General features: G+C 40.6%; 2 protein-coding genes across 2 annotated transcripts; both read left to right on the top strand.

Annotated features, from left to right (window-relative positions):
- Positions 1–103,232: 103,232 nt before the first annotated feature.
- LOC103526303 (band 4.1-like protein 4B) lies at positions 103,233–189,996 on the top strand. The gene is made up of 16 exons (XM_030445863.1): positions 103,233–103,532; positions 155,406–155,510; positions 170,739–170,781; positions 172,986–173,064; positions 176,511–176,555; positions 177,312–177,364; positions 180,639–180,759; positions 181,365–181,452; positions 181,903–181,991; positions 182,302–182,371; positions 182,544–182,713; positions 182,799–182,908; positions 184,918–184,948; positions 185,451–185,484; positions 186,473–186,540; positions 189,297–189,996. Exons 1-16 carry the CDS (start codon positions 103,233–103,235, stop codon positions 189,442–189,444), a joined length of 1,554 nt encoding a protein of 517 aa, XP_030301723.1. The 3' UTR covers positions 189,445–189,996.
- Positions 189,997–207,391: 17,395 nt separating this feature from the next.
- LOC115597917 (band 4.1-like protein 4B) lies at positions 207,392–273,070 on the top strand. Its single transcript, XM_030445864.1, has 8 exons — positions 207,392–207,461; positions 207,681–207,796; positions 218,026–218,151; positions 229,827–229,894; positions 242,381–242,485; positions 246,432–246,570; positions 270,668–270,831; positions 272,644–273,070. Exons 2-8 carry the CDS (start codon positions 207,788–207,790, stop codon positions 272,711–272,713), a joined length of 681 nt encoding a protein of 226 aa, XP_030301724.1. The 5' UTR covers positions 207,392–207,461; positions 207,681–207,787; the 3' UTR covers positions 272,714–273,070.
- Positions 273,071–288,358: the final 15,288 nt, after the last annotated feature.

Below are 288,358 nucleotides of genomic sequence, written 5' to 3'. Positions count from 1 at the left end.
TTTTCTTCTTCTTCTTTTTTCTTTTAATTATAATTTTTCTTTTTTGTCTGTTTATTTAAGTGAAGAGGAAAAAAACAGTTTGAGTCCAAAAAGACCTTTTGTAGGAAACCTGTTCTGTGAAGTTTTAGGGTTATTACACTATTTTGTGGGTCAATTTTCACAGTTTTATGTTGAAAAAATACTATATATAGGTGAAAATATGAAAGGACTAAACCAAAATATTTTTTGAGCCAAAGACAAACTGGCTTAACTCCTTCAAATCTTTCCTCCAACCTCCTTGTTTTTGTCAAGAGGCATTCATTTGATTTGCTTATCAATGCAGGAAGTGTCTACTAGTAAAAAAGATAAAAATAAGGCTCTGTTTTCATTACTCTCAGAAGAATTTTCTAGAAACTTTTCCTTCTGCTTTCTAGCTAATTGGAATTCCCTTGTCTTGACTCATTATTTTCAAGGGCATCTTCTGAGCTTGGTTCACACACAAGAATGGGCATGGTAGTCACCAACTTGGAGTGCCTTTCCTGAAGATCTTCCCTAGCTTCCTTCAAAGCATGGTTGTGATTTTTTTTGCTTCATTTAATCACCTATTTTCTAATTGGTTTGACTCATGTAATTTAACACAGACAGAAATGACTCTGACTCTAACAATGGAATTACCACATAGTTAAATTTTCCCTAGTACCAAAGCACACCTGTTCTATTTGTCCTAGAGTAAAAAAAACCAACAAAAACTCATTAACTTTTAGGAAAAGAAAAAGTCTAGTAATGCACATTAGAAAATTTGAGCTCTTCCTATTCTTTTCCAGTTGAGAGACCACATTTTGTCCTTTCTATGGTGGCATTGTACAGAAAGGAAGGTAATTCCTCAGGCAACCAGGTCAAATAGAGGACTTCAGTTAAAACCTGCTTATCATGATTGCTTGTAAATGTGCTTAAATTGCAGTAACACATCCTGTGATAAATTTTGAAGCAGTTGTGCCGTTGCTTCTCACTGTGTATCTACAAAGACTCCTGACATGCATGGATAAATCATGGGTAAAGAAATTGAAGATTTGCTGTCTGGAAATACATAGCTTAGACAAAGATGAGGCATGCAGTAGTATCTGTGTGCATGAGAAATATTTATCTGCAGTTATATTTTAATTACTAACACACGTGGATTTGTTAGAATAGCTTTTGGGGGTGATCAGCTAGGGATGTGCAGAAGGCCCAAATAGGGAAGTACCTGCATACTTTACCAGCTGAATTTCCACTGGATGGAATGATCATTATGTTCCTTGTCCTTCGTCAAAGTCTAGGAAAATTTACTTTGGACATACATCACAGTAATATGAAGGATCATGGGGACAAGCAAAAGATCAGAACAGGGCAACAGAGCTTAGGGAGTGTTTCACAAAGCCTTGCCTTAGCACTAACCTCTACAAGATACAGCCCCTTGCCCACCACGTTACACCTGCTTTGAAATAAGGATCTCAGTCAAGGACTCTCTTGCACTGTGCCCTTCTTGGTCATTTGCTGATGTAACATCACCCACCATTCCCCTCACCTTTGGAACCAATGCCTCCCAGTTATGAGAATTATACTGTTATGGATGTTGCTTTCTGAGTATTATTTTTCCATTAAGTGCTCTGTTTGTAATCCATGAATAGCTTTATTTTTATAAAGAACCTGATGTCCAGAGGCTGCAAGCCCCCAGCTAATGAAAACCTCCTGCTTTAACCTCTACTTGCTAAAGTAATAATGCACTTTCTTTGCTGTTTAACATAGAAGCTGTGTCATAATCCACGAGGCTTTCCTATGAACCCTGTCCTAAAAATAAAAATGTTTGTAGTCAGCAGATGTTATATTTTTTACTCCTGTGTATAACTCTCTACAGTGCCATGAGATGCTGTCTACTTACATATCAAGGTCATCATCTGATGACCTTACATACCAGGTCATCATCTGGCCCAGGTGGTCGTATTTATTTGACATCAGACATTTTAATGAAAAGATGCACATTGCTTGTACTGCTGCAAAACAACTCCCTTCAGAGAACTGGAAGGAAACTGTAAAGCTGAGCTAATCTAACATGCTCTGCTTAATAAGGGGCTCTGCTGCCTGGGAGTAATGAGCTCTGCGTGCTGCAGGGTCACTTTAATTCCCAGCCAGATCCTCAATAGCCAGAACAACACAGGTGGAAATACTTCTGGATCAGACCTGGTTCTGTCTCCTACCCTGCTAGACACCCAGAGACACGTTCCCACTTTAGGCCAGTTTGAATTAGAAGGCACCAAACTGTGCTGGGGAGGAGGGGGCAGGCAGCCCTGAACTGTGCATCCGATGGGTGAACATCATCCTCTCACCCAGCCATCCCTCAGCAACTCTTGACGAGGTGGAAGCTCTGCAGCCCCCTGGCTCCAAGAGCTCAGACATTCACACCTCTTGGTGCTGGGGGTTTGCTTTTAACATTTTCACTCAAACAGCTGTTTGCAGTTTTGGTGGTTTGGTTTTTCTTTTGTTTGTTTGCTTGCTTGTTTGTTTTTACAATAACAGAGAAGAAAACAGGAAATATTTTCTTGTTATTTCACTTTTATATTTACAACATTTTCTGTTGCAAATTTTTGTTGAAAAGGTTCTGCAAATGAATACTGTCTTAATGTGAACTCCTACATTTTTCCCTGGGGTGAAATAATGTGTTTTTCAAGATATTTTGTAATCCTTTTCTTAATATTTTACTCTAATGAAATCCAATATAATCAGCATTTATTTTCTGGATTGCCACTTCTCCTTTGTTGCTGTCCTCTTTGGAGGAAAAAATGGGACATGGGCTGAGGTAAGGGTGAGGAGGAATAAAAAAGAAAAGTCTCTCTCAGGGATAAGTGGTGCACTTTGAAATTGGTACATTTGGGAACCTTCAAAAAGGAAATATTAAAGTACATGATTTCCCACATCCCTTCTTCTGACAGTCTCTAGTGATGTGTTTTCAATAGCATTTTAAATTCAACCTATAGAGTACCACAAAAAGATAATTATCATTCTGAGGTTTTAAATTGCTTCCCAGAAAGATCCAGGGGGGAATTCCAGGCAGATTGTGCTTGTCTTTTTAGGGGTGAGTAAAGGACAGCAGCTGGAATTTGCAGTAGTTCTTGTCATTTACAGCTCTTTTTGCTTTAAGATATGTTTCTGAAAAACTGAGCTATAGCAGGGAAGGTATAGCAAGGAAGGAAAACCTGAGCCCAGGTGCTTCTTTTGGGCTTTCCCTTCACAATTTGGCATCATCACGGCAGGCTAAAAGTCAGCAGTTTTGGCTAGTGCCTTGTGCTGTAGAGGTAAGTTTTAAAGTTTCACTAACTCCAGTTGGTTTTAGTGCCTTATATTAAATAGCAGCAATAGGTTTCTATTCACAGATATCTTACGTGGACATAGAGAAGGCAAGATGAGCAAGGTTCACTTCTCTGTTATACTGTTGTATGTATAAAACAAAGATAGGGATTCTGGCAGTTCTTTCTATTCACTCATAGATGGCACTAGAAATTCTTGGAATTCCTTTCTTTAGAAAGCAGGTAAGATCTTTTTTACTTTTCTACCAATAGGTGGAACCAGCAATGTTTTCCTTACTTCTGGCCTGGCAAAAAGAGCAGTGCTTTCCTCCTCCTAGGCTCAACTAATAAAAAAGCAAAATGCAAACAAACCAACACCTCTCAAAGATCAGCCCTCTCCCCTAAAATGACAAGCAGCACTGAGTTTATTTAAGCCAGAGCAGGCTGGTCAAGGCAGAAGAAGGGGATGTTTTGGTTTAGAAGATGGGATGCTGATATTCTTCCTTTCCCACCTGAACAAGCTGGAAAGCCAGCTAGCTTATCCTTCTCTCTCATTTTTAGAAATCTAGCTTCCCATTTGAAAGCAAACTTTGTACATGGTGACCATGCTGCCTGCTAACTGCACTCATGTGCTCACTCCATCCTTATCAGTATTCTTGAGATAATGCTAAATGCAGGAAAATTAGGGCAAACGGTCTAATTTCATCATAGTTAAATTAGGTTACACTCACCCCTGCTAGCTAAACTTAGATATTGGCCTTCTTAGTCTTCCAGAATTTTTAGTTCCCATACAATGCAGATGTTGCTGTTTTAAGTGGAAATGATCAACTCTGCAGGACCGATGGCCTCCTGGATTGATATTACTGGAATGATGCACTTCAGGAGCAGGTGAATGATGCACTGTCCAAAATGAAAGGATGTACTGAGAGCCCCTGAAAGGGTGAATACATCTCCTACTAATGTAAAGCAAGGACACCAGAATGAATGGGGCTGTGTGTGTGCATCTCCCCGCCTTTTGATGAGCTGAATGAATTAGTCAGACTCAAAGGTTTATCAGTTCCTTTTCTTGGCTGAGAGACTTTTTCCTTTGACAGAATAAGGGAAGAGACCCAAAAGTCATGAGCTGTGTTTTTCCCACCTCACGTTCCTCAGTTGCCATACTGAGTGCATGTACATCTGTGTGTCCTTGAGGGGAAAAAAAAACAACCTGAAATTTGACCAAGTAAGAAAATAATTTCTATTTTTAAGAACTAGCAGAGCAACTCAACAAGCCAGCACACTCTCAGATACTCTGCAGAGTGGAAAACAAACTCCTATCCAGCTAAGCTCCCACTATGTAGCTTAGCAGTGCTTCAGCACTGAACACAAGAACCTTATACACAGGACACTTTATAGGTTGCCTGCTGCTACATGTCCTTTTCTGTCTTCCAAGGGTCATGGACAAGGGTTTTTTTGCATTTGTCTGCCTCACTGTGCAGTCAGGGCACGTAGGGCTTTCCCAAGTTGCTCTCCAGTTAGGAAAACATTGCAAACCCTGGAACTGCTCACTTGGTCAGCTATACTGTAGGACCATACCTGGGGGAAATGCCTTCTAGCCGTGGGAACATTTCAATCCATGTCAAAACAGATCAGGCAAGTCTTCTCATGACACCAGTATTTTGTTTTCAGCTAGGCCCTCAACGTGTGTATCTGGGGGGAAAAGAATGCAGGGGAAAAAAAGCTTTTTTCAACATAACTTTAGCAGAGCGAAAGGTTTCAGGTTGATTTTTAAATACACCTACTTCCTTCCCTAAGAATGACTTTTCTTGACAGCTTTTTAAAAAAACTTCACTCTCTGTATCTTGACTTTTAGCATTACCCCTATGCCTGTAGCACTCATTTGCCCATTTTAAATGTCTATAGCAAAAAGCTTATAGTATAGTATGCTATAGTGTGTATATATATATGGCTACTCCCATAATATGGGATTTTGCATGTTTCTAAGGACAGTAAAGCTGACAGACCAAAATGCATCAATATATCCAACAAAAAGACCTACTTAGTATATTAAGGGCTAGAATTTGTTAACTTTTTGAAACTCAATAGCCTAATATTATTTTGTTTGTGTAGGGCTCTTTTCTTTGCTTCATTTTCCTTCATTCTGGACTCCTCTGCAGAGCTGCTTCAGAGCTTTGCCTTTTTTGATACTTAGGAACCTTTCAATTCCATCATGCTCATATATGGCTACTTTATTCTATTTTAGCAGAATTTTTTTGCTGGTTCTCTCCTCTTGGAGTCTGTTTGCTTTTCAGTGTGGAGCACTGAGCTGCTGATGTCCTCTTGCACCCTGAAGATGAGTAGGGTCATAAAGTAGTGCCTGCCACATTATATTAAAAGAAGAGCTAATATTTTCACATAGAGGGAAATACGGGGGGAAAAAAGCTTGTTCAGAGAACAGCTATGAGTTACATGGTGAGAAGGCACACCCTCAGGCAGCACTTTGGAGCATCTTAACATGAGTCTGTCTGGTCTGCTGGGCACCATAATGTTTGTGCTCAGAGGACCAGAGCTCCTAAGCCAGTGTACAACTCTTGTACTTGAGGTTGTATTAGCAATGCAATGGGTCTCCTCATGGCAATCACCTGAGAAGCAGTTTTCTGCTGTAGAGGTGACAACAAAAAGCTATTTCATTGCAAGAAGAAATTTATGTTATAATAATTTCCTGTTCTGCCTGTCTAGAAACTTGCAAAGTTAGCTCCAGAAATAGAGAACAGCTCTTAGCCCAGCACAGCCAACTACCTAGTGGTCTGCAAACCCATCTAAAAGTGAAAATTCCAGGTTCAGGTGTCTACTCCACCCTGCTGCAGTGTCAATCTTAAACCCATTTATTGTCATTCAGTGAACAGCTACTCAGTGGCTCAAGTAGCATCCATCAGTCTCATTGGTTGTACTCAGAAATCTCCCCTTGAGCATGAATAACTTTGCTGTAAAATGTTTCCATTTGGAGGAATCATCCTGAATAACTGCTTTGCCTCTTCTGGCATCTGACAGGAGACCAAGGAGCTCTTAGACAGCTGCATGCAGGAACATGTTCTGGGTAGGGACATGAAGTGTCAGGTGTTGAAAAACAGTTTTTCTTTTAAGTCATGAGGAAAGCTGATTAAATGCCTGAACCTACAGCACACAGAGTGCTTCCTCTGAAGTCCAAGATAATGGAAAGCCCCCTTATATTTGCCTGTCCCGGGATGCCAGCCCGTGACAAATTATTTGTGCTCTTTCTCCATGCAAAAAGAGGTGCAGGACAGCAGCTACAGGAAAACTGTCTGAAGGCCAAGAGGGCCTATGGTCACACAGGCTTTGGGCCAGATCCACACTCACTCATTAGCCATGAATCCACCTGAAATAATAAGACCCCTCCTAACCAGCACTCAAGAACAAGATCGTGTCCAAGATACTCAATATTACTGTCTTTTTTTTTTTTTTTTGCCTCATTGAAATACCACAGTAAATACTAATGCCAAGGAAGAAATCAGTTCTGAATAAGGCTAGGGGAGAGTTACTGTTTTTTCAGTTTGGTTTTTTTTTTTTTCTCATTGAACTTGAATTAAAATGCTAAACAATTGTAGGGCAGTGTTTGTATTGGTAGCTGTTGCTGTTCTCACATGGATTCATTAGTACTACTATGAAAGTGTAAGTTTCCACATGCAGGGTTTTAGAGGCACACAGCTTAAAATCCCAGGTCTCCTAGAATTTTTAAAAAGAATTCTTACTGCTAATAAAATTTAACTGAAATACATTAAGGGAACAAAAGCACACATTCAGTTTTTCAGATTAAGTACTTCATCAAATATTGCACAAAATTTCCAATTTCCATCTCCCTGCAATATAGAAGAAAAATGTAGTTTAAAGAATGGCAAAGCCCAGCTGGCACCGCAATGGACAAAGAGAAAAGACAGACAATTCCCAGATTCATTCCTCAGATTTTAATTTTGAGTTAACTGTACCATTGAGAGAAACAAAAGTTCAGTTGTTCCTGTGCTAATGCTGCTCAACAGCTACAATGAAACTAGAACAAATATGTAATTTGACCTCCTATCTCTCTACATAAAAGAAACCCTGAAGTTACATAGTCCAAAGTCAAGCTGAGACATTGTCCTGTGTGGGGGTATTGCTGCCCTGGTAAACAGAAACCAAGGCTTTTGATAAGCAGGAATATTGCTAAAGTAATGAAGGTTCGCAGAAGCTGCAACCAGAGAGAATGAAGGTACAGAATAATTAACCCTGAAATTATTATCTCAGCTGAGAAAGAAGTGCTGAGATTAATTCAACTAATTTCAGAGGCTTTTTAAAATGGTCATTAAAAAGACAAATAGAAAAACTATCTTATCTTTTGTTTCTCCTCCCCCTGGGCAAGAGAGAGATTGCCATTTCTTCCTGTGCCAGTTTGTCTGTAACTTCATTCAGTGGTAAAAAGATAAGACAGTTTAGGGTATAAAAATGAAATAACAAGTCTGATTTGTTGGTGTTGGCTACTTGCAAGGATATTACAGGGAGCTGTGCCCAAAGATCGAAGACTGGAAAGCCCCAGGAGCTGATGCCAGGGAGGTAGGTGCAGCATCACAGCCCTGTGCCACTGCTCATCTCGCAGTCAAGCCTGACTCAACTTCTGCAGAACCACCTGGAAATTTTCAGGGCTTTGAATCGGCTGTGATTTTCCTTTTTCTTTTTTCCATCTAGGTTGATCTGAAAATCACTCTGTGATTAGACCTGTGGAAGTTGAACATGTGTGTGGGTGCTCCAAACTATTCACAGTGGCCGTGGGCTGAAATACAAGAGTGGGTGAAGTTTTTGCAGTAGAGGAAAAAGCAATTTAAAAATGGCAGATAACTTAAATAGAGACCATATCATCTTTGAATACAGAAAATTTTTTTGTTTATTCCCTGAGAAATGTACTTCAGCTTTTTATTTTGTGAAATCTCTGTCTTATAGACCATTCTGTAAAATGATTTTTCACAGCTGAATCACATGAAGTTAATATTGAATATGGAACATGGAAATTAAAAAGGTGGGCCAGATGGGAGAACTGAGGGGACAGGAGTTAACAACCAAAAAGGATTTTTTACACAGAATCTGTAGATGAATGTGCAGGAGCAGAGGCAAGGCCTGGTCTGGAGGGAAAAAATGAGATAAAGTCTGAGGCTGATTTATAGCCACTCCATAAAGACACTGTGGACAGTTTGGAGCTAAATGCTAAAATAAAGATAGAAGTATTTAAGACTGAGAGCAACTTGAAGATCCTTCTTATTGAGGCAAAACATATGTATGGATAGGCTTTAAATTTTTGATGGAACTTGATGATTTACAACTTTTTTTTCTTATAAGATCACGATAAATCATTCTTAGTAAAGACTGTCTCATTCACAGTTAAATTCTTCCTTCAGTTTGAAAGAAAAGGCAGCAAATTGCCAGTTGTTAACTAGTTCCTTAACAGAAGAGGGAGGAGAACTGCTTGCAGCTTCTGGGAGATGTGTGCATTTGTGCAACTCCAAGGCATTTATATTTTAATAAGTGACAAGCGGAACATGAAAAACTAAACATCTGTAAGCACGAATTTACTGTGATCAAAGCGTTTTCAAACTGCTCTTGTAGTTCAGGGGAAAAAAGCAAAATGAAACTGAAAAAAATATACAGAAGTACCATGTGGTGTTAGATACAAGTAGCCTTGGTTCATTTAGCTCACTGGATGGTGCACCTGGCCACCTCTAGAGTGCTCAGAAGAGATCTTCCAACATGCAGTTGATGCTGGAAAAAAATAGAGCTTGGTGCTTCCAATGGGAAGCCCCAAGCTGAGGCCCTCTGGATACCAAACTCCTCCCAGACTTATTTTTGTCACACATTAGGGTGAAAGGGGCTATCCCAAAAGCCTGTAAGATGCCTTGTGGGCTGGGGACTCACCGCCACCAAGTGTTCTTCAGAGTGGAGGGCCCATGACTGACTGTTTCTGGGCAAGATGACATTGGGACAAACTTGTGTGTGTCCTGGATGGACACCTGGATGGAGCCATGGATGTGGGGCCCCTTCCATAGGATATGTGGCAGGCAGGAGCTCTGCCTTCGTGTGGCATGGTGTTTCTGCCAGCCCAGATGAAGTAGTGCCTGCAGGAGACTGCTGTTGCCTGTGATGCTCAAATGCAGCTACCCCCAGAAAGGAAAGGCCAAAGGGAACAAAAGGGAATAAAGTATTAATTTAAATTGTGTTTGATAAATTTTTAATACAGCAAGACCTATGTATTGAAAGCCAAAGCCACTTTCATAAGAGAATGGAATTAATATATTTTGTGAAATGGAACTGAAGCAGGGATTTTGAAGAGCACCGCTCTGTGTTCTACTCCTGAGACAATGCTCTGAGTCACTTCTTTCAGTGCATAATATCCCCGTGTTCCACTCCTGGTGCTTTCATGTAATTTACATTAATTTGTGAACACAGCTCTCTTGTAATGGATAAGCTGCTTATCAAGGTGACATACAGCCATTGTAGCTTAGCACAGAATCTGTGACAATTAGAAGATTTTCTGTTTTACCTATTTTCATTCTGGTAACGCTAAACATGGCAAATCAAGATAAAATATTGACCCATCTATGAAAATAAATGTGATTCAGTTTGAAGAATAGGCTGTTCTTCACACTTGAACATCCTTTTTTTTTTTTCAACTGGAGTCTTGCAGGCCTAAGGTTAATGTGCAGTCTGAATGTGTTCTTGTTGGCAAGGTGTATATCAATGCACAATATTTTTCCTTTAGAGCCGGGAGCAAATCATAGCTTTTACTTCAAACTGCAAGATAGGCATTGAAACAAATAAGTGCCCTCACCTTTCCCACACTGTTTTAGGAAAGAGGAAAGAGTTGGAAGGACTGATGTTACAGTTGCAACTATTTATTATTATTATTTTCTACTTGATTAACTAGAACTATGATGTTGAACAAACATATTAAATCAAACTATAGAATTTCAACTTCATGACCTCTGCAAGAGGGAGATAGTATTTATTCTAGTATTACAGGTAACATTGTTTAAAATACTATGTTAAAATTTTTTTTCAAAAGAACAGAAAACTACCCTGAAGACTTTTTGTTTGGCTGACACATCTGTATTCCAAAATCAAGCAAAAAGCTTCGATTATGCAGCCCTTGTGGAAACCACCAAGGCACATAGACTGCCTTTGATAAACACTTAGACCACAGGTTGACTTTTTCAATATACCATGTGGTTTTATTTTCCAATCCCCAAATGATAGTCTTTGGCCTTTTCTGTGATCAAAAATATCAGTAGGACCTCATTCTCTAAATATGCCTTAGTTTTCTTAGAAACTACAGAGAATAAATGGGGCATGCAGGAATTGTCTCAGCTGGTAGCTGCGTGGTAGTGATGAAGGGATGTGGGTGCAAACTTCTGCAAGTAACTCAGAGCAACGCTTCATGAAGTTTCCACAAACCTGTGGCTGTCAGGCTTGATTGTTCACTCTTTGTCTTATTCTTCACCGAGGAACTTCCTACTTTATTTTTCTAATTTGAACAAGAAATAATCATATGCAGAGTTATTTATGCATGCGCCTGGTGCCTTAGAGTCTGCCAAGCAAGTTGCTGCTGGCACATTCCCTGCTAGCATCTTCCCTCAGCCTGTCCTCCCTTCCCTGCCCACTAAGGTAGTGTAGCTTCATCCAGCAGCTGCTGCTGGGGCTGAGGAATTGTCTGGAAAAGCTGGGCCACAGCTTGGGAGTGTTTTTTTTTACATCTCTAAAATATTCTGTTATCCTTTGATGTCAGCAGGGGTGGACAGAGGGGCATTCAAGGCTAGAATAAAGCACATTCATGCTTGTCCCATAGTTTGCTATTTATGTTGTATGCTTTCTAAAGCTGCTTTCCATCACATGTCCCTTTCTCCCGTATCTCATGATGGGCTTCGCTTAGGGTCTTAGGCTGGCCACCACGTTTCCTCATTTATCACCAACCTGTTTGCTGCAGCAGAGACTTTTGGTTGCTGTGCCTCCACCAAGCCATGGCAGTTCTGAACAGCCCTGACTGTGGCACTTGGCATCCATGACAAATGTGATTTCCCTAAAGGTAATCTTTTGTTCTACAGTTTTTCCGGCTAAGTAACGTACTCGGTAATTAAAATGCATGGCACATCTAAGAGTCATAGAGACCCTTGAAAATGGAAAAAAATAACCAGACTACTGATTTATTCATATTACTCATCAATTATTATTCATCAATGGGATCTTTGGCCCTCAGGTGCTGCTAACATCGATCTGTTTCTTGCTATGTTTTAACTTCCTTTTCCTCTTTCTCTAAAGCTTGGTTGCAACCAGCAGCAGCAGCAGACGACCTGAACTCCTGGGCAGCTGCTGACTACATTTACAGACCTTCAGGGCTACCATCTGCCAAAGCCTCTGGGATACTGATCCCATGCTGAGCACCCTGTCATTTTAAAGCAGGAGCTGAAAGCCTTAAGGATCCATTCTTGTGGACTTCAGCAGACTCAGCAGAGTTTCTTATATATCTTCCATGGCCATAGTCTCTGATGCTTTCCCTGCAGGCTTCCCTCCTCCCAGAGCTGCTTGAGGACAAGGCTTAACCTCTCTATGACATTGGTTACCCACTTAAATTTTTCAGGAATACATAAGTAAATTTTCCATGTTTATTCCCTGCCTTGATTACTTTTCATGTTCAGGCAGTCAGTTTAGCTTTTATATCCCAGCTGGAAGGGGTTCTGTTTGATATTGCTATTAATTCTGCTGGATTGGAAAATGTTTCTGTGAAGGATGCTGTCTGAATGAGTAGTGTTGTTATTTATTAGTGCACACAAATTTTCACATGGATCATGAAGGACGAGATGATTTCTGTTGAAGATGGGAAAAGATAGCACAGGTATCATTTGTTCAGGCAGAGAATAACCTTGAATGTGCCAAGAGAGAATGAAGTTACCTCACTGGAGGGGGGATGGTAGGAAGATTTGCTGTATTGAGCAAGAATGAAAAGTGTTTAGTGAGTATAAATAGAGGGGAGGATAAATCTGTTTTAAGAACATATTCTGGATGTATAATAATTTTGTTTTCAAAGCATCATCCTCTGCTACAAATAGCATATATATACTCCTTTTATATAAGCACACTCAGTAGGATTGTTCTAGAAGTCTTCTATCTAGGCATATATTTGTATGACTGTTAGAAATATATAGGTTCAGTATAGCATTCTACCTGTGTGTATACCTATTAATTTGTCTATGTGTACACTGCATCATTACTAGCTTGCAAATTATTTGTATTGTAAACTCATAGCTGAATAAGGTTGTAGCAGTTTACATAATAATGAGTAAATTCTCACATTATGTGTAGAATGAATCTCCTGTCAGTTTAGCAGTGTAGCAGGAAGGCAGCACAAGGTTTACAGCTGCAGACTCAGGACATTTTATGGTTTTGCATCTCTTTATAGTTTGTCAGGACTTTTCTGAATATGCAATTTTTTTTCTCTCAAATGTGCTGATTCAGCTAAACTGATAACTCCTTGCTGAAGTGAAACAATTAGTTTTCATATAGTTGAAGAGTATTTTTTTTTTACATAGTAAAAATGTAGGGCGTTTACTGATTCTGGAATGGATTATGTCAGCTTTATGTTTCCTATAGAATGACAGAATGATGTAACATTTGAGTTCCATTCCATTTACTTCATCATGATGAAGCATAATTTTCATTTGGTCCCATAAGGAAAGCCAGTTGGTCTATTTTATGTCCTGGTTCTAACCAAGCAAACAGAACCTGGAGAAATCAGAATTTTCTAATGGTGTGAAAAGGGAGTGCCATCGACTCTCACCTCCATTCATTGAGGTTTGATTGGATGAAAACCCAATTAACATTTCTTTTCCTATCTGTGGGGTTTGCATTCAGCATAGTGAGTGCTGCAGCCCAGTCAATGTCCTCTGACACATAATGATTGCAGAGTGAGACTGTATCAGAAGAGGAGGAGATAGGTATGAGAAACTCTTTAGAATAGAGGTCAAACAGGCCTGAAGAGATATTCCCAGAATCACAAATTAAATATTTGTATTGGAACAAAATACCAGAATTCAGGAGTTCCTGCTCCTTCCTCTTTTCTCAGGCCCCAAGTCTTTGAGAGGTGTTTTGGCAGCCATCCATACAGGCAGGGGAGACAGAAGCAATTGCTGGCAGCTAGATAGAGAGGGCCACTTGCAAGAGAGAAATATAAAAGAGCTTGTCTGGATTTTTTCCACTCCTAATTAGATGATTTGTGACTATATTCCTATCAGTGACCTTGTTAATGCATCTGTAACCATTCTCATTAGCTTCTGAGTTATCCTTGGGATTTGTCTAATGAGAGTAAGCACTATCAGTATGTCAGGTGCATTGCACATTAGCCCTCACTGGCAATATTCTTTCCAGAGATAACATAGTCTATGTGGGACTAGATGAGGGAGAAGAAATGGAAGACATGAAATAGAGATGGTGATGGTGACAAGTCAGGGTGTTTTAGTTCCCTCCACACTGAAAAGGTCTTGGCAGTGATCAGAGTAACCATGTAGGCAAGCAGGAGGGATGGGCTATATCTGAGAGGTGTTTGCTGCATGCTGCAAATACTATTATGGCAGTAATTACTTTAAGATTTATGTTTGATCTATCTATTATTTAGAAGAACCAGCTTCCACAATTACAAAAAACCCCCCAGAACTCATTAGAGCAAATAGCTGGATAATGAACCACAGGCTATCATAAGCCATGAAGCATTTATTTTGATTCCTTAAAATGGAATGGAATTTAGAATTCTAAAGACTATCTGATAAGAACAAGAAAGACCTGAGGGAAACTGAATCACATAAGAGAGAGAGGGATTCTTCTTTGACTTGATCTCTGCTGTAATCCTCTGTGCTCATCCAAATGACGGGTAAAATTCTGCCAGATCAGAAAGGATCCATTTTATACAAGTGCAAAAGATGCCACAAGATACAGACTTGTGTAGAATCTCTGCACTACCCACGGACAGCAATTTCCATGCTTGCAGCCCAAGCTGGGATATGCAATGAACTGATCTAGTGTAGGTCTAAATAATATCATGTAGGCATAAGGCTCTCATGACGTGACAAGGATTTTAGCTGGTGTTTGGTGATACTTTAATTTGGTGGCACTGCATCCAGGTGAGCTCTTGCTCATGTGCTTATGAAATACCACAGGAATACCCTCAGCTGTGCAATATGTTGTGTTTGGCTGTGGTGCTCATCTTGGATGTGTCTCACCATCAGTGTGTTACCCTGGTCTTTGACAATCTCCTTCAAGCCTTTCTTGCTGCCTCACCTTGGGAAAGTGGGGAGCAGTGATGCCAGCTTCCCAGTGGGAAGCCCACAGGCAATGACAAGGACACCACTGGATGCCAGACACGTCTTCTCCTGGGTACCATTCTTGAAATGCTAAACTGTTTGATTTGTCACATCACTCACTATGGAGTTAGCGCAATGACCTTTCCATTAATGACAGCTTTTGCTGCTTGCTTCGAAGTTGATAAAAGTGCTGTTTTCTCTGAGTTCTATATTGGCAGTGTTAGTAACATAACCAGGCCACTTCCACTCTATTGTGTTTATGGAACACAGACTCTAATTGTATGAATCCTTGCCAGTGCCAAGCAGCAGCCTGTGTGCCTCTGGGGTACATGGGAATGGGGCAAACTCCTCTGTGTCAGGAGACAAGGTTAAAAGTGATGGCAAGGCAGCTCAGCCCTGACTTAATCAAAGTGTGCTTGATTGCTTGATCTCCTGCCAACTTACTCCCAGCCTGGAGCAAAAGCAAGGCCTGGAATGGACATATGTTGCTGAAAGCAGCTCATTTGCAAGCTGAGGACTATATAAGGGGGAAAAAAACCCACACCAAAACAAAACAATAAAAAACATTACTCTTTTCCTCCCTGGGTATGTATTTTAGCCCTCTTTTTTTCTTTCCTTCCACAAGGAACCTGAAACTGTCAACCACCAGTGGAAACAGCACACAACACTTCACCTGGAGCCCTGAAAGTGGGTGAAACACAATTGTATGCTCAGGTCTTCCTGTTCTTACCATGCAAGTTGTCTTCTTTCTTTTGCATTGGGTACCGTCATGTTCAGTTTGTCCCAGGGGAAAGAGTTAAGGCTGGCGTTATGAACACATTAGCTGTATCCTTCTCCCTCTTTGAATCAGTTTTATCTCTTTTTCATCAGCTTCCCCAACTTTTTCCAGAACTGAACTCTAAATGTATTCTAATTTAGAGGTCAAAAAAAATTGTTCCAGAATGCTGAGGCTATTCTCCCTCCATCTGTTGCTCCTGAGCAGACATGCTCCAAGGGCTGCACTGTTTTTCAAGCAAGACATACCCATTCTGGGACTGAGGGTGGTGAGAAGAAGCATTCTAACCCTATCTTGCAGAAATGGCTTGCCTTTGGACCTTGTATTCATTCCTTGAAGGGCAAGAAGGCAAACTCTATCAGCTGCTTTTCCCCTGAGCTGGAGCATGAGTAGCAGGTAGAAAAGCAGATTATGTTAGGCATGTTCAAAAAAGAAGCAGGACCATCCCATGCATCCGCAAGGTACAGCCATTTCCTTATATACAGTCTGCTCGCTCAGGGGTTGTGGCCAAGCCAGGGTGCTGCCAGGAAGCAGCCTTTAATGGTTTCTCCAGAGGGAAATCACAGGGGCTTTATGTACTGTCAGGATATACTGACTGCTAAGTATCAGTATGTCACCCATGTAACCACAATTCATTAATTTCTCATTTGTCTTAAGTGAGCAGTTCACAAGCTAAGCTCCCCGTGATTCCAGTGGGAACTGGTTGCCTGCTGAGATTTCATATGCAGAAAAGAAAGGAAGCTCCAAAGTGCTCCAGGACCCATATTCTATGTCCCGCTTAAATTGGATTTTGGTTGCTCTGTGACTTTTACAACCTGGATTAGAGGCATTTACACCAGTCTGTCTCCTCTGTTAGAGTCTTTTTTCCTCCTCTCTTCCTGATGCTGTAGGGCAGGGGAGGAGCAGCACAGCAGGGGCAGAGCCAGCAGGCAGAGAGGGGCGGGCATGCAGAGAGAGCAATTGAGCTGCGCTGAGCCAAGGGATTTCTTCAGCTGAACAGCGCCAGGGATAAACTTTGTTTCCCAATAAGTACCTTTATCTTAGGCATTCATAGCAACTAACTAAGGGTACTCTGGCAGAACCATTACAATTAGAAGGGTTTATGACTTCCAGCAGGATCGCACATAGCTTTGACGGAAAATATGTCCTTTGGCTATCTTCAAACTAGTTGATTACATGAAAAGAGATGCTACTTTTTTTTTTTTTTAATTTATGGTGGAATTGGTAAAGAGAGGCACTAAGGCAGCTTTGGAGATAAATCCCGTCATAAGAAGTAAAACATGGTACTCAGATAAACAGCTTAAAGAATTGTGGTTATCTTACCCCTAAGGTGTTAATAAGAACTCTCTACATCCTTTCAGGCTTATGTCAAAACACTGTAATTCTATGGCATCATTACAATACTGGTATAGTCAAAAGAAGACCTGGAAACAAACAGTGATTTAAAGTGAGTAAATACTATAGCTGAAAAGCTTTTTTAAAAATAGGACTGCATTTGCTTTAGCAGGTGCTGCAGTAATGAAACCAGGGGAGTTCTACTTGCTCGATTTGCTCTAAGCTGTTTATCTGCTGAGAAGGAGATTATAAGGGAATTGGGGCCTACAGTATTGTTGTGGTGATTTTTAAACTTACAGCTATTTGATAGATTAGCTCAGATCCAATTCTGCTCACATGTCCACCTCTGTTCTTAGGGTAGAATGTGTGCATGTCTGTTTTCTCCACTGCTCTCTTCAAACCAGTAGTGTTTGACCAATATCTGAGATATTCCTCACATTATGGCAAATCAAAGCTATATCCTAAACAAAACAATATCCTCATGATAGTAAATCTCAGGATCTTTCCACTGAATATGTAAAACTGGCATGCAATTTGCAAAGATTATTGCACCTTTACCAAAAGCACAGCATTCTCAAACTACATGTTCAAGTCCTATCAGGAATTATGAGAGCATAAGATGTATGCAGAATTTTTTTTCTAGTAATTGATGTAATTTTATTTCTCAGAAAAAATTATGCTGCTTCTTCTGGACATGTTATTTTTCTTATTTAAGGGACAAAAGACATATTAGTGGTCCTTCATTTCTTCACCCTTCTATCTTCTAAAAAAAAAATACGTCTCTAATACCCACCTCTCAACATTTCTTCAAAAACAACTGAGTTATGAAGTGTTTATTCACTTTATCCTCTTTAATTATTTCCCTGTGACTTAGACAATTCCCAGACTGATGGTTTGTTGGACTTTTTACAGCGCTCCTCATTAGAGGATCTCAGAGCTCTTTACCAAATCTAAGTACAACTTCAAATTACCTTGAGTAAAGAAAGAGAAAGTAAAAAAACCTGTGCTTGCCCAAGATGAGGATGCCAAAAGGCCCATTCTTTAGCTCTGTGTTGATGACTTCAGCTGTTCTACTCTATACATTCTTTTCTTTTTTTTACATTTATGGTTCCTATTAAATAATGTTTTTTGGATCTGGTCAGTCCAACTTTTGCACATTGAGACACAGCATGTTCTGGAGAGCATGTAACATACACCTGCCCCTGCAGCCTGATGACTTCAGGATTTGGAGTGAGAAGTTATGCAGTCCAAGGTTCCACTGCATGGAGGTGCTCATCAGACTTTCCATCTCCTGAAATACATACTGCAGACAGGAGTCACATCAGTTTGGGTTTTTCTTCACAAAGTTTACTAGTTTGGTAAATTAGCTGGATATAGAGAGTGGCAAACCAGCAAATCTTAAGGAGATGGATTCATAGGAATTAGCCAAATGAGAGAATCAGATCAGAAACAGATGTAAATTCTCTGAACACTGTGGTATATGTGCATCTTGAACCCCATTCTCAGACCTGAGCTTGGACCTCCTGTCTGGTATGATGTCAGCACTGTGACCCAGGCAGACCTGGAAACTAAGGGACAAACAAGTTACAGGCTGGGCAAATTTCTCTCCTCTGAAGTATGCAGTCCTCTAGGCCATCAGCAGTTCTGTCAGGACCATCCTGGCCAAACACTGAGGGACATCCTCAACAGAAAAGTCAGAAGCAGGCTTGGCAATGCCAGTTCACTTCAGCTGGGTTGTGGGAATAGTGTTTATTTTCACAAGCTCGTTGATAAAGCATTTCTAAATCAAATCGTAGTCTGAAGCACTGACCCTAAACCTGAAACTGACTTTTGAGCTAGAGAGCACTGTGCTGGGATGCAGTGTGACACAAAAGTCAAATCCATCAGCAGTCTGTCTGAGATTGTTAATGGCTTAATCCAGGGCCCAAAACAGGTAAGTGGAAGGCTTTCCCTGCCTCCCCAATGCCAGTTCAATCCATTATTGAAGAGAGTGGAAATCATGTATTTAGTGATATCCAGGAGTCCATATTAATTGGGGAAAACAGGAAATTATTCTGAGGATGCCAATCCATGTGTGGCAAGCCACTATGTGCTGGTGAGTCAAGGCAGGCAGTCCTTTCAGCTCAGTATCAAAAAATCATGAAAACTGTTCTATTTATCAGGTAATAGAAAGCTCTGATGGATATGAGACTGTAGTATCTGCCTAGTTTCATAGCTGTGCCCTCTTTAATTAGCAATACGTGGTGGATTAACATTTTAGCAATTCACAGAGGAATAATAAATATGCTAATGCTGTTGGTAATAATCTACATAAAAGCTTTATAAGACGTTTGGTGGTTTAGCCAGGCCAGAATGGTTATAAAAACTCAAATAAGCAGGTCCTTCTCTTAAAGAAAAAATCTCTCTAATATCAGTGCCACAACAAATGGCTTGTTATCAGCACCAGTAGTAAAACAGGGAAGGACATCAGCTTAGTAAAATTTCCATCAAAGAGCAGCTGTGTTGTGTTTTATAGCCATCTTCATTGGAGAGCATGTGCAAAAAGAGGAGAGATAGTACAGCCCAAATCTTGAGTTGTACAAATCCAGCAGACAAGAGACAGTCTTTTACTTCTGCAAAGGCCATTGCTTGAAGGTGAGAAGGTGATTATCTGCCATCAGGCCTGGAGGTGATGCTTTCCTGTTCATTGCCTGCACAGGAGGAATTTAGGAGGAATCAGGAGAAGCTGTTTCTGGAAGCAAGATCCTCTTTCCCATATTGCACCATTTGATTGCAACTCAAAGCTATAGCACCCTGTACTAAACCTCTGGAGCCTCTGTTTGTTCAAAACAATGTTGGATTGCATGTTTCAGCTGGAATGAAGACTTTCTAGAATACTTTTCCAGCTACTGGAAGTTGAGGTAAGGGTGGACAAAACTTACCCTCAAATGATGGAATTTGCAAGTATCCAGAGGAACCAGAGTGCACAGTGATTCCAGAAGGACAGAGAAAACTTAAAGGACATAGAGTTTGACTTCTAAAGTCTACACAAAGGGGAAAATAAGTGCACTTTTGAACATGAGCTGGAGAGAAGGATGTAGCTGAACAAGAAAAAAAAATCCAACATATCTTACCAGGATTAAGTACAGTTGTCCCAAGAGCTCGCCTAAGAGTAGAGAGAAATATATGTTATAAAGAAACGAGATGCATTTCCCACTGTCAGCACTCACCTTGCAACATTCAGTGAAATGTATTTACCCCCTATGCAGAAAGGGGAATGTTAAAAGCTGTGACAAGCTGCTGCCGAGCACTTGCTGTTCACTCCTATGGAGACAGATGAGTTTTCCAAATCAAAATCATTCAGGCATAGTCCTAACTACATTTGCCCGTGGATCTCAATGCTAATCCAGCCAAGACTCTGACCTCCTTCAGGGATATAGAGAGGAGAGGTCCCTAGGGATAAGATGTAGTAACTGGAAATGAAATGTGCTTGAAATCCTTAGCGGGAAAGATTTCCATCCATGCAAAACTCTTTATAATAACAGACATTGGTTTCCTACTTGTTACAGGTTTGTATTAAAAATTTACATAGCCAGATGCTGTAAATATAAATCAGGACATGAGTGCTCTTTAAAGAAAAAATAAACCATAGCAGACATTCCACTGGGAAAGCCAGAGTGTATTTTTCAAGATCCCTAAAGCCAAGAAATTGTCATCTGCTTCATTTAAGAGGTAATAGATATTTGTTTTTGCTCTAGGAGGCAGAGGCACTAAATCAGAGAGGAGTTAGGAGGACTCCATCTTGCAGGACTCAAGGGGATTCTGCATATGTTGCACATAATAAACTCAAATTCAGCACTTTGTAGTGCTGTTCTCTGTTGTTCCCAGGCTGCATCCTGCCTTGATTGAGACATAGCTACCTTTGCAAATGGCACTTTGGGTTTGTGCCAGGGAACAGTAATGGTAATGACAGGTCTCATTGAAAAGACACAGTAAGGTTAATCAAAAAGCAAGTGACAAGATCCTAAACTCTTGTTAAGCTAAGCTGTGTAAATAGTGGCATAAGGCTGCTGAATTACTGTTTTGCATTGTGGCTTTTAATGACAATGAAGGTGAGCAAGGAGAAATAAGCCAATATTCCACATAGAGTGTGTCCTAGAGGTTGCTGCTTTGTTACACCACACAATGTCCTACTTATTTCCCCCTTATTGCTTTATTAAAGTGAGCTTCAGTGGTTGAAAACATTAGGAAAAAACAATTGCAGAGTGCATTGGGTGTAGGTGGCAAGGTGTTGCCAGGAGGGATGGCTATTATCTGATTAAAGTCTTTTTAGAAACACAATAAGAAGAAGCCAGGGGCTGCCCTGCACTGGACACAGTCAGTTCCAGCCACCTCTGCAATGGACCCACCACAGGACACATCCAAGCTCATTAGCCATGGGTGGCCACTTCAGGGATAGCACAGCTCCTGGGAAAAAAATGGGGGTGCGGTAGGGATGGAGTTGGTTTTCTTTCTTCGTTTCTCACTATCTAAACCTAATTTAATTGACAATAAATTAAATGTAATTACAAAAAATTATCTCCAAGTCAAGTCTGCTTTGCCTGTAATGGTGTCAGGAAAGCAACTTCCTAGTCTTTATCTTGACCTATAGGTTTTTCTGTCCTATTTTATCCCCTCATGTCCTGTTAAGGAGAGGAAGTGAGAGAGCAGCTGAGTAGGCAATTGGCTGCTGGTCAAGTTTAACATGAGTGAAAATCTAAGAAGTTCATCTACAGAGCCTTATCTCATTCCAGTCCTACATCTGACACCAGTTGCCTCCCTACACTGTAGTTCATGCTTGACTCTTGTCTTGACTGGTAGTGTAGTGGATGTAAAGTCAAGACTTACTGACAGAGTACCATATTTTTTGTTTAAATACCTATTATATTAGGAAATCCTGTGTGTGTTTAAAGACAATGTATAAGAAGGGGAATAATTTTGATTCAGCTATTTGTCTGCTTGGTATTACTGTAAAAATAATTGGTATCACAAAAAAAAATTTAAAAATCCAACATATTCTTCTCATACAGACATATCCAGCTTTTATGTATGGTATACATGAGTCCATTTATTGTGCAGGACAATAGGTTTGCACATGTTAAAGCAGTTTTATTATTTTGTAGAAGATTTTTATTAGTAGTAATACCTTCCTGTAAGGTACCATGTTTCTGTGTGCTAATATTTCAAGTGCACTTGCCAATACAGCATTTATCAACACAGAAAATCAAACATGCTCTGAGATAATTATATTAAGAATATGACAGACCCATTTTCCTGAAATTACCTTTTTGGAAAGAGTTTACTGCTGAGAATTTGTAAATAGGTTTTAATATACCAGGTCTTAGCTCTTTTGCATCTCCTTCCATTTACTTGCTTTGATTTTGCAAACTTCCTGCTGTAGGGAAAGCTGGGAACCAGTTTCTGTGGCCTGGGAGTTTGCTGTGAAAGTTTATAGTTGAGTGGTTTGTTGTTCTTTGTGTGAAAATTGTTTGCCAGAATCAAATACTGACCATCAGCATTTATTTTTATGGTGTATTTTTAAGAAGACTTTTGTAAGAAATTGATGACTCTATCAGACACATTTTTGACGTGTTGATGGCAACATCAGGATGTACTGATCCAGGAAGCAAAGAGGGAGTAAGACAAAGCTTGGATCAATATTTACCTCAAAGGCTGATTAAGTTTGTTATTAGATAGAGAAGGGAGTTTATTTATTGAGTTTCTGTCTACTAAATCCAGAAAGGGGTGAGGCACATCTGTCAGAGTGTGAGCACCAAGATGATTTCCTTTCTTCCTTTGCTTCCAAGCTTAAACAATATATGATTTAAAATTTGTGACAAATAAATTAAATAGCTGACCAGATAGTTAGGCTGGATGGGTAACTAAGTAAATTGAGCTGCGTTCAGTGTTGTATCCTACCAAATTAACTTGGCAGAAAGTTTAAGTGTACCCTGTTATGAATACTCTGGCACTGTGAAGTGCTCACAGCTCTGACTGAGTTTTAAACATTTTCTTCTCTACCCACTGAATCTTCATGGTGCTGGATGGTGCCCCACATAGCACAGATGACTATTTCCCACTCCTCTTTGAGGATTCTTTGTTTAGCATTAGACCTCTGCCCTGTAGATAAGGATCCCTGCCATGGAGCTGGAGTCTACAGAACTGTAGCATAAGATGTATGTTGTTGTTTTGCACAGGCAAACCCACAGACAGGTGAATGCCTATTACACATGCTGCCTTCCATCCAAACACAAATGCAAGCATCTGGATCACTCAGTAGACTCATTTGAGGAGAAAAAACAAAACAAACCAAACAAACAAAAAACCCACAAAAAAACAACAACAACAACAACAAACACGAGCCAAAAAAGAAGATAGACTGGAGGGTAGAAACAAATATACTTATTGAGGTGACCCAAAGCCTTGATGAAGGTGGAGGGCCAAAGTAACTTGGTGTGGGTCATTCTTATAATATACGGTAGAGGGGTGAACTCTAATCATTGCATGAGCTGGAACATCTTTTGCAAAACATTTTTATTATTTCTTTTCAAAATGTATATATTATTAGTAATCATGACATCTTCATTCCTATTCCCATTTTAGTAATGATTATTTGAAATTATTACCTGTGACATTTTTATTTACTTTCTCTGAGAATCATCTAGCACTCAGCCATCTATCAGCAGTGCTCTCTGATTTTAAGTCAGTATTTAAAGATAGGCTAAAAAAATTTGTGTTCCCTTCATAGCATTGCAGTTCTGTGGCAGGATCGTAATTTTATGACAGAATAATTCCTTATGTGCCAGATCTATTCACAAGTGTATAACACAAGTTCCTTTTCAATTCCCAATTCAGTTTGATATCCCACCACACTGGAATGCCAGGCTCCACTTTTAGAGCTAACAAGGAGCCCAGGAGATTTGCACAGCTTCTCACCATCCAGGGAGGCTGAGACTTCAGGTACCCCTTTAGATGGCACCTGTGTGTCAGCCAAGTTGCCATTCCTGGGTGAACAAGTTGCCTCCCTGGGCTGTGACAAAAAGTAGGAAAACTTATTAACTCCTCTGAACTTCACTGGGGGAATCCAGAGGGACCTTGACAGGCTCAAGAAGTGGGTTCATGCAAACTGCATGAAGTTCAACAAGGCCAAGTGCAAGATTCTGCACCTGGGTAGAGGCAAACCCATACAGAGCTACAGGTTGGAAGGAGAAAGGATTGCAGGAGGAGGATTTGGGGGGTGGTGGTGGACTAGAAGCTTGATATAAGCCATCAGAGTGTGCTTGCAGCCCAGAAAACCAACTGTGTCCTGGGCTGCATCAAAAGCAACACAGACAGCAGGTCAAGAGAAGTGATTCTTTCCCTTTACTTTGCTCTTGTGAGACCCCAGCTGGAGTTCTGTGTCCAGTTCTGGAGTCCCCAACGTAAGAAGGACACAGAGCTTCTGGAACGTGTCCAGAGGAGAACCACTAAAATGGTCTGAGGGCTGGAGCACCTCCCCTAAAAAGACAGGCTGAGGAAGTTGGGGATGTTAAGCCTGGAGAAGAAAAGGTTCTGATGTGAATTTATGGCAGCTTTCCAATACCTGAAAGAGGCCTCCAAGAAAGCAAGGGCTTTTTCATGGGTGTGTAGTGAGAGGACAAGGGTCAATGGTTTAAAACTTGAAGGGGGGAGATTTAGATTAGACATCAGGAGGAAATTATTTACTGTGAGGGTAGTGAGACACTGGCACAGGTTGCCCAGGGATGTTGTGGAAGCCTCCTCCCTGCAAGTGTTTAAGGCCAGGTTGGATGGGCCATGCAAGGAGCATGCCAGACTGATCACTTCATATAAACAGGCATTAATGTTGCTCAGTAGAAGTAATTTCCATGTCAGGAAATAGAAAGTAAGTGTTCGCTTCATAGATGAGTTTTTCAAAAGAAGTTTTTACATCATTCCACTTATCTAAGACCCAATTTTCCTTTCCTCATTCAAGGTCTAATCAACACTTGCAGAGACAGAATTGTGTTATTTGTGTTCATAGAGATGTGAATGCAACTCCCTTAACTAATGGGCTGGAAGGTTTTATATTGATATGTCTTAATTCTCTATTAGTGGTTATAATGAAATTAGCAAGACAAGGGATTAAAGAACTGTGGACTTTCCTGAAGTGCAAGGGGAGGGCTCACATTGTCTTTGAAGAGTGGGACTTCTGCTGCAGCTTATAGAAACACTAAGACTAAAGATAAAAGTGGAGCACAGAAGTTTGCCATCTCTGCCTGACTCAAAGTGGGAGATACTCCAGATTTATTTTTAAACTTTTTGAAATCAGGGTCTGGTTTATGCAAATTCTCCGGGTTTCTCCTGCAGTTAGTGAAGAATGGTGGGTAGTTTCAGATAATGAATCTCCCCTGTCATCTTAGGCAATTGAGAGTTCCTGTCCTTGTTCGAGGAGCACAGATGGGCTATATGGACAGTGGGGATCAAGTTAGACCTAACTCAGAGTTAGGTCCTTATTTTTCAGGCAGTTGTAAATCAAAGTGGGATTAACCCAAAATGAAGGGCTTCTGGTATAATATTAATGGAGACAAACACACTGAGGGGTAGGACAGAAAGCATTGCCTACTGCAGTTGGAAATAAATACTACAAAGAAAGAAAAAATACTCAGAGCAGTTGTGTATAGTGCAGACTGATAGGCTCAGCCCCATTCACCCCACACAGACATCTTGCACCATTTTAGATACTACAGACTGCCTAAAATCAGCTGTTCCCCCCTCCTATGAGTCCTGATTCATGTCCTGATATTCTTGTCACTTCTGGCTGGCTGTATAGTCCCATCCAGGATGCTTTGCAACATCTCAAAAGGTAAGAGAAGCCCATGTTTAAGTAATTGAATCCCCTTAACAGTATAGTTTACCAGCAAACTGCCCCTTCTTCAATAGCCTCAGCTCCGTGAGGCTTTGCAAACATGGAATGGGAGGAGAAATACCAACTCTGTTTGAAACACAGGCCCAGATGAGTATTTTGAAAGTTTCTGCTATTCTAGTTCTTCAAGTAAGCTATAAACCATTTTTTCCCTAGACACAGACTTTCTCTTTAGTTTCTGTGTCAATAGGAGTTTTCTCCACAATAGTGTTTGAAATCCCAGATATAGCTGCAGTTTGTATTCATGTCTAGTAAGGGATTTAGGCTGAAAAATGAGACTGTGTCTAAGAGTGTCTCTCATCCTCTGTTGGAAAAAGCCATGTTTCAGCAGGATGCTAAAAAATGCAATATACTGAATGAAAGGCTATGAGAAACCAAAATACCTCCAGCATCCTCCTTAACAGCCTGTCCTTCTCCTTGATCAGTGATGGGCAATCTTCAGACATTTTTGACACCTACAAAAGCATAAAAGAAGGTGAAAACTGGCTCTATTCTCCTCTCCCACATGTAAGAAAAAAAAGTGATTCTTTTTTTTCCTGGTTATAGCTTTTGTAACTTCTCCTTTCATAGGCCAAACTATCTTCTTTCAAATAACTCCACATTGAGTCACTAAGGGGACTGGCAGAAGGATAAAAGGAAAATAAAATTTTTCAGAGTGCTAAAAAGTGGATAAAGCATCAGCTTTGGCATTTCACTCTGTGCTTGAAGGCACTTTGGGAATATTAGTACACAGACACAGACACACATTCCTGATCTACTGAGATGAGATGTCAGCAGCAGAAGCAAACAAGAAACTTCAGAGAGATTTGCTATCAAAGACACCAGCTTTGTAAGAAATGTCATTAGGACATTCACACACACACACACAAAAATCTAAACAAAATCAGACCCACTGCTTAAAACATTTATCTGAAAAAGCAGCCTCAGACAGACTTGTTATACAAAGGTTGCCCCAAGATAAGAAAAATTCTCTAAATGTGGATGACATACTGGGTGGCATGTACTGGTCCATCTTCTTTGCCAGTAGGAGCTGTGCGGCTTTTCTTGATCCATAGTCTTTGCAAAGGCTCCTTTGCCTTCATCTTGTGTTTTGTGCATGACCACAAGTGACAGAGAGACAGAGGTGACACTTGCAGAGGCATCTGCAGGGCCCCCATGATCATAGAATCATAGAATCATAGAATTGGCTGGGTTGGAAGGGACGTCAGAGATCATCAAGTCCAACCCTTGATCCACTACCACTGCAGTTACCAGACCGTGGCACTGAGTGCCACATCCAGTCTCTTTTTAAATATCTCCAGGGATGGAGAATCCACTACTTCCCGGGGCAGCCCATTCCAATGTCTGATCACCCTCTCCATAAAGAAATTCTTTCTAATATTGAACCTAAACCTCCCCTGGCACAACTTAAGACCATGCCCTCTTGTCTTGCTGAGAGTTGCCTGGGAAAAGAGACCAACTCCCCCCTGGCTACACCCTCCTTTCAGGGAGTTGTAGAGAGTGATGAGGTCTCCTCTGAGCTGCCTCTTCTCCAGGCTGAACAGCCCCAGCTCCCTCAGCCTCTCCTCATAGGATCTGTGCTCGAGTCCCTTCACCAGCCTGGTTGCCCTCCTTTGGACCTGCTCCAGCACCTCAATCTCCTCCCTAAACTGAGGGGCCCAGAACTGGACACAGTACTTAAGGTGTGGCCTCACCAATGCTGAGTACAGGGGCGGAATCACTTCCCTGGACCTGCTGGCCGCGCTGTTCCTGATCCAGGAGAGGATGCCATTGGCCTTCTTGGCTACCTGGGCACACTGCTGGCTCATGTTCAGCTTCCTGCCAATCCAAACTCCAAGGTTCCTTTCTGTCTGGCTGCTCTCCAACCACTCTGTCCCCAGACTGTAGCCCTGCATGAGGTTGTTGTGGCCAAAGTGCAGGACCTGGCTCATTCACAGTAATTAATACCAGCAAAACCAGTGCATGCCACAGTTACCTGTGATGAGCAAACTGCATCATTACCTGCCCTGCAGCTGAGGAGATATCTTCAGGGATAAGCAGCAAATTGTTGCCATGACTGACACCTATTGCTCAGGAGCACCCCCCACACACAGGCCAAGTCACTTGGGTTGCAGGTGACTGCAGTGTCTGTAAGCTGAGTGCCTTCAGCATGAGAAGGAAGCTGAATTTTGCCTTCCTGCAAGGAGCAATCCAACCAGCAGATCTGCTCATCCCAAAGCTCCAGAGGATCTGGCCTAGACCCAGATCAGTGCTCAGTGACTTGCCAGTTTCTAAACACTTGCTAGTTTCTTCTGTCTCTTTTCCATTTGTTTTCCTGTAACCATGTGTCAAAGTACTGAAGCATCTTGTTGCTCTGCTATGATTGCCAGCTGCTCGAGTAGACGTGGTGAAAAGGCAGTTTTGGTGCTTGGATGGGAAATATTGTTGGCTCTTAATGGATACTGGCAGATGGCAATTTCCCTCTTTCTGTCATCACATAATACGTTTTCAGTGGGGTGTTTTAGCCAAAAAATGAAAACAGACCATGTGCTTTAGGTAACCTGAGTTTGTTTTGACCAAACTTGAGTCTCTTTCCCTGTCCTCCTCATCCATTGTAATGTCACTTCACTTCCTCAGGAAATGGACATGGTTCCAGCCCCAGCAAGCACAAGATATTTGAGGATAATATCCACAGCCACCTGGCAAGACCCACATCACATGTAGTTAACAAATATGCACCATTTCTCTGTGGTTTTTTTCACTTTGGTGAAAAATGTCCTCTTTCAGTATTTATTACTTCAGTGGGATGTGTTGTTTGCATGCTCTGTGCTGAGTCAGAAAATGGAAATATATAAGGCAATTGCATGCAGCAGGCAGCACTAAAGGGTCATGATGCTCACCAAGTGAAGAACTACAGTGGTAGAAAGTGGGGGGCTGTCATCCCACTGTGCAGATGATGCAAACCTTCTGTTCCATCACTACTCAGTTTATTCCCACAAAGCCCTGCTGGCACACAGAGCTTATGGTACCCAGTTTATGAGCAGGCAGTCAATTTTTGTTGTTCTTTTATTGTTTAATGGGCTATTGACCAAATACTGTACAGGCTCAGCTCTAAAAAACGAGTTATTCTTTGCTCTCTGGGCCTTTATGTGTCATTCATGGTGCCATTTCTAGGCAATGGACAAACACTTTGTCATGCTCCTCCGTGTCAGAGAGGGACCATCTTCATTCCAGCAGGTTGAGGGAGGTGATTCTCCCCCTCTACTCTGCTCTCATGAGATCCCACCTGGGGTACTTTGTTCACTTCTGAGGCCCTCAGCACAGGAAGGACATGGAGCTCTTGGAGCATACCCAGAGGACAGCAGCAGAGATGATGATCAAGGGGGCTGGAGCTCCTCCCCTATGAATACAGAGTGAGAGAGTTGCTGCTGTCCATGTCTCTAGGGAGGACCTTAGAGTGGCGTTCTAGTAAAACTGAAGGGTCCTAAAAGAAAGATGGGGAAGGACTTTTTATGAGGCCATGTAGCAATAGGACAAAAGGGAATGGTTCTAAGATGGAAATATTATCATATCATGATATATCATATTCTGTAAACTTAAGTTAGCTATTAGGAAGAAATTCTTTAGTGTAAGGGTGGTGAGACACTGAAACAGGTTGTCCAGGTAAGTTGTGGATGTTCTGTCCCTGAAAGTGTTCAAGGCCAGGTTGGATGAGGCTTTGAGCAACCTGGTCTAGTGGAAGGTGGCAGGGGGCTTGGAACTGGATGATCTTTAAGGTCTTTTCCAACCCAAACCATTCTGTGATTCTGTGATTCCCATGCCAGGTGAAGCATGGCAGAGAGGTGGATGCTGAACTCTGCACTGTTGCTTGTGTCTTACATATATGACTCTTTCAAACCCATGTACTACAGGGCTGGGCCTTAAACATAATATCTGCTCTAATTTAGTGCCTGAAGTCCAGGAAATGCCTTTCTAGGAAAGTATAGGGTCATTACAGCTTCCCATGTGACTCATCTTGCACTAGGTCAGCAATAGGGTAGGACACCAGCTGGTGCAGCAACACCATGGTGGCACCTGATCTGCAGCTGGATACCTGTGAAACTTGCCCCACAGGATCTGCTCATGCTGGTTACAGTATAAAGCCCCTGCAAACTAGGAGCTATGAGATCTGCATAGTGTCCCAGCTCACAAATCACTCAAAAATACCATTATCTGTTATTTTCCCCTTTTCCTTCATTCAAGGCACATCCTTTTCTCTCCCACTTAAATCTGGATTAAAGAAAAACATTTTGTAAACATTTTGTCATGTCAGACTTCAGTTTTGCCCAAATTTTTTTATTCTTTCATGGCCAGGTAAAACTTTATTTTATTGGAAATAGTTGCAGTAATTTTTTGGCATGATTGGTATGACTTAGAAACAACATTTTGTTTCTGTAAAATTGATTTTTATTTTTCCATTAGAAAATTTTTATCAATTTTTTTTCTGTTTTATCCCACTCTGTGTGCAGTTCTTTTCCAGTCACCCTGACAACAACAAGGCTAAATACTGAGCATCAAAAGACTGGGGTTTTTTATACCACACTGTGAAAAGTCCCCTCAGCTAGCTGGAGTGATTACTGTCAGGCTGATTATTGCCTGATGACCAGATTGTTCTGCTTCTAAAAAGAGGGTAAAAGTATTCTTCTGTGAGCATTCTCCTTAATTAGTCTACTCGGGATACGGTTGTCATTGATGATGAGTTATCATTGAAGGATTATGACTTGTCAAGTTTCCTATTTTGAAATATTTGGATTTTTCTGAGATTTTAGATAGATTAACATCTTTTTCACCATTTAGTGTTTGCACGTTAACCATTCATTTTTATTTCATATTCTGTGGATACATATGGCAACTTAAGGCAAGAAAAATTTGTTAAGAATCCATGTTATCTTTCCTGTATGTACAAAATGTTAGTCCAGACCTAGGAGAATTGGATCCAGCTGCTTAAGGCATGGACGGGTCAATTTTTAAAATCTGTACCAGAACATCTACTCAAACATGAGTAAAATAGAAAATAAGAAGTTGGAGTATTGTGAATGAAACCAGCTACAGAAAGGGTAAATGTTCATTATCACCTGCTATTTTATGGCTGTATATATTTAAAATGGAACTGGAATGCTTTACCCAGAGAAGTCATTGCTGTCCCCTCCCTGGTATGGGTCAAGGCCAGGCTGGATGGGGCTTTTAGCAACCTGGTCTTGCAGGAGGTGTCCCTTCCCATGGCAGGGAGGTTGGGAGCAGATGATATTTCAGCTGCCTTACAACCCAAATCATTCTATGATTCTGTGAAAATAGCAAAGCACTAAACAAGACTTTCAAAACTGTAACCATAGCACAACATCAGCAACATATATGGGACTTCTGAAAGCCTCCTTGCTTCATGTGACAAATAACAGGAGAAAAGTGAGAAATAATTTCCTATTTTATTTTCTTTATTCATCCAACCCAGCTGTTTATTGTAATGAACAATAGGTGACACCAATGTATAGGAATGCAGCCAATTGCATTTAATTGCCATAGCAGTAAAGCTTGACTATTTCTAACTATTGAACATTACAAACATTTCTATGAGATCAAATCCTGGATTTTGAGCATCAGTTTTACTTTATTATAATATGTGTGCAAACTCTAATGCTCTAATGCATTTCACAGCCTTTCTAAAAGGGAGCTGTATTATACAACACAATAATATAGTTATACCTAGGGAAATGCCATTTCAGTATAAAGCTAAGGCCCACCAGACTTCCAGAGATTTGGGGGTGCAGACCTGTCTCCAAAGCACCTCAGCTGGCACCTCCTTGGTACCCAAGGTTCAAGGCTGTGAGTTGTCAGGGTAGCAGAAAGGATGCTCTGCTCTGCTGGGATGGAGATGTGCTTGGGATGCCAGCCAGCACAACATAAAACTGAGAAGCTCCTAGGACCTTGGTCCATTCCTGAACATGGGATGCCACTTCACAGTTGTGTCTCCTATGGTTGGTATGGGGCCAATTCTGGGGTACCCTGTGATGCAGAAAGAAGAGAGGTGGCAGGTGGGAGGCAATTAGGAGCAAACTGGTTTTGTGAAGCTGTGAACCATCATCTAAGTAGGTCACCCCAGGCTCCTAGAGCCTCCTGAGAGCCTGGCCACACTTCCATTACAGTGCTGCTCTATATTCAGGACAACAGGCCATTTAATGATAGCATCTGGGGAGGGACAGCCATCTCCCTTGGTCACTCTCTGACTAACCTCTGGAGGCTGAAGTAGTTTTGGCAGTCAAGGAGTGGCCGCTGAGTCACTGTGATGTCTGGAGCATTGGGGAAAACATGCCAGGGACACCTCAGGATGATAGATTTTGGTCCCAGAAGCTTCTCCCTGTACCTCTGACAGCTAACTTCAGCATAATATCCCGGACAGCCAGTGTGTTTTTATTACTGACACTTTTATTTTTAGAGCTTGATCTATGAGCAAGCACTAAGCTCTAACCCCCACAAACGATGCATGATTAATGTCTCAAGCAGGGCAGACTGCTATAAAATTATAGATTACATTTTCTGTTTGAAGATCCTCATTTCAAGAGTGAAGTAGCTGCCACTGGCATCACTGGTACTTCCATCTGGACTGAGGAAGTGAAAGTAATTAACTCATGAGGGATAAAATGGCAGATGAGGGACTTTGGGAAGAATTAGGTGACTAAACTGAAAAAAAAAAAAAAAAAAAAAAAAAAAAAAAGATGAAAAGGATTTTTTTATGGTGTAAAACTCTTGCACAATGACTTCTTCCAGAATGTCTTAAGGATAAGCCACTCTCACAGCTATGCACAAAATTGAGCAAGACCAGGCTTTTGTACCTATACTAGAACAGAAGTCTGATAAAGCAGTACGTTGTTCTTCTAATTCAAACACAAACCATCTATTATTTAATACCCTTTCCTCATCATTTCATTCTCTTCAGCAAAAAAAGTTTGCTGTTTTGTTATTTATAAAACCCAAGCAGTTTTTTGTGTTTCTCTCTCGGTGTTGGTAGGAGCTCATGTTTTACAGCACAACCTTGGTACAGGTCTCCCCTGCTGCACTGGGGAGTGGGGTTAGGTGCATTTCCCCCAGGCATCTGAAAGATAAGTGTCTCACAGGGACCAATTTGGATTAATTTTTAATGTTTTTCTACAGCTGAGCAAAAGAACAAGAAGCGTGGCTGCTCACAGATCTAGAACTCTTCATGTCCTCCAAAAAACTTAAGCCCAGGCCTCAGTGGGGAAAATGTGAGTGCAGCTGAGTTGTGTAACTTAGCTTTCTGATTCCACAAAGAAAATGTTACATTTATTATGCATTCCCCAAGAAGCACAGTGTGAGGGTTTTACATCTTTCTGTAGTGATTTTAGCTCTGTTCTGCTACGGGGCCTCATAATGGTGAGGCTATCTTCATTTGCTTATTTAAACATCCACTGAAATGTGTAGCAAGCAGAAGATTCAGTGTATTTGCATTCATGTTCTCTTGTATCAATTCTTTATTTTTTTTTTCTGTGAGAACTGTAAACAAAAGCTGACACAGCATTAATAAGCTACAGTCTGTGTAATTAATATTAAGAAGAGGCACATTCCCCTAAGGAACACCTAATCCTTTTCATTTCTGTTTATCACAGCAGGTTACTAGTAAACAAATCTGTGTTTATTTTGCTCTGTGTAACCTGTGCACTGGTATTTCCAAAGCAGGGCTTGCTCCTGCAAAGGCTTGCTGCCATAGCTACCAGCATACATGTACTTACAGCAAGAACTGTCCTCTTCTCATTTACTTCTGCAGGGAGAAGGTAATTGGCATGGCCATAAAGAAGCAAAGTCTCAATATCTTACATGACTGAAAGAAAAAAACACATTTTTTTTTAACGTGGTAGACCATTTTAAGAAATAAGGATAATATCAAGATACATTATGATATTTAATTATAGCATAGAGGTTTGATGTGCAAGGATGCCTAATATTAGTATTCAATATGACCATACCTGCACTTTGCTGTCCTGGTGTAGGCAATTGCTCTTTGTACAGCCAGAAAACAACTGTGCCACCGGCAAAGGTTTTTTTTACAGCCTTATGGGCACTTGCACACTCATACAAGGATTCTGGAGTGAGCAACACGTGTCGGTCAAACCCAGCTTTTGCCTCAGTGGAGATAACTGAGCTTAAGCAGCAAGTCTGGGAGGAGGCATTCAGGCACCCCCAGGAGTGCAAAGGGTTGGGTAATCAGTGCTCATGCAACTTGGTCCTCTGCCACAGCATCTGCTAGCAGTCCCTGAAGGAGCTGTGCCTGTGTTTTCATGGGGTAAGGATGAAAAAATTTCATGGAAAATGAATGGTGTTTATCTGGACATGGAATACTTACAAATGCTGAAGCAGACACAGAAAGTTTAACCACAATATATTAAAGGAAAATTTAAATGCAGACTACTTAGGCAGATTTATTTTTTTTTAATATTAAAAAGTCATGTCTATAATAAAAATGGATCTGTCTTCCAGTCACTCTAGAGATATTAAAAATGCAGTTGTAAATATATTATATTGAGATAGCATCTGGTATTTCTGAAAAGCAATGCAGGGCACACAGCCAGTGGGATGCAGGGCTTCTCTGAGGATGCAGTGCCTGTAACTAATGGATGCTGATGAAGAGCTATTCTACCCAGAAGAGAATCACTCTCAGCTTGACTGGGCCAGTAACTCTTTCATCACGAGTAATATCACAGAATCATCAAAGTAATCTGCCCGAAAAGGTTATGGTTTCCATTCGGGTGCTTCGTTAAGGCTTTGCCATGCTGACATTACTGATATTGAAATTATACTCATTATTTACTAACGCAACACTACACCCCTTTTCAGAAGCCTGAAAGTGGTGGTTACTCATCAGCTTGATTCTGCATCTGCTAAAACCACCAGTAATCAGGAGGAAACTCCCCTGGCGGTACCAGTACCATACACTGGTTTGTGCCTGTAGCACTGCCCATCTTATTGCTGCTCACCACAATCTTGGCTCCTTCATGGCTATTGGTCTACCAGCAAAACAGTAAAACATTGGAAGACTACAAAATAACTTTGTCAGTGGACTAGATTTTTATCTTACCAGCCTGTCACACACCGTCCAAGAATATTTTTAATATTTATTCCCTCCATTGTCCCAAACATGATTCATTAAGGTTAATGACGCTTCTGTCTGCATGCATCAGTCATCCTAAGTTGCATTAGTCCAACTCCAGTGTATTTAAGGACTTATCTTTAATTAAATGCAGTGCATACTGAAATTTGTAAATGTAAGCTGCAATCTAAAGGCTATCAATAAGTTGTCAGAACCTTGTGAAAATTATAGAAGTACATCCACATCCTACCCCCCATCTGCCATCTTTTGGGGGGAATGAAATTTCTCCATCAAGTTTTATCTAGAGGGAGATGGATGTGAGTTCTCCAGAGCAATTTGTTTCAGACACCTGCATTTGGTGCAATCTGTCTTGAATCACAGGGTCCTGAGTGTCACATAATCCCATAAATCCCCTTCTCTGACACCTCATTTCTGCATATCTATGCAGCAATAGTGTGTGTGATACTGGGAGCCAGGGTTTTCTCAGCTTTCTGGAAATATAAAGTACTTTTCATCATGGGCCTTGTGTTTTCTGTGCTGTCATTGTGGCTTCAGTTGTGATTTTGCCACATCTTGTGCAGGAAGGGGAAGTGTGGGACAATTCTCCTGCTTCTGCTACAGTTCATCTGCATGTAGCCTGTCAGTCCAAGCATCACGTGTGGCTTACACTGGGAACTGCATCCGCTTGCCAGCTAGAGAAACAAAACCAAAGGTAACTGAGAAAGATAACTGTGGAAACCAAGATCTTAGCATTAAACCATTTTCACACTTCAGCCCCAAAGCTTGCTGCTGAGGATTTGCTGAGATGAGATGCACAGACCACTGGCTTTAATGATATCTGTGGAGGAGCATGGGACTGTATTCCAAAACCATTACATTTTCTGTGGAAATTTTTTCTCAGGAGAAATTACTGCAAGGTTGAAACAGTCAGTGTCTGCAGCCAGGGCTGCAGAGCTCCACAAGTGACTGGCTTTGACAGAAGGGAAATAGATTTTGTATTTTGTTTTCAAACAATCCAAAACTTTTAGAAAAAGGAATGATTCTTGGGAGCAGAGTAAGAAGAATACTTCATCTAGGGGAGTCTTAATTATGGACAAGCAGAACACTCCTTTTCCTGGCCAGGTTTTCCACTGGAGTGAGGAACATTTCCATCACATTTATTCCAGTGAAGACCCTTTAACATAGAGGGACCTGACAGGAGATAAACTTGCAAAACAATAACCATCAGCAAAACCTAGGAAAATAAGATTTTTCTCCTCTTTGGTTTGTTTTTCTTCCTTTCCTCTTTTAACCTATCATATATAGATGATTTCTTCTGGCAGTGGATGAGTGGATGAGAGTGTTAAAGTTTGCTGTCTTCTTGAGAAGAGTTTGGTAGAGCTTTGCTTCTACATTCACTGTCAATATCTCTCCTGTCCCCCAATGATCTTGCCTACTGGTCATCAAAGGTTTACCCAAACTATATATAGAGTAAAAAAAAAAAAAAAAAAAAAGCAATTAATTATAATTAATGTAATTTACAGAATATATAAAACATTTTAATAAAAGGATAATTAAATATCAAGCTGTGAAATTTGCCACTGCTTCACATTTTGGATATGTGTGTGTATATTCCAACCAGAACTGAGCAGATTCTGGGTTTAAATAAGGAACGTTTCCTTTAATCTGTATGCCATACAGTGTAAAATATTTTTGCTTAAATTTCCTGCACTGCTTCAGCTTGAGCTAGAACTTTTCATCTAGTTTTTGACTTGAGAATTGATATCTTGTCTTTTTATAAAACTATTGCTCCTTATTTAATTCAATAAAAGACTTAGGTTTTTAAGCTAAGTATCTTAAATATATTAAAAATATAAGTATCTTCACACTATTATAAGGAAGGCAAATAGTTTTTTGAGTAGCCCATTACAAATCCATTCTTAATGATCAAAATACTTTTAATAGACTAATTTTTGCATGTGTGAATTCTATTCTCACACTGTTGAAATAATACATCTATTCAGTAGAATAAATAAACCTTTAATAAAAGTCTACAGCTCCCATAGATCTTTTGAAAAAGATATAACCTGTGCTTGAAAGGGAACAGATGATGAGACAACAGTGAAATACAATTACTGCCACTGAGAAAGTGTTTAAGCTACAAAGACTGTGAGTGAAATAGATTTGACAGAAAGGAAAAATGAAATCTTGATCTAGCATCAGGAAAGAAGAAATATGCAGTAAACAACTTCCTGAGGATACTTAAATGTAGTAAGCGAGTTCTAATAAAGTCTACTTGTGCATTTTTCATCTTTTTTATGACAGTTTTTGGTTATGATTTACCTTCCAAAATCAAACCACTTCATAGACTATTTTATAAATAATGTGATTGGGAAAAGTCTTTGGTGAACAAGTTGGTTTCAAATATTGTTCAGCCAGTGGTATTTGTTTTGGTGGTTGTTACTCACTGCTTCTCAGAGCCCTGAGGAATTCATTAACACTTTTTCAGCTGGTATTTTTATCTCTTATAAGTTCAATTCTTTATGCTGTAGGTACATGCCTGTGTGGGAGTATGCAAGAATAAATACAATGCACCAAAATATATTTTTTTAAAAAAAAGAAAAAAAGAAAAAAGAAATTAATTAATCCAAGTGCTCAATAGAAATGGCAAATTAAACCCACCCTTTCTAAATCTCTTCTGTGATACTTAAACAAATTTGCACTTAAGAGATACAATTTCTCTCTTCCACCACCACCCCCTTATAACACATCTTTTTGTGGGACCTATCTACAGAAATCTTTTCAGGTCTTGCCATTTGCCTTTGATCTATGTTTGCTTGGTGAATCCTGGTCAGTCTTCATCTCCATACTCTGCCCTGCACTTGCCTGCCACCCAGAGCTATTTTTGTCTCTAGCTCCTGCCTTAACTCCTGATGCTCCTGTCCAGTACTATTGGGTCTCTCATTTCCCTGTCATTGTTTCTGTCCTGGGTTTCACCCCTCCAGATCATTTATTCCTTTTTGCTTCTTTCTTGTCAAAATCTTTCCTCTCCCCTTCACCCCAGTGGCTCCAAATTTTACTTTCCTGCCAGCTTTATTTGCTCCCCACACCCTCGTGGTTTAGGCAGTCCAGGCAGACCTGCAGCCACTGTGCCTTGGTTGAGTTCTTCTGCAAGTCCAGACCTTGTCCCATCCTCGCTTAAATCAGAAATTTATTTTGCCAAGGGCATTTCTCTGGCTAGGATGCATGGAGAAGTTGGGACTTGCCTGGAGCAGGCACATGGGAAATAATGGAAAGTAAAATTTTAAAGTGGGGCTTTTGGAACAGTCTTTGTAACAAGATATGGGCCAGCTTTTATATGCTTATGAATTAATTCCTATAAATAATTTACGGTGATTTTTTTTTTTATTACCTGCAATTTTTTTTGTTGCTTGGAATAGCATCACACCACTCTATGTATGCCCACTGGTTCAAACAGAAGGGGATGTTTTTGAAGAGATTAGAAATGTAGTTGAGCACATAGCTATGTACATACAAATATATGCATGTTTAGGTTAATCCTGATTTATTCTTTTGAAGTGGTTGCAATATAAGTTTTTATGATTCATTCACCAGGTCTTTTATTTATTCGTGTAGTTTCACTCTGTACTTAAGCTATCACAGGTATTTTATAGGGTAGTAGTTAATTGTGCTCATCCACCAGAAATGCTGATTGGAAATTAAAATGTTCCTGTTCATTTATTTCTGGAGATATGCACATTGAAGATTAATAGATTCATTTTTATTAAGTACATGAAAAAAATGGACCTTTGTAGCAGACAAAATACTTAAATTAATAGTTGGGCAGCTAAAAACCCTACCAAAAGTGGTTAGTTCAGGTTTTAATGGGTGTTCCACTTCAGCCATGACTTACTCCCTAACAGTCCTGGTATGTGGGCTTTATCTTCATTATCAGTTTAATGAAATGAATAAAAGGAAATCAAGCTAAATGCATGTAAACCTTCTGTGAAGATATGCTGAAGCTCATTAAAGGTGAGGGGTAAATCCATTAAGGAAGGGGTAAACTGGCTTACAAGGCCTTCATGTCGGCGCATCCCATTCCTGCATTTTGTTGGGAAAGGAATAGAAGAGGCAGAATGAGGGATGCCACAACTTGCCTCATTACAAGAGCAGATGAAGGGTATTTGCATTCTAACAGATTCTAACAGATCACACTGCAATATGTTGGTGCCTGGTGAGTGAGTTGAAAAGAGGGCAGGGCTGGTTAAGTTGTCCTGGGTCCTTGGTCCCCTCTTTCCTGTCCCCAGGTCTTGCCTCACGGAGCTGTGAGAAAAGGCTCTTATTGCCTCTCCGCTCTGCCTCTTCTCTAGAGAAGTGATAACCTCCTTCCCTCACAGAAGTGGACCAAGGGTTTTGAGGGGCAGAGTGAGGGCTGAAGCCTCCTGAGAAGAAAAGGCCCTGCAAGGCATGAGCACCCTGCAGTTGCCCTGGGCCCCCTGACAGCAAACGTTTCATTCCTGAGAGTTATCCTCCCTGATATAAAAAAAAAAGGAAGTGTAAATATGAGGCTGAGGTTCACAGACCTCCCTGCTCCTTCACAGCTGAGGGAAGCTGCATCCCAGTTTCATAGCCTCGAAGGGCAGGATTTGTACCCTTTTCCTTCTTTGCTGAGGCTCAAGGGGAGAAGCTGTGATTGGGAGAGAGTACTAGAGAGGCACTGCCCATGAGGCAAGTATATCAGAGAAATATGACCTCCTTTCACAGCCTTCTGGAAACCTGAAGCCCTCCTGAGGACATAGATGTGGCATCGGCACTTTGGGTTTAACCCAAGCTGATCTCCTGGTCTCCATAGTCTTACAAGGTTGGGTTGGGGGAAAGGGGAGGATTATTTGGCATAGCCACTCATTTTACCCCAGGGACAAGATGCCTTTGAGCTTGAACAGTCAGCAGCAGATGGTTTGCTTTCCATTTTAATGGTCCTCTGCTGATTGGGAACAGAACATTGGGTGTCTTCGGCTGCCATTCATTTATGCCTGAATTAAAATGGATTTAATATTGCAGGGTCTCCCAGGCAGATGCTAGTCCAAAGGTTTGGTTCAGTATGTTGGGTATGCAACAATAGATTCTGAAAACATCAACTTGGGAAAAAAAATTAGTCCCAGACTTTGTGTGTTTCCAAGTATTTTGCTGTTTGAGTACCTCACGTCCTGTGACAAAGTCCTGTGCTGTCTTCTTGTGCAAAATCAGAAATACCTGTGGACATACGGAAATTATTTTGTTGTTCTTTGTATTTCTCTAGTTCAGTTGCATAAGTCAGTGCAGTCTTATAGTAATAGAATTTTAACCAGAAATATAATTCTTTTGCTTGAAATTAGGTTTTTTAGGTGTGAAATATCTTCCTTTGCCGCAATAGGTTTCCCTGATGGTCACAGTCAATGAAAATCAGAAAGAGGAAATCCCCTTCAGAATTCCAGAATCAAAACAGAGAGCACAAAAGGAAAAAATTGAATATATTTCCAGATTTATATGGTTTGCCCTCAGCTCTAGCCTTGGGACTGGCAGTAAAGGCAGGTAAAATATCCTGAGTAAAGGTGGGTTTGGTAGCTTCATCTGGAACTACAACAAACAACACAGAAAAAGGCTGATGCATATTTGCAAATGCTAACTATTTTACAGTTCAGCACATCTTTCATCTCTATATATGCATGCACCACAGCTGTGAAAAAGTGATGTTATTCATAAGTTCAAGCCTCGTGTTCAACATTCCCCAACTGGCAGGTTTTTAATCCCATTAACATTCACATTTGCTTGCTTCCATGTTCCTAAATGAAGATTAATTTTCATCATGCCAAAGTTCTGAATGCCACAGGATCTCTGCAGTCATCAGTCACAGTACTTGCCAGGAAGGAATGGTGAAAGCAATTCCAGCTGTTGTTATGGATGTCTGGAGGTTGATGAGGAATGATTGCACCATCTTTTGAGGAGAACTATGTGGTGCTAACCCACTGTCTTGCTATGTGTAACTGATAAACCCTTTGCTTAAAATTTGAAGTAGTAGTATGATTTCCAAAAAAACAGAACACATATTCTGTTTCTAACTAGTGTCTTCCATAAGTAGAATAGCTGTAGGTAGAGAAGGTAAGTTGCTATAAATTGGAAAAAAAATCATTGAAAGTTCTGAGGAAGAATTGTACTCAGTGGTATAATTTGGGCAGAGGGGTTCATGATTTACACTGACAATAAAGAAAAGAACTTAAATACTGCAGCTGCTTTATTAGTGTAGCTAATAATTTATTTTGTAGCTGCTTTATTAGTGTTGTAGCTAATAATTTATTTTTATTATGCACATGAAGAAATATGGATTAGCTATTAAACATTCTTTCCTAAAGACTGTACAGTAGCTGCATGATGAATGAGGCAGTGGTTGCAGGCAGTAGGAACAGGAAAATTGTTGTTGTGCAGAACAAGATAATTAATGCCTTGGATTGTGCAACACCAGAGTCTATGCATTGCTCTTGTGGCTGTCAACTTTGCTGTGCATCTGCTCTTCTGTTTCTCCTTGTTTCTTGTTGAAGATGTATTACGGGCAAGCTTAGAGAGCTCTTGAAGTCCAAGTGACAGGCCAGGTAACAGAAACCTTAACAACTAATACAGCAGCTCCAGGGGTTGATGTAAGATGAGAACCAGAGTTACTTTTTCAGCCTCAAGTGTATCTAGAATGTGGGTATTTGCTGTCAGTTTTTTGGTTTTTTTTTTTGTCAATGAGAAAGTAAAAATGCTTGGTATGGTGTCTTAAATACCCAGTCTTCTAATGGTGAGGAGAGTGCTAAAAAAGTTCTGATCTGCAAAGGCTTCAATGTGCTGCCAGTGAAAAGTTCAAACTTTGTGCCAATGGCACTGAGGCCTTTCAGCTGTTGGTCTGGGACTTACCTGTCCCAAAGCCAGGCTTAGGCAGACACAGGCTGTCTGCCTGGAGGTCTGAAACCCCGCGTAGCCTAGGCAGCCTGTACCCCAACGAGTTTCATCATCCCATGAAACATCCCTGCACCAGCTTTTGTTCTAAGCTGACAGAAAGGTAGTTCAGCTCCTAAATTACCTTGCCTGGAAATGTTCCAGATGAAGAGAACAGTGCTACAGGCAGTTCTCCTGGGGCCACCTGCACGTGTTAACCATGTCCCTTGCAAGGTAGCAGTCTGTGGTTCCCATGCCTGTTCAGCAAGACCCTTTGCCAGGACTAACCTGACACAAGTGCTGCAACCCTAAGGGTATGATTGTAAAGCAGAGACACAGTACAAGGAAGTCAGAAAGCAGAGCACCAAGGAGGTGTAAAGACATGGCTCTAGTCTGAAACTGTGTAGTAGAAGGAACTCAGAAATCGAACGTGTTTCTGGGTCAGCCTTGGAAGAAGATAGCTTTATTTCCTTTTTCCAGATTAATTTAGCATCACTAAGCTTTGCAAGCTTAGATTTTACCCATTTTTTCTCCATGGTGAAACTTTCAGTGGCAAAACCACAAGAACGTCTGAGTTTCAGAAATCAAACTTAACTGGCTCACACTGATTGACAGCAGTCAAGTTCAGTGCCTACCTGATGCTGCTGCAACACTGCCAAGACAACTTCTCCCTATCCATTATCCTCTAGAGATTGCAGGTGTGCTCACTGCTCAGAGGATATTTGTGCTGCTCTGCAATGTGTCCCCCAGTTTGTGATAGTAACAACTTGAAAGCTTGCAGTAAGATTCTTCTGTGTGTATTTGATTCTCTCCAGCCAACAAAGATCAGAAGTCTTCTGCCCTTCCAGGCCAGCCCCTCAGCAAGCAGTCTGATTATTGCTCTGCACCAAGCAAACCCTTGCCAGAAGGGGTGCCCCCCCCCTCCTGTTCCTGCCCTTTTACTTACATTGCTGCAAGGTAGGCACAGAGACCTGAAACCACAAGATGGAAGAGGGAATATAACATCATTTGCTGTAGCAACAGGGACTTGGCTCAGCTAAAAATAACATAGAAATGACACCATATTGATAAAACATTATTGGCAGATAACTACCACAATTGGTTCATTGGAGCTATGACCTTGCTCACAGGTGGAGGTCATATTCTGACAATATGAATTTTTGATAAGTCCATGCTGGTTTATGACTGTTTTACCAATTATTTTCCTCCAAGTATGCTCTTGTTCATGCCTAACCATAGTGCCAACACTTCATTGCTGTCACAGCACTGCAGCCAGGCTGCTTCCAGGGGCTGCTCAGCATGCTGACACTAATGGACTTCATCACAGCCCCATCTGAAATTCAGCAATTCCCATGTGGAGAGGGATTGCTAGGACTCCCTGGATGAGAGCTGACTTTCAAAACCCACTGCTAGATCAAGATTGCTCTGTGCTGGAAGCAATCTCAGCTGCTGGCTGAATATCATTTTTTGCTGCTTACAAGGAAGAGGGGGATTTAAAGTGATGTTGTATATTTTGAGCATTTGGACAGAGCAGAGATGGAGGCTGTAAAAGAGACATCATAAAATCATATATTTATTAAGGAATTTAGGAGTAATTGATTACTTACAAGAAGAGCAATGAAACTTAAGTTTTCAGTTTGCTTGTATCTGGCAATCAAAAGGTATAATAAATCTGCATAGGTGTGTGATTGACAGACTGACTTGCATTTTGGCGTGCTGAAATAGCATTAATGTTTAATCTATGCTACTTTACTCAGGTTAAAAATTGTAAAATATATGCTGACTTTATGGAACCAGTGGCAAGCACTGCATGTGAGTTGAACACAAACTCCCTGTATCTCAGAAGACCCCTTGAGCCTGACACCACAAACTGGTACCATTTGCCCTTGTGAAAAGGCAGACAGCTCAGTCTGTTTGAGACAGATCTGCCCAGAATCTCTTATGGTTTCTCAGAAGTGCACTTATCTCATCCCTGGAGCCTGTTTGGTGAAATAAATTTACTTTAAAAGTATGCTAAGTATTTAAACAATGAAGATAAATTGTAAAATATTAGTGTCACAAACTGGGGTAGATGGTTCCAGTATATTTTCAAAAAGACTGGGGACTGAAATACATACCTTGTGAGGTCTGAAGAGTTACCACAGTGAGTTGAAACACAAAGAAACAGATAACAACCTTATTTAAGTACTTCAGCAAATGCTTGTATATACCTATATACATAGGTATACACCTAATCAGGTTCTTTAGGAACCCAGAGCTTCCAGAAATCTTGCCCACTTCTCATACCTACAAATGCCTATACAATGCAGGGAATAGCTCCAAGGCAAAGGAATTTTCTGTAAACTAATTCCTTCTCAAAAGTGATTTGGTTGAGTAGAGTGACTTTTAGTATTTGGTTTGTTACTGGTAAATAGTTAAGCTCCAGCCCATAGTGAAATGGTTTTGAAATCTCCCAGCCCAACTCTGCTTTCAAGAACATAATTTAATTTTTTTTTTATACTCTTCTGTAAACAAACAAACAAACAGATTTTTTTTGCCTCCAACATCTGGTGAGCCCTGAGCACTGAGCAAGACAACTACAGAAAAGGTCTTTTTCAAAAGCCTTCTTGCTTATTATGTCAGAGCAATATTGGAAAGACCTGCAAAATCAGAATTAGTTTAGTATTTTAACTAATTACAACTAATTGCAAATTCCTGGATTCCTGCTTACTTTGGTCTTCAGAGAGGATTTGTGATCATGGATGGGTGGGCAGTGGATGACAACACAGAGCTGACTCTGTTGGTGTCAGATCTACCAGGATCCTGCCTGGTGCTGCAGACAGAAGCAGAAGTGATGAGTTAATTCAAGTGAGGCCCTTTCCACTCAGCCACCAGCAAAAACCCAGAACCATTAATGGAAAGGAACAGCATGGCCAGATAGTATTGCCTGAGTTATAGGGACAGAATTACCATACCTTGAACACTGGACCTACACTTCTCTCTGCCAAAACCACAAGTTAGACTAAGTCCAGAGGAAACAGAAAAAAAAGGAGTACGAGACATTTCCCTGCTGAATGTTCACCCAAGTTGCAGGGGAGACAAATTAATAAAACATCCTTGCTTGATAGAACTTGTATTAGTATTTTTCATTAAAGGCATATTCTACTGGTTAAGTTCTTGATAGTGTTGATGCAAAAACTTGTTTTAGTTCTGTCAGACAGTAAATACAGGGATGAAATTTTTCCACACTGCAAGGATGCCTCAGACTAACTTGTTTGTATCTACTTGTTTGGATAGTGTTGATGCAAAAACTTGTTTTAGTTCTGTCAGACAGTAAATACAGGGATGAAATTTTTCCACACTGCAAGGATGCCTCAGACTAACTTGTTTGTATCTACTTGTTTGGATAGTGTTGATGCAAAAACTTGTTTTAGTTCTGTCAGACAGTAAATACAGGGATGAAATTTTTCCACACTGCAAGGATGCCTCAGACTAACTTGTTTGTATCTACTTGTTTGGAGGAAGGACACAGCCTTAACTGAAACAGCCTAGCCATTTCCAAAAGGGAGGCAGAAATTCTGGAAACTTTTCTCTGAAGAGCACTGTTGTGTTAGTAATCATGGACAAGCTCAGTCCTGTTTGTTGTGTGCAAAAGGCTTTTTAATGTCCAACCTGCATACAACTTGAGAAAAGCCACCTCTGATGGGATGGTGAAGTGGAAAACCACCTCCGGAATGGACATAGGAGCAATGGTGTCATATGAGGCTTTGGTTCAGAAGGTGACCTTTTGCTGTTGAGCATGACTTCACTTCTTGGCTATCTGTCCAGATTGACTTCACTCTTGGAATAATGCAAAGTTGTAATGACTGGTGCCTGGGTATTTTTACTCTCACAGCATTGCACTTGCTGACTCTAAGTCCAGAAGACCAAGCTTCCTTCCCACCTCACCTTACTGCATGGCACTTAGCAAGGTTATTTTTTAAAGTCCAGGTTGACTCAACAGCTTTTCTAGAAACTACAGGAGAACTACTCAAGAAGGAAGTGGTTGGAAAAGGTCTACTGATGCCCCCCCCCCAAAACTGCTGAAGAGAGAGCATCTCACACTGATTTGTCTTTGTGGTCTTTGTGTAATGAGGGAGAGAAACAGAACCCCTTTTTCTCCCTAGGTGATGACAACTTTCAGGTAATACAGAACTATTCTGGTGGCAGAAGCTTGTTTCTCTTATTTTAGTATGAATTCTGAGCTAAGGATGCTTTCTCTGGTGTAAGATTTAACTTGTTTTATTGTTTTTTTTTGTTTTTAAAGGAAATAACACATCCCCACACCATGAAGATTGTATCTGAATTTTGTGGTGGTGAGGCTTTGTGCCATCAAAGTAAGAGGTAAATGGAGAGCATCTGTCATTCATTTAATTGCCTACTCAGGGTTAAAGCATGACAGAAGTTGCATGATCAGATTGTTGAAAATAGCAACCTGCTGGAAAAGCAAGGAAATGGAAAGTATGGGTTGGAAATGTTTGGAAAGTGAAGGAATTTAACTCCTAAATCTGTTACCTCAGGAAGCAACTCCATACTCCAGTGATTAGAAGCAGAACACAAGGAGCAGGCAACATAGTTTGCTTCAAAATCCATTGTCAGTAAAGAGTTAATCTTAAGGCTGTATTTTTAACTTCATTTCTGAGATAATGGCAAAAACTGAGTGTCTATTTTTAATATATTAGTTCCCACCAAATAAATCCCTCAAGACCAGGAAGGAGCACCTGTTTATAGGTGAAATTAGTGCTGATTGCAGTAATGCTTCATGCCAAAATGCTACATAAAGCTTGCTCAAGTCTCACAAATTGAAATCTATTTGTAACTCAGTGGCTCCTGAAGGTCTCCCAAGTGACACAGAGTGATACAGCAGGAGTACCAAAATATCCTCAAATTTTTTTGCTATAAGAGAAAGAAAAAAACATTAATTATTCTCCACTATCTATGATTTATAACATACCAGACAATACTACAAGATTTTTATTATGAAGATTTGATTGTTGGCCAATCAAACTCTATTATGTTGTACTGGACAACAACATGTATAAGAATCTGGAAAAAGATTATGGATAAAGGAACACAAAAAGCAAAAGACAGGGCACCTAGAAAGAAGAGGAAATGTGCAGCAGTAATTTCTAGGAATCTGCAGGTGTTACAGAATTCAGAAAAGAGAATGTCCTACCACCTGCAAGACCTCAGCCAGTGCACCTTGTGGGTCCCCTGAAAGCTCAAGGTCTAAAATCATGCTCTAGATGCATATGGTTTTTATATTGCACGTGTTACTTTTTGTCAGGTTTCAACAAAACAGCTTCTGTTATTTCACTGTGCATCTGCTGCTATTGCTATCGTGGGACCAAGGATTCAGGCTGGAGGGGATCTTAAAGTGATACGATGCCCAGTCATCTGCCAAAAGTCACTGCACACCAGGTATGGCAGCAGAACAGGCAGTGCCTCTGCTCCTCACCCACTGCAGTTTGTTGCTCAAACTCTGTGAGTGAGCCAAAATCAGCAGTGGTTTATGTCAGTCTGGAGTTTTGAACCACTGGGGCTCTGGGAAACCTCTGGACTCACCGCCTGTTCCACTTGGATGTTAATCCCTGGTAGGGTCATCCACATGGGTGCCAATAACTCCTGAAATCACAGCCACTGCAACCTCCTGAGGCTTCAAGGCAGAGCCCTAATTCTTCTGTGTTGTACAACACAGTTGCTGGTCTGAGACTCACAGATATCAGTTGGAATGATTGTTGCACCACAACGGGGGACAGGGTATGAGAAGAGGTACTGTAAGTAGGTTGGAAACCACAAGCTTCAGGGTGGAGACAGCTGAGAGGACACACACATGTTTCTTGCAGGCTGAGTGGGTGTGCTGATGTTGCTAGTGAAGTCTGGCCAGCAAACCCATGCTTGAGGAAAGCAGGCAGGTATGTCACAGATATGTCATCTGGCCAAGCAAAAAGTATTATGCAGCTCCAGGAAGGACCCTGCAGTTCTCCAGCAATAAATGTTCATCCTCAGTTTATTTAACTCCTTTCTTCTGTGTTATGCTGTAAAAGTAGTACTGCTATCCATAAGTAGCAGTGTATTACCATGCAGATAACCTCTGACTGAAGCTGGCATAGCAACAAAGTGGGAGGCAGGATCCTGCTACAGCTGCAACAGGGAAGCAGAAGAGAGGGGACTGTGCTGTGAAGATGGTTTCTTCTCCATTAGGTGATAGATATCTGCTCTCTAAGAGGGAGAGCAATCTCTTCCAGGGAGCTGTAAGTGTGGACTCCTCTAGGCAGCCACAGCCCTCCTGGAAAATCTGCTTGTGCTGCTTTGCCCTACAATTTTCCACATCCACAAGATGATTTAAGTGCATTATTGGGGGAGTAGCTTCTGGTCATGTGTGATTAAAGAAACAGTGTGTCATGCATGCTGGTGGCGGAGGGTGTCTATATGATCTGAACTGAATGTTTCTATTTCATATACAGCCACAGTAATGTGCTTGAATAATTCCCTACTGAAGAAAATAAAAAGAGGAGGAAGCTCTCCTGGATTGCAAAGCATGTCTGTTCTGTAAGGAAGCAGTCTGCAGAGATGGTTCTTGAACACCTCCTGAGACACATGCTGACAAAGGGAGGGAGTCCTTGCAGCATCTAAGGACAGGGTAGGAAATATTACAAAATATGTACTGTGCCTGCTTTATCTCTGGACATTGCACTTCCCCAAAGCCAGGTTGCTGTGAGGCATTTGGACATCTAGGTCACTCTGGTCACACTCTTGCTGATGAGCAAGGTCTCTCTGGGGTTTCAGTCCAATTTGCCTCAGAGCAGTGGGATGGCCAAAAATGGTTTCAGTGTGAGGCTGCTTATCCATGAGCTGTTCTTTATGTCTTCCAGTCAGCAGCACTGAAATGAAGCTTCGCTGCTCACAAAGGTTTCAAAGTGAGATTGAGAATCTGAGATATACTCTAGCAAGATGCTTTAGCACACATTCTTCTTTGCTGGCTTCTGAAAAGGAGAGTTGATTGGAGTTTATCGTGGATTTTTTTTTTTCTGGACCACAGACTACCTTCAGCTCTGTCATTTTGACATGATGTCTTTCTCTTCTGTGAGATGCTTGACAGCAACAAACAGTGTTCTCCCTGCATGATGCAGGTAGGATCCTTTTCCCCCCAGCTACAAGCACAAATAATGCTCATTTAATGATTTTGGGTAGATCTTAAAACATTGACAGTTTTAGAGGGAAAAATCAGAATGTAGTTGCTGTTATGGACATAGGTCAATCTGTAGCTGGGTTATTTTCTCCTCTAGAGCCATCTCAATTTCTTACAGCATGATACCTCGCATCCAAAACATGGACTGAGGGCTCAGCAGCTCAGGTTATCTGGGCTATCTTTGCCCTGGAAGCAACTAAACAGTGATGGCTGATCTCCTGCTGCTGTGATAGAAACAAAGAATCATTTCATTACATGAAGAGCTTTTCTATAAATGTCCTCTCCTTGTGTCTAGCTCTCATTTAGAGTCAGGCCATGTTGCTGAAGCTACTGACTGGGAACTGAAATTCAACTTGCAACCACTTTTAAGGTAATCTTGTTCTTCAGGCCCCAGAGGTTGGTATCAACAGGACTGAAGGTAAATGTGACCTTCACAGATCCTGATTTACAAGAACCTGTCTGCATGAAGGAGAGACCTGTGTACGTATCCTTGAAGGAGAGATTTATGTACCTGCACCAATAAATTAATAGCATCTATTCTAGACTGGTTGGGGAGCAGCAAGTTGCCTAAAATCAGAAAATTTTGCATCAGTCAAGTCAGCCAATGCCTTAGGCACTGGCCAGAGGCTGCAGGGCAGAAGCTCCATCTGCTCGATCTGCTGTCTAGAACACTGTCATGAGGGAAGGCCCTTTATATCCTTGCCCTATTAAAGAAAGCCCCAGAGCTGAGCAGGAATTACTCACCAGTAGTGTTTAGTTTGGGTTTGTGTATTTGTTTATTTTTGCAGTTATTGCCTAAAATATAGTAGCAGTCCTGAGAGTCCTTATGAATCAAAATGAAACCGTCTCAGCTGAATGACCCCAGTGGCACCACAGACTTTTGCTTTTTTCCTGGTTTGGTTCATCTTTTTTTCCAGCAAGGTGGCAAAGCTTCCACAGGGAGCTGCAGCCTCCTGGTTAAGATGTTGTTGTTGGAAACTGATTCCCCCAGGACAATCGTTTCCTTCCTAAGCAAACCCTACAGCAAGTCAAGGGGCATGGAAAGGGACAGTGCAACTGCTGCCACTGCTTTTCCTAATGGAAGATGCAGGTCTCTGTGTTGTGCCCTGTTCCACCAGATCACATCCAGCAGGCTCAGGCTTTGGCAGCTGGAGGGAGCTCATCCCTTCCCATGGGAAGAAACACCCCCTGATCCCGGGTATCACCAGGTTGCAGCAGAAAAAAATGCATGGTCACTGAGCCTGGCTGAGAGAGGAGCACCTTGTGGCATGGCGCAATGCCTGGTGCATGAGCAACTTTTCATGTTAGACCCAGACATCTTCAAGGCAGTGACAGCCAGGGTGTCAGAGGAACAGTTTTGTCTATAGCTGGAGTTTAAGTGTTGAAGACAATGTCCATTTTCATTTGTTGAATAAAATGCAAACCCAGTCCATGTTCCCATTTGGATAACTGTGCACCACAGAACCAGTTGGTGAGCAGCTGGACTTAAGTGTGAAACTTGTCATATGAGTAAGTGGTAAACTGTGTTCTTGGGAACTAAAAAGGTGCCCTACAAGCACAGCTTAAAATGAGCTATGATCTCTCAGTACTTGCTGTATGTAACTAATCAGGTATTCTTCATTTTCTGCTACAAGATTTCCCTGGTTTAATTTTCTCTTTGCTGTTGAAACCTATTAAAAGAAAATGATGGAGCAAGCTACCAGAACTTAGAGGTATAACGTTCAGTTGTTTCCATAATCACAAGAAAATAAAGTCCGATGGGTCATGTAATAGAAAAACGAAGAAAATCTGAGCACTGTCTCCAAGAGTATTTGCTTAATGAATATATACATTGCTGACAATATTTCTTGTTGCTGGTACTTTATAATGTGATGGGGACTGCATTATGCACAATATAATTCTGGTGTGGGTTTTTTTATAATATGCTCTTAATGAAGAAATCTAGATCTCATGGCTTTAAATGTGTGCACTTTTCACTTGTAGATGGAAAGAAGATGGAGGAAATGGCTTTGAAAAAAAATGGATAGGAGTGTCCTCTATAAAAAAGGGACAAGCATAAAGGGATCTCTTATATAATGGGACATTTGGGGCTTCCATGTTTTTTTTTCCACCAGCCACACAGATCTCTGTGTAACCAACACGGTTTCAAAAGAAAAGAACAGTTTCTAGTTCTGAAATCCAGTTTCAAAATCATCGTAGTGAGAACACATTCAGCCACTGTTGCTTTTCAAAAGGTGCTCTTTCAAATCTTTTTGCAATTGTGTTGTTCATTGGTTCTATTCCTGCAGACACAGGGTTCTCATGAATGCATATACCCAAGGACATTTACATGCATCAAGTATCTGCTTCTGATTTATTCTTTGGGCTAAAATGTAAGTGGGAAACTGAAGCAAAAGTGTTTGCTGAGTTTTTAAATAAAATTCAAAGAGATTGTAGTTGTAAATGATATTTTGAATGTAGAAAAGATCTAGGCCAAAAGTTGCTCCTCTTTAGTAGTTTCTTTGTCATTGCTATGAATTTTACCACAGGGGGTAGATACACAAAAGTGGAAAATTCATACTACATTGCCCTCTCTGTTGGATCTGTTGCCCTTCATTATCTAAATAACTTAAATGAGCTGTTGAAAGACTGGGTGGGTAGAGAAGGCCATCCTTTTCTTTTAATACATTCCATTATCCTTTAGTTCATTATACATTTTTAAAAAGTAGGTTATAATCCTTCCTGAATCGTTTCCTAGAACTATTGATGAGAAGTTGCTTTTTTGTGCCTTGGTCATCTTGGCTGTGAAATAAGCAGAAGTCTGCTTCAATTCATATTCTGTAATATTTATGCTAATTAATTCCAACCCTAAACAAGCTAAGGAGAGAGAAGCAATGAGTTAAGATAATAAAATTGATATTTATGAAAATAGGAAAGAACATTCCAAAGCGGTTGGCAGCATTAGCAAACAATTCATTTTTACTCCTCCCTATGTCCCTTTTTGCTTCTCTGCTTTATTCATATTCTCATTTCTTGCAGAAATTCTGGACTGAAGAGCAAAGCACAAATCCAACTGCTCAAGCACACTGAGTGCAGGCATGAGGTAAACCTCAAGCTCGTATGAAGATGTTTCAGTAGGACATGGTACATGATGGTACATGCCCATCTCCATCAAGAAACTCCTAGCCAGAAGGATGTTTTGATAAATAAATGTGTGTTATGATCAATCCCAAACATATCTGTAAGTCTTCCCTGAAAATTAAAAAAGAAGTGTCTGTATTTACTATGTTTTAGCTCTTTTACAGACCCAAGCAGCTTGGCAGGTGAAATCACAAGGGGACAGAGTTCAGAGGATAGCCCAAGCCTAGGAAAACAAGCTGGTGTTTTCAGACCTCAGGGAGATTCCTCAACACCCTTCCTTCAGGGTAATCTCATGCTGACCTCCTCCTTCCTTCTTCCACCCTTCATGAAGGGGCTAAAGGGTGTTTAGGTAACCAATAAGCACGCAGGCAGTAAAATATAAATAAAAGCTTTCTACAGTGAGATTGCTATGGGTTTGGCCATCATCTTGTTTCTTCTAGCAAACTTTCCAAGGCACTGCATCTGCAGCCTCATGTAATATATCTCTCCTAGACAAAACAAGCAGTGACATCCTGTGTGGATGAAGGGCAGCCTGTTTTAAAGACGGAGGAAACCTGGATGCCAGAGTTTTAAGTAACTCAGTTCATAGCAGAAGTGCCTTATGATTTTAATTCCAAGTACTGCCATTCAAATCAGACAATCCAAGAAAAAAAAATCTAGTGTTTCATGACACTGTGAAGCCAGGACACACCCCAAGAGAAAATCCCTACTCCAAAGGACTGAATGCACAAACAGTGTCCTTCACGTGTGCATGTGATGCATGGGGTCCCAATCACAGTTACTGATGCCACAGTATAGAACTTAAAAAATAATTGAAGTCTCTGTTTCATATATCTGCTCATTCCTGATGTGCTTTAGCCATTATAGGTGATGGAAGTGCAAACTAATGGTGAATATAAGAAACATGGGGGGAGAAGAGATCTTTGCCTTGCGATTTTGGGAACCCAGCACACCCTGGTTCTCCTATCTTGCAAATGACAGACAAGACGTTTTCAAACATAATAGCTTTCAAATGTCAGGTGTAATCAAGGGTGAGTCTGTGAACTGTTTTGATAAGTGCAATCTAAATACCAGAGCCAAATTACAGCTTCTCTGTCACTGCAGTTCTGCAGTGTGTGAGGAGAAAGCAGCACAAAAATCTGGGACATGAGCAGAAGATGTGCATCTTCTCACTGGAGCACAGACATCCCTTGAAACCTTGGAAGGCAAAGGAATGCCAATGGGCATGATTATCCAAGAAAGTAGGGAAAGCTTCTATAAAAGTGCATGGCAGTTGAACTGAAAAGAAAAAAAACAATTTCCTGATGTTTTCTTTAATTAAAAAATATGGTCTATCATGCCTTCACTGCATGGAAGACACCTTGCACCTGAACAACAAATAGGTGGTCTCCGATCCTGCTAGAGGAAGCCTGTCTATTTCTTTTTTTGCATCACTGAATTACTCAAGCTGTGTTCTGGAGACTGTCCTCTCCCCTACTACCACTTTAAAATGACTACTAATACTTTATTTTGCTTTAGAAAGACAGTCTTTCACAAAAGCAGAGATGGAGACTTTTAAATTATTCAGCCACTCCATGCAAATAGTAACTAATCTTTGTGATGCCCAGGTGAGGTAGGTAATTATATGTTATCCTTTCTGACAGACAGAGACATTAAGTTTGAATCACTGACTCCAGACCTGAGGAGAACTTTGAACTAAATTTTCCTGGGCTCAGGTGAAATTTTGGATAAAGCTCTGGTTTGATCAGAATGCAGTTCTTTTCCATTTTTGTCTCATCAAGAAACTAGGCTTGGAAGAATATCCCTCAGCTGAGCTGCTAGAATATGTTCATTAATGATTCACTTGAACCTTTCACAGTCAAAAATGACACTGAGAGTACCATGAAAATAATTTTTTGAGGGTAGATGAGTCACCTGGGTTTCATTGCAAGTAATGACAAAATCTGAGTCTGTTACTCACGCAAATTTTATCCTCTCTTAAAATGCTATGGCTATATACTCTGGGAGTGATATGGCTGGATCAGTTCAGCCCTCCTCCTGTTTTAAGGTCTTGTAGTAGATGAGGCAGTGTGGTTTTGATGTGTTAGAACTGTGTAAACCTGGAGTGATCAGCACCCGTATTAAATGGAGGCCCTCACTAACCCCAAACTGGCTTGTGGTCTGAAACAGGTTTTGTATCTCCTCCAAAATCTGCCACCTACATCAGTTCAATTATCTTGTGAGTGACTCACTGAGTTCTTGTGGCAGTGAGCTCCCATCCTAATTAAGGGAATAACAACCTGAACTCTTTTCTTGCATAGCTTTCCTGTCCTCTTTTTATCTTCTCTCTGCCATTCCTGAACTTATGTCCCTTTGACCCGTCCCCACCTGTTTATGCCCATGCTAACCTTCCCCAAGCATCACATTTGCATCCATGCTCACCATCACTCTGAACCTGCTCTGCAGAATTTAAGGGTGACTAGAAAGCTGCATGGTGCTCCAGGGACAGTAAAACCCTGGTTACAGAGCAATACTATGCTAAAAGCACTGTTTCTTCTTCATCCTGACATCTTGCTAAACTGCTGATTTTTAGACCATAGGTGGGCTCTCACTGGAGAAATCAAAATGTACTCACTGATGCTGCCTGCCAGCCATGCTATTTGACATCAAGTACCCTGGAATAACCACCTTCATCCCTGAGCACATCCTACTCTGACACAAAGTTACCACTGCAGGCATCACCTTTAGCTTCAAAACAAAGCAAGAATCTTAGTCATGAAGAAATCAGGGAACTTGTGCAACTTGTCCTGCACTGCACAAAACCTTGGTCCTGAAAGGTGGTCCCATGTCCATCGCCGTAAGAACTCCTGTGCTATAAAAGTCTTGAGTATTTCTGTACCAACTTTTTATGTTTCTTGACAAAGAAGAGTTTTTACATGGTTTGAATGCTTATTTTGGAGAAAAGTGTTTCCCAGTGAAGTATTGTATAGACTGACTGCAAATCTTTGCCATAAACATTCTATAAAAGATCTCTTTATCCTGATCCTTTAAAGCTGGAGAATGCGAGGCACAAGAGGATGAAGCAATTTGACAAAAGCCACTCAAAGTCTACAAGGACAAGTGAGAATCAGAGAACTGTGGTATCCTACTGCTTTTCTGATATGCTGTTCACTAAGCCACTACCATTCTGCTTGCTAATTTTAAATACAATGTTAGAAAATAGAAATCAATTCTTCTTGTGGTGCACGTGTGTGTGTGCAAGCATTTAGGACATGTATCTCCTTAGGCTTTATTTCTGTGTTAATACACATAGAAAACTGTCATCTGATACTTGGTCATGTGCAGAACTATGGGTTTTGCTACAACATGTGTAGTTTTTCTGTAGAGACAGACATGTTCTTGATTTAGTATCCTTCACCCCCAACCCCTAAAATGGGAGATGGAGACTTCCACTCCAGTATGGCAAAGTTTTTTCCCATGTTCTCAAAATGCAAACACAAGTACCGTTCAAGACAAGTCTTATCAAACAGATCTAAGACATTCTTTTTCTGTTTTAGATTTCCATTGTCAAAATGGGATCAAGGACTTGCCTGCGATGTAACTACCAACAAGTCTACAACTACCTACAGTTAAATATTAATTTTCAAATTCAGGTCATGTGGGTCATTAAAATAATTCAGGGCTTTAGAAACATGGCAAAGAGAGGACCTCAAGCGAGGCCCCACATGGAACAACTGAACTAATTTCTCTTGTTTTGCTGGAACCTCCTCAACACATTTGCTTATTTAGCAGACACTCTCTGCTCCTGCTCAGCACAGGTGCTCTTTACCTCTGAAATGCATGATGAGTACCAATCAGACTTGGGGAGAGGCACATTTTTTGATAATAGATCAGTGTCTAAATGTGCCAGCAACTCATTTTACCTCTGCATACTTAGGTCTTCTAATGCCCAAGCTGAAAGCAAATGTTCAGTTACTAGATCTAGAGAGCTTAGCTAAGACAAAAGACTATAAATCAAACACAACATTTGCCACACCAGCCAAAGACTCATTAGCTCTTGGAAGGTGCTTGTCTCCCAGTGTTGCAGTTTTTTTTCCAGTGACAGGCTTTCCTGTCTGGCTTTCAAATGCAGCTTCTCACATGTGCAGCCTACATCTGAGCATTTCTGTGAGTGTGCACTTGCTATGAAATATCTCTCTGGACATAAGCCCCAGGGCCACATACGGAACTGAGAGCATCAGCTGTGAGCAAGGATCAGAGTTCTCATTTTCTTTATCAGTGACTTTCATCTTGGCCAGAGGATAAATGGAAAGCAGTACATAAAATTGCTGTGAGAAATGAGTAAAATATCTTAAGCATTATGAAAAAGACAGAAATCTAATTTCAAGCACGTTTGTGGAAAAGTTAGCTATGCTATGCAGGTTTGATAGGTGCAAACTTGTCCAGTGGTATACCATCAGCATGTAGTATTCTTGTGGCTTTAGCCATTTACATATGTCCAACTTAGCCTCAGAAAACTGAGGAGTTTTGCTTCATTTAAATATTTGGAAGTTTGAAACTTTCCATTCTGAAGCAGAGGGAAAAGAAAACTGTTTTGCTTATAGAAGAGAGTATAGGTAAGAGAGGACAAGCATCTCCACCTGCATACAAACATTAAGCTGGAAATTACTCTGTGGGCAGAAATCAGCTGAATGTGTTGGTAACTTGAATAAGTCTGACTGTGCTCCCCATGACTCAAACAGCTTCTTGGACAAACAGATTAATGAAGAAATATCTTTATCTCCACAGAGGAACTATCCTATTATATACATTTTACCAGTAAAAACCAGAGGTAAGAACTTCATTTTGGATCTTCAACATCTCAGGGAGAATGCTTTAACCTCTGAGTACTGGCTGGCATGAACCTCAGCCTCTTTCACCCCTTGGAATTTTTTCTGACCGTGGGAAGCCTTCTGCATCAATAGAAGGAGTTAAAGGAAGATTTCTACAAAAAGGTGCTGTTTCACCTAATTGAGAGGTTTTCTTGGGAAAGCTGTGAAAAATAACTCCAGAGCAGTATTACTTCATTTCTGCATTAGAATGCCATCTATTTAGGTGGCCTATATTTATAGATATATCTGGGTAGATCACAAAAGTGGGAACGGTATTTTTTCCAATTTCTTTTTCTGGTTCTGCTTAGATGCTATATACAAGGAGTGGCTGAGAAATTCCTTATGCTATATTTTCCCTTTAGAGAGATTTGGTTTTTCCAACTCTGTTTTGCTCCTAAAAAAAGATGAGCAACCAAACCTGGAAAAAAATTAAATACTGCCCCTACAAAAGATTGTCATAGAACAGTTCTAAATGTCAAAAATCTCTATCTCTCTCTCAAAAAAAAAAACCAACAAAAAAACAAGACAAGAAAGCAGAGTCTCATTCCTCTGTCATGAGTGGCCCTATTGTTTTATGAGCTCAGATTTGCAGTGGTTTTGTGGCATCTTCCAAAAGCTGCATAGGATGCTTTTGAACAAGCAAACAAAAGTGAGACCCACATAAATATGATGGTGATCTTCAGGTGGCCTTTACAAATAACATGCAGGATTTATAAAAACAGATGACTTCCAGATACCATCTGTTCCTACTTGTTGTGCCCAAAATAAGGTGGGTGAGGTTGACAGGGTTAATAATGGTGAACACAGAGAACAAGAGGCCGAAGAAAGGAGGGAGGAAAGAGTGACAAAGAGTAGAATTGTTTGGGAACTTAAAGTGCAATTAGCCTATGAAGAATGATAAAAGTAGTAAAGAACTGCAGAATTACAGAAAGTTGACTTTAGAATAATCTCTAAAATCCTCTTCGTCTAGAGCAGATGCAGCTCTTGAAGAGGGTATTTCTCAGTATCTCTGCAAGTCCTTGGTCTCAGATCTCAGAAGCAGAAGGAAGGAATGTTTCTCTCATATAAAAAGGATGTAGAGAAGTGAATAAGGAATAGCCATTTGGTCATATGGAGAGACTGCTGGTGAGGCATAAAAATAAATGCAAATAGACTGTTAACCACCTATGCAAAAGTAGAAGGTAGGATTGCTTGTCAAGGCTCAGATGGTGCAACTCTACAGCTGTGGCAAATGATGCAGAATTAGAATGTGCTTGTAGAAGAACTATTAACAATTAACAACTGTTTCAAAACCTTCCCTCTCCCCTTCTCTTTCATGAATGTTGCCTAATTAGACCACTTTTCAAATGTGGTTACTAGTTAATGAGAACCTTCAAAAGAAAACAGAGCTAAATCAAAATTGTAAAAAAGGTCTCTTTTTTTTTTTTTTTTTTTTTCCTTTTTAGTCCTTTGTGTCAAACCAGCTTATGTTCTCCCTACTTTCATAACTTATTTTGGAAAACTTAGTTATCTTAGAATGAGTATCTGCAGACAAATAAGAAGACAGTGTCTCATATAAACACACACACATCCAGCCAAGTTTTCATTCTCACCTGCTCAGCATGGGTATATTAGTGCAGCAAAATAAGCAAATTCTACTATATCAAGAGCTCATTACAGAGCTCTAAGTATTAATTGCTTGTCCCTTTAAACATTTTCCTGATATTGAAAATGCAGAGCTACCAACCTTGTATTCCCTGGCACCCATTTTTATGAAAAATTATATTTATGGTGCTCTCACTACCCATATATGAATTAATTAAGCTTCTTTAAGCAGGTGTAGATTGGAGCTTTCTGACTAAAACACACAGATCAGTGAAAAGAAGTTTTTTTCTCTTGAGACACTTCTATTAAAGGAAGCCCAGGAGGGATAATGCTGAGAGGCACAGAAGAGGCGCAGTTTCAGTCACAGGAATACATCCGAAAACAAATGGATTTACAAGAATTAAAGGGGGAGAAGAGTTAAAAAAAAGGTAAAGTACATGGCAGGATTTATTTTCTAGGGAGGTTGCTGTCATTGTAAGGGGTGGCAGGGAAGAGTGGGGCATCAGTGAGAAGTTACAAAAGGCTAGAACAGACATGGTAGAGGACACGATAAGGACAGAAACCTAATAGAATCCTTTGAAGCTACATTGAATGTTAGATAGAAAAAGGGAAATTAGTTTGCAGACCTAAAATGACCTACAAAGTGAAATGGGAAAGTCAGTGATGGAAAAGGAAAGAAATCCTTGATGCAGCTCAGATGTATGAGGGATAAAGAAGGGAAGCCAGCACAGAAAAATACAGATTACAAAAATAGAGGTTCACCCGTGTTTCTCTGGGCATATCCTTTTATTTCTTCTTTCTAGAAAATCTGACTAGGTTTGGAGGGCTCTTATAACTTAACAGTTCAATGTCCCTGGACTCCTCTTGGCTGGGCCATGGGTGCCAGGCTCCCTGATGATCCAGACCCTGCAAAGAGCTCAGGTTAGTGGAACCATGTGGGAAGTTGAATCTGGGCCCCCTGCTACCAAAACCATGCTCTATAATCCTAACAGTGCACCCTGCCTGATGGATGTGACAATTCCAGAAAAACACAGCTGGAGGCAGTGTGGCAGCACACAGCAGCTCCACAGTGCTACTGTGGTGTTAAGTATGTCCTAAGAGTAGTCAAGGTGGCTTGCAGCCCAGTAAACCAAATGTGCCCTGGGCTGCATCAAAAGAAGCAAGACCAGGAGGTCAAGGGAGGTGATTCTCCCCCTCTGCTCTTGTGAAACCCCACCTGGAGTTCTGTGTCCAGCTCTGAGACCCCCAACATAAGAAAGACATGGAGCTGCTGGAGCAAATCCCAAGGAGGAACATGAAGATAATTGGAGGGCATCCTATGAGGACAGGCTGAGAGAGAGATGATGTTGTTCTCAGCCAGAAGTCTCCATGAAAACCTTATAGTGGTTTCCCAATACTTGAAGGTGGCCTACAGAAAAATTGGAGAGAGACTTTTAATAAGGGCTTGTAGTGATAGGGTGAAGGGTAATGATTTTGAACTGGAAGAGGTTAGATGTAGATTACATATTTGGAAGAAAATCTTTAGTATGAGAGTGGTGAGACACTGGCACAGGTTACCCAGGGAAGCTGAGGATGTCCCCTCCCTGGAAGTGTTCATGGCCAGGCTGGATGGGGCTTTGAGCAACCTGGTTTAGTGTGAAGTGTCCCTGTCCATGGCAGGAGGGTTGGAACAAGATGATCTTCAAGGTCCTTTCCAACTCAAACTGTTCTGTGACTCTATAAAACTGGGACTGCTTTGATCACAAGTTAAATAGAAGAAAAGGAGGAGGCAGGTATTACCTCATCCTTATTTGTAGGACTCTGGCATTACTGCAATTATAATAATTGGGATAAAACCCAAAGAACATCACAGGGTCCAAGTGTCTTGCTGTCTGCCTTGACTGGTGGGGCACAATGATTAGGATCCTTTGGGGAATGCCACATTTTGGCTCATTAGCTTGGCTTGCAGGGCAGGCAGTTAAGGTATGAGAAATCATGATGGCAAAATACAAGAAGAAAAAAAGACACAGCATGTCACTTTTCAGGGGGATTGTTAATGGTAAGGTAAGACAAATATCATCTGTCAACTTGACACTTTTCTATGCTTTCCTATGTATATATATATATGTATACATAGATATATAGGTAATCTTTCAAATGGTTGGTTATAATTCAACAATTTATTAGAAAGTTTCTTCCCTGGTACTTTGCATGTTTTATTCCCAAGACAAGAGAAAAGAGGTGGAAACAAAACTGTTCTCAATACAAATCAGATCAGCCCCTTCACTTTCTTTGTTATGATAATTGGTAATTACAGGGGAAAAAAAAAATCTTAAATTAAGATGAAGATTGCTCCAAGTACCTTCCCTACACATGATCTGTCAGCAGCCCACCTTTGGATGACACCTATAATGGAGATTAGAACAGGTCATGCAAACTCTCTGAGCATTTATGAGCCCTGGATCTCCACTCTTTTCCCCAGCACTTGGGGAATAACAGCAGTACTGAGACCCGAGGCAACTGAAATAGGACAAAACAGGAGCCAGCTTGTGGACAAAGCATGTTTTCCCCACTGTTCTTCACCATGGATTTAAAATGTCAATAAAAGTCAATAAAACCATCTATAAAGCTTTTGCCCGAGATCAAAAACTTGAAGTGGGTTAACCCCTCTCAGGGAAGATTTGCTGCCTGGTCCTCCTCTGACAGAGTCAGGCACATCCTTGTAACTCATGAGGATGATGCTGGCTGCATGCTGCTGGTACAGGGTCACTGTGTGCCTGCCATGAATGGGACCTTCAGAGCACTCAAAAAAATCCTTCCCAGCTTTGTGCCCACCCACTGTGCTTCAGCAGGGAGCTCCCTCAGTGATGCCAGCTGATCCTTACCCTCTGGTTGCCAGCTTCTCTAAATATCCCTGAAAAAAACTTAATTTCTAGTGGACACATTTCTGGCCAGCATTAGATTATGGCACTTGCACTAACTACCGAGTTCAAAAATGGATTTTGTACCCAGTTTCTGTTTTCATCCTGCCTTGAACCCTGGGTCAGAGTTTACAAGGTTCACTGCTGGCTTCCCAGAGATGCTCTTGACACTCCTCCAGCCTGCAGGCCAGATTTTCAGGCAGCCTGGGGTAAACTTTGCTCCCAGCAATGTGGGGGAACTGCTCTGACCAGTGCCTGGGGGCTTCAGTGGCAGTGGAGAGGGTGAGGGGAAATGGCTAAGATCTGACTAAGGGCTGGCTGTCAGACCTATTTCCCTGGATGCTTAATTATCTGGTTGCCTTCCTGGCTACGTACCCTTGCCTACATACGTACACAAGTGCATGTCTGCACACAAACACATGTGCAGAGCAGAGTTTTCAGGGTCAGATTAGACAGATGCTATTCAAAATTTGATTATTTTTTTTTCCTGAAGCAAATGTGTAATCCAGAATGGAGATATTAGATCTGAATAAATTAGATGTAAGCCTAATATAAGGCAGGTTTTGGAACAGCACCAAACATTTTAAAAATTATACTGGAAAAGGGGAAAATGTTCCTATTTCAGAAAATTATTTGCTAACACTGTTGAAAGAAGTCATAATCTGATTCAAGGATAGCCTTGCCTCTTTGTTTCCTTCTGAATGCTTTTCGGAGCTTCCTTTCTAATCTTGACAAAATACATGTATATTTTATACTTTTTATACTGTTTACTCTTGGTTTTTTTTCTGAACTATTAGCAAAAACAAGAAACAAAACGAAAATCCACTGATATGAAAGAAATTTCCAGCTGAATCTGAATGCTTGACAGTGTGTATAGGTGTGCTGAAATAAAAATGCAGCCTCTCATAAAATATAAAAGAACCATTCCTGCACATTTCATGATAAAGAGCAAACAAATCTTCCAATAGGTAATAAATTAATAATGTTGGTGACTACTGAGCCTCAAATAAATATATTTCACTGTTAACCAGGGGACATGCAAACTCAAATGCAGTCACAGATTCTACAGTACCATTTCACAGAGAATTGTGTTTGTCCATATGAGCTTTAAGTGTGAGGATATAAGGAACTGACTGTATATTCAGTGAAATCATGCCAAACAACAGCAGATACTACTGTCTGGAACAAAGCACAGTCGGGGTTGAACCTTACTTCCATTAGGAACCTAAGCAGTATTCTATACAGATCACATGAGAAAAGCTAGCAAAATCTCATGTTATCTGGACTTTCTGGTGTGAAGCAAACACTTCATCATTTACTGGTGATTTCTCAGTCCTAATTGAGTTAAAATGCAACTCTATCATTCCTTTCAATCTGGCTTTGCTTTATGAGATTTTAAAAGACTTGTTTTGGTATCTCTATTAATTCTTCCCTTTATTGTAAAGCCAGTTACAGGATTGCACTCTCTCACTACAGATCTCACGTATGCCATGTTTGCATAATACATTGCATCAGAACTAAAGTAACACTTTGTGTAAGTGAACTCGTGGGAACTTCTCAGAATGTGCACTGCCCATGAAAAAATAACCACTACATTAGAATTAACATTTATGCTACAGAACTACAGCATTTCTAAAGTCACATGTTCTCTGTTTTTTGGGGGGGTCTGGGGCATTTAAGCCCCAGGTAAGAGCCACCAGCATCCTGTATCCCCAAGAGCTGACTCCCCTAGCACTGAACTGCTAAGACTTTCACTGGAGCCAAGGCAGCCACTGTGGATGGGGAACACCTGACAAGAATGGCTGTGTTTTCCACAGAAATAAACATCAGGTCTGTCAGCTGCAGTTAGGCAACAAGGAGGGGCCTGTGACAAAGTCTCCAACCAAGAGCTTCCCTTGAGAGCCTGATTTTCACATTCACAGACCCTCCCTCTGTGAGGGGTTGCACCTGACAGCCTCTCCTGTCTGCATTGGCTCAAAATACTGAGAGCTCAGCCTGCTTTCAAGGGGCAAGTACCAGCTTGTCTCTGAGATGACCTGTTGGGAAATGCCAGTGCCTTCTAATAATCACAGGGAAATACCTGCCTCAGTAATGCAGAAGTGCAGGTGCTGCTTTCTTCACCATCCTCTGCCAGCATTTTTTGAGTTCTCTGAATCCTCTGTCCTCCTACTGACCAGGTCAAAGCCACACTGGCCCCATTAGCCCTGTGACTCTGCATTGGTTCTGACCCCAACACAGCAGCACATGAAAACTGGAGCTGTTATTATCTCCCAGCCACCATCCCTGTCTCCTCACTTTTGCAGGCTGGGTTGAAAACCTACAGCCAGCCAAGTCACTTCTTCAGGAGTGACAAGCAGGCTGGCACTGAGGAAGGAGATGAGCAGCCAGCACTGGGGAAACAGTCTCACCCATCCCATTTTATATGCTGCTGAGAGGATTAAAGCTACTTCTCTCTGGCCAGGTGGCTTAAAAATTCACAGCTGCAGGGTGGCAGAATACAGCACCGATTTCTCACACATGTGAAAGGCATCTTGTGGATTCCCACAGAGGTTTATGCCCTTTTCCTTGGTGGGTTTTTGCTCATCCTCCTCAGCATTTGCTGGTGCACAGCTGCTTTCCCATCCCATATGTAGCCAAGTGTAACCCATTTCAGTCAAGTAGCTCTCCCACACCAATAGGGAGTAGACTGGGGCCATCCATCCAGGAACCCGGATGCAACCACAGCTGTTCCCACTTTAACCAGGATGGCATCTAGCAGGAGGTTTCATACATCACAAATTACTTTTCATTTTATTTGCAGCTCTACAATGTTGCCACTTGCCTGAACTGTCCCATGTGTCTTCAGTCACAAGCTCTGAGCAGCACCTGGAGAATCCAAACCCATTGCCCAGTGATACCTGGCAAACTGATGGGAGCATTAGCAGTTGCTGTGACCTGCCTCCAGAGGTCCAGAAAAACTGGGAAGTCACACGATGCCTGCCCTGATCAGATTTCAAGGATACTGGCAGCAGATCTGATGCTGGCAGGCGGATCAGATGTACATACAGCATGTGTCCTGCTTCTGCCTGGATCTACAGCTGAGCTGTGGTACTTGAGATGGATTCAGGCCACAGCTCATGAGCAGCATGTGTGTGCCTCCTGCTTCTTTCCAGGACTTTCTAGAGAGCCTTATGGCAAATCCCATTTCTATACCCTTGCTCTCCAGAGCTGACCTTTGTGCAAGTGTTATCTGTACAAGGGTTTATGATATTGCTAAGGTATAAACAAATACTATGCATTAGTGGACTACTTTTATATACTCAACATTTGGCAGAAAATCACATTCACACTTCATTTACCACATCCACTGGCTCCAGAGAAATCAGGACCATTTGTTCCTAACCACACAAATATTAACTGAGAACAGAAATGGAGAGCAGCTGGGAGGGGTCATCTAGGTGTATTTTAAAGCCAGTTTACAGGTCAATAAATACAGGTATTTCTGCTATGGATGTATATGGAGGATGCACATAGAGAGGTGAGTTTATAGACCATAAAGCTTTCTGACATTCAAGAGGCATAATACTGAAATTACTTCCTCTACTTCTTGAAGATGTGGTGTAATGAATGATAGAGGAAAGCCACTGCCTCTGCTCAAAGGCAACATATACTTTCTATGTGGCTCTTGGTTGAAGTCAATCAGCTCATGTCAATGAGAGCAGAGTTAATAAATATGTTTTTATTTTTTCAGCTGAGGAGACTGGAAGTGTGGCTGAACAATGCAATAGCAGATCTTGCTGGGGACCTGAATGTCTTTTCCAAGGACAAACATTTGAGGCAGGGGGGAAACTCCTCTTAGTTGGAACCAAGAGAAAAAAATTTCACATTTCACAGTACCTAAAATTTCTGGGAAATGTCAACTTGGTACTTAATAATTTACTCACATGTCATGTTTGAGCATTTAATTTCAACAGGATAAAAATCCTTGTCTTTCTTTATCTTTGCGGTTATTTTCATTTACAGTGATGTTATGCAAAAGGTAATGGAAATTCCCATAAAACATTCAGTGGGAATCACTTCTGCCTTTTTGGCCTTTTGCAAACAGTATCTACTTAAGAAATCATCACATTCATGAAGAATTATATCTTTTATGTGTGTAACAGTTACACTTAAAGCTTTCTGGGTAGTTTCTAATCAGATATGAATCCTCCTTATGTTAGATTGAAGTTTAGAGGGTCAGAGCACATCCTGGGAGGGATAGGAAAGACTCATTGCAGTATCCTCTGTTCTCTTAAGTTTTCATCAGTATTAATTTGCAGCTTCCTTAGCCTCTCTTGCTTCCATTTTTTATTTAATGAGCACTGGGAGAACTGATCTGTTCGGAATTATCAGCAAGTACAAAAGGGCAATATATGAGAGCATAGCAATATCTAGATTTTAGCAAGACAGCAAGAAAGGCTCAAGTTTTTAAAATACCTTAAAACCCTAAGAAACTTCACAGTGCTGTCATTGGAACTGAAAAGGAAATGTGTGATGAACAAGGTCAGGCTGTACATGGAGCTTTCATATTGCAATACATAAGAAATGGCCAGACAGACCATCCAGTGCATTCCTGCCACTAAAGTTGCCAAATCTGGGTGTCTCCTGGAAGCTCAGCATTGGTTAAGTGCATCAGAAAATATCTCAGAAAATGTGTTTGCTATACAGAACTTGCTGTATTTCACATTCAATTGATTTAAAGTGCTGATTCTCACAACATGTAGTAAGACAGTATTTTGTTTAGAAAAATACAACTTATTTTTGTTTGTATTTCTGTATACAAATATGCATGTTTATGTTCCTACAAACTAAGAGTAGTTTTGACAAGAATTTATTGGATTTTCCATTTAATTCCTTTAATTCTAGATTCATGCATCTGTTGGGATTTCCTCAAGCTCCCTTTAGTTGCCTAACATGGGAATGTGATGCCATTTGAGATTTTCTCACCTGGTCTCCAGTGGCTAATCCAGAAAAGCAGAGTTCCGAGGGACCTGCCTGTGCTATGCAAACCTCTCCACAACCTGAGGGTGCTCAAAATGGCACTAGACACCTAAACAGCTGAATCCCACTTTGCTGCCTCTTTATTGAGGAAAATAACAGAGAGAGGGAGCAAAGCATGAGATGTTGATATTTCTGTGTTTTCTAGCATTTCAGGTTTCTAGCTGCTGCTGCCCACCTTGCTGCTTTTGCAGCCTTGCAGTTGCTTCCTAAGAGCTGCCACAGGATGGCTTTGCTTTTTTCCTCTGCTCACACTGCTCTTCGAGCTGCCTGTCAGGAGCTGCAGACCTTAAGTTTCCTTACTGAGGGTGCTTGTGTGGGGTGGGATTTAGTGAGGCTCCCCACGGGAATGGCCTCTAGGTGTTCTTCTTTCCCCTTCCCAGCCTGGTTTTAGTCTGTGCTGCAGGCACTGACATCCAGGCACAGAGGGGTGGGTGTGGGGATTATGTGTAGCGCATCCCTGCCATCCACTCAGAGCAGGATTTTTGGTGCTTAAAAGAGGCAAAAAACCTCATCTCTCCAGCGTACAGGCTGCAGTGTGTTACCTAGGCTGGAAAAGCCTAGGTTGCTTAAGGCCTACCTCCCAGGATCACTCCCCAGTCCTAACCTATCTCATTGCTTTTGACATATCCTTCTTCACCCAGTCAGTACTCAGGACAAAGTTGTATTTATTCACTTACTTTGAGAAAGCCTAATGCTTTGGAAATATTTGGATGTCACACGACGTGCCCATTTTGGGTTACTTACAGGGAGTAGTTAACACTGGCTCATGCAGAAGGACCTCCCAGATATTCTGGGGACAGAAATGGAAGTGCATGAATGACAGGACTTGTCAGGCCGGTTATAACCAATGCTCCCTTTTGTCCCACCTCCTATATCCAGTGACAAGGTATCTCAGCTATTCTGGTACTCCTTTCCAAACAGCAAAATGCATCTTAGCCTCCTCAGATTAGGATTGTTCTGTGCCCTAAAATGTCCATGAAATCTTAAATTCCTCCTACAATGACATCTCACTTCTGTGAGGAGTTGATCTCTCTTCCACATTTTTTGAACAAGGAAAAAAAAAAGAGGACAATTATTAGAAGTAAAATATGTTATTAAATGGGAGCTGGCATGTGTCAGGCTTATTGATGGGAACTTGCATAAAATGTGATATTACTTCATTCCTACCTTAATTGAAGATATTTTCAGCCTAAGTGGTGTGTAACTGCTCAGTGATTTAGCTCTCTTTTATGAATAATTATATTGCATGTATTGTCTCTGGATATTTCCATTGATACATAGCATAAGTGTCTCTCAAAATAGCCTGTAAAGGGGTCAGGAAGATCCCTTCATTGAATCCCTCCGAAAACAGCATCTTTTGCCTTGTTTAAAGTCAATGGTTAAATTAATAAACATAATAAGAAACCTTTCAAATGAGATGAACATTCCCTCTACTTATGATCTAATTCCCTGGACACCCACTTACTAAAGATTTGACAGAAGTAACATGAAGCTTCAGCATTCACTATGTGGTTCATTTTTTATCAAACAAGACAGAAAGAATGAAGCCTTGTCTGTGTTTGAAAGCTGCACCATGTTTCTGCCATTTCTTTAGGCATTCCTACAGAATCCTTTCAGTTCTCCCTTTCTCATCTTGTGCAGGCTGATGTATTAGCAATAGCTTTTCTGTGATGAACAAAATGATAGGGATTTTTACATGAAGCATAGGAAGAGCCTCGTTCTTACCTGTGCACTCATCAAATAACCAATTTCAAACGGTGATGAAAACAGAAATAATTATAAACACTTCAGCAAATAAAGAAATCTTCAAGAGATGTATTCAAAATTAAACACCACACAGAAAATTTCCCAGGCAACAGGCCAAGCTGAGATTAACTGAATCTTTTTAAAGAGGCATTTGTAATGTAAATTTAAAACCAAACAGTAAAAAACACTTTGACAAATCTTTACATTATTGCCACAGTCTGCATCTAGAACCAATAAAATAATAGACAGGAAGGCTGCCAGCATCCTAGCCAGGGGTATGCAAATGTTCTATTCTGCAGCTCCCTGATAGCAGCTGGAGAGCTGAATTTAAAAGCACCACTTCAAAGCTTTTCTAGGAAATAATTGAACACTTAATGATTTTAAAGTTGCTTGATAGCTCTAATGCCAATTTGTTGTTAAGATTATTTTATTTAACTAATGATCAAAACATGTGTCTGAAAGATGTTTCTATCCGTGTGTTTGTGGTTCTGTTAGGGTGATCCTGAAACAAGAAACATAGTGGGGAGAAGGGCTTGTCCTGGGGCAATCTGGGTAGGTGCTTGGCTCTGAATGAGGTGAAAAGTTCCCTTTTCAGGATGCAGAGTTACTTTGATATCCTTTATTTTGCGCCAACTACATCTGCTGCCAGAGCAAACTAGGAGGGCATCTTTCTTCAAAAAGCAACAGAAGACCCAGACTTTCTTACAGCAAAGAAGAAACAGCTTCTGCTTAAAGCATTGCTGGGTGACTTTGGTGCTTCAGTGCCAGCTAAGTTGGCTCCTGGCAGTTTCAAGGTGAGAAGATGGGAAGTCAACCAGCAACCCTGAGATGGGACAAGTGCTGGGACTTCCACCCCTGTGCCCAAGGTATAGGGCAGGAGGAGCTCCCTGCAGAGTGGGTGCAGGTGGTGCTTGTGCTGGGGGGAGGCATCACAGCACTGAACCCTGCTTGGGCAAGGGCTGTGAGCGTGCATGTAGGGAGCATTATCCAATAGATAGATGGAGATCCACAGATCTTACACAGCTTGCTCTACCAAAATGGCTCTCACAGGTTTGAGGCCATTTCCCCTCCCAGAGCAGTTACACTGTTGCTTCTCTTTTCCCTTTCTCTGTCTCAGGTTATTTGGATTAAAAAGTCTGCAGCACATGGGCTGTGCTTCTGTAGGTGAACCCAACAGGCTTAACATAGCTTTGCTCTGAGTTCAACTAGCTCCAGTTTGAAGTGAGAAATAGTAATTTGAGGAAGGATATGAACTGGGAAAGAGGAAGCAACCAATCTTAAACTCTAATCCTGAATTGCAGAACTCCCCCATAAAAGCTGCAGCTGTGTTTCCTCAGTGTTCTGATGCCACTGGTGAGCACGTACAAAATTTATGAGGATTCTTGATGGAGAAGTGAGGGACATGTGACAGAAATCTTCAGACTTAGAAAGGGTGGGAGAGAGATGCATAGAAAATGGTAATTCAGAGTTTCTCACTGAGTGCTAAGGGTCACCCATGGAAATTATGAAGCAACCCATTTGAAACAAAAAACAATGCTGTTTCACACCACTTGTAAATGAAGTGTGGCCTTCATTGCCATGGTATGTATACCTCCTCAATGTCATCCTGTGCTCCCCCTGTTTCTATTCACTTCCCACATCTTAAGGGAACTCCATTTGCATCAGCTCTAGGTATCAAGACTGCATTTGGCATGACTTGCCACCTTCACTTGCAATCTCTTTGGGTCCTAAGGCCTGTGACTCTACCTACCCTTCTATAAGTGAAGCTCAAGATATGCTGAAGGGTTACTGCAAAGATGTTCATAATGCCAAAGGCAAAGTAATACTTGTTCTGTGGATAAATAGGAATTAAATCTCTGAATTAAAACATGTGGCCTCAAAAGGTTGTAAGTCGTGTTGGTGAAAAAGCTACACAAAAGCACTATGTGGAAAAAGGTTTGAGATCCTTGCAGCATGAGAGGGGGAAAAAGAAATTTCAACCAGCCTGATCTTGTAGAGGGATTAATCCTTCTTTATAAATTAGCCTCTTTGTACCTATGAAACATGTTTGATCAGATTCCAAATCATGACAGTGGTCTGTGCCAAGTGGGAAGCTGAGGAATGTCTGATATTAAAATGTTTTACCAACTCTTCATCTGGGCTAATGTTTTATCAGCAGCAAATATGCATGTCAGCTAAGGAGTCTAAAACTACTGCCCACCATGGTGAGATATGAATGACACCCCTTTCTTCTGCAGTGGGCTTCTCACCAGAGAGGGTAGTGACAGATAAAGGGGAAATGGTTTTAAACTGAAAGAGGGTAGATTTAGGTTAGATATTAGGAAGAAATTCTTCACTATGAGGGTGGTAAGATACTGGAATAGGTTGTCTAGTGAGGTTGTTGATGGCGCTTCCCTGGAGGTGTTTAAGGCCAGGTTGGATGAGGCTTTGTTCAACCTGGTCTAGTGGGACACGTCACTGCCCATGCAGGGGAGTTGGATTTTGATGATCTTAACCCAAACCATTCTATGATTCTTTCCTAAGGGTGCATTGAATCCATCCACATTGGTGGGTGTTTGCATTCCCCATGCTTTGATTTGCAAGACTGAGCAACACAACTCAGCTTTTTTCCCATTCATACACTTTCTGCAGTACATACCAACCTCTGCATAGCTGCATTCCCCTGACCATGCCAGACCTCTGGGTCTGTGCCAGGTCTGGGTGGTGCTGGCGAGGCAGCTGGTCAGTAGGATGGAGAAGTTTCCAACACTATGTACAAATGTAGTTCAAGCCTAGCTCTGGCGAAGTGGTTTCTGATGGGACAGAAATGTCAGTGATTTGTCCTAGAGTATTCATCAGCAAGTGTTTCCTTTCAAAGGGTTATCAGCCACTCCTTCTATAGGGGTCATAAGCTCTGGCAAGAGGCACACCACCGGGTGTCCAACAAAACTGGGCACAGATGTGGTGGAGCAACCACCTGGTACCTTGACAATGGCATGTATGGGTATGCACCATTGAGGAGATTCCGCTCTTTTTGTGTGGCCTAAGATTGTGCAGCTGGAACCAAACTTTCAGTTAGTTTCTTGGATGGAGTATGCATCCAGAGGGGTGATAACAGGGTGGTAGTGCTGCCTCTGTGGTCACCCATGTATACGTGACAGTGTGCAAGAGTCTGTTCCCTACATAGTCTGGAGTATCTTCACTTCTGGAAAAGCAAGATATTCTTGGTTCAACAGGCACTCTTAAAACAACTTCATCATGGAATGTCTCCTCTTTTCTTTGTTCTTCCTTTTTTCTCCCATATAAAAAAAGAAATTCCGACAGTGAAGAGTAGGACCTTGGACAACGCATAACTCAGTTCTCAGAGTGCAATGGCCAGAACACAATGCAGGAGTAGGCACAGAATGATCCAGCCATGACCAACCAGCTTCAGTACAGAAAACGTAGATAATTATTTAAAAAACCAAACCAAACCAAAACAAAAAAACCATCAAAACAAGATGCTTTCTCTGCTCAGCTGTCTCTGAGGAGCACATCAGTCAAGCAGCAGCACAGGGGTGAATTGGTAGGTAGAGAGTATGGAAAGCTGCAGTAATAATGTAAATTACCCACATGAAAAATTGATACATTAAAGTAAATGACTGATACACTAAAGTAAAACTCGTGGGGACTTGGCATGATTGCATGATGCTAGCAAGTCCTGCAACCTAAATTTTCTTGTATTCTTGAAGCATATCTAGAAGACAGTTACTCCCAGTCATGCTGGTTGGCCAGCTCATGGCAGGCTGTTTATTCTACCAGAAATACTCAAATTGTTTTCTTATACTGTTTTGTTGAGGAATTCACAGCAGAATACCTAGAATTTATGTTTAAAGTAGTATTTGTAGGAACCATTGTAGTGACTGGGGCCAATCTGCTTTAGCTCATTCCTCCATTCTTTTATGCTGTATATTCTACTGAATTAATTAAAAAATTGAGGAGCCCTCCAGTGGCTGAAATTATAGAACCTAAATTACCAGTGTGTTTAGAGATATCCAAACATCTGATGGTGTTTTAAGACTTTGCAAAATTTCATACAAATTTCATACAGAATTTCACAACATTTTACCTTTTTACTGAAGAGGTCATTTTTAAAAGGTCAATCTGCTCAAGTACATGTGGAGGTACTTGGGAGAAAAATTCCCTAAAAGTTCTTTTTAGAATGCATCCCCTGAATGCAACATATAAAAGATCAAGCTCCATTTCCTAGACATCTCCTTTTAAATATAACCTACTGGAACTGGAGATTGTACTGCATTTGGTAATGAAATTGTTCTCCTACCTCTCAGACTGGTAGCTGGTATTGTCTTTCTTATTCCCCCAAGACCCCAACCACTCTGTGTGTGGGAAATCAAACTCCTGACCCTTTGAAAATCTGTATATTGATTTGTAAAAGTCTGTAGATTGCAGAGCTGTCCAGAAATTATTTCACCAAAGGTTTCTATTAAAAGAGGGAGAAAAGTATCCAAACCTAAGCCCAGCTTTACGTACTAAACTACAGCTCAGAGTTGTAGTTTACAGAGGTAAACAAATGCATTGCCGGATTTTGCTCTGGATTTTCCTTGATCTCATTTTTAAAATGCTCACTGATTGCCATGTGAGGTGGTTTGGACTAAAAATCTATGGAGAAGTATTGCAGAGAAAAATACATTTTTTTTTTGTCCTTATGATAGTGACTATATCCTACTACACGCTTCATATTTCTGTTTGGTCATGGAATTAAGTCCAGAAGAAAATCAAGTAATAATTTTATAAGTGAGGACATTTGGGGCCATTTCATTTGTGCCTCAGTACAGTAAACTAGAAACCCAATGCAAAGCCCATTTAAGTCGATAGCTTTTGGCTCAGGCTCCTAGAGAAGGATAAGTGGATCAGACTAATAAAAATGCTAAATCTCCCTTTGAGCTGGGAGCCCATCTTTGCAGTGGGAAGCAATTGTCAGGCTAATGGCAAGCTTTGTCATCATGTGGGGTGGAGATACCCAGCCCAGTGCCTGGGTTCCCTGTCACCTACTGCTTATTGTCAGCTGCAAAGCAGCCACGAAGCAAAGCCAGTCTGGTCACTCACACAGGAAGTGCCTCATGTCCTCTAATTATCTGTGAACCAACACGATGCCTTGAAAGACCTCCCAGTATTTTTTCCCCTCTCCTCTCAAATGTTACAACACAACCTGTTGCCTTGCATACAACCTTGTAGCCCACAAGTGATCATAGCAGTTTGTAGGCAGCTGGAGACAATGTCCCATCTCCCAGAACCCGCACAGTGGGACATGCATCATATTCCTACCGTATAACAGAAGGACAGGCTCATCTCACTGGCTTATCTTGGGGTATCCATCACTATCCCTGGTAGTGCTGAACTCCAGGGAATGACAGCCATTAGAAGAAAGTTGGATCATCACCTTCAACCTGATGGAAACATTCTCATTCCCAAATATGAGGACGCCCAACTCCTGCTACACTGCACCATGGGCCACTGCACTGCCACCACCAGCTGCTGCTGGTGAAGAGCAGTATTGAAGGCTCTCCCCAGACTGCCATCAGAGCACAGATCCAGCCACTCTTCTCCAAGGTGCAGAGTGCAGCCTTCTATCATCTGCAAAAAGCACAAAAATAGCATGGGGTGACTACAAGTTTAAAGCAATTGGTGTCAAGAATTGTCAAAAGCTGTGATTGCCACAGGGATAATTGGTTTGTGCCAGCTGTAGCTGATGGATACCAAGTTGATGAAGGGAGACAGGATAATATGCCTTATGTTGTTTAATTAAGGACTTGCTAAATCTGCATAAACTGAAAGCTCTGGATGCTGCAAACCACCTGAATATATCCCAATATTCATAGCAAGCAGGGAATGTTGGGGAAACAAAGTTCTTTCCAAAATGTGCACACATCTATGTAAAGCATCCCCTGTATAAAGAAGAGGCTGTTTGGCAATGCTCTTGCCCTTCATTTCCCACTGAACTGCTCACTGCAGATTAATGCTTGTCAGAATCTTCCCTGATCACAGAGGCTGCAATCCTTACTTAATACCCTGAGGGAGGGACATCTTGGGTTATTTTCTACAGCACAAGTGATCCCAACAGTACTGGCTCACAGCCCAATATCTCTTCTACATTTGTTTCAAAGAAGGTGATTAATAGCATGTCAGAGAGCTGCTCTGTATACAGAAAACTACTTGAAGGACTGTAAATAGATAAAAAAAACAATCAGCAAACATTTATCAAAACAAGAACAAGTACCTGAAGGGTGTTGGAAATCACAGTTGTTGAATTCTACTTTTATTGTTGCTAGTGGTACGTATTGGGAGGATGAATAGCTCTCAAATTAAATTTGAAGTTAATCTCATAGTAGGAGGCAAAGACTCTGTCATGCAGGCAGTGGCCTTATCTGGAGGCTATAATAATAAAATCCAACCCCGACAACACCTGGAAGAAATTAAGAAACATGTGTAGCTGTTTGATGGGACTGGAAGTGTTTGGAAAGCAGCAATGTTGGGAAAGTACTGGGGGGAATGTTGTTGTACAGAGTTAGAAAACCAGCTCTAAGCTCTTAGTGTGGCACAGCAATAAGGCTGGACAGTTTGCAAGATCAAGTGTTATGGCTGTGAGCCCAGGCAACATAAGAAAGGTGATGTTCATCTCACAGGACTGCCATGCTGGTAAAAGACAGACCACTGCTAAACTTGTGAAAATGGGGCTGGTGATCACAGGGCAAAGATTTACTTTCTCAGACACCTCCATCTCTGGGTCCTCCCCATCCCCAGCTTATCTAATTTTTCAGGGAAGGGACCTGCTCCTGAGGGCAACCCACTCCCAGGAGGAGCTGTTATAGCACAACCTTCCAACCCAGATGGGGTTCCCCAGGACACTGGAGGAGGAGCAGAAGGAAGAGGAGGAAGAGAAGGAGGAGGAAGAAGAGGAGGAGAAAGCGGAGGAGGAGGACAAGATGAGATCAGAGGAAGCGGGGCAGGTCTGCAATGACTGGTGCTGGGTGCAAGGCTGGTCTTGCAGCTACAGACATAGTGCTGGGACCTCATAACTGCAGTATTGCTCAGCAGAAGGCACATCTGTCCACATCACAGATATGAGAAGACTAGAAAAGATGGTTAATGAGGATCTTCAAAGTGTGGAATAGCCTTTACACCAGGAGCAGAGACTGTGTCTCTCCAGCCTAGGAACTGGTATGTCAAAGGATAGAACTTCTAGAGGTCCACCAAGCAGCATGGGAATGTAGGTAGGGAATGACTGTCAGTTTTCTCATGTGACCTTGACATCCCACCAGGAGCCTGTGACATCAGGGTGGACAGATCAGAACTGGCAAAAGGAGGTAGTTCTTCACAGAGACAGAGCAAAACATTCACACTGGATCGAAAACAACTGGGTGGATTCACATTCACTTCAGGCTTTTAAATGCCAGGAGAACCCTTCTGGATCAGGAGCTGTAAATTTTCAAAGGCTGGAAGAATTTGCTGGGAAAACACACCTAACCTGTTCTTGTACTCTTGCTTACATGTCTGCTATGCTCGTGGTCAGATGCTCAATACTGGGCCAAACTACCAAGTAGTCTGACTCAATCCGGTCATTCTTACATCTTTGACGATGTATATGTGACATAGGTTTCCCCGTACCTTTCCTCCTGCATAGTCTCTCTTGCCACAGCACAGGAGCTGCACCAGGTCACCTCTGGTGCCTCACTTCTTTCTGCTTTTATTGAGACCACTGGTCATTCCCAAGCTATGAATTTCTGTGCTTTCAGTGCTGTAGTGAAATGAGGCAACCAGGTGCCACTAATTCCCAGGCAGTGAGCATGAGCTTGTGTTAAGCCCACCTGTGCCTGATTAGGGCGGGCCCCCACTGCACATGAGCAGGATTAGGGGGCCAATAAAAGGTGAGGCCTGAAGCATTCTCAGCTCATTCCTGAGCTAGCCAGCAGAGAGGTTAGCTGATTCTGGAGCAATAGTACTGATCCAGGCTAGTCAACCCTGAGGGCAATAGACTCAGAGTACTATTTGTGAGTCTCTACTGGAACACCTGGTTGGACCTTGGAGCACTGTGCCCTAAGAGAGGTTCGTCTTGCAACATCTGGTGGAGAATGCAGGCATAGGCCTTGATCTAGCCCCTGCTCAGACAAATCAGAAGAAAGGGAGCCAGCTCTGTGGAAACTAACATTAGCAGAAAACCCAAGGAGTCGGGTAAGAAGATCCACTACCTGGTAATTAGTGGCACCTGGTTGTCTCATTTCACTACACAGTGCAGTAGCTGCTACCTTCTCCAAGGCAGGGCAGGCAGAAACTGAAGGGAATCTGAATGTCCAAATTTGAGTTAAAAAGAGAGTTTTTCTAAATGCTTTGTCACTTACACCTTCTTTCTGGTAAGAAGCTTTCCTGAAAAGCAATTTTTATTTTCCTTCAATGAAGTCACTCACTCTGAAAATCACATTCAGGTCTGGTTGGTGGTACCTCTGCCTCTTGTTTCCACAGTCCCAGCTGTGGCCAGGTGCAAAGCAAGCCACATCTGGACTGTTTTTTCAGGCTCTTTCTACAAGTTCCCATTGATGAGTTTCTTCAGGTCCTAGACACTCCTCCAGCTAAAAGTAATGGCTTTTGCAGAAGCCCATCTTTTACCAACACCCAAAAAACCCAACACAACTCAAAACAAACATAAGCTGGCTGCCTGCACAGTGCTACTGAATCAAAGCATCAGTTTATGACCACTCTCCACTCCCAGGTGCACTGGGCTTGGATCATCCCCTTGTTACTTGGCAGGTGGAACTGGCATTGGCAGCTCCCAAGGGTATGCACTGCATGTTCAGCTTCTCCATTTCAACCTCAAGATATATTCCAGCGACTTTTGAAGATTGTAAAAACAATCAATAATAGATTAAACTGCACTTTTCCTTCAGACACTGAGTCTCCTTACATGTAACGAGTGTTTCTGAACCGAGGAAGGCATCCCAATATTTTATAGAAATGCTTTTATAAACCTGAACTTAGATTTATTTTTTTTTGTACCTGCAAGCTCTGTGACACCAAGGGCATAAATTCAAATCACTAGCTCAATTTTTAGATGGGTTTTCTTATATCACATTTGGAAACAGGGCTAGTCCCCCTTTACACTACTATTTCTTGATGATGTGCTTTTGTCAGGGAAGATGAGTTAGTAAAGACATGAGGATTACATCTAAATTCAGCTGTGTTTGTAGCTTAAACATGTGGGAAATGAGGGGAGGAAGAGCTTATGCTAATCCAAACAAATGGAAGAGCTTGTAACATTTTCAGTTGGTTTATCTGAAATCATATTAAATGCTGTTTGCAACCTGATGCATCTGTGAAACTGAGGCTGATTAAATATGTTCACCTGTTGTAATACAACCACTCCTGGGCTTTTACTGAATGTGCCCAGCTACAGAATTGTCTAAATCATGTGCTGCATATGCAAAGCAAAATCGAATTTATTAAATAACTAATCCATAAAGCCCATCTTTTAACTCATTCAAGTGGGCAAATGAAGGCAGAAAGGCAGAAAAACAGAAAGACACCAGCTTGTGGCCCCACAGCAAACCTGACAGAAATGGGACAACAGTGTAGAAATCTGGGATTATACTCCCAAACCCTAGCTGTCATCCAAGGAGTGCCCTGAGCCTGTACCCTGGCATTCTGACAGAGTGATTAAACACCATGGAGAGACTATTTTTTGGAGGAAAACAATGTTGCCTGGGCAGCTAATTAGTCACCTCTCTCCTCTTTGAAAGGCAGTGGTATATCTGCTTCACACCATTCAAAATCTGCTCACAAGCCCCTCTGGTTTGGCCTGCTCTGGGAGGTGATGCTGGCTTCTTATGCCAAGTGCTCCATCAGCCTAAGCCCTACCCCATCCCAGCGGAGCAGGATGTTTGGGCTCAAAGCCACTGAGAAGGTGAAAGCACCCTGAGCTAAAGATCTGGCTTTTCTAATTGCAGGGCTGACCAGAGTAGTGTCTCTGCAAGTGGAATTGTCTGGTTTGTGCTAATTTCATCCTTCATACACAAGGTAAAAGAAAAGGGATAGAATAAGGACACTAGAAGACATCATCCTGCCAGGGTTTTGTGGGGTGTCCCTCTTTGAATGGGGAGCTGATCCCATTCAGATTCTGCTGATGCTACCCCGATCTGCAGAAAGAGGACATTATTGTACATGCATTAACCTTTTCAGTCAGCTTAATGAGTGTTTCTGGGAAAATCGAGAGGACAGCTCATCAGCTTGCTCACAGGTCGTTTTCAGTGCTCCTTGATGAGCCACCCCAACACAAAATATCAAAATCACAGTATGCATAAGTCCCTCATGCAGCCATTTAAACTCGTGCATGCATAGCCCTTTTTCTTCATGGAAGGTTGTTTTATTTTTCTCTAGGAAATCATCCTCTCCATCAACATGTGTATTGAACTGACTGTTTGCCTAAGAAAAAAAAGTACACATTTGGGATTTTTTGGAAAATTTTTATCCACTTTTGTTTCTATTCCTCCCCCTTACTCCTTTAAAACAGGCTTGCTGGCCTACATTTGCAAAAAGATGTCACATTTCCAGTACTGAACGTTTTGAGAAAATAATTTTTAATGAATCACATTTACTATTTCCCAGCTCTTTGTGATCTGTCTGATTTCCTAACTCAAAATGACAAAAAACATTTGAATGATCAAAATTGCTGGCCCAAAGCCCATCCCACCCACAGGCTGTAGTTTTATGATATGAAATGTTTGCCTAATTCTCCATACCATGGAATTATAAACTTAATTTAATGAAGGAAAAAAAAATAATAATCCGTTACATAAGCAATTCCACCAGAACATGGAATTAAAGGACAAATCCAGTCTAGGCAACTCAGAGGAGTGGACATGTATTTGCTCTCTGAGATTTCCTCTTAGCAAGTGCTAAGATGCCAGAGAGAGAGGTGCTGTTATAAAAAGAAAAGATGGATTGCTGGAGCTGAACTGCTCCAGGGAACATGAAAAAATATTTCAGCCTCTGCTTTCTAGCCCTTGTTCTCATGTAAGAGTAGCAGGTATCCCAGAAAACAAACAAACAAAAAAAAGATGCGATTGCATTTAGTAAGCTGCAACACAATTCAGGTAGATGTTAAATAATCTCATCTCTTGATTTCAGTGAAAGGTAAAAGTGCTTTGCTACACCACCAGGCTAGGCAGAAGGAGGAGGAGGATACACTCAGTGCTTTCAGAAGCTCAGCACTTGCCAGCTTTCTTCTGCTCTGGATGGGATGAGACACAGGCAATATTTCTTGGTGTGTTGTGGATATTTCTGCAAATCAGTTTCATGACATTGAAGCAATTCCAACAGAGAATGTGACACTTTATAAATCACTTATTTGTGTCGGGTTGACTTAGGAATATAATTATCACCCAGACTCATTGCAGAAGTACAACTATGTGTTTCTTTCTCACTTTCTCTGGTGACTTAATCTAACAATGTACAAATACTTCTTGGTTTCACTGTATCTACTTTGTACTCCCTGATACCACAAACTAATCACAAACAATAGATGAACTGTTTATGTATCTTTTCTTTTCCCAAAAATTCACATAGCAGCTCATTTTGAACATGCCAGTATTAACCAAACTTGCATTTTTCAGGGTCTTATTCTGCTTCTCAGCACGCTCTGACATATTCCTGTCTTGATGATTTTGAGCAAGACAGTGGCTGGTTTCTTATCTCACACTTTGCCTCCCTGAGGAGTCTTGGGATGGGTGCTCCTCTGGTTGTCCCAGTATCAGAGCCTGATTCAAGAGCAACATCAAACTCCTACCCAGAAATGTACCACAACAGCCAGGTGTATGTGACTGTCTTTCTCCAGGAAGGAACAGTTCCCTATTTGTGCTGCTCCCCTTTGCATGGAAGAAATAAATGTTTATTGAGGGCAAGAAAGAGCATGAGAATGAACTTGCAACTCTAAAGCCATAGTTACAGCTGGTGAGCTTGTGCACAGGGAGATATGCTTCAGGCCTGGAGCCCAGTCCATTCCCTGCCCCCAGAGGAACACCTGTGACCATGCTGGTCTTGGGTCACCAATCATCTCTTTCTCTCTTCCACTTGGTTTTTATCAACACCATGAAAAGAGGGACAGATTCTACAGGAGAAGTGTGAGTGTCCCATGTGTTACAGCCTGGGGAGTGGGGAGACAATGACTTAAGTTGTCAGCAGGGAACAGCCTTTTGCCACCTAGCTTCATGATCTGGCTACTGACATATTCTTAACAACAAAGCCCTTCAAAAATACAGAAGGGAGGAAAATACAAGGATTTTAGCATCCATCCAGAAGAGAGTAAAGAGCTGCATATTTTTATGAGAGCAGCGGCTACTAGCACTCTGCCTGAGATTGGCACAGCTTAAGGCACACCCTATCCTACATATTTTCCTTGGGCTACTTTGAAAGCCTCTCTGTTGGCACCCTATCTCCTCTGGCACCCCACACCTCCAGCACAGGTCACCAAGTCAACCAGGGTGCTGGCCCTGCCTTGGGCTTGGGTCCTCTTAAGCATGAATGAGCATAGCTACCACCCACATAGGATCCTAAAATAGAGAAGGGCAGCTGCCCACACAGTGATATGTGAAAGAAGCCCCCAAAAAGGCCAGCACTGTTCATATGGGCATCCCAGTGTCAGGGTGGCCAACATAGGTGGGATGCTGTCCAGTTTTGGCATGCCCATGCTCACTGGTTTCCATCTTGTGGTGAGTACGATGGAGAGTGGGTGGCCGTGCCAGCAGCATCAGCAACTTGTTAGGCAGGTGTAGCCCACAAGCCCCTCAACAGGACACACACTGCTCAAAAGGGAGTTAGAATTCACTGTCTCAAGATTTTTTTACCCCTGGACAGGTGGCCACCCATAGCTGCTTGGCCAGCAAGGTGGGGTGCTACTCGCCAGGAGTAGAGGAAGCTCATGCAGAGCAGCCAGCCCAGGTTGAAGACAGACACCTGGGAAGGGCAGGCAGGTTAATGAGAGAAGTAAATCCAATTTAATGGATCTTGCATGCACCACCAGGGATGCAAGCGCTGCAAGGGTAGAAGCCTGGGTTAAACAGAAGCATCATGTGGCAGCTAGCCCATGGGCTCATCTCTCTGCTGACATATTGTTGGTGCTTCTCTTTGCTCAGGAATGGCTTCCTCCATAAGCACCCACCAAGAATCCATACAGCAAACACAGCAGGTAACCCACCATCTCCTGACAACATATGAATTTAGAAATGGCATCAACTTCTTTCACCTGTTTCTTTTCTCTCTTAGAGGAAGTGAAACAAATTAATTATGCTGCTGTTTAAAATCACTGATTAGATTCAATAGTCTGTATTTTTGTTGACTGACATTTGCAGGAAGAAGTTATTACTGTTAGATCAATTTTGATAGCTTGAAAAGTGGCCAAGGCTTGGGACATATGGTTTCTTTTTTAGATCAGGAGCGGAAGGAGCATAACTAATGCATTTCTTTTGCAATGCAAGTCAATCAAAGTGATTTCTTCCCTTGCTTTGACAAAACTCTACCATTTTTTGCATCTGATTTTCACATAAGGTGAATATCAAAAACCACACAATGTTTTCCATTTTCATTAGTAATGGAATAAACACAATCAAAAGAAGTGTTCACAGCCAAAAGTCATTTTGCAATGATTACATATTTGTGACAAAATATGCTTGTTCGAGAATGGAATCAGCTGATGGAAGTTTATAGTCATATTCAAAACCTATTAAAATCAGCTGTTATATCTCAGTAAGATCTAAATGACCTTTGAATGTGCTCCTTTTAAAAACAAAAGAAAACCACAGGGCTGTTACTGGTGAAGCTTCCCCTTTAGGTAGATTAACAGTAATGATTGCAAAGACTTAGGTACTTAGCAGGCTCTTCTTCAGTGTCTCTTCAAGGAGCAAAGTAAAAGCAACTCTGAGAGTTTACTCTACACTCTATGAGTTCCAAAGAGAGGTGTCAACACATATTCCAGGTTGCACTGCAAGGGCTCCAGTAACTCTGGCATAGGGATCAAAAATGCAATTGATTCTCACCCACTTCTGTAAACTCATTGTTTCTCTCCTGTCAGTCACTGTCAGATACAGTGTAGGAGAACAGCTGAAAAGCAGATGGCTCCATCTAATAAATTTTGCAAGCTCGTTTTTAAACAAGCAAGGCAGTCGGCACTGATGGTGGGATGTAAAATCCCTTCTGCCTGTCCTAACAGCAGCAGCAGCACTGAACATGCACTGACTGTATCCCAGTTGGTTGGTAGGCTGCTCAGGTAGGAAACAGCAGCTCCTGCTGAGGCTGGTGATAGCCTATTCCTCAATACCCTCAATGGCAGAGCAAGTATCTTCCTGGATAGCAAATGTCTCCTGGGGAAGGGGAGCCAAGGAGAAACCTGGCAGAGTAGAAGAAATAAAAAGAATAAAAAGCATAGCAAATATATTCTTCAAACCACTGACTTGAACCTCCTTTGATGCTGACTGATACAACCATGGATAGGATCACTTTTCCAAGCCATGGTACTTTATTGTGTGTCTATGCACATGTATGCATGACCTGTGTATGCACCCTTATTAGACAGACCCTCTTTGCAGCTTTGCCAAGCACCTTTTCTCTGAAGAGAGTGAACCAAATGAATTCCTGATGTTGATAGAATCCAAGGGGTGGGGACAGAAGGGAAATATGCCCTCATGGATTCCTGTATGAGAAATATCTAGCGTATTCTGAAGAAAAAAGTTTTTTTTTCTCACATTTCTCCCATTTTGCAAGGAAAGTAGTAGTGCATGCATATTTGTGAGTATATGAAATTGATGGGGAACATTTATGCTATTCCAGGTAAGGGTAAAAATGGTTACATTTTACTCCCTTTAGCTTGAGAACGGCTCTAGATAGTCATTCAAATATTTAGAGAATAGATTTCTGAAGAACAGAGGATTTCTGAAGCTTTTGTGTGTCACAGCAGTCTCCCCTTCTATAAGGTCTGCAGACAGTGAACTAATTTGTCCATAATTTGTATATGGTTTATCTAAAATATATGTATCATAAAGAGTGTGTATAATTATATAACAATTTTTACATGCATATAATATTTTAATTTTTTAATAAAATGTGTGATGAAGCAGGTAAATGATTGTTAACACTTGTTTTGCCTCAGGACAGAAAGTCCCAAGCAGTTCTGCATTGCAGGCTAGTGAGGACACTGTGTTGCAGGACACTCCCCAGTGTATCAAGGGAGCTGTCTTGCAGGACCTCAGTTATCTGTGAGGAGACAGAAAACATTCAGAGAACTGCTGACTTCAAAGCAAAACCCCTTCAAGATTTGGTCTTCATCTCACATTGCAGGTATGTGAAAATTCTTTATTGCTTTTAGTTAATAATTTCCCAACAAAATCTAAACTTTTGTTGATTTCCTTTTCCCCTGCATTTTCATATAAAGGTAAACAAACCATTTGGCTGAACATCCTTGAAAAGCTATTTCTGGTATGTGTAACTAACCACAACCTGCAAATCTTCTATATCAAAATGCAACTCAGCATTTCAAACGTCATTTAAATACTTTCAAACGTATAATCACTCCCAGGTTGTGGAATGCAATGTCAAAAAATTTAAATAGAGAACCTTTGCTGTGACATTGGCCTTGAAAAACACGACTATTGAACACCTGATAAAAGGGAACTCTCCTCCAAGACAGAAAGCCCAATTCACTGACAGACAAAGCAAAACTCTTGATCCAAGTATGGCACCTCCTGTTTGCTTAGAGAAGCCCAGGCTAGTGTCAGATGTAATGGCTATAGACATAATCAATGCAAATTATGCACCACAGCAAGATAGAGTTTCTAGAGCACATGTTTGTCCCTGACTTCTGCTTCTCCAGGCTGCACCTATTTGAGGAAACTAAATATCTATTAAACATGTCCTTTATAACTTGTACCTTCCTTCCACATTTTTCTGTAAAGATCAAAAGCAGCTGGTACCTTCCAGCTTTCAGTAAGTCTGAGAGAGGTGGCAATTTGGGGACAAAGCGAAGAAAAGGAAATCACCTTTCTCAAACTTTATGTTTGAAACTACCAATATATTAGTATTATAGAAGTTGTTTCAAGATAGATAATTTTGCTCCATACACTCACTTTCTTCAGATTGAGAAAGACAGTCTATGATTTCATTGACCAAAAGTGCCTAATGTATCCTATGTGCTCCAGCACAATGCATTTACAAGTATAAGAACTTCCTTACATAAATCTTCTTTCCTAAAATTAACCTAAATATATTTCCTTAAACTAAATATATTTCACTGTGAAATTGGGATAAAACTTGTAATAAAATAGTACTAGGCTTCAAACCCTGTTGTGTTTGCTTACTGCAAAAAATTAGGGAGACACAAATAAGAAATACTACTGTATAATTTACTTGCTTTCAATATACACGTTAAGGACTAAGAGTGAATTTAATTAATGCTTATGAAACAAAACTTTGGAAACTGGAACATTTCTAAGAGTAACCAAAACAGAAAGTATGGGATTTTACTGTTTCTTTTGTGTGATTTTTCCCAAAGCAGGCATTTGGCCTGTGGAAACAGGGCAAGTCAGGAAAGCAGGTTTGAGCGCTTACCCCACGATCCAAGAGATTTTGTCTATTATTGTCATTTCAGCATAGGCAGAATATCCAATTATGCTCACAAAATGCAGATATGCAATCCTTGTACTAGGAGAAATACGTTTCAAGGCTCTGATCTGACTTATGGATACAGGTAATTCCATCCTTGCAGGTGATGCTATTGAAATCAGGGAAGCTTCTCTCCTGGTGCAGGTTCTAGCAGCTGGAGATGTGCTTTTTGGATTTGGGCCCTTGAATATTATTTGAAACGTTGCGATGCATTTACTCGTGGTGGGTAACCCATTACTCAGCGTGAACTCCCACTGACTTCAAGGAGTCTGCTCACAGCGCAAAGACCCATTCAGCAGTCAAACCCTGGCCTCAGGCACAGTGCTGGAAAAAAATGGAAAAAATTAATTTTGAGCTCTGTTTGAGGAAAGCCCTGTGCACCTCTGTGTGTGACAGCCACCAGTGTGTTTGGTGCTTCCTAGGTATTTTTGATGCAGGAGGCAGGGAATCAGCACCAGCTCTTCCTTTCAGGCTATACAACTCACTGGGAGAACCAGCAGCACACTTCTCCCCAGCCACTCTGATCTCTTAAAGTTGTGGGCTTTTGGGTCCTGACCAGTGAACTGCCCTGCCTTATTTATGACCTTCAGTGAAGTTATTCCTGTTTTCTGAGTTCATTTTGGGCTCCAGAGTAAGATGCCAGGGACAGGAGGCTGAATTTCTGGAACAAATAGGATCATCCCAGCTATATTTGGGAGAAACTCCACAATGTTTTGTTGATGTCTTTTTATTTTTTCTTCTCAGTGCTTAATCCAATTTCACTTGACTCTAGAAGGATAACAAAATGATACGACTCTGTTCCCTATTTACCAGGGTGTCATTGCAAGACAGCAACTGCCTGCCCTTAGAAGAACACGGGCTCTCCTCAACCATTTTGTCCTAAGAGGGTACGTACCCAGAAGCAGGTAAGAATTTCTGTATTGATTTTCAGTGAAATACTAGTGTTTATACAGCTGACTCACTGTAAAACTTTGAACAGAAAACACAGATGCTGTGCTTACAAATGCAGGGACTTCATCCTACTGAGATATTAGTCAACTTCTGTCAGAAGCATTTTTCACATCAGACAGTTTTACATTGAAGACACACAATTGTTCAAAACAAACATAACAGAAAACAGCCCAAATCCGGTTTTGGGGAAGAGAGGAAAGAGAGGATGAGATACTAGTTTTTTACTCATTTTGGTGAGGAATAAAAGAGTTCAGTCCCACTCTTAAGACTGAGATGTAAATAATTTCCACTTCTAGGCCTCTGGCAAAACAGCCCATGTCTGCACTGCAGCCACCACAGATCACCCTTGGAAACCTGAGTTAGCCTTCAGCTCACTGTTTGGACACTGCTCTCAGGCCTGCCTTGGCAGAAGGGAGCTCAATGCACATGAGATATTAATATAACCAATATATAACTAATTTATAACTAATATAACTAATTTATATATCTAATTAGTATACTGGTGTGATACATAACATCTGTCCAATCAGCCCAGCTCCCTGGGCAGCATTGTTGCTGCACCTATGGTCCAAGCAGTGCTTAAGCCAGGTCTTAGTTTTGTCTCTCTGACCCTAACCAATGTGAAGAAATAGCAGAAAAAGGGGGACAAGGAACAGTAAAAATTATAAGAGTCAGTATTCTCCAAAACAAGGACAGACATGGCAGCTTCTCTAGGCTAATTGGTGAATCACAGTTTAGGACTCTGGCTCTCTTTGCTCCTCAGAGACATCAGTCAGTCAGTCAATCTGATCAGGCTTTCCTGCTTCGTTTTCTCTTTCCAGGCATGGCAGGACTGGTTATCCTGAGTTCTCTTCTGCTGACCCAGTGCAGATGAGATGAAAGCTGGGAGGGGGAAGGACAGAAATGGCAGTGATAAACACTGGAGGGAGGAGAATGAAGAGCAAGGTCTCAGAGGACTAACATTGGGGTTTCAGTGATCACTGGTAAGCATGGCACCAGGTTACTACTCTTTCATTGGCAGTGTCTGAGGTGTAGGAGGTCATGGGCAAACAGCAGTGTCTGAAGACTGAATCACACCAGCTTTAACACATTATCCTTTGTTTTTAATTCCACAGGGAGGATCCTTTCATTAACCCTGCTCAGTAGATGCCAATAGCAGAATAGCCTGTCCTCCCTTTTGCCCTCTCCCTGTATCAGTCACACCCAACTCCTCAAGCTCTTGTCCATCAATTTCTGGTGGAGTCCATGCCACATTTCTCCTGTTTACCAGACAAAGGAAAACATCAGTGGACTAAACACATAATTTTGTTTCCTCTTGGCACTTCTTCAAACATCAGCATCTAAGGTCTCAGGTAAGAGGCACTCCTGATGGTCCTCCCACGGGTGGCTGTGGCTGCAGCTCTTGCACAAGCTGAGCTGCACACCGTGCCTGGGACACAGCCACAGCGTTGCCTCCTGCACTCTAACTCCTGTAAACACAGCAGAGTATTTCACAGCTATGACATACACACTTAGAGACACAACCAGATTGATACTGGGGCTATTCCAACACAGAATTATGGTGTTGTTTGCTACAACAGTTGAAGCCAAATGAGACCAATGTTCCTTCTTCCCTTGAATAGCATACTGAGTTCCTGGCTTTGCTGTATGCATAATTAATAAGGGGTGATTCAGGTGAAGTTTAGATCCTGCACCATACTTTTTCTCTTCCCCCTCTCCCCAAGTCAGGGAAGTAAGTATAGAAAGAACTCTGTGAGAAAATTTGAGTAGCATGTTTCTATAAAAGAATTTCCAGAAAGTAACAGGTGAGTAATATTACTGGTGCAACATTAATATAATAGGTGAATCTCAGCAGTAAATCACAATAATGATACCTGTGCCTTAGGGTATTAAGACGTGATATAAACTTGAGAGCTTTAGAGACCTCTGATCTCTGCTCCATTACAGGCATCTGAAAGCAGTGTCTCATTAAAACAAGGGGGGAGAATGAAATAACACTTGAGTCTTTAAAAAGCTGCTGCATTCTGTCACAAAAAAAGATATGTTCTTATCAGATTTCTAATGTAATTATGAGCCTGCAGCATGAAAACTCAATAGTGTGCTACTGTGCTGAAATCCATGCTGAAAAGTTTCTGAGGTTTGTTTTGTTTTTTTTTTTCATTATTTTTAAGCAGAGGTTCAAACAAAAGGAAAAAATACTGGAGATGGTCACAGCCAGGTGAAATGACACACCTCTTTCTAGGAAAACAGTCCAACTGGTTACAGCTGGATACGAGTTAGAAACGAATCACCATGAGGAAAATTAGGCATTGGAGCAGGATGCCCAGGGCTGTTGAGCAGTCTCCATCCCTGGAGTTTTTCAAGACACAACTGCATAAACCCCTGAGCAGCCCAGTCTGACCTCAGAGCTGACTTTACGCTGAGCAAGAGGTGGGACTATAGATGTCCTAAGGCACCTTTTGACCCAAATGTTTTATGTTCATCTGAGCAGTGGGTGATGCCTCTGCTTTGTGGCGGGTTTTTTTGGGTTTTTTTTCATTTTATTTTTTTGCGGTTTTTTGTTTTGGTTTGTTTTTTTGTTTTGTTTTTATTTGGCTTTTTTTTAGCATGTACCAAAGGGTTTTCCTTTCGTATTTGGAAAAATGAATTCTTTTGAAAATTTACATGAAAATGGAAGCTGTAGGAGTATCAGCTGCACCCATCTGAGCCTTCTGGCTAAGGTGGTGGCTCTGAAGGTGGGAGACCCAGCTACGAGTCTCTGCTTCATGACTCAGAATAGGAGTTTGCACCCTGCATCACTCCAGATGGGTTGCAGACGGCTCGCCATTTAGATCAGTGTTTGCATCAGCTTGATAACCATCCTTGATACATCTGTGGTCACCATAATTTTTTTGGCTCAGCAAGGCAGCATGATCTGGGGATTAAGTCCTGAGCCATCTCCAAATTCAGCAGCAGTCAAAGGTGGTACAGTGCCTGCTGTGGCTTGGCCCAGCTTCAGAGACTGCTGTAACTTGTTTGGGGCCTCTTTGGTTCACAGGGCAGCTGACTGAGATTCCACTATCACATTGCTGATTTCCTCTTTCTCCTTGGCACGTATCTGGCATGGCTCAGTTCTGGAAAGTAAATATGGGATAACATGAGATGTCAGCATCCAGGTCAGTCCCTCTGTCACCTTAAAACCAGCCTAGAGAGGCTGCAAGGGAACCGCGACGGGGGAGCAGTGTTTTCAGCATCTCTCTGAGAGTGCATTCAGTGCCTTCAGAGCCTGACTGAGTTTGCAATGGCTAATGGTGCCCAAAAACCTGTCTCCTTCTGTGGCCTTAGGCACAGCATTTCACCTCTCTGTTGCAATTTTTTCATCTGTAAAATTGGGATAATGACATTTTACTAACTTGCAGGACTGCTGTGAACTTTAATTAAGACAGGGCTTGTAAAATGCTTTAATGAGGGAAAGCACTAAGAACAAGTAGATTATTTGGTTAAGCTGGTTGATGTGGTGCTGCCAGACTTGCCTGGATAACTCAGGATCTGTATGTACACACTACAGATGGCTATTCTGTATGCCTTCAAAGATCAGCATTGCAGGTCTCGAGTTCTGGGCAGACAGAATTCAGTATGGGAGTGCCTCTTCCTAAGCATACTGGTGCACAGCTCTTACATTCACTGCCTACCTTTTCCTTTATTTTGCAGATGGCAAACAACTTCAGTTTACCAAGAGACACCTTAAAACAAGGTGCAAAACAAACTGGTGGGAAAGTGTACCATACCGAGGACTGAGTGCAGACTGTTCTTTCTCATCCACTGTTTCTGGGCATAGGGAAAGCCAAAGGAATAAGCAGGAAACTAAACAATTTCTGTGCTGCAACGGTAGGTATTACAAGATGACAGTATTGCATCCAAATGCCTTTTCTTAGCAAGTCGCATTTTGTGATTGGGCTGTGTGGCTCTGCTTTGCTGTCACCACACAGCAGCCATGGACCCTCCTCGGGCTGTAACTTCGTAGGTGGTGAGGCAGAGCCTGGCATAGGGAAGCAAGTAGTGTCTCTGCAGTCAGCTGCAGTAAGACAGAAAGGATCACCCTGCCTGCTGTCTCTGACCCTTCACATGCACTCAGACCTCATGTCACTGTTTCCTTACACTGGGGAGCCAGCCAGTAAGACTTTTTGGGCATCTGGCAGTACTCAGCAGAGCACTGACCATAGCATAACTCTATTCAAATACAGTGTCTTGCAGGTAGAAGTCTATTCAGACACTGACTTTCACTTTGCACCCTACAGCAGGCAGGCAGGCAGTGGATGATAACTCTGTCATCCTTACATCTTTCTTCCTCTTTCTTTCATATTTTTTGGGCCAGGAAAGAATTCGCTGCTGTGGGCTGTGCTGAACAATTGAGTAAGTGGACGAAGAAAGAGATCCCCACCACCAAAACAGGTCTGGTTCTTCAAATCCAACAGCCAAAGGTAATTCAAGCTCCAGATGTGACTGCTGGAGACAGTCACAGAGACACCATGGGGACAATGGGCCTCTCGGTGGGGACCCTTCCCATTGTCCTACACCTGCAGAGGTGCAGGTGCCACTGCAGCCCTCTCCGGGGAGACTGAACCTTCACTGTTCACTCACTGCCTGCTGGCATCCCCCAGGAACATAAGAAAGGACCAGTCCCTCCAGTTAATTCATCAGGAGCAGCGGTGAGGCCTGGGACTCCATATTCTTCTCTGAGGAAGATTTAATCAGTCTGGCTTTTAATACCACTCCATTGCTCTTTGATCAAGGATTATTTAAGCTATTACTGAAATACTGTGCTCAGACTTCTATTACAGCTGTATTCACAGAAACAATACTCCTCTCTAGCTGAGCAAATAATGTTGAGCTGTTTGTTTTAGAGAGAATTCCACATATTCACTTTATGTTACTTTCACACTGCTGGTCAGGAACAATGATACTTGTCGAGGGCTACAAATAATTACTGGAAATCATATTTTGTTGACATTTCCAGCAAGCTTCTATGGTGCAAATCAGTTTGCAGCATTTCCAATTCCAAGGCATTTCTTTAGAAATCAGACATTCAACTGGCTTTCTGATTTTGTATTCTAGCAAGTGCCAGACTTCCTCCTTGTGTTTCCATTCTTTAAATTTTAACTAAGTTTGCAAAATGTCAGACATCTAAATCAGTTCTCTTTTTTTGCCAGATTTGAAAGATTATTGTCTAGAAAGTTCAGCAGCCACTAATCTAGCTAAGTCCATGCTGTTTGTTTGCTGGTTTTACTACAGATATCTTGGCTCCCAGGTATTCTTAAGATTAATTAAACATTAGCACAATATATTGGTTTAATTTTCAGGCAGGATTGTTCAGAACAGTAGATAAAGAGTCAGAGCAATAACTGCAGACTAAGACTAATGATTTTAAATGTTTGATGTTGATGGTCAGTTTAGACACTTGGCGAGGTATACAAAGGCAAGTATTTTCAAAGAAGAAATACTTAGCATAGTCTGAAAAAACAAGCTGCAGAAGCTGGCTACTAGACAGGCATAACAAATTGACAGATACTATTGATAATCATGGACTTAAAGCAAGGTTCCCTTTAAATTCCTTTATTTTAAAGCGCTGCTGAGAAAAACCCCACTCCTTTTGTTTATTTTTAATGAAAGTCTCAGAAAGATGTTTCAAAGATATAGGAAGAATAAGCAAATTAGAGCTGCTGCCCCACTTAACAGAGAGTATTGGCACTTGTTGGGATTTGTCATGCATTTGAAAACTACTGTGTGGCAAATCCAATAATCCAAATTATTGTTTGCTAATCCAATTAGGCACTTTAATTAAACTGTGCAAAGTTCAACACTGCTGTGAGTTTTTATATCTGGGGTTTGGTTAATTTTGTTTTATAATTTTAGGGTGTCATCAGAAGGCAGAGCTCTAGCTCATAAAAACAAAGATGCCCACATATTGGCCTACAGAGTGGGTAGCTCTCAAACTTTCTGGCCACTTTTCTCAGAACAGCCAAGACAGATAAAATTGCAGATCCTATCATGAGCAAAGGCATACAACCCATTGCTCTGCCACCATTGCACTTCTACTTAAGTGTTTACTTCTATTTCCTTGTGACCTTCTTCTAACCTTCAAATTTGGCTAGAATACTCTTACAGAATCTGAGCCCAAACCAGCTGAAAAAGTTTGGTTACATAAACTAGCAAAGCCCAGGAGTAGACAGAGGGAGGGGGGTGCACATGAACTCTGTTAGCACCACCTAAGTAAGGCAAAATGAAATATAGCTAAGCTGTTTGTACTTGACAGAAGAGCCCTCCCAGTCATACCCTTCACTTCACTTCTTGGTACGTCTATTCCTGTATCTGTGTCAAAGAAGGAAGCGGAGAATAATAATCCTCTACAGCCATACCTGGGAACCCTTTCCTTCATACAGGAAACAGAGAAACCCTCACAATGCCCTCTTCTTCCTAAGCAGAGCTGGAGGGGGGCAGAGAACTAACCTTCCCAAGTAGGGAGGTCTGACAAGCTGATTGAATCCTGGGATGCTGCTTTCAGGCTTAGCACAAACTTCTTGTTATTGATTGACTTCTTTAAAGGCCCTGAGAGTGCAAGCTTTCCTTTTTCCTATGCTCAAATAAAGCTGTTTCCGAAACAAATAAAAGTGCTTGCCCCCCCTGCTGGGAAAGTAGTAGGACCATGACTCCTCCTTTGCTTGTAGGTGGGATATCAGACCTTGACCACCTCTGGATGGATGGAAGACATGGGAGTACAGCTCCCTACAGGTAGAGAGGGTAGGACAGGCACCCATCTCTCCTGATGCTTCTGAGGAGGGAGAACAGTGTAGCTTTAACTCCTTTTTGTGAAGTTACAAGCCCAGGTGGACATACTAGAGGACTGAAAAAAGTCATATATTTCTCTCATTTCATTCTTTGGAGCCTTACTCTTTCCTTTGCCCTGTTCATATTGTCAGATAAATTATTTTATTTTTCATTATTACAAATATTACTTGATTTTTTAAAAATTTTAAATTACTTGGAATTTATTTAATTTGGAATTATCTTACACCTCCAAATGTCTCCTCCAAATATGTTTAAGGATAACTAGAATAGGCTTGTTAGCACTGCCTCTTGATGGATGAGGGAGTCAGGTTTCATGCTGGTAGTGGGGTTCTCATCAGCTGCTGATTGAGATTTGTAAAATTATATATTAGCAGGTAGCTGAAATCTATACTTTCACTAATAACTATGCATGCCTCAGAAGGCAGTAAAAAATTCAACCCAGAAAGGCAAATACAGACTGTCATCCTCATTAGCAGGATCATGAGCTCTGTCCTTCATCATCATTGAGGATGCACTTTACCTGGGACTGGACTGCAAGGCAAAACACAGTCAATTACAGCCCAGATCCCCCGCTGTAACAAACACAGTCTTGATGTGGAAAACTCAGTGTTTGTGTCTCTCAGGTTGTAGTGTCTACTCGAATAGCGACTTTTACTCTGCAGTAAGGTTATTTATGATCTGGATTGTGGCTACCTCCCTGCTCTTTTGTTTCACCAGCCACAGAAGCAGCCAGGGAGCTCTTCTCACCCCTCCTGACACTTGCTCTGTATCTCAGAGCTGGAGGTATTATCCCTGGAGGGCTCCCAGCTTTCCCATTTGGCTGAGCAGACCTCCAGTTTAGGATCCAGTTTGGGACTGCTGCCAGGCTTATCTTATCTGCTGATGCTTTTCCCTGAAGCCAGGCCTGAGGGGTTTTCGGTCCTCATGGGTGAGTGGGATTTTCTGGTCTGACTTTTTACTGGAGAATGCTATATATTGGTGTGAGTTCCTTTTCTTGTTTTTAAGTAAACAACTCTGCAGTCTCTGTAGATGTCCCTCCAGGCAGTTATAGGTACAGCTTAAGGAACTCAATAAATACTTCAGCTACACATTTGATCTTGGCAAGTAGGGAGTAATGTCACCATGCAAGACAGAGATGGCCCTTGTGATGTAGGTAGATAAGAGGCAGTTTTCCAGTTACATCTCAGATTATACCTGGTGGTGTTCCTATCTGAGTTATCTGAAGCCCCCAAAGATTTTTCTGTTCAATGCTCTTGAGAAGTTCAGACTTTTGGTCAATACAAAGAATTTGAATTTTCAGGATTGGGCCAGAGAAATAATGAAATGAATGGTTAGTTTCAGATTTGAGGGAAGGGCAATGTGAAAGAGGTCACGGCACAACATTCAGAGAGAGCACACAGCAACAAAATGATTTTGGCACTAGTAAGGATATGCACATTCCCATTTCTGCTGTTGCCCTTGGAAAGAAAAATGAGATCATCTTTTCTCCCTATACCTTTTATACACAGTGTCTAATGGTCTGAGTGGGCTAGGCACATTCATCCAAAACACAATTTTCTGATGAGCTGGTCTTTCAAAGAACTTGTGCATCAACAAGTAAACATTTATCTCTGTCCTATTTATTTTTTGTTAACCTGAGAGGTGAGTTTTCCTCCCACAGTGAAGGAAGCCTTGATAAATTCCTGCTTGGGAGCCCAGCAGCTCCTAATACTAGCTTGCAACATTATGCAAATGGAACTGTGCTGTTCCCACACTCCTGGGAGGGACCTGATCACGGCTTCCCACCACATCCAACAGCTGCCTACAGCCCATGCTCTGCCACCTTTTTAGACTGGATGACTGTAATCAGCAATTGTCTCTACTTCAGTTCTGACTTGGGGTTTGGTGGCTTCTTTCATTTGATGTACTTGTTGCAACTCAGTGCTGGAGAGGGTCTCTGCTCCAGTTTTCAAATGCAATAAAACATTAATTGCTGAGAATGTACAACATCGGCTGCTACCATTTGAGGGAGATGGTGAAAGAAAGAATGCAATCATAATGCTTTATTTCAATGTCTACATATAAACCTAATTGAGTAACTTTCTATTTACATCTTCTGGGTAACTGTATAAACCTTCTCAGCAGTTTGAAAAGACAGAAAAAAACAGAAAACTGTTTTTTTTCCATTTTAATTTAACTTGCCAGCAAAGTCTGAGATTAGAGTCTATTTCTCTACATTCAGGAGACATACCAGTAGTGTGCTGAAATTTTTTTTCACTCAGGTCAAATAAAAACTATCAGCTCCACTTCTCCATTAAACAGGATACCAGTTTGAACACACTGGAGGTTGGACGTTATGGGGTTCCAGGTTGGTAGCCCCTAATGAGTGGATTGACGGTCCTGGGGTAATCTCTGTAAAAATAGTGCCCTGGCTGAGGGAGTAACGTGGTGCTATACTGCTGTGGAGAACCAGGTCTAGCAGAGTTGAGATCTCCCTTTTCTTTCCACCTGCCTTTGAAAGGCCCCCTCACCTCCCTTGGAGCGCTGGAGGGAAGCAGCTGATATCCCTCAACTGCCTGCCACAGGCTCTGTTTCAGTGAAGCAGCCAGAAATCTTTGCTGCATATCACTGATCCTCGACATTGATCCAGGCAAGGCAGCCTTGGTGGACAAGAGTTTACAGCCCAGTCAATTTTCCCACCTTGTTTTGCTCATCTGTGGTGGTGAGAATACATAAAATATCCAAACAGAGAATACTTACAGTTGCCTGTCTGTGAGCACAATTCTTTTACACCTGCCTCCAAAACTGTAAACATGGAAATCAAACATCTGTTGTGCTTTCAAGACAAAAAGGGATTACAGTGAGGTACAATTACTAACATTTTCTATATTTCTATTTAATCCTGTCTAGCCCAGCAAACTTTTCTCTGCACGGCTTCACACCAATGAACAAGAAAGGAATGCTCCTTGAGTCTCCAGGCTTTACCTAAGCCACCCAATGAGTTTGCTATGTCTGCAATTGGCTCCATCCATCAAGATTTAAGAGAGATGTTTTCTATGGTGCAGCTGTTAGAAGAGTTCATATGTTCAAACTTGTAAAGGAGTCAGGCCATGCATTTGCAATATTTTGCAGCCAGGCAACCGAGTTCAGGTGTGGCTGAAAGCATGCCAAGTATTTTGGAGAAAATACCCATGGGGATTGTTGTTCTGATAAAAAATGTAGGTATGTAAATGGATTTGTTCAATTCAGGCAGAATTCTCTTTATCAGTCATGTGTGATTTTAGAGTAATTTAATTTTTAGACAGATTTTTGGTGTGCTGTAACTTGGACGATATCTAAAGGAAATCTAAGTAAACAAAAAATTAGTCGTTTCTCTCTCCTCAAAATGTGTTAAAATATTACTGAAGATATCAAGCTTTCTTATGAAAACATCATGAAAACATTTTTGTACAATTAAGTATGGGGATACACATACAGAATACATATCATGGAATCACAGAATAGTTTGGGTTGGAAGGCACCTTAAAGATCACCTAGTTCCAACACTCCTGCAATAAGCAAGGACACCTCCCACTAGATCAAGTCGCTCGAAGTCCCATCCAGCCTGGCCCCAAACACTTCCAGGGAAGAATGACATTTATCATCCTTTCTTTTTTTAACTTGCCTTATTAGGATGCAGTACCCAGCACTTTGCTGTACATCATTATGCAGCCATGCCTCCTGAGCAGCAGCAGTACTTCATCAAATACTTTTTAATGTTTGTTTTTTAAAGAAAACATGTATTTTAGTATCACTGTCTGACTTTTGAAAGGTGAGAAAAATAAATTAATTTATCTGCATGCTTGGGACTCCCTACCTTCCCTCCTGATGAAAATGACAGGATACAAAATTTCCTTCCAGTGATTTAAGAAGGATCCTTCTGACCTTTCTGAATGCTCCAGATAGTCTACATCACTTTATTTTGGGGTTTAGGAAAGGGATTCTGCAAACTTGCCAGACATTTTGCCCAGTAACACCTACTGGTAAATTTCCATGAGCATGGGAAGATCTCAAGAGAAAGATGAGACCCCTTCTGCAAACAGAACCTTCAGCAGCATCAGGTCTTTTTCCATGGTCTAAGCGTCTCTCCACCTTAAGCTGCCATCATCGGACAGATAGAGAGAATAAAAGCATTTTTAAGTAAAATTGTGCTTGTGTAACAAGACAAAACCCAGCCTCATTAGATAATTAGAGTGTTCTGATGCCATCATTGTAAGATGGCATAGGACAGTGTGCATATAAAAAAGAAGGGAATAAGAACAGGAACATGTTGGGGAAGAAGAAACCTCTGTTGACAGTATACATACACACCAATATTTGATGAAGGAGGTGAAGGAGAGAAGAAATGTTTTCTTCAGCTGGAGCAGTATTTCTTATGAAACAAAGCTCCATAAACTTTGTAGGAAACCAGTGTGTCAGAAAAGTAAATAAAGTAGTTGTTAAGTCACTTTACATCTCCTAATTTTCCCCCCCCCCAGGTCATATATTACAAAGAGACATGGCTTTCCAACCCTAACATGGTTTGTTTTTTTACTGTAAAATAAACTTGCATTTGTGTCTGACAATCAGTCTTGGAAGCTAAGGTCCATATACACTCAAGAAAGAACTACATTTTACCATTGATATGCCATACAACAGAAAAGAAAAGCCATGCCATGGGATGGATAAGTGATTCAGTCCTCCTTTGATATTCCTCTTTTGAACATCAATGCAAGTAGACGGTGTTATTTCATTTTATACTCGGGTTACCAGACAGAAAAAGACTCCATTTTAATTAATTTATAGCTTATATTCTGAAATCAGCTATTTGCTGTCTAGGAAAAAACAGTCTTAAAAAAACAACAGACACAAAACATTTCTATTTTATGAGGGAACTTTGTAATAATTCAACAGCTTGGTTCTACATCCCTCATGTTTCAACATAATATAAGTTTACAGATTGGAAGTAAAACCTGTATTTATTTATTTACTTATTTTTAAAACTCTTGGCACTGATTTTTCTCTTTTCTAGACACAGGACAAATAAACTGACTTGGCAGCCATGTCAGCTGCGGCATCTTTTTTTCTGTTGCTTTTCCTTTTGTGTTCCCTTAAAAATAATGACTTTTCTTTACTCAGCTCTTCATTTCTTAACTAGTTTGCCTCCAGCAAGTTCCTTCCCTTGCAAGTACAGCACTCAGTCCTTCTTCTGTCCTTTTGTCTCTGACTCTGAAACAGTCCATGAGCTGAAGAGTCCCAGTCTCCACATGAGGAGAGGATCTCGTTTCTGCTGCTGGGTTAACGTCCTGCCAGTGGAATAAAAAACTCTCAAGCATCTGACTTGAGCTTCTTTTAATTATCTAAATCTACTGTGATGTTTATTGGTTATCTTTGTTGTATTTCTCATCTTTTTTTTTTTTTTTTTATTTTTAGCATGATTTTCAATACATGTTGAGGGTTTCCAGCGGTTTTTACAGTCAGGTCATTTCTCCATCATACCTACACAAGGTATCATTCAGCATTGCTTGTGTCAGTCAGCAGTACCTTTGATGCAAAATTCAGGTCTTATTAATTCCTGCACAGAACAAGAGACCATGGAAATCTGTTTTCAGTGGACATATGTAGTGAAATGAGGCAACCAGGTGCCCCTAATTACCAGGGAGTGGGCATGAGCTTGTGTTAAGCCCACCTGTGCCTGATTAGGGTGGGCTCCCACTGCGCATGAGCGGGATTAGGGGGCCAATACAAGGTGAGGCTTCCAAACACAGGCTCAGGTCAGTCCTGAGCAAGCTAGCAGAGAGGTTAGCTGATTCTGGAGCAACAGCACTGATCCAGGCTGGTCTACCCTGGTCGTGAGTTTCTGCTGGAACACGTGGTTGGACCTTGGAGTGCCGTGCCCTAAAAGAGGTTTGTCTTGCAACAGTCATATAAGTAAAAGACATGTAATTGCTGTTAGAAAATATTTCAAGCAAACATTAATGATATGGCACATAATATTTGGTTCCAGGGAATATTGTGAGCGGTGTTTTCTAGGATTCCCTAAGAATTTAATCTAAACAGTTCATCAGTGGAAAGATGACTTGATTTTTCAGCTGAGCATCTGACATCTTTGCAATTTAACATCATTGAAAAATTTTGCTTTAATGCTTAAAACCTAATCAAAGTTTTGAATGTAATTTCTATGAAGAGTACAAACCTGAAACTCACTAGAGAAAAGGACATCTTATTAAAGTCGCATTGAACCTGCTTATTAGATGGATACAGATTGCAAAGTGTTCACTAAGGAACATAATTTTCTAACAGAATAGTTTTTACTCTTGCATCTTTACCAACAGACCTCTGGCTATACTGGAACAGCTCTTTGAGTGGACACAGTCTTTCTGAAACGAGTTACTTTTTCATTAATTCAGACAGAATAGTTTTTTTCACAGAACATAATGATTAACTTGAACAGCACTAGCTGCCAAAATTCATGGCTACTACTGTAACACTGGTATTATTCCAAATGGAGATGTACTAATTTTCTTTGCTAGTGAAGTTCTGTTGTAACACCTGGATGAGATAGTTTATGTATTATAAAGGAAAGCTCTGGCTACCTACAAGCATGTAGTACCCTCTGTGGGAAAACATTCACTGGCCCCAGTATCATGGCTGTATGATTTTCATAACAACTTTCTGCCTATCCCAATCCATTTTTCCATTACAATTGTGTAAGAGAGATTCTTCATATCTTTCTCAGCTGATAAATATCTGCTGCACTTCGGTGTTAGTGAAGTAGTTTCGCATATAATTTTCCTCTCTTTTAATAAAATTGCTTTGAGATTTCTCTGGCTGAAAGATGGCATAGAAATGCAAATTATCCTTAGCCATGTGACTTGGAATCACCTTCACATTTTATGCTTGATCTGTATTTGTGTATAAAGCAATGCTAAAAAACGGTGACATTAGGCCTGCTCATATAACTGACATAGTTTTGGGGAAAATAAGGAGATAGGCAACTGCTATATGAATGTTGTAGTTCAATGAATGTCCATGCTGAAAAGTATCTCCTGTAAAGAATTTTTTGGCAAAAAAGCCTTACTTTCATTTATAAGCTTAGCAAACAAAACCAACAAATTAATATCTGAAAGCCTGCGTGAACGTATGCTGTAACTTCTCAAGTTTCTTTTTTCTCCCATCATTGTATTAACACAGACATTTGGGCTCACACCAATACTTGTTTTTTGAATCCTTTAATTTGTTTCCTTTAGTAATGACTGTAATAAAACATCTCCTGACAGAAGCTTGTAAAATACAAGCCTGTTTAAGTTACTTGGTAAAGATAACATTTTTTGAAAACTCTGAAACAAGAAACTTTAGCTGAAAAATAAATTCAGATCTCTCCTTGCTATCCTATAGATAGTAAAAGACTGGAAGGCCAGGCATAATCCATTAATGTGATTGTAGTGACAAGAAAGAGGTCTCTGATGTCTAGGTAGTGTGCTTACCCAGTGCAGGAGAAGTGTTCTCCATGGAACTATCAGTGGTTTGTTCCCCATACTCATTAGGTGGCTGCTACCATTATGAAGCTTCCAAAAAGCAATCAGACGAGACTTGAACAAAACCAATACTCTGAATGAAAGAGTGAATAAAGTGCTTATGCTGGTTTTATTTAGTTATTTAGCCATGACCAGCAATAGTGTCTCCAGTGGTGACAGATTCCCCCATCTTGCTGCTATTACACAAATATCAGTTAAGGATTTTGGTACTGCCCCACTTAACACACTGCTTAGTATCATGGCAAAAACATTGTTAAGGCTGGTTACTTGCAGGGATTGCTGCAAGAACTGTGATACTGGTTAGTGCAAATGGTTCACCCAGGTCATCACCTTTCCTCTGGCAGAGATCAATTCATGACTCCCAGAGGAGACTGGGAGGCAGATGTTGCAGTAGAGAGCTGTTTTGATCAAGATTTACAAGTAATGCCCTTAACTATAGCGCAAATGGGGACCACAGCAGTTTCTGCTTGTACCTCTCCATGGAAAGCAAAAAAGTAATAGGCACCCTGAGGAGGAAAAGCAAGACAGAGGTACCAACAAACCACATAACTTTAAGGCTTGCCCACCTGAAAATGAAGAGGGAATGTAGATGGGTGGGATGTAAAAGTGCAAACTGAAACGCAAACACTAGTTTAAAAACCTCTCATCCTGCAATAAATCTATCATGGAATCCTCAGCTCCTGTAGTTGCTCAAGGCTCTTGTTTCAGGGCTAAAGATAGCTCTGCTGGTAATGTGAGACAAAATAATGGTGGAATTGTTTTACTCCAAGAGAGGCTGGGTACCAAGGAGTCAGCTTTACTTCCTCCCACCACCAGCTCCTCCCAGAAAATCCTATACCATAAGCTTTATCTCACATCATTTAATACGAGATGTAATGGGATCTCAGCATCTCTACGACTGTTCCGTACACACAAGACTGCCTCTCTGGTATGACCACTGTCCTGTATCATGCATACTGCTAATGCAAGACAAGCAGTCCTAGAATTACACATTTTAAACTACCAGGCTTCTGTTTCCATGCCAAATCGTGAAAGAGACAAAGGACTGAAGTCTCACAGCTGAGTAAAGAAGCTTTTTAGCACTGCGAAAGACCTGCTCAGTTTTCTGCCAGACCAGTCCTGAGCCATGACAAACTTCCCTTCCACCCTTTGTTTCTTTGCACCAGAACGGCTGTAGCTCCCTCAAGGGACAACAGTATTTCTGCTGCTTTTCCAACCTAAAGATCGTTTGTGTTGTTTATGGTATGCAAATGAGCTTCATGAGACTGACATCTTCACAGCTCTCAAAGCAGTGAAAAAAACCCCAAGGTATGCTGCACAGTTCAGGATCTGCAAGACAACTGAAATTCTGCTCCTAATGTGAAAAAATCAGAAAGAAAGAAAAAAAAGAGTACCTATAATAAGTGTCTAAGATTAGCACCTTTCCACTCAGTGTCTACAAAAGCTCTTTTGTGCAGCTATGCAGCGCAGAATGGCTGTGGATACACCCCTGTCAAAGATCATGCAGTTTAGTGACAGTCCTGGCTGATGAGACACTTTGAGACCTGATGTGGTGCACTGAAGAAACACAGAAAATGATGCAGAAGCAGCAGGCAGTTACCTAATACTACCAAGTCTCAATAAAAAATGACAAGCTGAGACATTTTGGCAGGCTTTCTGAATATCTAATAGGACAACGCTTGTGTAAACTGGCCTGTAATCAAGGTTAAGGGAAATAAATCCACAGCAGAAAAAAAACTTCAGAAGCAGCAAATTATTTCAGTTCATAGTCCCTTAGATCATATCTGAGCATGGGGTGAGAATTAGTCCCACTGATTGTTTCTGCAATAACACGATTAACATCCAGGATTTTATTATGGCAATTCAGCAAAAATGCTCCCATCCGAACTGAAGTACATAAATATTTTACTTATTGATAGAGTGGCTGCGTGTGAGAATGTCTCTACCTATGGATTTGCTATAACACTTAAATAAACCTGTACTTCAGCCTCGTTTAATGGCTGCAGGAATGAAACCCCAGGAAGCTCCGGAGCGCCTGTTTTTTCCACAGGACTGTGTTCTCAGATCTTTCCTCAGACCGCGGTGATTGCAAAAGCAAACACGGGGGCACTTTCACACCCGGGCAGGTGTGTTTATGTGTAAGGGGCGCAGGTGGCAGCGGGAGAAGCGGCCCCCCCACCCCCTCTAGACGGGACCAGCCGCTTTGACCTCCTCAAGCACAGGGGAGAAGCGTCCTCCTGGTTGAATCCGAGTTCATGAGTTCTCCAATCCTCCTCGTTGTCTTTTAATTCGCTATTAATTTCCCCCATCCCTTCTCCCGCCCGCCCGTTCGAAGGAACGGACGCTGCAGACCAGAGGGGAGACGGGGAAGGAGCAGAGTAGCGAGCTCTTCACGAAGGATGGGGCCGCCTCCGTTTCTCGGGTGAGCTGTTGGGCGGCGGGTCCCGCCGGACAGTCCCCCCCCTACCCGGAGCGGAACAAGGCGCCCCAGAGCCCGCGGGCCCGACAGACCAGACCGGGCGAGACCCGGCGCCCCACAGGTGAGACGGGGAGCGAGGCGCCGCGGCCCCGCCGCTCCTCTCCCCTCCCCGTCCCGGGGGCGGTGGCGAGGGGCAGCCACCGCGCAGACGCCGCCCCAACGGCCGGCGCGGTCGTCCCATCCGCCGCGGAGCCGGGGCAGTTGCTGGAGGAGTGGCGCGACGCGGCTCGGCGCTTCCCCACGGCGCGCTGCGGAGCCGAGGCATAGGGAGCCGGCAGGCCGAGAGCGAGACTCCCGCCTGCACCGCCGCCACCACCACAGGTGCCTTCTCGTCGCCCGCCTCAGCAGCTCCCCCTACCCGCTGGTCACCTTCCCCCGCCTCAAGGAAGGCAGGAGGAGCCGCCGTGCAGCCCGCCCCGCCGTGCCGGTGGCGGGCGGTGCTGCAGAGGGCGGAGCGGGAGGCAGAGGCGGGCCGGCCGGCGCCCGGCCCGGGCTGGCTTCCCGGCGGGCGGCGCTGCTGCGTTGCTCTGGGAGGCGCCGCGGGGCCGGGCGCGGAGGTGCGGGCTTAGGGGGTGTGAGCGGCCGGGCAGGGCGCCCCCAGGATGCTGCGGTTCCTGCGCAGGACCTTTGGCCGGCGGTCGATGCAGCGCTACGGGCGAGGAGCCGGGCGCGGAGCCGGGCGAGGAGGGCTCGGCGGCGAGGGGGACGAGCGGGACGGGGGGCTGCGAGGAGCTGCCGCTGCCGTCGGCTCGGGAGGCTTTCCCTCCTCCCCGCACCCCGGAGGAGGGGTCGTGCACAGCGCCGCAGCCCCTGTCCACATCCCGGCGGCCGGCGGCAGTAAGCCGGTGCTGCAGTGCCGCGTCCTCCTCCTGGACGGGACCGAAGTCAACGTGGAGCTACCGGTGAGTAACGTGCGCTTGCCTCCCTTACCTTCAAAACAGGGCTTGCATCAACCCTTTTTCCTCCTCCGCATCGTTCCCTCTTTCCTGGTGACAGGCACCTCCGTGTCCCGTACAGCCCCCCCGTCACCCTTCCCTTGGCTTCCCTGGCTGCACGACAAGCGCCGTTCTCCGGGCAAGCCTTGATAGTTTCTTCTTCTCCGGGCGTTCTCGCCGCCGTCTCCGCCTGCATGCACCTGCTGCCAGGTGCGCGGCGTGCCTCCCCGCCATGACCGCCGCTCCGCTCGCCCCCTTCCTGCTGGCTGAAGCCGTCTGCATCCCTCTTCCCTTTCCCCGGAGCGAGCGTGGAGGCGGGCACCGGCTCTCCTCCTCCCCCGCTGCCAGAAAACAGCTCCGTGTAGCGATGCCTTCAGTGGCGCCTCTCCTAGGAGGGTCTCCCAAGGAGGGTCTTTTGGTGGTGTGGGGCGCTACCGGTGTGTCTCCCCGGCTGCGGTGGGGGGGAGGGTGTCATTGCCTGCAGACCGCACCCGACGGCACCGCCGGTCTTGTGGGGAACCACGGCGTGTCGAGGAGGGGAGACCAGAGCTTCTGCGGGGGAGCGATGCCTTTCGCTTCGCTGCTCTCCGGCTTGCAGGCGGCAGGGGCGGCCCCTGGCTCCGTAGGCAGCACCTGTGGCGCGGGCAAGAGGAGCGGGGCGAGGCCGATCTTGAGGCGAGGCCGTGCTGCGCCCGCCGTCGTGGTGGTCTGTGGGGACGTCGCTCTTTCTTTTTTTTTTTTTTTTTTTTAACACCCCCGCCACCTCTCTGCCGCGGGGGAGGAGGGGAACTGTCCGAGAGACAGCGGGGGCCCTCCGTGTGGCGCTACCTCAGCGCGGGGAGGGACTCCCGGGTGTGGGGCTGCGTCCCGGGTAAGCGCCCGCGGCCCCGAGGCATTCCCGGGAGCCCGGCCCGGCCCCCGCGGCTCCGCCCGCCGTCCATCCACGAGCGGCGACCCGGCCGTTGGGGACGATTGGGCCGACAGCGCCTCAGGGGGCGGCGGGGACCTGGGGCCGCGGCTCGGGCGGGTGCGTGGACTGTGGCGGGACTGAACTTTTCCCCTCCTGCCGCTCTGCTGGAGGAATGAGGAAGGAACGGTGCCGTGTTTTGTGTTTACCTGCTTGGTGAAGTTGGGCCACGTTTGTGGGTGTTTCAGCATCCTCGGAGCCCGTTGTGTATCCTCCTCTCTCTCTTGAAGGAAACTACAAGGTTTACATTGCTCATTTACAGAGTTCGGGTTTTGCCAGATATTCATTCCCCCAGCTCCTAAATACTTGACACCTGTCCTTTTTTTGCTGACCCTTTGCCTTCCTCTTGAAAATCGAGTTTCCCATATAATAGTATGCAAGTTTGAAAAACAGTCATTTAATCTTCTTTAAATTTCAACTCAATCACCAGCCATTAAGCTTGTTCTGTGAAAGCAGGTAGGGGTATTTGCTAATAACAAGTGTAACAGCCTGATAAATTGTGTACTACTTTAATCTCTAGTAGTGTGATAGAGAGAGTGGGTTTTTTTCAAAATATCTTCTGAATCTTGTAAGGTGCCTTTCATATTAATAATTAGCTCTCTATATTGGCATCATTTCAGTAAAACCTGGAATTTGGCAACCTTATGTTTTCTGATTAAAAAAGACTGAAGAGATAGGGTAAGACTCTTACAAGTGAATACAGAAGTGAGTAGAGCCACTATAGAGATACTTGAAGCAGAATTATCAGGCCTCCCTTGCCTTACAGACGAGCCAGATATGCTAATATATTTCCTCTCCTCAAATCTCCTTCAGAACTTGCTGCAGTCCTAATATCTCAGCACAAATCTTTTTTAAAGAAGACTTGATGAATGTTATCAGCATGCTAAGGATTTACTTACAGAGGTCTATGTAGATAAGCTCAGTAAATATTTTGCTAAAGGTTATACTCTGATTTATCAGAATTCAGCTCTGGCTGTACAGTGTATTTAAGACGGTCTGTGGCTGTGAAGCATCAGAAAATGAAGTAATGGCAGTTGTCTTAGCCCTTGAAACTATATGGAAGTAGAGCTTGGTTCAGTAAAGAAGCTGAGGAGCACTATTGCATGAGTTTGACCTTCAAACGGAGTCCAGGCTGCCAGTGTGTTCAGAACACTGCAAGTGTTCTGAAAGTGGTGGCTGTAGTTTGTTTGTCCAGAGACAGGGTAAGAATTCAGTGTTTTTTTCACTGAAATCCCTAGACTGATGGAGGACTCTGGAGCACGTAATAGCTATCAGTGTTTTGAGGATTAAAAACTGTTCTGTTGAATTGCATATCTGTTCTGCAAGCTTTTCCCCTTTCTTTCACAAAAAGTAACGCCCACACTGAGAGATAGAAAAACTGAAAGAGGCGTTGCACCATTTATAGAAGTTGATCAGTAAAGTTCCTCTGGGCTTGGCAGCTCTAGATTTATGGGATTAGGGCCTGAAACAGAATGGGCTTTAATACTCAAAAGCTGTGGTAGAGGACTGATTAAGATCAATGATTTAAGTAGCATCTTTTCCATTACCAAAAAAAAAAAAAAAAGTCTAATGGTGGTTTCTCTCCATTTCAACTCAAATTTTATGGAACAAGTGTGGGCTTTATGACCAGTGAGAAGCTTACTCAGGAAGTCAAGTGTGTAGATAATTACCGAAGACTTTACTACACTCCTGATTGTGCTCACAAGCACTTGTTTTAGGACATACTGGCATACCTAAAATGCACTCTATTTGCTACCTGCTAACATTAGACACTGGTTCTTTTTCCAGTGGAAAAAGGAACTTTTCTTATGTATTTGTGTAACTACAGCTTTTTAGGCTGCTAAGACTCCACTTAGAAATAACTGAAAAGTTTATTAGATTTTAAAGACTAGCTTCTATTAGTTTTTGTAGAGAAATAACAGGTAAGATGTGACTGAGGGGAAAACTTTAGCTATACATGTACAAAAAGTTTTTGTTGACATATTTTGGATTTTTTAATATTCAAGTAAAGCTAAAACTCTGAAACTTCTGTCTAACATAAAGATACCAGGTTTGGTCAGTTTTTTCTTATGTGTAAGGGCTGGTGGTGGTGTTTGAAAGATAAATCCTACATCATAGAGCTCTATCCTGATCTCTGAGTCCCCTTTCAGCTTGCCTGTCTCTAGGCTGGACAGCAGTATTATGGCCAGATGCATCTTTTATTTTTTATCTGCATTTCAACACCCACCTCCTTCTGGGGCATTTGCATTCTTTTACTGCATGTCCTCAGCCCCTGGACTAGACTACCACCAGCCTGTCCTACAGTGCTGTGTACTCTTTCACTTGCAGGTCTTCTCCAGCTTTCCTGAACCTGTCTCCTATATGGCTGTACAAATATAAAATATATTGTGAGTGTTGTAGATACCCCTGGATAATAGTTTCTATTCTCAGCTTCTGGCATGAAATTTCAAGAGTTGCTTAATGATGCTTCTTTTTTATTCACTCTTAAAGCAAGAATCATGTACTTTGCAAGTATTCTTTCTAACAGAATAATGCACTGGATGGCTTTTTAAACCCACAAGCTCCTCAGGGCCCAGTATTGAATGTGAGATGCTATTAAGTTTGGATCTGTGTATAGAGCTGAGTGGCAGTTGCCCGGTTCTGTTGCTGTGGGGCGATTTCCTGTAGGAAGGGGGGAGCATAAATGGTGTCATTACTTCCCCTTGACCTGACACCACATGTCTGCACATCTGAAATCTAGTAAACAGAACTGATGTATGGAGAAAAAAGTCTTACAGTAGAAATCTTCCTTCTTCTCGCTCACATAAGTACTGGTGTAGTATCTTTTATTATATATTATTTATCTTTATTTATCTTTATTATTTATTGGTGTTTAGTATCTTTTGTGTTGCATCTTCACTTATGTTGGAGGCTTTTACTTGCTTAGATTTTTGTAACTAAGCTGCAGGTAGATGGAAAGCCTTTTGGTTACTGCTGTCAAAACAGTCTTGCCTCTGTTCTTCTTGAGAACTCATGGCTTTAATGAAAGAAATCTGGTTATGGATGATGCTGTATTTTTATATAAAGAATGCAGGGAAAGAGCACTGACATTTATGCAGTGGTGATGATGCCTGCTAGTTAATCCATTAACAGAGCGGTCTGTAGATGGCTCTCAGATGAGTCCAAAAAGCCTGACTTAAAGACATAATTTCTAGCATTTCTGAAAACTGAGTATAAGACTTTTAACTTGGTGCATATTAGGAAAGCTTAGATGGAGGATATGGAAGATGGCTATTCAGTGGGACTGTCTAGAGAAGCATGAATTAATGTCCCTTTTCATAATGCCACTGAAAATGCCATTCTGTCATAAACTGGGGGGGTGATGGGGGGGAACCCAGCAGGAAAATGAACGCATGTAGGTTGTTTTGAGGTTTGATTAATAAATAAAAACTAATAAATAAAATATAATGATAAAATATTTAATTTGTTGTATTTTTATTTTGTTTAAATAAAAAAGAGGGAAGAAATGGTAATCTTACTGCTATGGAAATCTTTGTGCTGCAGAGCAGATATAGGACACCTTATTTTCTGTGACATGAAGCCCCAGCAATCAATGTACTGTCTGTCATAAATACACCATTCTAAAAATCTCCTTGCTCTGAAAAATTTCTGTGTTGCTATGAACGTCATTACAAAGACCTGTGTGATGTATTAGAAAGTAGGTGATGTTTGATGATTAAATTAATTGAAAAGTCCAAAAATAACTCTTCAAATCTGTGAATTGTTTTCAGAGGCATAGCTTTTGTATTATTTCTTTGCCTGTCAATTGGAGTATCTGTTTCAATAATTGTTTCGGCTGCTATGGAAACACTTCAGAATAGGCATAGTAAATGATCTTCAGTACTCCTTTCTAATCTCTAATCTTCTATGTGCTGTATGCTTTTCTTGTTGGAGTAACATGAACATAAAAAAATTGCTATCCTCTGTTTACATCAAATGTAAATGTTAAATTAACTCTTGAGTAGTCATCTCTATCTTACAACTTTTGGTTAGTGCATTTGACTTTATAAAGTTATAAACATAGGAAGAAAAGTATGACTGTTGTTTTTTTCTTTTATATCACACATGGTTTACCTAATGGCATTTCAGGAATAGTAACTGATCAATCTCCATTTCTTAGAGGGGGGCAGGTATTTTGCTTCTGCAACTTATGTTAAAATGCCTTTTCATTACCTCACAGTTCTGATCAAGGAACTGTAGCAAGAACTGGATGTACTGTCTTCTGGCAGTAGCCTTTAATTATGTTATGCACATACCATATACTTCAATGTATACTGAAGGTGTGTGGAGAGCATTCATAGTAGAATCACATACTAAAAGCCAGGGACACACGTAGTCCCTGGGAAATAAGAATGAGGTGGGGTATCTGCTTTACAAATGCTTGATATGTTAGGTTTTTGAGAGAGAAGAGGGAATTCTAAGCCCTTGACATTCTCCCCGAACATCCCCAATAGATATGCAGCAGATGAAACACATTTCAATGGTACACAGTGAAAAGAGGGAGACAATGAACAGCATTTTGTGTTGGCATATGTTACATAAATTCTGCTTGTGAGTTCCATCAGCTATTTATGGAAGCCAATGTTGCTTTTCCTTGCAATACAGGTGGTAAGTAGGATAATAGGACCACTGCTGGAAAGCCTTGACCACCAATGAGGGGGAGAATGCAGATAATGTAGACAATGTAGATGGCAAAGACAAAAATATGAGCACCTGGTACTACTTCTCTGATGGAGAACTTTGATTAGTGTTTAATTACGTTGTTGTATGCATTCTTTTGGAAGCATTTTCACAATGGGCTAGAACACAGCTATGCTTGAGGAAGGTAACCACGTGAAATGTCAGTGGGGCTGGACCTCCTGTTAGCGCAGAATTGCATTTCAGTAGCAGCTGTTTGCCCTAGACTTAACTAGGTGTTAGCTTTTTGTCCCATTCACTCCTACCAGTTTAGGTAATTAATGTGGTTCTCTGCAGCTGTCAGAAATTCAGGGTGCTTTTCAGTCCCATTCTTCAGAAAAATGCAATTTCCTAGCTGGGGAACAGCTGGAAATTCAGGCCAGGGGTCTGAACCACAGGAGGTCTGTGGCTGGCTCAGCCAGTTGAAGTAGGAAAGTTTGGTCTGTCAGTGCAGGTGGTCACTTGTCCAGGGTGTTCCCAGTTGTAGAGCTGACATTAGGGGAACATTGGTTGTGCTTGGTGAAGCAGCTAATTCAAAGGGTAAACCTTCTCATGTTAAAAATGCATGGTTTCATGTGAGACAACAAAAATGGACCTGAAACCTTAAATGGTGTGGGATAGAGGTTGAGAGAAGAGAGAACATATGCATCATTGTATTTGTAGACCCTTCCCAAAGCAAAATAGAAGTACAGTTTCCCCTATTTTTTTGCTAGGAGGATGAAATTGACAGTTGTTAAATCTATGTACAGTGTTGCTGGGTTAATATTTCAAATTACTTGATAAACTTTTTTTTTTGTTTATTTATTTATGGTATTTGTTTTCCAGTGCAGACTGCGATAAATGTTCTTTTATTCTTTCCACACTAGAAATAAAAGGATTGGAGGATAAATGTTAAGAGAGACCATCTGCTCTTCATGTGACTTGCTGCTTCCATTTATTTTTGTGAATCAATTTAAATATGTCCTGGACCACTGGCTATATAATGATTATTTTGAAATATTTGTTGAAGTTCTAGATTCAGACTGGCTATGAAGCATTAAGAATATTGTTAATTTATATTGACTATTTTTTTTTATCTGTACAGATTTAGATTATTTAGCTTTCTTGTTATGAAACCACAGATAATTTATCCAAACAGATACCAAATGTTTTTTGTTGTGAGGTTTTATTTTAGTTTTTTTGTTTTTGTTTTGTTTTAGTATGCTGACAAATGCTTTGAATTGACATGTTACTGTATTTCATGTTTTTAATACATGTGCTGTGGTTTATATGATAAAAAGAGCCTGTAAATCTTAACAAAGAAGCCATTATAAAGTTTGTGAAGTACAGCAAATAACACACAAATATGTGCAAAGTGTAAGTGCTTTCTTTTGAAAGACTTGTATGTCTTGATACTAGTATCAAACACACAGAAGAGCATAGTGTTGTAACTTAGGGGTTGTGACCTGTAATTAGATTATTGTATACTACATTGTTATTTCAAAGGTTAACTTATTGAAGGTTAACCTTTTCTTTTGTGGCTGTTGGAAAATAACGCTTTTCACAATAGTTCTTTGTAGTACTGGTAATTATTTGTATGTATTATTTTCATTGGTGTGTGTGTATATATATAAAAATATAGAATTGAGAGGAATTTTGTAGCTTAGCAGTCTTGGCAGGGAAAACACTGTTTTCTTTTTCTGCCTAAATCACTTTCCATGGCTAAGTTTACGGGTTTACTGCATGCATTTCACTATGTCAGGTCTTGTAGGCTATGTATTAGATGATAAGCAGGTTCAGTTGACTGTTAAATCTTAACACTATGCTACGATGTGAACAAATTATCATTTTAATATTAGTTGCATCACATCTCTTTTCACTGTTGTTAAGTCCAAACAAAATTACTTAAATGTCCAAATAAAACCTTCTTCAATTGTGGTGGGGAATGTTTCCACATTCTCTGAGAGAAGGAACAGCTCTACTAAGATTTTCCTTCTTTTCCCCATTCTCATACAGAATTGGTCAGGGCTGTTTTCTGTCATTTAAATAAAACACTTTAATACCTTGTTAGAGGTTCCTTGAGCTGCGATATGGCTTGATTTTAAGTTGAGGGCTTGCATTTGTGTAAAAAGACCAAACCAAAGAACTTCCATTTTTTATAGGCAGATCTGTAAGCGCCGGTACTCTGTACAATCATTATGTTGCAACAAAGATGACTATTCAGTAGAGATGCAAATCCTCAGTATGTAGGTTTTATATTCAGGCTACTTACTGAGTAGAAATTCTTCCTGAATAACGAACCTTCCATGAGTGCTTTGCTTTGAGAGATGATGAATGATGAGTCTGTTATCTCTTTGAATTAAGCAAATAAGTGAAGAGTGGTGGTATTCTTCAAAATAGGTCATATCACTAGATAGGCAGCACCCTTGAAGGGTAAACTCCAGTGGGCAGTATCCACTTACCTTCTCTGATGCTGTGACCCTTGGATTTCACAGTGTGTATCTCTGTGAAATCAGGCGTTCCCCTCTCTGGAGGGAAAAGCTGGTTTAATAGAGCAGCAGTGTAACCTGCTTGTTGCGCAAAAGACTTCTTTACCTTTTCCTGCTATTTCATCTATTTGGCTTGATTTAGTGTTGTATTTTTTCTTTTGGTTTCTTTGCTGTTCAGCAATGAAGAGAGGATGGCAGGATGTTTTTTTTAATTGCTACTGACGTCCTCCTTCTCGATACTCTATCACTGCTTCTAAGCCCGTAACTCGTCTTCCAAGGCCAGGTTGTGAGCTGTGGCTTTAAACACTCAGCTGCAGGGTGGCCCAACGCGTCCCTGGGGTCTGCTGAGCACAATTAGTTCTGCACACAGCTCTCACCAGCATGCTGGGACTTCTGTTCTTGACTTCCATCTAATTAAAATATGTTAATTTTGATGGGTTTTCTTTTTAATGGGGTGGGACCTGCTTACTAAGGCAGCAGAGATCGTTGATTCCTTTTACAGAGGCCAGTGAAGCCATTAAATATCGACTGTAGCACTTTTCCTTTTCTCCTCTAAGCTTGAGCTATTGTCTGCCTGTGTGACTGCTCTGTCTCCCCTCACTCCCCTCCTCTCCTCTCATACAGCAGTATTTCACAGCTGGCTTTCCTCTGTTGGATGAACTGTTGCAGAACTTGTAAAATGGGCAATCAAACACTTGTTTTTAAGCGTGACAAAAAGTCTTTTAATTGATGGATTTTGCCAGTTCTTGAAGGGTGCTTAATACATTTTCAGAGATCAGTCCATAGGGAAATAATTGCTACAACAAATACTTAGTATTCTTAAGTTTAGAATTGGAAACAGGCTGAGGTTGCTCACCACTTTCACCTTTTTCCTCTTGATTTCTCTAAGCCGTCCTCTCTTTTGTTGAGTGTTGCTTACAATTGATTTTTTCCTGTGTAGCATGATGATGCATGATTTGTGTTATAAAGTTATATTGTGCTAAAACCCTTTTGATTCCTCATTTCTGGATTTCAAAAAAGTAAAGATACTTACAATGTATGGGGGAAATGAGGAAACAATTTGAGCATTTGTCTGTATATTAGCAAAAAATAGCCAGAAGTTGATGACTGTATTTCTCACAGTTGAGTGGGAATAGAAAAATTCATCACTGGGAAACAAAAACAAGTGGGTTTTGTTTGATGTTACTGAAATTTGACAGCAGATATTCCTATTTTACAGTTTGTGCTTGGATTTTTATGGATTTCCACCCAGTATATTTTGGTTTATAGTTTGATCATATAGTGTATTTTTCAAAAAATGTTTGGCTGTTCCTCCATATATTTTACTTTAAGAATGTGGTTATTGCTGGGAAAGGAGACATTGATTTCTTCCCCCCCTACACATGTTATGATATTTAATACCAACAGAAGTATTTCTTCTGTAAAAATTTCATCTTGCTTTGACAGAGAGAAACAGATGATCTGATAACATTACTAGAATGATCGTAATTTGAAAAATTGTCAGGCAAAGCAACAAGGTATTTCATAAATATTATGAATCAAAAGTTGGTTTCAGAAAGCAGATTTTTTTCCCTGTTAAAACTGACAGTTTCTTAGCACTTGGGTGATGCCAGGGATGGAGACCTTGCCCAGCTGTTTCAGTAAGTAGAGTGCCCCAAACTTTCACAGAAGAAAAAATAGCCTGAAAAACCTCTACTGCTTCTCTGACTTTCAGGAACTGTTGGAAGTGGGCAAGCTGAAGTGCAGGTGCTATCTTAAAGGGTAGCCCTCCAAATGAACTTTATTTCTTTTAGTTTCAGAATTTCTAAGGCATTGAAATAAAGTTACGTCTTAATTTAAGGCAGATAGAGCCTTTATGTAATACCAGATTTTTCACCAAGGTGTTTGGAAAAGCTGGTTTTTTGCAAGCTGTGGAGCAAATGAATGGTTAGGTTGCAAGGAAGACAGGGCAATGTTTGAAAAGTAGAAATTCCTCTTTGCAGCAGATGCACTAACCTCATTAACAAGATGAGGCTGTCAAGACTAGGGCAGCACTAAATGACTATTGGGAGCTACCAAATATAGATCCCATGAGAAGTCACAGGCCTGGAGAGCCCTCCCTACAGAGAACAGGTCTCCTAACAGTGCTGCCAGCTATTCTGCAGGAGTTTGACCCAGAAGTCCAACTAGCAGTGTGTATCTGGGAAGAAAGCTTTTCTCCTGGTTTTCCTTTTGTGCAGAAATCTGCAAGCTTTTTGTACTAGCTTGTAAAATGGTGTAGTAGTCAGTCTGCAGAGTTCATGCAGGTGAGATGGGGAAGTTTTGTTTCTATGGTCTTGCACGTGAAGTGAGAGAATTCATTGCAAGCAAACAGCCAGGTAGTCTACTGACCCTGATGCAATCTAACAGCAGTTTGCTCAAACAGCAGGTGCTCAAAAAATTTCCCTGAAGGCAAAATACTAATTCAGTGCAGTTCCAGAGGGATAAGATGTGACCACTTTGTCTGTTTCCAAGACTGTTGCCTGCTGTGCTTGAAAAGTATGTGCTGAGAAATTCTGAACTTGGATAACTTCTGCCTGTACACAGATGGTAGCTGGAAGCTCAATGGGTGATGACCCAGGGAGAGTGGGAGACTTGGGTGCAGGACTGATGAGGAAATGTGTACTCCTTTCTATTTCTGCCCTATATGTGGACTTAACCTGCCAGTGCTAATAAACTTGGAGTGGTTTTACAGCTAAAGGATATTTTATAAATGCAGAAACGGGCACCACATGTAGTGCTAGGAGGCAAACATGCAGCTTTGTTTTCAGAGCTAAATTAATTTATGGTATTATTCAAAGTGACTTTTATATCTCAAAAGCCCTCGTGAGAGAGAATGCAGTCCTTGTGGCAGTAAGGAATGGAATCAATACGTGAGGTAGCTAGGTTTTATGATGCACATTTTCTTTTTTGTTCTTCTGTGATTGAGTAGGTAAGTAGAGAGATGGTTTTCTTATGGACAGACTAAATGTATACCAACTTACATAGCAACAGGACTTATTGTTTTTCCAAGCAATTATTTTTCAGGGGGAATTGTTAGAATGAAGGTAATGCAGAAAACCACTAATATGAACACTGTTATTTTTTTGTATCTCCATACCCTCCCCACCTTCTCTGAAGCCCTGGCATTTTCATCACCAATTCAAATAGAGCTAACACATTTGCAAATTAAAAAAATTGCTTTGGGTAAGTGGCTAGCTGAGGTTTCAGTTGTCTCTGTTCCCACTTGTTCCTCCTCTTAATATCTTCAGTTAAGGCTGTTATGATGATGTTACATGGAAGTCATGTAAATCACCATGTCCTGGAGTTGCTTTTTGCTGACGATGCCGCCCTTGTTGCTCACACAGAAACAGCTCTGCAGCACATAACGTCCTGCTTTGCAGAGGCTGCAGATCTTTTTGAGCTGGAAGTCAGCTTGAAGAAGACAGAAGTTCTTTACCAGCCTGCACCACAGGAAGACTTCCATCATGCCCACATCACCAGGGGCGAATCAGAGCTTAAGTCAGTCCAGCAGTTCATCTGCAATGCATTATTTCCTTGGATGCCAAGATTGACAAAGAGATAGACAGCAGATTAGCAAAGGTTTACAGTGCATTCAGAAGACTTCATAAAAGAGTCTGGAGCAATAAACACCTGAAGGAAAGTACAAAGATTAGTGTCTACAGAGCCATTGTACTGTCTACTCTTTTATATGGGTCTGAATCATGGGTCATCTACCGTCACGACCTGTGACTCCTTGAACGCTTCCATCAGTGCTGCCTCTGTACAATCCTAAACACCCACTGGACTGACTGCGTGACCAATGTTCCTGTCCTTGAGCAGGCAGGGGTCAGCAGTACTGAGGCTGTGATACTGAGGATGCAGCTGTGCTGGTCAGGGCACATCTCTAGGATGGAGGATCACACCCTCCCTAAAATTGTCCTCTGTGGTGAACTTGCCACCAGCTGTCCCAACAGAGGAGGAGATTCAGGGACTCCCTGAAACAGTCCCTCAGCTTTGGCCATATTGACTGCCAGCAGTGTCCACTCTGGCCTCCAATCAGGAGACGTGGAGACACCATCCAAAATGCTGCTGCTGCCTTTGAGAACACACAAAGAATCAGTCTGGAGGAGAAAAGACAGCGCAGAAAGAGCCATGCCTTGGCTGTCCCCTCACAGGAGACTTTCTGCTCTGCCTTTTGCAATCCCACTGCCTGTCCCACATTGGCCTTATCAGCCATCAGCGTGGGGAGAGCCCTTCTGAAATCTTCGTTCATGAAACCAGGCCATGATATGATATGAAAGTCAACTTTTATGTTCTCCCTGAATATCAACTAGACTATCACTTTTTAAATTATATTGAGGAGTTAGTCATAGGGATGGCTTGTAAATGAATAGGTTTTGAACTGCAGATTTGTTTCAGGTCAGAAAAGATTTATTGTGAACACTTAAGCTTCTCTTACTCTGATTAGTCAATCTCTAGAATTTCTTCCATAAATGTATTTTAAGCCTGTCACTTTCTAGCATCGGCATCAGTGTTTCCTTTAATCTCATTAGTTTGCCTTTAAGAGTCCTTAATGAGAAACTGTTACTTAATCAGGTTGTATGTGGATTCTTAAGAATAATAATAGGTCTTTTATAGCATGTGGTATCTTTATGGTCCCTTTTATCCCCTGTCTTGGTACCTGAGCAGGCATCTGACAAACAGTGCTGGATCTATGAGGAAAAATATTCTCCATGTGAAAGTATGTGAAATTCACATGCAAGCAAGATACCTCTCAGTCTTAACCTTTGACTGTCCAAATAGATAAAACCAAAAAAACTAATTTTCCGTGTGCTTTTGAGACTCAAAATCATTCTTTGAATCTTCTTCCTGACTTTGTGCATAATACGCAGACATTTGAGCTGAGCACAGCAATGTTATAATGGTTTACTGCATTTTTATGAAATGGCATTGCTCCTTACTAAGTGTCTCCTCATTATGCATTCAAGACTGCTGTTTACTTTTCTTGGCTGTATCATTACACTTAGAGCTCATGGTCCGTTGTTTTTCTTTTGTTACACCAGGATTCTTACAGTGTTGCTGAAACTCAAAACACTTTTGTTCCTCTATGTGTGACCTGTGATTTCACAGAATTCAGCTACAGTGTGTTGATGTAATTCTGCATCTCCAAGATGTCAGTCATTGTGTACAACCAACAAGACCCATAATTTCCCACTACTGTGCCAGTTTTGTGGATTCAGCATGAGATTTTATTTGTTCCCTCCAAGGGAAAATTCTGGTGGTTGCCTGTGAGCACAACACTTGAGGATTGAACTGATTGTGGCTGGTTGCTTTGGTTGCTTCCCTCTATTTTTTTTTTTTTTTTTTTTAGTCTGCCTTTTATGTACTATACACATCTATTTTGAGAGGGCTTATGCTTGCTTTTCCTGAACAGTCTCATATACTGTGTTTTGCAAGTACAGGTGTTTTGATGGGCAGTATAAGTTTAAAGGGTTTTTGGGTTCTTTTTTTCCATCCTGGTGTGCAGGCAGATACCTGCCCTTTCAGCTGTTTGTGGGGCTGTGTTGAAAGCCAAATCAGGGATAAGATCCAGGAATGTTTCACTCTAAAAAATGTTTTTGCAGCACTGAATGTGAGAAATTTGTTAACGGTATGGCATAAGTAAGAGGCCAAGCAGTGGGGGAAAGTCTGAGCACACGGAACCCCTTGAAGGCAAAAGAGCTGTAAAAGCTGCTGTGGTGTTGGGCCTTGAGGTTATAAATAATAACTTTAGGAATAGTTTGACGTATGTACTTGGTGCTCTCATAGCTTGAGCATGTGAGTGCTCCCAGTATGCACCACTGAAGTCACCTGCATTGGAATGAACTGGATAGGAAATGCTTGGTTGCTGCAGCAGTATGGCTTGGTAGCAGCAATTGTGGCAAGTAGCTCAAACTAAATCTGGAAGAGTTCATCAGGGCCAGCTGGCTATCTTGCAGAAACATATTCTAAGGTTCCTTATTGCTGCTGTCAAATGAATGTGTAATCTTATGGAGGAAAAAGTTAGAGTTGGTGTATGAGACTTAATTTTCTCAATATTGATGAGTGATGTAAGTTATGCTGCTGTTATATAAATTTATTTGTGACTGGATCCAGACGTCTCTTTTTATTTTCAGAATCTTAACAGGGAGCCAGTATTGCTAAGAATAACAAAACTGATACTGAAATTAGAAAAATTCTAGGAATTCTAGCGGAGGCCACCTTTTGCTAGGTTCTATCTGTGGAGTTGCAGATAGAAGCAGAGCTGAGAAGATCTTACGGTGGTCATTCCTTGATGTAGATATCCTGGGATGGAATATTATTGCTATCCTCATTAACCGTGGGAGGCTGGCTCCAGGTGAGATGAAGGTTGACTATGTTGTTGAGGGGAAAATGATGTTCCATTGAGCAGGGCCTGGATTTCTATTATGTCAGGGATTCATAAAATTCAAGTGGTCTCAGTTTAATTGCATATTTCTATTTGTAAATAGTCCATTCTTTCTCCTAGTTCAAATTCATTAATTCTTAACTGTGAGTAAAATGGGAAGATATCTAATTTTTCAGTTCTCTTTAGTTTAATCTCTTGAAACTAAAATGTGGATGAATTTGATTCCATGTTGCATTTTCCAAATCTTAAAAGGTTTAACAATTAAACTGTCACACCTATGGAGAGAAGCTTTGTTTAAGAACATGGTCTAAATCGATTATTTTCCAGAAGCAGGTGGAAGATTATTCATGTCTTGAAACCACAAACACTTCTGAATCATGCTGAAAAAGTTCCAGTGGAAAATATGCTTTTAGCTCCAAATCACAAGTTACATTAGAAAGACAGGTTTCAGCCAGAATGAGAACTATTTTAAACATTTTAATAAACATACTCTTTTTTTATTTGGGGGGGAGAACAGGGAAACAAAGTTTTGCTTCATGATTTTCTTCTTATGACCAACTAGTTGTCTTCTTCCGATGGCTTGTGAAGTGAATCAAATTTTCAAAATGTCAGAGAAAACAGAGTATGTGTACGATTAAAGGTGTCATGTTGCAGCTGCAGGATGATGGAGATCAACTCGGGTTCCTGGTCTGGGTAGCTAAAGAGTGAATGCATGCTGTTCTTGGTGTTCATGGGTGAAAGTTTCCAATTTAAGATTTTATTTATTTTATTAACTTTTGTATTTTAAACTGCCAGCATTTGCTATCTCTTGTGTTTCCCTCAAAGCATTTTTTGGAGGTGTTTTACTGTCTGAGTAGTGAAGTGACAATGTCTGTAATCCGCTGCTGGACAGCGAGACTTGAGGCTTTGATAAACGGCTGCAAACAGATTACTGGCGATTGCCTAAGATGTTATTGCCTACAACTGTCTTGTTCTGTGACTAGGCTGGCAGAAGAATGTGTGTGTGAGCCTCTATCTCAGCCTGTCAAATAACTAGATATGGGTTTAAGCCATGAGATAGTGCAGTGCAGCAACTGAGGTAAAGCTGTTTCGTGTTGTGGAGGAGATGGCGGTCTCCAGCAGCCATGGCAGCATGTGCTGTGCAGGGAACACTGATCTGTTCAACACCTGCAGCAAGACTCTCACTTTGGGCCTCCAGTGTCATAAGGAAGAGTCTGCTCTTTACCATGCTTCACCAGCAAAGAGTTGCCAAATCCTTTGCCCTTGTGTTACCGTGAGCTCGCAGTTTTAGGTTAGCAGTTACTGCAGCAGTAGTGGATCAAGGGTTGGACTTGATGATCTCTGAGGTCCCTTCCAACCCAGCCGATTCTATGATTCTAAGGGAGAAAAGCTCTGTTGTGATTCTCTGCGGAGCTGAGAACAGTGGTTGCTTGTCCTGTCAGGCTTCTTGGTGTGACTCTGGACTGCTCTTTCTGCATCCACAGTATTCCTCTGTAGGGTTTTTTGTCTGGGAAGTCCCTGGAAATTACTACAAATGTACTTCAGGCACAAATTTTGAGTCTTGTACTGGACAAAATGGGATCTGAAACACTGTCTGCAAGTGAGAAATGAGCTCGTCATAGGACTGTTAAACTAGAAAAACGTAAGACCTACTATGAATCTTCAGAGCCTTTTGACTAGCATGTAAGTGAGAAAAGGAGTTTAGCTGTAGTGTCTTTTTATCTGGACTTTGTTCTAGAAGCCAAATTTCACCATACACAAATACTGAAAGTTGACTGAAAGTATTGCAGTGTTACATACAGTACAAAGTTCCTTTTGCTTTGACGTTCGTTATTGGATTGAAGTGGCTGTCTTACGATAACTTTGTAGTCATCTAGGAAAAGATGAGCTTCCCTTGTGGAACACCAAATAAGCCTAAATTAAAAACTTGGAGCTTTTCACATGAAACTGGCCATGTAGAATTTGGGTAACAGTACTGCTACAGAACAGGCAAAGTTGATAATTTACTTAAAATATGATTCTGCCTGTACTGCAGTGTGTATACATACTATAGTGTGTATTCTGAGTATGTGTTAGAGACTTGTTACACCCAAGTAATCACGGAAAACCAAACATTTGTCATGAGCTTTTCAAACTGGGTGGAGGTGTGGGGTTAGAGAGGTTGTCTGCGGTTGTGATAGAGATAACAAATTAATCCGCTGGGTTATTTTTGTGTTTATAACTTTGATTTTGTATGTGCAAATATGCATATATAAGTTTGTATACTGTATGTGATAAGCATGTATTGAAGGGTAGGGAACTGAATTAAATCTCAATGTACTTTGGTAGAGCTACATAGAGCTTAAGGGTTGCTAAAACCCTGTAGCTAAGCTGCTTACTTTTCTCTAGAAAGAAAAGGAAAGCTTTCTCTACTTTTTGTAGACAATGTTTTTAAGCTTTTGCATTTAAATATGAAACTCTCTTCCCTTTAGTTGTGTGTGCTAGGCCCCAGCGTAAGAACTTTATAGTGCATATCCTGCACTGGGCTAACTAGCTACAGAGTACGAAATGATAAAGGTAATGTTGCTTCCAGTATTTTTATTTACCATCTTTACATGTTTTTTCAAGGATGGTCTTATTCTGAAAAGTGCTATTCCTGCAGAGCTGTGGAGTTGAATGTTAATTGAATCGTGTTAAGGCATCTGAAGAGAGGAAGAACAACTTTACCTTTCTTCTCTTCCTCCTCTACTTTGGTCTTTAAGCCCATCATCTTTCAAATTCAACCTGATCCCTCATTCAAACTGTATCTTTTCCTTCTTTTTTTTTTTTTTTTTTTTTGATACTTGTAGTGTGAAGTTGTCACAGTGAATTACGATCAAGATGTCAGCTATCATGTGAATCTTAAATTTGCTCTCAGTATGACAAGTGTAATTGATTTGTTAGTGGTTTTGTATGTGAGTAACAGATTAAACAGAACTTAATATTCTTAAAAGAAGGAATTCAGATACTGTCCTTTTTCAGAGATACTGTTTAAATAGAGCTGTTTTTCTGGCTGGTCCACCATTTTTCTCATGGATAAGGATAGAGGAAGAATACCACCACTTTTTATTTTTCTTAGTGTCATTCTGGTTCATTCCTTTGCTGCATGCTCCTGAGCAGTACTTAAGACATTGATGTTCCACTCCTTTGCTACATAAACCTGTAAGAATTTTCCAAGGGATCAGTGCAGGCTTCTCTAAATTCCATGCTACTGACACAGGAGACAGCTCTTTCACTGTGATAATTCTTTCCCATCAGATGCAACTGTATTGGCAGTTGAATTCAAGGCTGTGCATTATGTGACTGGTGCTGTAGTTGGATTTTTGTCTTAGTATACCTCTGTCAGAGCTAACCTGTTTCCCCAGTGATTGTCCTTCTCACATCAGTTCTGTGTGCTTTGTGTTTCATTCTCTGCATTTCAGATACTCTCTGTTCTAGTTAGCCAGACTCACAGCATATTGTTTTCCAGCCTGTTTACGGAGTTTGGAATGTATACTTGCATAAGTACTGCTGTGGATGACTCAGTCAAATGGTAGTTAGTTGCCTTCTCCCATCTCCAGAAACATGTTTTTTTAATGTTTTGTATTGAACTTCACCTTTTTATAGAAATGTTTTAAGGATTGAAGTTGTGTGTTTTACGAGATGAAGCATACTTTTGATACTTTACGTGGAAGAAGATAGAGATACTTGTTTGTGGAAGAAGTACTTACTGCCCATGTCTCAAACTTTATAAACTTTACCTATTAGATTTTGTATTTGAGGAATGTCTCCTTCAAAAACTAAACGTGTGGAGGAAATTTCATTTCTGTGAAGCACATATGTTATGACTGTCATCTCTAAAGCATCTTTGAAGGACAAAGGCAGGAGAATGATGCTGCCAACCTGAAATTGCCAATGTAATTTTAGACAATACTTTAAGCAAAGAAGGACTACTGTATTTATTTGTAGATGAGAAATGTTGCAAATTGGCTTCTATAGAGACTTGGCAAATAAAATTCAGACAGCCAAGTAGCAAGGGCCTTTATGATGCTTTGAAGTTAGTGTGCAGAGTTTGTTTAACATGAGGGAAAAGATTTGACTAGATTTTTTTTCTTAGGCCTTCTAGTAAATAAGACCATGTTGTGAAGCTCAGTAAAAAAAATAACAGTCAAAAGGTGGGTTAAACTGTTTTTTATAACCTTAATGATATTTGGATTCAGTTTAATGGAATGTTAAGCATTAACACATGAAAAGATTAATGGCAAAATACTGAAGTTAGAAAATGAACAGCTTATAGCAATCCATTCAAAGTGCATATTTCTAAACAAAGATGAACACTTACATGTTTGTATTAAAGGCAGAGGTTGTATTAATTGTACTGGAAGCCTGTGGAATTTATCATAATATGCTTATAATAGTAAGAATGTTACAAACAATGCAACTCAGCTTAGTCATTCTTCTTCTCAATGCATTGAATTTGCATACTCCTGAAGCAGTCTTTACAAAAAATAACATGTCTTCAGTATGCTTTTAGGAAAAAAAATCAACTGGGCATTCTCAGGTGCTGCATTTTTCTCACCTTAAGAATTTGAATGTTTGCTAACTCACATAAGAATAGGTGCAAATGTGAGATGTGAGTCGAGAAAGTTTTAGGTTTTTTTAAATACCTGAATACTTGGTAAATTTTAATAAAATCTGCTGCGTTCCTCAGTGACCTTATGCTCACAGAATGCGGTAACTTACTGTTTTTACACTAATAATGCTAACATTCATTTGTTGTTCCAATAAAACTTCATTATGTATGCTTTGTGACTTATCTAATGATCTGTTTTGAATTACCATGACTCATTTGGGGATGGGCTATGATGACAAACTAAACTCATGACACTTAACAATTCTTTTTTGTTTTTTATATTCTCTTCCTGAAGCTTTTGTGCTCTTCACATAAATTTTTAATGACTGTTTAATGACTTACTATCTTAATTATATGTTGGTGTATTCTGTACTTGCTTTGGGCAAAGGAAACTCCAAGTTCAGTTCTGCAACCTAAAAACTTCTGAATCAGTAGATAAATAAAATGGCATCAAACTTTGAATAGTGCTGCGAAAACTATCTTTGATGTAAAAGTAAATGCAAATTCGAGAAGAAAAATTGTGAGTTTATTTAGATAAAAAGAAAGCCTTTGTTCTTTCAGTGTGTAGAGGATGTTCTTCATAACTTGAGGGAAGAAGTAGAGTAAGAAATAAGGGGTTTGTGGTAAAAGCCTTTGCATGGTCAAACCTGTGCATTGCTGAAAGAAAAAGATTCTTTGATAGGGGGAAACCTGACTGCTGCCGTTAGGATAATCATCTACAGTCAAGTTGTAGTCAAATGATTTCTGGTTGCCTTTTACACACAGCCAGAGGATCTTTCCTGTATATTAGGCTGAACTATCATACTTGCATTTTAAGTGTTGGAATTTTTTTTTCCTTAAAAATTTTATGCTTAGAGGTTTTGAAGTCAGGTTTGGCATAAGGTTTCTGGAAACAAGCCTGCAGCCTTTGCTGTGGAAGGTGTAGTGTAAAGGTTGGAAACCTTGTGTTAATTTAAAATGTCACATGAATAAAAGAGCAGTAAAAGTGAGAGGAAGGGCAAAAGCAATAGGAATGTGACTTTGGTGGCTGGCTGCAGCATGTGCTGGCCTTTAATGGCTCCAGCTCACAAGCTCCCTTTGATAGTTAGCACCTCGGTGTAGCAGCACCTTCTGTCAGTGTCGCACAGTAAAGCAGGACTTGTGCTTCCTGACTAATTACACTACATGTTATACTTCGCTAATAACAAATGCAGACAAGGTACACATTTGTAACATATTCCAATCTTGATTTTCCCTCCTACTCCTGCACTAATTGAGGTGTCTAGTAATAAATGTCTTCACAAGGACTTTGTGCAACTTAAAAATTCAGCAAAGATAAAGTAGAGATTATGATATTTTGTAGAGGAACTGGGGTGACTGTGCCATCTCTCCTCTGAAATGAAGAATTCTGGCAGCCCCAAATGAGCAAGAAGCAAAGTATTTATTACGGTGCAATATCTGAGTAAGATCATTACTTAAACAAATACAGTTCTCCAAGAGTGGTTTGGAAAAGTAGAGGCAGCTCATCCAGAAAACGCCAATCACTAAATGCTGTTATTTGTATTGTCCATTTAGCATGAATGCCAATTTTCAGATAAAGGAAGTTGATGGGAACATATTCAGGTCAACAGATTTGGTTTTATTCCTGATATTTAAAGGATTATGTTCTTTTAGTTCATTTTGTTAGAAGCTTTTTTTTTTGCCAGGAAAATGCATCAAAGATGGAACAAATCAACAATATTAACTCTGTTCATTAGCTAAAATATCCTTCTTGACTGCAGTATTTATGTATTAAATTTGAATGCTTGCCTACTTTGCCCAGGTCTTCCAAAGTAATTAGCATGTGTGTATTATTATATAGTAATTAAAACATCAGCAATTTAAAAGGATCTATTACACCTAAAAATGCCAGGCTTGAGGAAGCTGTGTATGTGTGTGGTTGATGGAGCAATTTGTCATTTAAATTGAGAATGAAGCTTGCATTGGAAGCAAATAACCTAGGAAAGAATTAATACAGCTGTTTTGTAAATGAGCCTTAGAAATATGTATGAGGCCAGTGGTAAGTCATACTGAAAATGTAAGATAGCTGCTTGTGGCACCAGAAGGATATTGAACTATTGCATGATTATTTTATTTTTCCAAAGGGTGTAAGTTAAAAGAAGTAGGAAACAGGGTGGGCAAAGACATGTATTGAAAAGTTTTAGTATGTGTTCTTAATTAGTTGATGTGGTGGAATACTATCAGTCTTGATCCTAAATGTGAGTTATCTCAGGAGTGCTATTTAAGTAGGGGCTTGTGGTGAAAGTGTTTCATTGCTAATGTCAGTGAATTGTAGTCAGTAAATAGTAGTAGTTTATAATTGTGTATTTTTACCTTTGTGGCTCCATTTTTTTTTTTGTGATACACACTTTTGGGCATACTGAGATTGTTCATTGTTTATATAGCCTACATACTCCTTGAAACCATGTTTTGGGGCCTTTTTCATTCTAGCTCTTTATCTTGTAGAGCTGTTTGACTCCACAACACTGCACTTGAAACTCAAGAAGGCACAACTAAAATTTCTGGATAGAACCAGAGTAAGATAAGTATTTCTGAGTTTGTTGTGGTGCCAGCAAGCTGTAACCTGCTTATTCCAGAGCTCCACCCTCCACAGGCAGGCAGTGCAAACAGTAATAGCTCAGTAGGCCTTTCACCTGCCCAGAACAATCTGGTAGACTGGCTTGGCAAATGATACTCAGCCAGCCATAATGAATTGTACTTCCACAGTTCAGATGCAGTGTAGATCTGTTTCTCTATACAGAAAATACTATGCTTTGTGCTCTGAAGCAGGTGTCAAGCTTCAGACTGCCTTTGTTGTCTCAATCTTCTCTATGTCTACTTCTTTGTAAATATGGTTTGGGGGTTTGAGAAGATGGTTTGAGAATGGTTTGAGAAAATGGAGAGTTGGTGCCTACCAATCAAGAGCACTTAGTTGCCCATCAGAGTCACTATCTTCCATTTTGGAAACTGGTTTGTTAAGAGAATAGACCAAGACTTATCCACCATGCAATAGAAACTTAGCAAGCTTGCTTTACTGATGAAGTAGGTGTTTTCCACTAGAGCTTATGTCTTACATTTCACTATGCAAAAATTTCTAGTAGTGGTGTTTTATGGTAGCTTCAGTTCCCATGTCTTCAGCGATTTTTGTCTTGCCAATATTACAGCCTATACAGTAAGTTATTTTTGAGCCCTGCTAATGTGCTGTCTTTAGTTGCTCATTCTTGGAGTTTGCTCCCTGAAATCTTCACTCTGAAGAGCTAGGAAATCCACTGCTTTAGTTAACATGGGTTAAGGTGTGGCTGTGATCCTTCTGCCTCCTTTCCCTTCACTTTGCAATTGCTTAGCATGCTGATTTTGTTTCAGTTAAACCAGGAAGTTACTTGTACTCATTCTTCCCCAAGTAATTTGTACTCCTGGGAGACCTTTAGGTCCATTAGTTTTGTTGGTAGGGAAAAGCATGAGCTAAAGAGGACTCTGTTTATGGTTTGTCTAAGGAGACTGTTAGATAGGAGATGCTCTTTTTCCACTTCAAAAAAGTCCAGGCAGCATCTGTCTGCATAAAAATAGTGTTTGTGTATTGGATGTCTGCAGGGCTGCTGCTTCATCCTGGATGTTCCTTTCTCCCAAATAGTTCAACAGGAACCCAGTTCTTTTGTTCTTATTTAGGTGACTAAAGGTAGCTAAGACTCAACCGATTCTTATCTTGCAGATTTTGAGATTTACTATTTGTTGCCACAAGTGGGATGAGAGTAGGTGGAATGTGAGGGAACAGCTCTTGCACAACCTGTGGGTGTTCGGACTCTGTGTGAGTTTTACTTGGCTTGCATTCTTCCTCTGCCCCCATTTCTTCAGCATGGTTGAAGCATGGTGATGAGGCACTGGCAAGAGAAGTGGGACAGCTGAGACTAAGCTGCCTTTCTATGGAAGCTGCACACATTTCAGATTCTTGAAGTTCCAGAGTCTGAGCTCTACACAGGTGAGCAGTCTTCATGCCAGTTGGATACTGTCTGGAAAGTCTGAGTTGCTTGCCTGGGAGACACAGAGACATGGTTCCTTAATAGAGAGACAGTTTCTGAAGAGAGGTAATGGTGGGGAGCTGCTTTTCTGTGTACAAAGTGACACCATATTCTGCTTTTCCCAAGAGTGAGCGAGAGCATAGAAGCTGCTGGTGTGAGCACAGGTTCAGAACAGAGGGATGTTGCTGGGCATTGAAACCAAACAGAGGGATTGATCTCATTATCTCCTGCGTGCCTTCTGATAAACACGGAAACTGCAGCAAAATTTTACAATTCTAACTTTTGGTATATGCCTTTTCATCTCATAATATAATCTATTGTATGATAATTAGCCATCCAGAACATTACAGAAGCACATAATGGTTTTTATGCTAATTGTGCTGCAGACTTAATTTTATTTCATGGCTAAATATTAGCGCATGGAGAGGAAAAAAAATCGCAGCACTACCAACATAAAATTGATTATCAGTTGCAGATGATAGCTTTATAGCTTTGTTTGGTCATCACTAATGGCCTTTGGCAAGAAAATTTATAACTTGCATAGATACTCTGCTTGGCTGTGATAATGAGATGGGGTTTCAGAACCTGCGTGTTGACATACAGGGTGAATTTTGCTAGGTTTCAAGGTAGGATGCTTATTTCTAGTGGTGGTCTACTTTTTTTGTGCTCTGACATGTCTCCACCAAGTTTGCTGTACACTTGTGCTAGTGTATAAATCTAGTATCTAGTATAAATAGGATCTAGTAGTATAAATACTTCCTCTTTTTAATTTCTTACCCATATAAATAAAATTGTGCTGAAAGCATCCTAAATTATTTTTGAGTGCATGCATCAATCCCACTATATAATTCAGGTATGACTACTTGTACAGTCAATTAATGAAGGAAGAATTAACATTCCCTTAGAAAGATACTCTTAGTTTTCTTGGAATAGCTGCTTAAATAAATGAGAGATTGTCTTTCCCTTCCCCCACCTCCCCTCAGAAAAGGCTGAATTAATGGATGCTTTCATGCCAGCCTTTAGGTATTCGGAATGTTAATTTAAACTTGAATGAGGCTGGAATGTTGTATGTTGTTGTGTGTTTGTGTGTGCAGTTTGAAAAAGATATTTGTGCTGCAGCTCTTACTGGTAGCACCTGTTTTAATTCCTGCTTCCCTTTTTTCTGCCCCTAAATGACACACATGCCAGGAGGGGTGGTTTATTTTTTTTAAGTAATTTTGAAGGAAACGTATTTGGTGAATTTGTTGATGTGTGCTGTAAGATGTTATTGAGTTACACTCTTAGAATAAAGGACCCTTAATCTTATTCCATGTGAAGATTTACACATTGGTTTGTTTTTTTCTGAATACAACAAATCTTTTCCTGAAAGCTGATAGCATTTTAAAAAACAAAAGCAGAGTAATTTTTTTTTCTTCCATGCATGAGAATGAATTACTGAGACAATTAAAGCAATAAGAATGATGACAGCTATCACAGATAGATATGTTTTTCCCCAAAATAAACTAGAGGGGTATGGAATATTTTTCTACCAATAAAGTTACTAAAATCCCAGATTGAAGAAAAGTTAGACGTTTCTGTTTCAGTAAATTAGAGTGTTTTGAGTATGTAGAAACTGGCTTGATTGCTTGTAATAAAGCAGCAGTGCTTCAGGTGAAAGCTGAACCCACATTCCAGGATTATCTGATGTGTATTATCCAGAAATGTTTCTCATGTGTTGGAGGAAATAGAAACTCAGTGCTATTAAATAACCTGGAATAGAGCAGGCTTCTACCAGTCATAGCTTGCTTTTAACAGAGTGTAATACACAGGATAGACTAACATAGAGAATCATTACAAATCTGAATTTCTCCATCTGAGTTTTGGGTGTTGAAACTGCAGAGTGATAACTGAGAATTTGTTTCCGTACTTGAAAGCAGACAGACGTGAAGAGCGACCCAGAATAAGGAACACGATTACTAGCAGTGATGTTGTGAAGAAGTGAAGCTTTTTATAGACTATGTTCCCAGTGAAATTTTTTGGACTTTGTGCAAGATTAATTGAAAGCAATATAGATCTCTGCATGTGCTCTACATTGTTTACATCTCAAAATTTCACAGACGGCTGTTTAACAAATCCTAAGGGACTGAAGCAATATCAAAATCCAGGGTTTAAAAATTGGAAGACTGCCTCCCAGTGCTGAGTTATTTCTGCAGGTTGTTGCCTTGATTTATTTATTTATTTGTTTATTTGTTCTTCAATGTGAACCTGAAGTGTAGCTGAAGGTTATGTGCTTTGGAGGGTGGTGGTGTGTGCCCAAATTTCACTTCATTTTAGTTGAGCACACGCCCCTCTGGGCAGCCTTGTAAATGCCAGCCTCTGTGTACATGTGCTTCTTTTTAATCTTGATAGCATTTGTTTTGTTATATTTGATCTTGGCATGCATGTATATTAGCTCCCTGGTAGAGATGAGTCACATCTGAGACACTGTACAAGTGCAGTACTGTTTATCAAGTAGTAATTTCAGACTTCATTTAAATATATTTCCTTTAGCTTGAAGGTGTGTGCGCATTGAAGAACTGGCTTGACGAGATCTCAAAGTGTAAGTTGTAGCAAGCTGAATGTGTAAGGAGTTTGAAGAGCAGTCTTAAGAGTTGTTGAAATGATGTAGAAGAACAGAAGAAAAATTTGGTAGATGAAAAATACGGAAGAAAATAGAGAATGGATATAGTGTAAAAAAAGTTGGGAAACACATTGTTCAAGTTAGTCCTGAACAGTATAACTTCAAGAAGAAAAGTTTTGCTATTTACCTTAAAGCTAAGCTACTAAAAAGGATGAAAAAGAATATAAATAATTAAATAGAAATTAAAAAGAGGAATAAAAAAGCAGAAAAGATATTTTAGTCTTTTCTCTTTTAAATATCTGCTTAAATGCTATTTGACATTGTGCGTCCTCATGTATGTGTGGGTGAGACTTCAGTGGTTTGAACTGATCTGTCAGGACCTTCTTTACATTATGTTGACTCCTAACTCTTGCATTAAAACACACAAATAGCACATGTCCCCTCTCTCAAGTTCTTTTTATGGCATTGGTAGGGACAGAGAATCTAGAAACCATTTAATCTTTTATCTTTGTTAGGAGTTGCAATCTAGCATCTTACCTTCCTGTTCCTATCCCTTAGCAAAGGCAAGTGCTGAGTCTGACCATCTGACCAGTCTTTCCAGACTGACCAGCTGGAAGGCAGCTTTGCAGAAAGGGACCTGGAGGTCCTGGTGGACACCAAGTGGAACATGAGCCAACAATGTGTCCTTACCACAAGGAAGGCAGATGGCATCCTGGGATGCATTAGAGGAAGTCTTGTCAGTGGGTGGAGGGATGTGAGTTTTCCACTTTGCTCAGCACTGGTGCTGGGTCCAGTTCTGAGCTCACAGATCAGAGATTTGTGGAGCTATCAGAGAGAATCAAGTGAAGGGCTGCTAAGGTGATTAAGGGGCTGGAGCATCTGTCATAGGAAGAAAGTCTGAGACACCTGGGAGTACTTAGTCTGGAGAAGGGAAGGCTCAGGGTGTATCTGATTAATATGTTTAAATAGCTGAATGGAAAGTACAAATGAGACTGAGCACTGTCCCTTTTCAGTGGTGCCCATTGACAGGACCAAAAGCAAAGAACACAAACTGAAACACAAGAGGTTCCTTCTGATAATCAGAAAAAGTGTTTTTACTGTGACCAAGCACTGGAACAGGTTGTTCAGAGAGATCATGGAGTTTCTGTCCTTGGGGTTATTAAAAAGTTGCCTGGGAACAGTCCTCAACAACCTGTTTTGTTTGTAATGTGAATGTTTGTTAAATTAAAGAACAAACTGAACATTTCGGAGACTTAATACAGCAAAGGCGTTTTGGATCACAGAAATGCATGAGGGCCATCAAATCTCCCTGGAGTATTTGTCAGTCTGTCTTGCAAATTATTGAAGGCAAGAGATCCCACAACATTCTTAGGTATCTTGTTCCTTTGTTTTAGTGTTCTAAAACACTAAACAACTTCTGTTAAAAGTCCAAGTATTAAAACAACTTCTGTTAAAAGTCCAAATAATTTCTGCTTCAAGCTGAAACTTTCCCTTCTATCCAGAATATTGCTGATTGCTGCTCCTTTCATAATACACTTATGTGTATTGAAAGAATACACATTTAGATTGTTGTGGTTTGACCCTTGAGTTCTTAGGTAGGAGGCAAAATAGCTTTTTGCATTTTTGAGACAAACATCTGAACTTGTTCCTTATAAGCCACAATTGCCAAAAAAACCTCGCAGTTCTCTCTTGAGAATAGAATTCCAACTGTGATTTGTTATTAGCACCAAGGAATTACAATGGCTTTCTAAACTTACTGCTAGAATAGGACTTCACCTAGAAATGAGACTTTTGGGCAACAGTCTAGTATTGGTTGTGTGCATTTTTTGACCAGTGTTGGCACCCTATTCTCCTCTGCTGGGCTGCTTCATTGTTTTATCGCCTTTGTATAGTATTTTATACTTGGTGGGGATTTCTGAGGTTTAAACTTCTTTTTGTTTTTACTTTACTAGAGCCACTTCAAATTTTTGATGTAATCTTTCAGAGAAATTCTTGGTGCAGATTTGTCTATCTTGGACATTTTTGCCCAAGGTATTTGAGCTATGGCCTGTCTTGATGCCATCTATAAATGTTTAAAAGTGTAATCATTCTGTTATCCAAACCACTAATTAAACTGTTGGGAAGAATCAGATCTGGGAAATAACTTAAAATTGTTATATAATAGTTCTCTTGTAAGTGCAGTTGGTTAACTAGATGAGTTCCCACATTGCTGTATTTTAGATCATATTTCTCTAACTTGCCTATGAAAGTATTTAGGGAAATTTATGTTTGTGACCTAAGAAGGTTGAACTGTTCGTCTGTAGCTTTGCTTTCAACCTTTGTGTTAACTGCTTGTTGGAATACAAAGACCAGGGTTTTGAGAAGAGGTCATCCACCTTAACCTTCCCCTTAGTTATGTCTTTTGCATTGTGGTCATTTGGGCTCTTAAGTGGGAGACCAGGATCCCTGTGGAAATGTCAAACCTAATATGTCCCATGGAAATACTTGAAATGTTCATTTGGGGGCAAGAAGTGACATCTGTTGTGTTCTTCTTCTCCTGTTAAGAGAAGCCAAGTGAACAGTGAAACTTGAAATACTGACAACTTGCAGAAATGACCCATTCTAATTTAAAAAGGTGCAGTCCTCTCCTGATAGAGGTCACAAGTTGGAGAAAGTAGCACCTACAAGTTTTGGCTGTTTAAGTAGTAGGATGGAAGAAATAATGTATCAGTAGGCTTCTAGCTTGTAAATGCAATGTCTTCATAATATTTGCTTTAAGGCTTCCTAGAGAAATCAGTTTCCCTCTAAAGTATACTGAAAATAAACAAATCTAAAAAATACTTGCCCAGAATCTTTGTTCTAAGGGCACATGGTACCTTATTTGTATATCAGAGGTTTTTTTTTCTTTGTTCATTTTAGTGTGAATTTACTTTCTAGTAGTGAGTAGAGACAGGATACAGTACTGTGGAAGGACTTAAACTGCCTTCTTGGAGTGGACCATTTTATATTTTGGGGGAGTTTCCCTTTTTATTTATCTCACTGAAGCGCTGCTGTCTTATTTTGAGGATTTACTTTGGGTATTGCTGTTACTTTTCTCATAGAAGAATTGGTTATTGAATCAGCTTTGCTCTTCTGGTACTTTAGATTCAAAAAGAAAAATAGATGTTTTTTTTCTTGTTTGAGAGTAGGAACCCTTGAAAAAAGTCATACAAAGGATTGGTTGGCATGAACAGTGCAGAGCTTATTTCTAGCTACTGATTTCTAAGCTGTTCAGACACTCCTGGACTGTTCCCTCTGCTTGACTGTGTGGCTGAGCAGTGCACATTCCTGGAGCTCTACATCTTTGGAAGAAGTAAGCCAGGAGGTATTTTTGAGGTTCATGTTGCTGAGGTATAATTTCATGTGTATCTTTCCATCTGTAATACAGCAGAAAGATTCCCACCTTGGTCCCACCTGGACAGAACTGTAGATACAGAAAGGTGGGTCTTTCATGTAGTGTCTACAAATCAAAAGATACCTCACAATTTGTTCATTGTCACTTTGAAATTAGTTACTCTAGCCTTCTGCAGAAAATGCCATTTTTTTCTTTGGATCAGAAGATGTAAACTGCTGTAGAGATTTCTGAGCATACAGTAAGCATTGTTCTGTTGACTTGGTCAGTGCAGCATTGTTGTTTGCCTTTCTTACTCTTGTCAAAAAGGATCAGAAATTGAAAGGGTGTTCCCTCCCCTCTTGAGGGTGGAGTGGTACTGTGGTGGTTCTGTTGTTGCTGTACTTTCCAATACAGAAGTGCTTATAAATATTGGAAATATTTTCAAATCCTACCTTCTATTGGTAGACACAGATACTCATTCTAATCTTTTTATTGATCACAGAACAACCTTGAATTATCTTGATGTGGAGAGAGATTGTCCTTCTCTTTTTTGAGTTTTTCTTTGGTGTAATGTAATCATAGAGGCCATAGTGAAGTGTCATACAGTGATGCTTCTTAAACTACTGAGTTGCAAAATTCTGAATTTATGAAACCAATTGGATTTCCCCAGTGAAAAAACTTTGTCCAATTTTTTCTCCAAGAAAAAGTGATCTAGTATAAAGAAGTGAAGTTGCTGTCCAAAGCCTTTTGTTATTCAGAGGAAAGTAAACAGGAACATGCTAAGTATAACTACAGAATAATATTCTTGTTGGAGACCTTTCCAGTTGCTTTCAGTTCACAGTCATATGAGTTGAAATGGTAGTCCAAACTCTTACTCAAAGCTGAGTCAAAACTGAACATTTTTGTTTTGTTTTGTTTTTGGGTTTTGTAATTCAGACTGAGGAATTTGTCCTGTATTAAAAACTTAAAAGCACAGAGTTTCTACACGTTCTCTGAGAAGCCTAGTGTGAAGTTTCTTTGTGTATCTAGTCAGAACTTTTCCTATTTCAATTTGTTTCATGTTCTCTTAGCATGAATGTCAGGTAAGAACTTGGCTGTCTGTCTTTACAGTTTCTGCTTTGGTATCAGAAGATTCCCAAATCCTTCTTTCACGTAGGCTAAAGAGAGCCAGTTCCTTCAACCTTCTTGCACAGGGAAGTACTGCAATCAACTCACTATTGGCAGCTTTTTCAGAACCCACTCCAAGTGTCAACATAATTCTTTTACTTGTCCCAAAATTGAATGTTGGATCACACATAGATGACATCAAGTACCAAATAAGGAGGAATAGTGAGTTCCCTCAGTCTACGTGTCACGTTGCTGTTGATACAGTCTATTATGCTTGTTGGTCTTCATTGTCACTAGGGCATGATTCTGGTTTGTGGTCAGCTTGCTGTCTGCCAGGAGCCTCAGGTCTTTTTCAGCTGAGCTGCTCCTCAGCCAGTTCATAGAGCTGCAGAGTATTAGCCTGTCCCAGGCGCAGATCTTTGTTTATGATCAAGTTTCATGTGGCTCCTACTGGCCCATTCTGCCAGCCTTTTTAGGTTGTTTGAATGCTCTGTCCTTGAGTATGTCAACTACATCTTCCAGCTTGATGTCTTCCAAAAAATCGGTAAGGATGCATTGAGGAAGTCTACTTGTAACTGGCTTCTAGGTAGGGCATGAACAGGTAATTAGTGTTTTTTGAGCTCAAACGTCCAACCAGTGTTTTTTTCTGTTTTGGTAGTTAACCCCTTGTAGACTCTCATACAATTGGATTGAAGGATGCTGTCAGAAACCATGTTGAATGTTATATAGTCAAAGTGTAAGCAACATCAGCTACTTTCTTCTTATCCACAGATCTAGTAATTTTGTCATAGCAGTTAATTAAGTTGATTAAGCTGAAAAAAATTTTTTGTATCTTCCTTAAAGAAAATGCATGGGCAGCTCAAAATGTGACCATCTTACTTTCCAGTCAGATCAGGACTTGAAGCAGAAAGCCTGCTTAACTGAGCAAGAGGCTTCTTGGTGAACAAAACAATGGAAAACAGACATATGAGAAGTGAAAACATGCACCACCAATAGACAAGGAGTATAAAAACATTACTCAGTATTTAAAGATGAAAAATGGAAGACCAAAGCCCAGAGCTAGAGCTAATGAAGATTATCAAGAAGGGCTTCTATAGGTATGCTAGTAGAAAAAAGTTCAAGAAGAGTGCACATCCACTGATGTAGGAGGAAGCAACGTAGTGATAGGTGGTGTGGGAAGAACTGGTGTATTTAGTGCCTTTCTTGCCACCTTCTTCACAATTGAGAGCAGGTTCTCATGCCTTTTGTGTATACTGGTACAGACTAGGAAAGAGATGGACAGATCCTATTACAAAGCAACAGGTTAAAGACTACTTAAAGCAACTGGATATTATACTGAGATCTGTGGTGCTGGATCAGATGCACCTTGGGACGCTAAAAGTGTTGGAAATGTGATTGCAAGGTGAAAAATGATGAAAATAGGCTCCATCCATCAGGAAGAGAGCCAGGCTTGTCAGCCTCATTTCACTCCCAGGAAGGATCATGGCTACCTTCCACTTGGGTTTCATTTCTTAATACATGATCAGGAAATTAATACTTAATAGTCAGTGTGCTTTTAAGAAGCTTAAAGATTGCTTACCCAATCTCATTGCCTTATTTATCAAAAATGGCTGGATATATGAATTGACAGAAAAACAGTGAATACACAGGCTGAGAAAACTGTGTCTGTTCAGCCTTGAGAGGAGAAGTCTTAGGGGAGACCTTATTACGACCTTCCAATACTTAAAAAACAGCTACAAAGAAGATGGAAGCTCCCTATTTACAAGGAGTCACATGGACAGGAAAAAGGGCAATGGGCACAAGTGGCTTCTGGCAAGATTCTGTTTGAACACAAGAGGAAAATTTTTCACAAAGAGGACAGTCAGACATTTGAATGGTCTCCCAGAGAAGTCGTGGATTCTGCTACTGTGGAAAGTTTTAAGTCTCAGCTTGAGGGAATGCTGAGACATCATATAAACGTTAATATTAGAAGGATTGGACCAAATGATGCCTGAGATCCATTCCAATCTAGCATTATATGGTTCTGTGATACTACCTTTCGAGTTTACTAAGGTTTCAGACACTGTCTGCAAATTCATGCTCATTTAGAAGATGGGCTGAATGAACAATATGCTTCCTGGATTGAAAATCATCTGGACCATTATCAATCGCTCAAGAGATGAGTGCTGACTGAGTGCAGTATGCCAAGAATTGATTCTGGGGTCCAATTTTTTCAATACCCTAGTGATTTGGATAATGACATATAATTGTAAATTACACTAAATTAGTGGGAGTGGCTGACATGATATATGGCAGTGCATAGAACCCTTGAGAGACTTAAGGACTAGGCCATTTGGGGTTTCATGAAGTTGAACACAAGTGCAGAGTTGTGCACCTGAGACATAACAGTACCATGAATCAGTAGAGGCTATAGGCTGATGGTTGAGTGGCAGCTTTGCTCAAAAGGACTAGAGTTATGGTTCAAAGCAACTTGATTATAAACCTGCTGTAACTATCAGTAAACCCAAGGGCTCAGTACTGGTGCCAGTTCTCTTAAATATCTTTTTCAGTGATCTGGATGAGGGGCTTGAGTACACCCTCGGTAAGTTTGCAGATGGCACCAGGTTCAGCAGTGGTGTTGATCTGCTTGAGGGTAGGAAGGCTCTACAGAGGAATCTGGACAGGCTGGATCAATGAGCTGAGGCCAATTGTATGAGGTTCAACAAGGCCAAGTCCTGGGTCCTGCACTTGGGTCATAACAAGGTGAAAAGTGACTGGAAAGCTGTCCATCAAAAAAGAACCTGAGGGTGTTGATCAACAGCCAGATAAATGTGGGCCAGCAGTGTTGACTGCTCCTGATAAGCCTCTGCCTGGAGACAGCACCAAGAATGAGTTATTCCATCACTTTCCCAGGGATGTAGGTGAGACTGACCAGTCTGCAGTTACCCGGCTCCTCTTTCTTGAAGACAGGAGTGACATTTGCTTTCCTCCAGGTCCTCTCTTGTTCTTAACAACTTACCAAAGGTGATGGAGAGTGCCCTGGCAATGACATCTGCCAGTTCCTTCAGTACCTGTGGGTGCATCCCATCAGGACCCATGGATTTATGGATGTCCAGACTCATTAACCCAGTCTTCATCAGTCAAGTCAAACTCATCCTTTACCCTGACTTCCTCCATGGCCTTAGGGGCCTGGGACTCCTGAGGACATCCTCCATCAGTATACATAGAGGCAAAGAAGGTGCTCAGCAATTCCTTCTTTGTATCCTGTCACTGTAATGGAATTCTAACCATATTGTTGGGGAATCCTTAATATCCTTAAAGGCTTTGTTGCTTCAGGATAAGTCTTTTGAATTAAATGGATCTGAGAAGGTGAGATTTTAGGTGCACGTAGCTGTTTTCACATGTGCACCGATTTGACTACTTGGGGAATCCCAGAATTCCTCAGAAGCAGATTTATCTTAAATTCCTTGTATTTCACTAAATCAACATCTTTGTCATGAGCTTCTTATCTGTGACTGATGAATGGCAATTCAAGTTCAACATAATAGGAAGCCAGAAATTTCAAAGTAGTAGAAAGCTTCTGAATTCTTAAAAGTGTTAATAAAGACTGTATAGATTCAGTCTAGAAGACTGAGTTTACTTTCTGAGGATAAATGTTGGCTTGCTGCAGCAACTCAGTCCAAATATCTGTGCTTAGTATGTTTAATATGAAATAATTCACTGTTCTGACCTGTGCACTACTGATTATCCACTTCCTTTCATCTTAGTTGCTGTTTAATTATTATCTTTCAGAAGTAATATACCATACCTCTGTACCTCAGATTTTTGTCTGGAACTGATAGTTATTTTATGAAATTTTTTAAGTCTAGCTGTTTGGTGGTGAGCATGTGTTGTGAACCTGAAGCACAAGCACCAAGTGAGTTCCCCATGAGCCCCAGAGCAGAGTAGTGGGTTGTGTGAGTTGTGCTTCCTTTCTCTTAGTTTGAGGCACTGGCACTTAAGAGTTTGTTGCATCATTTTTGGAGCTCTTTATTCTGGGCACTGTATTGCTTGGACAATCCTTTGAGTATGGGCTGTTGATTCAGGGCTTTCTGCCAACTGATTGCCCAATTCATTTCCCTCTTGTACCTTGATTATTGTCTTGCAAATCAGTTTGCTAGTACAATTATTTATACATGAAAGAATTTTGTTAGTTTTGGAAAAATGTTTAATAAAAAAGCTTTAATAAATTTGTCTATAAATATCTTGTCTGCTTTATTTTTCTAATGCCATCCCACTTGCCCTCTCTGGGGCCTCCAGATTTTCTACATTTGTTCTTATAATTAAAGAAGTTCTTAAGTAGCTTAAATTTACAGTAACTTTGGTTAGACAAAAGTTAGATAGAATGTGCCCTCTCAAGTCCTCTAGGTATGCAAGGCCTATAATATGAGCATCTAGATTATATTGATGATGCCCAACCAGGCATGCTTATATGGAGCTGTAGGTTGCATGCCATGGTTGTACTGAGCATTGTAGGATCAGGCAGCAAGATAAATTCATGACCTTAAATAAATCTTGTAAGACTCAGTAAAGGGTGTATCCCATTAATAGAAAAAGGTATTTATTGTATTAATACAAGCAGTCTCTCTGTGCTCCAGGTTAGTAGAAGATGATTAGATGGCTTTCCCTATATTTTTCCACATTGTCTCTTCCCTAAGTTGCATTCCTCAGTTGTAGCTCGTATATGCAAACAATACACTTGCTTCTGTGGTTTGCTCCCTTCTTCTGTTTTATTGCTAGCTTCTCTTAATTCTTAAATTCTCCATGTAGTTGAAGCCTTCACTTCTTTCAGTTAAAGACTTTCTCGCGTACTTCAATGCAGTGAAGTTCTGTTTCTTCAGTTTCTGCATCAGTAGTGTACAAGATCTTAGATGTAAAGAATTTCTTTATGGAGAGGGTGATCAGGCATTGGAATGGGCTGCCCAGGGAAGTAGTGGATTCTCCGTGTCTGGAGATATTTAAAAAGAGACTGGATGTGGCACTCAGTGCCATAGTCTAGCAACCGCAATGGTGGTTCAAGGGTTGGACTCGATGATCTCTGAGGTCCCTTCCAACCCAGCCAATTCTATGATTCTATGATTCTATGTATACGTGGTATTGCAGGTAGGTAGTCTGCCTGCTATGTTTAGTACAGACAAAAATACTTGTCTTAATATTGTAACATCACATGAACAAAAGGTTTGGCTCTGCTAGCCTGCACCATGTCTGAAAACATCAAACCAAGATTTTAATCAGTTTATCAAAATGCTGGAAAATTAATATCTGATCAATAGCTGAACTGCTGTAAAGTACAAAAAACACAGATGTCATTTAGAGCTGTTGAAAAAAATTAAGATGTAATTGAAGTGCATCAAAAATATATGGGGTGTGATGTCTGTTCCATTATGTAGTGTTACAGGTGTGCCAGCTTGTTCTGACATGTAATAAAGCAGTTCTTGTTTGCTTATGAAGCTTCATAGGTAGAGTAGCGTTCCTGCTGATATCTTCCAAAGTGAGAAAGACATTTGCAATATGTGCAAACTCTTGTCTCTACGTATGACGTAAACATCACTTGTGAAAAATGCCACTGAGTACATAGTACATTCAGTTCTTACTCCTCTGGATAAGTTCAGTTTGGGTCTGACAGATTATTACTGTTAGGAATTTCTTTATTTTGAGCAGTCTTTGGTATGCTCTTTGAACCCTTTTAAATCTTTGGTGAGTCAATCTCATTATGTGGTGAAAAATGATATGCGTTTAACCTAGTTTTTAGTATTAAAGCTTAACAGCAAAAAGAACTTAGCCATAGTAGTTCTAGCAGAGTTGTTCTACTGTGGTGACCTTGCAGACTGCCTACTCTGAAATGGATGCTCAACTTCCTGAGAACTTTTTCCACAGAGCAGAAGTTGCCCCAGAATAAATCACTTGTAGCATAACCTCTCAGTTACAGAGAGAGTTACAGAAAACCTTTTTTAGGTTTTCATGGGCAGTATCCAAAAGGCAAAGAACTCATTCTTTCATCTGTGCATTCCTTCTAGGATCTTGAAGATGACTAGTAGCTCTCTAGAAGATGTTTTTTAACATTGATTGTGTTGGGCTAAAAAAATTGGTTGGACATGCACCTTTCTGAAAAATATTACTTGGTCGTGTATCGGTGGAACCAGGTGTATTGCACCAGTGGATTGATTTTTAAAAGTGCTTGCTTTGTGTAGATAGGGTTCTTTTTTTCTCACACTTCCACTTCACTATATAGATGTTTTGGAGTAGAGTAACAGAGATAGTTGTTTCAGTTAGAGCTTGATATCTGCATATTCCTAAAATTTAATACCCTAGTTTTCAGTTTATTCTGAAAACCAAAGCAACCAGCAGCTTTAACAGTAATAAAAACTAGAAGACAACTGGAACATAATGTGAGCAAATGCTTTATTTCTAAATGCTGCACTATAAACAATTCAGTATGAATTACACACAAAGTCTGGAAGGGCTTGTTACCAACAAACTGTCGATTTTATATCTGTTCACTTGAAGTTCAAATTAGGGGATGGGGAAAGTGGGAGAGTTGATGACTCACATGGGTTGGAAAGTAATAAATCTAAACCTACAGCTACATTTGAAGTAACATAAAGCTTTAAAAATGCTTTAAAAGTGTTAAGTATTTATCATATTGTAGTTGTAGTGCTTTCATGGTGCACTGGGGAAAAGGGCATCACAAGGAAAGAGATTTTGCAGCCCTTGGATGTTGGGAAAATGAGGCTGGAAGGCATCTGGTGTTCCTTGCAGGCACACGCATGTTCCCCACAGACTCTGCGGGCCTTAATGGAATCTTGGCACTTTGGAATCTGAGCTGGAAGGAGAGAGTTGTCTCACATCAGAATAACCTGTATTTTGGTAGGTTGATTGTGTTAGTGTCAGTGAATGTATTATATAAAATAGTTGTCTTTTAATTGAATGCCCAGTGTTATTGAATAACAGAGTCATTCCTTCTGAGTGCTGGGAGCAGGGAGGGAGCAGAAGAGAGTCAGACAAAGGAGCCATCCTGTTTCTCAGAGAGAGAGTTTTTATCACTCGTTGAGGACATGAGTTCAGTGCTCTGTATTGTCAGTAGAGTATTACCTTTCAGTAATGATGACTGTGACAGGTATAAGATAACCTTGTCTTCAGCTATGACAGAGTGACTGAGGTGACTCCCTGCTCTCTACCCTTCCCCTGAAGACTGGCTTTTTTGAATCTCATACTGAAGGTGATCTGTACAGAATGTATGAGAAGCCTAGATACTAAGGTCAAGGTTGTGGAGTCTGTGAAAGAGGGTAGACATCTTTATTTTGTTTACATGGCAAGGTTTTGGCAGCAGAGGGGCTGCAGGGATGGCTTCTGTGAGGTTATACCAGAAGCTGCCCCCATGTCAGACTGAGCCTGTTCCAGCTGGCTCCAAGATGAAGCTGCCACTGGCTAAAGCTGATCCCATCAGCAGTGTTGGTAGCATCTCTGTGATAACATATTTAAGAGAGGGTAAAATAACACTACAGCAGCTGTGAGAGAGGAGTGAGAAAAATAGGAAAGAAACAGCCCACAAACAGCAAGATCAGTAGAGACAGAGGTGTTAGGAGGTGCTGCAGGCACTGGAACCGAGATTCCTCAGCAGCCTGTGGAAAAGACCTTAGTGAGGCAGGTTGTCCATCTGCAGTCAGTGGCAGGTACCCACCTGCAGACCCCACACCATTGCAGATGGATGTGCTGGGAACAAGGCTGTGACCCTGTGGAGAACATTGAAGCAGGCTCCCAGTGGGAGAACTGTGCTCCTGGGGCACATGCTGGAGCACTCTGTTCCCAAAAGGCTGGGTGTTAGGGAAGGGTCCCATGCTGGAGCCATTCCTGAAGGACTGCAGACCATAAAAAGGACCCACGCTAGAGAAGCCTATTTGGGACTGTATCCCATGGGATGGACCTCATGCCAGAACAATGTACCAGCATGAGGAGGAGGGAGCAGCAGAGACAGTGTTAGGCACTGACACTGCCCATATTCCCCAGTGCTGTTTAGGGGAGGAGGTGAAAGAGTAAGGAGTGAAGTTGAGCCTGGGAAAAAGTGGGAAGAGGGAAGGTGGTTTTATTAATTGGCAATGAATTGAATTAAGTTAAATCTTCTGCAAGTTGCGTTTGTTTTTCCTGTTATAGTAGTGATTTCCCTGTACTTGTCTTGAGCTGATGTGTGGTCCAGCCTCATAACACTAATGCAGCCCTTTCCTGATCTCTAGTTTGTTAGTGGCCTTGTGTACTGCCTTCACACAAGTCACCTGCACATCTCAGCCTTCCAGAAGGTGAATGATGATGTGTTCCATGCCTTCCTCCATATTGAAAATGAAGGGGTTAAACAAGGCTACAGAATAGGCTCAAGGATATCCCCTGAGGATTTCTCCTTACAGCTGGTCTTGCTACCCTTGGAACTCAGGGATTCAGCCATCCACAATAATCTACCTATCTAGACTATAATGTCCCAGCAAGGATGTTGTGGTGGACCATGCTGAAAACTAAGCAGTTGAGATAAGCAGCTTTTGGTGGTCTTTCACCCAAGATTTAAAAAGAGGACATAATTGATCATCTTCAGTGTGCATGACTGCTGAGTGATTCAGCTTATCACTCTTCATCTGAATTGCTTGTTTGCAACAAATATATGGTATTTTCTATACAGTCAAATGAAAAACTGAGTCTCTTAATCTACAGGCTGTCTGGATGTATCAACAATCATACATGCTTTGTTGCTCAGCCTGAATAAACTTAATCACATGCTATCTGAATTGGCACAGCTGAACACCTGAGTTCACACTTGTTCTTCCTGGGTCATTGGTACAGTGATGTATTCAGTTGCAGTCAAAGGCTCTGCTGGCAACATGTGTTTGGAGTCAGCTGAGCTGTAGGTATCATTTAAAAGCCATTAGGCAGCAAAATTGTCACAATAGAGTTTGGCCTGCTCCCTTGCTCCAACAGAAGAGCAAGGTACTGCTCTTGACTTTGTTTTCCAAGTCTGGAAGTGAGAAACTTTGTTTCTGTTAGGGATAGAAGAGGGAATTCGGACAGCAAAATCTGATCCTCCTGTGACTTGGCTACTTTTCCATGGTCAGAACACTTTGTATCAATGCTGATGGTTTAGGTTTAATTGAATATTGATTGAACATTCAGTTAAAATATTGTGTTTGTCGGAATTTCTAGCTTCTGTGTCTGCTTCCATTTTGAAATACAGTTCTTCTGAGAAAAAGAGCCTTTTACTGAATATTTTTTTCTTTTTTCTGCTTTATAAACAAGGAGTTTTGTTACTATCTGCATGGAGGCTGCCTTGCAACTGCAAAGAACTGGTGGTAAAGCCATTGGTGGGGCCACCATAGAGTGATTCCATTATTAACAAGTTCATTATCCCTCCAACTGAAAGCCATCCTATATGGATGACTGCTTGTCACAGTGGCTTTTGTATGTGAACTTAACCAAGTTAGCATGGTCTGGTACGTTCATACTGTGACTAAGGAATTGGCATATATCTTGCCATTTCCCAAAATTAAAAAAAAAAAAAAGTAAAAAAAAAAATCCCAAACCCATACAAAAATGCACACACACCAAAACAAAGAAACAAACAAAAAACGAAAACAAAAACAAAAAACAAAAAAGCAAAAAAACCCAAAACCCCAAACAACTTATTTTTCAGGCATAGCAAAATTTCTGTTGAGGTAAAATACCAAGGTAGAAAGAGCCAGTGACAAGGAATGGCACATTAACCTCTCACAGTAAGTTCTCATAAGCCATCTGAATCTCTTGCAATCACTGTGGCAATAGCAAAGTTTTTCTATGTTTGTATGGTAGTCTGAATCCAGAGTCTAAGGTTCTTTTAAGGTGCTGTTAACACAGGTAAAATAAGCAGCCTGAAAAGCTGATACTTTCCTTTTTTTTGGTTTTTTTTTATTTTTTTTTTAACCTCTTTTATGGTTCTTGTGTTCAGTTTCCACTGTGGTCTTTTGGATTCTTGTTTTATCTTCTTCATGACATGAAGGCGCTCAGGGCAGCCAAACCTCAAAGTGACAGACAGAATTCAAACCTTCCTGCAAATTACTGAAAACTGCAGCTCACTGCAAATGGATTTTTCAAATCAAAGTATATGGAGGGTAGCCTTCTAACTCTTGCTAATCTATTTATACTCTATGGAAAGTATGTACATGTAGCATGTAACTTTAATCATGTATTTTCCTTTTCATCTCTATTTTCCTCTACACAGTTCTGAAGGCAGTCTTTCAAAGTACATCCAAAGGATATGCTGGCATATGACATTCTCTCTAGGAAGGCAACAAAAATTGTAGTTTGCAGGCAACCTGATAAAGGAAAAGTCGGATTTGTGATTCTTCTGCTCTGTCTTTTTTGAAAATGTCTCTTTTCCAGATCGATGCTGTGCTTTTCTGCACATTAAGTATAAGGTCAGAGGTTTTGTTAACTGCTTTAATCTTCTCAGCCTTTCGCTTTACTTGATTAGTTGGTCTGTTGGTTGGCATGAAATATAACAAGTCAGTCTTAGCTAGCCCAGTCTTTCTGCTTTTCATGGTGGCACAGAACTTCTAACTTGAATGTGTTTTTTATTGAATTAAAAAAAAACCCAAACGAGTGCATCAGTCCTTGATCATCTTCATCATCTTCAAGATGAAGATAAGCAGAATACTGTGCTGTGATGCCTATATCAGTGCTGTTAGGTGCCTATTTCTCCTTCTGGCTCTGCTACAAATATTCAGGTCTGAAGTTACATTCTATAACATGATGGGAATTTATCTTGACTCATAAAATTCCCTTGCAGCTATGAGATCAGTGTGTTGGATGTCTTTTCAATACAATAATCTGGGTTTGGTACTACATTATTTTGGTTGTTTGGGGGTTTTTTTGTTCTTTTTATTTTCTTACAGTAATGACATCATCTGAGAGGTGACATTTATAAGCTTGAACTATTGTTTAACTTTTTTAAAATTATACTAGTGAGGGTTTTTCATAAAAACCACATGGCTCTTTCTACTGTATATTCTATCTTTAGAGAAAAAAAATGAAATTTCTGGTGATCTTCCTTGATTTCATATATTTGTCTAATTGTGTTTGTTTTAAGAGAATTATGCCTTCTTGCTGCCCATTAAATAAAATATTTTAGAGGCAAACTTTCCTGGTCTGTCTTTTTTTTTTTTTTTAGCTGCTGGTTATAGACCTGCAGTTTAAGTAGTTTAATGACTTCTCTGAATTTCTGTTCTCTTCAGAGAGAGCAAATAATTGGAGTGGTTTCTTTAGAGAGGGTTTGCAACTTACTGTATTAAGAAAGAGTGAAGAGTGCTGTAGTCAGTTGGCTGTCTGAATTAAATACGTAACTTCTACAAGAGTTTGTGTTTGCATTGTAAATCCTTAGAGCTTCTGAGGAAGGACCACCCTTAGGTTTTGTCCTGAAGTTCTAAACTCCCTTTGTGATCACTTCTTGTATGTTTCACATCTCTGAACTTAGTTTACTGGCTGTAACTGTGATCAGTAAGTAATATAATTTATATGGACTTTATTCCAGATATGGGAATAGATAATGCTAGCATGCATGTGGACTTAAGTTCCTGATACAAAAGGTGCCACAAATAGTATGTATTCATTAAGCTTAAAACAATATACATAGAAACAATTGAATATGAATTGTAGTAACATAAATGTGCCATAAGAGAGAAGTGGTTCTAAGGAACTTCTAGTTTTATACAGGCATAGATAAAAATAAATTCCTGCAGCATACATGATGCTATATATATATATAGGGGGCTAGACTTGGTGATCTTTCAAGATCCCTTCCAACCCCTGACTTCTGAATATTTCTGAAGGAATCTGCACCTTTTTGCTTTCAGTTCTTACTCTATACGCTAAAAGCAATGATCTATAAAGCATTGAGATGTCTGTTCTTAGAGCAGCCCTTCAAGGTTTTTGCCTCCCAGCCAGTGCAGCTTTGTGACCTTCTTGCCCCCATTACTCAGCGTTGGAGTAACAGCTTTTGGCACAACAGAGGCTGTACCAGGCTATGTGGTGTGGCCCGTAAGTCAGTGTGTGGGGAAAGGATTTGAAAGCATTGTTAGCTTAAATTAGTCATTATGTTAAGTCGATATAACTTTCCCTGTAGACAGTTCTTTACTAGGAATATGGCTGTACAGCTGCACTGGCAAACTTCTTGGTTAAGTCAGAAACAGATCTCTGTCGCAGCAAGGACCCTGCAGGCTTCTTTATATAAAGTATTTCTGGCTTGTATTGCATGTATGTCTGACTGGGTGTTACTGCTGGTCTTAGATGCCTCTGTGCCAGAGGAAGGTTGCCAGTAGAGCCTTGTTGGTAAAGTTTTATTGTAGACAGTCATAAGCATCCTATTTAAAAAAACAAACAAACAAATGAAAGAGTTGAGTCAGGCACACATAGATGCAAAATGTGTATGAAAGATATGTATCCATATGGAAAATTCTGTTTCTACAATCTACTTTAAATCATTTCTACTCACAGAACATTTAAGTGCAGACACATAGGAGACCATAGATGTCTTTTGAAACTTCGGTGTTGCCATTAGCATAAGAAAGTGGAGAGTCCTTGCTGAACTCTCCCGGGATTCCCTTCTAGTAGCTTTTGCCTCTTTTCTCCTTGTTCTCTTTTAGGTCAGCTTAGCTTATGCTGGTGTTCTGTGTTATTTCTCAAATGCAATTTAAAGTGTGTCACAGTTTTAGCCAATAAGTGGGTGACAGCTGCTCTGTTATCCCCTCATTACCCTCCCAGGGGAAGATGAAAGAGGAACAGGGAGAAAGACTTCAAGTTTGGAGTAAAAAATATAGTAGATTTAATGAATTAATAAATAATAATAATAATAATAATTTTATGTAATTATGTAAATATATTCAAATATATCAACAAATACGCAAACATGGAACCCACACTCCTTATTGGTAATCCCCGACCAGAAAAGTCCCAAATTGGACTCGGCAGCAGCTGAGGGTGCCTGAATCCAGAGTCTTGGGGAGAGGCTGCAAAACCTCTTGGAGCAGCCACATCAGCCCTACTCGGGCAGGCAGGGCAAGACAAGCTGTCTTGATGAGCGATGTTCTTCTCCGGTGAGAATACAGCACGCAGGAACAACAGCGGGAGAGATGACAGACACACAAAAAAACCCACCCCAGGCAGCCCCCCAGCCATAGAGGCCCCGAGCCGGGCTCCCTCAGGAGCCATTTCACACTGAGCGCCACCGGCAGGAGCGCTGTGATTGGCCCCTTGGGGTCACCTGACCCTCCCACCCCTCCGCCCACCGACACCGATACCGACACCGATACCGACACCGGTACCGACACCGGCTTGGGGGTAGGAGAGGGGACAGTTTTTATAGTGTGTCTCTCAAACCAGGACAAAGTCATTACATAGTCGTCTCTAGCGAAATGGCACCAGTATCCCACTGTGTGCAGGAGGGCAATGGGCAAGACACGGAAGGGAAGCGGAATGTTACGTGTTTGATGGGATCTGTCATCTCTTCGAGATGTCTCCCACTTCAGCACCCATAGCTTAGCTTTTTCAGGCTCTATCTCCTCCTCTGGGGGTGCAAAAGTATATCTATAAATAATATCTATATCTAAAATTATATATATATATGCATATATATATATATATATAAAGGGGGTGTAAATTATATCTCAAGTGGAATCATATAGGTTAAGAAGGTTCAACATAGGTTTTTGTTCTCATCTTAGCTACTTTATTTTTATCTGTATGCTTGAACCTGAGATGCATGTAGTATTTCAGGCAGGTCAGGAGAGGGAGCTGGCAGTCTAGGGGTGCAAAAAATCTTCCTTCCAGACAAATAATTGTTTTTATTATGTCTCCAAGTTTGGAAATGTGATGGGGTAGCTTGTCTGTATTGGAAATAACAAGAATATGGACCCAATTCTAGAAAATAAAGTTTCAAATACGGATTTTTTTTTTTACTACTATGTTCAGTGGCTGATGGTAGTTTTTATCTGTTGCCTGAGGATGCTATTTAGAAGCGTTGACAATGCTTTTCTCTTGGAAAGAGGTCTGTGTTACCAGTAGAACGTGTAGGTGATAAGGACAGTAAACAGAAACTCTCACCTTCATGTGACTCCAATAAAATAAAAATGTCAGTGCTGATGTTAATGTTGCCAATAGAATTTGCACTTCCAGGGCAGCCATCACTGTAGTATCTGCATGTCCTTAATGTGGCTTTTGGAGCGATTAAAGACTCTTCAAAGGCAGCATGCCCTTCAGGTGACTGCTGGCTTGGTCAAAATGTAAAATTGCCCTACATAAGTGTTAGCACACTGCAGTGTGTTAGCCTCAGCCAGCAGCCAGGCTCCTACCCACCCCTCCATTCAGTCCCCCTGTCAGCAAGATGAGGGAAGAAAAAATGGGGGGGGGAAGAAAAAACACATAGGTCAAGATAAAGACACCTTTTTCCCATACTCAAATCCACTCTTTCACTCCTGACTTTTGTACCTGGTTCCTTACCAACACTTCCAGCAGCCAGTGGGTTCATTGTGGAGGTGCTGGAACCAGCTGAGTCAAGCATGGAGCAGCCTTGATATCATCCTTGAAAAGACTGACCAAGTGGTTCATCCAGAGAATGTAGATCCTGAGACATTATAATTTCATGCTGCTTTTGGCACCAGAGCACTTCTGAAGCTCTGGATAAGGTGTGTTTTTGGAAGGGCTGTACTATAAAGCTCAGTTAGTGATAGTGCTTATGTTGAAAATACCTGCACAAAACCAGCTTTTAGAGAAAGCATTATACAGATGATTTTACAGAGCTGGTCCACGTGTTCTACCTGCCTACTTGAGGAAGAGGCAGAATGTGTGTTGGAAGTGGGGAAGGAAGTGACTGGCAGCAGAGATGCACAGACTAGCAAAGGAAGCCCTATACTCCACCCTTCAAGTCTCACCTGACTTTCTTGAATGTGTTTTATATTTTTTTAAGTGTTTCTGTACCTGTGACATCTTTCTAACAGGTCTCATTAGTGATCTCTGGGTAAGTGAATTTCCTTTCTTTATTTTCTGTGTATCCTCTACAGTGTCCTGCCATTCCAATCTTTGATTCATCTCATTGAGTTAGTACTGTATGAATAATTTCAGATCTTTTATTCATTCCTATTGTAAAGCTTGAAAATAGCACATTATTCTTCCTCACCTGTAATTCTTTAATTCTTTGTGTTTTGAGTTTCTTGGGTTTGTTTTTTATTTTATTTTATTTTTGTGTGTGTGAGATTTTATTTATTTATTTATTTATTTCACAAGGGAATCCTTTTACATATCAGGTAGCATACTGATAGAATACTGATAGGAGATATTTTCCATGCTAGCATGGTAAAAAGGTGTCATCATCTGACTCCAAACCCAGTGCCATTTGGGTATCTTTAGTGCCTTGCCTGGTACATATAAAATATGTTGATCTATTTATTTTTTCTCATTCAGCATCCTCCCCCCATACCTGCTCTATAGAATTTCTACTTACTATCCTTTGTGTTCTGTGAAAAGGACCAGAGGTGCTTCTTATCTTTTGCAGTCATTAATCCTTATTTCCATCTTTATCAGGGAGTAAACAGTTTTTTCTTGCCAATAATTTGCAGAGAGATGAGAGTTTGAATGTTGGTGAGAAATGCTGCTGTGTAGTAATAGGGAGGTTTACTATACTCACTATTGGGATTTTTTTTGCTTAATGTCTGTCTGCAGACTCTCTTTGGCATCTTAGATGCAGAAGCACAGCTCATGTGCACTGTTACATGCCAGTCTACCTGCAGAGAGACTGGCAGTGTGATGTTTCTTTATTTGAGGTTCTCCTTATCCCCTTGATAGGATGTGACCTAAGACAGTCCTAGTTTTTGAGAGTTGGGGTTTCATTATAGACTTTGAGAGTAATTTGAAGGAAGTGGTTTGGTCTGTTGAAGTGGGTTTTTATTTTTTGCTTTGGTGTTTTGTTGAGGTGTTTCTTTTTTTTTTGGTTGGTTTAGTTTTCGTTTGTTGAGGGGTTTTTTTGGTTTTTTTTAGCTATGTTCATAAGCCTTTTTTTCTTTTAAAATAGCAATTTTAGGTAATAGCAAAGCAATAGGGGCTTTGACAAAAATTATGGGGAGCAAAAATGCCTTTGCTTTCAAATTTATAATAAGTAAATGCCATTCAGGGGATTTCTGTCTTCTGATGAAGGGCTAGGGCTTTGGTGTGTGTATGCAGTTGGCATTTTTTGTTATTTGGTTTGGGTTTCTTGGGGTTGGTTGGGTTGTTGTTTTGGTTTTTTTTGCAGGAGGAGTCTAAAGAGATCTGAAGACTTCTCAAATAGGCTAAAATGAATTTAATTCTCCTTCATCTAAAAGTTCACATGCACCATCCGTTACTTTTTTCTTCCAGGCACATTCAGGAATGCTGCTTATTTCTGTGATCTGTAATACATGTAAACATAATTTGCATGCAGTAGCAGGCTCTGAAGCAACGCTGCTGTTACTGCTGTAACAGAGTGAGAGACTTAGTGGTGATTTGAACAGTGACATATTTTTAAGTGAGCTTGGAGACAGAACTGAAAACTTGAGTCGGTGGTTGTCTGGTAAGAAAATAATTTAACATCTTCAAGGAGCTTGAGCAAGTTAGTTAGCCCTGTGGCAAATAGGATGTATTAAGAAATAATTTTCTTTTAGTCTTAACATTTTATTTATTGCATATTTAATGAAAGCAGTATTTGCATAATTATGAGCACAAAAATACAACTCTCTCCATATTCTTACAAATCAGTTCTTTAGATCCCTTGGAAGGAGGATAGGACAGGCACCAAGGTCACGGCTATTTTGCAGAGAGTAGTGTGCTCTCTGCAGAGTGTCATCTCTGGATGGCATCATGGAAACTAGAACTTGGAAAAGTTCTACCCTCTGACAACACTACTTGTACCAGCATTTCTGGGATGGATAACATGGCTTCCAGTACAGCTTTTGCAAGCCTGGCTGTGACCTCAAATGTGTACTTGGCTGAAGCTGCTAGATGTCATAGCAATTATGCTGTATAATATTCAGCTTTTCTTAGTTAAGAGCTAACTCTGATGTGCCTATGAGAGTCATGATCCAAAAGATGACTTCACTGTAGTTGTGTACCTGCCAGTAACCAAGGCTGGAGGGTGGAGAGTGCTGTGTTTGTCCCATGCTCTTCCCAAGGGACCTGAACAGATTTATAAGAATATAGAAAGAGTTGCATTTTTATACACTGTGCAAACACTACTTTCAGTATGAGTGAATATGCTGGAGAGACTGAGGGCTTGACTGTCTAGAAGAAAGCAAGCGACAGGACCAATTATAATGAGAACCAGGAGTCAGTGCTGATTAGGAGCCCAGACAGCTTTATGCACGTTTAGACTGTAGTACATCTGAAATGCTGGGAAACAGCATTGCCACTGACAGGTAAAAGCAAACCAATTTTTACTAGCAAGCAGTATGGCCAGCAGATAGAGCCTTAGTTGTAGATTTGAAAAATGTTTTAATAATAGGTCAGGTGTAAGTAGACCAAGAAGAACATACTGAGCTACCCGGTTCCAAGAAGTGCCAAGACAAAAAAATGCTGATGGCATTGGGATAGGGCAATAACAGGCCTGCAGAACAGAGGATTGCTTCTTATAAATGCTCCTTTACTAATTTACCAGGAGTAACTTCAGCTGTAGGTCAGCTTGGGGAAGATGTACACAGAAGCTCCCCAGCTTTGCTATGTGTACTCTGAAAGTGATTGATAGCATTCTTGCACTCTACCTGTACTAAATTAGGACTTTAATAGCTTGTGTGTCCCCTTTTCCTGCCCTTTGGCAAAACCTTTTTGAACAACTCTGGAATAGCTAAAATCAACTCTGATCAGCATGTTCAGGCAAACATGCCTGGCTGACAAATTTGTCCCTTCTTTCATGCCCACGAAAAGCATGTTAAAACCTCCTGCTTATTCCCATGTCACGTCTGGAAGAGTTTCTAATTAGAGAAGTTGATATTTGTTTTGTCAGGTTTTTAGCTGACAAAAATTTCCATAGATTCCCTAAAACTAGAAGTTTTTGGCAGCTAAATATTCAGCTCACTTGTACTGTGGGCCATGCAGCTGTCATGGTGTCTCTAAGGTGCTTTATACTCCTGCCTTTTTGAGTCCTTGCAAGAGGACCCAGCTGCAAGTTCTCATTAAATGTAAGAATTTTCTTTGACAGGATTCATAGTCCCAAAGAAAATATGATGGGGTGATTATTTGAGAAGGGCTTCTAGGAGACAGAGTAGAGGAAACTGACATGACTGTCAGGCAGGCCAGGGCTGACTGATAGGAGAAACACTTTTTATTTTCCTTCCTTTCTTTTGTTGCTTTTATTATCCTGCAGCTTCCCGATCTGCAAGAGTTATTCAGACTTTCTGTGTTTCTTCAAGGACAAAGAGGCAGAAGGGAACACAAGTGACAGCCTCATGCTAGTTCAGTTTTACCTTGGGTTGCAGCTGTCGCTTGTGTGTAAGCTGGACATCTGAAATGCCCTCCCATCATTGCCTGGGAGGTTTCACACAAGTTCTCCTGGATTCCGGGGAATGTTCCACAAGAAGTTGGTAGTGGTTTAGTTGTTGTGTTTTCAAACAAACAAACAACCCCTTCTCCAAACAAAAAAGGTTTTCCAGCTTTTCTTACACTGCGGTTCCCAATTTTATAACAACTTTATAACAAGATGAAAGAGATCAAAATTATGTATGTCTTTCCATCTGACAGGTCTTAGCCATTTGCCTAGCAAGGTAGGACTACAAAATACTCCTAGTTTAAGGTTGTGGTTATTTATATATATATATATATATATATATAAAACTTTCAAAAGTATGCACAAATTGAGAGTCTGTAGAGAAAGTGTGATTTTTTTTTTTTTAATTCCAGCTGATTAGATCTATTATTAATTTTTTTTTTCTTGTATGAAATAATTTTCATACAGTTTCTGTGGTACCAGGTTTTGATAGGGGAAGCATTTTTTTTTTAGCTTTTGTGTTATCTAGGAGGGGAGGAGGAAAATAAAGAACTTCCTCTTAATGTGGACATTTTTTCCCCTTAGAGACCACTTTTATACATGTGGGCATATCTAAATCCTGAGGAAAAACCTTTGGATGTGCCCCTCATTTCATTCAGTCCACAGGTACCAACAAATCAGTCTGCAAGCTGACTCCCTAGGCTGTAAGGCAGTGAAGAGGCAGAGGGAGCAGGGTCATCCTTTACTGCTAGTAGAAAAAAAGGAGTTAGTCACTTGTATCTCCTCCTTTATTGTAACATCTCAAAGGAAGGTTGGCTTTTTTTGCCAGAAATCTGCTGGCTGCAGCAGCATTATCATCTAGCTGGTACTGGTTGCTGTGAAAACCCATTTAGTGACAAGTTAAATGTTACAATCTCCTGTAAACTCTGTACGTAACAGTGCATTTTATGGTCTAGCCGTGCAGTGCAGAGCTATTCCCTGTGTAAGCCACACGTTGAACATTAACTGTTGTTTGGGTACAGAAGGTGGAGCGTGGTCTCTCTGGTTTCTGTTGGGTGTGTGGCAGTCAAAGATAAACATACTGGCAGTTACTGCCATAAAGCAAGCGTGTGATCAGAGGACATCCAATCAGTTTTTCCTAGTTCTGTGAATTTTTCATATCTTGCCATTTCTTTTTATTGCTTGGGGGGGGGGGGGGTTCTTCTTCCTCATTTGAGCCGAGTCAGTTTACATTCTGTTGTGCTTTGGTTTGGCTTAACAGCTGCTGAATTTACTACTTATGTAAACATATACAGTAAATTTTTATATTTTTTAGCAACCTTTTTGTTTGGTTTATAGCAATTACCATCTTTGAGGTACTTTCCACCCCAAATTGTTCTATGATTCTGTAGTTATTGGACATCTAAAATTTATTGTTTCTTAGCAATGTACTGCTTTAAGAACCTGTTGTATAAGAACCTGATGTATTTTCATCTGCTTTCCCTAGCATCTTGAACTTTAAGAATGTCTCTTGCCCTCCAAAATAATAAAGCAGGTTTTTAAGATGATAATTTAATGCTTATTTTAAGTTGTTATGCAGCTTGTTCTAATGAAGCTCCTAATGCTGTTTCTGAAATTGTGTAAGATTCAATTTCTGTGCTTCCAGTTTGTTAAAGAAAAAAAACAACACAAAAACCCAACAAAACAACACACAACAAAAATAAAGCAACCATAAAACAAAACCAAAACCCAAAAAAACTCAACTACCCACAACTAAGCTTGCTTGACCTTCTTGGAAATATATTACAGAGAGGTAAAACTCTAATAGTTTTTTTGCTGGAGAAAACAGATTTTAGACAGCTTGGAATCCTGGACAGGAGCTCTGTGAGTTATGATTGACTGTTCTTGTGCAGAAAGACAAACTAAAGGATCTGAATGCTATTTAGCTCTGTTTCAGCTGAAATAACTGAATTTTGCTGCAATTTGAGATGAAGTGGAAATACCTAATAGCTTATTTTAAAAATAAGAATTAAAACCAAAAAATACTCAAAGGCTTATGAGAGACAGAAGGCACAAAAGTGGTTCGAGATCTGTACTTTCCTGTATAAAATACACCTGTAGCTTCAGTTGTTTACTGAGATGTATGATAATCTTCTGGTTTTAACCAAAGTTTTTTTTGTAAACTCAAAACTTCCTTGCCCAAGTAACATGACAGGATTTCCATGAAAAATTTGTTATTCCCTCTTCCTCCTTCCCACCTGTAACTTCCAAGATTTGCTCCTTCTAGTATTTGAACTTGAAGCACTGGCTACGTAAATTCTTGACATAACCTTAGAACAAGTACACAGGCCAATGCAGCCTATCTTTAAGATCAACTAACTTCCACTAGGACCCATAATCTGGATTTAGGTGAGTTTAGTTTCCATGCCAGTGTATTTCAGATGGTATGACAAGTAAGAATTGTAGCTCATTTTTTTGCCCTTTTTTTCTATTTCTCCATTTGAAAGCTATAAATGTGATTGTAATTAGCAACGTTATTGAAAGATTCTTATGAAATCCTATTAATTTTCCTCACAGTAGTCTTCAAGTACCCAAGCTGTCCAGAGTAAATTTCGCAGCCTGAGTGTTGATATGGGGCATGGCTACTGTTAATGCATGGTAACAGCCAGCAGATTTCAGGACGCGTGTCAAACAGGGTTTTAATGGAGAATTTGTGTTCCTGGGGTTTAAAATGTTGGCTCTGTGACTGAGGACACTGACTGGGCATAAGCCTTTGCTTTCTTTCCTGCATTTTTCAGTGCACTTAACCTTTAAAAGTTCTCTTTGAGAGGAAAGTCTGATCCTATGGAATAGCTGCATCCAGGAACAGCGTGTCATTGTATCTGTCTTGAAGAAAATTTGAAAGAAATGTCAACACAATTCTTGAGAATAGATACAATTACATTTAGATATTATTTTCTGTTGTGCAGTTCCCCATTTGAACTTAAAAAGAAACCCACCCAAATAAACAAACCCACAATCAAGCAAAGAAACCCAACAAAACTAAACCCAAACTTTCTTTTCTGTTACAGAAGAATGCAAAGGGACAGGAGTTGTTTGACCAGATTGTGTATCATTTGGACCTTGTGGAAACTGATTACTTTGGCCTACAGTTCATGGATGCTTCCCAGGTTACAGTAAGTGTAATTTCAGTTAATTTTTATATTCTGCAGTAGTTTGTGTTGCCTTTTATGAACTTATTACTGGTCCACTTTAATGGAGAGATACAAGCATTGGAGGATATACTGCTGGAACAACTGATACCATGTTTGGGTTTTGTACATAAACCTAAATTAGATAAATGAGGCATGTCACTTCACATAATATGCACATGAGTTGGTCACACATAAGTGAAAAAGCAGTAATTGTGGGTAACGAAAAATTTGTTTTGTGTTTAGTAGGCTTATGGTGTTAAAAATGGGTTAAATCTCTTGCAAGGGTTTCTTGTAATTCCTGTGTTTGGTGTTCCACGCACAGATTATGTTGCTCTGTAGATCCAGTTTCACTTGCAATAAAGAAAAATTTTCCTTCTGCCCCCTATCCAGTGACCCCCTGTGTATACAGGTAAAAGAAGAAAAAAGGGGAACATAATTACAGATGCAGGTAAATGAGGTTAATAGGACAGAGTTAAAAACCTACAAGCTCGTGTTTCAACTGTTTTGCTTTTTTTCTTTTTTGTTTTTTTCTCTTTTCATTTTTTCTTTCTTTCTTTTTTTCTTTCTTTCTTTTTTTTTTCTTGTGATTTGTCCACTTTATGTGCTGTGGTATTGGTATGACAGCAACCTAGGTTGTGAATAGGGAATATACAGACTTAGAAAACAAGTGTTTGCCTTTAGGTTATTTGGTCAGTATGTGAATGTTTTTTTTCCATAAAGCAACAGTAGACAGATGTATTCTGTGCTAATAGAATAAAATAATGGGAAAATGTAGCCACAATATTGACATCTTTTGAAAAGTAAGTTGTGATTTTTATAATCTCAAAATTCTCGGCTTTATTATGTAGCAAGTGTGTGGGTCAATATGATAAGGTCAGATAAGTGTTTTACTAGCTGACCTGTGATCTCTTTTTTTGAGAGCCTTTAAACAGCAAACAGGAAGCCTGTGCAGGCATTGTCACAACTTGATATTGTGAAAAAGATATGTATTTATCACTGGAAAATTGTTTGGAGTATGTCCATAATGAGTTTGAGACTTTTAAGAAGTTTGCTGTGTGCATTCCTGGTAAATTTTATGTTGCATAAATTGTGTCCTTTTATTGTGGACCCAATCATAAGGACACAGCTAAAAAGCAGAGCTTGCTTATAATAGGAAAAACAGATGGTATTGTCACTGATTGCCAAATAATCTAATTGGGAACTCGATTGCTAGGAATAATTACCTAGCAAGGAGTTCTGTATTGTTTTGAAAGAAGGGAAGCAGAAAGGGAGAGTGAAATATCCTTTCCTGGGAAGAAAGGGCAGAAGGAAAGCAGAAGACCTGTCTGAGGAAGCAGAGGATGTGCATTTTCTTGTATGTTTGCTACACTGAGGGGCTCTTCTGAATGGCAAGAAACATGAAGCAGAGATGTTAGCAAGTGGGTTTTCCATAAAGAACTCTATCCCTGGTGTTGAGAGTAAAATGTGGCTATATATTCAAGTATTTGTATGCTAGTTCTTTCTGCTGAATGGAGGGAGGACTAAGTAATAGGAACTACTGTTGAGAGGGATAAGGACAGCTTTCTGGAGGGGCCGGTAAAAGCCAACAGTAGTTGCAGGGCTTTGGTAGTATGGTTGTGTTTTCCTCCATCAGGAGAAATGTTGAGAGCAGAGTTCTTCACCTCCACTGAAGTGCAAGGCTGAAAGTACTCCTTCGGGGTTTTGGGGGGTCTGGTTGAAGCTGGGCAGACAGTAGAGTTTATAGAGCTTCAAAGCACAAGTTTTTATCTTCCCTGGAACCTTGTGCAAAGACATTCGTGTTTTCACAGCCTTCCTTAGTCTCTTACTAACTTGTGATCCACTCGTTTCATTGACATGGCAGTTAATGCATAGACTCCATGTACTTCTGCAGAGTGCCAGCCCAGTCATAGAGTGGCAGCAGGATTGGGAGATTAAAATTGTGTAAACTCCTCAATGCTCTAACTAAGCCTTTGCCTTTATTATGTATCATTAAGTGCTAAACATCTTTAAGCCACCATTATAAATAAGAAAGTACAGAATAGTCTTTGAATGTTGGAGATGGCTTCTGTGTGCTCCAAGACCAAGTGCACTTTGGCTTCGGAGTGCACTCTTCCTTGCAGTTGTGAGAAGCAGTGATTTAGAACAGAAAATCATGGTTAGAGGTTATCTGCTTTAAAAGAGAAAACTTTCTGGTTCTGTTGATTGAACACCTCACTTTTAATGCCCTACAAAATAGTTTTTTCAATACAACAAAAAATCATTGAGTTGTGGAAGGCAAGATGTCATCAGTAAGACAGAAAATACTGTAAACCCTACTCAGTGAACTCTATCATTTCGTATCTAGTGCTCTTTGAAGATATTCATTAATAGAAGGATGTAGATAAGGGTTTTTGATTCATTTGCTGTCAGAGGCAAGAAGATGGGATGGAAGAGATGGAGAAGAGTGTATAGAAACTAAAAAAAAAAAAAAAAGAATATTATGAAAACAGCCTTTATGAAAACAGCCTTTCTAATACAAAAATGCAAGGACTAGCTAGAAAGGGGCAAGAGCTGTGTTACACAGACTGAGTCTAACCAGAAGCAAAGTGTCAAGACCCAGACACTGAGATCCTCACCTGTATGGGACGGGGCCTTGTGGCCAGGTTTTTTAGGGAGGGTCATGATCATGTAAGCTTCACAACATAGGCTTTCAACAATGCACTGTGAGAGTGGGGGGGGGGGCGGGGGTGCCACATAATCTGGAAAAAAGGAACAATATTCAAGTGCCTTCGTTTTCTTTACACATCATCAACGAGGCTCCTGAATGCTGCACCAGGTGTCGGGTAAAGGCCTTGGAAAGGACTTGGTGCTTCATGACTGCCTCTGCTGCATCTGAATTTTCTTTTAAGAGCTCATTGTCATTCAGCTGCCTGCTTTTAATCTTACTGCTGAGAATTCTTAAGGGTGTGAGTGATGTGGAAAGATGAGCAACTCAGACTAGTCAATTAGCCTCATAGTGTGATATTCAGGAGTCCTTTCTTGTGTACCGCTTAATATTGTAGCAATATGCTCATTAGACAGAACAAAATAGGGGCAAACCTTCTTGTTAAATACATTGCATGTTGGGAGGAAGGCTGGTAAATATTTTGATAATGCAAAAGGTTCCCTTTGCTGCTTCTGGTAGAAACTTCCCATGTCTCCAGGAATAAACGCTGAAATTCATCTGTGGCTACTTCTCCTCCCTGAATTTCTCACATTCCACTGGATGATGAGCTTTTTGGAACCGTGGTTGTTGCAGGATGTGGATTGTAGCCCAGAGCAAATATAACAGCCAGAGCTGGAGGGATCCAGGACCTGTAGAGGGAACAATCTCCTGTAGTGCGCAGTTACTAACTGATAGTGGCAGTGATACAAATGCTGGTTCCAAAGCTGCACAAAGGCAAAGTGACTGACTCCACAGTGATGCAAAACACCTGGTGAATGGCTTCTTCCAGCTTCTTCCTTCTGTCCAAGGCTGTGTTGCAGTCTATGAACACTTGGTGGGAGATTCCAAAGGACAAAGAATTCCCAGAGCATCTTTAGTTTTTAGTCTTTCGGTAGAACTTGCTGTTTCTGGAAGGACTGGGGACCAGTTTCCCTTACACAGACTTCAGAAGCAGCCATACAGGGCTGGTGGTTGTTCTGCTGTCTATCAGTGATGCTTCTCACCCTTTCTTCCAAATGTTGAGAAGTCAAGTCTCTGGTCTATCCAGATAGCAACTGGTTTTTGCTGTTTTCTTTCATCTTTGTGCATGGTCTGAGCATAAGCTGAAGTGGTTTTCATAGTTTTCTTACACAGATTTAAGTCAGGTTTGTTGTCTCTTGTTACAAATCCTATCAGTGCATTTTTTGAGTGTTTGAGCACAAGCTTCAAAATGAAAGGTAACCTGCTTTTTATTGATAAAATTGGAGTGGCATCAGCATTTGTTGTCTGTATAATAAATCTATTGAGAATTATGCTACACAAAACAAGTTTTTAAATAATTCTGTGGTTTTCTTCTATTCTCCATGTCTGAGATATGAGATTTCACTGTCAAGAAGAGAGAGGGAGAAATCTTTTATGTACTGTTGTTTTGTTTCGTAGTAATTGTATTCACATTCAAATACAAGTTTTGCTTCTGTCACCTCAGATCTGCAAAGCAAAATATTCCTTGGGCTGAAGTAGGTTATCATGTATATGATTTAAGATAGTATAATGGTCTGAGAGGATGTTTGCAGTGTTTTTAGTATGTAGTCTATCTTGACTGCAGACAAACCGTGTCACCTATCAGGATCCTTCTGGGATGGTCCTGTGGACAGGCAAGGCTTTCATGACCACCACAGTTTGGTTATGTTACGTTCTGATATGCTGCTGTGCATGCAGAAATCATATTATATAATACTGTCATTGAGGTATTTGTTTTTCAGTTCTGTCTTTCAGTCTAAATATCCATGGTGATACTTAAAAAGTTAGGATGACAGGATTTGAAATCCATGGAATATTAATTTTACATTTGATTTCTGAAAAAAAAACATGAAAAAAAAAATGCCTTAAAGTAATCCATACATGGTATGACCTGAAATGTATTTTCAGGGTTATGAAATGGGCAGGTATAAGAGCTGTGTCCTTTTCATGTTGGGAGACTACAGTTTTCTTTCATTAAATGCAAGCTATTTAAACAAGTCGGCAATTATTTTTTACTAAATGTTAGCAGATATATTCTGAAAACAGGATAAATGTTCTTCAAAATCAAGATCAAAGGGTAGATCTTGGGAACTTGTCAGAATTGGAAGGAGTTTCTGCAAATAAATTGCCCTGTTGTTTTGAAGTGTAGAAGGCAAAATTACTCTGGCTAAATGCAGTCTCTTTTTAAAAAATCCTTTCAGATTTTGTGTCACTAAGTCTGGCTGAAATCATATGCCACAGATACACTTGCAAGAAACTTTTTTACTTAAATAGAACCTAATTGTTACAATTGCAAATAATTTTGGTTCTATGACTCTAGTAAAGACAAAGTGATACAATTCTGCTGCCTTTGGTGTCACAGTTGGCCAAAAATTTACTACATTATTGAGACGTAGTTCCCTCACAGAGTGGATCCCATAGAACATTGATACTGCTTCAACTATTAAAAGTTAGAAACAGAAGTGAGCAGGGGGGGAAATGAAGGCATGTGGATCATAAAACTGGAGTCCACAAAAAGAAGTTGCTTTTATGATGTGGCAGAGATGATCTATCTGATGCTACACTTCATCACTGGAAAAAGATGCATGGACTTCAGTAGCTTCAGAAAAGCGTGCAAGGCTCAGCAGAGTGTGTCCAGTAAAGATGAATTAGATAGTTCAGAACAGTAGTGTTTTCAACAGAATTATAATGGACAGTTGGGGTGTTTGATAGACTTTGCAGGTGTATGAGAAAAGTACTCCTTCGTTTAAAATTAACAGAGTTGCTGGGCTTACCAAGAACTCTAAAAGGGCAGGAGCTAAGAACAGCTGAAGCGTTTCATGAAAAAGAGAACCTTTCACTGTAGTGCAAGCTAGAGCTGCATCAGTCCAACCACAGAGGTGAGAAAACCAAGGACCTTATTATTTCCTGATAACAGTGGTCCTGGTGTCTCTAGGGAGACAGGCTGGAATGTGGAGGTGGCATAGGACAGCTGAGTGCCTGGTGTTGCTAGTTCCTAGAGCGTGTTGGCAACAGTCATGAACATCTTGTAACTTACAGTAGCATACAGTAGTATTTGTAGGGGTTCCTGACTGCAAAAGGAAGATGTGGAACTCTGCATATAGTGAGGGTTTTGCAAGAGCCAGCTGAAACTAGTAACTGCATTTAAAAGGTTGCTTACATGATGGTAGGGGTGGAATCTGGATGCTGAATGTCAGCTTTCTTGATTGAATATGTCAGTACATTCTACAAAACCCTGTGCTTTGACAAGGCCAAAGCTTCCAAGAGCAGCTTCTGTATTGCATCTGTGCCAGGAGGTGCCCCTGGCTACATTCGTTTTTATATGTTTATTCAGAGGCTGCTTGCATACTAGAAACGGTAAGAACTAGTTTCATAAAGGTTGATGCAAAACTCTGCATTGCAAAATTTTCCCTTACATTCAGATTATTTCTGACATTCGGATGTGACTTTCTGTGTGTCTTGCTTGTTCTTTTTGTGGTTTCCTCAAATGGCTATTTGTAGGACTTGAGCATTTCACCTTGATCTCATTCTCTGCTTTTCCTCTGGCTAGGTAGGCTTCTCTGCCTGACTCCTTATTGCCTTTAGAAAATGCACTGCATCTCTGCCTCAGCACACTGTGACTAGAAAACCAGGACTCCTTGATTGAGAGATTTAATCTGTTCCTCAGATATTCTGTTCTCTAAATAGGCATGAAATACAGACATTGCTAGCCTTTGAGTTATATGGGATTACCATGATTTTTAAGCTCATCTCAGATGGTCACCTCAGAAATGTCTGTGCAAATACATATTTCTCAATATAGAACACAATATTATGGAAAAGTCCTATGTGCATTTTACATTTATGGAAAAGAATTAGTCGTCTCATTTAAAATATGTGGAGAGAAATGAACTTCCTGTCCTGATTGGTAGTGGGACAGAATCATAGAATCATAGAATTGGCTGGGTTGGAAGGGACTTCAGAGATCATCGAGTCCAACTCTTGAACCACCGTTGCGGTTGCTAAAAAAAACTGTAAAGAGAAACCATCTGCAAGGCTGTGGGTGTCGCTTCCCATCTCGGGAAGGCAGGACAGCTCATGGTCAAAGAAGTATAACAAAAGAAACCATAGGTACCTGCTTCTCCATAGATCATAGAATCATATAATATTTTGGGCTGGAAGATGCTCTAGATCCAATCCCCCTACCATGGACCAGGACACCTTCTGCTAAACCAGGTTGCTTAAAGCCCCATCCAGCCTGACCTTGAATTCTTCCAGGGAGGGGGCAGCCACAGCTTCCCTGGGCAACCTGTGCCAGTGTCTCACCACCCTCACAGTGAAGACTTTCTTCCTAATGTCTAGCCTAATTTTACCTTCTTCCAGTTTAAAATGTTACCCCTTGTCACAGGTGGGCAGACATGAAGAAGCAGCCTGTGCAGGATTGCGGAGAGGGGCAGATGTGGATCTGCAGCCATGGAAGACCCTGTGCCAGAGAAGGTGCTTTTCACAAAGCAGATTGTGACTCTGGGGGTAGCCCATGCTGGAGTAGTGTGTGCCTGAGAGTCTGGATGAGAGGGATGTATGTCACAGGGGTTCATGAAGCACTCTCTCCCATGAGAGGGACCCTGCACTGGAGCACGGGAAGGCTGTGAGGAGTACTCCCCCTGAGGAGGAAAAGTGGCAGAAATAACGTGGTGAACTGACTCTAAACCCTTCTCCTCATCCTTCTGTGCCCCAGAGGGGGAGACAGGAGTGAAGTAATCGGGGCCTGGGAATAAGGGAGGGATGGGGGGAGAAAGGTATTAAGATCTCTCCGTGTTTTCTCTTTTTCCTCATGGATTAAATCAGTTCATTTTCTTCCCAAGATGAGTTTGTCTGGTTTTGCCTGGTACTGTAACTGGGGTGTGCAAGCCTCCCTATCCTTGTCTCAAGTAACAAACCTTAAGGTGGATTTTCTCCTCCCTGTCCCACAGGGGGGGTGAGGAGTGAACAAGCAGAGGCCTGGTTGATACCAGCTGGGCCTCAACCGTGACAGGAGTTTTCCATGTCTCCCATTCCCTTCCCAAGAGGGCCCATTTTTTTCCTCATCTTATCACCAACATACCTGTTGAAGGTTTTCTATTTGCCTTTGATGCCCCAGGCCAGATATAATTCTATTAGGGTTTTAGTTTTTCTAACCTGATCCCTGGCTGCCCAGATACTTTGTTAGTATTTCTTCCAGACTACCTATCCTTGTTTCCACCTTTTGTAGGCTTCCTTTGCATGTTTTAGTTTGACCTGGAGCTCCTTGCTCATCCATCCAGGCCTCCTGGTATTTTTGCCTGCCTTCCTCTTTGTTGGGTTGCATCACTCCTGAGCTTGGAGGAGGTGATCCTTGAATATTAAACAGCTTTCTTTTTCCTTCTTCCCTCAAGAGCATTATCCCACAGTACTTTATCAGTCAAGTTCCTGAAGAACCCAAAGTCTACTCTCTGGAAGTCCGGAGTAGCAGGTTTGCTGTGTGCTGTCTTTGCTGCCCTAAAGATCTTTAACTTTACTGTTCTATGATCACTGCAGCCAGGGCTGTCTTTGAGCTTCACTTTCCCCGCCAGCCCCTCTTTGCTGGTGAGAACAAGGCCCAGCATTGCTACTGTCCTTGTTAGCTCCTCTATCGCTTGGAGAAGAACGTTTTCGTTACTGCATTTCAGGAACCTCTTGGATTGCTTATGCCCTGCTGTGTTGCTCTTCTAACAGATACTGGGGTGGTTGAAGTACCCCATGAGGACCAAGGCTTGTGAATGTGAGGCTACTCCTTTAATCCTGATACATGAGAAGTTCTTGGACAGCTTCTCCTCCATCTCCAGACAGAACTCCACATACTCCCAGCTGGCCACAGATGTAGAGGGCAAAACTCCCTCCTTGTCTCCCCTGCCTGCCCTTCCTAAAGAGCCTGTATCTTTCCATTCCAGCACTCTAGTCATAGGTGCCATCCCACCACCTCCCTGCAGGCATGCACATGTCTCTAACTACTTGTGTCTCCAACTCTCAGTGAATCAGCCACGAAGCCAGAATTTGATTTGCGTTATATGCCTATTTCTGGCCACACCCTTTCCTCTGACTGGTAAAATGGAGGAGGAGGTACCAATACTTTTCACTTCAACCCTGGGGCTTCCTAGAAATCCTGAAATTTGGCCTAGGTTCTGGCTTGGTGTTGTCATGTGTGCCCACATGAAAGAGAAGCAATGGATAGTAGTCTGCGCTCCTGTCAAGTTGTCACTCATTCTCTTGGCACCATTGTAGACCTTAGCTCCAATGAAGAATTAAGTGTAGACAGAAATTAAAACCAGTAAATACAAACAATGGACTCTGAAGGAAAATAAAAGTATATTTTGATTTTTAGGTGATCTGACATGTTTTGTTTTCATACTGTGGTGTGGATTTTATGGTTGCAATGTGACATGTATATGAATTACCAGGATACCTGTATGACTGGTTCAGTGAACATGTATAAACATCCTTAGAAGCTGAATGCCTTATAAAAGGATATCACTTGCTGAGCCTTCTTTCAGATGTACTAGTTCTGTGTAATTTTGTTCCATGTGTTGCTTGATACTGTCCCCCTGCTTAAAATACAGAAATAAAGTTAACTATTGCCTTTTGCTGGATGCTGTATCTAAACACAAATATAATGCTGTTACTCCCCCTTTGCTCTTGTGAGATCCCACCTGGAGTACTGTGTCCAGTTCTGGGGTCCCCAACACAAGAATCACAATCACAGAATTGTCATGGTTGGAATAGACCTCTAAGATCACTGCATCAAACTTTCAGTGCCCTCTCACCCCTAGTAAAACAAATAAAATATATTGATCTATATCTATATCACCATGCCCACTCAAGCATGTGCTAAAGTGCCTCACTAACATTGTTTTTAAATACTGCCAGGGATGATGACTCCACCACCTCCCTGGGCAGCCCATTCCAGTGCCTGACTACTCTCTCAGTAAATAAATTCATCTTAATATCTAGTCTAAACCTCCTGTGGTGCAACTGCAGGCCATTTCCTCTTGTTCTGTCATTATTCTCTTGAGAGAAGAGGCTGACACCCACCTCCCTACAACTTCCTTTCAGATAGTTCTAGAGAGCAATAAGGTCTCCTCTCAGCCTCCTCTTCTGCAAAGTAAGCATTACCAATTCCCTCAGCCTCTCCTCATAGGACTTGTTCTCCAGGCCCTTCAACAGCTTGCCTACCCTTCTCTGAACTTACTCCAGCAACTCAATGTCTTTCTTGTGGTGAAGGGTCCAGAACTGAACACAGTACACAAGGTGCAGCCCCACCAGTGCCAAGTACAGGGCCACGATCACTTCTCTTCTCCTGCTGGCATGTCCAGAGGGGGACCACAAAGCCAATCAGAGTGCTGGAACACCTCTCCTATGAAGACAGGCTGAGAGAGTTGGGTTGTTCAGCCTGGAGAAGGCTCCAGGGAAACCTTACAGTGATTTTCCAGTATTTGAAGGAGGCCCACAAGAAAGCTGGAGGGAGACTTCTTACGAGGGTATGAAGTGATAGGAAATGGGTAATGGCTTTGTGCTGAAAGAGGGTAGATGTAGATTAGACATTAGGAAGAAACTCTTTAGGGTGAGGGTGGTGATACACTGGCACAGGTTGCCCAGGGAAGCTGTGGATGCCTCTTCCTGGAAGTGTTCAAGGCCAGGTTGGATGGGCAACCTGGTCTAGCAGGAGGTGTCCCTGCCCATGCAGGGAGGGGTTGGAACTGGATGATCTTCAAGGTCTCTTCCAACCCAAAGCATTCTTTGATTTAATGATTCTATACTTTGCTAAGTACCTGAATCTGAAGCGTGATCCCAGCCTTATGAAGTCGGATCTGCTGGATTTACTGTTTGCTGGGGCTCGCAATCTGAAGAAAGCATGGTGCTCCACTGCACACTTCCACAAATGTTTGCATGTTTTGGCACTGTCTAACCGGAAAACAAACGTGTGCTCTTGCTCTCTGCCCTAAATGCAGAAACAAAAGCTTTGGAAGTTGGCAAGCATGACATTAGTTACTGTCCTTAGCAGGAAAGCCATAGCCTGGGCCAACGGTGTGCTGAGCCTCCCTTGTGTTCTTACCAGCCTGGGCACACACCACACTTAGTTGGATCAGGCCCAAGTAAAGGAAGAAAGTTACCTAATATTTTTTGTTTGTTTGTTTGTTTTCTTCACGTGGGGTAGATGAGATTGTAGAGTGTCATTCTGAAAGATGCCTCCAAAAGTCTTCTGTTGAGGGGGGGTGGATATATCCAAGCTCGTGCTCAGAGCTGCCCTAGTTGGATCTGGTTTCTCATGGCTTTGTTTAGTCGCATTGAATACCCTCAAGGGATGGCAGTTCCATAGTTCCTCTGGGCACTGGTGCTTTGTCTGTGCAGTCTTAGGGTGACAGTCTGCCTTTTTTCTAGCTGGGATTTCTCCTGTGTGTGGTGCCTCTCATCCTGCCATGGAGCACCTCTGAGAAGAGTCACTATTCGTCTTCTCTACAGCTGCTGGTCAGGGCCACCCCTGAGCCTTCATTTATAATGCAGACCAGAGTCAGCTCACTCAGTGTGCCCTTGTGTGCCCCAGCCCCTGACCAACCCAAAGGCTTTATGAAGCACCCACACCACACTCATCAGTTCCTTTCCTGGAGTCCACACAGGAGGGGGTGAATGTGCCTAAAGGGGAGCCCAGACTCAGGCAGGCTCCTGGCAGGACCTGTGAATGTGTGGAGAGGTGCCCATGCTGGGTTAGATTTTCTGGCAGGAACTGGGGCCCTTGTGGGGAACCCACACTGGAGCAGTATGTTCCTGAAGGACTGTACCCCATGGAAGGGACCCATGCTGGAGCAGTTTATGAAAAACTGCAGTCCATGCGAAAGAACCGTGTTGGAGAAGTTTGTGGAGAACTGTCTTCTGTGTGAGGGACCCTGTGCTGGAGCAGGAGATGAGTATGAGGAAAAAGGAGCACCAGAGACTGATAAACTGATGATGAACTGACCTCAACCCCTAAACCTCCCTGTCCCGCTGGGTTGGGATGAAGTAGAAAAATGGGGAATGAAACTGAGGCCAGGAAAAAAGGAGAGGTGGGGAAGCAAGTAGAGAGGCATTGGGGCAGTGGAATTTGCAAAGCTCAGGTGTATGATGGGTTTGTGTCAACCTCTGGTACTCCCCCTTCCAGTCCTTATTTGGCATTCACTGTGGTCCTTCTGTAGACTGCTCCAGTAGCTATAGTTTACCTGATATATCTTGACCAAAATGCACCTTTCTTTTGATGTGTGATTATTTTGAGAAAATACTGGATGCTACTAAAGAACTGTTGAGCTAGTTTTTTTTTTCCCCACTTCAGTTAGATAAAGCAAGTGATAATAGGAAAGCATGCTGGGATAAGTATATTTTTCCAGTATTTTAAAAAATCTTTTTTTTTTAGTGGTGTTTCTTTCATGTGGAATTGATGGGTGTGTGTTTTCAGTACATGAATCCTAACCAGTGACTGCTGTTTTCTGTCATTTAATACCATAGGAAACATTATTCATTTGGCAAAGCAAAGAAATTATACTCCACTTAAACAGGAATATATGGAAATTAATCCAGCATGTGAACTTCCAGTTCACCTGACAGAATTAAAGGAGCAACCTCAATGCTCTTCTTTACAGCTTCCTGAGGAGGGGAACTGCAGGGGAAGGTTCTAATCTCTTCTCCCTGGTGTACCTAGTGACAGGACTTGTGGGAATGGGTCAAAGTTGTGCCAGATAAGGTTTAGATTGGACACTAGGAAGTATTTCTTTACTGAGTGAGTGATCAAACACTCAAACAGGCTTCCTAGAGAGGTGGTTGATGGCCCAGCCCCATCAGTGTTTAAGATGTGTTGGGACAATGCCCTTGATAACATGAAGTGGTGAGGCAGTTGGACTAGATGAACATTGTAGGTATCTTCCAACTGGACTATTTATTTTGTTATATTTTGTTCTATTCTGTTCTACAATAATCATATAATCTTGATTACCTCAGTTTGACCAGGTTTGGGTTTGATGTGTTTTTTTTTCCCTTAGTGTGAGCAAAGTAGCTTAGCCTTCCTATCATAACACAGTCCTCAACCAATTAATCTTTTTTCTTCTCCTTGTTCTTCACTGATACTTCTGATATAGGTAATGTGGTATTGTATAGTTGAAATAACTGTTGTCAGCCTTGCTCTTAGCTTTCTTTTGAGTACAGATCCTGAAATTATGTACAGTTGTCTAGCCAGAGCACAAGTTAGACAGAGCTAAAGTCATAGGTGCTGAGAGAGCAGAAGTCTCCTTTGGGTTTGTTCAGTTACTTTCAGTTTCTTGTTCTTGAGTCAGCAAGCAGTCTCTAGCCAAACCCAAGCCTTTTTTTGGCTTTAGCTAGAATGTTATGAAATTTTTTGAGCTGAGAGGGCCGTTTGAAAGCTGTTGTGTTTCCAGTGTGAAGAAGTCTTCCAACATTATCTGAGGCAGAGGAGTGTTGAAATTCAGCTGAATTTTCACGGAAGTAGCAATATAAAAAAAAAATAAATCTGCTTTTAAATTGGTATTGGTTCACAAATCTGCAGCTGTGAAAAACTCCAGGCCTGGAAACTGACAGCCCATGTCCTACCTCTGTATTTTCATTTTGTGGTCTGTCTGGTGGCCGCATCACACGTTGCCATGATGTGCAGAGGGGAATGAGGGTAAAACAACAGCTCATTCTTGCTTCTGCAGAAAGATGAGTTTAATGTGTGCAGTGTTTTATCTCCTGGAGCAGTTTGCCTCGGGCTGCTTGGATTTGGAGAAGGAATGATAGTTTCCTGTGTAGGCTGTAGTCTCATGTAATGGTCTGTGCAGGAGTTCCTAACCCTAGGAGTTCCTTGATTCTTGCTCTGAGGTTTTGTCAGTGATTTGTTCAGGAGAAGGGCTGTCAGGCACTGGAACAGGCTGCCCAGGGAAGTGGTTGATTCACCATCCCTGGAGGCATCCCTAAGACATGTAGATGTGGTGCTTAGGGACATAATTTAGTGGTGGACCTGGCAGTTCTAGGATGGTTTGGATTTTATCTTTAAGGTCTTTTCCAGCCAAAATGATACTTGGATTCTATTTTTAACTTTCTTTGAGTTATTTGCACTTACAAGTATTAAGTTTGAAAATTGCTGTTATTTGAGTTTTAATGCATTTTAATGCAAATAATACTTGATTTTAGAACACCACATTCCAATATTGGGACTATCTGCTGTTACTATTTTTGTAGTGGTTGTGTGGTGCTTATTTCTGAACATGGTACTAACATGAGCCACAGGTGAAAAGTTACTGGAGGTTTTTTGCCTGTAGTATAGATGTTATTCAGGCTTGGTTTTATTTACCATAACACTAAACTTCTTTTAATGGAATTTGGTTTATTTGTCTTTGTGAGTGATTTATCTTTAGCCAAAATAAATATTGAGGAGAAAGACATTTTTGTATCTAGATATCTGAAGCATAAAAAATTAATCAGCCCTGGGGGTGTAAAAGTAACAGACTTGTAAACTGTTAAAAAATTATCTTTTTAGTGTCAAAAGTGTTAAAAAAAATCATTAAAACAAGTAGTTTCAACGTTGGTATTCTTTCCTTACAAAATATTTGAAAGTTCACAAAGCTTGTATCAACAGCTGTGATTTCTGGTGTCATTCTTCCTAAGACCCCAAAGTAGAGAGAGAAAAAACTACTTGCAACACTGTGGAATGTATTTGTATGAGTTGCTGTAATGTTTTATTTCTTCTGTAATAGAGATTTCTCAGATTGTACAGATGGGTTCCTTGGCAACCTCACCTAAGAGAGTCTAGCAAGTCTCATGCAGATAAAAATCACCTTCAGAATAATTGTTCATTTCTCTTTTTCTCTTTTTTTTCTGTGAGATTTATTTACCTCAAGAGTCATGAGTTGACAAGACTCTCAATGTATACTCCTCTGTACCTGTGATAAATAAATTTTTACCTTGGCTTAGGATATACTTACTCAATAAATACAAGCATTACTGTCAAAAAAATAGTATTTCACATTTATTTAGCCACGATAGCACAGTGCTAGTGGAGTGATAAATATTCCTTCAGAGATTTTCCTTCTTCTGAAAGCATGAATGCTTTAGTAGGGAGGAACAGGGTTTTTTCTCCTAAGATTTCCTTAGTAGCTCTCTGTTTTAAAATTAATATATACATAAAGATAGAAAAACACTGATTTTAAGGAAGTCCAGATTACCTTGTGCAACAGAACATTTACATAGGGTTCTTCAAATGAGATTGCAGCCATGGGACATTGCACAGAGACCATGAAAGATTTAAGCTGAATTTACACCAGGAGGTGTTTCTTGCTACTCTCCTGTAACTTACACTGATCGGAGAGTGTGTAAACTTTGCTGGAAAGAATACTTTTTTGTCATCATAGTTGCATCTGTTGGTGATCTTCTGTCATCAGTTTAAAAAGGGGAGGGGAGTATGCATCAATGTATTAATTTATGGTGTCATCAAAATCTTGAAATGGAACTGTTTTTAAACATGGATTTTCTTTTTTTAGCACTGGTTGGACCTTTCAAAATTCATTAAGAAGCAAATAAAAAGTAAGTACCATGTCTCTGCCTGTTTATTTTGTTATTTCCTGAAGAATGTGAACATAGAATATTTGAATGTGATGGTGGATGTTTAAATATGACCCTTAATGGAATAAATATTTCTTAGGAAACAGATTTAATTTAATGACTGATTGGCTGACTATGTCACGTCTAAACGCTAGAGCACTTCCAAGCAATAGACCAGCCCTCATTAAACATGTGCTGTTTGTCTGAGGCAGAGTAGGTTGCCAGGTAATATCTGCCTGATCTGTGAAATCAGGTTGCCTGGACACAGATCACAGTTTCTGTCACTGCTTCTGATCCAGAACAGATTTGCTGTTGTTTTGGGTTTTGGTTCTTTTTCAAAGACTAAATGGAAAACATTTCAGCATGTAATGATTGACCTCTTCTTGTGTACATTAGAAATAGAACTAGCAGAAATATCTTCTGGTTTATCAAAAGAAGTTTGGGGTGGAGGGGTTGGGTTTGGCCACTGAGTTTTTTTGTGGAAATTAGCTAAGGCAGGCAAGCTGCTTCTGGATCTATAATAATCTGTTTGCAGGCTTGGGTACAGTACAGCACTGGCACTGATGTGTTATGATATTATTCTGGGGTTGGCAACAGCCATAGACCAACTGATAATATTGCTTCTGTGAGACTGAAATACAGCCTTTACAAGGAAATTGTTGACCCCTCTGCAGGACCTCACAGAGAGGGGTCTTGACTGCTTGATTGATGCTTTGCCTTTCTTTCTGAGAAGTATCCAGATATCTGGACAGTTTTTGTTAAGCAGTGGATTTCTTCTTCAAAAGCCTTTAGGACAGTTTGTTTTTACTTCATGGTGTGTGGGTGTCAGTCTGCTAGAATAGATGGTAAAGATAACTGCTACGGGTAAAGTTTTGGTGGTTGGCTTTCTCTGACCTTTTTGTCACATCACAGGCTGCTTCAGCTTAAGTGACTAAGTGATTTGCAGGTGCTCTTTCTGTGATAATTTGTCCTTTTCTTGATCTGTCTTTAAATTTGGAAAATAAAACATTCTGTAACACCTTCAACCAGTTTAGTTGCACTGTTTTGTCCGTGTTAAGTCTGTGAAGGGGCTGTTTTTAAAAGAAATTGGCCAGGCCCTGCCCTGAGGAACACTGAAGAGGGAGGTAATTTGATGAATATTGTGAAGGTCTGTCTTACAACAGGATACTTTTCTTTACCTTGCATTCAGCAGGTGCTTTGAGAAGAGTTCCTCTATCATGATGGATGTTGCTCACTGCTCTTTTTTTTCCCAGCAGTGGGCAGGTAAGAGTCATTATCACACTGATGCAGACCTTACCAGTGGTGCCTAGCTGGCAGCCTTAGGGTACTATAACCTGTCTTCTAGGAGATATCCTTGGAGTCAACATCAAAGCTCTAATTATTGGTGTTTTGGCTGCACACCGTTTAGTAGAATGCAGCATTAATGGACACATAAATACTGTGTTGATGTGGTGTTACAGAAGACCTTAGAAAGTTTTGAAAAGGAGTCCTTTTCCCAGAACTTAATATACCAGCACACTGTTGGTCTAGAGGATGAGGCTTAAGCAGATAAGGATGCATTGGTCACAGTCTTTTGGTAGCTGGATAACTTTTTATTATCTGTGTTACATAGAAAGTCAGACTTGACATCCACCTGGCATTAGAAAACAGCAATCCTTGCAGTTCCACTTCTTGGAATTCATTAGCTTTCTGTGTTCACAATTGCCTTCCAGAGTCCTCTCTGGCACTTTTCACCTAATTTATCTTACTTTCCTCCCTCACAGAGAAAATGTGTTGGGTGGGGTTTATTTTGGAGTGGTGTTTGTGCCTAGTAACAAGAAGCATCACTCTCCTTTCCCTCTCCCTTTCATGTCCCTTTGCCTTGAGAAACAGGCAGCATACCTGGAACTTGCTGTCATTCACAACGTGCTGTGGTGCACACCCCTTTGAACAAAAATGTGTTTGCCAAATAGACTGTTGCTTGGTTAATCTAATGACTAGAGTTTCATAAAATATGGTAATCATCTACTTTTTCTTTTCACTGCATGCATTTTAAAATTTAAATCATTTAATACTTGCTTCTTTAAAGACTTTGAAAAACATACTTCATTTCTTGGGCTGTGGGGTGGTGGCTGTTGTTCTGCCTCAGCAGAACTGCAACCAGTGTAAACTTTTTTTTCCCCCATTTAAAATCTCTGCATATACAGTTGGACCTCCGTACACGTTGCATTTTCGAATTAAGTACTATTCATCAGAACCAAACAACCTTCATGAGGAGTTTACAAGGTAGGAACTATGCATGGTTAACTGGGTGACTGGCAGAGGGGTAAAAAAGACCTCTAAGGTACATGGGGGTACTGCAAGCAGGTGGCCTGAGCTTTCTTTCTGAGCTTTCTTTTGGTCATTTTATCTGACTTCTTATTTGTTTTCCCACTGTCAGAGAAACATCTTTTTTATTTGCTGACAAGAAAACATTTATGGGCCTCTGCAAGTGTTTTAGTCTGCAGGAGATCATCCTGTGTTCTGATGCTATGAAGTTAGCAAAGAAAGGCAGTGTTGGGGGGGGACAGCTGCATCTGGGAGACAGCTGCAGTTTACACCACTGACTCCTGCCATACCTCTGAGATGATTTTCTATCGTGTCCTGCTAGAATGCCAGTGCTTTGCTTTGTCCCCCTTGCTCTGAGACCTGAGGGTAATTTAATAATAATGCAAAATTCACAAACTGTGGAAATAACTTGAGTTCTTGGTTAACAGTTGGTTGATTAAATCTCATCTGCTTCCCCACAAGTTGTATGTGGTGCAAAAGGTCTAAAGACTGCATTATACCAAGTCACCTTGGAATACCTGGAGGTCTGTTGTTTCAGTCTGGTGGGCTCTTTTCTGGGCTTGAGTATTACACCTTGCTGGGTTCATAGCACCCTGGTGTGATCTAGAGGTTATTCAGAAAACTGGGAAAGGAGCACCTGCAGGAGAAATGTTTACTTATTGTTTGTATATGCCAACTTTGTATCTTCTTTGTATAGTAATCATTTAATAATCTAAAGTATTGTAATTTTATCTTTTTGTTGTTGTTTTGGGTTGTTTGAGGTTTTTTGGTTGTTCTGTTTCTCACTGTAGGGCACTTTCTGTGTCTTCTAATTTGCTTCTAATCAGTGCACTTCCAATCAGTCTAAGGTGTTTAAAGATTTTTTGATTGTTGTAGTTCATATCTGTGTGGGATGTTTACATTAAACTTATGCCTCCAAGTATATGTTTACTGTGTCCTTTCCTATCTGCTCTGTTGACTGTGCACTTTTTTTTCACTGCCTGAGGCAAGATCAGAGCTAAATGTCACCACCCTGCTGACATGGAGGCCTTAATATGCACTATCAGTTTAGTGCAGCAGTGTTAATTCAATAAAAGGGCATATTCCTATACAATGTATAATTAACCTATAGAACCCCCCGCCACTTACCATACTGAATATAAGATCTCAGAGAATCTGAAATCCTGGGTGATTCTGAGGAATCTCTGATGAGAAAATGCAGTTCAATATGTAGGAATTCTACATATTTTCTGAAAACTGAAAACTTTTCATACATTAGGGTGCCTGTCTGACAAGTATTACATATGCCCTGTGGTCAAATTATTCCATTACTGTCTACCACAAGATTGCTTCCTTAATCCTCCAAAGCACATGATCCTAGCTACTAAAAGATGTGGGTTTCCGAGTTACATGATCACTGCTGTGATCAAGTAAGACATTTCCTCTAAAAGTATTAACCTTTGATGCTTTGTGATATAATTATTGCTGAAAGGTGACATTTCAGCAGACTATTTTAATTGGAAAAACTCTTTACTCAGCTAAATTTTTGGACTTAGGAACATTTTTTTTAATTGCAAGCTTGACAGAAGACCACTGTGAAATTATCAAAAGAAAATGAAAATGAGCTGGAAATTGATTTTACAGTGAACAAATAGTTGCATTTCTCGTTTTGCTTGGGAAAAGTAATTTTGAATGTTGATGAGGTTTTAAGAATCTTTACACTAGCTGGGTCATTTTTCCATGTAGTATATTGAGTAAAGCATGAAAATTAATTACTGTATATTCAGAAATATTCCAAGTGGAATAATTAAAGAGGAAGAAGAAAAGGAAAAGAGGAAGAAGAAAAATTATCATTAACAGTAACCACGAACTGGCCTAGTTTGGGGTGTTCAAAATTCCTTGTGGCTACCTGTTTTCCTATAGACTCCAGTGTCTAGTGAAGCTGTAAGCACTGTATTTTCATAACTAGCACAGTAATGGGGAATTTTTCAAATCCTTCAACCACTCTGTCTTTTTGCAATTTAAAAGCACAGTTGAAATCCAGAGCATTTTGGAAGACACCTTCTGTTACTTTTATGGGACCTGATTAGTTAGTTTTGTTAGAAGAACACCAGAGGAGGGTGTCTGTACATGTGAAGAACTTTCTATTGTATTTTGCCAATTTGGAATATCAAGAACAGAGATGCCAATGCTTGTCAGGCTGCATGCAGAAAAGGAACAAGTGTAAGCCATACCAACTAGAGCAGAGCTGCAGATGCTGATAGAAGCACTGCCCAGATTTTTCTTGCAAGTTTAGAAGAGCTCATGGGATTGTGAATCATCGGGAAAACAATAAGAAATACATTTGTCTATCCTTAATCTATGCAGAGATAACCAGGTTTGATTGGCAAGACAGATATTAGCCAAGTATATGAATCAGAGATGTCACACAGAGCTAACATGGATAAATCTGACTCTGCTTTAGTGTATCATAAGAAGTCTTTTTAATCTTCCTTTTAATTTCTGTTCTCCTAGTTCCTATTATTCATCCTTCGTGTTCACAGCACATCCTCTATGATGAAAAACACTTTTGTCTTTCAAGCATCTTTTATAAAGACAGGAGAGGCTTACGTTCATGTTTACTGAGCTGGCTCTCAGGAGTGCTTCATGCTTTCTTCTCCAGTCACTCATCATTTTCAGCCTCACCATGCAGTGCCCAGAGCAGTGCAGGCCCAGCCTGTGCCATCCAGTCCCTTACAGAGCTCTTGCGTGGCCTGGGGCACTTGTGCATGCCTCGAATCCCAACTCCATGGGTGGCTGTAAAACATTAAGCATGCACAGAACTCTCCTAAGCAAACAGTTAAAATACTACTGCAGTTTGAAGGGTGTAAATTCTGAAAATAAACATTTGGGCTCTGTGGAATGCTGATTTCTTTTGTTCAGAACTTTTCTACTTCTTAAAGTGAAAATTCAGTTTAAGCTTTTCCTTTTGTCCAGTTTGGACTTTTTCCATGTTCTGTATTCCTGCTTGGGAAGGTAGCCCTATAGTCCTCATGGCTTCATCTGTGTTTTGTCTCTAGATCCTATAGTTCAATTCTTGCTTGAATTACGCAAGACCCAGTTCTGGAGGACAGTGGAGTGTCAATAAACATTTAGGTTTTTGTGGTGTATGCTCAGATAGAGCATATCCATAAACAGCAAGGCTTTGGACAATGTCCTGAAAACAGCCAGTAGGTGAAAAAAAAAATAATTTCTGTTTGATTTGAGTGAATGCTATGGGAATATTGAAGGTTGTAGGGTGTATATTGCAAAGGCCCTTTTTTTTTTTTCAGAGGAAATTAATGAAAATGTTGTGGCTACTCAATGAATTGGGATCTTCTTTCTTGCCGTTGGGGCTAGAAAGATGACATGATATACGTTTGACTTTCTGAACTTTTATTTGTCAGGTACCTGTTTGTATTACAGCTGCGGCAAGACATTCTTTCAGGGAAGTAAGTATTTCTTTGCTCTTACACCTGTAATATAAAGTATTTATAATAGCCAATCTCTTAGTGATCTAAAATTTTACCTGTGTCATGGTTTTAATTCTATATAGTATTCATGCACAGATTATAAATATGAGTTACTGTTCCACATGCTTTTTTTTTTTCCTTTAGAATACAGAGATCTATGGCTTTGCATCATGACTATATTATTGACAAATAGAATGGGTAAAGACCTTTGGATTAAAAAGATGATCGAAATGTATAAAAAGAGCAAAGGCTGTCCTCTTGTTTTTATGACTAGAAAATGTTCAATGGACTTGCTGTATTTTTCAGTAGGGTAGGTAAAATAGAGGAGGAAAAGATGAGGAAGTACTAAACTTTCTGTGCAGGTCTGCTCTGAAAAAATATTTTGTGTATTTATAGTCTCACCCTGTGAGCCAATAAACTCACACTTTCTCTATTTTATTTTTTTTTTTTAATTACAAAACCAAAAAAACCCAAACCCACACGTTTGGAGCAAAAATTATTTCTTAGTCGATTTGCTGTTGTCTCCATAAGTTCAAGCTTGTTTTGTGGTGTACCAAGTTACTAAATCATAATTATGCAAGTAAAAATGGTAGATGTTTTGTATCATTAATATCTTTAGGGTCTTGTAGAAATTAATATTTCTATTTCATACCAGATTACTTTTTAGCGTTATTGCAAGAACTCACTGAGAAAAAATACATTGTTTTTATAGCTTTTTTTTTTCTTCTTTTTAAGACTGAAATGCCCATATGAAACTGCTGTTGAATTAGCAGCTCTGTGTCTTCAAGGTATGCCACTTCTTGAAAGCACTTTGTCTCACTGTACTAAAAAACCTTGTCTCCTAGTTTCTTTTCACTCTTTGTTACTAATGGTTTCTCACTGCTCATATATAAATGCTATTCCTGCACCTGAGGAGAAGAATTTTAGGGAGGTTGCTTCCCTGCCTTCCTTCCATTCATAACTTCTGAACTACATTAGCCAATTCTGGCACACTTGCTGAGGGGAAGGCACCTCAAAGGTACGGATGGACAAAAGGTTTCATAGAAACCATGGGCTGACTGTGGAAGAAAGGCCTCAAATAGTTCCCCACTGAGGGAGAAACTGTGGTGTATGCACACTGTTACCTCTTCAGGTTGAAGAGCTGCTGGCCCATCAGCACACACCTTGCAACAGGCAGAGCACTGCGGGTGTAACTTTGAACATGGGCTGCCTGCTGCCTGGGCAGTGCTGCTTGGGAGGCCAAACCTCTGCAGCAGGTGAGACAGGGGTGAGGGTGTTGGCAGGTGCTGGAGAGGAGGGAATATAGTGGAAAGGTAAGAACCACAGTTAATTCTGTGCTAGGAGAAAGGGTTACAAGTTTAAAGAAAATCCTAGGACACTAGGTTTCAATCGTTTGTGGTAGGAAAAACTTATCTTTTTTTTATTGCTGCAAACACATTAATACAAATTTTCACTCAGTTTCAGGTTGTTTGTTTTGCAGATAGGGAGGAAACTTGTGTAATGAAACTCAAGTTCATTTTTTTCTACAAGAAAGGGCAATGATCTGGATCGTTCTAGGCATATCAGCAGCAAAAGGAATTGAAATGAAAAATACTCTGCTGTTCTGCTGGTGATTTGCGACAGTATATAGAGTGCTGAGGCAGAGTCTCTTAATTTGTAATTCAGGGATTCTAGATGGACTTGATGGTCAAAACCAGGAATTCAGTTCCAAAAACCAACAAGTGTAAATCTTAAGGCATTGGGTTATTTTACAGTTTTCATCTGCACCAGGCTGGCACAGCTCTGCATGTTGTGCAAAAAGCTGCTGCAGGGTAACTCCCTGTGTTTTTTTGAGATGGAGGAAATCAGGGGCACACTGTATTTATTTAGTTGCTTCCATTTTCACAGATAAAAATGCCAGTAACCTCACCCCTGGTCTAAGCAAGGAGAAGCAGCACAAAATGATAGGTTGATACCTCAGCATTTTGGGTAGTAACTAAAATCTGTGATTACTATGTAAATGTAATACAGTATTCATCCATCGTGTTTATAATATCTCCAACTAGGTACCAAAACTAACACTTCTTGGCACCATCTGTGGGAATATACTTAGATTGTGGTAGTATTTTTATACTTTTCTACTGTTTTTTTCACAGTTTCAGTTTTCTGGTATTTTGACATAATCACAATAAGTGATGGAGAAAATCTGGGATGGCCTGTATTTTATTTTTGCTTCCATTTTCACAGATAAAAACACCAGTAACCTCATCCCTAGTGAGACCATCCCTGCATGGTGCCCATGCTTCCCCTTCTGCTACCTTTCTGCCTGTTCAGGGACCTGATGATGCTCTTACTAACTCTTGCACTCAAGACCTATTTCTTAGAGATCAAAATTATGCCATTTGTTTGCCTGAAAGTAAATAAATAGTGAGTGTAGCTACTGAGAAACTAAGAGTGGTATTTTTCTTGTACCCAGTACTTCTCCCCTAGCTTCTCTGTGCATCTTTTTGTCTTCTCATCCTTACACATCCTCTTCGCAGTACAGTCAGCCTTCATTCCCAGCCTTCTCTCTCAGTTAGCCAGCAGAGAAATCTCATGTTTTTTCCTAGATGGTTGTCAACATATCAAACTTAAGTATTTTAATTTTTTTCCCTGAAGTCCTCCTTGCTAATGTGTTTGTTGTGGTTCCCACTTACATACTGGAGACCAACTGCCAGTAATTCTTAGCAACAGCTGTGTTAAATAGGCTTCCAACTTAAATAAGATAGCAGCAGATCTGAGGTACCTCTATTAAAGAAAAAGCATAGAGGTAAGAGTACTGTAACTCACCAGGGAAGGCTACTGTTGAAGAGAAAAAAAATGACTGTGAGGCAGTTAAGGATCCGCTAGAAATGAAGATAAGTGAATTAAATGTGTTTAGTATCCTCAGGAATACCAAAAGTTTGAGTGAAGCTCAAGTGCTCAAAACCACCTAGTAGGTGTCAGTCATTTTGACTGACATTTTGAATGTATTTTGAATGTAACAGTAACTTGTATGTTCTAATTCATCCTGCTAGTTATTTTTGAAAACTGAGAGTGAATTAAATATTTGCAACAGTTATGCGTAAAATTGCCCTGAAGTAGTAAAACCTTTCTTCAAGGGATTTTAGTTCCCTCTATACTTTTTTTATTCTTTTGTATTAGTCAAGGAACAGCAAGTGACAAAGGCCTGCTTTGGAATCACATACCTCTCTGACGTGTGGTCTTGCTGAAGGGTGTATTTGCCAATGATGTTTGTCTTGCAGTCTGAGGCAGTGACATTGGAGGTGTCTTGGGTAGCTGAAAGATCCCAGGAGTGAAGCCTGTTGCAGGCACAAGGCAGCTAAGAGTGTCAGTCGTACGGATGCTCAGCACTTGCATCTCCTGCTTAGATGAGTAGAGTTTGAAACTGTTCTGCTCCTCAAAAGTAAGATACCAGGCCCTAGGTATATAAGTAGAAGTGGCACTTCAATTATTCTAATCCTTCAGCATTACTTTCTTTACGGAATACTTAATCTGGCTATTACACCACCACTGTGGATTTAAAAAAAATAAGACCACACACCTTTATCATTAATTTCTAGATACTAGGTATTATCTTCATGTTTTGACATGAACAGTAATATAAGAAAACATGCAATAGAAAGAGAAGTGTTTTGGAATGAAAAGTATGACCTCACTGTAATGAGAGGAAGTTTCAAAGCAGCCTCTTCTGAAACAGTAGTGCATTGATTTTTGGTTTTAATAGAAACTTTATTTCCTTGAAATACTTTGAAATCCAGAGAAGCAACTTTAGTTAAGGAGGTTTAGTTCTGACATTCTTGAGTGTCAGAATTCTGTACCATAGCTTACACTGCTCCTGCAACTGTGTTTGACTTTCACTGTAAAATCTGATTTGAGTTTGGGGGCAGGAAGGTTATCTCACAACATCAGCACAAGTGTATTCTTCTACAACATATTTAGAAATTTACAAACTAGCACTGACTTTGTGCATATTATAGAATTAAATGTTTCTTATCATCCCATGATCTTTCTGGTTTTAACTTTTCAACTGATCAATTGCAGCTGAGCTGGGAGAGTGTGAGCACCCAGAGCACACACCAGAACTCGTGTCTGAATTCAGGTTTGCGCCCAACCAGACCGAAGCGATGGAATTTGACATTTTTCAGAAGTGGAAAGAGTGCAGGTAGGGTACCTGTGTGGGAGTGGTGTCTCTAGCAACAGGTTTCTTTTCATCCAAAAACAAGCATGTCCACAAGAACTCCTTCAACAGACATCAAGCAGTGATTATGTCTTTCAGTCAGTATTGTAGCTAGACTTCGAGCCCTACCCCTCCCTAGAAGTGGCAAGTGGCAACTTAGGGAAGGTTGGTGGGGTGAATTTTCTTTTTTCCTTTTTGTTTTTCTTTAGATGATTTCATAGTGCTTTAAGCTGTTTTTTTAATCTTTCATTCCTGTTTATGTCAAATAATTGTCATTTTCCTCTCCTTTCACACATGCACTCTAGGTTTTTTGTTCAGAATAGTAGCAAATGCTTTTCCCTGTATTTTGATAATAAGCATTTCAGTGGTGCTGTCCTCGAACTCTCATCCTTACTGGCAATTGTAGACCTTTTTATATTTCTGTCTCTCTAACTAGAGGGAAGCAGGTAAAATACAAGGTAGGCTTGAAATACTGTTTAATGTCATTAGGATTAAGGGCCTGAAGAAAAGGAATGGGGGAACAAATTTTAAAACATTTAAAACAAAAAAAAAAAGTATGGGAAAGTATAAAATATATTTTATCTTTTTAGGGGAAAGAGCCCGGCGCAGGCTGAATTGTGCTACTTGAACAAAGCTAAATGGCTAGAAATGTATGGTGTAGATATGCATGTAGTTAAGGTAAGATGCAAGTTACACTTTTTTCTATTAATTTGGGATCAGAGCATTGAATAGAGATGCTGTCTTAGGCAAATAAGTCTCGACTCAGGGAATTTCATATAGTTTAATGTACTGCCAATTAACATAAGTAGTTGGGTACTAACCAAAAAAAAGACAATAAAGCAAGCACAGAAACACCTTTCCTTCTTCCCTAGCTGAACTTGAGTTCAGTGTCTCTTCTCCCCTCTTTCCAGTGTAAGTTCCTCTTCTTTTCCCTGTGGGTTACACTCAGCACCTCACAAGGCAGTCCACGAGGTTGCAGTCTTAGTGTGGGGCCATTTCCACAAGTATCAGATACATGTAAAAACATACAAAAAATTTATTGTTTCATTTTAAACTTATGAATTTTGAAATATTACTGTAGTATGATTTACATTACTAATGGCACATTGATTCTGTGCTTGCTTACAGGGAAGAGATGGTTGTGAATATGCTCTTGGACTGACACCAACAGGCATATTGATCTTTGAAGGAGCCAACAAAATAGGCTTATTCTTTTGGTAATCTCTTTTTATATTATATTCCTTTCTTTTAAAATGCCGAAATCTTTCTCCTTTTCGTAATGGGGTCTTGGCCATATTTTGTAATGTAGATTGAATCTACAAGTTTAAATCTAAAGGTAAATTGGCCTGAAGTACCACTCTCAAATGTGAAATACTTGTTGAAAAAAATAGTAAATTTTCAGGGAAAATGTACTTTTTATTCCTGAAGTGTTCCAGGGTTGTAGATCACTCTTATGTTTTGGAGAATTCTTATAGATTACAAAATTTTCTTTTTCCATTAATTATCTTCTTTGCTTCTTGTGTTTAGGCCCAAAATCACAAAAATGGACTTTAAAAAGAGCAAACTAACACTTGTGGTTGTAGAAGATGATGATCAGGTAACTTTCTTCCTTTACTTGGGCCTGATCCAACTAAGTGTGGTGTGTGCCCAGGCTGGTAAGAACACAAGGGAGGCTCAACACACCGTTGGCCCAGGCTATGGCTTTCCTGCTAAGGACAGTAACTAATGTCATGCTTGCCAACTTCCAAAGCTTTTGTTTCTGCATTTAGGGCAGAGAGCAAGAGCACACGTTTGTTTTCCGGTTAGACAGTGCCAAAACGTGCAAACATTTGTGGAAGTGTGCAGTGGAGCACCATGCTTTCTTCAGATTGCGAGCCCCAGCAAACAGTAAATCCAGCAGATCCGACTTCATAAGGCTGGGATCACGCTTCAGATTCAGGTACTCAACAAACTAACAGCAATGTATTTGTGTTTATGCAAAGGAGCAGCAAAAGGCAGTAGTTAACTTTGTTTCTGTATTTAAGCGGGCGAACAGAGTATCAAGCAACACATGGGACAAGATTACGCAGAACCAGTACCTTTGAAAGAAGGCCCAGCAAGCGATACCCTTCTCGAAGGCATTCAACTTTTAAGAGTAAGTGTTGGAACATCTGTTCACTGAACCAGTCATGCGGGTGCCCTGTTAATTCATATAGATGTCACATTGCAACCATGAAATCTGTAGCACAGGCAAACATCTTGAGCCAGCTAAAAAATGAGAAATGCACATGTGGGCTTTTTTTCTTCAAAGTTTGTATCTTTGCCCATTGTTTGTATCTACCTTTTTTAATCTCTGTCGCCAGTTAATTCTTCCATCTCATCTATGGAGAATGAGGTACCTAGGGTTTCTTCTGTCGCTCAGTTGAGGAGTGGAAGAAAACTTGTGTCATACTCAACAAGAGAAAGCAATTAACATTTTCTTCAAAAAAATACTTTTGTCATGTAACATAGAACAGTGTCCAAAAGCCTCACTAACTTGCTTATCTAGCTGGACAGTTTTATGGTTATTGAACAGTTTCATTATGTAGTTGTTGCTCTTTTGCTGACTGTGATGGCATTTTATTCACCTATCCAGATTCTGACCTTAATCAGCTTTCTCGGGGAGTTGAAATGTGCTGAATTTGAATGGAGTGATAAGGTTTTGTTATTTGTCCTTCAAAACTTAACCTGAGATTTTTTACTTCTTGTAAAAAAAACTAGGAAAGAGCACTGTAAGACAACCCCCTGGAAATTCTGTATTACTTGAAACTGGATATGTAGTTGCTGTATGGAGTAGGGTGAGCTGGCCTTCCCTGAGGGTGTATTTGCACTCCTTTGTGTTTCTAGATTATGAAGCTGAGTTTCACAAAAGGTTCTCCTGGTGTTATGGGGGCACTTTCTCACGTTCAGTGGGGGGATAGCAAGCAGGCATGCTTTCTAGAGGCTGTAAGAGACACACACACCTTCCTTAGTACATGTCAGTTTTTAATGGAAAGGCAAATTAATTAAATTTGTGAGATGCTGTTATGTGATACATGAGAGTCAATTACCTGCTAAGTGTGGATGATTTCATAAGTGGAAGAATGTATTATTTTAATCTGATTTTTATAATAGCAGGAGCTGTCAGACCTGCAGGTTATACCTCATGTCTCAGTGCTTCCAGACTTAATGTATGTGAGATGAGGGGCTGGAGAGAGAAAGTGTGGCTTACACTCAGTTTAGTTCTCTGTGTATAGCAGCCAAGCAGAAGTTTTGTTATATCCAGGTGATCTCCCTCCAGAGAACTCATCATCATGTTTGTTAAGTTAATGCAAAAACTAACTTCAGGTTATTGTCTTTCATGCATCTCTTGGCCATTAAGAACTGAACATCATTGTATCACGTTGGATTATGTATTAGCTCAGTTTCTTTGAGACTTCTGCAGTGTCATTAAGTTTGTCTTCCACTTCCTGCATTCAGCATAGACTTGGATTTTCAACAGTATCACTCAGCAGTTTTTCAGTGCTATTGAAAAATACACTGTTTGTTAGCAAAAAGAAATTATACATCCAGGTCCATTCAGCATCCTTCTTCACTGTTCTTTTCAGCCAGTCCAAAGCACAAGCCAAGACCTTGTTGCCCAAGATTCCTCAGTGCCTTCCTGTATTCCCAACTGATAGGCTTTTTTTGCTAACATTATTTACTGTAATAAGACACAGGCAATCACCGACTTCAGAAATATGCTGGTGCCTAGAGGATGCAAAATTGCTGTGAGGGGTGGATTCTGATTTCTGAAGGATGTGTCAGTATTGACATGGCAGCTGCAGCAGGGTGAAAAAAATAGTGCTCTACTTGTGCAGAACTCACTCTACCAAAAGTCTTTCACATTTGTGAAGAACATTCTTTGTCTGCTGTCATCTTTGAGAGACTCTTGCAGAAACAGAGGGAAGTTCATGTTTGCCTCATACTTTACAGTCTCTCACACAGTGATTCTGACCCATTTGTGCAAATGTGTGTGTATGAAGAGCTGCTTAAGCTGGAGTGTAACTTGCCAATCACAATAGCTGCAAAATGACCAATATCTCATATGTCCTAAGTTTTTTTCACATGTCTCAAGGGTTTTTATTTTTGTTTTTCTTGTTGAAGCAAACAATCCTGTGAAAGCAGCACAGCTGTGGTAAGTAACTGTCCAAGTTTTCTCTTCCTCTCATTTGCTGTTGTCAGGCAAATAGGATTCTGAAGACCATTTCTGTATGAGGATTTGTCAAAACATATTCTCTTTTTTGGGATGAATTGCTTTAGGGTCTCTCATTATGCAGCACCAGATTCTTCTTGGAGACTGCCTGTGAGACTTAAAGTGCTTCCATATTTTTTTTCTTTTTGTGTTTGAGATCAGACTAAATTAAAGTGTATGTTCTTTCTGCTCACTGTTCTTATGTTAACTTAACTAGCATTATTTGTTCTGTTTCATAAATCTAAAATGAAGAAAAAAATTTTCACCCCTCTTTCTTGCACCCATAATTTCTGTGGTGTCCATCTTGAATAAAATATTGATGTCCTTAAAAATATGAATTTTACTTCACTATAATAATATTTCCCTGAAGAATAGAACCCTGAACTACAGGAAATTGTGACATAGATGTATTGATTACATAAGACTATTTTTTTTCCTTTCTTAGTGCGAAAAATACTCCTGAAGTCCATAACTACCAGGTAAGAGCATAGCAGTTATTGAGGAGAACGTTGTCACTTTTTTATTTAGTGGTAAATATTTTGGCTCTCTACTATTTGTACAGCCCTTTTGTTCCCCTTCCCTTGCTCTGATTGGAGATTCTCTAAGGTGGTTCAGAAATAAACAGCATCATGTGAGTTTAGGGGAAAGTAGAGGGGCTTTTCTGTCTTTTTTCCCTTGTGTTTTTGATGGCTCTGCAAGCCTAATACACCTTTCCCTTCCATTTATGTAAATTCACAGGCTAGAACCTTTGGGATGTGAATATGATGGACTCCAGGAGACTGCTCTATGAGCAAGCTTTTCTCTAGAGCAGCCTCTCACATTGGTTCAATCTTGTAATTATCTTCCCCATCACAATGCTTAAAGAGTTCATTGTTGGTTGGTTGTTTTGGTTTTTAACAAGCTTATTTATACACTTCAGGGAAAAGTCTTACTCTGTTTTCATTAGTGATACTAGCAATCAGTGCTACTGAGAAACCAAGCTGTGCTTTCATCCAAACAGACTGTTAGCTTGAGAACTTAAGTCTTAACATTTGTTTTTATTAAAAGTCTCACTAGTTACTTCATTTCACTGTTTATCCTCAAGATCTTATGGATATGAGAGAGAAGTGCTGTCACCAAAGATGGGTGACCTTCTGAAGACTGCTATTGCAATAGTGACCTTTCTCACTCTCCACCTTTTATTAAAGCTGACATTCTTTTGATGTGTTTTCTATGCGAAGCACTAGATGTGCCAGGTTGTCTTGCTAACAGAAAGGCAATTTTCTTTGCCTTTTCCCATGAGTATGCCCTAACAAGCAAGTTCATCACCAAGAGATCTCATGTATATGCTAAATGGCATGGGAAAAAGTCCAAAACAGTGGTTTTGGACTAGGGCTCACAGGGACCATGCTCCTCATGGCCGCAGGAAAATAAAAATTAGTAGGGAGTACTTATCTCATTAACTGAGTTCAATATTTCTTCTTGCAGCCACAGTATCATCCTAATATACATCCTGCTCAGCCACACTGGCATCCACATACACCTGTGAATGTAAGGTAAGCAGTTTTCACTTGATTAAAAAGATTATTACTTCTTTGGTTATATTAATCTGTTGGCACAAGGCTTTCATGGACATACTGGGCAATTTTCTACACATGAACAGCAAACAGAAGTTAGAAGTATGTGTTGTAGAGGTAGTATTAAATAATTTCGATTTAGATTTTGCTCTGGAGTGTCCTCATCTCCTTGGTGAAATTTTTTTTCAGGTTCATTTTAAATTCAGATTTTGAAAGACAACATAGTGTATCTCTGTTGAATATGTTGGATGGCATGATGCTCAGTAGCTCCAGTAAAACTAATTGCAATTTAATCAGTATTTAATCTCCATAGACAAAGAAGAAGCTCATTTTTGGTTAAAAGTTAAGAGTGAACAGATTCTTGCATTGCAGCCCTTCTTTCATCTTTTGCAGAAATGTGTAAGGAAAAATAACATGTATGTGGAACAATGGATCAGGTGCTTTACAATTAAGTGTCAATGAAATCTTAACAGAGTTCGTGAGAACTGTTTCATAAAAATATCCCTGTATGTGCTATTGTGCATTCTCTTCATGTACTTTTTTATTTTATAAGTAGTAATGACAGACATTGTGTTAAAATAAATTTTGTAAGGAGTTAAGTCCAAGTTAGAACCAGGTTGGTGGAGACACACACGGCTTGTGGATATGTGTCTGTGCCTGGGATATAAATGACCTGGTATTTTATCCTAATAAAAAGTAACTTTTTAGGGTTAGTCAGGCTTTTAGACAAATAATTACTGTCTTGACTGAAAAATATTTATACCCTAATCTTACATTTCTATTAATCTTATATTGTAATCTCTATATTCTTACATCAGGATATGTAGAGTTCATTCTTAGTATATGCAGGCTGTGGAGGTGAGGCTGAGCTTAAAATGGAAGAAGGCAATTTGGTCCGAGATTGAGTCTGAGAATGCAGAAAAATGCAAATACATCATTAGGAATGCTTACTAGGCAGAGAAGCAGAGATGCTCATTGTCATCTCAGAATTCCTAGCATGCAGCACTAAAGCAGATGCTGAATTCGTGCTAGAAACAGCAGACTCTAAATTGGGTAATCAACTTTCTGTCTGTACTTCAAGCTTCTTCCTGGATTTAGGCTTTACTTGACCATTTTTTGCGTGTGATTTAAAAGGCACAATATTGCATTGCAAAAAAATGATTGCCAGAGAGGTTGATGATTTCATGTAAGGTTTTGCTGATATTTTTCTGTATATTTCTTTTCTTATGATACTAGTGTGTAGCATTTTAAAGCCAAATAGTTCACCCTAGAGCAGAGTGATACTGAAATAAGCACAATGATGTATTGTAATGTGTGTAGACAAACCTCCCCTTTCAGCCTCTCCACTGCCTGGGCAGTGATTAAGGTCAGCGAAATACAAACAATGGATTTTTTTATAGGTAGGCTTGTGAGTCTAGAAAATATATTTAAAAGGTCAGTCATGCAAGCTGAGTAGAAAAGGTGCTCAGAATTTTTGTTCCAGTCAGGTAAAAGCATTTATATGTGTGACTGAGGTGAAAGCTTCCAGTTACTCTAAGTTAGAATCAAAGGGAAAGTATTTAGACATTCAACATCTTGAATAGCTTGATTTGATAAACTTAATCCACATGAATATGAACTTAAACTCAAACCACATATCCATTAAATTCTTCTGCTGGACATCCCAGCCTAGACTGGGCCAAGGGCTGAAACAAAGCTACCTGTGCAATTCATCCAGTTGTTTTTTGGTGGTGGTGGTCATGGGTTTTTTAATAATTTGTGAAACAATACATGGAATTGTGTCTCAGTCTTCTTAGTAAAATTGTTTCAGTGAAATTATATGTTTGTGGCTAATTTAATAGTCAGTCTTCTGAGATAATTCATTCCAATTAAGAGTTGTCATCATATAACTTTAGAATATCTCCCAAATAAAGGTAAAATCTAAACCTGTCTGTACTTATGCTAGTGCACACACACATACAAAAAAAAAAAAAAAAAAGTACCAGAATAAAAAGTGCAACTTCAGTTTGGTAATAAGGGAATCTTCCACCAATGATTCAGGAGACACTGTAGGAGTAATTGAGGTTTATATCTCTAAGCTGCAGTAAGTAATGAACAAATAAAGAAAAACATTCTTCTTGGTACTTGTGGAAGTTTTGCTTTTTGGAAGTTTTTGCTTCCAAAAGTGAAGTGTCACAAAGAAATACCTGTATTAGCTCTGGACCCTGGATATTCATAGTAGCAAAATGCAACTGTATCATTTATAGGCCATTTCAGTGTAATTAACTGCAACAGCCCTGAACAAATGGCAGTGTTTATAGATGAAAAATTTTAATTTTGAATAGGATTGTTATAAATTTTTAGGCCTTAGGGAGATATTTTCAAGAGTTCAGCTTTTTGCATTATATGATTTATTTTACTGGTACAGATTTAGCTTTCCTGTAGCCTCCTCATCCCTCCTGGCCATCCCTTTGGGATTCACAAGCACTGATGCCAGAAGCTGGTCTGTAACACTAGAAAACGGAGAGGCTTTTTAAGGACTGATCTCTGATTCAAAGCCTTTTGAAATCAGCTAAAAAGATTCCCATTGCCTTCTGCTTAAGAGCTATAGGTCTCACCATTTCCTTCCCTTAGTGGTAGCTGCCCCTCACACTGAATGCATGCGTAGCACTTGCTTGGATGAACTCATGTTGCTGTGTAGTGCTCATAAGTTTACTTCCATCTCTCACTAACCAATAACTGTGCAAATGGTACAGGCCACCCTATCATGATGACAGGCCATATTGGAAACCCCCCACAAGTGGAGAGGACAGCAATTTACGATATATCCAGGAACAGAACCAGAAGAATTTAGGAGGAGTCCAAAGTATGGTGTACCAAGATAAACTCATGACGACTCTCTGAAAAAGTCATCTTCATTTCACCTGCCATCTTAGACGATCATTGCATTCCATGGTCCTTGTCTGTCTGCAGTATGTTCAACGTGTATTGTGCATAAAGTGTGTGTCTCTGTATGTACGTCCATCCTTGTTTAGTGTTCATGGACATTCTTGGGAAAAATATTTTCCATATCTTTGTAAAAAATCTTGAAAAACCCTTTCATGAAAGCTGGTAAGAATTTTCAGTGCCCCAAGGCCAGAAATATTTCTGGGGATTTACATTCTACCATACTTTTAAATCTGTGACCTTTCTGCCTGCTGTTGAAGATCAGCTATTTGTGCCTTAGATATTTTTAATATTTTGTTTATTTTGAGTCAAAATAATAGAAACTTTGGTTTTTAGCTGATGTGCAAATAGGAAATCGGAGGGAGAAAAAAAAAATAGAATTCCCACTGACAATCAGAATGGCTTGTGGACCACCAACAAAGGGAGCCTACTGAGTTAGTTATAGGTTTGAGTGTCACTTGTTTTTAATTTTGTGTTCTGCAGCAAAAACAGAGGTGCTTGCCTAACTTTAAAAACAAGTATAGGGAAAGAATACTATAATAAACTTCATGGAGTATGTGTACTCCGTTTTTGACATTGTGATTATATTGATAGGATCCCCCAAACCATACCTGCTGCTATAAAGGCAAGAATGTTAAAAATTAATCCTTGCTAAAAGGGTGCTGCTGTCTTCTTATTTTTAATGTGATTATGGAAGTGGACTATACAATTGCATAAAACTACCTACTGATAACTGTTCTCTGAGTGGATTGAAAAACACAGCTCTTGATCAGTACACTACAAGATGAGGACAATCCCGTGAAATAGCTCTATTTTTTTAAGTTAGACCTTTGCAAAGTTGAATGTACAAACCTAGGTCTTTAAATAGGCTTGGCTAATATTTTGATCACTTGACGATTTTTTTTTTAAGCTGGAAATCATAGTGCCATCTTCATTCAGACATCTGTCTTAACTAGGCCTTAAATCTGTGGTCTCTCTGAAGTTGTTGGAGGGAATGAATCTTCATTTGGGTTATTTTAAAAATGAAGTAGTTTCTAACTTGATTTTTATAAATACACATTTATAAATAGCTATACCCGTGAATTTTTTTCAGAGCAAATTTGATAGTGTATAACCTTTTGTGAAATATATTTGTTTACAGTATGCTATCTTTTAATATTTGTTTTGATCTTTCCTGTATGTGCTAAGTACAAATAAAAATTTTTCAGTCTTCTTATTCTGGTTATGATGCATTATTTATTTTTGGAAGATTTGGGGGGAGGGTAAATAGATATGATAAACCTTGTACTTCCACCTGTTTTGCCCTGGAATCACTAAGGCTGTTCTGGTTCAATGTTTTCACTGCAGTCTGTAGAAGGGGGAAAGCAACAAAGCAGTTGTGCAGGGAGATCTGGAAATGCCAGCGGAAGCCTGAGGTGGGTAATCACAGAGGCTGACCAGTTTCCCCAGCCCTAGTATTCTTCTATTTCAACATTGTTTTGGGGCGAAAGCAAGAAAGAGAAACTTAGTTGGATCCATTGGAACGAGAGCCTACTTGAGCTGCTGCTCTTAATGCCCTTCAGAGGAGTTTTTTTGAATACTCATATTAAAATGGAGCGTTGTTGCTTCATGACTCCCACACCTACATTCATATCACAGTATCGTTCTTGTCATATAACTTCACTGGTTGCTGTGTGGTTTGTAGTCAGTGTCCTTTCTTCATCATGTGGTGTTATCTGTGGTTTGGTCTCTTGCTGAAGGTGCACTGCGTGAGGGATCTCCCTGACAGATCGCAAGGAGAAGACAGCACAGGGCCTAACCGGGCCTGAAGTGTTGAAATGCCTCTTGCAGGAGGCCTGTGCACGGGTGAGGAACAACCTGTGGGACTTGGGTGTTCTGCAGCTGGCTGTGGGTCACCTCAAGGGGAGCACTTGTCATTCTGCTTCTCTGGAGAAGCAGTCCATGCACTCCGCACTCCCCTTTCTCTTTTTCATCTCACATCTTCCTTGCTGTCTGAAGATCTCTTTACCAGCGAAGTCATCGAGTGATCAGATAGGTAAGAAGAGATCAATTTCTCTGTCCTTCCTTGCTCTAGTCCTCGTTGGCTTCTTGGAGCAAACAGTCTGGGATGTGGTTGGGAAGAGGGAGCATTTGTACCTCTGTTCTTTCTGACCCTGGTATTGCTCTGACCTGTGCAGCTCACATCACTGAACTAGGTAGTACAAATAAGTTGTTTTAAATTTAAAACCACATTGTTGTTTTTTCCCTGAAGTTAGCACACTCATTGCTTACAAAGTGTTGTTTTTCAGAAGTGACTAATACAAGCCATGTGATGTTAGAAATACAGTTTCTTGTTTGAAGCAACACAAAACATTGTAGGTGAAAAACAAATTATGTGAGGAAAGGAGAGAGAGGAAAAGCTAAACAAATGTTTAGTAAGCTGAGCTGTTAAATTGTAGTAACACCTTTAAAAAATACAATATTGGGAAAGCTCTGGCAATATAAATCAATACTGCATCCCAGATTCATGCTGCTAAAGGAAGCCACTCGGACCTTATAGGTGCACAAAGTCAGTACAGGAACTTGATAGCCCTGGTATGTGAGTGTTTATACGTTGTGTTGAATTACTTTAACTAAGAGTTCCTCGTGTGGGAATGCCACACAGTTTCTACCAAAGAGCATATTTAGGGTCATTCAGAGAAATCAACATATTTTGAGTGTGTTCCAAGTATACAGGAAAGTTGTTTTTAAAAAGCCTTTCAAACTGCCTGCAGGACGTACCACCTTCTGAATCCAGATGAAGCACATTCTCAGGGGCATCTGTTGAACTGTGTGTGCCGACTTTCCCCACCCTGTTCTGATGTCTGGTCATTGTGCAAATCTAAAATCTTTTAATAAGTCCAGAATGCACTTAGGAACTCTTCTGTAGTCTGATTACAGATGATAAACACTGCCCTCACGTCAGCTCAGGGGGACAGTCTGCGTGAGTGCAGTGCCAGACATCTGAGACCCTACAGATCTGAAGTCCAGCATCTGATCAGCTGCTTTCTTCACAGGCTGGAGAAGTGCTTGATACATCTTTGTTGAAGGTGTCTTCTGTTTGTCTCTCTGCATACCTTCCTCCTGCATGTAATAAAGCTGGAAACCAGTTCTGTCCCAGCCCAGAGCTTTCCACTCTGGGTATTCAGATTTGCAAGGGGCTTACTTTTGCCCTGTAATGACTCTGATCTCCTCCCCCAAGAGCTGGCAGGGGGATCAAAACGTGGTTAATGCCACAGCCATAACTTGGACTGAAATACATCTTTATTCCACCCCAGACATGCCCTGGCATGTAAACTAATGACTAATATTGAATTCTGATATGTGATGCTGAACTACAATGCTGAGGAAGTTGGCACTTAAGGTAAATTGTTTTAGTGCAGGCTTTTTCTTTAAATTTTCAGCTGTTTTCTCTGGCTGATTCAAGTCACAGGCAAAGTGAACAAAGGGACCAGGTTTATAATGCATTTCCAAAGCTGGCAGTCAGGGCTTTGCACACTTAAGGAAAAGAATCAGCATGTCCTTCCAGATCCTTTTATCAGTGAACCCACGTGCAAATTGACCAGAAGGAGGATTGCTTTCTCACATTGTGGATAGGAACAAAGCACGTATTATGGCCTTGTAATGTAAAATGTCAGTTTTTCTTCCTTCTAAATGAGTGTTGCAGAAGATGTTTCTTCAGCCTGCAAGAGAAAGACTGTTAGAGCTTGCAAGTAATTTTGAAAATATAACTTCAGCTGCTGGCAAGGAGGGAGCTGGGGAATGTCTTAAGACAGTGTAAAAAGAAAAATAATTGAGGATATCACTTGCTTCTCAGGCATCAAATTGGCTAGATGGAGCCCTCTGAGGGGGAGGAGGAAGACACTTCAGTGCTACAATCATCTGTTTTCAGAGGAGGTTTTCTGACAGTTATTCCAGTTTGTGAACCAAGCAGTCAGGCTACTACTGCTTATCTCGAAGGAGAGAAGGTTCTCTGCACATCCATCTAACCTGACACCCCAGATCTCTGGGAACCTCTTCCACTGCAGAGGTGAACCAAGGAAAGCAGACGTAGGAGAATGCTGTCATTGCCTGTTAGAGGCAACAGAGACTGTTTGAGCCAGAGTTGCTACAGATTAACTGGCATTAATGGACCTTAACTCCTTTTGTGGTGACTGTGCTAGCCAAGAATCTCCTTTGAGAGCCAGCTTGAAGTATCACTCTTCTGGTAAAGTCTCTGCACCCTAACCAAACCTGTGCTACAGTGTGAGGATCAAGATTTAAAACCATTTCAAAATAAATACTATTTCCTACTTTGCAGTTGAATGGCAAATGCTTGCAAAACCACAGTTGTTTTAGGCATGCTCCCAAGTTTCAGTGTTGAAGGACCTGTGGGAAAATCAGTCCTGCTTTCTCAGCAGGCACCAGACACGTAGGAAGGTGCAGCTTTTGCACAAAAACAAAACTAGTCAAAGTAGATAAGAAAAGATATAACGTAAAGGGACAAGACCACACCTTTCTTTCTGTCTCTTGCAAGAGGACATTGCGAAGCACTGAGCGATAACAATGAAGACCTGGTTCAGCCTCCCTTGTTTTCCACATACTGCTGTACCTTGAAATGACTGGCCAAATAGGCTTCCTTTCTGAGAGTGTATGCTGTTGCTCCTGTTGCAGCTGCATCACAAAAATCAGATAAAAACTTGCTTCAGCTGGAGTTCCTCCCTTGATATGAGTCACTTTCCAGTAATAAAGCTCCTGCAGACTAAATGCTGCTCTCAGCTACTAACGACTGTTTTATGGCAGTCCTTTAGAGCAAAACAATTTATTTACAAATAGATGGTTTCACTGTGTTAATCTCAATGTAGTTTTAAAGTTCACAAATCAAACTTCTCTGTGCATTGCCCACTGCACATATTAGTAGGTCACTGCAGAAAACACAAGCGTGTCTGTAATACCTTGCACACTGCTTTTCATTTCAGCGTGTAGTAATCTCCAGTTTTGAACTGAATGGAAAGACAATGCTTTAAAAAATTCAGTATCTTCCATCCAACTTTTCTAAAGATGGTGATTTTTTTTTTTTCAGATAGAGTCTTGGTAGATTTGGTGCAGAAGAAAGATTGTTGGAGATGGGAAGTTCCACCACCCTGATATCTTTGACCCAGTATTACTTATTTATTTTGTGTTTCTGGAATAATGGCTTTCTCTTAACTGTGAGACTACTCCTTTTGGTTTGTTGGTGTCTTATCTTCCATGATCTGTTGTGTGTATCTTTTCAAAAGAAGCTCAGTTAATTTTCTTTCTGGCAGAAGCAGCATTGATAATACTTGCCTTGGTCATCATACCTTCTGAGAACTGAGGAATCTCCCAGTTTAAAAATAAGATAAATATTGAACTAAGGCTAGCAGTGACCTGTGGATCTGTTTGCAAGTTACCACCACAAATATGTTTCCACTTCCAGCTGGTTTTGTACTTTTTAACAGAAGTTTGTAATGTTCTTGTTTTTTCCTTTTCCTAATTGTAGTACTACTAATACTACTACTAACTGTACTACTGCTACTAATTGTAGTACTACCTTTAGCTTCAAACTATCAAACATAGAACCTGCAGCTGATCGTATCAAGGATGAAGATGAACTGAAGTAAGCAAGAACAGATATTTGACTTAGGAACTGTTTGGAAAACCTGTAGTTCCTGACTTAGCAATGTCATATGTTGAAAGATTATAAAAAATGTTCTCGTGGTTTTTTTAATGAGACAATGAAAACCATCTTTTACTTCTGTATCCTGAAGAAAATAAAATAGTGGCTACACCTAATTTGTAGTAGGAAGTACTAATCTAATACAATTCAAACTCCGGATTAGAAGCTAATTATTTGTAATTTTTTTGTCTCCCACTAAATCCATAACAATCTGTGCTGAAATTAAAATTGCAGTGGTTTGCCTGTCATTACCAATTTCTGCAATTTTGAGAACACTGGAAAACTAGAAATATAAAACATGAGTGTGTGCTCTCCAAATTGTGTAGTGACACCGCAATGAAGACAATGAAGTAGCTAAGCAGATGACAAAGTTGCTGTGGTCCTTTTCCTCTCCAGGGCCAAGCCCCTGAATTGTAAGAATTTGCTGGCAGGCAGCAGAACCAGAACCTTGGTGTCCCTGAGCCATGTCATCAATAGGAGTGAAGGAGTCAGGAGCGAAGAAGGAGTCCAGAAAAAATAAAATGGGCCAGGGAAACAGAAAGCTCAAGTAGAGGGTTTGGGAGAAGTAGAGTTTTACAATGAAACTTGAAATGGGAGGAACTGAAAAAGGAAAAGCAATGAAGCCTGCTAGAGACTATGGGAATGAAGAGAGGAATGAAGAAGGCAACGGAGCTGAGTCTTCAGCATCTGTGTCTTCAGCATCTGGAACCCTTTGAATATACAAGCAAGGCTTCAAGGAATTTGAATGTAGAAGTGGATGCAGCTTCTTTATCAAAATTTTGATCTCAGCAGGGCTCTGTTTGTTGTCATTCATTTTCAGATTCTACTGTTGTGTTTTAATGTCTCCCTCAGACTCAATTTCTGACTTTAAAAAAAAAAGTTTGAAAATTGCTGTTAAGATAAAGTGAATAGTTTATTGCTGTAACTCAGATGAGTTGCTCAGGCATTGCAGTGAGAACAGACACAGGATAGATTGCAAGTCTGTAAATAAGAAAGCCTTTGCTGGGTTGAGTGATTGTTTTTGTTTTACTTTTACTTGTTAATACTGTGTTCTGAGCAGCGAAGTGAAAAATTCTGTCCTGCCTTGACATGTAAGACATTATCAACATTCAGAATCTGAGTAATTTAAAATCATGAAACTTCTCCAGTTTGATTACTTTCTTTGACATCTTTTTTTTTTTCAAGGAATTTCAGCTTTTTAGGGACAGAAACAGATTTTGTAAGATGAGAGAATGTTGTTAAGGGAAGTCAAAAGGATTGGCTTTAAAGATAAATTGATTCCACCTTCTTAATCTGCTAAATGTGAGGCTGCTGTAGTTCTGAGCCCAACTAGTAAAGGTGCTGAGCATGTGTTCCAGAGATGTAAATACAGACAGAGCACACAGCCAGCCATGCAGAGCAAGAGGTGGAGAGCAGTGCCTTTACCAGCACCTGCTGGCACAAGCAGCAACACACAAACACAGGGCAGCACAGAGAGCTCAATCCTCTATGCCCACACCCCCACAGAAAGTAAGACTACAGTGAGGAAGATGGCCTAGACTGCAGTGATCTGGGTTTGGCGAGCCAAACATACTGACCAGCAGCTTGCTTGCATGTGGCTGGTCCCTTCTCTCCATCTCCTCTCCATTTTCCAATGCTTCTTCTTCACTGATGCTCACAGTTCCTCCTGTTCCCTTCCCTTGTCTCCTCTCAGTTACCTCTGCTTTTCCCACACATTGCTCCCAGTTTTGATATGTCTGTACTTAAATTTCCCAGGGCTACCTAGGTAGTTTGGATTTTATGTAGTATATGTAGCTCTCCCTTAACTACCTGTGAAATCCAGCAATCCTTCAGGGAATGCTCTGTAACATTTGCTGGCTGCTTCCACTTTCATCTGTTCTGTCCTGCAATTTCTCCTGTCACATCCCATGGTTTCTTGTTCTCCTCTGTTAGCTGAGCCTCAGGCCTGTGCCTGGTTCTCTGATACGGAGGAGGGGAGAGAGAGAGAGAGAGAGAGAGAGAGAAAGACAGGCATGCTCTTAGCTCCGAGGACCTGAGATATTTAATGGATAAAGTGATGGAGAAGGCTCTAGGGTGACTTAGCAACCTCAGATCAGCTATGGGATGTCTCGGAGGCCTGAGTTCTTCTCCTGGTTTTGCTCTTATTTTGACCTGAGTTAGCTTGCTTGGATTAGCAAGCCTGAGTTGTTTTATTTCTCAAGGCCAGGCATACATGGTCTGTTTGTGAGTGAAAGGGGAAGGCAGCACTGACTTGGGGGAGAATTTAATCTGTCTTTTAAAATTTTGCATCTGCTCTTCAGGCTCTTTCTCATCAGCAAGGACATCTGGGACAATGATTTTTTTTTTTTTTTTTTTTTGACAGGTGATTAAATGCCATTAGCTATCATTATCATTAATTAAAACCATTTGTAAATGAAGAAGAGCAAGTTTGGTTCCCCGTTGGGCATATTTTGCATGACAGTTTTGCAAGGCAGTATTTTTTTAATGCTCTTTATGTAGATAAGGTGAAGTCTGTGAGGACACTGGCTTTGTCGAGTTGAGTATTTTCTTGGTATTTTATTAGAACATGCTGTGCCTCAGGCTCTGTTCTTCTTTTCGAGAATTCTAGATTACTCCTGCTTCAAAACTTAGTTCAGCATCTTGTAATTCAAGAAGCTGCTATATACACTTTCATCTACAGAAGAATTTCTCCCCGTTCCCATCACCACTATTTAAGACCCACTTCCCCATCACTGTTTTCTCCTTCCTTCCAAGGTTGGTTGGTCTGCCTGGCAGAAGGCTGCTGGCTGCCTTCTGATGTATCTGTAGAGCTGGATGGGGACTGCTGATCATCCATGGCTGTTGGGGGAGAGATCTGCAGCACATCATCCCAGACCTTCCCTAAAGAAAGCAAATGGGTCAGCTCTCCTGTCAAGCTGGTGGTGTCAGGGCAAACCATGGAAGTATAACAGTGCTCTTAGCTTTAGTTACACTTCTCAAAGTTTAGGAGGCCAGTTCTGGCCAACAAAGAGGCCTTGGTTGCATGGCACAGGAAAAAAACCTGTTCACTGTGTCTGTGATGGATGGAAGAGGAAAGAGCAGGTTTAAATTGCAGTAAAGACAGGATAAACAAAGTAAGTGTAAGCATAGTGAGACACTCAAATTGATGGTACAGGTAGGTCATGGAGTCTCTGCTAGTGAAGGTATTGAAGATTCAGTTCAGCTGATCAGATGGGGTAACATAGGTCTGCTTAGGTTGGTTTTGAGAGGAGAGGTGGATAATTCAGTCTTTCAAATAACTTTCTGTACCCCATTTTTCTGTGATCACCTAACACTGTTATATGTGTGAGATGAGTACTTGAGGCATGATTTGATAAGGCAGCACATGGCTGGAGCACCTGAAATGCAAGAATATCAAATGAAAATGGCTTTCAAGCAAAGGATAAGGAGTATAAAATAGGGAAAAAATTAAAATGGAGAAAAGGTAATTGGCAGATACATGTTGTTTGCATTCCTCAATATATTGCCTTTTTTATAGGAGAGAGTAATTTTATGTGAGTTTGAGGCAAAGGGCAATACTGCGTCTTGTGAACTCTTGAGTGGCTTTTTTGAAGGTTCAGCCCCTGGTAACTCTCTCAGGAGTGTTTTGCCTAGGGGAGGGACAGAGAAGGAAGAAATGTTTCCTTTGTTTACATAATAGCCTGTAGGGCCTTGACTCATTTTTCTTGAAGAATGGGAGATGGCTGTTTAGGAAGTAGATGGAGCTTGTTGAGAAAACTACACAGGTAAATATCAGAGGAAAAAGAAGAAACCTGCAGGACATCTAGTTGACTGTTGGAAGGTAAAACAAAGGTGTAACATTGGCAAAGTAGGAGGGCTAAGAGACAAAATACAGGAGAGAGGATGAAAACTGATATCTGTCCATATATGCACATGGTCAGAGAACATTGCTAGATGTTTGGGGATCTAGGATAAACACATGGAGGGCTTAGGATATGGTCAGAAAGTTGGTTCATTGAAAGATGTGACCTATTTGCATTAATGGGTTAGGAGGGATGCAAGAACACATTACCTGTTCTGGTAAGCCAGACAGAAACAAGCAATAGAAAGACAATTTAATGGCAGAAAGATGCATTGATTGTGAAAGTCTTGAGTCTCTTGATTTAAGATAGTGGAAGAACAGAAAAAATAAGTGGAAAATAGATGTGACATCACTGCCAAATAATGATGCTATCTTGAAGACAATGGACTAAGATGTCTGATGTGTGCCTAAATTATACAGTAGAGGGTACACTGAATAAAGGTTTGTACTATTAATATTTTTGGGGGTACTGCAAATTCATCTAGTATATTGTCTCTGGCACTGCTACAAGCCCTCATTATGGTTGTTCCAATAACTCATCAATCTAGTAGTGAATCACTACAAAACTCTTAGGAGGGAAAGAAAGTATGGATGTGAAAATTTTCCTCACCCCAGATCCCCTCACTCCTCTCCTTCAGCTCACTTCATCAGAAGTGCAAGAGTTGACTGATCAACTGAGATGACTTTCCCTCAGTATCTGTCCATTACTGCCAGCCCGGGAAGAGTGTGGGTGACCACATCCTTTAAAACAGGACAGAGGTTTCAGTATGGATTTCACATCGAGTGCAGTCCCTGGGAATTTGCACCCTGACTGAAACCTTGTGACACTGTCTTCAAGGGTTTCAGTGCACACCTGGACACCAGCTTTGCTGTACTAGCCCTTCTTTGAATTATGGCCTCCCTGCATTTTATATGGCTTGAGCACTCATCTCTCGACAGTCAAGAAATACATATAGAGAATTTGATCTCATGTCAGAGGGGTTTTGGCTCATTCAGTTGTTCAGGTCATTCTCATTTTACCGTGGAAGCTACCTCATATCCATAGCAATACTAGAAGTCCATGTAAGGATTTTGTGTGATCTCATTCATTTTGAAAAACATCAGTTGAAAATCCACTAAACCAGTCAGACAGTGGGTAAAATGAAAGCACCTCCCAAGCATGTGGAATTTGGTGTCTTGAAAAAAAAATTGAATCATAGACTGAAAAAAGGATATGCTGAGGCTCCAGCCCAATCTTATTTCAGTAAAGGTTTTAACTCTGTGAAAAAAATCAGCTATCCCCTCAGTCAAAAAATGTCACTTCAATCCAAGGAGCTTGAAGGAAGAGTGCAGGAGAGCTGTTACAATTAGTGTGCTATCTCATTAGCCTGTACCATTTCCCCCCAGTAGACACTTGCTTGATTTGATTATAACAGTGAAGATACAGTGCAGTTTCAAAAGGCAAACCAGTCCAGGATTATCTGAGCTCACCAAAGCTGTCCCCTGTGAATCAGACCTCTATTTGTATTGCTTCCTTAAGGCAAGTAAGGCATCAGAGGTGCCTTTATTGGCAGCTGGCTCTACGTGCTGGGAACCTGCCAAGATTAATATATACAACATTCCCCTCCTCACCTCCTGCTTTCAAAAAGTAACCAGCATAAAAGTGTTATTCAATTAGTACCCTGTCAGACACCTCATGTTGTCAGAAGCTGTTATGAAGAAGAGTGATGATTAATGATGTAGTGAGTTGCGTGCTTCAGCATGTCTTTGGAAATGGTACAGATGTGTTTATTTGTTTGGTTAATTTTGCTTTGAATCAGTAAGTAATCTGCAGAGAACATACACAGCAAGTAGTAAGGTATAATTTATTCATTGTTCCTTTAATGATTCTCTTTGTCTTTCTTCCATATTGTCAGGTTTTCAGCTGCTGTTAGTAATAAAAGCAAACTGGAAACCCAGCTGAAGACACAATTTGTTTAGCATTTTTCAGACAGGCAGGGGATTAATCTTTCCTTGGAAGGAACTGATTTACTGTGACTGCTGTCTAATGCAATACTATAGAATAAGTTGCAAACCTTTTTAAAATTTTAAACGCTCCGCTGAGGAGAGCGCATTAAAGTCATTTGCAGTATCTATGTAGAGCTATCTCAGTCTTTGTTTTTGTTGTTGGCATGGAAAGAAAATGTCATTTCTAGAAATCTGCTGTCACTTCAAACAATAAACTGAAATAGCATCAGTTAAATCTTTTGAAGAAAATCAACACTGTCATATGATACCTCTGAGTTAGAGACGATGAATTAAAATTTCAACATCTCCATTTCTCCATTTATTGTAGACTGATACCAGTTAGTCTCCTAACTAAACATATGCAAAAAAAATCCCAGTTACTTCACCAGCACAGGCATGATTCCTTTTTGACCAAGTGCTCTTTTGTATGTTGTTACCTGTCAAATCTTATCATTCCAATGAGATCTCTCTCTGTTTTTTCCAAAGTCTCAGATTTTTCATACAGCTATTTTGTATCACAAATTTGGAGATCCTAATTTTGTAGGGAATGTAATGTTATTCTGGGACTGTCACTTGCTGTGCTCCTCTGGCAGTTTCAATTTAAAGGAGTTGTTTTTTGCTGCTTGTCCACTTGTCTATCACAGGTGAACTTGCAAATTCCTGCAAGACAAATTTCCTGCTTTTGAGAATATTAAATAAGCCAGTCACAATTTAACTCGATATAAGAATATAGCAGAGACTGAGTAGTGTGTAAAATAAAAAATAATTCTGACATTAAATTTATGTCAAACAGGTATCCTTTTTCCTCATTTACGAGTCTCCTGTTAACAGAAAACTGTAAAAATTTGGGATGTACCTTGTAAAAAATATTTGTGGAGAAGCTATGCATTTTTTCCCAAGAAATTTTGCACTCCTTCTCTCCAAAAGTACAATTTGTCCTACTGTTTACCATTCTTAATTCAAAATGAATTTATTTTGTAGCTATCCCTTGAACAACAGTGATCTGCATCAGTTCAACATTGAGGAGAATGGTGGGACACCATATACCACAAAAATACCTGCAAGGCACCACCACCACCACCGTCACCACCACCACCATGCGAACTATGGCGCCCTTGCTCCCGACAGCAAAGATCTTGTTTCTGCAGTTCCAAATCCAAACAGTAAGTCCACTGCAGTGAATGTCATTTCAGACTTGTGCTGCTTTCAGACTTGTCTCTGGCAAGGAGGCAAATGAAAAAGAAGCATCACACTTTTCAGTTTTTCACCAGGAAGAATATGCTTCCTATTATTTGCTAGCTTTGTAGTACGTGCACGAGATAAGATTTACAATTTCCTGGCTTTGCTATGGGGTTGCAGGATTTGGTGTTAGATTGGTGTTCCATAGCTGAACAAATACCCCATTAGTTACAGATACTGAGCCTCTAGCCACTTGGCACATGGTATAGTTTCATAAACCTACCCTTCTCCACCACTGTCTTTTGCTGATCTGCCCAGCTGGCCTTCAGCCCTCATTGTTTGGATCTGACTCTTGCTTTCATGTCTGGGCACAAACAGTAGAAATTTTGGAGCACAGGACAAATAGCATCTTGCTATCAGTTTGAGTAATGGGAACAATTTCTGCTCAGCTCCAGCTACCACAACTGGAATATGCTCACTTACTCAGTGGAGAAATTCTTGACATGCAGAAAGCAAAAAGGAGAAAAACCTGTGCCTGATGCAACCTTGGAGAATTTATGCGTTAGTCGCTGTGAAGGTACATGCTGTGGGTACATAGCTCAGCTAAAACGTTTGTAGGTTTATCCAAGAACTTGAAGAGAACATCCCTGCCATTGAGCAGTTCTACTTCTTGCTCTCCAAACTTCCGATTTCTGTACTCTGCAGTGTGTGAGATGCTAAAGCTGTGTAAGAATTGCAGAAGATGGGCAAAGTCAAAGTATGACCTCTTCTTTTCCTTGCCTCAAGAGGACAGTAAGTTCTTCCCTTGCCCATGTTTATCATGTTTATCATTCATAATAGTAAATGACCCTGAGAGAGACACCAATTACAGAAACTTTAAGTCTGGGCAATTAATTTGACAACTTCCAGATTCCTGAAACCAGCATCCTGTAATGAACAATGCTGAATGAGTTTGACTGTAGGCTGTCCACCTCAGCAGTAAATACACAGGCATTTTTATCAGACTTTGTTTCAACAACCCAGAAAAATCTCCTTTCCTTTTCTTTCATGAGGAGAGGGACTTAAAAGCTTTTAGGAGGGGAGTTCAAGAAATAAAATGCAAGTCCTTATAGATGCTTAAGAAAGAAATCCTTAGCAGCAATAGGGGTTTCTTGGTGGGGCTGTTCCCTTTTGGAACAACCTCCAGGAGACACTCTGTGCTCCTCTGTCTTCACTGTACCCTCCACGCTGGCCTCCCTTGGTGCTGCCAAGCCCGGGGGGCTGGCATGGTGCACCCCCAGCACGTTCTCCCCATGCCCAGTGCTGCCATGGATGCTGAGGTGGGCTGCTGGCACTCCTGTGTCTCCAGTGGGTACCCTCCCCCTGAGCTATGGCCTGCAGCAACCAAAGGGAGGGTGGCACAGGCCATCCTTTTGGGCAACCTGCCCTGGCCGACATGTCTGGGCCTTGGCTGGCTGGTCACAGGGCTGCCATGAGCAGCAGCTGAGCCCCAGTAGCAGAGGGATACTGGTGAGGCAGAGCTGGAAAGGCTCACCCATGCGGTCAGCCTGGTGCTGTGGGAGGCAATGACCTTTCTGGGACTGTGGTGGGGGGTAGTGCCAGCCTGTGTTTTCTTTCCCAAATGAGAGTAGAAGCACGCCAGGAAGTTCAGTCAGAGCCAGCTGTGCTGCTGCTGCTGCCTGGTGTCCCAGCCCCCAGGGCACTTCAGGCCTTACTGCCCATCCTGAGTATTCTGCCCACCCTGCCCAGGGCCCCTGTGCCAGTCCCCTGAGGCTTCAGCCTCTGCCCCAGTGAGGCTGCAGCAGAGCTCCAACTCCTCACAGTTCTGCTGTGGGCCCCACCCAGCCAGGCCCACCCTTAGAGCAAAAGGTGATTAAAGAAACAGCAGCAAAAAACCACAGTACAGGGTCTTTATTCCAGCTCCTCTTAGGCTGTGCTGCTTTCCTACTTCTTTTTTTTACCTGTGAGATGCAAGGTATGGGTAGGGGGAGCTCTCTCCCCCAAACCCTGCAGCCCTTGCAGGGCACAACTTCCCTGGGCTGTCCGGCAGCTGCAGCGCTCTGAACGGGACTTTACAGCTGAGATGTGCACAAAGCACCTCTTCCTGAAGCTAGATGTACCTTTCTCTTATCTCTGCTTAATACTGGTTCATGGGAGCTATTTGATTAGAGAAAAGGGAATTGGTGCTGATCTTGGCCTAATGCCAGAAGTGCCAAATGCCAATTCCTGGTTTCTTTGAGGGAGAAGGGACAGGGTTACCCCTGAGGGGAGGCTGTTGGCATGCTGGCTGCGCCCACCTGAGCTGCTCAGGTGGCCGTGCAGAGCTTGTGATTGCTTAACACAGGCATGCTGCCCCACAGCAACCCATCACTGATCCCCTGAGAAGACCTCTACACTTGCAGCCAGCTGGGTGGATTTCCTTGATTTCCCTTTGAAGACCAGCCCCACTGTTAGACCTGGTGTGTTTATGCTGTTAGATTGGTAGTGGTGTGGATAGGACCCTGAAAACGGAGTTAAAGTTGCTCCTTTGCAGTTTGAGGGGTGCTTTTTCGAGGTCGGTACTCAGTGAGTTTGGTTTGGTTTTAGAGAATCCTTTTAAGCACTTCTCAGGCTGTTTCAGCTGAGAAGGCCATTTTGGGGACTGCCGGTGGGAAAGACTCATCGTTCATGTGCTGAAACTGTGTCCAGTTCTGGGGTCCCCACTGCAAGGAAGACAGCTACTGGGGAGAGCTCAGCAAAGAGCTACAAAGATGACTGGGGAACTGGAGCATTTCTCTTATGAGGGAAGGCTGAGAGACCTGAGTCTGTTTATCCTGGAGAAGAGATGACGGGGGATCTTATCAATGTTTATAAATATCTAAAGGAGGTGTGTCAGGAGGATGGGGCCAGACTCTTTTCAGTCCCGGGGTTGCTGTCCAAAGAGGTTGCAGAGTCGCCTTCTATAGAGATATTCAAAACCTGCCTGGATGCAATCCCATGCAGCCTGCTTTAGGTGAACCGGCTTTGCCAGCAGGGTTGTATTAAATGATCTCCAGAGGTCCCTTCAAACCTCAGGCATTCTGTGATTTTATGAAATAATTAGTAGCACTGCTGGCTGTCAGTCACTTATCTAAGATGGCACACGTGGCAGAGTGTCTTGGAAAATTGAAAATCAGGCAGAGAGGATACATTATCAGGGTCAGGAACCTGAGGACACAAAGGACTGATGTCTGGCTCCAGGCCACATGGAAAGGCCACTCCTGGTAAAGTGTTTCTAGGAAGTAAGTGGTCACTAACCTGGGGACACTCTCAGGAAAGAGTGTGCTTGTGACCAAAATATCTCAAGTGGAAATGCCTGGGAGAGACACACAGTCTCATGGGGGAAATATGCTGTCCTAGTGGAAGCTTCCCCAGGAGTCTGACAGAGGTGAGGTTGCACACACCAGCACTTCAGTTCTGCTACATTTTGGTTTTGCAAGGGACTGTTCGCATTTTTTTACTTACTCCAGTTCTATGGAGTAGTGCCTCTGAGTTCTGAAGTGGTTTTAAATTCACCTGAAGTAGGACATGGAGTGACCCAGCATCAGATTGAGAAAGGGAGAAAGCATCTGCCTTTCCTCTGCTTACAAGTGTTCTGATAAATGCCAAAATCCCAGCACAATTTGCAGGACATGGGCAGGGGAAGACAAAACAACAATCTGCCCAGCCAAAGTTCCCTTTGAATACTGATGTCCCAGGCAAACACATGGCCTGGGATTTTTTTTCACAGAAAACAAACTTGGGCCAGACGTGCCTGATTTTTCACATTCCAAGTAATTTGTCTACTTCAATTACTGAAAGAAGTGAAATCCAGTGAAACAAATCTGATGTGTGTGTTTATGAAGGCAATTCAGCAGAAGATATTGTTTTCCTTCATTCAGCCTGATTATTCTATTTGCGATGCTGCCCTTCACCTCAAAGCTAATGTACACAGATCACATCTTTTTATGCAGCAGGTCTTCCTTCCATGTATTCACAGAATACCAGTCCCAGGGACCACTATATTCATGAGCAGCTAGCCTGACAGCTCCAGGGCTGCTGCACAGGGAGGCAATGCCTAATTGGCATGGTAACGTTGTGCATGAATTACCAGGTGCATATGAGCAGCTGGGGTACCACAGAAAGCAGATGCCAGCAAGTATGCAATGTAGTTTGCAGAATTTTTATGATGGAAAATGATAAAGGAGAAGAGGGGGCCAAGCTTGCCTCTTAAACTCTGGGCTCAACTTGCAGGCTGTCACTGAAAAAAAGTGTCCTTTCTTCCTGAACTGCTCACTACAAATGTCCTTGTGTAACCCTGAGCACAACCCTGAGAATGGTGCAATACATACTGAGTTTCAGGCTGAAAAACCACGGTGCTGCCAGATCCTTTCTTGAAGAGAAAGCCTGGTTTTCCCAAGACTTAATGCTGACTCAGGAAATTAATGCCTTTTGTAGGGATTCAGATTTTTGCCTTTTTAAAAACTCTGTTTTCATGGTTGAGTTGAAAGGCTAAACTGGCTAGCTTGTTTCTCAGAGCTCTATCTTTAAACAAACAAACAAAAAAATTAAAAGATGTTTCACCAATGCCAAAAACAGCTTTTTGTTTACATCCCAATAACTGGTTTTAGCAGTTTGTCTCTAGTCAGCAAAGCTCTCAATGTATATTTTAACAGCTGTAGAATTAGATCACCTACATCACCTAGATGTAGGTGATATTTAAAATTCTTAAAACTGTTTGAGAACCTGATCCAAACAAAACTACAGTCAGTGCAAGATTTTTATTTATTTCAATGGTCTGAAATCAGACTCCAGAGATTACCAGATTATTCCTAATTGTTGTCACCTAGAATCCATGACAAAAAGAAATACAGGAGGACATGGGCTTGCTAAATCATCACATGTTTAAGATAATTTTCTCAAAGTACTTGCAAATATACCCCAAGATGTTGGCAGAGACCTTTCAGGGCTGTCTCAAAAATATTTTTCTTGTCTTTCTGTGTTGGTGGTTTGCTCAAAATCTCTGTTGACAAAGCACAGCAAATTCCTTACAACAGTCTTAAGGAGGCTGGCATATAAATAAAGATTTCCGAGAGAAGCCAAAAGCTGTACCCTGATCTCTTTACATATCACATGTTCTGTGAGTGGCACCTTGGCTGCATAAATAATCCCTCGGGTGTCAATTGAGTTTCAGAATATATTGCGGGGGGCAGAGTGGGGAAGTGTAAGGAGAGAAGTATCTAGCCCAAAGCTGGCAAAAGCTCTGCTGAAATGAAGGTATGGGTGAGAAGGAGGATGGGGAGGAATTGTTTGCTACATAGAAAAATGAAAAGTTACCTGCAAGGCATAATTATGAAACACTTTAGATGGACATACAGGGGAGATGGTTTGCTGACAGCTGTCTCTTCAAATGCAGCTGAGTGTCTTTCTCTGCAGCTCTTCTATAGCCTCCCTTCAGACTGTTTTTTTCTTTCTTTCTTTTGGGCATCCTTTTAGAACTGAGCTCAGGACTTCCCCTTCTTTATGATGAAACTTCTCATCTGAAGAAAATAGAAACGGAGAGTGTGAAGGTAGTTGGACCATGGCCAGCCCTGCACGTCAGCATGAACAAGGTATAGCATATACATGTATACTTTTATACATTTGTGCTGAAGGGCCCCTGTGTCACTTTGTATTCAAAACTGCTGCTTTTTCACCTCCAATTCAAATCAACATTCATCTGTAACTGGATTGCTTTTTAAACCATCTCCTTATGGGACTGGGGTTTGGGTTTCAGATTTAACATTTCCTTCAGCTTTGCCTTTTAAAATTTCAGAGGCTGCTGCAACAATGTTATGATGCAGTTTTAGTTTAGTTGTGAAGAGTTAGTCATCTAGGCAGCCCAGAGCTGTAAAAAAATAACAACACTTTAAGTGTTAAAAAAAAAAAGTCTTGTTTTTCTACATGAAGAATCTTTGCTATGCCTTAAAACCCCCCTGGCATCTGATGTTAGTGGGTGTTTTATGACTGAGTTTTTGCAGGGCTGGCAAAACAGCCATGTCCCACTGTTTCTGCCAGAGATCAGAGGCTACCAGGTCAGTGGCTCTTTGTATCCATGTATCCAAGGTGAAGCAAAATGCACCTTGGAGTGCCTCAGCTGGGTGTGGGTAGAGCCACAGGGGCCTGGAGCTCTGATTAGCAGCCACATCAGCCCTCCCCTGAACCCAGTGAAGTCAATCAGAGCACTGCCACTGACTTCAAAACAGGTGGGTTTGGGCCCCCAGTGACCATACAGACCTGTTAAAAGAAATGTGGTGTTTGGAGAGATTTGTCAGTTCGAGGGAGAACTCAAATTACTTTACCTTGGTTTTACAGTCAGCCCTGTGTTAGTATTTCAGAAAGTGTTAGAAAAAATTAAAATCAAAGGGGAGGTGGCAAAGTATATGAAAAACACAAGCAGAAAGTAACCTAATGTAGCATAATCCTTCTTTTCTCTGGATGAGAGAATCCAATATGTGGAAGCCAAGGCTGGAAATCAGTGATTCAGGTGCTTCTAGTAAAAAAAGCAAAATCTTGGATTATTTTTGTCAACATTCTAATTAATTTGCATTAACCCATAATGCACGGGATATTCCATCATGAAAATTTGCTTGAAGAGCCATCCTGAAGAACCAAGTTCTGGGTATGTCATGGGGTATAGTCATGGGGTGGTGGTATAGTTCAGCTAAAGACTGCAGTCCTTATGCCTCATGAATGTGTTCATGAGGCAATGACCTATGTCATGGCTTTTGGAGACTTCTGAATGAACAGATGAAAGTGGAATATTTTAGACTTTTTCCAAACTGTTTGATTATCAGCTGTGAGGAGCTGTCATTTTGTCAGACTCATTGGTTTGAGTGTTAATAAGTTAAATCATAAAGTAGATAAACTGGGGTGAAATAGAAAAGAAGTCATCTTTCTCTTGTGGACATTTCTCAAGTTCCTCTAGAAATATTCTTAGCTTAATTCTTAATAATAAGTACAGGTTTTTATAGGTAAAACTAATTAAGCATTGACCTAGTTTGCCAAAGGAAAAGGGATTTACGTGAGAAAGTACAGTGGAGGGCTATGAGGATGATCAGGGGACTGGAACATTTGCTTTATGAGGAAAGGCTGAGAAACCTGGGGCTTTTTAGTTTGGAGACGAGAAGGCTGAAAGGGGATCTAGTTAATGTGGATGAGTATACAAGGTCTGGGTGTCAAGAAGGAAGAGACAACCACCTCTTCTCACTTGTAGCCTGGGATAGGACGAGAGGCAATGGATTCAAGATAGAGCACAGGAAGTTCTGCCTCAACATGAGGATGCATTACTTTGCTGTAAGGGTTACAGAGCCCTGGAACAGGCTCCCCAGAGAGCCTGTGGTCTTCTTCTCTGGAGACTTTCAAGACCCATCTGGATGCATTTCTGAGTGACTTGCTCTAGTTTTGGTCCTGATCTGGCATGGGGATTGGACACAATAATTTTCAGAGGTCCCTTCCAACCCCTGGCATTCTGTGATTCTGTGAAAATGCTCCATGATACAGATTCATCCAGTGAATACCCAGGTCTTCTGAGAGGAGCACTGAATGAGTACAGATGTAATTATTAATACTCTGTCTTAACCCCAGCCAAGAACATTCCCTTAGATGCAAAGTCCAATACATGCTTTAAGAAACAGTCCTACACTGCTGAGCTTATTGACATCTCAGTTTTGTAATATAAGGGGCTGAAGGGAAGAAGTCAGAGGATTCTCTCCATGTTGACCACAGCGTACAAACCAGTCTGGCCTGTGTTGTGCAAAGGATCTGAGCAGGTGATATCAATAGCACCCTTGTGATCTCAAAATTATCAGATTTATGGTCTTTTTTCTTTCTTTAAATTAAAGCTTAAATACTTTGGTTCTGTATTCCACGATGCTTTGCAACTAGTCTCAATAGAGAACCTGAAACTTCTGCGTGGCAAAGTCTGACCTCTGGTCCTCTTGCTCTTCTTTCTCCTCTGAAAATCCATGGAGGGAGAGCTCAGCTCTGCTGTAATTAGTGGTTTTCTTTGGCTTGTCCTGACAGCTCTAGAATTTTGTGCACAGTCAGATGCGTTATTTATTTACGGACTAATTAGCAGAACCCAGTATCACATCAATAAATGCAGCTGCACAGTAAATGCAGCCTGTGTCTGTTTTGGTAAGACTTCCATCCATCAAGGTTTAGCTGATGAATAAGTCTGGAAATGAGCACCAGGAACTGCTAAATGCTTCTGTTTCTGACAGAAGCTCAGCACAAAGCAAGGCTAGGGACATGGGCTGTCTAATGAAAACCATCTCCTTGCAGTCATAGATGGTTTGAGTTTAAAAGCTCAGCAGCAATTCCATGAGCAGTGGTTACCATGTGAATGCAAAGGAAACCAGTTCCACAAAATTTATTCAGACTGACATTTTGAGCTATCTGAAAACTGTACGTGCTCTTGAAACATGCCCAGGGTCACCACCACAAAGCACCTTGGTGATCAAGCTCTCATGTTGCAGGCTGTGGACTGTGACCAGCAAATCATTCTGAAATTCTTTTGGCCCCTTACTTGTGGTTTCTTCTTCAAGCACCATTTTCTGACCTAGATTCTAGTGAAATGTGTACACAGAGCTCAGAAAGCTAAAACAAACAACTCTCAGGTTTGAGCTTTGAGTGGAGCCTGGAGTCATCTCACGAGATGACTTCTCCAGTGAAAAAGAAGGACACACTGAAAATGTTGGGCTAACCCTGGGCTGAAATGTAGTGGAGATTTTTCCAGCACAAACACATTTTTTGCACAGAGACTGTGGCCTTTGAAGCTCCTTTGGTTATGATAGTCAACCAGCTACTTATTCCAAGCAGTGAACAGATTTTAATGAGTGGTCAGTGTGTCTAGTTTCTGGCCAAAAAAAAAAACAACCTTCACAGCTCTCCTGCAGCATTCTATTGATTTCTATTCTATTATGTGGGGCTTTTTTATTCCCAAATTCAGCATCCTTTGAAATATGATGTTTAAGCAAAACCAGTGAAGCAGCTACACAGCTGCTTCATTTGCTCTATTTTTGAAAATAAAGGAATGGTCTATTGTGGAGTCCCAACTCTCACTCCCTCTCTTCCTCTTGCTAATTATTATTTTTTCAATCAAAGTGCTTTGGGGCTGGAATTTGTCAGGCTTAATAATCAACCCATAGGAGAATTAACAAGAAATTGGGTACATTAGATTCAGCAGTTAATTAATTTGATTGTCCACTACAGCAAACTTCATCTCAAGGGAATGATGAATAGATGTGTCCAGTCTCTTTTCCAGAGCTGTTTGCTACCATGGACATATCTGTCCACCTACTGAATGATAAACGTCAGTTTCAACATATATTTCATGGCTTTTGATGCTAGCAGACTCCTTAATCTCCAAGAGAGACAAGCCTAAGTGTTGTAGCTGTGAATGTGACTTCTGATTTTATTTTTTGCATGACTTTCCTTAGAAAAATATGTTTACCCATACTCTCTTGCTCCATGTGTGTACATGTATACGTACATATAGGATAAAGCCAAGAATGTATAGTTAGATTTCTGAAATCTTGGGAGTCCAAATGTAATTATTACACAGAAGGAAAGAATATGAATGCAGTTTACATCGTTTCTGTTCCTTTTCCTGATGTTATGCTTACACTTCCCCTACACTCCTGGCTCCTAAGCTCAGTGATTTCATTCTGGTGAGTGGGAGCAGGGATGTTATGGAGGGTCCTTCAGCAAGAAGGTCATGTGCAAAGTTTCTTCTTTCTCATTCTTTGGGTCCTTCTTGAATGTTTGCTAGCATGTTTTTGCACCTTGGTCTTTCTTCATTAATCTACATCTTCATGCTACACCCAAGTTTACTACACATGGTGGCTTTTACCTGTGTATGCTAGATAGCATACTATGTCTTTGCTCTCTTTGTTGCCTCTAAACCCATTTTTGTCCAGTTTCAGGTCTGCATTTCTTTAACTGACCATTGGTGAGTTGTTTATAATCATAGGGCCTCCAGTGCCTGCATGTGACCTTTTTGTTATCACCCCTTGCCTGCCCTCTTTTACAGCATCTCCTGTGTCTCCACTTCTCAAGGCCCAACCCTATGTTTCTTTATACTACCTCATTGTGTTAGTCATAAGTATATCTCGTTCTACAAAGAATAACTGCTTGTGTTACTGTTTTCTATATAAAATCTTTGCTGTTACAGCTCAACCTAGTAAAATAAAGCTGCATGTTGGTCAAGAAAGGTTCAGAGTGAGCCTGATGAGCCTCAATGGCTTTGCAGACTCTGTTCAAAGGTTATGGCCTTTTGCTAGCATGGCAATACCATATCACAGAGCTACCCAGTTACACTAATGACTGCTTGCAAATGATGCCACTTGCAAAAAAGCTATGAAACTACATGCCTCATGCACAACTGCAAACCATAAAGCTACTACAGTTCCAAAAATCATTTGTGATTTAGAAAAAAACACACAATAAAATACAAAACCATGGGAAACGTGGCTACCATGACCCAGTAAGGCTATCATGAAGCTTGGCACTGAGAGTGGCAGGATCTAATAGAATCATGCAATCATTTTGGTTGAAAAGACCTTTAAGATAATACATAGAGTTCAGTCATTAACCTAGCATACTGCCAAGTCCACCACTGAGCCATGTCCCTAAGCACCACATCTACATATCTTTTAAATACCTCCAAGGATAGTGACTTTAGCACTTTCCTGAGCAGACTTTTCCATTGCCTGACAACCTCTTCAATTAAGAATTTTTTCCTCATATCTAATCTAAACCTCTCCTGGCACAACTTGAGGCCATTTCCTCTTGTCCTGTCAGTTATTACCTGGGAGAAGAGCCTGACCCCCCACCTCACTACAATCTCCTCTCAGGTTGTTGTAGAGAGCAATAAGGTCTTCCCTCAGCCTCCTTTTTTCCAGACTCAACAACCCCAGTTCACTCAGATGCTTCTCATATGACTTGTTCTCTAGACCCTTCACCAGCCCTTCTCTGGACTCACTCCCATATTTCAATGTCCTTCTCAAAGTGAGGGGCCCAAAACTGGTGCAGCCTTTCAAGGTGCAGCCTTATAATGGGACAATCACCTCCTAGTCCTGATGACCACACTATTTCTGATGCAAACCAGGATGCTGTTTGCTATCTTGGCCAACAATAATAATATAGAGCAATAACATTTTATAAAATAAATTTGATACCAGGAACAAAAGAGGTGTGCTACGAGGAAACAAGAAAGACAAGATTTATTGGGAGTTGCATCTTTCACTAGATCAACTGATGGTTGACCTGAGGAAGATCTTGCATATCTGATGGCTTAATGAGGGTTCTGTTGTTTGTCTGTTTTTCCAAATGCATTTTTTTTTAGTAAAGATGCACCTTCTTCTTGCAAACTTTGCCTCAAAAAGAGTAACACATAATCGTACAGGTCTTGACATTATGATATCTGTTTCTAATTGGTGTTAGCTATCACATGGAAAAAAAATCAGTAAACCTCCAGCTGAAAAAGGGGTGAAAGAGTATGGATTTTCATGCACATTTGCAGATGTAGTTGAATCCCAGGAAAATGAACGGTTTTACCTTACAGCACTAATGTGCATTCAGAACCTATATATCTGTGTTGTCTTCATTACATTTTTACCTCCCATTAGTAGGGATGGCTGGCAATGCAAAACAGACCTGGGTTCCTAAACAAAATATTCATTCTGTTCTTCAGATGTCTCCAACCAAATGCATGTTTTAAACATACCTTTTGTCTAGGGAGAGACTATTGATAAATTTGCAGAAGCAGAGGTCATGAATCTTGCTTTTGATAGGAAGTTTGATGTGGAACAAAGCATGAACCTCTAAAATCAGGGGGAATGGAAATGTTAAGTACAGGAATGGGACTGCTGTATTCCATGCAGCTATTTTTATATACTGCATGTGTACTTAGTATTCAGTTCACTTTGCAAACCAAAACCAGTGTCATCATTATCTAACACTGTACAAATCTTCCTTCAGTTCTAGTATCAGCAAATGTAATTGAATTTAAAGTAAATGTTTGGGAGGAGAAAAGGAAACCTAAGACCTCAATTATTAAAAGAAAAAAGGCATCTAATTTTATGTGTTTATATATCTGAGCTTGTTCAACCCACTTCCGTCAAACCCATTTAAATGCAATTCTCCAGTGTGTATCTCTGGAAAAATAAAGTTCTGCATCAGTGGTGAAAGTGCTATTTTTTTAGCACCAGCAGAACTGGAAATGGAAAATTGAAACGTTATCAGGTAACTTAATGGGTTCTTTACTCATTTTTAAACATGAATTTGGATGGCAATTTTAAGCAAGATTATTTCTTTCAAATGCAAGTTTGATTCCCAGGCACTCACTTGAAAGAGTATCACACTTATTTTGGAATTACATAATAAGAAATTATAAAATTGGAAGTTTAATTAGCATTATGTTACATTTAATTTTCTAATTACTTCCATATAGAATGTTCTTAGTTTATGAACGAAAATAAAATTTTAATACTTGCCAACCTGCTGCAACATTTGAGTACCCTGCTGCTATCTTTGTGTTGCACTCATCACTCCAAACAGTAAAGATTCTGGAATATACAGCAGAATGAAGTAGATTACAGCTTTCATTTTTGCAATAATAATGTATAGAAATTCCTAATGCATGCAAGTTTTAGATCTTGGATTTTCTCATAAACTAGGGAAATGAGCCCAGAAGGTACAACATGGTTTGGTATAGTTGGGAAATGTTGAGGTTTTTTCTTGTGCCTCCTAAATGTTAGGAGTTAAATTGAGGGATAAATGGGGTTATACCTAAGGATTAGTGTCATCTAAGTAAGAACAGGAACATATATAGGTGTTTAGGAGTGCTAACAGTATGCTGGGAAAAGGTGCTACTTTGTTTTGTGCCTTGAGTTCATTTTTAGTCTGGATCTCCGATGCCTTTGCACATGTGTATGTGTAATTCTCTCAGCTAATCATCTGTGTGAGAGCAGAATTCAGCAATGATTCAGATGTGCTGTGCTGTGTTAGAATAGTACATTCCCAAGGCAGGCTGGCAAAGAAGTGTTTACCTTTCATGTATGTTCAGAAGTCAGAGGATGTCTGGGTCAGGTCGAGCACTTCAAAGCCCCATGTAGGATTTGTGTGCAGCAGTATTACCAGTGGGAAAGGGGGAGTTGGTGGCCTTTGGGTGCTGATCAGCATCTGGTGAACAGGACAAGGCCAAGCAGCTAATCATAGCAATGTCTACTCTTCATATGTGATCAGTCACTAAGGGCTCTGTTGCTCATAGTAGGGTTTTTATTCTTGAAACCTTTGTAGTCTGACCCAAACAAGGGCTAATGCCAACCTGAATGCCCAGGGATGGTTTTCAAGAAGGATGCAACCTGCAGCAGTGGCAGCAGCTTTCCTTTCTCAACCAAGTCACTGAGCATCAGAGTTTGGACCTCCCAAGTTATGAAAATCTCAATGAGAGACTTGCACATCACCCCCTGCACTGATGATGGTCTCCATTACATGGAGTAATCTGATCTAATCCTCACTACAGCAGGAGGTATAGACCTTTGGAGGAGTCCCAGCTACAGGACAGCCCTGAGGGCTCTTATGTTGCTCTCAGTCAATATGAGCAAAATGGGAAGGGGAGAAAGATCATAAGGACTGAAAAATATTCATACCCATCTGAACAACAGATAGACAGGGGCTTAGAACTTTTCAAGTTATGAAACAAGCTTGTGTCCTAAACAAGTATCATGCATCTTCATTTAGCTAGCAAAATACAGTTGCTTAATCTTGCTTGACCAAAATGATATTTAATTAGTAACCAGTTTTAGAACAAAGGTGGGATTTTGCATGGCCTTTAGAAATGTCACTGCTCAGTGCATTGTTCTTTCTGCTGTTAGAAATCAATACACTAAAAGTTGACAGCAATAGTAGCACTTTCAAAGTGTATAGTAGTGCACTGTGGCTACCAAGACTATTGGTCAAGAAAACATTGTGTTTTCTTTACAGTTAATTTTATTCTTTTGATTATCTCCACTTCTCAGTGTCATGAGTATCCCAGAAAACCCACGTATGGCAATTTAATATTTCAGGCTTTTTTGTTCATATGCTTGCCAGAATTACCATTATATTCAAGGCTGGATAGATGATTACAGTTCCCTAAGTTGCTCCAGCTAGATGCTGTCAATTTTGATTTTAAGTATATTCTTTTTCCCTTAGGAGAAAACTGGGGAAAATGGAAAGTCAAAAAAATGCCTTCCATGAAAAATGACAAAGGTCGTAAGGCAAGTAAACATGTAAGAATTATTAGAAATTTGCCAGAGAAAAAAAAATCTCATGATGGGCAATCCTTTAACACACAGTTGTTCAAAATCATACCTGGCAGCTATGACATTTTGGATCAAGAAGTCTGCTGGACCAACTTTGCTCACACAAGGACGATCTTAAAGTTTTAATGGGGTTCCACAGAGGTCTGGCTCTTTCTCAATGTGTGCAGAACAGTTTCATCAGGCAACATAATTGCATTTGTGATTTGCTCCAGTTGCAAAAATTGTCCACTGAATCTTGATGTTCCCTTTTGTCTGTGATTGCTTGCAGACCTGAGAGAAGAGTCAGTAAGACTGTGGTTACTGTCAGCCAGTAGGATGCTAGGGGGGATGCAGAAGGAAGCATATATGTGACAGGTTTGAAGTTAAAGGGCTAATCATATGGTAATTTCAATGGCTGAAAAATGACCAGTTCTGTCATGAAATATATTGACAGAAGTGAACCTTAAGGATGTGCTGGACCTGGTTTACTGATGCCTGTATCTATATTGGCTGAAATTTGAATTACAGCATCTGTTCTGTCTGAGTGTATATAGCCACTTAGTCTTGACAGCACTGAGAGTGGAAAATGAATGCATAATCTTGGCTGGTACTAGGCTGTAATTCAGGTCTTTTTTGCAGGAAGAATAGGAAAGTTTGCAGTGGCTGTTATGCCATTTCCCAGTTCTTTAGAAATATATAAGATATTACAATATGAGTGTTTAAGAGTTCCCATTTGCAGTCTTGGTCGCATTCATACCCTGTTTGTTTATATGTCAGTATTATATTGTCCTTTTTTCCCCCCCCTCCCATTTTTCTTTTCTGCATGGGAATTGTGTTCATGCTAGTATTTCTGCTGGATGCAGTTTGTTCAAGGCACAAAACCTTTAGGTCATGTTTGAACAATTCACTAAATGCTCTTTCCTGAGGCTTTAGTTTTCTGATCCAGATCACTGCATAGGTAAGGGGTTCACATCAAGTGGAAACAGCAGCAGCACTATTTAAACACCCTGGATTTTCCCTTCTGATGAAGGAGATTTTGCTTGACTTTCAATCACAAGGAGTTCTCTTCAAACCCTTTTGGCTAAATTTGCTAAGTTCCTTTCCATTCTTAGAATGATGCAAGAAAACCAATGTTCATTATAGTTCAGCACTGTCAACTTTCCCCACTTCTGCCTGCTGTGGGATATTTTTGGACAATATTTTGCTTCCTCAGTGTGACTGCAAGTTTGGGCAACCACTCCTGGGCCTTGCTGGGCTTTTTCTATGTTTCTTCACTCACACATCAGTTTGCTGTTGCTTCTGTTACTCAGGCTTCCTGGAGTCTTTTCATGTCTTGTCATCAAATATTTTTAAAACTTTTTATTGTAAAATTTATTTGTCAAGGTATTAACATGGAAACTTTATCCAGTATTGCTGAAACAAATTTTTACAAGAAAAATTTGACCTTCGACTGTTTCATTAACTTCTCTTTCTAATATATATCTCTGTGCTTGTTTTTATATTAAATACAGGGTGAAGAGAAGAAAGTACCCGAGAAGACTCTTCATGCCCCTGTGTCACCTTCAGCTGTACCTGACCATATGAAGTGCAACATCCTTAAAGCTCAAGTGGAAGCTGCTTTTAGAGTAGGCACCCAGGTAATCTGTGTTTAATATTTCACTTCTCTAGTTTTGGCAGGACTTACACAAATTTTCCAAAATCATGTTATTCCTGAGAAAACACCTTTTTTTTATCTCAAGTATCCACACTGACCTAGCTTTCTCTATGGTTTCTTCAGGTAGCTCGCTGTGGTTCGTATGATGGAAGTAGGAAATCTGTCCTAACTGACATGATTAATACAGCCAAGAGAGGCTGATAAAATAAGACAAAAGGCTCCAGGAAATCTCTGTGTTTTGATTTTTTCAGTGTAGCTTTTTCATACTTTGCAGCTGAGAAACAATAACCTCTGGAGTTTTCTAAGGCTACCCAACGTTAATGGCAACTGTGGTTAACCAAAGATAAAATCTGAAGATAATATCTATGCACCCAGATGTAACATTTATTTCAGGGGATAAGCTTTTAGATATCTGAATGGGAAATGTTGACTAGTCTATTGTTTACTTTGTTCATGGGTTTTTAACTAAATTTTAAGCTGTTATTTTCACTGCCTAGCCAGTGTGTACATCAGATACGTCCTGTTTCAAAAACATCACAAGTCTTGTAATGATGCCATGCAACTGAAAACTGCTGCTAGAAGGCATAACCGTAAAAATTAATTCTCCAATCAGAGGTAAATCTACATGAAACCTAAAATATGATATTCTTTTCAGTTGTAATCCGTAGAAAAAATAATGCCATTGGTGCCAAAAATAAAGCCAAATAGAATGCTTTAGGAACAAAAACAAAGGCAGAAAGACTGGTGTGACTCTTATCCTAAGTTTCTGTGGTATCCTTGTGAAAACTGTTCTCTTTGAATACAAATTATGTTGGTGTTTCCATCACTGTTTCTTTCCACAGTAACATACCAGGTCAACTTGCCCTGCAAAGGATTTTGTTAACAATAATCTTTGTGTATTTGTTGTTCTCTGGCAGACCTTTCATCTAAGAGCTAGATTACATCTGGTCTAACTAGACCTAAGGAAGTATCAAAATTAGGTTATTCTGACTGCCCTATATTTCAAGAACAGAAACCATAAATGTGACAGCATGTGGGGGAAGGAGGTTGGGTTGTTTGCTTTTAGTTCTTGCTTAAAGCAGTTCTCACCTCTCTGAATTCCGTGTTGTATCAACTGTGTTTTCTTGCAGCAATGTTTCTTGTTTGATTGCCGCAGGGTTTGCCCCTTGTTTTTCCCATGTGTCTTTTCCACAGGATGTCATGGTGTATTTGTCATGTTTGTATTTTCAACTGCATATGCTTAATGGTCATGTTTGACTGGATAGTTAAAGACTGGAAGCAGCTTGTGCTGCTGCATTCAGAATACAGCATTACAAAGGCAAAATAGGAAATGTGCTTAACATACACGTCTCTGAATTCAACTGCCCTGCCTTAATTTTCAGCCTGAGGCTTTCCAAGGCAGAGCATCCTGGGTTGTTTTTTCATGCATGACATAAAGGTAGTCAGCTGCTGCTATGCTGTAAATAAGTTTTAGAGCCAGCTGAGCATTTTTTTCCTTCTTACCTGTGTTGTTTTGCACAAGGCTTTAGTAGTCTTTAGTAGATTAACTAGGTGTTTTTGGCTTGGTCTTAGTGAGAAAAGTCTTATGATTTCCAGAGGAAGGAGGGGGGAAAAAACTGTTACAGGATAGCATGTATTGTGGAAAAAATAATAGCATATGGTTCAGTTTGAAATGCCTGAAGCTTTCAGTGTGAACAAAGTATGGCTTAAGAGTTATAGCAAGTAAATTAGAATGTTGTCTTAATCTTGGAAATCCTCATTCAGCTCCCTGTGGAGCCATTGAATTGCCTGTGTCTAAAGATGAGTTCTTGCACACTTGAGCTCCCCTCCTGTCAAGTATGAAAGATCACCCTCCTCAGATCCATGGCAAAAATAAGTAGGCAGAGACCAGGCAAGGGTCAGCTGTTACAGTAAGCATCTGTGGCTACACAGGCACTGGGAAGGGTAAGGAAAATATTCAAGATGATGGAATTGGCAGAAACATGCCATCTATCATCACACCATCTATCACCTAGCAAATGGGGGGAGGGAAGGGGACTACAGGAGGCCCTGATAAAACACTTTACCACCGTGCCATAAAACTACTCAGTTATCTTTACTCTCCCTGCCCAAACAACTAACTGAATATCAGAAGCTAAGCCATTTCCCAGTGGTAGTTCAGTCAACTAGGAAAAATGAGCAGGGATGACATTACACTGCCCAAAGACACTCGCAGCATCCTTTTGAGGGAGCAGATAATTCATAGTTTCTTCATGGAAGATGACCATTTAACTCCATATATTACTCCAGGGCTGTGATCCTGCTCCTCTTTGACCCCATCTGACATATCCTGCTGCCCAGTATATCTGGCAGACTGTGTTATCTTCTGCCCAGCTCTATCTTTTGATGCCAGTTCCTTATTATATCCTTGAGAAGTCCTGCCTTCTAGCCTTATTCTTAAAACTCCAATTTCTCATCTCTTGTGTTCTGTTCTGTCATATTTCAACTTATAAGGCAACCAGGGAAAGAAGTATAACTAGGTTCTGTAAGGCACAGTCTATATTCCTCAAGCTGTAAAGCAAGACAGAGTGATTTTCCTTGTGTACAGCACATATTTCTCTATTTCATGGTATCACAAAAAAAGATGAAGCTTTGTTCCTCTCTGCTGTGTAAAAGGAAGAAGAACCAGACTCTGTCTTACATACACACTATTTGAAATGAAATGTTCTTTTAAAGGCCTCAGGTATTTATGGTTTTTCTCCTCCTGTATGAAACTTCAAGGGGTATCTTCATTATACAGTTAGGTTTAAAAGCATTAGAAAAATATTGGTGCACTCTAGGATTGGATCCAAAATTAACAAACTGTAGCTTGAAATATTTGTAACAGCACTCTCTGTAAGCAGTAGGAATATTTTGAATACCATATGCTACTAACATCAGGATGTGACAAGTTTATGAAGGCACCTCCTGCATGTAGTAGTAGAAGAAGCTGTTCCTGGTTAATTCTGAGAATGGAGTGAATGTTTGCAAGTGGGAAATATAAACTGGAACAGGAAATTTTCTATCATTTTCTTTCTTTATGGCAACTAGAAACCAAGACAAGAGAGAGCCTTAGAAATATATTCTTCCAGTGCTTATGATTTCAAAAATAAGTAGATAAATAAAAAATGCAAAATGGGAAATCATGCAATACATTTTAAAATGCATTCTGGAAGATGGTCTTTTCACTTCTTCATTTCAGAATGATGCTGAAAAGCTGTTTATCATGTTACTGGGGGCAAGTACACCATCTCCCATGGCTATTGTCCTGACTCCGAGACCAAAAATTTGTAAGTTTAGGGTACTGATCACTGAGCCCTGCATGTGGTTTAGAGTTACAGAGCATCAGGAAACTAACTCGAGTGAACTTGTTTATTTGGTGAGGACTGAAATATTCACATGCCATTTTGCTAGCTGGAGAATCAAAACTGCAGTGGGGATGCTGGAAGCTGAATCAGAGAACACACTGCCACAGGCACCACAGGTGAGGAATGTGAGGAACCCACATGACTGTGAGAAGCCTGTGGCTTGCACAGGGTATGCCATACAGAATCTGAAGGTCTAGAGCAAACAAGCAGTGTTTCACAACATACCTTCTGAACTGTGCCACAAGGATCTGCCATCTTCTAGGTGACAGACGGCATATCACAGTTCCCACATAATTAAGCTCCAGGGGAGCACTAAATACTGTGAAGCAACTGACAAGGTTTTTTTTTTTTCCTTTTTTTTTTTTTTTTTTTTTTTTTTGTTTTTTTTTTTGTTTTTGTTTTTTGTTTTTTGTTTTTTGTTTTTTTTTTTTTTTTTTTCATTTATTCCAGACTCTTCATTTGAGAGGGAGCAGTATAAAGCAGCAGTGAGGAGCTGCCAGAAAACAAAAGCCCAGTTCTCCGTGGCATTTTAAAACCCCTGTGCAGCTTGCATGAGTCAATGCTGATATGCTGTGATTGATCAGATGACTTGTTAGTATCACAAAGGGTCCCTTTTACCAAGCATTTCATGGCCCAGATGATGGGGAAAAGATACTAGCAGGTTTCAGTTGCTATTTATAGCCACTTTGGCTCTAGGCAAATCCTAATTATCCATAGAATTAAACACAGGCTCCCGAACAAATGTACAGCTATCTCAGCAGGGTTTTTTTCTTTTGGCAGCATGTGTTGTGTTCTAGTAGTTTTTCTGAAACAAGCAGTGTTTGTATTCTCCACCTGTTAGTCAAGCTTTCCTAAGTCCTTGGTTTGATATAAGTCTAGCAGGTTAGCACAAGGAAGGAGCTAAGATCCTGTTTCTTAAAGATATCTACTACAGCTGATTTTTGTATTACTCAGATCTTTCTCTGTCTGCAGACAAGTGAAGGCCATGTCCATTTTTAAGAAACGTTTTTGCTACAGCTAGTGAAAGACAAACAGGTGATGTTACCACTGAGCTGTTTCTCACAGAGCATTATGAGCTGTTTGTTAAAAAAAAAAAAAACAAACAGTGGTGGGAAAAGGTAGTTGTGAGATGCTGTTATTTATGAAGGGTATACAAAATCCCATCTGCTTCTCCTTTATCAGCCCCAAGGGAAACTCTTGGCTGGTGCAGTAGTATCTTCTATCAGCCAAGTTTGGGTTCTTGAGCAATTGATGCCCCTGCCTTGATTCTCAGTAGACAAAGAGACATTTAAGCTGAACAAAGGAACGCTCAATCCTCCAGCCCTTTTCACACACTAATTTTCTTCACAAGCTTATACACATGTAAATTTTTAGGCCAGCCTTGATAGCCATCTCTCTCTCTCTTTCCTCCCTGTCCCAGAAACAGGTTCAGACCAATGATCATTATTTTGCTTTAAGTATTTCAAGTATCTGGGTAATGGCAGGTTGCTTGTGCTGTCTAGAGCTGCCTTGAGGTAAAGACGACTGTGGTACAGAAAGTGTCTTGGGACATGGACAGGTAAATGTGTCATCCTGCAGCCTGTACTCTCCCCATAGATGCAAGCCATGGCTGCAAATGTAAATAAGACAAGGATTTATGCATTATTTATGGTAGATAAGGTGCATAAGTGTGGTGACTCACAGTGCTAGACTTTCTGAGCTACAATTTTGACGATTCTTTGTCTTTTTCACTGTGCTATCTCCTTTAAGGAAAGATTCAAGTGTAAGTACTTGTCAGCTTCAAAGTCCTAGTGCTTTTGCCATGTATCTTTAGTGAAAAAAAATAGCTGTTTTTATGTGAGCTGGGTCTTTGGAGCTTTATTCGCTTAAAGGGATCTGGACTGAAACCCTAATCAGGTCATGAATGAAAATAGAGTAGGTGAGGGGAAAGACACTTGAGGATTTATAATATTACGTGCTCTTTCTTATAATAGGACTTAAACAAATCCTTCTGGATCCCCAGAGGACTTCTTAGCATTCACTAGACATTTACTTAAGTACCTTGAAAGGATCAGCTTTTCCAACATTTTAACCTCTTTCCATCATGAATTAGATGCTGTTTCTCCCCACTCCTTCCTCCCTCCCTCCACCCGTCCTTATTCACACAGACCTACTGCTCAGTTTTGGCAGTCTTTGCACAGAGATCAGAACTGGAATTATGTGAGTATAACAGGTCAGAGCTGAGGTGTTCAGGCTGTGGGGGAAGCTTGCACAGCTTATGTACACGATGCTTTGCTAAAGCTGTTGCTGTTAGTCACCCACTTGGATGAGCAATAAATTCTCTGTAAATTTCAGGCTAAATAAAAAGATGCAACTGCACTAGGACTCTGGGCTTGAACAGCAGTGAGCACAACATTGCGTCAGTTCTAATTGCTCATAACAATGGAACTTCAAAATGATTCTGCTTCCAATCCTCTGTGTTCAATCAGTAGAGGGAAATAGGTTAGCACAACTTTAAAAGCAGGGCTGTAGGCAATGAAGGGTGTAAAGGTATAAAAATACAAGATTTTGAATGTGTGTGGGCCAGGATGACCAATATATGATACATGGTAGCTCATTAGAAGTGTTTCAGCAATGATACCTCAAAGTCAATTATATGGCAGCCTTGCTGAGGTACAGAAGGGGAGGGAGGCTTTAGATAAACAGAACGCAGGCAACAGGAAATCTTCACTTTATTCCCCGGGATACTGGCAACAAATGTGGCAGTGCTGTCACAAAACAGTGGTGATGCATTGTGGATATGTCAGCTACATCTCCTGCCTGGCATGTCTCTAAGTGCTAATACCTGATGAGACACGTACTGTTAATTGCAGTGATGTGTAGGAGCCCCACCATAGCCCAGCAGGCACATGGTGCCAGGCCCTGTTCAGAGGGAGAAAACCAGAGTAGTCTGTTCCCAAGAGACCTAACCTTGATGCTTTTCTGCCTGAAAGAATACATTTGACATATTAAATCACCAAGGTAGGTTTACCTTGGCAGGGTGTTCTTCCCGGTGATGTGTATCTGAGCCGTACTATCTAATGAGATGAGACAACAATCAGCATAGCTGACAAATGACAAAAAAAGTTGATGAAGAGCTGAAAAAACCTGGTATGCTTCAGGCCTCATTACAGAGCCAGAAAGAGCCAGGATAGAGATGTATTTCCAGGCTATTACAGCAAGAGTTTTCTTACCTTTGAAGATCTGCAAATATGAGAAAGCTATGCTGCTCCCCATTCCTTTCTGTAACTAGGAACTTTGCAAAATTGCTAAATAAGAGACATCATATCTTTCACGTGAGCCTTCCAGACCTTTGTCTTTCATCTGCCTTGGCTGCAGTGATCAGATTCTTCGTGCAGTCTTTTTTGCTGATTCAAGATATTCCTAGTCTGGATCAGATGAGGTGAGAGCCGCAGCGATGCTCCTTCTAATGGAGATTCCCAAGGTGCTTTCTTCAGGTTTGAATCTCATCTTGCCCAGTGCCCTACTGGAGGCTGACCAGCCCACAGGCCCAGCCAGAACGAGTTGTCTGTGCAGAAGCCACTTTGGTGGCAGCCAAAGTTATGTCTTTCCTGTGTTCTCCCACTTGGTACTTGTCAAGTGCATCCAGCTCCCATTTTGAGGTCCTGTTCCCTATCATCTCAGAGCTAACTCTGTCTTCAGAATAAAACAGGAGCTGCTGTTCACTAGGCAAATTCAGCCACCAGAGCTTATTAATTCACACGTGGAGTTCCTCCCACAGGCCAGAAAGCATTACCACATCTCCTGAAAAGCCCAGGAGGTTCTGATGAGGCATCCCTGGTACCTTTCTCTAAGGCTCCAAAAGACCTGACTGCCAGGAAAGCCACAGTGGGAAAAATTTGGTCATGGATGCTTTCCTCATCATCTTTTGGTGAAACTACTATTTCTTATCAAACAGATATGAAAAGAGCCTGTACAATAGCACTCCTGTCCAGGCATGTTTACAGTCTCTAATATGATAAAATAATGCATTGCCTTTGTTTCTAACACCTTCCAGAAAGTCAGTGGCATGTGAGATTGTAACATTAGTATTTTTTCTTTATCTCTGGGCCTAGTGCAGATAAGAGAAGAGAATGGCATTTTGTGAATTGATTATATGGATCGACTTTTTACTTTGTTTGGTTTAGAGTCTGGTAGCCAGGAGAGCCAGCTTGTTTCTCTTTGGGTAATTATTAAATGAATCCACTTTTGTATAAATGAAGTTTCCAGGTCTGCTGTGTCCTGAAACCTTTCTCTCTCAGAGCAACAACCTCGGGGTGAAGGGAGAATCTGCTTAAGTTAAAGAGGTTTGAGCAGCTCTGTGCTGCTTCCTCTGTCCCTGCATAGCTCAGTGCTGGGCTTTCTGTGGGAGACAGAGCCACTGCCTGGATCTCCATACATATTCCCCACCAGGTATCCCCTGCTATCCTTGGATAAACTCCCTTGTTTTTCTGATGGAGGGCATCTTAAAAGTGGAAACCCAAATCCTGGCCCTAGCATGTGCACTTATGTTCAAATGAAGGCAAGCCATCTGGTAATTAAATTATGAGAGCTGTGTACAAGTATGACCCTTGTTTTACATTCACATCTTTTCAGTAAGGCTGAGCAAGTCCATCTGTGGTTAGTTAGTGTGATTTGCTGACTTAGGAGAAAGGAAAAAGATAAAAGAAACATGCTGTCACCTGGTGACTTACCTCCTTCTACAAACAAACAAACCAAAACCCAACAACCCAACAAGTAAAGTGAGGGTGGCACAGTTCCTGATGACTGAAACTCTTTTGCATGGTTTTGCAGGTTTAAACACTTTTCTATGTCTATTCACCCATAAGCAGGGAGGAAAGGCAGAGGGTGGGGAGAATCAGCTCATCCTTATTAATGCATACCTGCCAATGCACACCTGTGCCACCCAATGTGCATGCCCTTTGGAGTGGAATTACTTGCTCACTGGTCTGCAGTAACTTACTTGTGGGTACACGAATATTTTCTGTTCTCTAATGCATGAGTGATAACAGAGAAAATAAATACCACGAGAATCACAGAATCACAGGATGTTTTAGGTTGGAAGAGACCCCCAAGATTATTCAGTCCAACCTTTGACCAACACCACAATCTAACTACTAAACCATGTCCCTAAGGACCAGGTCCAAATGCCATTTAACAACCTCCAGGGTTGGTGACTCCACCAGTGTCCTGGGCAGGCCATTCCAATGCCTGACAACCCTCTCTGTGAAAAACTGTTTCTTAAAATCCAGCCTAAACCTCCCCTAGAGCAGCTTCCATCCATTCCTTATGGTCCTATCACAGTTCACTACGGAGAAGAGGCTTTTCCTTCCTCACTCTAACCTCCCTTGAGGTAGTTGTAGAGAGTGATGAGGTCTCCCCTGAGCCTCCTCTTCTCCAGACTGAACATCCCCAGCTCCCTCTGCCACTCCTCACAGGACTTGTGCTCCAAGCCCTTCATGAGCTTTGTTGCCCTTCTCTGGACACACTCCAGCACTTCTGTGTCCCTCTTATAGTGAGGTGCCCAGAACTGAACACAGTACTCAAGATGCAGCCTCACCAGAGCTGAAGAGAAGTTCCTCAGGATGCTGATCATCCCATTTAGGAATACACCACTGCTTGGAACACAGTCTGAGCCTTCCAATGCAGGGAATGCAAAAGTGAGTGATAATGTAGCTGAGAAGAAAGCCAGGGTCTGCTACTGGGACTAATGTGTGAGAGTGAAGGCCTCTCAGGCTAATGAGGTCCATGGCTTACACTGTTAAAGTAGGTGGAATTTTCACAGAATGGTTTGGGTTGGAAGGGACATGAAAGATCATCTAGTTCTACCTTCCCTGCATGGGCAGGGATACCTCTCACTAGACCAGGCTGCTCAAAGCCCCATCCAACCCAACCTTGAACACTTCCAAGGAGCAGACAAGTTTTCATCAGTTCAAATTTTCATAGTTCAAAGCAGGCCATAGCCCCTGCTTTGCATCATTGATCTCTGTATTCTCTTTTCTGCTGTTGTGTTCAAGTGCATCTTAAAATACAGCTCAATTAATTTGGTGAAAATTGGAATAAAGTAAAATTTATGGGTTAAAAAAGTAGTCAATCTGACACATAATAAGCAACTAGCTTGTCAGGCTTAAAATGTTGTTAAGATATCAGGGTGGAAGAAGAGACTGTGTATTAAATTTCTGACATCTGGGTTCATGTTTACAGTTTTCAGAAACCCAGCAGATTTATAAAGAGCATTATAATTGCTGTAGAACAAAGAAATATTACTTCAGTACTCATCTATGCCAAAAAAGATTATTTTTCAATGCTTTCTCTCAGTTCCTTAAAAAATATTTTTTTCCTTTCAAGAAAACACTAGATTTTGAAAGAGCATTATACTAAGCAGAGCTACTAGAAGACCAGGGAAAAAAGAAGTTTTTCTAGAAATGATCCACATTTCTTAAAGTTAGAATTTTATTAAAATATAAAAATCTTTCTCCTAGTCCTGAAATTTTTCAGTGTGACACTAATTCAGTGAAAACCTTTGCTGCAAAACATTAAAACCTTTGGTGTCCGAGTTACAGTGGCAGTGATGATGTGGTTGTGTTGCAGTTTTGGCAGTGATGATGTGGTTGTGTTGCAGTTTTATCTGATTCTTTAATGTTTAGATCTTTTGCCAGGGACTGAGGAAGCTGAGGGAGGTTAAACCAAATACCTGAGTATTATGTTGGGGTGGAGCTTCTCCAGTACCTACTGCTGATCCTATTCTCTGCATATATTCCTCTATGTAAAAGAGCACCCTAGAAGAGGGACAGACTTGCTGATGAGGTTCAGAGGGTCCCCTCTCTGCTGCTGGTGGTTTTTATATCAATATATAAGGTGCAGCAGCTCTTAACAGGAAGGATAACAGAGGGACTTATCTCAAAATTCCCTCTAACCCATCACTTCAGGTACTTGCCTGGAGCAGGCTCAGGACAGCGTTTGCTTTCTGCCAGGCTCCCAGTGGTTCCAGTTTAATTGCCCATAAAGTTAATTGTGTGTACAAGCTGGAACAGACTCTTCCTGCTGTGGCTGATACTCTGGTAAATAATGACCCGGGAAGTGGCAATGGGAGTTTTGTTCTCTCTGGCACAAGGGGGAAAAAACCTAAAACTATCAGTCTGGGCAAGTTCCCCAGGCACTAAGCATCCCTACTGATATTTTGTAGTTCATTGCTAAGCTAGAGAAGAAATTAGCTTTCATTTTGCTTCTTTATTTTGAGCACCTTCAAACTTTAATAATTTGTGTTGAATGGGAGGTCTCACATCAAATTTACAGTATTTATACATACCTATACAATCCTTTGATTTAGATTTGATAGATCTGTCTTATCCTTTTTGAAGACAATGAGATTGACACAATTTTATTTGATTTGTACCGATGGCCTCAAATTATTGTGGTGCAGGTATTGAACACTGAAACATCACTCTGTCATAGGCCTCTATCAGTTCCCTTCTAGCCATTTAGCAGAATGGAAAGGTCAGAGCCTGCTAAATACTGATTTGGAGATAGTCTTGTGTCTTCATCCCATATTTTCAGTAGAAGGGTGCAGTATTGCTCTGACACTGACCTTTACACAAAGATTGTGGAGCCCTGCATCTTAGTTGAAGAGTGTAATCTACCAACACCTGCCCAAATTGGGCATTTCCTCAGTAATACAGCAATTTTCATGTAAGTAATTTTGCAATGCTAGTATTTTGAACTCTATAGACAAATGGTATGTGAGACACAGAACTCTGTAATTTAGGAGAGAGTAGTAGTGGGTGAGATTTTCTGTGAATTGTCTGTACAGTGTGATTATATGTAGGGGATCCCATTTTTCAATCTAATTTTCAAACACTGAAAAGTTAGCATCATTATTTTGATTAGACTGCATAAATATTTATTCCACTCCACTTAAAAGGACAACTCAGCTGCAGCATAATTGCCAGAGTTGATTTGTATTATTTCTCCTCAAATGGTTTCTTGGAGGAAACCAATATCAGTGCTTCTTTCTTTCTCTTCCTTTATCACTGTCCAGTCTCTTAACACTATTGCTGTGCACATGGTACACTGTGTCTTATCCCAGTGAATCTCAGCTGTAGAAGATGAAAAAAAAAAAATTAAATCAGGGCAGAATAGGCATTCTGGGTATTGCAGTTTTCTGGGGTGCTTGCAGGAATATTTTTTAAATAAACAGAAGTATTATCATAAACATACGGATGTTGTACTAAACTTTGGCTCCTTCTTTTAACAGGCTGTGAAAGAAGAGACCTCTTTTGTAAATCCCAGTAAGACCTCCAGCCTGCAGGACCCTAATGTAAGGTCTGTTGCTTCTTGTCCGTAGGGAAAACATTAAATAAATGCATGACATAGTGAGGCATTTTCCAAACACTACCTCAAACAGGTGCTACAAGTCAATTTGTTCATCCCCAAATTGCTGTGTAAAGTTCGTCAAGCAGTGATCTGAGGAGATGTCTTTCAGAAGTGGGCTTATTTTATACATATATATATCAGATATAGTTGAAGAATCAATAAAAGTTCAACTTTAAAAATCAGACCAAGTGCATAAACTTTAAAAATTGATAAAAGCTTAAGGTAAAAAATCAGATCTTGTGACAAACTTAGAAAAGTTATATAAAAATAAGTCAGTTTTCATAACTTTTATTTCAGAAACTTGCTAGGTGCCCAAACTGGAGTATCCTCGTGTTTGTGTTTTCTGATTTGTGCAAGTAGCTGGTTTTACTTGCACAAGAAAGAGCATTTGGTGTGTACCCTTCAGAAAAACGGCTCATTTGTAGGCAGTAGTGACTACTTTGGATTGTACTTTTATTCTTTTGGTAGTGGATAGTAACCTTCTATTTTTTGGGGTGGCCACTGAGTAGGCATTTTGATTGTAAACATTCTTTGAATGGCATGATATGCTGCCTTTCAGCAGCTGTTTAGAGAGGAGACTACAGCATGAGTGTTTGGAAATTTCCTGCCTCTATGTATACCTATGTATACCTATGTATACATACCTATATGTATGGTAGTGACATCACTTTGGATATCTTTAGTGTCCAAATCTGAGAGGAAAGTTTGATGAGAAAAGTTATGGAATTAAAGCATGAGAATCACGCTGGCTGTTAAACAGCTAATTATGGTAGTGTATGTTATAAATATATGTTTATGTAAATATATGTTTATGTATATATAATATACATATGCACTAGAGCATTTCCATGTTTCTAACTTGCTGGTGGTGACTCTTGCAACCAAAACCAAACATCAAAGCATTTAATAGAAAAAGCTGGATGAGATGAGCAATTAATTGTGTCTGACAAATCAAATAATTCTGAACTAAAATAGAAGCAGTTATTGTTGTGAGAATTTGTCAGCTGTTTTTTTCAAATGTGTATCTTTCCTATAAGGTGATAAATCAACTACAGTCCTCAAAAAACATTTAATTCAAAAACTGCTTTCAGATCAGATTAGACTAGCAGAGCTACTGTGTTTGCTTAGTGAAAACAGCTACTTAGAGAAAAATGGTGAAGATGGTTGGTGGTGCCAAGGCGATATGAGATATGACAGATATGAGATAGGAGAAATGAGAGGTGATTCCGTTGCTTTCCATCACTGTCCTTGGCTTGCCTGGTGTGCAGTTGTGATTCCCAGTTCCCCACACATCTCTCGACACAGGACACCCTGCAGAGCTGAAAGGTCTAGCCTAGCATGGCATGGTTTTCCCATTTGTTTCTCCAAGGAGCTGGGAAATATACTTGATGTTTAGAATCAGCCACTTTTCTCCTGTGCCATTGCCATTTTCAGACCTCAGCAAAATTCTGTTAGGACCACAGAGCAAACTCATCACATATGTTATGCAGTGAGCTACTTCTCTGTTTAACAGAAATGGGCTACAAGTACTGTCTTTTTCAAAACAGCCTTTGTTGCGTTGCTGTTACTTCCAAAAGCAGTTTTCAGGGACCTGGTTTGTAAAGCCTTATGTGATTTGGAATGTGGCTACAGACTTCTTCACTTATCTTTGCTGAAGTTCTGTGTAACATCTATAGAAAAGGCTTTCTATTTCACATTTTGTAACAGATTTACTCCTTCATCATGCTGAGCTGTAAATGAGTTGTGTGCTTTCTGAGGTGAAGTACTATTCAGTATAAGTAAGTATGGCAACCTGACTGCAAAGCTAATTTTACTGTTTTCTTTTGCACACATCCAAGGTTACAAACTCATAAAAGCCACTTTGGAGTTCTCAGTATTCAGCAGTCTGGTACATTTATCTAATATTTATTTTTATCTGCTTTATGTCAAGCATTGTTTCCTCTAGAGTCAGCTGTGCCAAATGAAATGGTATAGTTTTATTGCTCTATGTCTGTCTCCTGGAGGTGTGAACACACAAGTAATCAATGTTCAGGTATACACCAATTTTAACAGCCTGTGTTCAAAACTCAGAAAAGAATGCAAAGTAAATTCAGTGTCTAACCAATTATTTTTCTTCTTTAAGTAGCTTGCCTTTCTGCAGGGACATATACACCCTTGCAGACAGCCAGTATGTGAACTACTTCCTAGTAATATGTTCTATAACCTCTGTTTTCTAGACTTGGATGGACATAAACGAGCCTTTGCACTTCTAGGAATTGTATCTTAGTAGAGCCAAGGGTATGTTCATACTGGTCAGATAAATCACCTGGGAGGTTTTATCTTCTTTAGTTGAAAAATACACAAGTATCCTGAGTGAAAAAGCCCTCCCCATGGAACAGAATTTTTATTCTTGCCAGTACCCATGCAGACATTTCTGCAGGCAACACTTGTGTGAAAGTCTGAGGAAAGTTTTTTTTCTGAAATATCTTGCCAGTTGAAAACAGCATCTGTCACAGATATTAAACAATGCTTTACTCCTTCCATGCAAGGGATTTATAGCAGGGACAGTGACTTCAGGTGTTTGATTACTGATGACTGTACAATGCACTGGCAAAATGCTCTGGTTTTCCCTAATCCAGGACACTGAGAAATTTGTTCTGGCTACCTAGTAAGCAAACATATCCAGTTTTGATCATTAACTGAAGCATGAAGTGTTCATAGAAATAGGGAAATAGAAGCTGAGGAAGGAGGGCAGTAGTGCTTGTTTGATTAAAGAACAGTGCTCTCTTTGCTACCATTTTGTCTGTTCATCCATTGCCACTCTGAAGATTACACTTGTAATGAATTACCTGCTTGGATATGGCCTGTAATCCCCCCGAGCAATTATTTTAGCATCTGCCATGGCAGGCTCAATTTGGCTAACAATTGCAATAGCTCTTTGTAGAATTAGTTCTGGTTCAACTACTAATTACTCATATGTATGTGTGGTATAGCTGCTTCCACTGCAGGCAGGGCTCCAGTCATTTTGTCGGGCATATCCTGGGAATAATGTTGCACTTATGCAAAGTCATCATATGCCAGTCAGATTCACCTCTACTGAGTCCGTTGGCAGACTGCAGACACTTCTGTAGCTAAGTAGTTTTTAATATGGGCAAAAAAACCCACAGCTGAAGCTGATATTGTACTATTTTGTCAGCTTTCAGGAGGGGAAGGCTTGTAAAATTTGCTCTGTCGTTGGGTTCACAGGCTGGAAATGCAAGGTTGTGTCAGATCTTCCTGTTAATAGCTAAGCTGTACATGGCAGATTGAGCTGCAGAGTACAGTGCTCTCTCTCTCTTCCCAGTTTTTGGAGAGCAGTGTTGTGTGTCTCTATAGCTTTCCACCCTCTGGATAGGGTTTGATTTTTTTTTCTCCCAGACTGCTTCAAGTGCTGGCTTCTGCATCCAGTGAGGAAAAAGCTGGTGATACAGAAACCCAATACATGCTACAGTGTCCTATCTTACCCCTGCATAAACCCCTATCTTCCCCAGTTAAAGCTGATTCAATACCCTATGAACTGGGACACATACATTCCCCTTGCTGACTCTGCAGCTTTGCTGATAACCCCTGTCATAACAGCAGATCTGGACAGTGGCAGTAGGAGAAGTTGTATGATTATCTCAGCTGGATCCATCCAGACTGCCTATTACAGAGCTCACAGCTGAATAAAATCAAATGAGAGCAACTAACAGGAAGGGAATTTTTAAAGCAAATTAAATAGAAGAGCCACAGGTTGCCTTGTTAAGACAGAAGAGTCCTCCCAAGAAGGGTTTGATGTATCTTTAGTACAGCTTTGATGTAACAGACTTGAAAGCACACACATTTTCATCAACACCCAAGTAATGCATACAAAGCCCAGCTATATAGTATTTTGGACAAGGCAGAACATAATGTTGATTTATGGAAGAAGAATTACCTAAGTAATGTGGTATTAGCATATTGGCATAGTTTTGCATTTTAAACTGCCTATATTGGGTCAAGAAGAGATAGAGTTTGTCTGTAGTTACTGCTTTGCATAGTGAGGCATGCTTTGTTAAGGCATGTAGTGAAAATTTGTTTGTGTGAACATTAAGTCTAGTTTGGAACTTCCAATGCCAGTCATTTTGCAGTGATTTTTAAATTTTGGGATGTAGAGCCCAAGTCTGCAAGGGAGGCAGTGATCATGTCAGTCCATTTTATGACCAACAAGAGGAATCCACTGGAGCTAGAAAAGCCTTTCTGACAGAACATTTTCATCTTCAGTGTTGTAAGAAGAGGACATTTCATGGTGCTGGTTGGGCCAGAAGGGATTATGAGGAAGTAGCAGAGGTATTTCCCTATCTGTTGGAAACTTCCTTAAGCCAGGTACCTAACTCAGTGTTGAGGGAAATTTGTTCATTCACTGATTACATATCCAGTTTAATTCAGGTTTGAGATTACTGCATTTTATGTACATTCTTGGTAAATATCACCTGCCTCCAACTGGAATTTTTCATTTGATTCTTTTAGCCTTGACAGATCAGGATTCAGGCTGTTTGCTAAAAAGTTTGTATAATGAAGAAAATATAAAAATGAAAATGTAGTTACCTCGTTTGTTATCACCTCTGGTCATACATTCCTCTTGATCAACAGTACTGCCCAACTAGTGATGGGAGATGCAGAGATGTCTCTCCTGCAGCATATCAAGTGAATGTGGATTTCACAGTCACCCCTTTAGTTTTTTATATATCTCACCCACTTCTTAGAAAAGGGATGGGCTGCTAGAAACATAACCTCTTGAACTTTCTTTCCTGAAATTTCCCACCCAATTTCCAGCCTGCTTCATATGTTAAAGGTAGTGAATGTATGGCTAACCACAGAACCCCATCAAGAGAATTACTGTACAACTTCCACAATGTCTATACACAAACCTCTCCTGCAAACTCTTTGAAATATCTGTTTTCCCTCAGGTTATGACAACCAGGGTAAGCCTATGGTTTGTATATATGTGTACATGTGCACGGAGATTCTCACAAAGAGTTTAGTTGTATTTAACCCAAAAGGTCCACACATTTCTCATTTTGTTTTCTTTTTCAAGTATGCCTCAATATAATCCCAAGTATTACTACAGTTGCTACACCAACTCTAGGAATTCCAAGAAGAATTAGACAAAATTAATACAGATGTCAGGAACTACTAATACTTTGGAACCAGGCAAAATATTGGTTGTTGTCAGGCATAGCCTGTTTGCCAAGACTAACTTTCATCTTGGGATGAATCAGACAGTGGAAATGTTGGCAAAACTGCCTAAAGGTAAAGAAAGTTTGGTATAACAATTGAAATAGAGTTTGTAAAACAGGAATTATCTGGCATTTGTCAGATTTGCTGATTATATACTCTTTTCTTCATGGTTACTTGAAGCTGAGTACTGTTTATTTGATACAAGTCTGTTCCAGGTGATCCGGCTGAAGGTCTCCAGATAAATGTTATTCTTCATGTTGTGAGCTGCTGTGTACTGTTACAGACAAGATTGTCCAGATGTTAAAATAGTTGGATACACTCTTTCAAAGTTATGTTTTAAAAAAACTGAAATAGTAATTGAGATTCTTTCTGAGAAATTTTAGTTATTTTTCATAGAATTATAGAACTGCTGACTGGAAGGGACAGCTGTGGTTTATCTAGTCCAACCTCCTGCACAAAACGAGATTGTCACCAACACTAAATCAGCCAGGACTTTGTCTAGCTGAATTTTTAATACCTCCAAGGATGGAGATTATACAGCCTCTTGTGCAAAAATACTGATCAAATGTGTAAAAGCAAGCTCCTGCATTTCTGAGGCAGGTGCCCAAGTGTTGTCAGGGCAGAGCTCTCTTCAATGCAGTTCTCAAGCTGTCTGGTCAGTTACTGTTCTTGTCGCTGTTGCCACTTGGTGTTGTGCACCATTGGTACATTTATGGACTGCAATATTTTTATTTTCCCTTATAACATGCTTTTGGATTGCTACCAGCTTTGGCATGCTTTACATCCCACATGGTCCAGGGTTTGTCTGCAGTTTTATTTCTGTTTAGACCGACTTCTGCATCACCCTTTGTTGATCCTTGTTATCCAAATTATCTCATCTTTCATAGGACTGCAAATAGCAATATTCTTCTTATGTGGGAGTAGTTATAAGCACCAGCTGGCGCTTTGTGCATTCATTTATTCTAATTTTCTTTTTAAATCTTCCCATCCAAAACCAAATTATGCTATTACATTAAGACTAATTACATTAGGATCTGCTCAACATGTAACATAAAATTAAATGTTATCTCACAGATCTTGGTGATGCTGCTGACCAGAAAAGAAGAGTGGAAAATATTAAATTACATGATGGTATAAAGATAAATCAAGAGAAATAAACACAGGTGCTCTTCTGAATGCCCAATGCACAGTAAGCTTCAGTCATACAGATTTTCAGATAAAGATTTCCCATTTGCATTTTGTGCATCTGAGGTACCCTAGGCTTTGAATTTTTCTGTCTTTCAACTTATGTGAATATGTCCTAAACCTTTTCTGACCAAAGTGATGTATATATAACTTTCCTGAATTGTCAAGGGAGGGGTGTCACTCAAAGAACTATCTGCATTCTCGTGCTTTTCCCTTTCTTTTCTCACCTGCACAGGCTATATTAATATTTGAATTATCATCTCTATGAATCTAAGTGGGTTGGGTTTTCTTAGAATCAGAATGGGTTTAACTCTATGAGGTAAAGTCTGAAACATAACATTTAAATATCTTCTGCTTGTATTGTGAAATATTTTAGGAAAACTAAAAACACTATATACATTAACAAATATTAATTTCTTTTTAAAAGATGCTTTTTCATTTAATATTCATCCTAAAAAAATAAATGAAAAAAAAAAACATTCTTTCTCCAACTGAAAAATTACAACCGATGTTTCTAAAAACCAAAAGGGTGAGCTAAATACACATCAGCCTGGCCTCAGTCCAGTGCACAGGTTAATAGATCTGCTACTAAAGCTTTCTACAGGAACCTCACCCAATAATTTATGCATCAAAGTCATAACTTCAGGTTGAACTCTTGCATACTCTTTGCATGCCAGGCTGCATTCAGGGTTGCAGATAGGACACCTAAGTATGTTCTTTGACTTCATTCTGAATATAAAACACCTATTTCATCTGTTGCCTGAAGTCAGATACTAATTGTTTGCAGTAGTATTCTTAATCTCTGAACTGCAGAGAAAGAAAAAATACTCAGCCCTTTCAGATGAGTTTAAGTTGCTGAAATAGCCCACTCGAGATGCATGTCTTTGGCTGCATCCCTTAAGCTTCACCCAAGCTCTTTGGGAACCACAATGTTTATAACACAGCTCTCCTGATTTCTGTATGGGGAGATAGGACTTGTAGCTCAGTTTGACCTTACATAGACCTGCAACACTACTCTGAACTGGGTGAAAAGAGCAATTTCGAATTCACCAGAGGAGTATCACATTTTTGCCTAGACTGGGGATACATTTTCATTACAAGGAAAATGGAAGAGAGTGAATTTTTTCCTCTAAAAGAAACAGAAGTCAGGTTCTGAATAAGGAAGATAAGGAAATCCCACAAGCTGGTTTCCACTCTGTAGCAAGGATCAGGCTGCCACTCTGTAGCAAGAAGCTTTGTTGTACATCTACAATCTATATGTAATTTAAAAGAAAAAAAAAATAGCAAAAAATATTCAGAAAGTTTGGTACTGGCAATAGCTTTCCAAAGTCCAAGAAAGTGAATATCCTTTTGGAAAGCTAACCAGTCTCCTGAGAAAAGCTGCTGTATCAGAGTGAAAAAGCACACATTATAGCTTCTTAGCTGCAGAAGGCCAAGAAAAAAAAGTGTGAAACCCTTAGAGCACAGACTGAGCAAAGATCTGCGTCTTTGTGTTCATTTAGAGTGTTAAGCTGTGTCTTTGGTACACAAGAGAATGCATCTGTCAAATATTTTTCCTTTCTTCCTTGCTTTTTCTATGAAAGATTTCTCTGCCATGTTCCCACTCAAAGGCAACAAAGCCAAATTTGAGCCAGGTGGTTGTTGGTTTTTTTTTTCCTGAGTCAGCACCTGAAGGCAGGTCAGCCTTCATGCAGGTGGCTGTATCCTTGTAAATCATGGAGCTTCTAGCCTCTACCTCTTGGCCTTAGACTGGGAGCATGGATGGAGAGAGGTTGTTCCATATGGAAAAAAAAACCCAAAAAAAAACACAGACAGAAGCAAAAAGGATAAAACCTCTTAAAGACACACACAAAAAGCAGGTTTCCTCAGCAGACTTGGGTGAGTTTAAAATTGATTTCTTGCTCTTGAGGGGATCTCTCTCTGGGACTTGCTTATGTTTCGGCTCAGGCTTGTGAAATGGGCTGAAGCTGGCTCAGTAGAGCATGCTGACTGCTTCTCCTGAGAGTGCTGAGCCTCTCAGAGCACAGGGAGTTTCTGATGACCTGCCACAGCATGCTGACATTCATGGTTGTTATTGTCATTCTCACCAGGAAGTGACAGATTTTTATGTAAGGTGCCAGGTCATTAAGTAACTCTGTCTTGGTTCAGTACCTTCATTTTTATGCTGTAGTGGCTGGCTAGTGTTACAGGAAAAAGGTTTCTTATGAATTAATGACATTGCAACAGAACCTTATAAAGGAACTGTAACACACTGCACCAGAGCACATTTTGTTGTTTGTTTTTTTTTTTAAGTCTGAGTCCTACTGATCCTTCAACACTTCCAGTTTTGTTCAAACTCACATTAGCTGCTACATGTAGGACTATAAACCACAAGTGGTGATATCTTCACATAATGTCTCTATTTAAATAACCAAAATAATCACAAGGTCTTTATGCAAGACTCATATCTTTCCATGTAAGAGAATATATTCTGTCTGTAGAATTCAAAGTATAACATTAGAAGTTATTCTCCTTTATAGTTGCTCCTTTTTCAGGAATATCCATGAGATCATTCTAAAGAGTTTGTGTGATATTAAAAGTCTGATGTTTAAAACACATTAGGCTCTGAGTTCCTCTGAGCTTAGCAGTTCCTGCATCTGGCTGCTGAAGTGAGAACAGCAACAGTCTTGAGCATGTTCAGTCTGAGGATGAGTGTCTGGAAATGAAACAGGAGCTGTCACAGATTTTTAAGGCTTGTGTGCAAAGTGCTCACCTAGCAAGGTTTTAATGAGGGCAAAAATCCAGCTCTGCAATTGGTAGGATTAGTCTTAACTCTTTATCTTGTGCTTATGGTAGACTGGGTTCTGTCAGCCTCTTTGGGTGGAAGCATTGCCTCTGCTCCTTTTCATTCTGAGGTGACTTCAATTTACACCCTAGATAACCTGCAGCTTGCTGAAATCTGCAGTTAAATGGTGCTTGGATCTCTCCCAGAAGCCTGATAAATATAATGGGAAAGATTGTCACTGCATCCAGCTCCTAAGAAAAATGTTAGATTTTTTTTTTTAATAAAAGAAAAGAAGTTTTTTCTCTTAAAAAGGTCTATCTTTTGCAAAATAAGTGAGTGAAATAGCCTACTGGCATGATACAAAATGCAAGTAGTTTGTCTGAGCAATTATAATAATTGAAATAGGAGTAAGTGCATCTGGTGGTACTGTATCTTGGCTTTTTTAAAATCTGTTTTTCACTTGAAAATCTGCAACATTCAAAGGAAGATAGATTGGATGTTAGGAGAAAATTCTTTACCATGAGGGTGGTGGAAAAACGGAACAGGTTGCCCAGGGAGGTGGTTGAGGCCTCATCCCTGGATATATTCAAAGTGAGGTTTGATGAGGCTCTGAGCAACCTGATCTAGTTGAGGGTTTCCCTGCTTACTGCAGGGGCTTTGGACTGGATGACCTCTAGAAGTCCCTTCCAACCCAAATTATTCTTTGATTCCTTGATAGTAAATTTTTCATCTATTTGTTGGGTTAGAGAGTAGGTATTGTTTAGTTCTCAAACACTTCTAATCACAGTTGAATAAAATTTTTCATGTGAAAACTTTTTGCATTCTAATTCAGACTTGGAACTTGCAAATGTTTCATGTATGCAAATAAGTTCCATAATTTTCTTTGAAATCTGTATAAACTGCTTTAGTTCTAAAAGCACACAATAACTTAGAACAAAAATTTCCTTTCAACAATTGAAATAACTGCTTTGAAAGTCCTACCTCCATCCCTTTTTAAAAAAATTGCAAACATTGAGAATCAAAAGGAGATAGACAGGCTTTGTGAAATGAAACTTTTTAAAGGAACAGAACTTTTAATTAAAATATCTGACTCACTTTCATTACAGATCGTAATGTCTTGAGAAAATTCAAAGTGGCCATAAACTGGAAGTAGTTATGTGACCAGTTTTGCTGTTCCACACTGTGCTGTTTCTGGGCCCCCATGGTAGTGCTAGTGCATTGCTTATTATCCTTTGGAGCAAACAATTTTCAACTCACATGCAGTTGGTACCACTGCTTTTATTGTTGCTTTCACTGCTCTGATGAAAAAGTTTAAAACTACTGTCATAGAAAGGTATTGGAGAACTGTGGGGACTGCTCATTCAGAGCAAGAATTTCAGCTAATGTGTTTGAGAAGGCTTGAGCTGGAAATAATAGCATTACACACATTCACACCCCTTGAGGATTTGACCATCAGATCCAATCATTGAACAGGTCTTAACATATTTATCCTGCTTATGTTAGAACTTGGATTGTGAATTACTTTGAGTAAATTGAACTAGTAATTTTTTTCCATTCCAAAGCTACCTTTGGTTTAGTACAAAACTGAATAGCTAGAGCAGTCATCCACTCTGTAGCCTGACTTGATGGAAATTACATGATGGGGGTTTCCATCATGGTGTTAATTCTCAGATGCTGACTTCAAGATTAAAACAGTTTGGGCTTTTTTCTTTCCTTATCCTCCTTTTATTTGACAGCCTAAGATACTCAGCAAAAAGTCTGAAAAACTGGATGGATTGTTCTGCGCTAATCGCACAGCAAATGTGAGATATAAATGACTAATGCTGAAACTGGAATTTGGAAAGGGGTGAGATATGAATCTTGCTGCTATCTGTATTCTTGACATTAAGAGGATCAAATAGCAGAACAAAAATTGGCAAAAGTTGTTCTATGAGAAGTAGAAGTAGAGTTTGGTTTCAGATTTATCTATGTCCTTTGTAACTTTCCTACTTCCTATTTCTCCATCCAGTGCCCTGAGGCCTCCCCAAAGGCTTAAAAACACATAGGAAACCTGAAGACACAACCTGAAGGCTATGCCATTTCAGTATGTTCTATTGGAGCTGGACAGCAGATCACAAGCTATCAGAGAAAGTTAATGAAGCTTAAAACTCACAGGGACATCACAGGGACCTGCAATTGTGAAGATTAAATGCACTTTTCTTATTATGGTATTAGAAGACAATATAATGCAAGTAGACTCAGAAAATTCAATCCAAATTCATAATATCAGAGACAAGATTGTCAACTTCTGCCAGTTGCAGAATGCATGAGCAGTCCTGGCAGCAATCAGCAGGGCTGCTGAAGTACTGGGTGTCTGATTTCAGATTAGATGGCAGAATACCATTTTGCAAATTATTAATGAAGACTTTCAAACTACTCCTTTAATGTTTGGCATATTTTGGATGCCTGTAGCATTTCTAATACACATATGATGCGTTTACTCATATTGTGCTGTTTCAAATAAATGTACTATTTAAGATAATTCATGTGTCTGTATGCTACTGATGCTCCCAGTTGAAATGGTTTTCTCCCAAGGTCATGAAGATATTGTATATAGTAATTAGGCTATCTGTATTCAAGCCTTAGTTAATAATAACAATACCCATTGAAAAATGCTTAAGAAAAGATTCTTTTATGTTGGTCTCCTTGTTCCCATTTCTATCCTTTCTGGAGCTCTGCAGGTGTTTTTCACATTAATGAGCAACTGAAACATCCTTGAGTTTTGCTTCTTTTCTAGCAAATATCCTTTTTCCTGGATCAAATCCAGTAGTTCCTTTACCTTGAGCCACTCTTCCAAATGCAGAAAGATAATGTTTAATTTAAGGTAAAACTAATTTAAGCAGAACTGGTTTCAGAATTTATAAAATAGTTTTTGTTAAAAGTATTTTTTTGTAAAAATATTTCTGACATGTCTGAATTACTGAGGTGTTATTAAAATGTTGCATTTTGGAAACTGTGACATTTTGATATTGCCTCTTAAACAGGCTCTGTATTTGTAATCAGTTGCTGCTTTTATAAATGGTATGCAATGCACAGGAGAGTGAGTTCACACATTCTTTTCTGTTCATGCACACTGGCCTGTAGACTATAAATGGAACAAAAGGATGAACTTCAGTGGGCACTTGCCACTTTGCAAGATAAATATGTGTTGATGAGATAGAAATTTGTTGATATGCCTGAAGTAGTTTAAATAAAGTCTGTGCTACATATATTTTTCTTGTTATTTTTAGAAGTCCAGCTCCAGTGCGACCTGAAACTACGCCATCAACTGGCCCTACAGAAAAGCAGGAGATTAAAGTTTCTCGTGTGAGGAAGTTAACAAGGCAGTACAGTTTGTGAGTAATGTATAGCATTATCTTTATGGTTTTGCCTGCTACAGCTGAAAATGAAGGGGGATGCTAATTACTGCTCTAGATATCCCTTATAAAAGGCATGAGCGCAATTACGTGATAATGATCTTATACTGATACCATTGCTCCCATCACTGAGAATCTTTAAGCTTTTAATAAGAAATTAATTTGCTGTCCCTGTGCAGTTGCTAACCCTCAGAACACCAGTCCCTCTGCCTTTTTCTGAGCTTGTAGGTTAGGAATTAAAAAACTCTTCCACACAGAATGTCAGACACCTGGTGTAAGCTTGAACAAGCAGCTCTGTCTGCTTCCTTATAAGCTCATTTGCAAAATCAGGAGAACAGTCCTTACTTGTTGGGTGGCCAGTCTGTACTGTCAACCATTGCCCTTCAGAAAGTGCACCTTTTCTCTCTGTGATGTTGTCACATGCAGAAACTGCTGAGCCCACTACAGCTACAACCAGCAAAGTTAGGTCTCTTTGTCCTGGCAAGAGTCACCTGTGCCTACAGGGCTCTGGCATCCCAGTACACATAATTCATCTAATTTGAGTCTCTAGAGATGTCAGGTACTGAAGAGATGTGGAAACCAATTTGTTGAATTATATATCCTTCATATTAAAGGACAGTCAAAGCCACCAGAAACTAGGGAAAAAGAGAGACAATGTTAGCATAAACTTAGTAGAAGCACATCAGTACCATAAAGAAAATAGAAAGTATGCATGCTTTCTCTGTGGAATTGGCAACTGTTGCTCCCTCCAACAATTTAACATTGTAGTGTCACTACTACATAGCAACATTAGCAAAAGCTCCCCTTCCCTCTGACAGGATTTTAATAAGTAGCAATATGTAGTTATTTTCTGTCCCACTATTAAGAATACTGGGTTTTGTTATGGAAGAGAAGTAGCAATCTACTTTGCCTTAACTAAAGAATTATTTAAAAGGAAAAACAGGAGAATGAATCAAATTGAATCTAGTAAGAATAAAAACAATTAGCCAAACTGGTACTATTCAAGCGACCAAGGCTGACATATGGGAACACACAGCCACAGTTTGGTCAGGAGGCCACATAACATTGCTCTCTTGTGCTATGATACACCTACCAGTGTGGTTTGAAAATGAGATAGGAGATGATAACTGACAGCTCAAGCTGAGAAGAGAACCCAGCTTCCCTTACTGCCTGCTAATCCTCAAGGTAATGTGTGACAGGGAGCTTGGCAGCATTTGGTAAGAGCAGTTTCCCAAGACACGAAGGAAGCTTGCTCACTCACTCTGCTTGGCATAGCTCAGACAGCAGTGTGCTTTTTTTGCACAAGATACCACTTCTACTACCTCTTTTTCTACAAGCAAAAGAAAAGAAACCTCCTACATATTTCAAGATGCATCTGATTTTTCAGATTTTTATATAATGTAGGTATTTGTAGGTAGCAATTTCAGAACAGAAATCAGATTTTTAAAATCTGACAGAAAAAATTAAAAAAGTGCTCTATGGTAGGTTAGGGCTGGAGAGGGTCTGTTTGCCAATAAATAGAAGGTGACAAGCAAAGGAGAGGTGTAGGTACTGGGACACAGAATAATGAAAATAGGTATCTCATGGGGTAATCCTCAAAGCAGAATCAGCTAGTCCTAGATTATTCTTGAGACAGAGTTTAACCAACCTGTGCTTCAAAAGTAAAGATAAAATCTTGGGACCAGAGACTGAGAACATCCCTTTTCTGTACATGGACGGTCAGTCATTTCCCTAGAGCTGTTGAGCACCTGCAGAACATATGGCCCCACACCTGAGAACAGCCCTTTAGAAAGGAGGAGAGAATAAATCAAAATGAATGAGAAGTTGTCCTAGAGAGAAGGGAAAGATGCCAGCGGTCACTGGTAGAAATATTACCACAGAGAATTCAGTACTGTCTGGGAAGAGCAGAATTTTGGAAAGTAAGAGCTGAAGTGACAGTGCAGTGAGAGGAAAGAGGAATGGAAAGGAGACCAGAGACAGAGTTATGTGATGGAGAAGCCAATGGTGTTATTACACAAGTCAAGAGAAACAATATTTAAATACTAAATTATGTAAAAGAATATATGTGTATTCAGGAGCGAATTCTCAACTTTTGGTTGGTGTATTTTTGAGGAACCAGTTCTGACCATGTCTTGGCCCCATGTGGATTTTCAGTTGTCCAATGTCAGGCATGAGGAACAGCACCTCGAATGCAGGTAAAGACCTCTAACCAGAGGTGTCACACATGCTATGGCCATGAAGACTCCACAGTTAAAAATGTGGGCCATGATTTTAATTTTTTTTTTCTGTAGACCCAAATGCTACTCTATTTAAATTGCCTTGCATCCAGACTGCAAATATAGGAAATGCAAAGAAATAGTGAAGAAGTATTGTGAAAGGAATACAGTGAAAAAGGCCAATCCTCAGACATATAGCTCTCATCCTAATAGCTTGATGACTGATAAGACTGGACCCTAACCCTTAGCTTTGTTTTCCAGACACTAGAAAGCCTTCTGAACTGGCAAGTTGTCAACAATTTTCCACTATCATGTATGCAAAAGAGCAGCTTTACCCAGCAAGGATGGGGAGGGTGCCAGCATATTCCTGCTGAGCGTGGGGAGCAAGGACTGAGAAAGTGTCAGCTACATGTTTCTGAAAGAGAGATTAAATAGGTCAACAGCCCAACTTGCTGCAGTAATAGAACATCGTCCCTTCCAACCCAGCCAATTCTATGATCTATTGAATAGGACTAAAATATTTTGCATTTTCTTTCCAGCATAAAATTAGTTTATTTTACATTCTCTGGCACGGAGTTCTGTTCTTACTCAGAAGAAATAAAAAATGAATCATGGAAAAGATAACATTAATCAACAGGGCTTTATATCATAATAAAAAAACACTGCTATCACCCAGACAACCCACTGTAAGTCTGTGTACCCTGTATGTCATGTAGTTTTGAAGTACTGTGTTGCCCAGGCGTGCTGCCTTCAAGTGGCACTAAACCAAGGACAGTTCTGTTCTGGAGGTGTCTGACAAACTGGCATTGCAGGCATCTGTGCACTGTAACTATGTAATTGGTAGTTAAAATTAGTGCCATTTTATGATCAGAAGTCATTCTTCCTGTTATTTTTCCATGTGCTTTAAACTGTCAGGCTTTCCTTTTCACACATTATTCCCAGTATAATGGTTCTGTAGGCCAAATTGTGAATCTGTTTACCTCTGTGCAATTGAAATTAGCAACTGGAAATGTCCTGACTCAGGGCTGACTGATATAGATGATTTTTAGTCAGTGGGGCTCTACAAAAGTAAATGAGGGTATAATATTCTCTACTGGCTTTCATTTAGTGGTTACAGCAGGTGATATGGAAAGAGATCAGCTTGATGGCTTAGAGCCCAAAGAGCATGCAACTGGTTTTAAGTAAAATGTTTTCTGTGTAAACAGAATAAATGGGAAAGGAAAAAGTACTCTCTTTGGTGTTGATCAAAATCAGCTATAAACAATTTGAAAACAATAGCAGAGAGTACCTACATAATGGGTATCAAATCACCCATTGTTCTGAAGCCAGTGCATGCATGGGTCTAACCAGATCTGTTCTTATTGATACCAACAGCCTCCAAAGAAAAAAATGTTAGGGTAATATCAAATCAGTTGATCTATTCATATATACTTACTACATAGAAACACTACTTGCACATCATACCTGCAAGATTTCCATTTGAAGATGAGAGTTACCTAGCCAATCAACTTTTGAGGAATCTTTGAAGCTTAAAAATTCTAATTTACTTGAAAAATTAGCTGCACTGCAGATGGAAGAGTAAACATAACTTCACTACAAAGCACTTCAGCTGACATACAGGTTTCCAGTGCCTCCTCCAGCACAAGTATGGTCAAAGTTTGTACAAAGTGACATGTCTAATGAGAAGATCTGTATGCTTTTAACTGCAGTGATGAAGATGACCTTCCTCCAGCACTGGCAGCAGCAGCAGTTGCATCAACACCTGTATCTTCAGCATCTCCTGGGTCACAGAAAACGTGTACACCACAGACATCAGAAGGACAAACACAGGTTTCACCTGGTGGCAAGGTAATATGCAAAGAGACAAGCACATGGCAGTCCTCAGAGTATTCAGGAAGGGTAGGAAGGAGTTGCAGATATCACATTTTCCTTAGATAGTGTAATTCTACATTTAGGAGTAGTTTTTAATGCAGAGTTGTAGTAATATAGTTAACCTGTTGTGTAAGAAAATATTTAGAGCCTGCTCCAAGACCCAACTAAAATCAATAATAGTTTTTCGCCCGCATTAGTTGTCAGCAGGTCAGGGTTAAATTAATATTTACCTTTATTTCAAAGGTGCATATTTCTATTGTCTGGCTTTCATGACTAGCTACACTTAAAAAACATGGTGTGAAATCTGAAATCAATTTGGCAATCTATGCTTTATGTAATTTAAAAAAAAACAAAACACAAACAAGCAACCCAACCAAAAACTCAGAAACAACCAACAGAATCCAGAATGATTTTTTTTTCAATACTGGGTTTCTTCTTTGCCTTTAGAGTTCCACAGATGCTGGAAGTACATTTGCTTTGGAGCCAGGTGACCTCCTGATGGATTTCACAGAGGCCACACCTATGGTAAATAGTTTCAGTTTGCAACCAGGAAAATGTGAAACTTTTCAATAATTTGTCTGCAGCTAAAAATGAACAGCATTCTATGCAGTGTGTTGGATAGTGCACAGGAATAAAGTAAGTTTTCTTGATATTTGGTGATCCTGAGCATCCATCAAACTCAGCTCAGCATCTCTGAAAAATCAGTCCACATGAACAAGCCATATGGCTGAGGTTTTGAATGTGATTGGTTTTGGTTTTGGATGACTTCTCATTTTTCTCTCCTGCCTGGGTATATTTACACTGTGCTGCACTGGTTTCACAAACTTCTTTGTCTCTTTAATGTAGATTCCAGTCTTAAATTGGCTTATTGGAGTTGTCTGGAAATTCTCTTCTTTTCCCCGCAGATTTTTCTCAGACCTTACCCAATAGCCAATCCAAAGATGTATTCCTGAACCTTTACATTTCATTAGCAAAGTGCTTTGCTTCACTTTAAGGCCAAAGTGTTGATTAATAGCTTCTTTTTCAGTGCTTTGTATTTCTCCTTAAAAGCCAGGGAGAGACATTGCTCTCACCAAAGTCAAAATGCCTCTTGAGCTCAGTGATCTCAGGCTCTCACCTCAGATTCCTAACGTATTATTTGAAGGATCACAGTATGATCCTTAACTTTCTCCAAGCCATCCTTCATTGCAAATAGCTCTAATGCCAAATATTTCCTCTGCTGTCCACAGCCATTTTTGCTGTCTTCTAGAAACAGAAGTTACACAACTAGAGCATATAAAAAGCACAACATGGGCAGCACTAGGTATCTGGCATAAACATTTTTGTATTAAAGTAATTGTGCTTGGTTTTTGCTTTCAATACCTGGTTAAGTCCTTGTTTACAGTATTGGAGTAGGTACAGGGGGATGTGCATTTTGATTCAGAGACAGTATGGTACCTGTCTCTAGAGAACTGTTTGTGTCATGTTCGTGCTGCATGAGAGAGCAGCTGAAACTGCCACCGATGTGGTGCAATTTGGGAATGGAGAGTGGCCTCAGAAGGACAGAGAACTGCATAGCTGGTATCTCTCACCCAGTTTCAAGCCTGTGGGATTGTTTCTTCACAAAGTCCAAGAGGGCACTTGATGTTCCCTTTATACCTTCAGGAGATTTAATAATGTTCCTCACCTGCTGTCAAAGTACCATCAGCACCCACCCTTTTCCTGCTGACCCTTTCTTCCCTTTGCTCTTCACCCTGGCTCAGCTGAGTAGTTCTTGTGCCCCAAGACTTTTATACTGCAGATATTTGATCTCTAAACCGCAGCAAACTGAAACTTAAGGGGCCTTCTTGCTCCTTGAGCCCCTTGGTCTCCTTGGTGGGAGAACTGTTCCAGCACTATTATCTGCAATAGAAGTACAGCGCTTACTGTTCCAACATCCACCATATAGGTGGGACCTGCTTTTGCACCTGAACACAGTATTTGCAGGCTGAGGAGCTTCTACAGAAGTGAGAAAATTTACATGGAACCTCCTTGAAGTACTGCATGATGAAACTGTCCCGTTCCAGAAGGTGACAGGAAGAGATGTATTCAAACTAAACAGACCCCGCAGCCTCCTTCTCCTTTGTACATTTCTGGGGGAAAGGAAAATGGGAGCAAAGGCAAGAGAGAAACAGGTGTGGCGTTCTGCAGCTTTTGCATGTAGTTTGGGTTGACAAGGCACAGGCAGACTGAAAATGAAACTACCTTTAGAAGGTTGTGGGAGGTGGTTTTTGGTCTCTTCTCTCAAGTGTCAAGTGATAGGATGAGAGGAAACAGCCTCAAGTTGAACCAGGGGAGGTTTAGATTGCTTATTAAGAAAAATTTCTGTTCCAAAACAGTTGTCAGGCACTGGAGCAGGGGAAGTGCTTGAGTCATCATCCCTGGAAGCATTTGAAAGACATCTAGATGTGGTGGTGGACATAGATAAGTGGTGGACTTGGCAGTAGTAGGTTAATGGTTGGATTCAATTATCTTAGGAGCCTTTTCCAACCAAAGTTATTTTATGATTCTATATAGGTTAGATTGTCTTTCTCTGTATTGATAATACATTTGAAGCTAAACTGTAAGTAATCATCCTTTGGAGTTTATTAATAGGTTTCTTATTCTAAAAAACATTATGTGATATCTTACTGTATTAATCAGAATTTTAAAAAATGAGTCATGGAAACTTTAGCAACTGACCTGCTCTAGCTTTCAGTTAATAAAAATTAGCATTACAGACTTTTCCAGCTGAGGGTACAGGCTTTTTTCCCTAAGTATTTTACCCAGTCATGCTTTCCTCATTCCTACCCCACCATCCACTGACATAATTTACCAAGCTATATATTCATAAACTAACCTTCCATTACTTTCTTGGTTATAATATTTCAGAGAGTATGTACTGCACAGCATCAATCAACCCTTTTTGTTTTGTTTAACATCTATAAAGGTCAACTTGTTCTCTACAGAACAGGTATTGTTTACAGACCTTTCTCTGCAGTTTCACTGGCTACAGGCTTCTCTCAGTTGAGGTTTGAATTAAAAGTTTACTCTTCAAGGGGGAGAGGCTCCAAACAAAAGACAGCTAAGGGGAAATGCATAACTTTGAGCCAGTCTGATTATTTAATAATTCTGTTGTGATAACATGTGCTGTCATTTGAGGGTCAAGATCATGTACGGTTTAGCATCATGTTACTGTGAGTCAGTGGTAGCTTGCTGGTTTTGCATGCTATGACCTGGCCCCTTGGAAGTTGCTTGTTAATTGCACCTATTTTTTCACATTTAGTGGCAGGTACAATGTCTAAAGGGGCCATTTGTGCTGCCTGTTGGGACATTTGCCTGAGGTGACAGGGTTGGAAGTTCAGGTTCCTACATAGTCAGGGGGTTTTGTGCAGAGGGAACAGCGAAACAGCCGGCCTCTCCTTGTTGCTTGAACTAGAGAGACTCAGGCATCTAAACTGGGCACCTAAAGTTAACCTTTAAAAACTTTTGTCATGATATACAAACGTCCCCAATTCACTAGAGAGCTGTTCATTTGAAGCAGTTTCAGACATCCTTCTCTTTTGTAACATTGCTGGCAGAGAGTGATTAATAGTCACTGACTCTGCTGCATCATCTTTGCTGTCCAGTGTCTAATCATTGATGCTCCTTGATGGCCTTGGGTTTTATCCATGTTTTGCTGCTGCTGCCTATACAGTGGAAGCTTTAATGCATGCTGAGAATTACAGTTAGAAGTGGAGCTCACAAAGCCAAATTAATTTCTAAGAAACAGAAGGATTGTTGAATTGATTGCACTAAGAGAATTCATCCAGGTTGCCATGCAGGGATCAGAGCAGTCAAATTTGCCTACTCAGTCAGCCTGGAGGAATTACTCTGATATATACAAGAACCTGAGGAGTTCTAATGGTCACTTAGTCATCAGTACTTAGACTGACAGTAATAGCAGGACAATAGAAAAGCAGACTGATTTCAGGAAATTGTTTTGCGGGAGAAATTATGTACATTTATTATGCAGATTGCCTTTTCTAGGCAAGGTATCCTTTTGAGCTCTGCACTCCTCCAACCATGTAGGTTATGCATGCTTCTGTTAATTTTTTAAGTAAATCCTACAATTAATTGACTTCAGCACATTACTTGCTGTCCTTAAAATTATTATAACACACAGAAGAAAATCTCTATCTTTCTATATCACAACATGGTAACTTTGAGCCAGCTACGTGGCTTGTATGTAAAGATTCAACCCCTCTGAAATGAACTGGATTAAAAAAACAAACAAACAACATTATATATGATGAATTACAGCATTATATTATCAATATCCTTATTATTCTTTATTAGTATTAGTTTAATCAATGTGTTAGGATCTTTCTGCCACCAGTCTTTCTCTTTCCACTCCTCCACCTCATGTTTCGAGCTTTTACAGAACTGGAAATCAAAGCTTGAGCTTCAAGCTATTCTGTACCAGTTTGCAATCAGTATGATTTGTGACATGAGTGTGAATGCAGAGCTTTCTTGTTTAATTACAGAAAGCTCCATCCTAAGATCCTGAGTGAAAGTAACAGCTGCTATGCCATGCTGACAAATGATTTCTTAACCAAGAGAGAAAGACAGTATGCACAAACTTTGGTTTGACCTAATGGAGTAGGGCAAAAGATATTAGAACGAAAGATTTTCTATACAAAATGTACCTATTTCTAAACTTGGATTAAGTTTATAATGCAAGGTGGATATGCTAGGACTAAATCATGAGCAAATCTGAAGAGGTATCAGAGTGCACTGATATACATCAGACTATTTTCTTGCAAACTAGCAGATACTCTTATTTCATGCTGGATCAAGTGAATGTATTGCTAGAGCTTCACCTGCCATCTATTGGTGGAAATCAGGAAGTAGAAATTTGCATTTTGAAAACTTGAGATAAAATGCTTAAGAAGTATAAATTATTTGTATTATAGTTTAATAATTAAAAATAATGGTCTTCAATGTAAACCTAGATATTTTTATTTAAGAAGAGTTGGAAGCAAATACTTCTATTTCAGCAGTGACCTTACTAGTATGTACAATGTTATTCACTGGAAGCCATCTCGCCGAGTCTGAAAGACTACAGAATGTGATGCATTAGCACCTGCCATCTAAAGTGGAGGTAACCAGTTCAAAAGCCATTCATCTCAGTGTAAAGCTGTGAGAAGTATCAAGTATCTTGATGGAGGTGGTAACATATACTTGTAAACTCTCAATAAATGGTTATAGTGAGCAAGAGGTAGTGAATAAAGGAGAGTAAGAAAAGAATCTTTTAAATCCACTCCCTTTTAACTTTTGTTATATTGATAAAGAAGAGGTTACTGCATTTTCAGTTGCTAAATTTTAAGGACATTTTTGCAAGATCACAATAAGCAAAATAACAAAGTGGAAAAGGAGTTCACTATTTCTTGCCTTCATTTTGAAGTTTTCACTTACTGTGCAAATCAGTTTTTCAGTGGAAGACAAGTAAATATATCAAACACTAATACCTCCAAAGCCAGTCCTTTTGATATTGAATTCTAAGCAAATGTGGCTATAATGTAATTCAAGACTAATATTTTCTAAGAGATTTAGAGGGCATGTATCTACCATTTAACTCGCTGAAAATCAAGTATCTCTGCATGTCCCAAAAATCTTTATAATATTTCAGTCAGAGACAATTTCATAAGCACTTTATTCAGAGTGAACAACATAGTGATTATAAAGTAGGTGTTCTCAAAAAGCTTTCAAAGGCTGTGTGATATATTTCCAAATTAGAAGTGTTCAACTTTTACATCTTTACAAGAACAACAAAAAAAAGATTTCTTCATACAAGATAAATTGGAAGCAATAACTATGACCTCATCCAAAGCAGAAAGTTCAAAAATGCTCTTTTCTAAGAGTTTCTCGATTAACAGCATTTGCACATGCAAGCTGCCATGCAGTGGCCAGCTGTGAGCCAAAGAATTTGCACAAAGAAGCAGTTTGTTACAGGTGCAGATAAGAACCAAAGGCAGTAAGCAATACGTCAGATGTACATTTATTCCCAGTTTCAAGTTCATGCCCTTTAACTCCATATTAAACCAAGAAAAAGCAAAGAGCAGCAATTGCTAAAGCAAACAGCTTTGATAGGAAAAAAAAAAAAAAAAAAAAAAAAAGACTTGTAGCAACAGGCTATAAATCTAGTTCCCTATGAACTCAAGGAACACTAAATTTACTGAAATCACACAGGACCATTTTTTCTTCTGCTGAAAAAGGGCATTGATCAGATAAGAACACAGCTTGAAGGGCTGCATTGTAACACCCATCAAACTGAGAAGGAGGCATTTGCAGAAAGTGCTCAGTGCTGCATACAGGGGAAGGTTCCTGGGACCACAAAGTCTGAATCATGCAGATGCAAATTACCTGAGCACCATTTAAGTTATATAAAGCATGCTAATAACTAGAGAAGGGACTTAGGATATTTAAACAATCATGGCACTTGGGCAGCTATAATGGGTGAATACATTTTGGGTTGGACTTCCACACTCCCTGATAGGTGCTTCTGGTCTGCACACATTAAGCATTATAAATAGGACTTACAATTAATGTGTAGGTCTGCATGTCCAAGCACAGGATTTATTGGTGGGCTCCAGTCCCAAAAGCAGTCTATTGAATTACTAATGCAAAAGATAAGCTAGTGTCAGGCTCAGAGACTGCCTCTTGATTCTTAGTTTAGCATTCAGTAAAAAATGTAAAACTCTTTCACTACTACTCAGCTATTTGGGCCTCTGCTGCAGCTCATCCATGGCAGCAGAAGTACACACAGAGTCAGTGAAGAAACAAAATGAGAGAATACTAAAAGACAAAATGTAAATATCTGGATTTACTCTTTATTTTGCCCCTACTTGAACTGATTTAAATTCATTGGCTCAATGAACATTTTTTCCCTTGTATCTGTATGCTGAGCAGAAGAACAACTGTGTTCTCTGTAAGTGTATGACAGATGATTCAACACTTTCCTATTTCTTTCATTGCAAGTAAATTCTTCAAGAAACAAAAGATCCACAAGGTGAGATCCATTTCTGACTTTATACCCTTGGACACCACGATGTGTACATGAGCTAAAAAAGGCACTAAAATGAGGAAAAGGTGTTAAGTGGAAAAAAAGTGCAGTCGTGATACTGCACTGTGCCTATGTCATGGTTCCATGATTTTAATTACAAGACAGAATATTTGCTCTATCATGGCCCAGACCAGGACAGCCTACTATGTGTCTTCTAATTCACTGCTTTTAAATAGTGAATGGCCCACCAGCTAACTTTTTATAGGCTTGAGATGCACGTAAGGGTCGAATCTCGGAAGGTAGTTTGATCAAGAGGGTATAAGCTTTTCCCTGTAGAGGTGATAAATTCTGCCTTATATAACTCTGTTTAGTCTGTACCTCTGTACATTTTAAGTGCTGTCATAACCATCCTCTGGCATTCCATGTGCCTGCCTCATGCCCCATACAGATCTTGCAAGCAGAACTGATCCTGGAACTGAAAACTTTTCCTGGACTCCATAGCAGGCCTGCCACAAAGTGGTCACTCAGCTGAGAAGACATTTACACCAGAAAACTGGTGGGGCTTCTAAGACCTGAGTGCCTTCAGGGAGGCACAGTCAGGAAAATACCTTAGAGAACAACTGGTGACTAAAGTCTGTGAGGTTGTTGCACTCTGGTGGGATGTTTGCTGTGCCTGTGCACTCAGGGGTTTGGTGACCATTTACAGGGTTGGCTATGAAACTGGAGAATTGAGGTTGTGGTGTCACAGCTGTACATAAAAGTCTTTCTGTAGATGGATGTTGGATGGTTTTGTCTGTCTCAGCTTCCTTAGTGGGAAGTGGATCACTTAGTGTATCACTGATACAGCTGAACATTAACTCCACCAACAAAATTACTTATCTTTAGGTCAAACCATCTGTGAAATCGTGTGGTTTCACAGATGGCTCTCCTGAGGACTGTGGGAGTGATAAAGTACATTTCCAAGCAGTGGAGTTTCTGGCATAGTACTCCAAATGGGTCTACTGTGGCTGTTGAAGGAACTTAAAAATGAAGTTTGATCAATTTGTGAGAGGGAGTCTAGGATGTGCTTGAGTGCAGTAACAATGACTTGAGGCCATTTGACAGGCAAGATCCTAGGGACACTGTGCCCTAACAATGCAGAACATCTCCAGCTGCCAGACACCTTAGGGCAGTGCAAGACTGTCCGTGTGCTTCTCTTTTTGTGTAATTATTGCAATAGCCATTTTTAGTCCAAAGCTTTTCTAAGTGCCTCTGAAGTGATATAGATTGCCACCACTTTAACAGTGGTTAGGGAAGTCAGAAAACTTGAGGTCCATAAAAGAAAAAAAAAAAAAAAAAAAAAAAAAAAAAGAAAGAAAAAAAAAAAAAAAAAAAAAAAAGGGAAAAAAAGAAAAAATAATTTTAAAAAAAGAAAGAAGGGAAAAAAGAAAGAAAAAAGAGAAAGCTACCTGCACTACTACATGCAATCCCTTTATCCTGCATCTTTATCAAAACTATGGTCGTTTCATGACAGGCTTTCTCTTTTGCTTAAAATCAGCGTCAGAGTAAGTGAAGGGGATCAAGTGAATGCAAGAAAACATTTTAAACTGGGTGATACCTAGTTCCTGGTGCAAGCTGAGAAGGCAAATACTTTGCAATATTTGTAGAATCTGCACGTCGTTGTAAATCATATCTGATCTATCCTATCATACCTTTGCTCAATATCTTTTTTTTTTTAATTTCAGATTGTTTTGCTTTTCAAGTGAATGTGTTTCATGTCCTTAGCAGCAGTAAGGAGATGTAACGTCTGCCTAAGAAGAATAAAAATGAATAGCAGATAGACAGGGTTTTTTATACATTGTCTGCCTGATCTGAAAGCATCAACTTTTGAATATCCTGGCTGATTCTCCTTTCCACTCTAATGTAATCCATGTAATAGAAAAATGTGCAAAAGCCTACTTGAAACTAGGTGTATTTTTTTGATAGTTCTCAATGAGACAAGTATAATGATGAAACTATTATGCCTCCAAGTCTTTTGATGAAGGCATATTAATCACTTTTCCTATGGCCTCAGAAGTACATCAGTCCTTTTGTCTCAGCAACTGTGAAGTTCAAAATGTGTCTTTCTCACTGTGATCAGTGACAACTGCATTTAGAGGCCAGTAACTATTAAGTATTTGTTTGCTTTCCAACCCACTAATGAATTGATATATGTGTTATTCTAAGTCACATTTTTCCAGTGTGATAGCAAGTGTGATGTTCTCTGGAATTTTAATTGAATGGCTCAAGGCTCCAACAAAAAAAAAAAGGAAACATCTGTTTTCTGAGGTGTTTTTTTTTTACTGTCTGGGTGTAAAAACATCAAGTTACATTACTGTAACTTGTAAAAACATGTTAAAAAAAGAGCAAGTAAACTTTCAATGTATCTGTGATTCAGTTGAATCACCAGAGCTGATAGGGAATTTTTTCTTTCTTCTTTGATTGAAGTAAAATCTAATTGTCTAAATTTTCTTTCAAAATCTTCTGTTTTGGAAAACTTCCCAAACCAGGCAGAGAAAAGGATCAGGCCAGTATGAAATTTTAGCACTTTTGAAGTGTTTCAGTTTCAAGTAATATTTGTTAATTCATTTCACTGAACTCCTGTGTCCAATCAAATCAAAACGTCATTTCTAAATTAGGCACCAGAACTCCTCTGAAAAAATACTGAGTGAAATAATTCTATTTTTTTTTTAAAGTATAGATAAAATCATTTCAGCACTGATTATTTTGCAACATGTTCAATTTGAAAAATAGGCATTTTATGATGAGAATTCCTAAGCAGTTGCAGTAGCAGTCTCTTCTGATGACATGCAAGTGGTATCTAAGTATCCTGAGATTTCTTTCAAATCATCTAATTTGTCCACTACTTTCTACTGCTATTAACAGCAGTGGAAAAATCCCCTATCAAGGCTCGTCGATTTACTTCATTGGAGTCTGTCTAATAGCAAGCAAAGCTGAAGCAGAGACCCAGTCATTGTCTTATGAGATTTACATTAGGATGTATCTTTTGCTTTGGCTTTGTTACAGACCCCAGCACTAACTTAGAGGAACAGCAATAACCAGGAAGTTGAACTGATAAATTGAAGTTTTAATAACCCACAGCATGTCTGTGGTAATTCTACAATTTCTGTGCCTTGTCCAAAATATTGTAGATCATCGAGGAAAGCTGTAATTCAGTTGTGCAAGGAAGAAATTAGGAGTTGCCTAATTCCAGCTAGTCATGGTAATTAGATGAAAAAACACTGAACTCAACAGTGAGGGTCCTCTTCTGTTCATTGCCTCTAGTATCATCCCATGAAAAACAAAATGTTAAACTATTTTGAGGAAGAAAATTTCTACAATGGTAGATGTCCTGCACATACAATTTAATTTCCTGATGACTAGGAAAAGTTCTTGCATACTCCTTAGAGCTATTCCATGGAACTTGGCCACAAACCCATCACTATGGAAGAAGTGTGGATTTGTGGTGTGCTTTATGGCATGGCATTCATCCCATGTTCAGCAACCCAAGACCAAACCTCCTCATCCTCTAAAAGGAGGTCAGGAAAGTGAAACTCTACAGAACTCGTTTAGCAAGTTAAGGTCATTTATTTTTCCTCTGCCACAAATTTGGCTGGAGTCTTGCAAGTGCTCTGATGCTGTAGAATGTCACATGGCCATTTCTGGCAAAGTGGCACGTATTACCAAGATGGATTTTGATGAAGGAGCTGCCCATGCCATCTGGCCCGCACACCAAGCCCTGTGCACAGGCTCTGCTGAGAACCCTGTTGGCAGTGCTGGGGACTGGAAATCATGTGCCAAGTTCAGTGAGCTTCTAACCACCTGAGTTTGTGCACAATTTGGCACTCATCTCATGCTGCATCTGAATCGAGCAAACTGTCAAAATCAAGAAGCATGAAGCTCAAGTGTTCACATCCAGATAGAGTCCATGTGTTTGCATCAGTGGCTGAGCAGCCCAGGCTTCAGATGAAGCTTGCTTTCTTCAAAATGTCTGTGGTCAGCAGAGACCACGTTTATGTGCTGCCTCAAAAGCATTTTTGTCCTTCAGCTCTCTCCTGTTTTGCTACTAGAGGTTTGGGAAGAGTTGGAGGAATTGTTCTTTCTACTTTTTCACTCACCAAGAGCAGTGGCACTGAGGCAGTGTGGGTAAATTCAGTGGCTGAAGTGAACATATTCGTGCATGAAGAACAGTAAGTTCCCAAGCTCATAGAGAGCACACTCAAAAAGCACCAAACACAGGATTACAAAACCAAACCAAAACCAACAAACCAAAGAAAAAAAACAACCACCAAACAAGCAAACAAAAAAGCCCCAACAAACTAAAAAACAACAACAAATCAGAATGATCATCCCCCAAAAACCAGAACATTCTGGGTCCTTGTCTTCATCTACCTCAAGGCTCTTGAGGAGAAAGTTAAAGGTAATCACTGTAAGCCCTCAGTGTTCCCCAGTTATACAGTTGACAGGACCAGTTTCTGTTCCTCTTACATATTAGAAAGACTTCAGGTTTTTTCTGAGTTGAATGAATTAACTGTAGTCTTCACAGGGACCCATAACATCAGCAGAGGTTGCCAGACAACTGTGTATTTGGGCCTCCTCCACCACCACATGGTGCTGGGAAGAGGTCTTGGAAGCGGTGGGGGTGGAAATGTGCCTTGCAGGAAATCCTCAGCTCCCAGTTTGGCTTCCCTGTGAGCTCCTGCTGGGATGTACAGGGAGTCGCTGACTACAGACCAGGATGTGCCTGTGACATTTTATTCACAGTGTATTTCTTCCCCTGAAGAAGTGCCACAAGCAGACTGCCAGGGAGAAGATTGTCATGCTTTGACCTCTCCCCTGTTTCCCTTTTCTTTTTCCCATTCACTGCAGCATTATAATCTTCTTCAGTCACTTTCACTGAAATGTCTTTCATAATGGATCCCCCAGATCCTTTGGTCAATAAACCAATTATGGAGAAGCAGAGCTCTGCTGAAATGGTAGACCAGCCTTCTGGCATTAAAACTGCTGTTATTTGGGCCAAGAAGAAGAGTTCTGGGCTTTTCCTCCCCATCTAGAGAAGGAATTTTGTCTGTAATTAAGGATGGGCAAGAGTGATCTGTGTGCTAATAGCCCTTGTCAATTTGTATTATCCCTTGGCTGGGGCTAATCTCTTGAACTACGGAACATGCCTGAGTACAGTGTTGTTGACTCAGAGACTGGCTTTAAAGGTAGCATCACGGTTTTTTTCTTGAAAAGATGGAAATAAGATGAGAAAGGGAACAATTAATTTACTTTCCTACTGGATTCCTTTAATGAGGGACTTGACAGACACAAAGGCATCTGATGTGTTTGTTGAAATCAGCTGGCAAAGTATTGCAATGAAGGCGTTTGAATTTGTAAATGTATCTGCCTAAGAAACTGTTGTGCTGAACACAACAAGATTGTACTTGCAGCCAAGACAGAATCTTTGTGGTTTTTTTCAGTCCTGGGTGGCTGGCAATACAAATGATTCCTTAGCCAAGGGCAAGAGGTTATGAATAAATGGGTTTTTATATGGAACATTTATCACGAAAGATGTATTAGATACGGGATTGTATTTGTTCGTGAATCTTAAACCAAGCAAAACATTGTTCCTTACAGTCTTCTGGCTTCTACTTGAGTCGGTCTTACTGATAGGATTTTGTATCCACCGGTTTTAAGGAGCAGTTCTGTTCCCACACTGCATGTTGGAAAGGGTGGCATACTATGGTGGGAAAGGGTTATTGTCATATAGGAGCTTAATTCAGAGCAGACTTTTGGAGTAGTGAGACTGGCAAACTGCAGCACAGCATAGCGGTCAGCACCCCTATGCATATTTAAGGAGGCCCTAATCCATGAGAGGTCATCAAAATTTTTACACACAGGCATAGGTTAAGGCTGCAGGAATTTCTGGGATTAGTCACATGCTGAAGTTGAAAATAGGCTCAAGTGTCCATCTGGATAGATATATAAAGTAGTGCACCAGTTTGTAGTTTTAACACTTTTTCTGCAGCTCTACCAACTATAATTTACCTGTGCTATTCTTTTCCTTTAGAATAATGAACTGTATAAACTCCTGGGGATTTTGGCAGAACTCAGTAGCCTAGAAAAATAGGACACAAAATTAATGCAAAGTATTTCTTACTATCCTAACATTCAAGGAGACCATGATTGGTTGAGTTTCTAGACACTTAAGGACTTTTAGCCAGATTTTCCTCTTATACAAGTAGAGATGGATTACAGTGGGAAGACAAACTATTTGTTTGTGTTGGGCAAGGGTCAGGCAGTGCACAGCTTGTGTCCATCTATCATAACTTTTCAATAGAGGAATGTGATGCTGATGCTTTTGAAAAAGGGCAGGCATGTTACGTGGTTATTAGTCAGCTTTTGTTGAAATGTCCCTGGGTTTGAAGGCTCTGTGTTAATAAGGCATTGTGAACCAAGAGTTACTGGATGATAACCTCTCAGTATCTGTGCTTAGAAATAATCAGGTGTGGCCAGTGGTGGGTTTCCATCTGGCAAAAAATGCATATACCATCTGCTTGCTGGCAGAGAAATGAAGAAATATGTGGCTGAGAAATTGGGGAATGCGTGGTGCACTCTCAACTGGCAGGAATCACAATATTCATTTCCTCCTCTTCATGTTATCCATCTTCAGTGAACATTCTCCTATGACAACAGCCTCCATCTGCAGAAGATGCCACTTGATTTTGTTGGCTGTACACTCGATTTATGCATATGGCACTGGATCATCATTGATTTCATTGGTAAAGAACAAGGGGCAAAAAAGGTAACTTTGCATTAACCATTCTAGCAATGCAACTGACTTACTCTGCAGCAATGTTAGAGAGCAACAATATCCAGCGAGTACACCTGCTGCTTTTTGTTTGCTTCATTTCTGTGTACTAAACAAAGACCAAGCAAATGCTGCAATCTCTAGTCTGCTTTTTAGCCAACACATCAAGACTGTGACATCATTTTGCCTTGCCACATTTTCCTCAAGGGTTGGTGACTGGGTTGACAGCCCATGCTGAAGTTAAGTTCTGTGTAAGTTTGCTCACCTTCACAGTAGCAGCAAAAGAGTACCGAAAATCCTGAAGACCCTGAGAGCATGGACACTGTCTTGCTTTTGTCACATCTTAATTGTTCCTATTCTGTATTCTTTTGAAGAATGTCTTCTCAAAAATAGTCATAAGACCAGCTACATTGTAGAAAGGATCCAGGACATGCATTCCCTTCTGATGTGATATGGAGATCCTGGGCTGACAACTAAGATTACTGTTGTCCCCCCATCCCTCCCAATACCTCCCAATACCTCTAAAATCAGTTTGATAGCAACCCACAACCCATAACTACAGTCCTTACTTAGGCTGAAGATCAACAGAGTCTTCCATCTTCAAAGGCAGCAGAAGAGGGACACTAGCACCAACATGATTTGCAGGGCTGCCCTTGCAAATTAGTACAAAAGTTGGCATGAAGATTTAGGATTTTCTTTGAGACGACTGCACTGCTCTGGTTTAGGTAGACCTGCCTGTAAACAGTGCATAGCATATCTGCATAGCCACAGCCAGCTATGTTTTAAGTTTACTGTGAAATGCTATAGTTGCAACAAAACCAGGCTTCTGCAGAGACTGAGCTTTGTCTTCACTTCCATGAACTCCCTTGAGCATCTGTTTGAAAGCCAGAAATCGTTGGAGCACTGCCAAGGAGTCACACAGCCACCTCCTGGTTATACCTCTATTTTAGGAAGGGTTGTGCAAAGGAAGGAAGGAAGATATTTGATGGAAAGGAAAGTATTAGCCTGTTGTAAAAGCATGCAGTGAGACATCAAGAATGCTTCTGGGGCATGTTCCAGGACAGGTGGATTCAATCTGCAGCAAGGAGCAGAGAAAGTCTGGTATACATCATGAGCAGAGGAATGGCAAGTTCACCATCTGACAGAACCCCAAGAGAAACTGGCTCAGTAAGGATGCTGTGGCATGAATGTGACTTTCAAGGTGAAGCTTTCTCAGTTTACTAAAAGGAGTTAAGTGGGACCTGTGGGGAGGGAATGGTACTGTAGTCTCATGGAAACTCACACCAAGCAGATAAGTCAGATGAGTCAAACAGCTGAATTCACTTACATTGGTTCTTAGGTGCCAGTGAATGTTGCAAGATGAGCAAGAAAGACCTGAAGACCAGATGGAGACAGGAGGGATATTTTGCAATGCTGTCTCCCTAGAGGGAGTGACAGTAGGCAGGGAGATTCTGAATATGTAATGTCTTTCTGGATTAGTGGCTTGCACAGAAAACCCATCCTCTTCAGAAACTTCACATTTGGTGCCTTAGGGTGTTTTCAGTAGTACATTTCTGCAAAACTGCCCCTCATTGCATGAATGAAATCTGTTGGCTGACACTTGGATACCATTTCAACAAGTGGAAAAAATCCTGCATCCCAAAAAAAGAAGGTGGTGTGTGATGTAATGCACATGGGATTCAGACCAGGTGTGGTTCATCACAGCATTTTGTTTATACAGCCCTTTCCAAGACTAATTAGCCAGTTATATTGCTGATTTAAGTCATCATCCTACTACCAGTTTATTGGACTGCACTGGTTTAGTCTGATTTTTGCCTTCTACATCCAGGCAGTGATTATGTCTGCCTACCTATCACACCAGTTTTGTTGCTACATGCAGAGGGAATGAACTGGGGTTGACATTACCAGAGTGTTCAATTATTGGAGCCAAGATCTACTCTCCATCAAAAGAATTTGTTTGACCACCGGGGTATTCCATGGTGAAAAATACCAGAAACTCATTTGGTTTACATTTTCTGCCTCATTATGCATTTCAGCCAATGAAATGGTATGACAAGGAGCTTTACTGAACAATTGCTGACTCCATAATCATGGCACTGGTTTAGGAAACCAGGTCTCATGGTCAATTCTTTTTTCTAAAGTCACATCACAGGTCAGGACTAAGAAATGCTAATGCAATGCACTCCAGAAGTTTTAGCTGCTGATAATTTTCTAATTTGATGAGCAAGTTTCTGTGCTGTATGGATGTGATGGTAATCGAGTTATAGCATGTATTTTGAAATAAAGCACCACAGAATATTCCTCTGGCTGTATGTGTGTGCTGAGAAAAGTGTTTATGACACTGCTTCAGGTGTTAGCAACTCTGCTTCTGCTGTGATGCACAGGAATCTGCTGAAGTGTTTGGCCTAACGTTTGTCTTCCATTTGGGCAGTATACAAAGTGACAGTGCAAACCCACTGAGATCACACATTTCCTTCATCATCTTATAAAGGCCTCCAGTCAAGGTGGAAAGGACAGGAGTGAAGCAAAGTGTCAACAACAGAAAATGTTACTGGATATTTATGGAACAAAAGGAAGTTGTAGCAGGACAGTGAATGTACTGACTACCCCAAATTTTAGAGAGTGTATCCAAATTAAGCTGGATTCTCCCAGAAGTGATGTTTTTGTGTCACAGCGAGGCCATTTATAATATTCCCTTCTGATAGAAATACCTGTTAATTCTTCCTGGTTGTGACAAAGATAATTCCAAAATATGTCACCCCAACAGACAGCTAATAAGGCAGCAGGTCTTTGAGTACTGGCAGAAAATTATCCACAGAGGAATAAAATTTTACTCAACTTCCCACAAAATCGATGTGATTGTTAGATTGGCTGGTTTTCAGATTTTTCTCCTTAAATATTACTCAGCCACTGCACTTTTTCTGAGATTGATCCATTTCATATTTTTCTTTGATTTTTTCCTTTCATTTTGTTAAGAGTCAACTGTTCTTTTAAGCTTAGCAAATTCACTGCTTGCCAAGCTAAATACCCCAGACAAGGAGCTGCTTGTCCAAAGTAGTTCTGCTCTGGTAATTCATCCTGACCTTTCAAGCAAGGGGCATTTGAGGTTGTGAAACAAGCCCTCAGCATGCAAGATGCCACAGGAATGCAGAATGCCTTCACTCCCCTTTCATCCCGTGCCCCTGTGGCATTACAGTTACTTACAGGACCTCTCTTAAAGGTTGCTGTATGTGGCTTTGGCTGCAAGACTGTTTTCACTCCTGCAGAGAGAGGGGGTGAGCTTGAAATAAAATTTTCTGTTTAAGCCTGTGCTGTAACAAGAGCATAGCTCTGACCTCTTGTTGCTCATATTTCTGTAGCCTCTCTGACACCAGTTAGTTCCTTTTGCTCCCATGGAAGAGCCTACCCGTGCCAGAACTCATCTCATCCCATCTGAGCAGCTCTGCAACATGGACTCAATTGCTGCTCCACCTGCCACCATGGGAGTTTCTGTGTTCAGCTGTAAACTTTAAAGGTGTTACTTCTCTTGTTTTGTCTTACACCAAAGCAGACAGAATACCTCAGCAGCTTGTCTATAGGCATCCCACGTGCTAGCTGCCACTGTGTTTTGCTAGTGTGAGCAGCTACAATTCAGCCTCACAAGATCATCCTGCACACAGGGCTGCCACCTCTTTTTCCCTCTTCCTTTTTCTCTCATGTCTGCAATCCCAGGGGAAGCCTGGAACCTGCTGAAGGTCTCCAGAGAGTGGAGGAAATGTAGATTTGCTAAAGGTGTTGGAGATGGCTCTCCTCTTCCTTTCTCAGTCCTGAGGAGGCATCTCCCAACAGGTGCTGCCACAGCAGGGAGAAGAAAGAACCCAGGAAAAGTTTTGGGTCTTCTTCTTCCACACAAGTCAGAAGATTTTTAGAGGTATAGAATGTGTCCTCCTAGGACAAGTGGAGAGGCTATGTACTGTGTGGGCAAGGCATAACATTCAGGTCTTTGTCCCATCTTCTGGTCAGGGAGTTGTTATGCTTCCTGAGCTGCTCTGAGAGTTTTGGCTCCAAGAAATAAATTCAATCCCAAGGTAAAGGTCAGGATGAAACTCACCCGTGGCACTGCTTTCCTTGTGTGGTAGGGTAGGAATCCTACCTACCCTACCTGTGTAAGTAGTTGTTGTCTTCAAGTGTTGCTGTCTTCAGCACACTGCTGGCCATGGTGGACATGCAGGACAATCAGGCTAAAGTATGTACCTGGGTGAAAAGACTTTTCAAGTTTCCAAATGCTGTTTCACATAAACCGGTTGCTTAAGTGATGCTTCCCACGTGACTGTCTCCCCATCCTGCATATCCTCTGTCTAAAAAGTGTTTGGTAATATACAGAATTTTTATGCTGTTGCACAGATAAAGATGTTTTACCTTCTTCCTACTCAAAAGATCCAAGCCATCAATAGATTAGAATCTCCCACCAGTGCTGAGGAGACAACAACAGTGTTGTGTCTCTTCTTTGCCTGTGGGAACTGGCAGCAGCCCTCGCATCAAGCCCTTGGCCAATCCAATGAACTCCATTGTGCCATTTTTGTAACAGTGGTCCCTTCTCAGAGAGAAAAAAAAGTGAGAGGAAGCAAGAGTAAATCCTAAGGCTGAGCAGGATTGTTTCTGTTTGTCACTCCTAAAATGAACACAAGTATGGGGGAATTTGCCCTCTCTTCTTTAAATGCTGTTTTCATTTGCTTTAAAATGCTGGAAATTGGTGTATTTAGACCTAGAGAACCTTTCATTTGTCAAAATTTTCTTGTTCTTGAGATTAAACAAGCACAGCTCCCTGAGAGAGGAACTCATGTTGATAAACAAGAAAGGTTAACTAGTTTTTGCCATGTTTTGAAATGTAGGCTGGCTTCAGGCACATCCAGAGTTTGTAGTACTGATTTTGCAAGGGAATATTCTGCATGGTTGCACGCTGCAGTGTGTAATCAGGGCTGACTCCTCTTATGCACCTCTGGTCCCAAACCCAAGCGAGTTCTTGAATATTATTCTGCCTTCTTCCTTTTCTGTATTCAGTAAGTGCACTTCGTTTCCTTAATGAGACCAACCTGCAAAATTAGAGAGATTTTGGCTGTAGACTATGAAACTCACATTGCATATGAGCAGCCAGCTTCTTGTCCCTGTTTGCCTTTGGCTCTAAGGTTGTGTTTGTAATGGACTGCGCTTGTATTTTGTACTGTACCATCATTTTATAAGCTCTTTAAAACCTGAGAATGACAGCCTGGGCCTCACATATATTTACTGCCTCTCAGAGGAGTAGGATACGCTGCAATAGTCCAGGTTTTGTGTTGACAGACTTGGCTCTGGGTATGAGGTAACACAGCAAACTTGCAAGGCTCTATTGCTTCAGTCGAGTAAGTAGGTTCTATCAATAGTGCTGTAGAGATGCACTTTGCAAACAGACCTGAGTAGAGGATTATAAAAAGTGTGTGACATTTTATTTAATATGTTTGCATAGAAAATTGTGATTTAAATTATTTTCTCCCTTACACAGTTGTTTGTTCATTTGTGTCTTTGTAATAGACTTATAAACACTTTTATTCTTTTAAGAAGATATTTACATCCATACTCCTCATGTGTAAGAAGCCTGACAATGCCAAGATTAATTCCATGTGTTTGCAGGACTGGGCCCACAGATGGCTGTTAATTTCCCTTGGCACCCTTATAAGCCAGTATGTTTCTGTTATTTTATTTACAAAATAAACACTATATATTTACTTAATTATATTTGACGTCATAATTTCAGGTTTTGCTTTGGCCTGCAAGGCCTCAGGGCCCTTGGGGTAGCTTTCTTCATTATTAAACAACAGTTATACAGCTGTAGTTAGTGATTTATGCTTGAAGACATGCACAACAATCAAATGCACAGCAGTTCTACCGTAAAGTGAAAAACACACTTTTGTAATGAAGAATGTGGTTTCTCAAATGGAAAGCATGAAATGCTGTTCAAAATTTATACCCTTAATTGATATTCTGTCCTCTCTTTGTATGAATTAATGATGTCTGCATTCTAAAGAGGAGGAAAAAAATGGAGGAACAGCATTCACAATTAAATGGGTACATAAATTGTTGCTTTTTTTAATATGCAGTTAATGTTTGAAATCATTTTAAGGACAGAAGTGACTTCCAGCAGTGTCTGGTCACACCAGTGACCATCCTCTCATGGACCAATCCCTGGGAGCTCTCAGGCTTCTCAGCATATGGATGCATTTGTCTCTGACCTCTCCATCCCTGGACACCTTTCAAAAAGCCTCCTAAGGTCATCCTTTATCCACAGCCCTCCTCTCAACACACAGGTCTCATAGCTTCCTGAAACAAACTGTTGGCCCCAGTGCTTGTTGTATATATGGTTTCTTTCTATCCCACCTCACGTGTTTGTCTTTGGCAGCAACTCTTTAAGTGAAAATGCAGAAGTCTGAAATACCTGAAGCACAAGTTCTTTAGCCTGAGTTCTTGCACTGCAGAATTTGCTCCTGAACTTCACATTTTAAAATGTCGTGCTGGCTGAATGAAGCAGATAATAATCCAATGGCTGTTGACAGAATTGGAAGATACATTGTATGCAAACAGCTCCATATTTGCACAACAGATGTATTTACATTGTACAATTATTTTATCAAGTTTTCATATTTATGCTTTGATTATTCATTACCAGGTTTCTGTATGCCTTTTTGGAAGGGTCTTTTTTGGTCTGGTCCAAGCTCTGCTGAACTGCTCTAATTTGTTGGCTATGTCACTGTAGTTGCAATGCTTTGCTGCTTTTTTTTTTTCCTTTTGCATTTTTATGCTCTGAAAGTAACATCTTTTTCTTTATCTTTTTTAAAGATAAAGACATTCCCTGCTGATACATCTAATCCTTTTTTCGATCCTTTTACAACAGTACCACAGTTTTCTGTAAGTAGAACATACAACTAAAAAACTGTGTATTTAACACAATTCCAACTGATTTTTTTTCAACAGTGTCAGAAACTTGTGCACTGAGCAGTCCTCAAAAAAAGAAAAAAAAAAAATACCAAGTAGAAATTAGAGTGAGATTCATATAAATATCCCCACTGTGCCATAATTAACTTGCCTGCAATCAGACATTGCTGCTTACTCGACAGAGGACTAAGAGTTAAGGCCACGGCTCACCACTACTTTGGTTTGTCCCAAAGTGTTGTTCTGTTCAGATTTGTGGAGGACACTTGTGAAGTTCCATGACATCTTTCCAAGGAGCCATAAAGGAATGGGAAGACTGAGTCCTCCGTCTAGTAGTTGCATGGCTTCCTGCCTGAAACCACCTGCTGTGCCATCACAAAAGCCTGATACTTACTGGATTTGCATCTGAATTTTAAGGAAGAATTATAGTTAGTTTGTTGGTGATTACAATGGTATCCTTGTATAAACTCCAATGTTTAGTTAATAACTTGAATCAAGTATTGAATTTAATTCTTGATAAACTTTACAGAAGTTAAGATTTAGGGGTTTTGGTAAGGTAAAGTACATACAAACAGGAAACTATTATTTGACAATCTGAAAAATAAGTCTAATCTCGGTCCTACTTTAAAGCTTGAGGCATTACATAATAAGTATGGCAAAATTATGTACTCTAGAAAACAATACACTGGTTATTATTATAAGCCAATAAACATGATAATGAGATTTGATCTAAATGTGGGGTTTTTTTCTCCAAATAGGTATTTTAAAGCCAGAGTTAGGCTTCACAAGCTGTGTCAGTGCCACTGTTGAGATCTACATAACAGTATCAGAAAATATCTCACAGCAACTTTTCACTAGCTCAGTCAGGTTCATCTGGTACAATTTTAAAGGCTAAACCAAAGTTGCAGTGATTGTATCTTTTATAGTACTACTTTATATAAGCAAAAAGACATGCCCAGAATAGTTTTCCCACTAATTAGTGATGATTGTCAGGAAATTATTTTTCCACCTATAACAGTTATGATGAAAGCAAAATTTAGGAGTGCTATAAAAATATGTTCTCATTGGGGTGAGGTGGGGTGTGTGTAGAATTTTGAAACATAAGCAGAAGCTGCCCTGACATACTTACCCAGAGAAATTTCCATCTTGCAGAAAATGGATGTTTCATGGCAAATTTGAAGTCTGAGATCTCTGTTGGGAGAGAAGCAGCAAAGTAAAACCCAAACTAATGTTTTAGAATTTCCCCATAAAGTCCTATTTCCCTGGGCAGAATCCCAGATCACAAATACTTATAACACCATTACATTACAAATCTAATGGTGTGTGATCCATCATATGATTCCATATATTTCTTTTAGTGAGTTATGTATGAATACCTATGATAAACAAGCAGCTACCTAAAGGACTACATAAAGATGGGAAAACAATTTGGAAGGTTAATTAGACTTTGGTCTTTCAGCCCAGCCTAAAGAATCTCTCTAGCAGCTGACAGCTTCTTGCTTCTTCTTTTTTCTTTCTTCTTTCTTCTTTTTCTTCTTCCTTCTTTCTTCTTTCTTTCTTCTTCTTTCTTTTTTTCTTCTTTCTTTTCCTTCTTCTTTCTTCTTCTTTCTTATTTCTTCTCCTTCTTCTTTTTCTTTTTCTTCTTCTCCTCCTCCTTTTCTTTTTTTTTCCATTTCTGTTTCTGTTCCTTTTCCTTTATAGAAAAATATAGATTTATAGAGATTTATAGATTTAAATTAATGAAATTATATCTGTTTAGATGAGTTAAATATTTGGCTCAAACATTCTTTGAAAGCAGATATATATGAAAACATTCTTTGGACACATGCTACAAAATCATTATCCAAAACAAACGCACTTTAGAACTCAGCAAATCTTCAGCAAGTATAAGCTCTGCTGATTTCAGTAAGGCTAGGAGAATTTTAATTGGCCTCACAGAGTGGTACCTCCTTCTTATGCTATAAAGTAAGATTTGGCAGTCCTCAGAGGACAGGGATCCTCTATGAGGAATACCAATTTTGATACCTCTGCAGCTTATAAAGTTGAGTCTTAAAAGCTGAATGACAGAGAAGCTTGAATAGGTTGTATTAGCCCATATTTACACACATATTGTCCGGGATTGGAGGAAGAGCTTCTCTATTTGTTTTTAAATTTTCCTTTTTACTAATTTTGTGGAATTAATAAAATTTCTTTTGCTTCAGAGGATGTTTTGGAGCATATCAGATGCATATAGCTGAAACATGAGCAGGTACATGTTAAAAAGTGACAATAAGCAAGCAAACCTAGCACAGGCATTTTTTTCTAGGCTCAAATAATCGTCCTGTGTTTAGCACTGTCCCTGTGTGACTTGCAGAATTTGAGAAATAATTAAGACAAAGAAAAGTTGCTATTCAAACAGCTGCTCCCTTGCAATGGTGACTTTTCTTCCTCTCTGCCTCAAAGTCTGAAACAAGTTCAGAGAAAAAGCTGTCAAGGAAAAAATGGAAAAAACGCAGCTGATCTCTGTAGGACCATGAGTGCACTGACAAACTGCACTTGTTCTGTGCTCCTCCCAGCACAGGGTCAACATGCAGTGGCCACTGCAAGACAGGGCTGTATTAGTTTTAGGAATCCTCCCCTCCAGTTCTGTAGGCTGTCCCAGTCTTTGCTGTACTGCAGCCCTAATAGTCCTCCCCTGAAAGACAGGAGATGGTTGTTTGCTGTTTGTCTTAAACCAGCACTTCCAATATTACTTTAATGTTGCCTGTCACTAGATACTGCAAGAATACTTCTCTCAAGGCTTGTTCCAGTTAGCAAATGTGGGAAAGGGGTGAACACTTTGAAACTGGGACTTCTAAAAGCCTGGGCTTCTGGCTGTTACAAAATACAGGATAGTCTGAGGACTTCTGGAGAGTTTTCCAAAAATCAGATGTGGTCAATGTTGTGCATTATTTTTAGGGAAAAGACAATAATGATGAGTGGCATTCTTCAAACTGATTATATCTTTTATCTGGATGCTGCCAGTCCTGTGCATGGAGTCCCATGTCACACAGCATATGTTGCCATCAGGCTTGTCCCTCAGGCACAGCTCTGAGAGAGCCACCAAAAGAGGTGCCTGTTCAGCATCTGCAGAGGTTGAACTGAGCAGCTATAGCTACAGCCTCCTCGTTGTTCTCAGTATTGATTGGTGTCACCGAATATTTGGCAATGAATTGGATGGTGAAAGGTGCTAAGAACAGTAGAGGCTAATCTACACTTTTTTGGTTTTCCTCTCTATGTCTGTATACATTTCTTTGTAGGCAGAATTTACAGACAGCAAAATACAATGCTGTGTGGTGCAGTCATCTCCTAAGATAACGCCGGTGGCTCCATCGCCCGTGCTGAGATCCTTGGCAGAGACCGTACCCACTCCAACAGTCCAGACAATATATACGTCACATAAACCAGTTTCACTGGCAGACAGGTACTCTACAGTTTTGTTTCATAGAAATACTGTGATCCTTTCTACATTAAAGGAGTCATCTTGCTTTCTCTTTCTCTAACATCATTACCATGAAGTGCCATTTTCTCTGATACCACATTTCCAGTTGCTGCTCAAAACTTACTTCAGAATAGATGGGTTGTGTAAAGAAATAGCTATAACTCATATCTGCTCTGAGAAAAAAAACAAAAAAACCCAGCTATCTTAATTAACTGCTGCAGCCAGCAGTGTACCATTTCTGTGGCCAATGGCTTGAAGAGAAAGGGTTGTGCAGATTTTCCTCAGGCAAGTTATTTTGTCTGAACCACAAAGGTTTTCTTTTAATAATCGCTGCTGCAATTTGTTTTCTGAAATTAAATGTCCATGGAGGAAAGCTGAGGTTGAGAAATATCTGCTCTTCTAAATGAGAAACAGGCACTCATTTTCTTTTTTCATTTTTTTCCCCCGTTTTTTGTTGGGGGTTTTTTTGGTGATTGGCTTGTTTGTTTTGTTTTGTTTTGTTTTGTTTTTTTTGTTTTGTTTGGGGGGAAAGGTTATATCAAGCTTCAGTGGTCTTTCTTATAGTTTCTCAGAAAAACAACGAGTTATCCCATCATTCCACAGCCAGCCCGTTTTCAGTTCTTCCATCCTGCTGGTTTTGCATGCTGGTTTCTTATTGTAGAAATTAATAAAAGCTGCATTTCCCAAGCTGATAATTTTCTGAATACAAGTGTAGGAGAAGATATACTCAATACTTTTGGAGCACAAAAAGTCCTGGGCTTATGTTGAAAAGTATTTCTCTGGTATCATAATAAATGAGCCTTTTTTTGACTCAAAGTCAATTCTTAGTTTCATTTGTTAATTATTTTTGCAGAGCTTGGTTTCATTGCTCCTGCACATATGTTCAACACTGTTCATTTATCTAAAAATTTATCAGCCCAATATAAATGTAATTCTGAAGCTGAGCTCAGCTTCTGCAGGATGTCTCAAGCACAAATGGGTGATTCCACCCCTACTGGTCCATGAATGTGCTACAAGGTTTCTGCAGTGCAGTTTAAATCTCCAAACTGTTTTACAAGCGTTATATACTTAACTCTCTGGAAAACAAAGTCAATATTTTCCCCCCACACTGTTTATTAAGAAATAGAATCCCTAATCCAGGCCATTCCCAGTGTTGCAGAGGCCGTGGGCTCTGAAGTGATTCAATGGGTGAGAGCAAGAACTTCAGGCTCTGCCTCCCACACCCCCATGTGTGCAGAACTGCAGAAAAGTAAGCATATATAGATAAGCATATCAGACCATTGTCCCCCAATATCAGACCATTTCAAGGAGCTAAAGGCTGTAACACCAATATTTTGTAGTGGCTTTTGCTGTAGCTGCTTAATTTTTAGAGTCCTAGTTCAGGGTCCTTTGAAATCAGTAGCCTTTAATGGGAGTGCCATTAAATTAAAAAGAGACTGGATGTGGTATGCAGTTCCATAGTCTAGCAACCACAACAGTGGATCAAGGATTGGACTTGATGAGCTCTGCGGTCCCTTCCAACCCAGCCAATTCTATCATTCTATGATTCTATGAAATCCTGAACTGCTTTGCCATGTGGGTCTTTTTATGTCCTTTTTCATGCCTCTGTTTGCTCTTTAGAAATATCAAGCAGTACTTGTTTTTGAATAAGCCACCAGCTATCAACCATTTCACTGAATCAAGTCTGACCTTTTTTCCCCTCCACTGGTATTTTGAAAATGTTAATTATTTTAAATTGAAATCTGAGACTTATTGTTGTTCCCATAATTGGCTGTTTGTGCATTAATTACACAGCGCTGAAACTCTGAGGCGTGAACTTGAGAGAGAGAAAATGATGAAAAGACTCTTGATGACAGAATTATGAAATTCGCACTTCGATCAGATGGAGAATGGATTGGGGCCTTTCATGTGCCTTCTGTCTGTTTACATTCCTCTGCTTCTGTGTACTCAACATAATGCATCCGGAAAATGTGTGATATCCCTGGCTCGCCTGGATTCACCACGGTTGGTTAAAATTAAGTCTCAGCTAGACTTTAACTTGAAGGAGTTCCTTTATTCATTCGCTGCTGGGAAATAAACCTTCAATCCTTTGTCTCTCCTGAGATTTTATACTATTGACACAATTAATTTCAGGTTTGGTTTTGGTAGATCTAGGGCAAAAAAGGATCAGCAAGGAGCATACGGATTTCTACTGGGAAACACTGTTCTGTACATATGTTAATAAGTGCACAGAAATTAATGTTATGCAGAATATTTTGATAGTAACATAGAAAATATGTCATTTTGTACAATGGAAAATTGCAATGAGCTACTGCTATTTGTTAAAGAACCATTTTTAAGGCAGAAGAATGATTATTACATCCTAACCCCAGGACTGTTAGTCTCCACAGAAGAATAAATGGCTGTCTTATTAAATTCCTAACCTTAACCTTCACTCAGAGACATAAATAGCTGCAAGGGTGAAAGAGACCCCACCATACAGGTTTACACACCCAACGCTCCCCATAGTTTGTCATCTTGAACTAAATCTTCCACTAAATCTTACTGTATTTCCATTAATGAAAAAAAGAATCAGTTGTTTAAAGTAATTTGCTACTGACTTTCTAGCTTGATACTGACATTTTTTAACAAAGTGTGAAGCTTTTCCTTCCTCAGATTGCCTAGGCATTAGGGCTCACCCACACTCAGACATCTACCCCAGCACTGAAGGTTGCAGAGCTTCAGCAGTGTGGATGTAGCTTGTCCAGGGAAGATTTTTTTTTTATTTCCTGGGTAGATAGATAAACCACCTTCCCGACTGACATGGATTCTGATCATTTTAAAGAATAATAACATTTGTAATTTATAGCATAGCTGTATCTATACCCATTTCTTTCATTCTACTAATCAGCACCTGTGTACTGGCAAGCCCGTGGAGGACACGTCTGGCCATACGTCCCGTTCACCTCCAGCATGCAAGCAGCCTCTGCAGTCAGTGGAGCTCTCTCAGGCATCAGGTGGGATGGGTGGTCCAGCACTAGCAGAACCACAGCCCCAGGGAGGGTGCTTAAGGCATACAGGCTACCAACTATGTCCTAGGAAAAAAAAAAATAAATAAAAGAGAAGGAAGAAGTTCTCCCTTCTCCTGGGTTCAGTAGTGCACGATCATCTATCTAGAAAGCTACCGACAGCTGACTGTTAGCTACAAGGTACTCTTCCAACATGAAAGCTTTTTGTGCATTTTGTATGGCTGAAGATGTATATTTTTCTGTTATTCTGTATACTATGTTCTCTTGTTTGTATTAAGATAAAAGATTGCCATTCATTTGATACTGATTATGATGGCTTTATGTCAGCTTCAGCAGTCTGTGTAAAGGCTGGGAAGCGATTTCTGTGGGGCTGGGTTTCCTTCAGAGGTAGCCTGTGCTCTTTTTCTGAAATGAGAATTCTTTGAGAGCATTGAAGGACTGTGGATTACAATGTGGAGGTATAAAATAACTTGTCTGTTTTATTTTTACTGGGTTGAGAAACTAGTATTACACTTGCTAGATAAATTCACCAAATCCAAACCTTTCTGGTTGCCATAAAATGGAGCAAAATAAACAGCACAGGTGTTAGGTAGAAACTCACAACACAAAATGCAGTGAAGTAGCTTGACATGAGCAATGGGCACAAGGAGCCACAAAACCACACCTGGACTGCAGATTTCAGTGTTCTCAGGTGACTGCTGGGTAATCAGACACAACTTTTACACTCTCCACCTTCTAGTTACCATGCCAGGACACTTCTGTTCCTTATGTTTTCATGTCCCATTCCATCAATCCAAGGTTATTAAAAATGGATTAGGAGCATTAAATCCCTGTGAAGAAATCAGAAAGGGGGTAATATGTCACAGACACAAAGGGCTGCATCTTTTATGTCCTGTTAGTCTTTTCTTACCGCTTCCCAGAAGGTACTGGGTGAGGGAGAAGCAGCTGCACAGTTTTTCAGCATCCAAGTAAAACTGAGCATTGTGAAGAATAAATAAAAGAAATCTGTAGAAGTGCTGTTTTGGGAGCTGAAAGCAAAATAAGCTTGAGAATGGCACTAGACTCTAGCTGAATCTGGTCTTCTGACAGATGTTAGGCAGCCTCCAGTCATGTGTGGACTGATAGCAGTTTCACAAAGTAATTGACAAGGAAAAACAGAAAAAAAAAAAAGAAAAAAGAAGAAGAAGAAAAAAGAAAGATCTGAGTGCACACTTCTGTTGTACCAATTGGAACAGAACATACTTTGGGAACATCACAATATACTTTCAGATTTGAGGGCAAACAGATCCAATAACCTGCCCTAGGGCAGTCCAGTCACATAAGCAAAAGCCTTTAGCAAAACTGAATGCTTGAGTCAGACCAGCCCATCAGATGTTCTGGCCCATAAACAAGCTGTTAATTTATTATTTTAAATGTAACATTTTGCTCCTGTTGTATAAAAATTCTTCGGCTGAAATTGTCAGTCCTAGAACACAAGGAACATGAACCAAGGTTGCTTTACAGTGTCCAAGTCTTTTTAGCTGAGGCATGTTGTGGCATAGCTGAGAAAGAGCAGAGACTCCTCCCTCCTTGGTTCCCACCAGGAGCAGAGGGAATAGCGTGCGTGCCTATTGAATTCCTGTGGGATGTTTTCCACAGAACAACCCCAAATACCTTGCCATGTTTTGTTTTAGTGTCTTATCCACTGGCTGCCACCATTTCCTATCCTGCAGTCTATCTAATGGAGCTTTTAAAAAACTCTTTTACTGATATCAAACTAAATTTTGAACTGCAGAATGTCATCACCTTGTTCTTTCTTACTACGTACCTTCTTCAGCCATGCTTAAGCATCCCAGTTTTTACATCCTCTGACTAAACACTCCTGCCTCACTTTCTGGTTGGGAATTACAGTGTTAGGACACCTGTTAGCCAAAGCTACTGTAAACAAGACAATGCCAACGTGACCATATGCTGAGGGGCAGATAGTCAAGATTTGCCCCTCGACTTTAATTTTACAGGTGTTAGAGGATACTCTGCCTGAAGGTATGTCTGTATAATAGTGCAGAAGTATCTGAGCTAGCTTTAATGAGCTTGCATATATAGTTGTGGCAGCATGAAGCCCAGCACAGGCTATCATTGTCATGTACATTGACACGTGTAAAGATAACGCATTTGAACAGCAGCCTTCTGAAGCACGGTCTCCAGAGCTGGTGACAGGAAAAGGTGGCTGGAAGGAGTTTGTCTCTTCAGCTCTCCTCTGAAAGGGTTCATCTCACCCAAGGTTAATATGCCCAACTCTCACCTGATGAGAGCTCAAAGGAACTGCCTTCCAGAGGTGCCTCTGACTTAAACTTCTACCTTTATATTGCTTAAAGTTAAGTGAGATGAATCCTGCTCACCATCCCTCTGGTTAGGTCTATATTGCAAACCCTTGTCGACATGGCTACATCGTCCAGGGGTGCTTTGAGGTATGTTTTGTGATTGATGTTGCTCTGCCAACAAAAGCCTTGCACGTTAGGTGTAAATATACTACCAGAAACACCCTGTTATCAGAACAGCTTTTATCCCTCCTGGGAAGAACAGAGAGGTGGGGTAACTCACAGTGGCACCGGCATGAAGGCTTCATTATAGTTGTGCCCAGTCTGGGAGTAGCTGGCTGATGAAACCTCCTGTTCCAGCCATCCTGGCAAAGCCTACCAGGGGTGTCCCTGGCTTTTAACAGTGCTCCAAGTGATTCCATGGCCCAGTCAGCAGATCCCAGCTTTTCAGCGTGAAGTTTGTAAGCGCCACAATGCATTGTTGTCATGTTTGGGTGATTCCAGCAAAATTTATTGGCCATTTAAATAGCTATGCAAGGAGTTAAATATTTTTCTCATGTTGCAATCTCTTATGGAAGCCAACCAATTGTGCTCTGTTTCTGTGTAGTTCAGCTGTTTTCACTATTTTGTTTCAAAAGAAATAACCGGATTTTCTTTAGAATTGTTGTTTGAGATTCCATATCTCTATCAGATCCCACAGTGTGTGAGATTTTTCATGTTTCAAACATACTGGGACCCTGAAAGTGCAATGTCTGAAAATTAATTCCTCTGAAGTTCCAGTTTGTGGCTTCACAACTCTTGCAACAGGATGCCTACGTGCCCATTTGAAACAGAGCTGGCAATGCTGTGAAATGTTTCATTGGAGGCAGCATCATGTTTTGTTTGAACTGTTCACAGGTATCCTTTATTTTTAATTTATTTTTTTTTTCTGAATACATTTCTGGTTCATTGCTACAAAAATCTACTCTTAATTAGGCAATGGAATATTGTTTCTTTCTTTTTTTTTTTTCCTTTTTTTTTTTTTTTTTTAATGTCCTGATGTTCAAGGAGTTTGCAATAAATATACTGAGGCTGACCTGTAATTGCATGTAAGATCAGCCTCCCAATTGTGTTTTGTAAAGTTAAGTGCCGTAAAAGAACCTGCAGATGACGTGGAGAAGGAGGGAAGGGAGAATAAGTGGAGGAGAAGGCTTCTTTGGCAGCTGCAGCTTGGACTGGTGGGTAGCAGCTTTAAAGTAAGATTGCTCACACCATTTTGTTTCATTTGAGTAGCAGCGTGTATCATCAGACAATGTATGAAGGCATTTTCTTGAAAACATGCCTAGAGAGAAACTTTTACGGCTCAGCTGTTTACCTGTTCCTGTATTCATGCCTGCAATAAATGAGATGAAAAATAAATCAGAGTCTGAGCAATTTGTAGTCAAAGCAGTTGTTTAGGAGGCATGGGACAGTATGCCAATAAAATAAATATTTGGATGCTAGTAAAGTGGATCTACCCTTGTTAAAAAAAAAAAAAATGCATCCTAAGGAAAAAACTGAGGATTTCTTCAAAAAGCCCAAGGGGCTTCCTCCAGCTTAAAGTTACAGACCAGCACTGTAGAGTCAGTCATCTGTTGGGTCCTTAGTTGGGGCATACATTGCTGACTGCCAGAGCTGGAAAAGCACTGTCAGGATCAAGGCAGAGAAAGATGCAAGGTGTCAAGTTGCTGGACTTTCAGCTGGAGCTCAAAAGCTAGCAAAAAGCTTTGCTGAAGCGGAAGGAATGGGGAGAAACCTTCCTTTTCACACAGAGCTGGGAGACCCCAAGTTATTAAGCTTCTCCATGAAAGAAATTTTTCAAATAAATAAATAAATAAAAAATGAACGGCAAACAAATCCTGTTCATTGTAAATACATTTTTGTTTTAACAGAATTGAAGCATTTCACTTAGATTTTTGCCCTTGATTTTGCCATTCTTTAAGTGTCTAAATGAAAAGTTGCTTCAGAATGAAAAATTTTCTTTTGTTGAACGAACTCTAAATTAGGACGTTTTTGACAATAATTTTCCCAATGCACTTATGAAATCAAATCCCAGTAAAGTTCACCCCATTTTCTGAGGTTAAAAAACTCTATTCAGAAGGAATATGATCCCATCCCAATTTCTCCAACTGGGTATTCTATTTTTAATCTCTGTGCAGAGAAAGCAGGGGAAGCAACAGATCAACATTCTTTCATCAGTACTCAATTTATACCAAGAAAATTGATTATCCAGCCAGCAAACCTAGTTAATTAATTCCCCTTAATACCTGTCTTTGCTACAGAAGTGGCATTCTGGGGTGCTGAGGAATGAGGAGCTGTGTGCTAAAAGGCCAGCAAATGCTCTTGTGTACTTGGCTGTACTAAGAAACGTGAGCACTTCAGAAATGTGAATCTGAACAATTTTGTGGTTTATTATCAGGTGACTGATATATGGGACTGGGTGCCAGGTGGTTGAGATAAATTCTGTTTCTAGGGGGATGTGCCCTGATCTCACCTGATCTAATTGAGGGTGTCCCTGCTTACTACAGAGGGACTGGACTAGATGACATTTAGAGGTCCCTTCCAACCCAGATTATTCTATGCTTTCTAGGGCAGAAAACAGAAAGCAGGCACTATTAACCTTGGGGAGAGGGGAAAATGAGGCAATAGTTACCAGCTTGCCTATGTTGCATGGATCCTGCTGCAGTAATGGGGCAGGAAGGAGCCCACATGGGTGCAGACTCAGGCTGGTGGAAGAACCCCATGGCCATGGCCATGCTCTTGCCAGCCACAGTAAAGACTCTGGGGCTGTCCAGCACTGGGATCCCCATGCTGTAGTGAAATGAGGCAACCAGGTGCCACTAATTGCCAGGCCGTGGGCATGAGCTTGTGTTAAGCCCACCTGTGCCTGATTAGGGTGGGCCCCCACTGCACATGAGCAGGATTAGGGGGTCAATAAAAGGTGAGGCTCAAACTCACAGGCTTAGCTCAGTCCTGAGCAAGCCAGTGGAGAGGTCAGTTGCTTTTGGAGCAATAGCACTGATCTAGGCTGGTCAACCTTGAGGGTAATAGACTCAGAGCACTGTTTGTGAGTCTCTGCTGGAACACCTGGTCGGACCTTGAAGTGCTGTGCCCTAAAAGAGGTCTTGCTACACCATGCCCAAGTGCAACTTACCCTGAAGGGTAGCCCTACAAGCAAACCCAGCATCAGTGCTGTCATCAGACCTGCTGGAGGAGACACCATGGAATTAGGAGAAAAAAAAGACCAACCATGGTTCTTCCCCAGCCAGCCCAGCCCAGGTTCATGGGAGTACCCCCAGGTCCTGGTGTCAGATGAGGAGACTAGGGCCTGCCCTTTTTGTGAGAAACTGAGCATGAGATGGGCTTAGCTGTGGCACCAGATGTGTTTGCCAACCCTGACCATTTCACCCAGTATGGTATGTGAGATGTCTTCTTGCTGGTCTGCAATGGTCAGGAGAGAGAGAAGGAAGAAAAAAAAAGGGAAAATGAGAGCAGGGAACAAACAATCCACACCATCACCTGCAGGGAGGCTGGATGGCAAAGCACTGCCTAAAGCAATGTTTGTCTTTCCAGTTTATTTTAAAACTACAAACAAAATTCAATCATACCCAGATAATATGCAATTGATAGTAACTTCCTATATATTTTTAGTGAATATTTCCACAGTGAGTGTGGTATACAATGCCAGTGACTGCACAGCTCTGCCACAAGAGTACCTAGCACAGCAGTGAGGTGTAAAAGCCACACAGACCTTGACTGTTTCATGCTCTGACTGTTCAGCCCTTGAAGCAGAGAGACACTTATCCTTCTGCATTGTTCTTCCTCAGCCTTTCATTAGTAAGTTCTTTTGGAAACTCAAGGAAAACACAGCACAAATTCTTTCCTTTAATGATATTTAGTCAGTGATGCTTAGCATCACAGGGGCCTCAATGATGTGAAGAACTCAAGTATCTGCCGTTTTGGTTTTGTTTTGTTTTGTTTACAGTATTTTCCTTTCTGCTTTTGAAAACAACAACCAAAAAAATGTGATTTTTGTGCTGCCCATCTCTAGCTCTGCTCTGGCTGCTGGCCCCCTCCAGCAGTACCAGGCTTAGCAAGAACATGAGGTGGCTTGGTGGGAGGGGAACAAGGGTTGTTTGGGGGTTTCTTTGTGTGGGGATTGGACTGCCAACACCACAGTGCCAACACTACAATACAACTGCTGCATCACCTCTGCGGTGAGACCTTTGCTCTGCTGGGAAATGGAGAGATATTTGCAGCAGCTCCAGGGTCACCCAGGGAGGGTTTGGGTCTGGGGAGGGGCTGAGAGCTGGGGTGCTTCTGTATGTGAGAAGTAATATAAGAGTTGGGACTCTGGAGATTTTGGAGGCTGCATTGTTCTCAGGTTGAAGGCATGAGGGGATGAGCTTTAGGGAGGGAGGTCAGTGTGAGCTGCCCGCTATCTAGGGGTGTGACACTGGGGGTTTAATGGCAGAGGCATCTCTGTGAGCCTGGTCACTCCTCCTGCCTGCAAGGACTTTTAGAAACTGTGCCCTCCGACTCCAGCTGAACCCCTTGGGGTCAGCCTTTGCTCAGGGAACAGAGTGTGGCCCAGGGCAGGGCTGCATTTTGTGCCTTTGGCAGTACTGAAGGAGACAGCCAGTGCTGGTGTCACACTGGCTCATGGCCCTTTTGTGGCAATGCAAGGGTGACAGCCCCAAGAAGTACTTCCACTAAGACTGCTGGCTTAAGAAGACAGGAAGGGGGAGCACTGGAGCTGACTCAGCTGTGCCGCTTAAGTGTGCTCCCATTTTCCACTTCCAGCCTGAAAAGTCAAATCTCCGTGGAGGTTCTGGCCAGCTCAGCAACTTGCCCTGGATATCGCAGACCACCATGGACAGAAGGTATCTCCTTGAACCACTTGCTCCCCAGCCTCTTCTTGTCTCTCCATGCCATCCTGATAATCCTCCTCCCTTCTCTGCTCAGTACTTACCCACTTGACTGGTTCACAGATGCCTGCTTCCTTCACTTCTGTGAACATCCCTCCCCTCCCACACAAACACCTGAACGCCTCCACCTTGCCAGATAAAAATCTTGTGTATTTCTGAAGCCCCTTGCAGCCCTCACTTTCCCTGGCCCTCAGTAGCTGCTTCTGCTTTCACACTTGTCTTCTGCCCTCCCCATGTATCTCATTAATCCTTCCACCTCCCTCCCATCTGTCCCACCCCTACACACACTATCTCCATCTCCCCAGGGGGCTCATCTCAATGCCTGCCCTTGGCTATCAGGCCTCCAGCCTTGCCTGAGAGGTCTTCTTATCAGCCAGGAAACACTTAGGAAATGACCCCTCATCAGCTGCCTGGCAAGCAGCCACTGACCACAGCTGCCAGGGGCTCTGCTTGGGTCCTGCCTGAATATCTGTGGGTGTCACCTTGGCAATGCTCCTGCCTATTCCAGGGCACCAGAAGCAGGTCGGGCATGGAGAAGTATTTTTAAACAAGAGGGATGGGTGTTTGCTCAGTCCTTAAAATGAGTGATTTTGCTCTCCCATTTTGAAGGGTTAGGGTCTGTTTTAATAAGTGATTGGAGGCACCCTGAAGAAACATGACCATAGACAGCCTTGTCTTCCTTCTTTCATCCTTCTTGCTTCAGGTAGCATTTTTCAGCAAACCTCCTTGCCATACTCCTGCAGGGTAGCCATGCTCATTCTTTCTCCCCCCTAGAGTTACATGAGCTCTTCAGCTATGCAGCTCCATATTGCTGTGCCAAACTTTGAACCACTTTGAGACAGGGGATGGTGTGGAAGAGGTCTCATCTCTTCATAAAGCCAAACTGCCAACTTCTAAAGTGCTTCCTTCCCAAAGCAACACAGCTGGAATTAATCTGGCTACTCATTATATTTCATTATATGGTAGCCCAAGCTGGGTGCCCATACTGAACCTAAAGAAGCTTGCACTCTAAAAAGAAACAAAAAGGCAGTGAGAAAATGTAGCAATCTCCTCAGATGTGGAACAACTGGGCTGCCACCACATGAGATGATGTCTAAAGAGCTGATCTTGAAAAATTCTGATTTTGCCATTAATTTGTCTTGAAGCTGTGAAAATGTGAAAACTGCAGTTGTTTTAACAGAGTTTCTATTAGATAAAATACCAGTGAGATATAAAGAACAGCATGCTGGTTCAGCTCTTGTTGTCTGTAGATGTAGCCTCAGCAAGAAATGTATAAGCAGGTTGCATTACTGTTGAGGTGCTGGAAATCCTTTAAAAGGCAAGGGCTGGTGATTAACATAGGATCAAGGGTGAAACCCACAGTCAAGGCAGCCCTAAAACCACTCTAAAATGGACAAAAACTGTTGGTAGAATGGGTAACTACAGAGGTACCTGCAGTCTGTGAGAGGGTGAGGAGGTTTTTATCCTTGGCTGAGTGGCTCCAGGAGGGTGGAGAGTGATATAAATCCCTTCCCTGTAAGCACAAGATACATCCTGCAGTCATCAGGCTTCAGGATGCAGAGAGGAATAGAGATGTCTCTCCTCTGAAGAAACCCTGCCATTCAAAACTGAAAGAGCTCTCTCTCCTCCTGAAAAGGTTTACAGGGTTGGCACAAGCCAGGGAAGGTCATATCGTGGCACAGCCAGCATGTTTCAGAAATGCTTGAGAGGGAAACCAGTAGAAAACCCCCAGAAAATAAAAGGGCAGAATTAGGAAACTCTCCACATATGAATAAATATTCATGTCCACACCTGGGAAGAAACCTATGCAATACCAATGAAAAATAAATAACTGGGTGTATTTGCTTTGGTGGTTTTCCAAACTCATTGGGAGAGTCTTTACCCATAGTGATACCTGTATTCTCTAACCTCCTGATTTCCTTTCTGCCCAAAGGCTATGCCTTCAGTATCCTCTGTTTTGTACTTCTCAGAGGTGATGGTTCACTGGCATTTTTGAACTTCACTGAAGGTTTCTGTACAATGACTGTGTCTCATGTGGGGTAACTACACAAGAGAATAATGCCCTTGTGCAGGCAGAGCTCTCTGCTCCATGTGAGAGCAGGCAAGGTCCAGCTACTCACAGCTCTGCTGGGGAGAGATTACAGTTTGCTTCTCTCCTGAGCTACCACGGTCTGCAAATGCAAAGGCAAAGGAAGAAATGCAATAAGAGAAAAGGCCCAGTTTCCTAATGTTACTCAGACCTCTGTTTGTGCACTATGGTGTTCCCAGCCAGATGGTTGGTCAGTGCGGAAGGAATGAGTGCCAGCAGAATGTCATAGCTCTGTGCTAGAGCAGAGCTCTTACCACCTCCCATAACAAAGAAATGGAAACAAGTAAATCAGATCTTTGCAAACTGTCAAGAAAGCTATTTGTCCTGTTTCCTTCTGTGGAAAAGGAAGATGATACCCAGAAGTATTCAGTGTCTCTAAAACATACTCCCAGAAAAGGAAGAAAGGTGCCAGTGAAATGGTTGTCCTGCTGTGACCTGTGGCAGTTTCAGGCATCCTGGAGAACTGGTGAATCAAGCCAAGGGCATCCTGCAGGCTGTCCTGGCCAGCATACAGAGGAACAAAGGCTGCTTCTACATGCTGAATGACCACTGCCTGCCTTGGTACAGTCTAAGTAGAGCAAGATCAGAAATACAGGCTGTGATAAGCTTAAAGTTGAAGGACAGAGCTACAGCTGGACAGTATACTGAATCCACAGTAGGAGACCAAGAAGAATGGGCATCTAGGACACACAAACAGGTGAGCTCTTCTCATCAGGTATTTTTTGTTTTGTCTTCTCAGTGCTTTTGGAAAGGAGTTTAACAAATGAGAACAGGACCACGAAGGGTGGGAGGATGGAGAGTCATTTATAATAAATAATGTTTTTTTAAGGCATCCAAACTATCCAAGCTATCCAAACCACCTGCACCTGGAGGATTTAGTACCGATTTTCTCATCACCTTTTGATGAGGTCAAATACAGCATTTCATTTTGCAGTGGTAAATGAAATATAGATTTTAGGAAGCTCTTATTTCACTATCAAAACAAAAACCACAAGCAGCTCTGGCTTTCAAATCCAGCATACAACAACAAATGGGACAAAAGCATTTGGGTGCAGCCTGTCGGGGGAGGGAGTGAGTCATGGTAGTTGTGTGCCACAACACCATATCACAGCAACAAATTCGGGTGAGTAATCTTGGAGCTCGCCTTCAGGCAGCTGTCTGGCTGATCTCACAGATCTCACTGCAGCAAAATGTCAATGTTTTAATACCTTTGATGTTTCTTTAGCTCCAAGAGGCAATAATGAATCTTTCTTGGTTACTTACTAAGAGGTGATTGTATCAGAAAAAGCACCTACTTCTTCTTATCTGAAGAGACAATGCTGGAAATAATCTTTTTTACATTGAATTTAAGAGTAAACAGCATCAAATAAAACCCGGCTGATTAACTAAAGTCATCGAACAACCCTCAAATGGATTTAGTTTCAAGTGGCAACTACATAGATTTAATGCTTAGGAACCACCCAAACACCTCAGGCAGATCCTGCCTTTTCTGTTCCTCCAGAAATGTGTGCTCAAGGACAAGTTGTCTATAATGCACCAAGCAGAACAAGGCAATAGTCAGGGCTTAGTAAGCAAGTCTTGCTTACTACAGCTTACAAGAGGGTGTGGGCCAGATATTTGCAGCAGTAAACTGGGACAGTTCTATTTAGATTATGGCTTGCCCAAATGCCTTCTAAGAAACAGTAGCAAATAGAGCCTGATGGAAATTAGCATATTCCAGCACGATTTTGAAAACAAACAAACAAAAACGTATATGCTGAAGGTAGCAAAAAGGTAGATGCTGTTCTATACCCATACAGATCTATAGGACACGATGTATACATAAAATATTTTCTGTGAGCTCTAGGAAGAAATCTTGTTCTTCGAAGAGCCCTGGCAAGAAGCAACCTCAGAACACAGGTAGCATCCAGCACATGTTCTCCTGCCCAAACAGGGCAGCTATACCAGGACAAAAATAATTTGACTATTGCAAGACTGTGAAGCTGAAATGCTTTCTATCTGAAGCTAGTCTTGCGAAGCATGGTAGGGCTGAGAAAGGTCCAGGAGAACCAGGCTGTATGGATGGTTGGTTCCGTGGAAACATTTCATCTTATCAAGCAAGTGCTTGGTTATGCTGCTGTTTCAGCACTGCTCAATTCATGTAAGGGGATATTTGATCACTTTTGGCATCATGAGAAGGTAAGATGCACCTTGACATTACACTGCTTAAGACACCATGGAGAACATGGGACACTCATTTTTTTGCAATCTGACAAAAGGCTTTTTGCAGAAGCTGACCAACCAGCTCTGAGGGTCAAAGCAAGGCATCTGAGTTAGCACATGGCTGTGCTATAAACCAGGTGTAGCACTACACAGATGTATCTGATATATTTCCATATATGCTCTGTCTTCTGGATCTGCCAGTTGAGTCCGTATCAACATGAGAAGGAAGGTGGATGCACTGCAGAGATGTTACCTAAAAGTCTGAGGAGTGCAAAGCTTGAGGAGCTTGATGACAATATGACCCTGCTATCTCTTCGGATCTCGTAACACCAGCAGGGTATATCCTCAGCTTCATCATGGCTGTCCCACTGAACTGCTTCTCAGCCCGTGAGAAATGCTGTTTCCCGCTGGCAAAGCTCCATCAGCTTGTGATATTTTCTCATGCCCAGGGTTAGGTTTCTTAGCTGGCAGCCCTTGCACCATGTGGGAGGTTTAGTGAAGTTTCACGCATGCCCCATATGCTGCTCTTCCTCTGTCACCACACAGGTCTGAGACCCAGTGGAAAATATTGTGAACAGCAACACTTGTCTTGCCCAGGACTGCCTGTTCCCATTCAGATGCCATCTGAAACATCCCTGCTGTGACTGTTCTGGAAGGGCTTTTCTCACCCTATTAATCTTTCTCTTGTTCTTCACTACCAGGAACTAAATGGCTGATAGCTACTTTGGAGGGAAGAGGGGAGCCTGGTGGCAGGCAAGACCCTGAGTCCCTAGCTGAGGAAAGAAGGGATGTCCTCTCTGGCTCCTGAAACAGTCTTCCCTTTCTTGCTGCTCACTTTAAGACTTTGCTGAAAAAAAAGTGTGAAGTAATAATGTGGGTACTTTGCTTTCTGCAGAACAGGCTTCTTTTAACATGGTTCGATTCCAAAAGAATAAAAAAAATGCAAAAAAATCCCATGAGCTAACATTGTTTTCTGCAGCTTCTTTTGAGACTCCAGAAAATTTATGAGAGGAAAAATTTACCCCTAAGCTGTCTCACTCTTGCTTATGGTCAGAATATTAAACATTTGGGAAGCCAATAAGTACTCTCTTCATTGAAACATGAACACAACAGTTCAAGTTAAAATGTGAGCAATGGATCAGGGCAAATGAATAACTTTTAATGATGCAGTGATTCTCTGCAAGAAAAAAATGTTTTTATTTTTCTTTAAAAAAAATAGAAAAATAGATTAGATTTTGTATCACTTTTTCTTTAATGCATTTGAATAGGGGGATGATCTTAATTAAAACAAAAAATGCTATGTTAGTAGTGTTGATTAAAGGGGCTTTTAATTGTCTATCTGCCTGACTGTGTTCCATCCTAAAGCTCTAAAGAGAAGGATGTCTTTCATGTTGAATTTAAATACTTATTATCCCTTTGAACCCTACCAGTCCACTTTAGTTGAAATATTTTTCTTCCTTTCTAACCCATGAAGTCAGCTCACCAAGCGATTTTGGTAATGTCACTCTCTGGGGAACTCCACTGGCTTATTTGAACCTTGAGCTACCAGCTGGTGGTTGTATTTCAAAGCTCTCTGTGAGTTGCTGCCTCCTTTCAGTGTCAGCCCTACAGCAGGGACCCAGAGTATCCACAAAAATGCATCACCTGGAACAATGAAGCCTTGATCTAATTCATGGGCCTTGTATGACAATAACCACCAATAGCTTATAAATAAGCAGTCTTGGTCCAAGATCATGTTTTCCCCTGTGGTACCTGCTGAGCAGAAATATGGGCCAGGGGAAAGGGAGACAGGATAGGCAGGTTGCTGAAAAACTACTGTTAGATGTGAATGTGAGCAATAACTGGAAGAAGATTTTTTTTATATAGCTTCCCCATTTTTTTCCACTGATGACTACCATAAATGTTGACCTAATTCACTTTTTCTTTTTTCACATGCTGAAAGCAAGGACCTGCACAACTGGTATCACCTTCGGTGTCCTATGGCGCTATCTACCATTGCATCCAGGAGTGATTTGCTTCCTGTGTGCCCTACAATTCAAGGATGTGAAAACGTCATCTTAGGTGAGAAACTCACCTAAGGGATTCACAGCTGTGAAAACACAGATTGCAGGTGTTTTCATGTGTTAGGAAACCAGCTGGCCTGCTCATCCAGCACACCAGAGAAAGCAATGAACCTGGTCAGGGCTAAAGAATGACCTGGTCCTCTATGACTGAACTGCTCCTCTACCACCCAGCCACTGAGGTTTGTGAGGCTGATCTGTAAACAGGGGTTGATGTGAGAAAATAGGAATTGTTATTCCAGAGTACTCAAAGCCCCCTGCACACCCCTCGAGGTTTATCAAGACCTCCCCTCCTGGAAAGTGGAGAAGTAAAAGCACTTAATGGATCAAAATGCTTGTGCTCATGTCTATGCATGCATTACATAGCAGAGGTTTCACTGCATGGAAGGGAATGAATAAGCTTTGCTGTTTCTGTAGGCTGAGCCGCACTCCTGAGCAGCCAGAGCAGGCAGCCAGGTGAGCTGCTGCCTCTCCTGATCACAGCCAGACAGAGGAAGATATCCTGCCTGCAGGAGGAGGAGGTGGGTGGCCTAGCAGATGAGGAACAGCCAGGACTGAAGAGGAAATTCTGGGGTAAGAGAAGGCTGAGGGTTTACAGAGAGCACCCAGCTCCCATTCAGGGCCTCTTCTAGCCACCTTTTGGGGTCAGGTACCTGTCAAACCCTCCAAGAAAGGGAACAGTTAGAAAGAAAGCAGCACAAGGAGAAGAAACCTCTGGTGGCAGAGGACAACCAGTGAAGAAAAAGAGGAAGTGATTTGAAGGTCAATTGTTCAAACAAGGGTAAGAAAGCACCAGAAATGTTCATCTTTGCAGTCCTGCCTACAAACTTCTTAAGCTAGCACTTGTAGTTAAAGCCTGAGTTGCCATTGGGCCCATGGTCAGTTGTCCTGATGAATGTTTTACATG

Source organism: Calypte anna, chromosome 2 (assembly GCF_003957555.1).
Source record: "Calypte anna isolate BGI_N300 chromosome 2, bCalAnn1_v1.p, whole genome shotgun sequence".
Lineage (NCBI taxonomy): Eukaryota > Metazoa > Chordata > Aves > Apodiformes > Trochilidae > Calypte > Calypte anna.
Note: the sequence above shows the minus strand (reverse complement) of the source record. Positions and strands in the feature narration are given on the sequence as shown.

Bases quoted from the DNA above. Each gene is read 5' to 3' on its own strand.
- LOC103526303 (XM_030445863.1), top strand. From the start codon at position 103,233: ATGCTGCGGTTCCTGCGCAGGACCTTTGGCCGGCGGTCGATGCAGCGC. The intron at 182,714-182,798 runs GTACTCAACAAA...TCTGTATTTAAG, and splicing joins GGATCACGCTTCAGATTCAG to CGGGCGAACAGAGTATCAAG. The intron at 182,909-184,917 runs GTAAGTGTTGGA...TTCTTGTTGAAG, and splicing joins AAGGCATTCAACTTTTAAGA to CAAACAATCCTGTGAAAGCA.
- LOC115597917 (XM_030445864.1), top strand. The intron at 229,895-242,380 runs GTCTGTTGCTTC...TGTTATTTTTAG, and splicing joins CTGCAGGACCCTAATGTAAG to AAGTCCAGCTCCAGTGCGAC. The intron at 242,486-246,431 runs GTGAGTAATGTA...TTTTAACTGCAG, and splicing joins TTAACAAGGCAGTACAGTTT to TGATGAAGATGACCTTCCTC.